Source organism: Patagioenas fasciata, chromosome 1, assembly GCF_037038585.1.
Source record: "Patagioenas fasciata isolate bPatFas1 chromosome 1, bPatFas1.hap1, whole genome shotgun sequence".
Classification (NCBI taxonomy): domain Eukaryota; kingdom Metazoa; phylum Chordata; class Aves; order Columbiformes; family Columbidae; genus Patagioenas; species Patagioenas fasciata.
Genome location: NC_092520.1, coordinates 136,165,979 through 136,422,832, shown reverse-complemented (window position 1 = coordinate 136,422,832; position 256,854 = coordinate 136,165,979). Strand labels below are relative to the sequence as shown.

Here is a 256,854-nt window from a genome sequence, read left to right as displayed (position 1 = left end):
ATTACTGCATTTAAATGAAAGTAAACCCAAAGAGTTTCATGTACTAGAACTGAGAAAATTACAGAATCACAGAACGTCAGGGATTGGAAGGGACCTGGAAAGATCATCTAGTCCAGTTCCCCCACTGGAACGGGAACACCCAAATGAGGTTACACAGGAATGTGTCCAGGCGGCTTTTGAATGTCTCCAGAGAAGGAGACTCCACAACCTCCCTGGGCAGCCTGTTCCAGTGCTCTGTCACCTTCACTGAAAAGAAGTTTCTTCTCATATTTAAGTGGAACCTCCTGTGTTCCAGTTTGTACTCATTGCCCCTTGTCTTATCATTGGTTGTCATCGAGAAGAGCCTGGCTCCATCCTCGTGACACTCACCCGCTACACATTGATAAACATTAATGAGGTCACCCCTCAGTCTCCTCTTCTCCAAGCTGGTAATTGGTTATTTTTTTTTTTTTCTTATGAACCTGAATTCAGTTCTGGAGGCGTGGGGTTAGTAAATTTGTTGACTTAGGAATTGTGCCACCTGAAAAAACAGCTATATATGTGTAGAAGAGGAAAGGTGAAAGAACTGAAAAGAATGATTGTCAGTCATATACAAGACTTCAAAACAAATTTTGAAAATTCAAGTCATTTTAATATTAATGTAAAATGTGATAAAGTTTACTAAGAGTAGATCATGCCAGACTAACATGACAGGCTTTTTGACAAGAGTCTTGTCTACACGGACATCAAGAAAGTGTTTGATACATTGCCATGTGGAAGGGATTAGCAGAAGTTTATAGGATGGGGGTTTGCAGTAGAATAGGAAGGTGGGTAGAATCTGAACAGAGATGAAATCAGGTAGTTTGACAAATTGCTGGAGGGATGAAGAGGGTAATTGAAAGCATAAAATGCTATTCCACATGACTTTTAAATGCCATATATACATCTGTCAGCCTTTACCCAAGTCTTACGGACCTTGCCACGTTTAAAAAAAAAAAAAAGTGATGCAATGGTAATTTAGTTTAAAAACAAACAACAAAACATGGAACCACAACTCAATCCAGAAAAAACATTGTGCCTTCTGCGCAATAGGAAGAACATCCCCAATTCAAGTTACAGCAGGCGTGTCTGGCATATCCACAGAGATCCTGGATTCCAGGAGGAGTTAACTGCGTAGGATTAAAATCTGAAAAGGGTGCTCCCAAGACCTGCATTAGCATAGCTGGAGATGGCTTCCAGCCCATCAACAAACATCGTTGTTAGCAGCACCACCAGCAACCTGTGGGGTAACAGCATCAAAGCAGAATGCCACAGTGCTGAAACAGCAACGCAGTGTTGGAGCAAAGGGGCATGACATTGGATTAAGTTTTGAAAACAAACCTATGAGAGCTTGAGAGCTTTAACCTGCAGAGGAGCACAAGCAAACCAACATAGGAAACGAATAACAGCAAGAAAAGTGATGCCATTTTCCCAGATTTCTAGAAACCAGCCTCAGCTAGAAAGTCAAAATGGCAAGAACGGTAAAAAAAAAAAAAAAAAGTAACTCACAACACAACAACAACAACAAAAAAAGAAAACCACACCAAAAAACAAGAAAAAAAACAGCTCTAATGCTGTTTCATCTGTGTAATACATGTATTTCTGGTCTACTAACTCCAACAAAATAGTCACCAAATCCATAGCTTCTACATTCTCCTTTGCCTTTCCTCCTCCCTCCCAGGAACAGCGTGCTCTGTACTTCACTCTTTGGAAGGCGCAGCGCTCCCGGGTGGGTGTTGCTGTCACTAGTCTTATCAAGCACAAAGCGTGAGGTTTCAGAAAGAAACGACAACCTTTTATTCAGTCAGAAGACAGCAGTAGCTGCAGTAGTTCCTATGTCTCTTCTACCCTTTCTCTACTCCCTTCTGGAGTTCTCTCCTGTAGCGAGGGACACAATCAGAGAGGTATCAAGTCATAAGAAACCAAAATATATAAACGTCTTAGGTAAAATGCACCTTTTACAAGCTAAGAATAAGAGAAAAAAATGAAAGAAATCTCCATGTACCCTAATGAAAATTGTCCAAATCCACCCCACTGTGTGTTCACAAGCCCATCACTGTACTTTTTTTTTTCCCCCCAAGCCCCACTTGGTTTCTTGAGGTCGTGTGTGCTCGCAAGGCGCCTTGTGTTTGTGTACTGAAAGCAAGCAGGGTGATTCAGAGCTCCCGCCTTCCTAAGTAGAGCAATAGAGACGCCAGCTCATTAGGTGATTTGTGTATTCAGAGAGGGTGAGGGAAGGAAACCTCAGGGCACAAATGAATAGGAAGGACGGTGTGAACCTGCCTAATGGAAATCACTTAGTGTTTAAGCAAGAGATCAGTACCGAAGGGGTCGCTACCGCGGCAGTCATCAAAGAAATCTTCTGTGATAGCCTCTTGGTGTCCTGCTCTCGGTTTTTCAAAACCACAAAATTCTGCATCCAGGCATGTTTCTTGAGCACCATAATAAAGTCTTAATAAAGTGCAAGCAGCGATCATTACTTGAGTCTCATATTACTGAGCTTTCTCTGCACAAATATACCCAGCTTAAATATTTTTCTCTAAGGTTTTTGATTTTTCAAACCCCTTGAAAGAAGAGATCTCTCTGAGAACAGGTGAGTCTAGACCTTGCAAAGGCATCTAAATCACTTGCATTTCAATGGTCTGGTAAAAGCTCAAAGCAGGACACACTGTTAGGAAATCCCTTGGAAAAAAAAGAACTTCCACATCCACTTAGGCTTTAAGGGTGCATGTGCGTCTGCTATGTTCGGTCTAGCTTGGTATGATCGTGTTGCAACAGGGACAATTCTTTAAAGCCGAGATGTTTATGTTGAGGCATGCTAATCGGTGATACTTAGAAGACATTCTCAACAAAGTACAAAATAAATTTTAAAAAAGTGTCAGTAGATAAACTAGGAGAAGCTTTTTAACAGGCAAAGAGTAAAGAGTACAAGCAGAACCATTCTCCACTAGTGCAAGAACAAACAATATTGCAGACACAGAAGAGCAGGGAAAAGGAATTAAAATTTTATTCACTTACCTTAGGAACAGCGGAGTGCCGGCCTTCACAGGGACAGCAGAATCAGTAATGAACACATGCCAAAGAAGTAGTTTCTTCTTGAGTCAAAAAATCTTGCTGTGTTGTGGGTTTTCTTTGAAGAACAGTTAGCTGAGATCATCAGAAGATTTTGTACATGAGGCAGGTTTTTTGAGTTTGTTTTCCTAATGTTGATCAGCTTCGTAATACTATGATGTGTAGTATGCAAGCAAAACACTTAAAAACACTAAGAAAGGCCTAGAAAGGGAGAAGAAAAATGCCATAGGCCTGAGATACAGGAAAAAGTGACATCCCGTCGTGTGCTTGTTCGGATACCAGGGGAAGCGCTGTAGAACAAAACATTTGGCCACTGAACTCCCTTCTCCTGCCCCTGCCTCCGCATGCATGTCTTAAACACTGCAGGAAATTCCTGCTGCCTGAACCTCATGATTCACCTTGCTCACCATATTCTGCCTGCTCAGCAGCCTCTGGAAACTGCACCCTTCCCTTCTTTCTGCCCCACCCTTCCCCATCCAGATTCCAGGTCTGGAGGAAGAGGCTGCAATCTCTTACGGCTTCAAGTGAGCACCCAGCACTCAGTTCTCACCCTTCCCTTCAGACCGGACTGAAACCGGTTCATTCTGCAATTGTGACCCCACCCTATCCTGCAGCACTCAGTTAATTCTCCATTTAAACTCAGCTTCTATGCTATTTTCTTTTTAAAGCTGCCTTTAATCTTTCTTCATACTGCTTGCTTAGAAACCATGAGTAGAGGAAACGTCAAGCCTTGCTTAGGTTGGCCCAAACAAAGGAAGGCTGCTGGGAATGCATGTTGGGCTGGGGTCCCTCTTCTCTCCCTGTTGGGTGCTGAGCCCTCGCTGGGGCTGTGCACTGGCTCGGCAAAACACTTTGCAGCAATGTCAATTATAGATCCTCCTATACAGTTCTTCCCCCTCTTCCTTGCCCATGCTTTGTTACAGCTCTCATGGTGACACATCGCCTCTTCTGTTGTGCCAGCACAGCTGTCTCTGAAATTCATGCCACAAGCTAGACCAAAAAACTGCTTTTAGTGGTTACTAGGATTAAAAAAAAAAAAAAAAAGGCATTCTGTTGCTGTTAGGTCGTGAAACTTCAGAAAACTCCAGACAGCTCAGTTATAAGTAACTGGGCCACTCTGGGGATGGGGAAAAAAAAGAAGGAACAGAAAAAAATGAGAAATTATTAAGCTGACACAAATGACCAGAAGTTAATTTGGGAATGGAAAACCCCATTCTGTCATTCTGGAGGTCATCCAAAAGCACATCCTAATATTCATTATATTTGCATCTGTACTGCCCTAACAACTTGCAAGCCAAGTGGAGGTGAGGGCAACTTTATATTAAGCAAACAGTAAGAGGAAGCCCATGTTCCACGGATGTTTTGATGTAACTGAAAGGAATCAGATATTTTATGAGTAAATCCTCTTCTCTAAAATGCACACTAATTGATGTTAAATTTACTGTCAAATGATATTGAAGGAAAACACAAAAAGCAAAACAAGAAAGCGTGAAGATTTCTTGTAAGCAAAAGATAACTTTCAGTTCAAGGCATTAGAAGGCCTCAGAATATAGTTCATGTATGTGCTTTACAGCTTGTTGCAAAAAACTGAAACATAAGCACAGGATTTCAAATAGATACTATTTAGCTATGATAAACTATTATTATAGATATTATTATAGGTACCCCTGAGAACCAACTCAGAATTTCCTTCAAAAGCAAAAGCTACTTGAAATACTTCTGCACTGATGTATCTATCTGAACATTAATCCTGACACCCCATGTCTCTAAGTTTTTTTGAGTTCCAGAGACTTGCGTAAGTATATGCTAAAATGTGTTGTGCTTTTCTTTGCAAGTATTCAGAAAGTTTTCCAAATGCCACATTGGAAAATGTAGATAGCTGATGCAATACATCAAATGAACAGGTAAAACAATAATATATGCAGTACAAAACAAAGCATCTTTTCTCTGTCATGAATATTGTCAATATTTTTATATTTTGATTCAAAAATACATAAATGAGCAGAGACATTTTCTTTTCCTCCGAAAGTATCCTGTACCTCCTTGTGTACATTTTTTTCTTGGCATAGTTTGCTCTTTTTCAATAAAAGGCAGCCAAAATTCTTAAGTCTCAGAAGAATTAACATTCTTAAAGTGTGCAATTTAGATTAGTTTTAACCAGAGATAATTAACATATTTGCTTCCAGATTAAAGAAAGAGTCTTTACATGCCGTTAATTTGGGGAATGCATGTTTTCTACATTCTTATGCAAAACAGAGCTGGATTCCAGCTTTAAATGAAGGTGTGCGCCCAACCACAAAAACAGGGTTGCCATCAGTATGGCCATTTATTTTTTTGCAGGTCAGTTACTATAGAGCTTTACAATAAAAGCAGGGGGAGGTGACCCCAACGGAGGGGGCAATTTTGCATAAGCATGCTAGACAGTTTTTTTCTAGAAATGTAGATGTGGAGTCAAGAGCAGAGTCTTTCTTTGCACACATGGAGATTCTTTTCAAAACCGTAAAAGTAATCAAGATCGCTCATGTTGCAAAACCGGTGTGTAACCATTACAGCCAAACAGAAACACATAATGAATTGAACGCTAATTAAATACAAATCACAGCTTGGAAGGAATACAGGTTTACAGCAGCTTTTCCACGTTCTCGGATGACTTTAAAACTCCAGTTCTTCAGTTTGTGGTCATAACTAGAATATGGATTTTTCATAGAACAGTCAATTAAAAAAAATAATAAAATTTAAATGAACATTCCTTTGCAGAAATCTAGTTACAATGGTGTTGCCTTTTTTTTTCCTTCTTCCTTTTTTTTTTTTTTCTTGAAAGAATCTCTTGTCTTTCTGAGATCAAGCTCCTGTGAACACACCACGGTTCTCAGCTTTCCAGAACATGCTGTGGTGGGCCCAGCAAGGGGCCCTGAAGATAATTAAAGCAGTGGAGCATGTCAGATGAGGAGAGGCTGAGAGATCTGAGGCTGCTCAGCCTGGAGAAGTGAAGGCCTGGGAGGATCTTATCAAGATGTATAAATATCTGGCGGGGGGAAGTAAAGAAGATGGAGCCAGACTCTTCTCAGTTGTGTCTGGTGAAGGGCAAGAGGCAGTGGCCACAGACTGAAATATAGAAAATTCTGTTTAAACATAAGAAAAAACTTTTTCACAGTGAGGGCTGTCAAGCAGTAGAAGAGGCTGTCCAGAGAGGCTGTGGCTTCGCCGTTGCTGAAGACATTCAAAACACACCTGGACATGGTCCTGAGCAGCCTCTTCTAGCTGATACTGCTGTGATCTTCAGAGGTGCCTTCCAACCTCAACTATTCTATGATTCTGTAAAGCTGAGATATTATTCCCATGTTACACAAAGACACAGACATCGTCAAATCTGCAAAAACAGTAACTATTTTTCTTCATTCCGAAATATAACCACCTACCCTGGCTTTGCCCCAGCTTCACATGGGAATGAAAACCATGGCACTGGACTTGCCTTGCACTGTGATGTCTAAAGACAGGAAGGGAGGCCTGGGCAGGAGCCATAGGAGCTGAGCTGAGCTGCAGGGCTGGGACCAAGCTGTGAGTCCCTGCAGGCAGGTTTAGATGCAGCCTGACAGACTAATGACTGCATTCAGGAGTTCTGTGATAGTGTATATGACAGCTTTAGGATCCTGCTGGATGCTGTGAGATTAAAAGTGATGAACAGCTAAGATTACATATTTTCCAGGATTGCCAGATCTTGGCATGCTAGAAAGTTAAGCGACAGAGGTTATCCTTAAGAGAGGCATTTATCACACAGTCTGGCCAGCCTTGTCAAGGTACTGTCAGGGAGAAGCTGTCAAAGTCCAGATTTCCCAAAACTTTAACAGCTGGATGATTCCTCTTCTCTCCCCACTGCTTTGCTTATGTTACATCAGGTCCTGGAGTGTTTATCAAAAAGCTAGAGGTGTACAGCATTAGTGTATTTAAGTAAAAAATATTTGGTAGGCTTGAGCAGAGCAAACACCTGAAGTTCAGAAAAGTTCAGATTTGCATCCAAAAAATAGCCTTCCATTTTTATGGTATTTATTGAATAGCAGAAGTCATACTCAAAGTAATCAAAACTAATTTAACAATTACAAAACCAGCAGGATGGCTTGATTCATTTGCCACTAATGACAACTATTTATTACAGAGAGTGTATTTGTTCTCTGAGCTATTAAAAAAAATTGCATGTTTCCAACTCATAACTCTTCAAACCTTTTCTATAAGATCAAGGATCTGTCATGTTCATGGAAAATAAGCCAAGTCGATAGAAGTACAGCATCACCCCCTATTCTCAATCAATCAAATCTGAGAGAGAGAGGGAGATTGATGAGAACAACCTACTTTTCTGTGCATGGCATTCACTGAATGTGAAAAGGGGTTTCAGCAGGACCGAGAAAGTAGCTGTTGTCATGACAGCACTGGGAAGCCCAGGGACTGAAAAGATCTTCATCAGCTCACTGCAGCAGTTCTGTGCCAAAGGAACTGCGCTGCCTGTCTGCACACTGACAACAGAGCCAGGGGAATGTCTGCTTGTCAAATCTCCCTGGTTTTACTCTGCGAGCTTCCCTGCTCTGGCCCTCTGAAGCCGGAGCATAGTTGCAATCTGGCAAAAATGGAACTTCCCTGCCCCGCCCCCCCAACCTCTTCAATACCCCGTATACCTTCTGTTCATTTATCTGGTTTAACAGGGGCAGCATCTAGCTTTTCTGTACTCCCTTTTGCCCCTCCTTGGCAGCAAAAATGCTGCGTAGAAGGCAGCAGTAATCTGTAGAAAACCTACACAAATACCAGCACATTCTGCAATCCAACTCTGTCAATGTAACAACTGCCACTCCTGTTATCTCAGTGTTATGGGCCAGCACGTCTGCATACTCTGATGTTTGCATGGCAGCTTTGGGACCAGAGGCTGAGAGGATTTCTGTGTCAGTGTCAGTTGCTTGGGGTCACACTCTTGACAACAGTGGGACCTTACCTGGTCAACTCTGGCCATTCCATTCCACGCCGCAGTTAGGCAACCCGCTGTCCATGCCACCTGTCCCACTGTAATCACAAGCACCAGTTTGGGGGACCTATGAGACCATTCCATTCACAGCAAACCTTTTTTTCTACTGAAATGACTGTAAATGGTTGCTTCGTGACTGAGATGCTCATGGTGTAAACAAGGAGGGAGAAAGTGAAGTCTTTTTAACTATGCACATGTTGATTGAGTTCCAATACTGTTTATTTGAAACACTGGGAAATCCAAACATGAACATGTGGAAGCTTGCATTGTATTCCTGCTGATTATCACTAAGGCAAGAGAAGCTGAGATCGCACACTTTACACCCAGTCTCACAACAGCCACCTTTATTCGAAATTAAATGATCAAATGTGTGCTCTCAGATGAACTCTACAAGCTTCTGAAACTTTGGCTTCTCTGGTATTGATTGCAAAATTTCCATTGACCTCAGTGGGGCCAGAAAATCAAACTCAGACTGAGAGCTCGGGAACTGAGGAGCTCTGAGGAACTTGGGCAAACCCTGATGTTGTTGGCCTATGGAGGATGGCAGTGAGGAGGGGGGGACACAGCATGTATCACACAGGAGAGTCTATGTTGCACTGTGACCCTTCCATAATTCAGAATTTAAATAGTTCAGAGGGTCCCTCTCTCAGGAAGCCTGGAATATATTGCAGAATTGAGAGACCTAAATCTTAAATTAGCTTAATACCCCAATGACATGCCCAACAGATGCACTGCATGCCTTCTAATAGGCAAAGCAGTGATTCTTGTCTCCTGAAGTCTGTTCCCAGCTCAGTTGCTCACAGACTCTCCACAGCAACTGAGCGTATAGGAGTGGGCAAACCATTTTATTGTTTTGTTACGCAGCAATCTAACCATGGTTAGGATATGCATCACAGTCTCTTTCCCAGAATTGCTCTGAGGTCTAGTTATCTGTCTTTGAAGCATTCCAGTGAAAGCTGCTGTGATACATATGCATGGAGTGTTCTCAATAAAGATGGGTCTAGTTTTTGATCGCATAACACTTTTGATTCTATTTAGTCTTTTTTTTTTTTTTTTTCCAGTGAGGATGAGCATTTATTATGTGCTTAATGATTTTTGCCCAGTGACACATTTAAACTGCGTTCATGAAACAAATACCGTCCAGTGCTTTTCCTAGGCAGTTCAGTGCCCCAAAGCAACTTACTATACTTCTTAAAATATAGTAGGAAAGTGTGGCACTATAAATTCTTAAGAAGCTGTTGCCATAGAGGCCTACTATGAGGACAAATGGCAGTGGTTTGGCTTTATATTACATTTAACTAGATAAATTATCAGAACCATCATCTTTATGGTTGAATTTCTAGCGGGGTTGGCAATGCTAAGTATTTGTTTCATTTTGGTGAAAAGTAGATTCAGCTGTTTAAAGCCTAGAAAGTATAGGAAACAGTTTTATTATAACACACTTTAAATCAAGGTGAAAAAGATCTAATTTTAAATGTGGTGCATCTTACAACATTTCATGCCTGCATGTCTTCACATAAAAGTGAGGACTCTTAAGTTGAGAAAACTATTTGATTTAGGTTATGCTAGTGCATGAGAGGTACAACAAAGTGTTATAGAAGTGTAACTCGGACACTGAAAGGTGACCTACTTCTGCCTTGTTTCTTCCAAGGAACATCTTCTTGGCAATACTTCACATCATGGTTTCTGTGCTCCTTGCTACCTTGAGCCCCCATTTTCTGATTTTACACAAATGTTCCTCAGCCACATTCACTTCCCAGTTTCACAGCCACAAGTTCCATGTAAAAAGGTAGCAAAGCAGCCAGTTTAAAATGGGACTTTACAGAAGAAAACATTTCCCACCACACTTGATTATTTTCACATAAATTAAGTGCTGTCTTTCAAGTTGGTTATACTAGCATGTGTTTTGGAAGACTTTTTTGTACTTATATGGTCAGATTTTGAGTCTTTCTTTTATTGCACTAGGTCATCTCAGTCAATCACCTGCACTGTACTGGAGAAAATTAATTTGGCATATTGCCTGTATATTCATTTCTATTACGTACAACTTATTATCAACTTATGCTCTATAGTAAAATGTAAATGCAAACCCAACCAACCTAGTTTATATAATTCCTAACACAATCCAGCAAAATAAATGCTGGCTTAAAAGCTATACAAATAATAGAAGATGAAATATTTGAGAGTTACTCCCCTCCTCCCTTATCTAATTATAGTATTAATAAGCAACATGCTGAATTTCAGCTGAGATGTAGTAACCACAAGAGATCAGGTTCTCGCACAAATTCTCTCTTGTATCATCATGTTTGCAGTATGACCATGTTTAACTTTTAATCATACATGCTTTCCACCTGAAACCAGAAGTGCTGTTCCTGTCTGGGCTCAGGTCTGCTAAATGAACATTAACTTTGTTGCTCTGGCTGTGTGCCAGTCCAGATTAGGCCAAGAACATATTTTCTCTGTTTTGCAGTAATTTGTCCCTTAGTTCCAGTTTAATATGATTGTCCACTTTTTAATTGTTGCTGTGTGTGATTAAGCAGCAATACCATGACACTTAAAAGTCACTTGTCTTTATGGCTGGTGAAGCAACCTAATTTTATGGACAAAGGAAGGCTCTGAGATGTGGCTACAACCTTGCACAGAAACCTGTTTATGCAAAGTCACATCAAGAACTTCATTTAAGTTAAAGGATCAAGATTATGTATTTGAAAATACATAATAAACATAAAACACTCGATGATTGAGTACGAAGGTTAATAAAAATGCATCCTTGCATTAACATTAAAAAGGTTCTGATTTTTTTCTTCACAGGTAATTAGTTCACACAATGAAATAATCTCCTTTCTTATCCTGGAAATACATGCATAAAACAGCTCAGATAACATAATTTACATACAGGCTGCTGCATCTGCATGTTAATGTTTGGCAGTGTAAAGTTCAGACAAGTTTGTAATCCTCAATTTCCTGCGTGTGCTCAGCACTCAGATTCCCAGAAAGTCAGAAGAAAATGGGGTACTAAATATTACAAAGATGACAGGTCAGCTGCAGTCAGTGCTGCATCTGGACAGCTTGCAAGTTACGCTGTTTCCCAGACCACAGTATCTTTGATAGTTCTGGATATTTTAACATCATTTTTTTTTAAAACACATGTTAGTATTTGTATATCACAGTTTCTTTTGTCAGTCACTTACGGTTATGGTGATCATTCTAAGCCTATTGTGCTGCCACCACTTGCTTTGTGCATGTCACTATATTGCTTGGTATTGGAACCAATCTGCCTTCCCATTTAAAGTGCTATCATGTCACCCATCAGCAATCATTTGCTTTCATCCCTTAAAACTGCCACACAATGGCAACCACGCCATGAGGACAAAAGCACAGGCAGAGAGGAAAAAAAGGAGGAAAGCTAAAGTGGGGAAGCAGCAGCAGCTGCAGCGAGTCTAACTTTGTTCTTTTGGGGTCCTTCCGGGTGAGTACTTGAACTTGGACTCATAATGTACGTGCCCTTCATGTTCTGCCTCCCCTGTTAACACAACTTCCCAGTACAGATACTGGAAGGAAGCTTAGACTGGCTGCTTTTGGATCAAGGACAGCAGGTAATAACACTGTCTTTAGAGTACAAGTGAGTCTGTGCCTACTGACAGCTGCAGGAAAAAGGGAGGGCTGTGGGAGAGAAAGCCTCCTATTGCATTGATATTGATTGCTAGCAGCACTTTTCAAAACACAAATCCAGCTTGCTGTGCATCCATAGAATCAACAGCTCCTTGGCAGTTGTTGGAGGAGGCCACCTGATCAACTGAACAGAAATCCAGTTTGCTGCATTCAGACTCAGATGCAGCATCTGACGGTTTCAGAATTGCCTAGAAAGTCAGGAGTGCTCAGGCTTTAACTGTGATTCTCTCCTGTTTACAGTCACACTCCTGAAGTGCTCTAGCCTGGAACCAGACAGACAGGGAAAGATGTACAGTAATTCGTGCAGAACGCTTCTCTGAGATAGGAATGGCTCAAAGCAAGGCTTTAGACTCCTGCCTTTCACAAACATGACCTAACTGCGCTCCTTGGGGTCCACAAGATTTTAATGAGGTAAAAATGATCAAAATGTCATGGCCTCTCTTCTTCCTTGTCCTAAATTCGTGATAATGGAAATGAAGAAGAGCTTAGCTAGGTTATATTTAGGTGATTACACAAAACGTCATAGTTTTAAGGTCATGAAATAAAGTTTTAAAAGAAAATGCTGTGAGTTCAGAGTAGTCATCCCCTTCCCCCATATTCCAAAGAATCAGATCATAAAAGCAAGCATGGTTTTCCCAGTGTTGCAATTAATTTGAGTATTAACCAATTCCTCTTCACTAACATGACCTCCTAAATGGTTGAGAGGCTTGTAAAGAGTGATCAGGGTTGTCACACATTATCCAGGCACTTTGTCTCTATTAAAAATATTATTTATAGGCACAATATACTAGAAAAAGTAGTTACAAAATATTATAGGTATGTTGGTGTAGGCTAATAAACCAGCCAGAAATATTATTCAGATATGCTTTAGATCAAACAATCCCATGTTTCCAGGCAATCTCCTAGCTCATGAAATGACACCTTCAGCTGGTCCTCACTCACACACAAGCTGACTTCTGTACCATACCAGCCCTTGCATGTAGAAACTCTCCAAGACAGTCTCCAGGCAGCCAGAAATCAAACATGAAATAGCAGCAGTCACAAACATCAGAAAACATTAATCAGAAAGTTCAGCTGTCTTTTTTCTCTCTGTCTAGATATGATCATTTCAGTATATGAAAGGAATAAATGCAATAGCCACTAACAGCTGTTTCCAAGACTGGTGTATGAGCATGGGAAAAAAAAAATCATTCATGTTTAAAGCTGAAACATCTGAAACAGCCTACACATTCTGGCTGACTTGGGATTTTACCAAGAAGAAAGTTGCACAATACAGAGCAGTCAACTACATGTCTAATCAGTGTCAAGACTTAGCAGAAATTCATATTTTGAAGAGGTGATTTTTATGAGTTGAGAGGTGCTGAATTTTGCAGCTTTTTTTCAATCACTTGGAAATGTACTCCTGTCAATTAATCACACTTTTCTCAAATAAGCCTTATGTATTTGTACCAGCAATTATTTGATTTTTAACAACGTGACTAGTACTTAAAAAAAAATATTTTTTTTTCTTTTAAATAGAATCTATTGATGAAAATAAGGGAAATCCATAGGCAAGTTACTTGGAAATGCTGGGTGACTCTCATGATACACTAAGCACCTGCAGATTTTAGCAATTTCAAGTAAGAAACTAGTGGCCTGGTTTCAGTTGCTTGTACACAGACAACTGTTGTATGGATAAAGCATTTTTTTTCCCTGTACAAGGAATGCAGAATAGGGCTAGAATAGATATAAAGTTGCAGAATAAAGTCCTGGGTTGTGATCCCAGAAAACTACCAGATGACGACAGATGAGGATGAGGTATTTTTCTGAAAGTTTTCATTGACCAGATCTCTAAGACCTAGGTAAATCTTACATCTGCCATGTATAAAGTTAAACCTGTGGGTCTGCTGCATGTGTTGTTTTTTTTTTTTTTAATAGTACTCATTTCACCTTCAAAAAAGGAAGAGAGTGTTTCCATTTTTAGTCTGAAATTCTTTGAAGTCTTCTTGTTCCATTGAGCAGGGATCTGGATGGAATTTGACAAAAAATTAATTCCTTATTTTAGGTTTGGTTTCAGCAATAAAGAAGTTAATGAGATCACATCTGGTTTCGTCCTGATATACTCCACAGCAGCCCACTGGAAACAGCACCATTTGCTCAGAGCTTTTGCTTTTATTCCAAACAGAACCTAACCCAACTTAAATAAGTGTTCTTAAACACATCCATAGCAAGACTGCCACATGAGCTAACTAGCGACCGCTGTGGTGATGTTACTTACCCATAGCTACAATTAAGAGTTGCTTGCAGTTTCACAACAACAGCTAGATAACATTTAGACAGACCTAAAAACATTTTCTTTGGCATAGGACAGAATGAAGAAACATCACAATAAAATACCAAAAACTTCATTCCACAAGCAACATTTGAACGCTGACACATCTGGAACAGCTAGGTAACAAGTTGTGCGTGTCAAGTTCAGAAAGCAGCTGCTTTCAGCCTTCATTTTGGGCCAGGCGTTTACTTTCAGCCACCAGTATATTCCATTTTATTTTGTAGCAGCTTCTTCAGTGTTCCCATATGGACAAGCTAAACATCTCCAAGGATATAACGGCAAGTATATATAATGTTCTTTAGAAGAAATGAAGGCCAGATGTTGCTTTGTTTTCTTCACGTGCATCCTTAAAAAAGTTAAATTAAGTTGTTTCAGATATATTGTTAATGCCAGGTACAGGCAATTTGTTCACTGGCAATTTAAATGTCAACTTTCCAAAGGATGGAAAATAACGTTTTGACCGAGGATTCAAACTGAAATAAGATTAAACTACCCTAGAATAACTTCAGAAAATAAGTACAGCAAAATACAGGATCACAGGGGCAAAAAAGTACTGTGCAGAAAAGACATGCTGACCCACTGCTGAGATCTGAATGAGTACTATTTATGGTTTGGTTTTATTAGAAAAGAAAAAAAAAAAAACAACCACATTGTTAGAATATAATGAAAAGTTTGGGTAAGAGTTATCCGGCACCAATGACTGAAGATCTTCCACTCTGCTGCTTTACTCAACCAGAATATAATTTGAGCCACCAGCCCAAGTACTAGAGAATTCAGTAGATATATTACTCTAAGTGTAATCCCTTGATGTTTTTCCTGTGTGTACTCCTAGTGGATCCAATAACCTTTCCCAGACTGTCCAACTAAAGTGATTCAGATAGAAACGTACTGTTTAATTCTCTGATTTTCTGAAAATAGAACCTTATTGGGTTCATTTTATGGCAAATATATTTATGGAAAAATATTAACTGAAGACTACATTCCGCATCTCAGTAACAGTGTGAACACGGTTTTGGTTTCAACTACCCAATGAGGTCTCTCTCTTTAAACCAGTCCACAACATATAAAAAACTGTCAAGACACCAACTACAACTTTTGGAGTAATGTCACTTTATTAAGGGACTTAAAATAATCACATTCTCTAGTAGTCTTGGAACAATGCAAATGGTGAACAAAAGACAAAAATAGATGTAATTGGTTCTGAAAAGCATGAACATCTGTAGAGAATGTGTTGCATTATTCCTAAGGACTCTTGCTTTTGAAAAAAAGCACGTTCCATATATACAAGTGTCAGTGCAATAGCCAATAAAGCAATCAGTCAGAAATATAAAAATATCCTAGATACAAACTCAAAATAGATGTTTGAAGGCTGACAATATCAGTATTCTGATACTTCTATATCTCAGGAGTATGATCACTGGGATGAGTTATTCTTATGAGGTAAGAGACAGTAGATGCTGCTCTCTGATAATACAAAACCATACATGTTTTCCGTAAGACACAAAAAAATAGAGCACCCAATGAAACTGCAAGTCTTTGCTGCAAGTGCCCACAGGAAGTGAAATTATCTATGAGCATTTCTACATTCCCGCATCATTTATGTTTGCTGTCTTTGCCAACAGTTACACCAGCAAAAACTTGCTGATTCTCCCACCCTCCCCCAACCTCAGTATAAACTGCACGTACTTTGCAGATATCGCAAACTGACAACTGCTTTAAACACAGACAGGATCTATAAATGTCCAAAAACCACTTAGTCATTCTTTCCTTTATTGGTTGCAATTCTTTTCTTGGCAGCAAGGACAGAAAGAGATTGCTGAGTTTGACAGCTGAACAGCTCTCTCTAGAAGGGTTAGAGAGAGAACAGGGTGTGTTGTATTTGCCTTGCCCCAGGTGTTCCAGCAATGCCAGTGACCTTAAAGCTCAGCTGGTGGAGCAATAAAAATCACATTCCTCTTATTCACTCTTTGTTTCGGATGGAAGGATGCACTAATTCGGGGCTAGTGTTCCAAAAAAAGATGAAAGGCTCTTTGGTCAAACTTTCAGCTGGATGCTGTCTGCTTGCATCCTGATTCACTGTCTTTTCTTCAGTCATCTCTCTCACTATGACCCTCCAAGCTCTGCTGCTAAAATTCAGCCTTGTGTTTCATCATTTTTTAAAGAAAATGGCAAAATGACAGGTAGACAGACAGTGCACTCTGTGTCTTTGTGGCAAAGAGCCCCGGGGAAGAACTGGCAGCAGAGCTGGGAGTGGCAGAAGAGTACAACAAACACAACCTCCTACTTAGAGGGGCAATGATGAAGAGTTAATTTTAAACTGCGTCAATCTTAGGCATTCTTCTATGAAAAAGCACAATGAATTATATAGTCCTCAGTACAGTGATATTAGCTTGAACAGGATATGATTTGTATAATAAAACAAGCACAACAGGAGCTGGCAGTCATCTTCTTACGAAACTTGCCTTACCACTTATGGCACACACATGCACCAAAGCATACAGCAGTTGCCTGAAACTTTAAAATATTTCTTAGCTTTACATCCTAGATTCAAAAGCTTTCCCTTAAATTTTTTTTTTTTTTCCATAATTCTTTTCTAAGCCTCTTTTGTCTCAGGCAAATTCAGACAGCTGTGTGAGATGGCAAAGTGTAGCTAGTAACATCTGTAGTATGATGACGCTTGACAAATTATTTCAGGTTTTGTTTCAGTTTCTGGAAGATGCTTTGCAGATGTCAAAGCCTTAAGGAATCATCATAGTTCTGTCCTTAAGCCCACTGAATGTGGGGTTCGAAATTTGCAAATACTGAATTACCACTCACCACACCCCAGTAAGACAGGCTATTACCTCTCCAGTAAACAGGGAGGGGATGGAGGCACAGAATGACTAAGTGATTATTCCAACATCACGATACAGTTCTGGGAGAGCCAAGAGTTGAACCTGTATTTCTTGCATCTCAGTCTCAGGTTGTCTTTTTGTTCTGTGTTGCAGCCTTATTCTTTCCCGTAGAGGAAGACTGGAATCTCTTAAGAGTCTGTCACTGCTACTCTGGTTGACAGGTGATGTCGCCAATGATATAAGAATTGTTGCATTCCCCACAGCAAAAGGTGGAACACAGTGTGACATCTGTTTGCTGGAAGAAATACTAACCATACAAGTCCTTAAGAACATCAACATTTATTTAATATGATATAAAAGAAATGGGATATGAACATTTGTATTTGAACAATAATAAGTGGCTTCTTATACTTACATCGTATGTGCTCATTGTATAATATATACACAATGAACATAATTACATTTGTACACAAACTAAGTACTGGATTGAAAACTTGCTTATTGCTGTACACACCCTAACCCAACAAAGGAAAAGCCCAGTACCTCAAAATACCTACACTCCATTTTATTTAAGAAAAATGAACCACTAACATTAATGCATATGTTGACAGAAGTGTGGCAGTAACTGCTGACATTGCAACCTGACCAAGAAATAATTACAGCAGAAACAAGACATCTTTTACTAAGCAATAATAAAAATGGCACATTTTAAATATATCTATATGTATACATATATAAAAATTTTACAAATAAAATGTTAAACCAGTAAGTTGTAGTGTTTAAAAAGTGTAAAACAAGGTTAAGTGGTGATATGTAAAATTAACCAAATTATCCATCTAAAAGAAGCGAAAAAGTAAATTTATATGATCCATAATTAAAAGAACATTAAATTCTGGAGAATATCAAATAAAGTTCTGACTGTAGGCTGCACATTAAAAAGAGCCTTTATTTTATGTGCACAGAAATCATAGCAGCAAGCTGGTATCAGGAGAACAATCTGAAGGTTGTTGAGTGTACATGTGGGCCATTTAAAGCTCTCTTGGAATAAACATTTTCCAGGAAGTGGTAAAATGATGCTTTGTGGCCAAAAGCATCAGAACTATGAATTTCATAGATTTAAAATATACTGTACAATATCTTCTCATATTTTCATAGGTCAGGTCCATACATCTCAGGCATGAATTGTTTCAACAGAAGCCGTTAGTGCTGAAAGACAGACATAGATTCAGTTATTCTATTTTAGCAACGACACAATATTGTATAAAGCAACTCCTGGGGTTAAACACAGCAAGGAATTTCGGACCTCATCCTAACGGTAGTTATCAATGGTGTAGAACATAATAAAGTATTTTAGAAATCTGTTGTTTCTGAAAGCAATTTTCCTGACGAATGATACTGCTGTCAAGATACTCTGACAGCAAGACATGGAAGCGAGCTTTTTTCAAATTAATGCAATTTCGTATGAAAGCCTGTTTATTCTGAGAGTTTTATCCTGTTGTACACGGCTATCTCCAAATGTTCTTCATACAAACCCGATAATAATAGCAAAGGCTCTAATTGCTCTTACAAATGACAGGCACGGTTTGAAGAGGGATGCAGAATTATTCAGTTGCTACCCAGTAACGGCAGTGTGGCTGTAAGGTGTTCTGAAGTTCAAGTGCTACATGCAGAGCTTGCTGCATTTGGGTAACTGCTGAAAGGACTTCCACAAATAGCTTTTAACTGTTCATTAGTAAAAATGTTTCTGAGCTTTGGATCCAGGTGATGTATAAATTTCATTATACATCCATTGTGTAAATATAATGCTTAAAAAGTAACAATGGTACACATCCAGATTTGTCTCTGCAAAGCAAGAGCTGTGACAAAGGAAGTAGCTTTGTGTTAATGGGTTTTTCCTTAGTCCTACAATGTCCTATGCCACCAATTTCCTATGCCAAATTCCCCTGTCACTGTGCCAGGAGTATCATTTTACTAATTGACCGTAAAAGCCCAATATAGGTATTACCTCATTATTCTCTGAAATCCACCATACATTTTCCAGATGCTGCCTGAAAAATGTGGTTGCATATGAACAGGGCTGATCCCACAGCTCTGAAGTTCCCTCAGCTGCACAGAATTTCTTGCATCTGAGAGAGACTGAGTTCTCGCACATTAAAAGACCTATCTTTCAACAAAGTGCAAATCACTAGAATACTGGAACTGGAATTCATTTTATTAATTTATTTTATTACGCATTATTTATTTTATTATGTATGTATTAATCTCATTTATTTATTTATTTACTGGAATCTACTGCCCCAGAATGTAAGGGGCAGTTAATTCTGCGGGCAAGCAGACTGTGCTTCATGCATCTCCTACGTGTCCTAGGCCAGCTCATGGCATGAATTTGTTTTGAAGCTCCTAGGAAACAACCAACAGAGGCATCAAGTGCAGCAAAGAAATGTGGAATGTATATGCACGTAGTTGAATACTTTACCCAACTCAATTCAAATAAATACTAAACAGCCAAAAGGGGTGTATTTTAAGTTCTAGAATCCTCGCTTCATTATAGAGAGGCATGTGTAAGCAGAGCATTCATATTACAAGTGCCATCCCACATGCACCATTTTGTCATAAGCAATTAAGGCCTATTTGTAGAATTGTACTTAACATGGAAATGTTACAGCTACAGTATTACCTATGAGGATACACCACACTGTGGGATGTCAGGGCTGGGGCATTAACTTAAAAAGCAGATCACTATACGTGAACTTCAATTTTGCTAATCTCACATCTAACATAAATACTAAATAAAAAAAAAAAAAAAGAATCTGCTGATCTGATGACAAAAGTGGCAAAAGTGGGAAAGCAACTCAATGCAATTGGTAAAATATTTCTGGTGAAGTTCTAGGTTGCCTCCCCTTTGAAGAGAGGCGTGCTGTGGCTGTGGGCAAAAATCAGCAGTACAGTTTCAGTTTCACTACTGACCTGAACTGAGTTGATAGGGTAATGTTTGTTCTATTTGAAAAAAAAGATGCATGATAAATGCATGTTTATTTATACAGTGAAACTGAAAAGCATTAACACAAATGAGTATTTCCAGAAAAACTGAATGGTTCCACTTATCTTTTTTAAATAGTTCTGTAATAAAGCTTTTGAGGAAAAGTACTAAAGTGCAAGCTAAGTCTAATGGCAGACCACATCCATCAGGAAGCCAGCAACACAAGTGTCAGTACTGAAATGTGAAGAGTGCATATTCTATTCTCTCAAAGGAGAAAAAGATAAAAAGAGGTAAATAATTTCCTGGCCATAGCTCATACAAGAAGGGTGTCTGTGATGATTAAGTTTAATTTTGGAAAGATGAAAGCTTGGCAATACAGATTGTGACAGTAAACTAAAAAAAAAAAAAAAGTATTTTAAGATCTCTTCATGTTAAATGACTGAAAACATCTTGATGTTAAAGTTTTCCTGATTTTAAAGTTTTCTTAAGTTACCTCTAGCTATGTCATTTAACATTACTATTGAAACAAAGTTGACTCTTTTAGGTGAAAGCTTATTTAAACAGGTACTTCCAGATAAAAAATAAATGTGGATTGATTTAAATGCTGGTAAAGTGCTGAAGCTTTCACAGTGGTATCCTCTTAATTTCTTTAAACACTTGTATAAACAAGTATGCTTACTTATATTTGCATTTCCATTCATTAAGCAGGTCACACTACAGGTAGGAACATGGAAATCTAGCCAAACTCATGCTTTCTAACTTGATTCCCCAGAAGCAATTGGACAACGCCCTCAGACACATGGTGTGAATTTTAGCGTTGTCCTATGCAGGGACAGGAGTTGGACTCTGTGACCCTTGTGGGTCCTTTCCAACTCAGGACATTCTATGATTCTGCTACCAGAAGGGAAGAGAAGCTCTGTGGGGCTATCTCTATGCAAAGAAGAAAAAAAAAGTTTTATAAATGTTACATTTCTTCCACTCTCATTTTTTCCCTTCATGTTTATCATACCTCAGTCATCTATGTCTTAAGCCATAACCCCTTTGGGCCATTAGACCATTCCCTCCTGTGCCCCACTATGAGATCCAGCTCTAGTTGCCTATTACCATGACTGAAGCATCAAGATTCATTTTGCACCTGAGCACTGATGCTCACAGCTTAACTGGGTATCTGTTCTGTAACAGCTTAGGCCTCTTATGGAATTCAAAGGGCTATTATCTTGCCAGTTGTGGAGAATGTGCTTGATAAGCCAATTAGTCCTTTCTCTTTGTACTTGGATAGAGAATGCATTACTTGCAAGCAAATCAATACATGTATTGTTTTTCGTTTTCTGGTTAGTTTATATTCAACACTGCAGATAACTTTGTCTTGCCAAGTATTGTCTACAGATGTTTCTCAGAAAAATAACTAGAAGTAATATACTTAGAAAAATATCAGCAAAATGGCAGGAGGGGCGGGAAAAAAAGACGTACTTCTCTGTAACTATACACACATGAAATGCGATCCTTCTGTGAGCTGTGTCTGTGTAGATGGAGCTGGTGACAATGACGATTCTGGTGAAGAAGGCAAACTTTTCACTGTGAGTCATACAGCAAGACAAATAAGAATACAAGTTACAGAAGGCATGATTTCAAGCCGTAATAAATATAAGCTGGAAAATCATAATTTCAAGGCATAATATACACAAGCAGAACGAAATGAAAGTTACACAAGTAAAGACTTAAAATGTGATCAGCACCATAAGCACAACTTCTGGGGAGAGCAGAGCTGTTCTCCAGATAGATCATTACTCAGGCCTATAAATGACCAGTAGAACACCAAAGAAACAAACAACAGACACATGAATGCTGATGTGTTATTTGTGTTGTGAAGAGAGGAAAAAAAAAACCCAAAAGAAAAGTTTAACTAGTCAGGATACTCCTGGACCCACCTTTATATCCCAGCTCACATCAACTATGCATTTTTTATTCTGCTGAGCACTATAAAATGTATTTACAAGTTCTGGTTTTGATTATCAAGTCACAGAAAGGATTGCTGACTGCACTACAAAGGTCCAGGTCACGTTTTATATCCACGAAATTAACCATTTGGCCAACTTAACCATTCCCATCACCAAAGATATTAATAATGTCTTAAATTCTGTCTGCTGCTTTCTTCCTTTCCTACATATTCCCCTCTTTTTTCTTCTCTTTACAACCAATTTTGCTTTATTCCAGCCTTCTGTTCTTGCGAAGTAGAACACTACAGACATTTTACAAGTCAGTTAGTGTTTTCTGTTTCTTCATCTTTTCTTTCTTCTGAAAACATGACCAAATTTGGGTCTTTCTACGTGCTAGTTCAAAATCTACTAGATATATTGGAAACTCTCAAGGATTCCTCTATCATGGGCATCCCTAAGGCCATCTATTAGCAAGCAGGTCAGGATAAATAATCTATATGTATCCAGGAATGAGATGCTGTTCTACAAGATGAATAGGGCAGGATTTGCTGCAACCTACAACTATAGTATGACTCAGTTTCTGGCAATAGTTATTTAATTCCTTAAATTAAATACAACCATAAAACCTACATTAAAACCTCACAAAAATGGAATTTCTGTAGTTGTCCACTGGGAAACTATTTTCTCCATGTTATAAAATCATACACTTGCCATCTACACTAGCTCAGCACTTTCCATTCACAAGGGTTTCAGAGCATCAAAAGACATACCTGCTGTTGCCTGATTTCCTTTTGAAGACTGTGCTGCTAATTCAAATGAAGACATAATCCCTTCTTGTTCATGAACACTGACTACTTCACTTTCTTCTGAGCTGGTTTTGGGTTTGTGGTTTGAAATTGTGGTCACGCTTTGCAAGCTGGTTAAAAGAAGCACAGGCTTTAGAACTCACTCTATCTTAATTTTAGGTGTTAACCACTAAGTATAGGAGTTAAAAATTATTTTTCCTTTGTAAATAGAAAAAAGTTGCAACTTGCAAGTTTGTGTAATATAAATTAAGCACGCATTTTGAAAGCCTTCTACATTGTAAAGTAAGACTCAAAAAAACCCCAAGTACTGGAAACTGAATCTCGTTCCTTTACAGACTCCTGCAGTTTCCTAGTGCATGGTATCTATTTTGCTGAAAGGTGCTGTGAGAAAGCTATTATCTAATATAAGAACTCACTTAGGATCTGCAGTGCAACTTATACTAAAGTTATGAATCATTAAAGAGGAATATCCAAGATACAATATTCCGCTTATTCTGCAATGCTCCAAAACAGTGAAGTAAAAGTTAAAGCAGGAGACACAGAATGAGCTGTTTAGTCTACTCCTAAATAACAGCGGTAGAGAGCTTCCTACGGAAGACCTGGCTGAAGCTTTCAGAATAAACTGATCCAAAGCTTCAGCTATCATTATTAAATACATTTGTATCCCAAATCAAGGATAATGAATGTATTCTGTTTATAACTGGGGTGATACGTGAAAATAAACATCGCTTCACCCACCAACTCATCACCTCTCGCTGAACCCCCTCAGTGGATACAAATCTCACTAGATTTCTCTATATGTAAACCACTCAAAACTGTATAAATATACCTTATAACTATTTACGACAGTATTTCATTAGTTGCTTGGGCTGTTCAGCTAATAAATACAACGTGCAAGTTTAAAATAGCCTCTGAACATCTTGTTTTATTTTTACCTTATATCACCATCATGTGTTTCTTCCAATTTATTTTTCTTTTCCTTTTCTGCTTTCTCTTCATTACTCACTTCTTTTGAGTCAGATACAACATGTGCATCTGATAAAAGCTCATCAGTTTTTGTCAGCTATAAAAAAAATGAAATCATGAAACAAAAAGCTGTAACACATACGAAGTGGCAGATAAGAAATACAGTATCAGGAAACAGTTTTATGAACAGACAAATTTTGCCATCATGTATACTTAGTAACTCAGAATTACATAACTTAAGAATTTTTTATCAATACCATTCAGGTTAATAGAGTTATCCTGAAACCTATACCAGAGCCAATGGGCAGGGCTTGGCTTAATAACTTCCAGAACTTATCTGAACCCATTGGATTGCAGCCTGCCTATTTCTTCCTGCTGTCCCTCTCCTCACAATGCGAACAGAGATTCCAGCTACTGGAATATGTTGCTGATAAGCCCGAATGCTGCTCTTAAAGGTCTGATTAGATAAAACCATTATAAGTGTATTACATAATTTTCCTTTAAAAGATCTGCATACTTAACAGAGCAACAGACTTTCAATAGAAAGTGTTTTTAAAGAATAGCAACGGATGTTAATTATTTGATTTTTATACCCTTCTCCATCAGACATACGTTTAAAAAGGTTAAATACAAAACAGGATAGCAAAAACAAACACGAGTGAGGAAAAGGAAAAGCAAAGGATCATTAATTAAAGAATATGGATAGAAAAAAAAAAACCTCTACACAAGATTTTAGAAAATATTAAATTATAAGCAGGAGATAATTATGTAGAAATAACTCCAGTAATCAATTCTTCACAACCAGTGTTTTTTCTGAGTGTTCAGAACATTTTAGTACCAGAAACACCAAGGTAACTCACTGCCAAGTGAGTTTGAGGCTGTTTCAAGGCAGAAATCAATCCAGTTACCAAATAGCACAAACCACAGTTACTACCTACTTCCATGTATAAATTGTTGTCAGTTTTATTCTGCTTCCTATAAACTATTTGATGCACTACAGCTAACCAAACAAAAAAGTCAGGTGTATTAAATGACTGTCAAAAACTACACTGGGGTATCCTAAGCAATGAAGAGATCAATGATTATTATTTAAAGATGCATTAGTATCGGGGGTTTGTTTCCAAAGAAGAGCATAATTTTGTAATTTTCCAATCAATCAAGATAGTCACAGATAAAGTAAAATGAAATTTAAGAAGACCATAAAACAAGAAAATTCAGTATGTCAGCTTTAGACAGATCTGATAGATTTTCGTGCTTCTCTATAGAATATTTGTTATATCCAAAAAGACATCTTAATCCTCCAAGCAAAAGGAACTGGCTCAATTTCCCATAGTCTGCTGTCCGTGGCTCAGAATATTTTTCTACTGCAAGACAGGCTGATGAACTGTTCAATAAGGGACAGTTTAGTACCTCTTTAGTGAAACCTGAATTATGTTCTTGTTCTCCATCCAGTTTTAGTTGCGCTATTTCTTCTCCAGGACTTCCATTATTTTGTTTCAAATTATTTTCTTTACTGGTGCTGTCTAATTCCTTCATGTTACCAGATACAGTATCATCCTTTTTGCGATTCTGTGGAACAAAATTGATATATAGACATATTCTTACAAAAATTATCACAGTCTCAGTTCTGAATCTTGCACTGTCCTCTGACTGTGACTGAAGAAAAAAAACCAAAACACAACTTAAAAAACATTAAGTATACCACACTGTAATAAGTAAAATGGAAACTGTTAAGGAGTCTCATTTTTGTACCCTTCAAAACAGTTCAGCCTAGTGATTTTCTTCTAAGATTATTGTACCTTCTGCATCCCCTCGCTCCAATCTCCAGCATTTCTATCACTCACCTTTATCTTCTGAAATTTCATTCATATTTAGCTCACTCACGCACAGGCTTAGTACACTCTTATTTGCATTCAGAAGCACTAATTAAAATAGCTTTTTCTCGTTAAAAAAATGGATAAAAATCTGCTCTCAGTATGTAATTCACTGTGCACCTGTGCATACTTTCTGCAATTATCTTGGGTATTTTCCAAGCCTATGCTGTTAACTGATTTAACAGAGGACACCATAGCATCTGATAATGGCAGAGGATATTACTCGTTCCTTAAAAAAATAATCCATTGCAGAGAAAATAATTCGGTATAAAATTTTTGAGGAACGATGGTAGAGGTGACTTAACGTTGTGAACTGCACACATTACGCTGGCAGAGTAGCAAACCAAACTGAAGTGAGGTTCATCTAAGTCTTATCAAACTAAGTACTAAGGAGCCATGAATGTAAATCTTGTGGCTGAATTCCTGTGATTTAGCACATGCACCATGTTAAGAAGAAATTCCATATAACTCACTTCACAAATCAATCTCTTTACTTCCCTAACTGAAGGATGTACCCACATCATACACTTGTCCCAAACAATAACAATTGTGAAGCAACTTCCTTTCATATTTTGGTAATCACTTAAAAATTACACAGTAGGTTGTTTATAAAATACCTTTTTTCCTCCACTTCTTAAATAACCAAACGCCAGTTGAAAAGACCTTCAGCAGTTAATGCCATTGCGCCATATTTCTCTATACAAATCAAAAGGCATAGAAACTACATTTTAAAAAATAAGACCTATTACTACAGTGTCATACCTCATCCTGGGGCTTTTTGCCAAGTAACATTCTGGAAGAACTGAAATTGTGATAGAAAAAGTGATTTTGTAGCACCGACTACTAGCTAAATATTAAAGTCAGACACGTTCTCACTTATTGTGTCAATTTCTTCTTTCATCCTTGTAGCACTGATTTCACAGAGAGAACTGAAGAACATGCTGACATGAACGAAATTCTTTGGAGTAAGCAAAGTGGTAAAGCTCAAACACCTCTATGAAAACTACAAGAAGGAACATCTGCAAAGCTTTGCTTTACACGTCCTCTTCTTGAGAAAGGCAGTGTTAATCACAAAAATATTTGTAGGAGCCCACTTCAGGTATAGCAGTTATGATGTTGTTCCAAATACAGATGCTCTAATGCAAAGGATGAATTCAGTGTCTTCTGGGGATCCAATGTTGTTGGAAGAAAAGTAACCTTTGTATAGCTCTGAAGGCAATTTAGCATGCTCAGAGGAAAAAAAAACCAAACAAACATCAAACCTAAAACTTATTTTGAAATATGTGATTTCTCAACAGTGCAATACACTTAATCTGGTTTTGGGAAATCAGATGTTAAAACGTGTACAAAACACAAAAGAAAGAATTTCCATGTCAGTGTAAAAAAACCCAAAACAAACACCAAAGAGGAAAAACGTTTGCCAGAAGATAAACAAAAGAAGATTAAAGAAGGTAACTTTGTTAAGCTATTGAAAAAGAAAATCAATTCTTAGTAGTTAGAAAATAGTAGGCTGTCTAACAGCCACTAACTTAAATCTGTTTGATATTTTTGTCCTGAAGTGGTGTGGGGTATATTCAGGATAGGGTTTCTTGGCTAATGACAAGCAGTTATATCTTTCTCTTCTCTCCCCACCCCTAACCATTCAATAAACTAATTTGTTTCCCTTAGCTGCTTAAGAATGAGGAAAAACAAAAGTGAGGGTTCTATTTTTCCCTATTTATGGTCTCAAAAACCACAGCAAAAGAGAACCAGTTAAAAGCTATCATCATAAATATACATTCCTACCTAAAAATGTTACAGATGTTTGAATATATTACATGGCAGAAAAATCTTCATAATTTATACATCAACCGAATCATTATTCTCCTTGACACTGCTTTTAGTCACAAAGCTTGCAATTTCATTGCTAAATTTGACAAAAGACCACTGTTAGCAAACGTCACAATGCATAATCAAACGTATGTAGATTTGAACAATTTTTTTTTTCCAAAAAGACAATGAAGTGACTTCTACTACCATTGGGTATAAACATGAAGACTGTCTTCTCCCTTTCTCTTGTGTATGGCACAGAATTGTGACTGTTATTCTATACAAGCAGTCTCAAACACACACCTACAGTATCAGGTGATTTTGGAAAAAGAACAATTTTGTAACAAGAACCATTTTGCCTTTTTTTTTTTTTTTTTAAACTGGACACATTAAAATCTTGAAGAATGTGGGACCCACCTGTACTGATTTGAATGGATTATCTCTGACAAACGATAGACTCTGTGAAGGTGACTGGTCTGAGATGCCAATAATATTGAGTCCTTTCCTCTTCTCTCTCAGGCAAGCTTGTTGGTGTCTCTTTATTCTTTCCATCTGTTCCTCCACAGTCATTCGAGGCCGTGTGCTTTCTGCCAGACACAGCTGCTCCACTGCACTTCTTGGCCTTTCCTTAAATGGAAGAAATATATAGATCTATCTCTCTATGTTTTTGAAAAGCAAGACTCTAAACTGTTTAGCGTATCATAAAAGATCACTTAATGATTTACTAAAAAGAAGAAAAATCATGGGCAAGATCTCCTATGTATGTGAAGAAAATACAAGAACCAATTATTAATAAATTCAAAATAAAAGGAAGGAATAATTTGGTTTTTTAAACAGTGACCATCAATGATAAATAGTAAGAGAACGGGTACATGCTCTCTTAAAGCTACCCTATAAAGTTGAAACAATTTACCAGACATTAAATGACAGGCAAACACAAGGTACTTGACTGAGACAGAAACAGTCGAAATTTAATGATCCAGGACATTTACACCAGCTGATCTAATAGTGATTTCTGTCTTTTTGTTTCAAGAAAAATTACAGTTAGGCATTATGTAATGGCAAGTGCAGGCTGAAACAAACTGGAAACACACCTAGGTTGTGCCAGGCGAAGTTTAGATTGGATATTAGGAAATATTTCTTCACTGAAAGGGTTGTCAGGCATTGGAACAGGCTGTCCAAGGAGGCGGTGGAGTCACCATCCCTGGAGGTATTTAAGATGCGTAGATGTGGCACTCAGGGACATGGTTTAGCCGTGGACTTGGTGGTGTAAGTTTTGTGGTTTGATTGGATAATCTTAAAAGGTCTTTTCCAACCTAAGTGATTCTAAGAATTTATCACCACTTCAAAATCTTTAATTCTGAGCATGATATGATTCCCAAAATAACAACCACCACTTTACCTACTCTGTTCTTGAAATTCACCAATTTTCAGATAGTTCTGTACTTCGTACAACAGCAAAAACATTTACTTCTGGCTAATCAGCTGCATTCAGTACATCCACAGTAACTGGTTTCACTTCTGAAAAGTGGTATTCTTTCTCCAGTCAACATCCTGCGAGTTTCTCTCTCCTCTCCCATTCTTCCTGCAACTTTTCTTCTATTCATGCTACAACTACGGCAAAACCTGCCCCTCCTTTTGCCCAAACTACCTGTAAACCTCTGTCTTCAACCCAGAGACCATGGGACTCTCTAATCTGAAATTCCAGGCTAATTACCCACATACTGCTTACTGTAGCGTTATTTTCTGTCTGCTTTATTTTTTTTCCCAAAATAATTTTAGTAATAAAATAAATAAAACAAAAATAATTTATACAAGGGCTGTTAAATTGCCCCAGAAGCCAAAACTTCAAAAGTTTTAAGATGTTTCCTTTCCTTTCAACTCAAGCATGAACTTCAGTAGCTTGGTAGATTTATTTTATCATTTAGTTCTTCCCCAGTTTGAATGTAATGAAATCTTTATGCAGTCAAACATACACAACCTTTATAATTTCATCATTCTTTCTACAGCTGTCTCCATTACCCTAGTATATTATTTTTTATAACAGCAAATTTTATGTGAAGATAATTTAAAATATAAGTACAACTTTTGAAGTAACTACAGAAATTAAACTTGGAAATGAACACATCACTATTCACCAATGCTCAAGGTTATTTTAGAGTACCGTTCTTAGATCTATCTTCTTATTCTTCCTCAAAGTGACATAGGATGCTATTGTTGAAGACTCTGGTGTTGGTGATTTGGTTCTGGGTGGTACAACTCCCACAGGAAAATGTGATCCTGCAAAACAGTAAAGTAATATACTAAGCACTATGCAAAACATTGCCAAAACAGCTTATTTTTTCTAGAAAATACATGTTGTCAGCCTTGGAAACTATTCTTCAAAAGACAGCAAAGATATTAATGCCTAACTATCAGGTCAGTTAAGGTTCACAGGCAGATGACTAGGCTTGAGGTTTGGGTAACTGAATGGAACACAGGAAAATACTGCACATCGCACCAGAAACTGCTGGACAGAAAAACATAAACATCTTGTCTGTGAGAAACAGACAAAAGTTAGATAGTGCCATGTGGAATGGCTAGATTTCACAGATGGTTGAGGGGGAATTATGTGAAAGATGTCCCAACTTCACAGCTAACTGGATGGCCACACTGGAGATTTGCTGTGAACTGAGTCTGCAAGGCCAGCAGAGCACCTAGGTAGCCATATCAGTGCTACTAGTTACAGCCAAGCTTACCTAGACAATGGTGTCAAAGATGCAAAACTTAGTAGAAGCAGGACCAACGAACAAAAGGTAATTCTGGGTGGGATGTTTATTTGGGAAGAAAAAAATGCTGTGAAAGGGGAAGGTAGATGGGAAAGAACAGGCATGGAACAAGAGAAGGAGGAACAGAAGGATAGCTTTGCATAAACAAGATGTCTGTCAGTATGCCTGTCTGATCAAGACCTGTGCCTTAGCATTGCAGTCTGTCCTATCTTCTTATTAAACTTTAAAGTGTTTTCCATATGAGTGTGCTTTCCCTCCTGTGCATGAGAGCGTGGGAGATGCTAGTGATCTTCAAGCCAGGCTAGCTTGTCAGTAAGAGACAGCTACAGAGAGATCGTACATCTGGGGATCAAAGATGGGAAAGATGGTCTGCAGGTTGTCTCCTGGAGGGACAACAGATCTGGACCTGCTCCCAGGAGGAACCTTTTGTCTGTGAGCTGCTAACCAACTAAGACAAGACTAAATGGCAAGCAGAATAGCAAATGTGGGAGCCAGCTGTCCAAGAGATCTCACGTCTCTAGGATGCTGGAGAGGCCAGAGATACTGAGAGTTGACAGATGAAGATACCATAGGTCTGGCCAGCTCTTAGAGGGACTCATTTGTGTGTGTGCACATGTGTGCTTGTGTCTACATGTGTAGGAGATCAGCTAGCATGCTCTGAGCCTGGTTAGGTGTTGAGTGACAACAGGATCACAGTATTTGTGTTGTTCCACTTTCATGTGTGGTCTTGTTTACACGGTGCCTGTAATGGCACCAGTCTCAAAACTGCTTGTGAAATCTGTTGTGGTTTGCTGTGGCTGCGCTTGTGCAGCCTGGGACTATGTCCTCAGCCTTGCAGCTCGCTGCGCTCAGGGACAGGGAATTGCAGCAGCCAGGCTCTGCCTGGTTGGGAGCTGAGGATATTCTGTGTCCTGATGCTCACGACATTCAACATCTCATAAAAATATCCACCACTAGCTTTTCTACATAGAGAAGCCCTGTCAAAATGTAATTAAGCTGGTAGAAAACGGAAGTTAAAATTTACCAAAATATACAGATACAATTAAATAGCACATGCTTCATTTTTGCTTCTTGATACACTCAGGAAATCAAACCATTAAAAATACTGCTTCCTTGCTGATTTTGTGTAAAAAAATAGACATAATGTCTTCTTTGACAGCCAAATTATTTCTCTTTGTTTTTCCTGAATTTGCACAGATTTCAGAGGATAGATTGACTCGGTGAAGACTCAACTCGTTCTCCAAATTGTTTGATAGGCTGACAAAATTGTCTGGAGGTATGTGAATGCCAAATCCATCATTCAAACAAAGAACTATAATACAGCTTGGGTCTCATTTAGACATAAAGAGGATAAAACACAGCACAAATCCGTTTTCCTTTTGTGTTACTTTTATGTATCACTCAGGTCATAAATATCCCTCTCCTTGCAGACAGCTGTAAGGGTTACTTTAGATAGTCCCCTCAAAACATTTATCTTCAATTGTTGACATTCGAAAAAAGAAGGAAACGGCTGACATGAGAAGTGTCTAGTACAGCAACGTGCACAACAAACTAGAAAAACATTTTAAAGTTTTTTCTAATTTTTTTACTAATTTTTAGAACAACTCTCAACAGGAAATGATGTAATTTAAGTATGACTTCTTAAAACAGCAAGAAAGAAAAACTGCAGAGATGAGCTGCCTTTGAATTTGTTTCCTTTTCAGCTTATAAACTGTTAAGATAGAATGACATAAAAATGTTTGTTGAAACAGCATTTAGTTGCAATGGCATACGCGCTATAAAAAACCCCAAACAACGAGGAAGGGTTATATTTTTCCTACTGCATGGAGATTGTTATTTGAAGTGAATGCCCAAAACAAGAAATATCCATTAGAAAATTCACATGCTCAAAAGCGTGGACTGGACAATAAAACACAGCTACAACAAACCCACTTCACTCTGTTGTTTAAGAAGATAAAAAGCCTCTCACTGCTTGCTACCACTGCAGTCCCTAAATGTTGTTAATATTAGAAGAAACTGTATTGCTTTCCCTTACTAATAACTTTTTTTCTACATAAAAAAAAATACTTCTGTCTTTACAGAAGACAACAGAAAGCAGACTGGGGTGCTCAAAAAGTACTGGTTTGCTTTACATAGGCAGAATAGGCTTTCTTCTATTGTCTTGACAATTACTTTCCCTCTTGTCATAAATTACTATAAACAATCTGGACATCGCAGATCAATAAAACCTAGGTATGTTGTTGGAAAAGCAACTTCTACAATTTAGGTGGTTGGTGATTAGCAAATCTCAGGCTAAACCTAGCATTTTTCACCACCAAAGTAAAACAAATGTAGTATCTGTCTTAAGTGAACGTTATACCTCAGGAAATACCATAGTGAATCTGAACTGACTAATTGTCTGCTAAGTGTAAGCTTAATTATGTCACACGTCACAGGGCCATTCACATTGTTTACACCCAAACTGTATGCTAACCTTAGTTTTAAAAGCCTCCACTACTGTTCTGATGAAAAGAATATCCCTATATGATCATAGTTCTTGGTTAAATTGCAGTGTTTTTGCCCTATCCTGCAATATACATGCTTAGTCAGACTACCAGAACAGAAGGCAGTGATCTTGTTGGCACTGCAAACATCAAACATTACGTTAAAAAAAATGGGGAAGTTTAGTTACTCTTTCTAAAATCTCTTATGTTTTTTTTGGGAGGTGCTCAAGTTGCTTTTCCTCAAGTCACCTTTAACAAACTATTCTGTGTGTTTTAACAAACAGAATTGAGAAGCACTTCCTGGTAAAAGACTCTACCAAGCAATTAGTAGCTTTTATGGAAGCTAGATGAAGAGAAGAATCTAAAGCATTTAGCAATTGCAAAGACCTTTATTGTCTGTACACTCCAAGGTCATGATCATTATTCCTATTATATCAGAGGACAGAAGGCAATTCAACAATTACAAGATTAAAAAAAGAAAAAGACATTGTTTCCCTGCCTTATGAGAGCCTGAAAATTCTGTGGTGCTGCCTTTTTGGACGTTCCAGTGACATAACATCAGGAGCCTGATTCAAAAACTGAATAATTGTTCAAGGGCAAGAACATAAAATGGGTAATTGTTCAAGGGAATGGTGTGTGGGGAATGTGAGTGATGTGATTAGACGTGGTGTCAATAAAGATTTCAGGGTTGTTGGTGAGTGTAATGTTTGGTTTTCTGCAGTGTAATTGACTGAAATCTTTCTCATCATATAATTAGATCATTATTTTATCATGGAAGCTGTTTCATCATATTGAGAAATGGACAGGCTACAAAAATACAAAAGATGATATAGCTTCTATAACACAGTTAAAACTTTGTATTCCTTGTGAAAAAGGCTGAAATGTTGTAACCACCATGCCTGGGGGACAAACCTTTAGCAGTAGATTCTGATTCTGAAATTTGTTCTGTTTTTTCTTCACCATTAGACTCATCCACTTCTGCTACTGTAGTTAACTCCGGTTCACTCTTATAAAGCCTATAATCAGGACCCTGAGGAACGACAAGTTACAAGGTAAATAATCAGGCATTTTGTACAAGCATTTGTGTCTTAAGACTCAAAATAGTTATTTTGTGATGACTCTGCTCTCACTTGAAGACAATCTTTCATTGCTCAAGTGCTATTGCAGCAGTATTTCCTTGGAGTTAATTTGAGTAACATCTGCAGACTTTCAGAAATCACAGAAAAAAATAGCCATAAAAATGCAGAGGTTTTTTTTTTTTCTTTTAAATCATCTTCAGGAAATTTATACAAGGCTTCAGCAAAAACTGATTCTGAGCCCAGGGTTTTATAAGAATCTAGTTTTCTGAGATTTACTCAGATACAGGCATTTAAGTCTTAAGACTCTTTATATATGCACAGAATACATGACAGGGAAATGTGAAGAGCAAATGATGGAGCTATAAATAAAACTAAGTAGCCAAAAGTAAAAGCATAACACAAAAGTAGCCAGATGACAAAATAAAAATTGTGACTGTCCAAAGGAAGGGGGATGCTTCAAGAACAACGTGGCAGTTTAAGCCACTTACACAGTAAGATCCATTTCTCTGATATCCTTGAACTTGGTGAATCTTCTTTTCTTCTGGCAGATGTACTGGGCCCCTGCTATAACAGAGCAAGGAGCTGCTATCACTGGGCAGAGGGGGGATTATGGGAAGATGCTCTGTAAAGTCATAGGACCGAGGGAGTGGAGGACGAGGTGGGACTACTTCCTCTTCCTAAAGATTGTAGAATAGTCACCTTATTTAGATGTGCACACCTGTTACAATTATTTATAACTTAAAAAGAAAATATATTACCATAGCTACACCAGCTATAGATTTTGGAATTAAAGGGACAATGTCACACTAAAAAAAAAAAAAAAAAAGTCAAGACAGATTTTGTTTGGTTGGTTTTGGTTTGTTTGTTTGTTTCCATTTTATTACTACCACCTAGACTGAGATACTTTAATCGTTTCATTATTCAGCCATATCAAGAATTTCAATTCTAACACCTGCACTTTCTGTTGGACACATACGAACTCTCTGAATCGTCCTTTTAAAAATTAAATTCAGTATATTTTTAAAGATTTGTACATAAATTAAACTTTCAGAAAGTTCTGTAAGCCAGATGTATATTGCAGACACTTTAGATACCAATGACAATGTCCCTTTAAAACTGTAACTTCTAGCCCGATTTTCAGATGAACTGAACATTTGTGAGCACCCACAGTTTCAGGTCTTCGTGTGGGTGCTCTGGCCATCTGAGAACCAGGCTCAATATGTGAACAGACATATAAGGCAATGTATTTTTTCCCATGAGAAGTGTGGTGAGTAGAAAAAAAAATCCATAAATGAGGGTATGTATTTCTAGGGTAAGAGCCTAGGGAGAGGAAAAGGTGAGAAACGGAAAAAAGAGACATACCAGTGAGAAGATAAAGAAACAGAACAAATGGAAGTGCTAGAATTACTAGTGGAGATATCAGTCTTTAAAACCAATTCATAATGCAGTATTTTCACAGAAACATACTGAATACATACTTCAGTCATCCTTAAAACAATTACAATAATGTTCATTTTTATCATAGGTATATTAGAAATTCAGTTATGCTAAAATAGTAAATATGCTAAAACCATACCTCATTTTTATATTTAAGAGCTGAAAATGTCCTTGATACCATGATGCCTGTTTGTGGGAGGGGGAGAGATACAGAAAGAAAGAGAAAAATTGTTTTCAATAAGCAGCTTTTAAAATATGAATTATAACCTGTTGCTATCAAACAAATATACAAACCATCAATGTAAAAATAGATGATTGCTTTCTTATTTTCTCAGCACTTGTACAACTTTTTCAAATATACAAAAGCAACTATGGAGCTTATCCTTTAAAAATGTATAGGATGCCATCTCAATTCCTACAAGATAAAACCAATCAGTTTACCTGCCTCTGAAGAGCTTCTTTGCTGTTTATGTTTACTTAAACCCTCCATGACATCTTGAATTCTCCAGAGTTCCTTCTGAATCTGAGCACGCTGTATCCCAGCTGATTCAGTCTGCCAGTAAATAAACAGCATATATAGGCAATAAATTAGAATACATTGCAAGTGGAAAAAAAACAGAAAACCTTTTTATTTCTTTTGGCTACACTGTGTATCCTTTCCCAATGAAGGAAAATAAAATGCAGTACTGACAGACACTCTGCCATAAAACTACAACATTCAAATATTGTCAGAAACAAAAATAGTAAGATTAACTGATTTCATAGTGTGTCAGTTACTTGACAGCAATTTGCTAGTTCAAACTCCACTTAAGAACAGAATTGTATTCACTGTCTTGAAAGAAAATCCAAGCAAACTTTGCGCAGGAGACCTGCATACAACAAATGAAAAGGAATCATCAGTTCCAGCCCAAAAATAGCTGGAGATGAGCACTGTGTTTGCATACTAGCGTATGAACTCCGGGCCTATTTGCATTCACAGTCATGCATGCTTTGGACAGCGTAACATGAATTTCTCAGCTCCTGGGCTTTCTTGTAATGTCCCTTTCATAGCTGCATAGAAGATCAATCCCTGGAGCCTTTAATGCCTCCCAGCATGGACCACACCCATCTGCCTATTCCACATAATGTATGCACATCTGTCTGCACATCTCACAGAAATATCTCCTTAGAAATTCAGAACTTATGCTAGCTGTCCAATCCTCCACAGCACAGCGCTGTAAGGTAAGAAGATACGCGTCAGAACTCTTCATTTGTAAGATCTGAAGCAATGCCTAGAATATTTTGAATGATAATTTATTCTGATAGAACGATTTAATTACATTTTAAAATATTCCGTTAAATAGAAGGATTTTTGTAAAGATGTAATATGACTGTCATAGCAATTAAGTTCTGAGAAAACTACCCCATTTTGGACACCATCACTGAAACAGAAAGAAGAGGCTTCCAGACACAGAAAATCGGGTGTTTTTCCAAAATACAAAAAATGACGACTTGCTCAGAACTTACGAACTTCTAATTTCTTTTTATACCTTGTAAGCTGATGCATCACATATCCACCGTTTTTCATTTGTGTTGTTTTTAAACAAAATCACAGAAAATGAAAGTGACTTAAGTGCACTTTAAGACCCATGCCACACCTGAATTTCTCCAAGGCGATCAAGCTGCTCCTGCATGTGGTTCCTTGTTACAGTTACATCATACTCCAATTTATCATATTCTCTCCAAGCTCTTTCCAGTTCCTAAGTATACAACAAAAGTAACGAATTACAGAAGCACATTCAAGTAAAAAAAATAAATATATTTTTCTTTATTCAGTGACATGAAACTTCAGGAAATAAAGCATAGACAGATATCAGCAATAAATAAATATTTATTTTAGAGAATACAATGTTTAAGGAGCTTTTTGATATGCTAGTGATTCTGAGTGGAATTCAAATAAACTGCATTTTGCCTTTTCACAAACAAAAATGATAGGCAAGGGGAAAATCTTCAGAATATGTCTTTATAGTGAGCAGGCCTGTGGGTCTTAAGCTGTCCTTCCACCAAGGCAGAAAACCTACAAAAATTGAGCAAATTTGTCTCTTTTATCACATAGAATACATACGGCTGAGTGCACATCATGTGCATGTATATACAATGTATTACCTGAGACAAATATAAGTCATCCAACCCTGCCTGTAAGGTTATCAGTGAAGGTCCCAGGCCTGCTAATACAGCATTATTTTATATATGTGAAACAACAAACACCAGAAAGAAGAAGGTGCAAAAAGAAAATCTTCTTTGAGGTCAGTTCTGCCATTTCACTTTTTAAGCCTACATCAAGCAACTTAACCAATTAAGCATAAATTAAAAAGTTAATGAGGTAAAGTATATCTTGAGGTTTTCCTTTCCTTGATTCCCTTTTCCTCATCCAACCAATTCCTTTTACAACATAGCCTAATATTCAGACTACAACCAGTATTTCAGGGCCTATTGTGTATCAGTTTCACCACAGCAAACCACTGGAATTTGACAATGAAATACCCTTTTGGATATATATGTAAATAGGCAAATTTTATTCTTTGCCTTGTCATTTTGGTGTAGAAACCATCATGAAGTGGAAAATGACAGTAAACAGCAATTCCCTTCCTTTTTTTTTTTTTTTTTAGAAGGTGTTTGAAAGTGCAAAAGTGCATAACTTGAAAGATCTTTTAAATATACTGTGCACTCACAGTATAATATTTTCTTCTTTACATCCTGCAGCTGCTTTTGCTTAAAATAAGTCACCTATCATCTGCATATCTGATGAAGTTTGTGCTTGCCACTGTTTTGCCATCATATAAAATACCTTATTTGCATTATTTACTTCTTCTGTAATCATTTTTTCATATTATAAAGATTAAAATTACCACACCAATTGAAGTATGTATTCATTCCTGGCCAAAAAAATAAGACAGACTACTCCATGAATATAGTAAAAAGATCACTTTGACAAAAATACAAGCAAGTAAAAGACAACTGAGTTTTGTTGGAATGTAAGGAAAAATAACCAAGGACAACCCAATTAACAATATGAACATGAAGATAATTGTTTAATGGTTCATTGAGTTTTACTGGCAAGAACGTATTACTTACTGCGGTAGCTCGTGATACTTCTCGACAAGTGCTAAGTAGTCCGTTCTGCAAGTCATCTCTCTGTAAGACTACATTTTGTATGGCTGCGGGATTATCTGCATTCATTTCTATCTCCTGACTCGCTGATAGCAAAGCTTGTTCAAGCGTGTACTATTACAATAAAAAAAAATATTTTTAATGTTCTGCATCATTGGCCTGATTTTCATTTTATTTCAGTTATCAATGTTCTGAAAATAAGCACGTAAAATAACATCCATTTTAGGTAATAAATACGATTGTCCTACTTTCTCCTTGTGTAGTTGTTGAAGCTTCTCCTCCAGTGCTTGTACAACTTTATCTTGTTCACACAAACGGCTAAGCTTAGCCTGGTATGTAACAGAAAATGATAGCAATTAGAGTTTCATTTTAACATCTTCAGTAATCAAAATATAACTTGATCAATTCATTACATGAATATATGTAAAATATTATTACTACAAAATATGTATTCTAAAATTATGAAGGTATCAGTCTCCAGTCTCGTATTTTCAAAATAACCTTAATAAACCCCCTTGAGACACTATGAAATAAGTGTTACTATAACTTGTAACAGCATGGCTCAAAACATATAATTTATGATTCCACAGCTAAACCTTTACAACTTAATAACAGGTATTAAATACCATTTTAATTAACATATTCCTCAGTATTATAAAGAATTTTGTACACATTCACAGTCCTTCCCACGGTTTAGTTCAGGTGGTAATTTTTAACAATTATTTACTAGGACTATCCATACTCTGTTCTGTTTTAGCTCTGGTTGAGACTTGGTTATGACAAAAACCAGCTCCAGTTTCACCAAATAACTGTTCAGTGCAGTCTAACCAGTTTGAAGCAGTTTACTTTTCTATTTGAACAACGTTTTTGGTTCAGTATGTCCTACTCTCTTTAACTCTATGATAACACTGGAAGCCTGCTATGTTTTTTACTCTTAAAATAAGAACCCTTAAATCATTATGTATACTCCTAGTTGCACTGTACACTAGACGCGCCTACTTATGCATGGTATGTGTGCATTTTTCACTACCAATTTTACGCCAAGCCCCTTTTCTTTCTTAACTAGCAACCCAATACTCTAAATGCTAACCACCCATGCCAAATTTCAGTTTTGGCATATCGGTTGTATTTCCTGAGAAATTACATCTCTCATGCTTATAACTGAACAACTACAGAGTTTTTCCCTTATAAAGTAATTAATTCCTTTCTAGAAGTAATTCACCTTTGAACGGATATCATTCTCGAAATTTCAGTCTAAAATGTAATACTTCCTGCAAGTTAGAAGCTTACTACAAAAAGATTCTTGTGCCCCTCAGTTTCACAAAGCAATTTCTGTTGGTAATCACCTATATGTTTCAAACCCAAATTCAAGGAGAAAATAATAATCAAAATAAAGAAAGAGATACCAGCATTTCCAAGGAAGAAGAAATACAAATGACTTACATCAATATCCAGTTCTTCAGTTCTATATTTGTATAGTGTACCCCTACATTCTTCTTGTGTTAACTATAAGGAAGAATAATATCGCCATAAAACAACTTAATTGGACTATGAAAATGAAAGTACTGTTCAGCTTAAGAGTTTGAATGCAGAAATCAGCTTTTGCTTGCAAGTCAAACATACCACACTGAACAATATATTTTTAGCCAATATATATTAATGAAGGTAAGTAAATGGAATGTCAAGCAGACTGTCAGTAGAAAGTTGCATTAACTGAACAGGCTATGTTTCTAATGCAAACTGGATTTTAAAAGATGTAAAACTAACTCATTCAAACATGATTATGCAGGAAGATGAAACTGCCAGCGTACACCTAGATACAGTCATACGTCATTATGTACATTTTCTTAGGTGCATTCTAAATACAGGGGCTCATTCTACTTGGAATTAACCATTCCAGGCCCACTAAGGTCAAGTGTATTCACAAGAATATTCTGATGTGAATCTGACATCAGAACAGAATGGCCTAAGTATGCAAAATACATGTGAAATACCTTGTTACAGACATACGATCAAAAAGTGCCACCAAATACCTACTTTGTCATACGGATTCCCTTCCCTCCAACAAGGTATTATGAAAAATGCCATAAATGAAAACCCTTCTATTTTATCTTTGGACCTAGGCAAACTTGTCTCCTCAAGCCAGTCAGTACGTAAGGTACCCTCAAACTACTTTCATACGGCTCCTCACATTAAGTTCTTAACTCAGTCTCTGAACTGGCTGGTAACAAGATTTAAAAATATTTAACCTGAAAAAAGATAGTGCCCCATTTTAGAACAGACTATAACATACAGTGACTACTTGATATGCTGTACAGCAAGTACTGGCATAACACTATCAACCTTTTTATTCTATTTAACTAAAAACATTTGTGCATTTGGCCCCAACGTAGATGCCTTCCTTTCATGTACCTGTTATAATTAAGTCATTGTGACTTAATAGTGCAAGAAAGCCTACATAAATACAAGTCCATGTTAAAGGACACTTAGAAATAAAAGGACTAGGGAAGGGTTAATCAGACAAGCATTCCAAACATACAGTAAATCTTCAACACACTTAAGTGTTTCATTTCAAGACATTATGTCCACATACCTCATGCAAATGCACCTGGTGACAATTTAAAAGTATGTATAGTGTATTAAAACCACACAGTAACTTTCTTTGAAATGGACATTTTATGAAAATGAGCGTTGGAATATGAAAAAAGCCACAGCACTTTTGCACCTTATGAATGTCACAAAAATTAAGGTATCTATTAAAACTCTTACTGTTGTAGAGTTGTGTTTTTTAACTGTAGATTTTATCACAATGAGAGAAAAATGAGGAATGGAAATATTTCAAAGAAACTCATAAACATGGCCAAATGTCTTTAACTTATAGAGAAAACCTAGTTACATTTCACAACAGAAAGATTTTACAAAAGTAAGATTATCCCCTATTAGATAAATACATCTTCCTAAGACAGTGCTCAGCATTTTGTAAAGCTCTCCTGGAAAAACATAATGTTATTTTTCAAGCCAGTATTTTTTACTTTTTTCTTTTTTTTAAAAGAGACACTTTTTTTTTTTTTTTTGCATTTAAACCTTAATTATAGCAGAGTTTAAAATAGCTTGCCAATTCAGCATCCTTATCCTTGCCTACCCCCTAAAAGGAATATATTTTAAGTATTCAGAAAATGAACACACATTTTCAAAGAATACTATACACGTGCTATTTCTTTTTACTAAAACCCTATCACACTTTTAAAATTGCTGCCACCTTCTTGCTTTTGTCAGCAGTACTAGTTTCTCACAACAGGCAGTGCCACAGAGTCACTTCATTTGAACACTTCTACTGCCACATTTTACAGAGATTTAACGCAAAAACCCTAAAAATAGTAAGATACACTTAATCCACCTCTCAAAAAACAGCATCTCCTCTTTCCACAGCACACCTATAAATCAGTTTATGGCAAAAAAAGTAGAATGCTATTGCATTATGAGAGGAGTTGAAGCAGGCAAAATATACACGTTACAAACAAGTTTAACAACTTCATATAACCCTGGAGAATGCATCATAAGAGCTCCAACGATCAAGTTATCGATATGTATTTTACATCACGTTCAATAAATGACTCTCTCTACAAATCATTCATACAAATACCAGGACAGTAATTTCAGAGAAAGAGTGCCACCTGCTGAACCACTGACATGACTTGCTGCTGACTTCTACACTGTTCCTCGACATTTGCCTACTTGAATACAAAAAAGTCCATTCCTCTTAACATGGTGAAATACACTGCACAGCTCTCAAACATTAAGGGGCAGTACACTGATTACCTACAAACAGAACTTATCATTTTTGAAAGGCAAACTTCACACGCAGAGGTTGGCTAGAAGTGTCTTATACAGGAAAAGGTAGTGACCTTAATTGAATCTCCATCTTCTGTTAGAAAGAAATTGAATCTCCATCTTATTAATTTGTCATCTGCTTTACAGTCTCACTGTACAGTCCACATCTATAAAATCCCACTACCAGATGAATCCGAAAAGTGGACAAATCCACCAGAATGGACACAATATAAGATGAGATGAGGCTGAGAGACTCGGGGCTGTTCAGCTGGGAGAAAGCAGGTTCTGGGGAGACCTTATTGTGGTCTTTCAGTACCTAAAGGGGACCTGCAAGAAACCTAGAAAGGGACTTTTTACAAGAGCAGGTAGTGATAGGACAAGGTGTAATGGCTTTGAACTGAAAGAGGCAAAATTTAGACTAGGTATGAGGCAGAAATTCTTCACCATGAGGGTGGTGAGGCACAGGAATAGGCTGCCCAGAGAAGGTGTGGATGCCCCATCCCTGGAAGTGTTCAAGGCCAGGCTGGATGGGGCTTTGAGCAATCTGGTCTAGTGGAAGGTGTCCCAGCCCATGGCAGGGGGCTGAAACTGGATGATCTTCTAAGATCCCTTCCAAACAAAACCATTCTATGATTCTATGTCCTTAAAGGGAAATTTCTTCCCAAATAAATGCAAATTAGGCAAATGTCTCTTGAGACATGAGGGGTTAAACCTGTTTAGGCAGTCAATATTAAAAACATGAAAGTGACAGTAGTATTTCATTACATTACATTACAAGCTATTTTCAGATTCTGCTAACCATTCTGATTCAATAAATATATGATAGGAAATTTCAGACCCTGATAGCACAATATGCATCTCTGCAAGGTACTGTACTTGGGAAATTAAAACAAGATAACCTAGGACATTTTGTGGGGAACATGAGGTTAAAGTCGGACTTCCAAGAGGCTTTTATTTTTTCTTTTTAAAAGTATTTCTTTCTAACTGGAAGCAGGGCAAATGGGCATTTACCCCACAGTAAGCAAGATTCTCCTCTAATTTTGCATAATGCAACAGATAACATTTCAAATACAAATTGGAAATAGAGGATTTTTTAGCTCAAATACAATCATCTTGTGTGTTCATAACCAATCCTGAAAAATACTTCTGCCTACAAATCCTAAAATCTAACATGCATAACAGTTTAAATGTATGCAGCTGCAATAACAACAACAACAACAACAACAATAATAATAATGTATGCCATAAACAAGATCTCACTAAATCAAGTACTATTTTAATATACTTTTAATGTATGAAGAACAATTATCCAAGCAAAGACCTGGACGCTAGCTTGTTGCATTCAGATTTTCATTTTTCCCCCTTTAGGGAACTCATAGACAGAAGAGGAACTGACGATAATTCTAGTTTTAAAAATCAGCATATACTGCTTTAGAAAACAAGATTAACACTTCTGACCTAGCATTAGAGAGAAACAAACAAACAAACAAAACCAACAAGGTAGAAATGGGTCCAGACTGTAAATGCCTCTATTTTTCTTGTCTGTATCTATGGAATCATTGCCCTGGCTTACAATTATAAATTTACAGCACAGTCTGGAGAGGAAACTGATGGAAGTCAAAGTGGTTTAAATAACTGTGAAGATGTAACAAATCACAAACAAATATTTCTTATAAATAACATATATGAAGTAGTATATATTTTAGGTATTTTACTGAAGAACCAACCATTACAAACAAACAGGAAGCAAGACACCTTAATTTTTAATTAAATACAAGCTTTTCTTGCTTTCCTTTGCTTAATACTAAATGAGCTCAGTCATAAAACTGAACTGAATAAACTGAAGCAAAGAAAGATTCTTCCCTCTACCTGCAGGAATAGTTATGGTCAACAGAAACTACTTTTTCATGTTGACAACACAACAGGTTTCGGTTGCCTACACAGAGACTTTTCCCAATTGTTTCCATTTCTTTAAAACTGCAGTGGGAAAGATGATTGGTAAAAACAATCTATTTTATTTGAATAAAAATTATACGTTGTTTAAACTTTAAATAAGTTGCCTGAATTTTAAACAGGTTAGTTTTGCATGACAGGAATTTAGAAGACTACCTAGGCAGTGAAGCTATGAGTGTATTTTTTTTTTTTATCCTTTCCTGGAAGTCCTTTAATGCACATCTCATAGAGGAGACTTCAGCTGTGAAAGCAGTTCTTGCTGCTCTCCAGCTTATGCAATACACGGGTTCTTCTGCACAAGCCTGCCAACATGTCGTAAACACTCTGACCTGAAGAGACCAAATCTCTAGTGACAAAAGGTTACTCAGTCTTCATGACCTGTTAGATTCACTGTTTCTTTGACAAGAATGTCAAAAAAGGTGCTTATTCAGTGTCAAATATGAAGCAGCAGGTGTGTCTATGAGGTGACGGCAGTGCTGTGCAGCAATACGTTAGCTGACAGCACAGCTACATCAAGATGGTGCTGTGGAATTTTTTGGTATCCCTAAATAAGTGGGCAGGCTAGCCCAGGTGCAGCTATACCTCAAATGTGACGCTGTGAATATTAGGAGCTGAGCTAGTTTACCCTGACACATCCACAGCACTCCTCTGTTCACTATATCTCTGTTGACTTACTTGTCTTACATACTCTATCACAGAGAATTGATTTGCTTTCAAAAAATCATAACAGCTACACTTCTTTAAAACAAACAAAGCCCAAGCACCCAATTTCATTTAAGGCTCAAGGGCACCTTAGTTCTCCCATTCCTTTCCCAAACAGTTCCTTCAGGTTCTATGTTAAAGCGCCTACTTTGCACATAGGAGCATAAATTGGATGATCCTGAAATCAAAGTCACTCACAACCCAACTTCCTTTGCAAAGTTGAGATTTTTCTTGCAACTCTTCTGGATCACAAGCAGTGCTGACTTCCAAAATAAAATGAAACATGAAATTAAGCTGTGGCATTTTTTAGAAACATGGCGAAGCATTTATCACTAGTAAACGACTGGTCTATGTGGCAGAATGCCTCCCTTACTTCAAACTAATGCAACCTTTATATGTCATTGTGGCTTACAAGGGCATAAATACACGTGTAAGGGAACTGGTCAGATATTCCCTTCTGACTGGCAGCCAGAGTTGCACACCTCATATGTTGCAAAATATCATAGTAATTCACATAAGCACAACATCTTTGTGTAGTTGAGGCTAGAAACTTCTTAAACATTTGCTGTATGTGACAGGAGCTATTAAGCCCCAGTATCCCTAAGACACTGCAGTGCCAACAGATAGGTATTGGCCATGCTCATAAGTTAATGCAGGTCTCAACTCAGAAACAATATTTCCATTCACATTTCTGATTCTTCTTCCATCTTACCATTTACAACCATCACTAGATACTCTGTAATTGTGCACGGTTAAGTCTGCTGTGACTTTATGAACAGACACTGCCTTTTGGATTTACAATCCCCAGATCAAAGTAATTTTGATCCTTCCTTTCTTCAGTGGCTAAAGGCTTGGTAGGTGCAAACAAAAACTTGTAAATCCACTTCCTAGAACAAAACAAAATTGCCAGAAATGACCAGGTAAACACCACTCACATGCTTCTGTAGTGGTCAAAAGAAAGAAGCACCTTTGAACACTAATTGCAGAGAATCATGCTAAGACAAATGTTGGAAGCTTATTGGAAGTTTGATGAATTTACTGGACACCTGCATAAAACATCAACTAATTAAATCATCTAGACAGAAAAAGTTATTCAAAGTGTACATTTAATACTTAACAACAAAAACGCAGCAAAAGCCATGCTAACGATACTGCAGCATTTTATAAAGCATGGATGACTTGTGGTTTTCCAAAGCAAATAAGAGAAACACCAATGTTATGAACAAATCTGAGGAACAACCAAAACTGTCACTAAGGAAAATTTTTGCAGATGATAAAGCAATTTCATTCACTATCCAAGACCTTACTTGCTGGTACAGTTGTGGTCTTAGCGCCGAGTTCTCAATCATAGTGTGAACCATGGTGATTAAAGGTTCATTCTCTTTCATCTATTTCAAATCAGGAGGAGCATACAGCAAACATCAGTTTACAGCATGGCTAGATTTGAAAGACGACACTGTAAAATATAGCCTCTACTTTAATTTTTTCTAATAATGCAGTAGATTACACTTTATCCCGTGCTTTTTATATATTCCATCATTCAGTAATATCAACATCTGAAATGTTTCATAATATCAAACAAATGTATCCAAAACACATAAATGCTCAAAACCAATGTAATATTTATTCACAACTCTCCCTTTTTAAAAATAAAAATGCTTACGATAAGTTCAGCTTTGCACAATATTGTAAAGTATTATCAGATTACTCAATAGGAACACTCAAACCTGTATGAGAAAATCTTTTAAACTATACATTTAATAGCTCAAAGTACATTAAAAAGATAAAAGCATTTCCAGCCTCTGAATATTGAAGTGAGGTTTCGACATATGTTCATGTATTCCCATTTGCCTTTATATACTACACTGATTTATACTTAGAAACTTTGAATCATTACTCATTGTATGTATTCACCTGCATATATGGGTGCAAAACTGGTTTGGAACTGGTCAGATCTTTTATAGAATAATCAGTGTTTATTGATGTGCGTGCAAATGTCAAAACCAGATACTTTGATTATTACAGTAAAAATTGCATACATTTAGGATTCCAGTAGTAGTGTGGGATTTTTGATTTTAAAAAGCAGACTTTCCTAAAAGTAAGTGAGAAAATATGAAACCAGACAGTTTTCCTCTCCAAAAGAAACTGAAAAGTAATTTAACGCACAATCGCCCTCCTATTTTTGTTGGAAACTTTAGCACTACCTGTTTTCAGTATGGTTACACAGGAAGGAAGTGTGTGTATGAATATTTATGATCTTTAACTGTCTCTATGTCTCTGTGTATATATCCACTCACCACGAATTTGCATGGCAAGGTTTTGTTTCACTGACTGAAACGCAACAGAAGGCCTGAGTTTTTGATGCCTTTTGGAATTTCTTTCCCCTAATTATTTAGGAAAAAACCTAACTTGTACATTTGGAGAAGTTTTGTGTTCTTAAAGCATTATCACGAGGCTACTCCCAAACTGAAGTTGGGACACTATTCACATTGAATAAATGGCTCAAGGAAAAATATTGATTTTCTCTCTCTAAAAACAAAGAAAAAAAGTTTTAGTACAGTGAAGAACACCTCTTAGATGCTACATATAATACTTCTAGTATTTTTCTCAGTTTCTCCAATTACAGAAGTCACGAAAATGGGAATTAAGATTTTCCTAAGCATATTGAGGCATGAACTGCCTGATGCCACAGGGCAACACAGCAGTAAAACCAAATAAAATCCAGCAGCCTTGGCTTTATCACTTTCTTCTTCTAATAAACAACTCTGTCTCCCCAAAAGTGATGCTTCATCTTTGCTTTTATCTTCACCGATGTAGTATATAAAAACATTTTCCAGTTGGAAGCAACGAAAAAAATTCCACCTCCTTGACATATGATCTATATGAACAGCTACATTATCTATGAGTAAGCATCCGAGTGGGTATTTTGTGTTTTAAACTGTTAAGCCAAGCTGTTGACAATTTTTCTCTTAGTTCCCTTTCCTAAATTATTGTCTGTGTTTGATAACACCCAACACAGATGACATTTCAGTATATGCTGTTCTGATGGTAGCAATCAGCTGGAATAGTGGCTCCCCACCAGTAGAGTTGACCTCACTGATGAGACAAGACCATATGTTACAGGTAACAAAAGACTGAGCTCAGACTGGCAGTTTCACCCTTTTCCTCTGAAGCTTCCTGACGGTAAAAGCAGTGGTCATGGGACCTGATCAAGCTTTCCTCCCACCCTTCCTCTGCTCTGTCCAGAAAAAGAAGGAAAAAACACTTTTCCTTCCTGCTGCCTTTTTACAGCAATGCTGTCTCTAGCAGTCTTTCTTTCAACCTATAGAGCCTCTGTCCCTGAGCCTCCCTTCTGCCCCTGGGGACGGGGAAAAAAAAAGGCAACAGAAAGAACAACAGTGGTGGCTGGGTCAGCTCACTCTACCTTTTCCAAACAACATGAAAAATACACGTAAGAGTAGTATCCTATATGTTACAATATAGGACATCAAAGTTTAGGCTGAAACACAAGATATGAGATATGATCCAGGATATGTGTCAGCTTTATCCAGACTCCCTTGTACCATTCCAGCCTCTCTTAATTTACTACTTTTTCCCAAAACCACCCTCAGAATCTCAGAAAGAGGGTAGTGGAGAGAACAGAAACACTGTGGGACCTTCACTCCTTTATTTGTCAACTTCTTGTTCACGTTCTATCTATTTTTATGCACCCTTTGAAAACGGAAAGAAACTAAAACCAAAAGTACCAGCAGTAGTATATGAATTACTTAACACCTATGCTATTTACATAAATAACACAGGAATGAAAGACTAAACGAAATTTAGTAGAGGGATATGCTGAGATCAATATGACAACACACCTGAAGAATTTTACATAGATAGCTTGAGCTCAGTAGAAAAGGGTCTTTCAGCCAAGGAAAAGTTTTACTATCAATGTAAGATTCAGAATTGTACTAAAAGACCGGTTTGCTGGGATTCTCCACAGTAACAGAAAGATTCAAATGGGACCTCCTGCCGCAGCTTTATTTACAAAGGAGAAAAATAACTGTGTCTAGCTTTTATTTGAAAAAAAAAAAATTTCCTACTTTTTGTTACTGTTATTGTAATTACTGGGTAAAAACATATTAAGGAGATTGCTGTCTTGGATTTAGTAATACACAGTAAGTGACCCCTTAAAATTTTATAACACACAGGACTGAGATTATATGTGCCCTCATTAAATGCCCCAGGTTGGTAAACAAATAATCATTGCCCAGGGTTGCTAGCTGTGTCCAAAGAATCACTTCCTAGAATGCAAGTGCCTTCTTCTGCCTCTCTACGAACCTTGAGCCAGCAGGGTGGTTCACAACATCACTTTAAAAATAGGATGCTCGAAAATAATTCTTTTGGTCATAATGCATAGAAGAAATCATATGGCTGCACATATGTGTGTCAGCCTCTTTGATCTCTTTTCCCTATCTCTGAACCCCAATGACAACAACAAAAATTCTGAAAGCATAATACAAAAACATCAAAAAGTGTAACACAAGAATTTGTAAGCATCTCAAAAGGAAGTGGCAGCACAAAAAGAAATATGATTTAAAACAGGCTATGGGATATTCTTGAGTCTTCATAAGAAAACCACCTAACCAGTAGACAACAACTTAGTTATCCTCCCTACACGTGAAATTTAGTCTGCCTGAAAATTCACCTCATTACTCATTATTGTTATGTATGGTACTGAATTCTTTGTGACCAAAAAGGTGAGAGTTGAAGATAACAGGAGTGGAGTTCCACCACAGGCTTTAGGCAAAGCAGGTTTTGACACTATTTTCAGAGATTAAATACTAGTGGAAATATCTAATTTAAGTACACTGGGCATTTAAAATTCATGGAGGGCAAGCTATTATCCGAGCTGATTACAGATGCAGATAATGAGGAGGAAAGGCCTCAATTACACTAAATGAAACTTTGATTTTTTTTTTTCTTCTCAACATAAAGGAAAACTAATAACGGACGAAGTAATAGAAAGATATAAATGAGATACCACCCCTAGAAGCAGTGGTACTCCAAGCAAAAATACTCAGGGGCCTTTACTTCATACAGGTAGGTATGCAGTATTATATTAAAACAAGGGACAAAAAGAAACACTGATCAGAAATTCGGACAAGTATTCCAACTTGCTCTTTCATTATTTTGTGATTAAGGTAATATATTTTAGACTTGATAATGTTTTCTTACTGTAAGAAGGGCAGTGATTTCTTGCACCTCTGGTAGGGCTAATTACAGCACATTTATAAAATCTAGACACCTGCCTAAATTAATGTTTGTCACATCACATCACACTACATTTCTAAATTTTACCTGATGCAAGTAAAAAGAAGATCCTTTTTACCACTCTGCATGTTATACATAGGCAATTATCTCTGTTTAATCCTGTCATACTCACAAACTTGGCTAATCAAGCAACAGCATGGTACATAGTTTTACACTCCACATGGACAGTTATCCTTTCTTGGCAACAAACTACATTGTTGAAGACAGAATTATTCCCTTATTCCAAAACATTATAACCTGGAAATATTTGAGCTGGATGAAATATTTTGGCCCAATTTAGCAAGCAGTTTTTCCCTACTGTTTTGGACCTCCTGCAGCCCTTTAAGACAAGACAGAGATGTTTAGAAATGCATTGCCATCTAACTGAACTGGTCACAATTCACACCTTGTTTCCAAGAGATAATAGGAAAATAAAGTCACTGGGTGAACCAAGCACCTGTATGTGTGTTCATGTCTCCATGTGCATGGGTGGTTTTTAATTAACTCATTGAAATCCTATTATAGGAACATGTAGGACATAAAAGTTTTAAGAACAGTTGGTTTTAAGCACGTAAGATAGAAAAATATCATTAGAAGAAAGAATATTAAAGAAGGAAAGGCTGTAGTGATTTTTACATTTTCAACTTATATTTCTTCTAAGCATTGATGACTGTTTCTTATAAGTGCTAGCAAAAATTTCCCATTTAAAAACTTCTTGCACAAAACTTGTAAAGACGTCCCATTTGATCATGCAACAAAGCCATGAAAAGAGGTATGTGATATCACAATTCTTCACTTTGCAATCAATTATGTTAGTGAAGACAGAATTGCACCCTCGTTCCACAAGTTATCAGAAATTTTAATGAAGTAAAATCTTGTACTTATGTAAATCTTTAAGAAATAACTGAACAAAAGGAGAAAAAGTAATAAGCCATGCTATGATTTGTTTAAAACATTTTTTGACTTTTCATTTAATGTCTTGTAGAAACATCTAGCTCTTCTTAATTTGAAAACCTAAATTTTCAAAAGTACTCATTTTCTATAAATTGCATGTGTGTCATACAAGTTTGGAAATATATTCTGAGTTTGGTTAAAGATGGTAAAATGCTACAGTTAGTGTTATTATTAGAATAAAATGAAGAAGAGAATAATTAATTGGTGAGTGGCTACTGTATTCTGATGAATTTTAAACTGAGGATTTCTTCCATTACATGTCAAATTTGTAATCAAGATATTTTGTGTTACTTAAAAAGGGCATCTATTAAATAGCCAGCTTCATGAAAAGCACTGAAAATCCCTCTCCCCAAATATTTCCAGCTTGATAAGAGCAGGCAAAAAGCATTAAGAAATGAAAACACACAAGAAAATTGCAAATCCCACCTGATGATCCAAATATATGGCATTCCTTTGAAGGTGATGTGAAAGAATCTCATTCTAGCAGGCAGCAGTCAGAGGGGAAAAGGAAAGGGACAGAAGGTGCAGAATGCATGAAACGAGTTTTAAAAGATGTAAACTAAAGAGTGATCTTTCTCATTTACAGAGAAATATAACGCTGCTTTTATCTGCTTTTTTTTGGTGGACTGTTAGCAACTTTTGATCTGGAAACAAATGTGATGAAAGTTCACCATGAATCAGGCTACAAACTACTACATTACATTTCGGTTTTACACATAAAATACAGTAAGCTCATGTAAATGTCTACTACACAGACAACTATAAACCCTTTGATAAATCTCTGCTTTAAATATGTCCTGATTTTTGTACATGGATTACAAATAAGATTGCATCTGATATGAGGCATTATAAACAAGAAATTAATCTCATGATCTATCACTACTAAATTTTGTTTATAAAATGAATAGGTTAAAACCTTTAAAACTTTAAACTTAACTACAGTATATGTTAAAATATTCCTAATTTCAAGCAGCTATGAGTAAAACCTCAAAGGGTTAATAGCAGATCATCACATACACAGAGAATCAATGTTAGGCTATTCTACTCCCAGAGCAGTCAGAAGACTTTGCACTAACGGTACAAGGCAAACTTTGATTAATGAATGACAAGTTAGCAAGAATGGTACATGACACACATTGCTTTATAGCTGACCTTTGGGCTGCTGGCCTCAAGTTTTAGTTGCATGAGCTGTGCTAGTGTGTGTTCCCGGATACTACTCAGTTCCGCTTGCTGCCGTCTCAGCTTTATTAGCAGCAGCGTGAGCTCCTCTGGCTGAAGGAGTGCAGTGTGAGAAGCCAAAGAGTAGAAAAAAGGTTAATTTAAATCCTAAACAACACTTAAACGAAACAAGGGTTCTTAGCATCTTTCTTACAAAAACTTTCTATAGTGATTCAACAAAAGATACACCATTTTTCCCAAATTGACCACTTTCAAATATATAATGAAGGGTTACGTTTTAACTACTCAAAAAGCCATAATATTGTAACGTTCTGTATAAATGACAAAAAAGTGAGGATATTGTAGGATACACCCCCCAAACTTTTTCTGACAGGCATATCGAATTGATGATATTAATTTAAGTGAAGGGGGAGACAACGCCAGCCCTTAGGATATCATTACCTGCACACAGCCATTTGAGCTTTGTGAAAGAATCAAAAATTGCCCTCCAGAAAATTTAGTTTCTAAAATAATTCTTCAAATGTATGCATCAAAATTCAGAGTAAATAAAAAACCCAAGATCACTGTACCACATCAGAAACAATCATCTTTCACAAAATAAAACTGCACAAGCATGACAAAACATAATATTCTGTCTCACCTTCCACAGGTCTGAGGCTACCAGTTAATTTACTGCTCTACTTTTATGACTAGGAGGTACAATACAGCCTTAGGAAGGGATGAAGAATAGGATTTAAACCCCAAGATTATATATATAATGGAAATGCAGTCACACTCAAATGGGTATTTGTCAGGTAATTCCACACAGTTCAGTTTAGGTCAGTTTGGGAAACTCTATCTGAACCATTCCTGGGAACCATTCCTATTAACAATACTTTAAAAAATCCAAAACAAAAGAAAAAGAAACCCCAAAACACTTAACATCACAAGTACTTTTGTTATGTTCCTGTTTGCTTCTGTTTCTTACACTTCTCCAGAATTCAGTCTTATAAGAGGTTAAGTATTCATCCAGCACTTTGATTTTCCACAAGTTCTGTGAGTTAAAAAAACCAACACCAAAATAAACCCAAACACCAAATAAACCCTAAAACCCCATCTGCTCTCTCCCACAGTCACAGGATTGCCTCAAAGCAAAGAAGTAAAGAAAAAAGTTCCAAAGAACCAAATATTAAATTACTGGAAAATTAATACCAACTTCTTAGAATAAAGAAGAAAAATCCGTGAAGGTAAGCGTGGTACTGCCACCATTGTGAGCCCGTTCCAAAGCAGCCCACAAGAGGGAGCAAGGGATTTCCACATAGCTTCAGTTGTCAAAACCATTTACTTCGAGAGAAAACCAACACCAAAGCCAAATTGTCTAATGGCCAATCTCTCTCTTATAGTACTCTTTCTATACCTCGATTTAAAATACTTCATTTCAGAGACTAAGCATAAGAATCTAGACTGCTATACGACACATTTTCAAGTTCTCTCCAAAAATCAATGGACAATGCTTTCAATCTGAAAATTAACATCATTTCAAAGCACGAGAAAACTTCATTTTAGAAATAAGAGAACTGAAAGTAGCATCTTCAAACAAAAGGAACAATGAATCACCTTTTCAAGATCAAAACTCTTTTTGGTATGCCCTGCAAGAGCCTGGTTTTAGTGCATTTATTTAATGGTACTTAAATACAATGTTTGCAAGGAAACTTTTTTGCCCACATCTAATAGTAACTCCTTCTCCACTATAGACATCCATCATGTTTGCAAACATGTTCGACACAGCTGTAAGTGCTGTGCTTTTGATACAGCTCATGGGACTCTTCAACAACCACAACACTGAATTTTGTTTAAAGAGCTACCCACAGGTTTCCTCCTCTGGCCTCTGCAACACTTGTGCTGTGGGCAGGACTTCTGGTTTTTACAGGCAGAAGCTTGGGCCTCCTTGGCCCCTACCCTGCTCATCAGCCCCAGGAGAGCTGGTGGGGCCACAAACCCAAAGAACCATCTGCAGAACACAAGGCACAGAGACAAGGCGCCAGCTGCCAAAGGCCAACCCGAAAGTTGCTGAAGGCACCAGGAATTCATGCTGGGAAGTGCAAGAAACAGGGGTCAAGGCAGTGGAAGAATTGACTGGGGAGTTGCTGCCCACAGGACGCTTCAAAATCTATATTCTCAATTCATAATTGCCTCAAACAGTAATTTTAGATAGAGATTGTGGAAAGGAGACAAAAACTCATAAACAAAAACAGTAAATTTAGGACAGTTGCTTAGATTTTGGCTAAGGGTGATGTTTCAATTAGGAAGGTGGACAACATTCCCCAACATTCCTTTGATGAAATAACTTCAATGAGAGTTTCGACTCTCACAGAAAAATGTGAGATGTCAGAAAGGACAAAATTTTACTAAATGCAGTTTTAGTATCCTTATGCTTTCCAAAAAACTTTATTTCTAGGATTTTCTAAATACTTAATGTAGAAGCAAGTGTTCTGTGATGTATACTACTCTCTCCCAGGAATTTCTGTAATGTATCAAAGATGCTTTAAAAAAAAATTACCATCTGTATTTCTTAAAGAAAATTTGGAGTCAGCAGCTACACAATATTCTCAGAATTCAATTTAACCACAGAATTTATTTGCTTTTAAAATCCCTGAGAATTAAAAAAGGCTACATTTAATGCAAGTTCTGAATAGATTAAGACTTCAGTGTTCCCTCCTAATACTTAAATAATTATTCTTAAGAAAAAACTGATCTACCAAATGAAAATGCAACTCACTGTTTTGCCTTGGAGGCTCTGAGGAGTAACAGGCTGTAAACTCAGACCTGCTGGCATTGACCTTCTGTCGGGCACAAGGACATGCTGTACGAAAACAAAACAGTGCAGTATGATCCATAGTTATCTAAATACTCAACTATTATTAAATGTGAAAAAAAAAAACTCCAGCCACCTTCATGCTCATGACAAATTGGCTATGATTTGTGTCAGCTTTGGCCAGTTATGCTCCCTGCTCATCTACCATCTAGGACACTTGAGCAGGCTTCCTCTAACTTCTAGAAATAACCCAGCTTTCATAATTCATTTAATTAACAGTCCTCCCAAGCAGCTGTTGCCCTAATCATAGCCCATGTAAACAACAACAATTTCAGTTTTTCACCCACCACTTGAAAGCTGTTTAAAAACCTAAGGTCTCTATACAGATGGAGTTGAAATCTTAAATTTACCTTACTGATTTCAAACAGTCTTTAAATTCCCCACCTATTAAGAACAGGTTTGTGTTTCTAAGCTAATGGAAGATGCTAGTTGTATAACTGAAAAAACATAAACCAGATAGCAAGAAAAAACAAAGGTAAAAAGGAATCTTGTATAAAAGATGCTAAATATGACATTAAATACTAGCATAAAGTGTTCCAGAAGGAATGAAATATGAGAAAGCAAAACATGGCTGAAAGGACAAGTAAGCACATGCTCTGCAGCACTGACCCTAGTGGGATTTCTCAGATTTGTGACAAGCACTGATTACTAAATTTCCAGTGCAGTTGAGACAAGGGAACTCAAAACAAAATGACTCCTTTGTCAATAAGGACCTAAGAACTTTCCAAAAGGAAGACTTAGTAAACAACTGTAAGATGTTTAAATTGCTTCAAAGTGCAGTTAAATATTTTTCCTGCATCAAGAGACATAAAGACAACTGAGGTAAATATTTAGCAAAAAGCTTCAGAAGCATTTCATAAAAGCTCTAGTTTTACACTCAACTTAAAGAATATTTTTTATGTAATGTCCAATCTATTAAAAAATATGCATAACACGAGCATGATGGATACAGCAGATCCACACATGGCACCCAAATAATTCTTTATCTCTCTCTTTCACTGATGAAAACTAGTAAAGTTACTCTAGTCAGGCACTAAGATTATGTGCAAATAGACTCTGATCATCTTAAGTGATCTCCCTAATAGCTCAAAGGCATCAAAAGAACAACTACACTCAGGTCTCTGCTGGAACCCACAGCAACCACACTTGTGGCTGAAGGACAGAAAACAGCACATGGAAAGAAATGTGGGATTTTCAGTCCTCTTAAGAGTTCCAGCTAAAAAAGCTAGAAGGAAGAAAGATGTCTCTACATACAACAAACTATTCTGAATAATTTGCCTGTTGACTCCTTTCCTTTAGAGAAACCTACTATCATGCATAGTAATAACAGGACAAGTTTTCACCTACGGTATTAGAAAAATACATTTTTATGACTTTTACATTTCTACATGCTTTTAAAAATCAAATCTTTCTCCATTAAAACATGGATGTACTCTTCATTATAATAAAATATACTATAGTGCAACATGAATTTTACAGAAATGGTAAACTTTTTACTTAAACACCTTGTAAATAAGAATTTTGACTATTAAAATGAGTATTTTACCTTAGTATGATGTGTCTTGTGTCTGCGGTCAATAGTCACATCTCCCCTTTGCACGGGTGAAGACACTTCTGATCTGTAGGTCCGCTGTGGGGAATATCCTTGGAAGCCCGCAATTGAACCATGAGAAGGTGAGGTGGGAATCGAATGCATTGGCTGATCAGAAATATTAATCATAGTTTTTGGGCTACTTAAAGTACTGTGTCTAGTAAGAGTCGTTTGCTTATTGTAAAACTGACGTTGCTGCCACTCATAGAGCTGCCACATCGTGTCATCCCGCATCGACCTCCGTTTTTCTTCAGCGGTTACGGGTCCCACGGCTCTGTCATAAACCGCCGGCGCAACACTGCAGAGGCTCTCGGGCCGGGCTTTGCTGTTCCTTGGCAGCGTTCTGTAGCCTTCCGGATACCGGGGCAAAACTTGAGGGCGGTGGCTTGGCATGTTTCTTGGTAATGTCTGGTATGAGATTACGCTGAAACACAAAATTTCCTTTTATTAGTGGACAGCACTAATATTACGGCAATATAAACTTTTTCAATATTGGTTAGGTTCATCTAGCCAACTCCTTTTTTTAATCTTTTTTTTTAATTTAATACTACAAGTACCATTTTTAAAACATGCAAGAAAATCAAGATGATGATCAAAAAATCAACTGTACTGATGGAATGCACTGTAGCAGCAGAAACTGGATCCTATTTCTGATTAGATGCTTGACTGTACAATTCACATTTCCTCTTTTTACCAGGTTAACAGTCTAGTAGTGTCAAGTTTAGATCAAATCCTGTCACTTGTTTATATGCTGGATAGGTCAAATTTTTGAAAGCTTTGAAGTTCTATATTGTTTCCATATGAGCCCTGTTGTTTCCCTCAGAAAATCTTGAGCAATCACTGTGGACAAAAAGAAAAAAAAACCAAACAAACCAGTAACAGCAGACTAATAAAAAATAGCAATAACCGTCTAATGAAATAGTATTTTGCAATTATCAAGGATAAGTCATTCCATATCTGCTATTCAAGCAAAACGAATTGCAAAATACTTATTTGTTTAAGAATAATATTTTATTGCTTTTCAACTCAGATATGAATTCAAAGGCTTCCTCTTTCATTTGCTGCCACATTAAAATTCTGCAGTGCTACAGTCATTTAGCAACTTTTAGCATTACTTAAAATGCAGAATTTTCCATATCGAGTATCGATGCATGCCTAAGTATGACAAGGTATTTCTTATTTTTTCAGAGGACAAAATCTAGGTCACAAACATTGATTAATACAACCCTTATCTAAAATTCAGATGAGTACCTCTTAAAGCCTTTTGCTACTGAACACATCTATGATAGATGCTTCCCCAGAGATATCAAGACTGATCTCAAATTGGACACGATTCAGCCATCAGAGGGCAGCAGCTTCTAGCTACACCCCAGATTAATTCAAACACTAAAATCACTGCCACCACAAGCCACCAGAATCTGAAGATGGTCTTGAATAAATTCAGTGCCACAAAAACATTAAAGAAATTATGCAGGGCAAATGGCAAGGTAAACAAGCATTATGCATCTTAGATCTTTATGGAATAACTAGTGGAAATTGATGTGGGCAAAAGCCACTTTTCACTAAAAATAGTTAAGCTGAGTATTTATGATCACGTGTAACATTTTGGACATGAAAACTGCTATAAAGAGCTTTACATACAAAATCTGCTACAGTTCCTGAAGCTTTCCAAGAATTAATGAAGTATTATCCCCATTTTGTAGACCGGACAGCTTTGCATTCTCACAGGAAAAAAAAAAAAAAAAATTATGAAAAGAAAATGGCTCCTAAATCCTATTTTTTTGCTGCAAAACCTGCTTAAATACATCTGAATTTCTTCACATAACATACCGTTAATGAAAAGGGCTTTCCTCCATCTCCATATTTAAAAAACAAACAACCAAGCCACTTTTGTGTCCAATTTCAGACTTTCAGAATATTACTTTAGCTATTCACAAGCCTGACATTTTCATGAAGATATCTGGTACTAGATATACCTCACTCCCTGAAGCTCCTCTTCCATTTTACTAATTAAATAGGCAGTGTAATTCTGTTGGCTCCTTTAAATATCCCAGACAATTGGAAGAAAAGCTGTCTGAAATTCTTACTATGTAAAGACAGCAATTTAAACTCTGCATGCAGTTACTTATATTCTAGAACATTTAGGAAGACAACATATCCATCTTCCATTGATAAACAATATAAACTGCAAAAAGCCCAACTGCCTCAATTTAAGCCTTGTTTTATATCGTATGATAAAATCAAAACAGATTGACCAATGTCCTGCCGATTTTCATAAAAAATGTCATTCTAGTCAAATCCAAAAAACAACTCTAGACAGTGCTGCAGCTTACAGCTGCCTTGCACACCAGGGGAGATTGCTGCAGCCAGTCAAGCAGTCATACTATCACAGAATCATTTTAGAGTTGGAAGAGATCCTTAAGGTCATCAAGACCAACCATTAACCTAACACTGGAACTAAATCATGTCCCTAAGAACCTCATCCATGTGTCTTTTAAACACCTCCAGAGATGGTGACTCAACCACTTTCTTGGGCAGTCCATTCCAATGCCTGACAACTCTTTCTGTGAGTAAATGCTTCCTAAAATCCAATCTAAACCTCCCCTGGCACAACTTCAGGTCATTTCCTCTTGTCCTGTCACTTGCTTGCTGCTTGAGAGAAGAGACCAACACCCTCCATGTTACAACCTCCTTTCAGGGACTTGTAGACAGCAATGAGGTCTCCCCTCAGCCTCCTTTTCTCCAGGCTAAACAGCCCCAGTTCCATCACCAGCCCCAGTTCCCTCATCAGACTTGTGCTCCAGGCCCCTCACCAGCTTTGTTGCCGTTCTCTGAACTCTCTCCAGCACCTCAATGTCCTTCTGGTAGTGAAGGGCCCAAAACTGAACACAGGTTCAAGGTGGGGCCTCACCAGCACCGAGTACAGGGGGACTATCCCTTCCCTAGTCCTGCTGGCCACACAAGGCAGGATGCTGTTGGTGCCCTTGGCCACCTGGGCACACGGCTGGCTTATGTTCAGCCAGCTGTCAATCAACACTTCCAGATCCCTTTCTACCAGGCAGCTTTTCAGCCCCTCTTTCTGAGCCTGTAGCGCTGCCTGGGGTTATGCCCCAAGTGCAGGACCTGGCACTTGGCCTTGCTAAACCACATACAATTGGCCTCAGCCGAATGATCCAGCCGGTCCAGTTCCCTCTGTATGGCCTTCCTACTCTCCAGGAGATCAACACTCCCAGCTGATTGGATGTCATCTGCCAATTTACTAAGGGTGCACTCAATCCCCTCATCCAGATCATTGATGAAGAGATTAAACAGAAGTGATCCCAACAGTGAGCTCTGGGGAGTGCCAGTTGTGACCGGCCGCCAACTGGATTTGGTTCTGTTCACCACAACTCTTTGGGCCCAGCCATCCAGCCAGTTCTTTATCCGTTGCAGAGTACGCCCACCATGAGGCCAGGAGCTGCCAGCTTCTCCAGGAGAATGCTGTGCGATACAGTGTCAAAGGCCTTACTGAAGGCTTAAGTCCAGAAGATCCACAGCTTTTCCCACATCTGCTAGGTGGGTCACCTTGTCAGAGAGTGAGATCAGGTGGGTCAAACAGGACCGGCCTTTCATAAAGCCAAGTTGACTGGTCCTGATCACTGGGTTTTCTTGTATGTGCCGTGTGATCTCACTCAGGATGATCTGCTCCATGACCTTCCCCAGCACCGAGGTTTGACTGACAGGTCTGTAGTTCCCCAGATTGTCCTTCCAGCCCTTATTGGAGATGGGCGTGAAGTTTGCCAACTTCCAGTCAACTGGGACCTCCCCAGTTAGCCAGGATTGCTGATAGGTAATGGGAAATGGCTAAGTGATCCCTTCCGCCAGCTCCCTCAGCACTCTTGGATCTATCCCATCTGGTCCCATAGACTAGCGGGTGTCCAAGTGGGGCTTCATTCTGCTCGCCACGCCTGTCTTCTGGCTCAGGGGGCTGGGTACCTGGAACACAGCTGTTCTGACTATGGAAGACTGAGGCAAAGAAGGCATTTGGTAGCTCAGCCTTCTCCTCATCTTCTGTCACTATGTTTCCCCCCACATTCCTCAGAGGATGGAGGCTCTCCTTAGCCCTCCTCTTCTTGCTAATATCTTTCTAGAAATATTTCTTGTTGCCTTTCACAGCGGTGGGCAGGTGCAGCTCTTCTTGGTCTTTGGCCCTCCTAATTTTCTCCATGCATAACCTCACAGGATTCTTGTGTTCCTCTTGAGTCGCCTGCCCCTCCTTCCAAAGGTTATACATTCTCTTTTTATTCCTAAGCTCCGGCCGCAGCTCCCTATTCAGCCACGCCGGCCTTCTTCCCCGCTGGCCCGCCTTCCGGCACATAGGGACAGCCTGCTCCCGCGCCTCTAAGATGACCTTCTTGAAGAGAGACCAGCCTTCCTGGACTCCTTTATCCATCAGAACTGCCTCCCCAGGGATTCTGCCAACCGGCCTTCTGAACAGGTCAAAAGCTGACCTTTGTGAGTCCAAAGCGGCACTTCTGCTGACCACCCTTCTTAACTTCTCCAAGGATAGAAAACTCAGTCATTTCATGATCACTACACCCTAGGGGATTTCCAGTCGACATGCTGCCCATGCATCCTTGTCTGTTAACAAACAACAGATCCAACGGGGCTCCTTCCCTGGTAGGCTCACTAACCGGCTGCGTCAGGAAGTTGTCTTCCACGCGCTGCAGGAGTCTCCTGGACTGCTTCCTTTCTGCTGTCTTGTATTTTCAGCAGACACCTGGTAGGTTGAATTCCCCCATAAGCACAAGGGCTAGTGATCGGGAGACTTGTCCTAGCTACCCACGAAATATTTAACCTGCCTCTTCATCCTGGTTGGGTGGTCTGTAACAGAGCCCCACCAGGATGTTCTGCCTTGTTGCTCCCAGCTCCAGGTCCTCGGGGCCTGGAGGTGGGAGTGGGTTCGATTGGAGGTGCACCCTTGCTCTCTTGGCTAGTATGGTGGTGAAGGACAAAAGCTTCTCACGGCTTGTCCTCAAGCAAAGGAGCTAAGTCATACTCCTGTCAAAGCCGAGTCCATGGCACTTCTGCTCAAGTGGGTAGAGTTCCTCAGACTTCTCTGGCTGGGCGTATCCACAAGTATCAGCTAGAACGGGCATCGGAGTTTTAGCAAAGTCAAGTCATAGTATGGGAGAGTGAAGGGGTGTCTACGTGTGTGCGTATGGGTAGGGGAGAGGCAGGTGGACAGTCCTTCTGAGCACGCTGGCTTTGGAAGGTATTTGAAAATTATGAACTGTGCACATTCCAATGTATTTGATCCTCACGCAGTGGTCAAACTCTGAGGCTCGGTATTCGGTCAGGCATTGACCAAAATGGTGTTCTAGAAAGCCGTGACCAGTAGAGATGGCATGAACCTCTCAAGCACTACGAAAACGTAGATTTGGATTGCTGTTTTTCAGCTGGCCTCTATCCAGCCAGGCAGCAAAAAGCTTTGTGAAGAAAGCCTAAAGTGCTAGAGAAACTTCCAGGATGGTGCCCTGGCGTCTGTCAGGAACCAGAGAGCCCTGAAATTGCATGGGAGTCCAGCACCCTGATCATGCGGGCATGATCACCTGTCTTAGCGACATGAGTACACCTCCCTGCAAAGGCACGAGTGGGACCATCTCACTACCTAATGAGATCTCTAGGGTACAGTGTTAGCTACTGGCCCTGAGATAACATTGATAATTTGGAATCCAGAAATTCCTAGGGTTCAATGTTATTTCTAGGACAATTTGGCTCCCTTTAAAAAACTGTTATCCAATTATTGATGTTGCAGCCTTCAAAAGCCACCCAGAATGTAAAGCAGCACCAGAGCAGGAAGGTGGGCATGGAAATGGAAAGTTTCCAAAAAGGGCCTCCTAGTCAAAGACCGGGACCAGGAGGTGTCACAGGAGTGCAGATGCAGTCAGCCATGTGTCAAGTAAGCTTGGACAAAAGCATTTTTTTTCTTTTCTTGTAATTTATTGTCCGGTTATGAAGGTGTGGAAGATGGGAGTGGGGAGCCGACCAGGAGCTCCTGTGATGCTGTTTGCCGCTGTGTCACGCACGGGAGCCTGGATGGCTGGGGAACTGCCAGACGATGCCTGTGGCAGGTGGAGCCAGCACCATGGATGATGGTTATTGAGGTGGGTCCACCTCCATGGGCTCCTCGGTGTCTTGTGCTGGCTGAACAGCCACCAGCCCCACGCCATAGTCTGGTGGATCGACCTCCATGGGCTCCATGTCATCCTTTGGTGGGATGTCACACTGAGGCCTCAGCAGATGGACATGCTGCGGCCCCATGCTGTTCCCCTGCCTGCCCACGGCGGCTCGCTGCACAATGTCATTCACTTGAGTGTGGGCAATGGCTCTCATGGCGCGAGGAGGGATATTCCTCTTCCTCCTCTGCTCCTTTGCCTTCCTCAGGCTCCCGGGAGGTCCCAGTCGCACGATGCGTCTCTCGCGTGTCCTCCTCCAGGGTGGGCAGCCTACCACCTTGCTGCTGGGGCTGCTGCCTGGCAGGCAGACACGCTTGGGCTCCACGCCGCCGGACACTGGTGGTCCCACAGCCATGTGCTGCATGCCGGAGATCAAAGATGCAATGTCCGTTGTGGTGGTGGCATGCGCATTGATGTTGCTCTTCCTCCCCCTCCTCCTCCTCCGCTGCCTCGGCTTCCTCCTCCGGGGACGTGTCTTGCTCCTCCATGGTAGCGGGGAGCGGCTCGGTGGCTTCCCACGCCATGCTGGGCAGCCACCCGCCTGGCTGCTCCCGCTGCTGCCCGGCAGGCAGACGCGTTTGGGCTCCACACCGTTCGCTGGTGGGCCCACAGTCATGCGCCGCATGCCATCGATCAGAGAATCGAGATCGATGGTGCTTGTGGCATGAGGGCTGGCATTGCTCCCGGTGGGAGGTGCCGTGCTCCCCTGTGGTGCCGGGAAGCGGCTCTGTGGCGTCCCACCCTGAGGTGGGCAGCCAGCCGCCTGGTTGCTCAGCGTCCTCTTCCTTCCAAGCATGTTTGGCGTCCGAGGGCCTCGCACTGTGGGCCAGCTGCAGGGGCCCCCGCTTTTATAGGGCTGGAACAATGGGCAGTGAGGTGCTGGTGACAGGCATGAGGTCACCATGGTGGCGATTGTGATGTCAGAGGTGGCAGGTGTGGGCGCGGGGGCCTGTGTCCTGAAAGATGCCTGAATGTTGGAGGAGGAAGGTGGTTGGGTCTGAGGGCCCCTCCTCTGCGTCTCACTCCCGCCTGTCATGGCTCTTGCCCAAGAGAAAGGCTGCCCCGTGGGCACAGGGACTGCCCGCCACCTCGCCTCACGAGCCCTGGGCTCCAGGGCCTTCTCATCCCATGCCTGGGATGGTCTTGACGAGACGGTGGCAAGAACATTCCAGGAGGGCTGGGGTTCCTCAGGGACCCCCCGTCAACCTTACGCTCTGCAAGTGGCACAGCCGCCTGTGCTCAACAGTGGCTGAGAGGGAGCAAAGCATCCAGAGATCCCCCCGGTGGGAACGGGGGGCCCAGCCGCCTGCACACGGTCTCCCAGCACTCCATAAAGGAATTTCTGATTACCAAGTGTTGCATGGACTCTTCTTTGCTGAGGATCCCTTGGCCCTGCCCCCAGAGCATGGCCACGTGCCGCCTCCTGTGCTCCGAGCCCCTGGGGAGAGGTGAGCAGAGGGCCTGGTGTCCTTTGGGCTGTTGCGCCAGCCCAACACGAGGAGCCTGTGGGAGGCCACCAAGAGAGGTCATGGAATCCTAGAATTGTTTTGGTTGGAAGAGCCCCTCAGCGTCATTGAGTGCAACCATAGCCTAACCCTGGCACTAAACCATGTCCCTAAGAACCTCATCTAAATGCCTTTTAAACACCTCCAGGAATGGTGAGTCCACCATCTCCCTGCGCAGTGCCTGAGAACCCTTTCCATCTAGAATTTTTTTTCTAAAATACCATCTAAACCTCCCCTGGCACAACCTGGGTCCATTTAGTCTTGTCCTATCACTTGCTACTTGGGAGAAGAGACCAACACCCTCCATGTTACATCCTCCTTTCAGGGAGTTGTAGACAGCAATGAGGTCTCCCCTCAGCCTCCTTTTCTCCAGGCTAAACAGCCCCAGTTCCCTCATCCGCACCTCATCAGACTTGTGCTCCAGGCCCCTCACCAGCTTTGTTGCCTTTCTCTGAACTCTCTCCGGCACCTCAATGTCCTTCTGGTAGTGAGGGGCCCAAAACAGAACACAGGATTGAAGGTGCAGCCTCACCAGTGCCAAGTTCAGGGGCATTCCATTCATGATGAGAGGCTGCAAAATATTTCTGCAACTGTCATTAAAAAACCCTCCCTACAACTGTTCTCATGGGAAAAAATGGCCTCCACACACGTTCACAGACTCCTTATAGACACCTTTAGAGGTTGTCTCTAGGATTATTGTTGAGTAGCAACACTGGTTCTGATGTTCACGTTGGACTATTTGGGAAAGCGATTTTTCAGGGCTCAGTTCTGCAATGCTATCAATACCTTTGGATCAAAACCTCAAAATACTCATTCTAAAGAATGAAAATACCAGCTGGTTCGGAATATGAAAGTTCCATGTGCGTATCAAGCACGGGGTGGCAGAAACCTGGTGCTGTACAGCAGGCCATTTAATTATTAATACTTAGGGTGACGTTTACATGGGCAAGGTGGGGAGACAGAGGCTCACATCCTCAGTTAGCAGCATCAACAGAGCCTTACTTAGTACCATGCAACCCTGCTGTGTTTTTTTCACTTTTGAGAGAGACCACTCAAATGAACCACTTTTGGTGAAAATATTTACTCATAACTGACTTGCACAAAACTAATTCAATAGAATGATACTGAAGAGGAATGTTTAAAATTTTTATTTAGAAACCATTTCATTTTTGTTAAAAAAAAAATGTTGGTCTTCCTCAGGGCATCAGTTGTCTTTATTCCTGTGGGTCTTGCAAAACTAGATGTCTACATCCATAGACATGGCAGATAACAGCTTCAAGAATTAAAAACTACATTGCCATCATTCTCGTTGATTTCTCAGGTAAACCAAACTATTAGACAGCCTGTTCCTCTAACAAGTTAGTAGTTTTACAGTTAACTCTTTTCATTTCATATTGTGGACAGATAACAGCTCCTATTTTATACATAGTTATTAATGGAACATATTTGTCAACATTTTAGTATTCTTCAAGTCCTAGGGTTTTTTCAGTCTGACACACCAGAGATACTCAGTTTGGTCCTCCATGACTTCTCCAATACATTAGAGACACAGATGCAACTTAAAGCATCTTTGTTAAAAGTCAGCAGCTTTTTCCCATTAAGTAACAACTACTTTTCTCAAAAATTCAAGTTATGAGTTGAACAGGTGCTACTACCAACAGCCTCTCACCTCAACCTTAAGCTTTAACATAAACTGGAGCTTCTTTCTACTCTCATTCACCAACTTCAGTTCTACTTAAATTTCTGTCTCCAGCCAGAAACTGGCAATCTGAACAAAAACAAAATTTCAAATTTAAGTGAAAACATATTCTAAAGACATCACTATACATTAGAAATTTGGATCATTATTCAAGGCCACTTCCAGACAAAGCAAAAAAAGACAGATCAAAGCCAATTCTTTTTCTGTTTGCTACTTTTATGCAGAACTGCACCATACTGTTTGTGCTATCAGTGACACCTTTATTTAAGCAGTAAGTGGCCTCTATATTCAAGAATAAAATAATGTTAATAACATATTGTTAACAGTACTTCCCTCGATTTGATTCCCACAATTAAATCAGTTTTAGGGTTCGCAACTGAAAAATGGCACAGATACTTAAATTTCTCTTGTTGGGTTGCAAGTATTACAGTCCAATCTAGAAAACCTAATTGCATTAAAGAGCCTTCTCAGTTCTCATTATGTAAGCATGCATAATAAAAGCCAGAGTGCGCAAGTCACTCTCCATACTCCAAGTTCAAACTTGATCAAGCTACTTAATGAAACAACATATTAACAATTCCTAAGTATATTTAACGAACAGCTAAAGGCAATGAAGAAATGTTCAACCAATTTTGGCAAGCGTAAGCCAAACGAATGTAAATTTTACAAGTTTTTTCAAAAACTGAAAACTTCCCAAACCCCGTATTTTGAAAATTGCAGAAAACACATTTTCTGAACTTGGTTCTGTCTTAAGCTCTGCTATGCCATCTATATGCAAAATCCCTAATTTCCAGCTCTGCAAAATATCTCCTGCGATAGCATCTCCATTACTTCCTATCTCCTGTAATATTAAAAACTTCTATACTTTACTGCTAAAGCTGTTTGTCTCTAAGGCAGCCCAGAAGCAATGTCCCTACTCTTCTGTCAGACATAAAAATTGCTACAGGTACAAGATTCAATGTTATTCACACATAATATTAAAGTTTCATGAATGAGTCCTGGAACTCAGTACTAGAAATGGGAGATGTTTAATTTCATGAGAAGAGAAGCTTTAAGCATCAATTTAGTTAGATTTCTATGACTTACTCCTAGGTAAAGCTTCTCTCTCTTCAGCTAAAGATTATTTCAAGTTTAAAACCCCCCTGGAATATTTTTTAAGAATTTTAAATAAAATATAATTACAAGTATTTACGAACAAAAATGCTGAAGACAGGGCAATTTCATGAACCGACTTTAAGAGGAAAAAGAATTGTTACAATTGATGACACCTTCTCCCTGCTAGGATAGAGAAATTTCTAATACCTGAAAAGAGTTTCTGGCCATTTTTATAAACTAAGTTATTAATATAGTTTAATTTATTAATAATCACTCAAATGTCAATAAAAGAGTAACTCCAATAAATCTGTTGTGAGACATCATCCAGGCACTTTTTACAGAGAACAATAAATTATATATTTATCTAATATAGATCAAAACCTAAAGAATCTAAGCAGGACAAAAGCCTAAGTGTTATTTGCTAGAAAGCCTGGAGAAAAAAAAAATACATAGTACTTACCCTCTTGTTTCCTCTTCTTGTCCTTTTCCTCTCTGTATTTTAATCCACTGTTCCAACTGCAGCATGGAATTAGTTCTCTGCATAACTCGTTCAGACTCCAGATGTGACTGAAACGCATTGTGCTGAGCTCCATCTCCAACGTCTGCCAGGACAACACCAACAGTCTTATTCTCAGACCCATTTAAATGAACTGGTCTGAAGTGTCCAGCCTGAATCGTGGTTATGGGTAAAGTCCTGTATTCGGATCCCAAGGGATTTAGCTTTACACTGTTAATTTTCGTTAATGGTTTATCGTGCCCAACTTTCTGAAATCCATATTTTTCGGCTTCCAAAGCTTTCTTCTCCTCATTTTTTATCACTTCTTTGTTTTTCTGGTTATTTTGAGTTTCTGGCTTAATTAGCACCCGATGGTTTGAAATATTATTTGCCTCTCGAGGTGGTGTATTTTCAGTGGTTAACTTCTCTACTCTGGAAAGGAATATACGACAAGCTATAATATCATCAAAACATTCATTAAAAATAGTAACGAAAAAGTGAATACATTGGTGTTTAATACAGTTACTTCAGCGAATCGCTGTCCAGATATTTTACACCAATATCTGGTCTTTGAGAGAAAAATCCAGGACACATTTTCGCAATAATCAAGGACAGGTGGTTTTGTTTCGTTTTGTTTTGGGAGTGGTGGTGGGGTTTTGTTTGGTTTGGACAGTTGCAGTGGTTTTTCGGTTGGAGAATGCAAGTGTTTTTTCTTCCAGGCTTCTCTATTTCTTTGCTATTTTAAAAACATCTACAACATGGGGTCAATGTAAGCAAACATCCAATTAAGCCCCTAGAAAAAATGTGCACAAACAAAAATAAAGCCAGAGTCTGAAAAAGTGGATGTTCAGTTCCTGGAGGGCTGGACATTCAAATGGTAAAAATATTAAGTGGTTCTCCAAGAGCTACAGCTTCCAGATGTCAACAGCCTGAAATGATTTTGAAAGCCATCTTTAAAAATAGTAGCAGATTACATTGCAGACCAGTTTGTGATTCACAGTACTGCTGAATACAACATATAATGAGCTCCTTTAAAGAAAACAAACAACTTTTAATGGTCACTGGCATCAATTAGGTTTCTCTGGTATGTTATCACTTGCGCCGGCTTACATTTTGTGGAAAATAACTGTGGCTTCCCTAGTTTTAAGGGGGAAAGTAGCTGCTGACGTAGGAAACCATACCACAAAAATAATGATACAATGGTATTTTGAGAACAGTTACTGCTTTACAGTACTTACACAAGTAATTAATGTATGCAGTTCTATTAGCTCTCTTCCTTTTAAAATTTCAAAATGTCAAGGAGCTGTATCTTTTTCCATACTGGAACATGAACAGAAATTCCAGCTCAAACAGCAACAATTTTTTTTCAGTTTACAAGGAAAAAAACCAAAACCCTCTAAGATGTTTTGATCAACATTTTTTTTGGTACAGGAGGAAAGAAGAAGATATATAATTCTTTAAGATTACACCTCTGTATAAAACCAAACCAAGAGCAAAACTTTATTTTAAGATGATGTCAAATTAAGCTTTCACATTGTCTTGCATCTTTTTTTTTGCAAATGCATTAATCATTTTTATAATTGTGTTCAAGTACCTTTCCCCTTGCCTCTTCCTGACACAGTAGTGATGATCCCAATCTCTCCTTGATACTTCATAATGTTATAAAGGTTCTCAAAAAATCACCCTACTAATAGAAGTAGCTCAAAATAATCCTTTTCTTTCAGTTATTATTCCTGAGCTGCCAATGTAAAAGCATACATGTGAAACGTATTGCAAACGAAAACATTCGTAACAATAACCTAACATTAAAACCTCTCTGGCTATATGCACCAGCATTATTTTTATACACTGTTTTTTTCCTCACACATCACTATTAAACACAGAGGTTAGATACATCTGATGTTTTCTGCTAGCAGAAAAGAAAAGGCAATATTTCTGCCAGCCATAACATGCAGAGAAAAAACTCTTGATGTAGAACCCGTTTTTATGCAGATTTTTTGGCTAAACTGCTAAACCTATGTCATTGCTTTTATAATTTCCAAGTTTCAGCAAAAAAATTCTGTGCTAATCTCCTACTGCAACTTAAAGTGAGTTATCTTTTTATTTCCACCCCCCCGATTTTAAACTGTTCTTGAGATCAAACACTTCTGCCTAGGTTCCTTCTCAAGGTTATGGAAAACAAAACTGGATCACCTCCTCCCTGCCACCTCAAAACTGTATGACCCGGTGTCTACAAGAAACTAAAGGAATTCACCAAACAGGTAAGTGAATGGAAAACTCAATTTCCCACAATTATCAAGGCAAAAAAGGGTGTTAAAATTTCAGTTTTCAGGCAGCGCTCAAGAATTCACAAATAAGTATAAGGACTACTTTACAAACAAACCTAAACACCAGCATTAATATGCACAACATGCCTGAATAGTACCTGACTCCCTTATATGTGACTTGATATCAATCTTTCTCAAGGTGCTTTACAGCAGAGAAGCAGTTGCCATTTTACAGATGGAAAATCTGTGATGCGGAGGGAGAGTGGCATCTCTAAGGACATTCATCAGATAGATGGCAAAGCCAAGACTTGGCACGGTGTTAAGATTCACAATATCATACTATTTTCCACTGTGCATCTTAACTAAAGAAAAACCCCAACAAATTCAAAAATCACAGAATTGTTTTTCCATGAAATCTCCAGACTGTATCACTTGTTACTATGGTTATACACAGCAGAGCCAAGTGTTTATATTTGACACGCCTTGCGATGGCGTGGAGGCTGAATGACTGACATTCAAACAGACTTCTGGGCTCTTCTTTAACTTTGTGCATCAAATCAGTCACTTCAGTGTGAGCAACAGATCTCTTTCCACAGCAAAGCATCCAAATGGAAAAAATTATCAGAAACTAACAGGTAAATGTAAGAAACATAAATCCATATTTATATGGGGCTCCATATTTATTACTGACTCTCAAAGACATATTCAACGAGACTTGCAGGGTATTTTGAGGACAGGAGTGCGAAAAGACAAAAGAGAATGAGCACTGAACATACGTGTTTCGGCATATATGGAATACAATTTACAGGTTTCTACAACAAAACAGGAATACGGAGTATGGAGCAGTAATACAGGAAAAGTACTGTTTTCTGCTGTTTTATATAAGTAAATAACTCTAAAACTGGGGGAGTGGTGGGGGAATGTAATCAAGTATCAGACAGACAGAAAGACTGATTTAACAAAGCCAGGCAGAGGCATTTGAAAAGAAAAAGCCATCTTTTCCAAACATGGTGACATCAGTAAACCCCCACTATGGATGTCATTATGCTAACAAATGCTTTTTTGGCAGCTTAGTTGATGCTGTTCAGGGAGAGTACCTACACTAGGGGAAAAAAAACACCACTCTTTTCTTAGTACATGCTGTATCACTCAGAAGAAATAAAGGCTCTGGTACACACAGCTGACAGTAAAACAATAAAAGGACCCGACACTCTTAATCATAGAAGAGTAGAGAAATCAGCATTTAGGCTAAAAATGATAAATTGCTATGTTGGTGAATATTAGCATCTACAAACACAAGGAAGCAATCAGTACTCACAGATACAATTTAACTATGGTCTGCAGTGTTACACCATGGAATGAGTAATATGTTTTGCTAACACAGCGAGGTTGGTTTGGATCATATTTCAAGTTATAAGCTTAAATAGTTCCTCACTGACTAAATTATTTGTGTTTAATTATTTTGATAGGTCTCTCACTACATTATTAAACTTGAATTTACTATCTAGGTAAAATTAAAACAAAAATGTTTAGAAAGGAGTAATTATAGTTAAGTCAATGGGGCCAAATAATATTTGTCCTTCCCTGCAGTTATACATCAGAAGGGAGTTTTCCTGCCATGACTGCAGATCAGTTCTAAAAGAAATGGTTACATTTTTATTTTCTTACCTCAGTACCTCATTTCTGTGTTTTGTGGCTAACTGTGGAAAGTAGGAATATTTTATGGAAATCTGGGCAAAACCCCCACAACTTCATGTTTTAAATATTCTTTTTATCTTTTTTCTCTCCAAGGAGCTCACATCCTCAGAAAAAATAAAGACAGAGATTGTAGCTCTGCAATTATTTAAAGCTGAAACATTCAATTTAATGGACTGTTGGGTTTGGATTTCCAGAGTATGATAAGCAGTGAAGTACTCTGACTTCTGGATTTAAAGAACTATACTGTAAAAACTCTGACTTATCATTGGGCAATTTATATTAACAAGCACATAAGAGTGGCTCAACATCAGCTTGCATAAATATTTAAGGAAATTCTTATTAAGTCTAGCTCCTGTATTGTAAGTATTTAGTCTATTAGAAAACTGTACTCAGTACAAGGTTAGAATCTCTCTCAAAAAAACCTGAGAAACAAAAGTGCTGGCTGAATTTGCCTGAACCAAAATCATTTACCCTTACAGCTATGTGCGTGGCAAACTTCAGGGTACTTAGAGATGAGGTAATAGAATACTTAATACTTAACAGATTTTTACAGGAAAGAAACAGTATTTCTTCTGGATAAGATCACATCCTGCTACATGGTTCATTTTAAGAACTGGTTTGATAGCCAAAAGATGGATTCTTCAGAAAACACGTCTGAAGGGTTTTCTTCCTTATTATAGCTAACAGACATGAAAGTCTTTGAGACTTCACTGGTTTTGAAATGTATTTTCTCTCAAGTGATTATTTCAAGACCACTAACAAACTTTTCAAAGAGGTTACCATCCACTTCTGTTTTGTTCTAAGGTTTCTTGCCTGAATTAAAACAAGAAGATGGTGCTACATAGGATACTTTTCTTCTTCTGACACTTGTTTTGGCTGTTGGCAAAACCCTTCTGCCCAAGGTATCCAGGCAGAAAACTACTGATTTTGCTGTTGAGTGCTTTTCTACTCATTAAGTGTGCTACGCTGATTCATCAAGCACCTGAAGCAACACAAGGTAGATTGCAGGAGTACATACAACTGGCTAAAAAGTGTTACATAAGCTCAGCTGTACTGGGAATCTCCACTGTTTCCCCACACATTGCCAAACACCCAAAAAAGGCAGGCATCAATGCTGGAACAGGCACTGTGGCTGAAAGAAGGGCGTAGGAACGCATGGCCACGCATTTCAGGAGACTGGAATACTCTTCATGGCAGTGGCTGCACGTCTGTCTCGTTAGAGCAGCCATGGATGATGCTGCACCCACAGAAGGATGACCTGCCCGCAAAGTGGCACCTGGCACCGGGGTGAACTCACTATGAATCTTGTCAGGCTTGGTCTGAGGTGGCAAACGTGACCGTACGGCTGTATTAATGAACTGCACAAAAAAGCGGATGTTTACATGAACATTTGGATTGCTTATATTAAAAGAAATGTCACAAGTAATAATGTAACATCTGTCTATATAACTAAGTTTACTAAATATCTCCTACAGAGTATTGACTATTACGGGAGACTATGAAGATGACACTAAAGAGGTTCTGTCAGATGGAGATATCAATTTTTCACAATTTTTTTTCTACTACAAAGATGTTCTCTTCAAATGTCCAGTCTTCACAGTACTGCAAATAACAAATAACAAATAACATTTCACCAGTTCAAAAAAGATTCAGAATGACCTACTTCAGTATTATTCCCCCTACAAAGTGCTTATACAATCAAGGTACAATTTTTCTTTGAAGTGGGTCTGATTTGGTTTAATCATTTATCAATCTGTAAACTATTACAGCTATCTGCAATACACTTACAACGTGAACAAAAACTGATTTTTCAGATTAGGTTTATTATTCACTAAGCTAGATGAGATATTTTATTTTGTCATGGTAACTTCATTCTTTTAAGTGCAATCTCTTAAAAGCTCTGAATAGAGAAAGCAAAAGGTGAAAATGCTATTAAGTATTTACTTGCTTATGCTCATTCTCACGCTGCTCATCCCTACGCTGTAACGTCTATCGTTCCCAAACATAAGGAGGGTTGCAGGAGACAAAGAACATAACATCACATATAATATGAAATCCTAATCAGATCAAATTTCATTGTGGTATTTGGACCTACCACTGCTCATTTCTATAAGCTGAAATCTTTTATTTTCAGTAATTTTGGGAATAACACATGAAACTCAAGAGCTTGAAGCATATGTGTTATTTTTTCAAAGTACAGAGAACAATGTATTTTTCTGTTAAGTGATTTCACTATGCTGTCCAATGCAGAGGATGAAATACTTCATACACTACCTATACATTTAAAGGATATTAGAGACAAAAGCTAAGATTTCGACCTTTTGTTTAAGATTAGTCACTGAGAAGTTGCACAGGTAGAAATTTAGAGGTGTTCCTAGCTTACTATTATCCTTGTGAATGTCCTGTAGATTGGTGTAAGTAAAAGACTTATTATGTTTGACTGAAAAGCTCACAAATCATTAAAACATGTAACATCAAAAGAGTGTAATCATTCTGCATTCCATTTTATGCTTCTGCCAGCACCATGCTGAAACATGGGATATAAAAATATCAGGAAGAAGTCAACAGGAATTACTTGCACTAGCAATGTAAAATTTGGAAAGACTGCTTGTATGTTGAGAACAGGTTAAATGTGCTTTCTCTTCTGCAAAAAGTTGTACCTTTTCCTTCTTTGGTACCTCTGTCTACGTGTGGTTTGTTTGTTGTTTTTTTTTTTTTTAAACTTAAAATTTCTCAGCATTGCTGCCATTCTCTTAGTTCCAGCATAGCAGGAACTAAAAGGATGCGGAACAGATCAAGTGACAGCAGCCATCAGCAATAACTTCTGTGCCATCAATAATGAGGTTTTAAATTTACAGTTAATGAGGTTTGCATTCTATATGCCATGGATCTGACCCAAGGGACCACATTCAGAGAGAAAACAATTCTTACTGGATAGACAGCAGCAGACAACATTCAGTTTCTGAGAGCACAAGGTTTCCAGCAGTAACTTGGTTTTCATTGTCCAGGCATGGACACGTAAAGGAAAAAGCTCCAGATCAGGTAAGTACACATTTGATGACAGCTTAATGATGAACAAGAAGGGCTCACCACAGGTACATCTGTTTAATTTAGTCAGAAACTACAGTTATGAATTTGAGACTCGAGACTTATGACCAGTTGAGCTGCTATTGGTACTCAGTCAGGAAGGCAGGTGAAGTCAAGCACGCCTGCACATAGTATTTGTTGTTGCACTTCTTTTGATGCCACTGGCTAAAGGAATCAGATAGTATTTTTTATCTTCTAGATCCTTACACTCAAGGCATCCATATTCAGAACAGAACTTAGATTATTTTTACGACTTCAACATTTTAGCCAACGTTGTGAAATGAGTAAGGGTCTTCAATATAAGGATAAATTACTTCAGCCAATTTACATTCTATTTGAAAGTATACACTTTCATTTAAATAAATCAAACTAAATATGTTAAATAAATAGAGTGTGCTACTCTTTTGTCAATCCACACTACCTTTTCACAGGCTCTGTCTGCACAAGTGCTGCATCTGTCATGGCTTTCATCCACAACTCCATTTCCTTCCCTGTATCTGTGCAGAAATAATAGGTCCTCATGTTTGGATGAGCTGCCTGATTGGAAATGACATGGTCATTGCAATAAAAATATAAGATTCTGTAAAAGAAAAAAGGCAAATAATGTTACTGTGTGCTCGCTTTAATGTTTTCTATTATAATTTCTTCAAATAATATTATCAGAAAAAAAATCAGAAGGAATACTTCCATGTTTCTCTCTCACTGCATTCATATTTTCAAAATAATTGCCTATAATTTTCAATCGTAGCTGCTTCTTCATTAATACACTCAATAAAAAGCCCTTAAAATTCTTCAGTCTTTTAAAAACTATCTTGACTACCCATGTAAATTATATAATGATTATAAATAAAATTTTGGCATAGATTTTTGCAGTCTGAATGATACATTAAGGTTTACTTTGTACTTACCACAGTAAATAAATGATGCGTTGCTTAGAAGGCCAAAAGAAGAGCCAAAAGGAGCTCATAAAACAAACAAACAGAAAAAAGAAAATATTTAGCAGAGTGATTTATATAATGATTAAAAAGATTAGCTGTGAAACACTCCTAATAATAATTCATGCAATATTGTGATTTAAGTGATAATAAACCTTATTTTAATTTACATGTAAATATACTTTGTATCTTAATAACTAAAGAACTTTCATTAGTGGCATAAGTCCAGCCGCAGCCTGTAATTCTAAACCACCACACAGTATTTAAGATCCATGAACAAAAAAATAGAAGACTAATATGTGATATTCATCAATCTTCACTTGCTAGTAATTTTGTCCATCTTTACAATAGGCCAAATACTTGAATCCTCTGATACTGTATTATGCAAAAATCAGTCTTAGAAGCTGTTTGTCAATCCCATTTTGCATAACACCTCAATTCTGATTACTACATTATTGTGCTTTCAGACATGAAATTAAAGAGAAAAATTGATTCCCCTACCTTAAAGGCATATTTGCGGTTAATATGGTCCTCAGGAGAAAGCACAGATATCTGAAAACTAGGTAGAAGTATGCTACCTAGTATTCCTTCTTCTTTCTCATCTGTGAACATATAGTCTTTGATTAGAGAAACAGAGTGTTTTGACACACAATAATGCTATTCATACAGTTCAGTGAAACTCTGTATTTAACAACAGGAGAGCACTAACAAGAAGTTCACCTCAGAAGCAAATGTGTTAGAGAATCAGAAAGCCAGGTTTATTTGTCACGTAGGTGTTTGTACGCAGTCTCAGGAGTGCACAGACCACCATCGTGCGGTCCCTCTCTGCCAACACAGGCCACAGAATCCATATCACACAAGTGTGCATCCCCAAAAACCTGCCAAGCGCTGTGAAATCTGGGCCATCTAACAATGTCCACCTTCGACTTTTTCCCAAGGTGGGCAAGCACAAAAACCCCCTCCTGAGAGTGCCAGCTCTGTAAAAGTGTAAGCACATGGAATGCACTGCCTTGTGGAAAACACTACAAATAGCTTCACCTAGAATTTTTCTGGGGATCTGTGCTTATCTGCGTACAACTTTGAAGCTGAAAAGCAGATGGAAGTCAAGCCTCTAATTCAGTGACAAGAATAATCCCTGCTCTTTATTGCCTGCTCAGTAAAAATTGCAAATACCTATGAAAGTGGAAGTATTTTAAAATATTGTTTATTTTTCTTGGTCTTAGAGAAAATTTGCACATTGTTCTTCTGATATTGGGCATATTAAGCTTTGAGATTGTTATAACTCTGATGAACAGTTTACACTCTATTGCATTCCATTTGTAAGAACACGTATGTTTCAGATCATTTGTAAACAAACAAGAAGTCCCCAAAACCAAACATCCATTTTAATGTAAAATTTTAGAACATTAAAATAAGAAACTGACATTTTAACTGGAAGCCACAGCCCATTCTTAAGTCCAGTTATACTTTAACAAATGAATAATTTGATGCAATTCATTAAGTCAATCTTAATTGCATCCCAGATACAGAACTACTATTCACAACCAGTATCGTAGGATTCTCTTAGTTGAAGACAGTGCCATAACAAATGGATATATATCTACGAAATTAAGAGGAAAACATAGATATTCCAAACTTCCAAGCACAGAAAATTAATACTGTTACAATTAAAATCCATGTAAACAGTATAAAAAGACTAGCTTTCACACCTGGATTTAAAAATCTTTTGCTGGTTCTCATTTACTCACTAAATTAATATGTTATTCATATGGGGAAAGCTCTGCTCAGCTATATTAGCATTACATGACACGTTAGATGTAAAAAATATGCTCTTTTGGATAGTTATTCAACTGGAGAACTGAGCAAACAATTATTCTGATTGAAAGGTAGAAAAGAAATGAGGAGTGGATTTATTTTCAGGTACTCAACTGTACTCATAAGTATGCCTGAAATAATCCCATCATGCCCTCTCAAATATTTACTCCTTGCTAGCCACACACACACACACAAAAATCTGTCTTTTCTCCTGTGTCCCAGAATACATGGCAAATGTTGGACTGCTATTTTGGGGAAAAATTCCCTTCTTCTGCTAGATTACACTTAGATTTACAGATTATACTTTGACTTACAGCCGAGTAAGTCACACCCACTAGTGCCATATAAAAGCATTGAACATTTTTGTTCCACTGAACTGCTGCTTGCGTGGAGGACTTTGGTCTTCATTAAAGACATACTGCTACATTCCACCAGATTCTAAAAATCTGTTTTTCATCAGACTAACTTTTATCTACACATTACACTGCCTCATACTCATCCTTACTTGTATGCTGTGTATGAATAATACAAAAGAAAAATAGCAGAACTGTCCAGCTATAAGATCTTTTATTTGTTGCAACAATAACCTTCCAGTATGAATGCGGGCACTCTTTTATCCCTCTGTGAAAAAGAGTATCCTCTAAGCTCTGGAAAAATAAAATGAAATAATTTTTCTTTTCATCTATAAATTAAAGTATTAGCAGCTAACACTATAACACAATCATAAAATTTCAGTAAGGTTTACTAACAAAACAAAAAAACAAAACCAAAAAACCCCCCAAACCACAATCAATCAACCAGAAACACTGTTTGTGATCTGGGAGTGAGTTCATGGCTCCCTGCTTTCCATTTTTTCAGTACCTGAGACAGAATTAATAAAAACTTAAAAGTACAGGGTTTAGAGTGCAAGTTGTTTACATTTTAGTAGTCTTTTCTAATACCTTTAAGGCTATCACTGTACATGTTTAATTACAGTTTATGAGCTTTAACTGCCTTCTAGCAAGCAAGTGATAGTTAAAAGCTAAGTTGATCATACAAACAATTTAGACTATTCTGCTTTTATTTCAGCTTATTTGGTACACTAACGTAGAAATGAAAAAGTAAGATTACAGAGCTGTTTGGATTGATTTTCTTTGTTGTTGGTTTTGCTTATTGCTTTTTTTTGTTTTGTGTCAAGATACTTCATGTGCAGTGCTTTAAGTCAACTTAATATGTTTTTAAGGCAGATACAAAGCAGTACTTTCTAAAGAAACTTTGGAAGAGAGAGCCTGAAGACTAGTTTAAAGTAAGAAAACCTGTGGCGGATGCACTCGACCCCATCCAGCCAAACCAGCATCAGTTTGGTCCAGGCTCCAGAGGAGGGAAAGGCCTGAGCCGCAGCCAGGCTGAGAACTCCTCTCAGGAAACCCATAAGGAAGCAGAAGGGCACACTAAACACCGATGAGTTGTGGGTGCAAGGAGTCTCATGCAGACCTTCCCCTCTGTGTGCAATGTGACTACAAGTCAACCACTTATTCTATAAATATGACAGCCTGGGTGAGCCCACTTTGAGCTCTCTCTGCTAAATAAGCTGTCTATATGGCAATGGTTTTATTACTCATAGGTCATTGGATGAGCCCAATTTAAGTTTAATACTAAACATTTAGTTTAAGTAAATGCACACTAAATATAATGAATCATTTAGAAGTATAAGGATGTATGGTTTTTAATATACCCTTTGCTTCATATTACTTAGTAAGCTGGATTCGCTAAAATCTTATGCTGTAAAGTTCTCCTCATATTTACCAAAAACAACTACAAACTACACTGAACACTTACAAGATAAGGTCCAGTTTGCACTTTGCTGGGAAGAATGGAACTGATTGGGGAAAAATAACGATTTCAAGGCTAATGTGGAGACATTACAGACATCTATAAAATGGGGCCCGCTTTGCACTTCACTGAGAGGAAAAAGGATTTATTCAGACAAAACAGTACCTGCAAGGCTATGGACTGTAAACAATGTCTACAGTTGAACAAAACGAAGGCACACGTGACATGAGTGAAAAAAATCCAATGAGAAACAAGATCCCAAAGTGAAATATTGCTATTGGACTGAATCATTGTATGAATAGTCTATACAGATACAAAAGTCTATGGTTTTTTACACTCAGGTTGGATCTCTGTGCAGGTACCCAGCTTGAGCCACCCCTCCTGCTACTCTACTCCATTTTTTTTTCTTTTTTCTGAAAATTGTGTTTCTTGAAAGTCTGCTCTGCAGACAGTTATCAGGCCTCGCCTGAAAGTTTGCCTCTGGAGTTCAAAAATACACATTCTGGAGAAACGGTTATCAGGCAGAGAAGAATCGTGACAGTTTGCACAGTGACAGGTACAGGCCCCACCTGAAAGTTTGCCTTTGGATCTCTAAGACACAGACAAACAGTTATCATGGAGGGAAGACACCTGAAAGTTTGCTTTGTGAATGGGTACAGGCACCTGGAGAGACACTAAGCAGCATTTGCCTTGGCATATTTCCCCCATGTAGTAAATAATAGAGTGAACCCACCACCGAACTCTTTTCAAGTTGCACTTCTCTTTGAGAAATCTAAACATTGCTCTGCAATAAGCAGAACCCTAAATTACTGCCCCATGACCAAAACCCTGTAAGAAAGCACAGAGTATATAATGACCACTTAACTAAATGCAGTGTAATTGTACCAAAATCGATGCCTCTGTGACTGAAATTATAGCCTAATACTGACTCAGCAGTGGCTTATCCAACCATGTGTGCTTCTTCGGGTAAAGAAACAAAGCCTAGTGATTACATTTCAATAATTCAGAATTTGTTAACTAAAACAGTTATAAACAGTTACAGAGCTTCTATGTTTCATGACCTGTTTTGTCTTTATTAGATTGGAACCATGCTGCAACTTAAGAGCATTTTAAATTCATCAGTCACTGCCTTCATTGTCAGCAGCAACAAGACCACCACTAACAATTCTCAATTGTCATCCTAAGCTGAAATCCCTTCTTACCCTTCATCTACAGATGTCCTTAACTGATTATTTTCCTCTATTCTGCCATGCTCTACAGTCTTCTTTGCTCTTAGTGTCCTTTAAACTATTACGGTTTTACACCTTATTTGAATTGAATAAGTTTCCGTTTGCACAAATGCCATTTGTTTATCCCCTCAGGAGCACAACAGTTAATAATCTCTAATGGTGAAGGAATCAGTTTTCTAACATACATATCTCCAGACTAGAATTATAAGCAGCTAATTTTTCCCACATAAAATAAATCTGATGGAGCTACGTAAGGGTACTAACAGATTTTTTTGGTCCAAATACAGCAAAGACTTACATGGAACTGGACACATTTCACTTCCTAAGTATTAATGAACACTGATGAGATTCCCCAAAGACATATATATCCTCTTTATCTTTCCAGGGGCAGAGTTTCAGCTCCCATGCACTATCCCTTTCCTTTTGCCATTTCAGCTACTTCATTTGCATGAAAAATCAGATTTAACCTGGCATATTTAGTTCCTAACAACGGAAGCAGTAAGAAGTCTACAATCCAGAATTCAATAAAAGAGACAGTTGTGAATGGGTTTGCCCTTTGAGCATTCTTGACAGGCAGGAAGCAATTATGTGAAACTGGTAATTAGGAAGACAGGGGAAGGAAAAAAAAAAAAGATAAAAGTAGCAGGCCTGAATATTGACAGGTATACAATTATTTTATCCACTAAGTTAAGTAGTAGCTTCATTCTTCTTACATTTGAGTGGTGTGTCAAAATTTATCTGTTCCCAGTAAAATGAGCACACAAAGCTCTCCCGAGTGGAACTTACCTCTGTAATAGAAGAGGCACAGATCTGAGAGCACAAACCACCGTTTCTTCCACAACTTCATCCCAGTACTATCCTGTATTAATCAAAGTGCTCAGGTAAGAACTTTCAGACTGTTAACAGTATTAGTTCATAAAGTAAATTGGGTACTAGTACTGGTGTGCTAGTAGTTAATTTTCTTGGCTAAGATATATTAAGTGTCTTTGACTTCTCATCTCAGACTTGACATTGCAAATCAAAATTGTACCACAGGAAGCCTGAAGTTAAGATGATTCAAGAATAAAATAAATGAGCCCATTATTTTACCATGCTAGAGACTATGATATACAGTTAATTGAAAACAATGTATACTTTTTTTTTTTGAAAAAGGAAATAAGCAAGGTAGCACTTGGGGTACATCCTCCTTTGTTTTCTGAAGAAACTCTCTGCTGAACTTCATCTTCTACTATCACTGATATATCTAGAGAAAATTCCTTTCCCAAATAAAGTTTATTCATAAAGCAATTTCATTTTCTTTTATGTTTATAACCAATTTACACTGCACAACTCAGAATGAAAGACTGTCACCACTACTGCAGTGCAAATAAGCCAAAGCATTGCAGTGCACACGTCCTAGTAGAGTCAGATTTAATAAATATGTTAATCAGTTCCAAGAAGAAAGGTAAGTGTGAATTATCAATATTCTTGCAGTAAATAGGTTTTGTGACCACCAAAAGCTGGAAATCTATAATGAAAAACTGTGGGAGGTTTGGGTTTGGGGTTGTTTTTTTCTATTTTAATTGCAAAAAGTAAGCATCATCTTTAGCCTCATATTTCAAGCTCTGCTCTTTTTGGGATGAAGGAATGAACTGAAGAAGGGAAAATAAACGGTAAAGCAAGCATTAGCTAGGAAATATTATTCAGAAAAAAAGTTAAAATACCCTTCGCCACAAACATTTGCATCATTAGAATAACTAAGCACTTTACAGCATCTTCCGAGGACCTCAAAGTCATTTAACAAACACTAATGAAGTCTGGAAGCACTGCCCATAGCAGTCAGCTCCTATTTCACAGCCGGAAAGGCAGACATGGGGAGGGGAGACTGCTTTCCTCACTTCACTGACAAGGTCACTGACTAAGGAGTGGATCAGGATGCCAGATCCCCGGCTATATAAATCAACCATAGGATGTGAAAACACCCAAAAGCCTTCAGTATAAAGGATTATCACAAACCCTCAGACAGATTTTCTGAAGACGCTGTTACGCAATGTCACATTTATCCCATCACTCAAAATGAGCAACAGGTTTCTACATGGCCACATGTAAAATTCTGCCAGCAATGAGACATGCTAGGAATGACATTTCAGCCTTTTTCAGACATAGCAGAGAGGCACACAAAATGATGGTGTGGTTCTTATATTTGAAATTTTTTCCTACTTTAAAGTACATCCTTTTAGTATCAGCGGATATACTAATTATTGCTCCCTGTTAATTATGACATAATTAATGTTATGTCATAATAAATAATGTTATTATGTCATAATGTGTTAATAGTATGTTCACAGTAAACACCTTCCATAAAAAGTTTTGACTCTGGACTTAAAAATCAGTAGACAAATGACAGAGGAATGGCCTTACATGCAATGAAACAGCACACCATGAGTCAAACAAAACTTGGTGTTCTCTGTTGTTACATAAACATGTTAAGAAAGTTATCTTGCTATCAAAAAGAAACTGTCACAAGCTTTCACTGTAAATTTCTGAAGATAATATCTGTTGTTTAAACTCTTGACTAAATTTGCTTTCAGTTACTACTGTAACATGGAAACATACAGCAATCCCTTTTCTTACAAAAAATAATCAAACATCACAGCATTTAAATAATTTCACACGTAAACCCTGTTCAACAGTATGTACTTGGACAGTAAGGTGGATTGAAGAGAGTGGTGATCATTGGTGGCCAGTTGCTAGTGATCTACAACCCAGAGTGGCCAAGACTATTTAACATCTTCGTTAATGACCTGCATGCCAGGACAGAGTGCACCCTCAGCAAGTTTGCAGGTAATAGGTACTATCAGGAGTGGCTGATAACCAGATGGTTGTGCTGCCATTCCGAGACCTCAACGGGCTGGGAAATTGGGCAGAGAAGTATCTCATGAAATGCAACAAAGGGAAATGCTCCATCCTCCATCTGGAGAGGAGACAGCCGCACGCACCAGTACACACTGGGGTTGATCAGCTAAAAAGGAGCTCTATGGGGAAGAACCTCAGGGGTCCTGGTGAACAAGCTGATCATGAGCCAGAAAAGCACCCTCATGCTACAGAAGGTAAACAGTATCTTGGACTGCACTGGCACTGTTGCCAACAGATGGAGGGAGGACATCCTTCCTCTGTGCTCAGCACTACTGAGGTCTAGCTGGAGTGTCAGGTTCAGTGCTGGACTCACCGGTATAAGAAAGACATGGACATACTGGAGTGAATCCAACAAAGGGTCACAAAGATGATTAAGGAATTAGAGCACCTTTCATATGAAGAAAGGCTGAGAAAGCTGTGACTGTTCAGCCCAGAGAAAAGGCAGCTCAGGGGCATCTTATCAAATCTGTATCAATACCTGATGAAAGAGTATAAAGAAGATGGAGCCAACCTCTTCTCAGTGGTGCCCAGTGACAGGACAAGAGGCAATGGACGCAAATTAAGAAATATGAAATTCCACCTCAGCAGAAGTAACCTTGTGAGAGTGATCAAACACCGACACAGGTTGCCCAGAGAGGTTGTGGTGCAGTCTCCATTTGTGAGGATATTCAAAACCCGGCTGGAAACAGTCCTGGACAACCTGCTGTATCTGAACCTGCTCGGGCAGAGGAGCCTGTACTGGATGATCAAGAGGTCCCTTCCAACCACCGTAACTCTCTGTTTGTGTGATATTAAAATATAGCTACTGTTTACTCATTAGTAAAATAATACAACTGTACACTAAAATGGACTTCTTAATATGAACATAGAGTATAATTTTTAGGAAAGCAACATCTTTGTACTACTTAGTATGCTGAGTTTCTATGATTTGATGTGAAACAAGAAACATGAAACAGCTAGAATCTTTAGCGCATTGCAATAAGTTAGTCCAGGTACGCAACCATATCTTTTCATACGTGTAAAACTCACTGCAAAGGACCTCAGAAAGAAAAGCCAGTTCATTATGAATCTAACGTTTGGAAGTGGGCAGCAAAAACAATGACACAGATACTCATGTGTACAACCACCTGCACTATAATTTGGATTTCATATTTCCATCAAGTTAATTGATTACCTCATTTAATTAAAAAAATCAAGAAAACAGTATTTCACAAACATTAACTTTTTTTAAAGCTAGAAAGTTTAATAGCCACAAAACAAAGCAAAAAAATCTCTCACGTTTGTGACAACTTTTCACTTTCAACATTGAATGAGAGTAGAGGCCATAAAAGTATCTAAACATGGAAAAATCTACTAAATAGACACTTCTAGATCTTTTCATCTGATAGTAATTTTTAAAAACTGACTCATCAACAACATCCAGAAAGCTACGTGGGTCATTTCATTTTGTCAGAGTAGGGACAATAAATGACAAAGTAGATTCAAAACTACATATAAATATTTGCCTCAGCTGCATTTAAATGGCAAGTTCTTACAGGGTGGATTTCATATTAGTAGATTTATAAAATATATTCCTAATATGGCCTGATCAGCTTTGCTGTTCAATTTTTTGATCAAACTACTCTACTCTGACTTCATGCAGAGCAAGAAAATGCAAGTGGTCTGGTATCGCAAAATGGCAAATCTACAGCAGGCTAGGTACACTGTCACTCAATACTAAAAAGGAGATACTTCAGATTAGTTTACATTCAATACAAAAACCTAAAATGATCTCTGGTTTTAAGATGGTCATCTTTGAGTTAAGAAAACAGGTGTTCTTCTGTCTTTTCATATGTGAAAAAAATCGCTTGATTTACAATTTCTTTTTGAAAATATTTTCTTACTTTTTAAAACAAATTAAGAGATATAGCCTAACAAAAGAAAGTTCAGAATTTTAAAAAAGAATATGCTGGGCCATACATTCTAGTCCCATCATTTCAGCATGACTGAAATTCATTCAGCTATTTACTAACAACATCGGCTTAGATTTTTCAAGCCCTTTGTATGTTTTAGAGAAAGATATGTACATATAGAACATCAGTGTTCTGTACTTGTCTAATGCCCTTACTCATTTGTATCAGAATGTCATCCGACAAGTATCTAATTAATTAAAATACCATGTGTCAGTTCCTCATACTTTATAGCTTCACTCTGCTATTGCTATAATTGTATTTTATGCAAATGGCTGTCTTCTGTACATTATACATATTATAAAATAAAAAAAAAAAACAGAAAGGGGTGAAAAGGGGAAGAGTACCTGTTTGTAGAGCCAGCCACGTCTGACAACTGGTGCATTAGGATTCCTCTTTATGGAGTTTGATCTTTTTCCAAAATTATGAACCTTCTTTGAAGATCGTGATGTCTAAATTGAATTGAACAGGTTAAAGGAAACATGACATCAACATCTGTTGAAAAATCATAACACATTTTCTTTAAGATCTTTTTCTTACACATGTTCCTCTGGGAGATTGCAGAATTCAAACTGTATTCCTTTTTTAGATAAATAATCATTATGATGGTTCTGCTGGATTCAGCATTTCTTTCTTTTTCCTCTGCAGAAAATTTAAAGACAAATCCCAAGACAAGTACTTAACTTTTTTTTCAACAAGAAAAAACAACCAAATACATACCTGACCTTCTTATAAGGTAGGTAGAAAACCTACCAAGCTGTAGAGAGAGAAGTAAACTAACAGAATTATTATTAATAATTATGAAAATTTTATCACCTGGGCAAGAAAATTGTGCTCTTTCCTCCTTCCAACACCGGACTAATACATGAAAACTTGCTCAGATTTCAACAAGATATAACCGTCCCTTTCCTAACTTATACCAACTTTTTAAAAACCTTTTCTTCTCCTCAAGAACCCTTCGCTGTATGATCTCTTGGCTGGTTTGAAGTTTCATTACTGTACCTGCTTGCACTAAGGCCTACTATGAAATGTTTGCTTTGAAAATCCAGCACTTATATATACTGTTGCTTATACCTTTTACAACCTTACAGCTACACAATGATCACAGATGATTAAGAGAAAATAAATAACCCATTTTAGATTTTGTCCTTCTTCTACCTGAGTAACCAAAAGAAACAGCAGAAGGCATAAAGAAACGTGCAGGGGTTTGCCATGTCACACTTCATTCTTTTCAGCCTACATTTAGAAACTTTGTTCTGCAACTGAACGTTTATTTGTGTTTTCAATTCTGTAAGAATTAGTGCCTCAGAAACCATATGATGTGATACAGCAAAGTACCCAACTCTGTAAAAGAAGTAAAGTTGAGATAAGTCTTTTAAGCTGTGTTCATGGCTCTGCTCCAAATCCACCATCTGAATTTAGACAATATAATCCTGTGCTTCAGCTTCCCCATCTCTACCACTGAGAGTAGTCATAAGGTTATGCAAAGTTCCTAAAGGAGGATGGCTAAACAAACACTCAGTTTTTGTTGCAAATTAGGGTATGGAGTTTCTCTACGGAAATTCTCTCAACACGCATCACAGAACTGAGCTGGGTTTTATACATGCTTCAGAGAGAATTCCACAGGCGGTTTAAAATAATAAACTGAAAACTGCAATTTAAAATGACGTGCAGCTTTTGTCAATGATACCATTAACTGAAGAATACAACATAGCTTAGCCAAAAAAGAATAACATTACAAAAACTGTGTGTTAAGTCTACAATGCAATGAAACAAGATGATTTTGTACGTTTTTTTTTTGAAAGAATCAGGAGGGAATATGAAAACAGAGTGTTTTTTAATCTTCCTTGGAAAACTAGAAATTTGACTCAACACTGTTTGGAAAGCAAGATAGAGGAAGCAATTGAAAACCTAATTAAAAATAAAAGTTAAAATATTTTACATTTTCACCTGAAAAATTCTACCAGTGCAAAATGGACAAAGGTTTGTAAGAAGCAAATAGAATTATGACATCCAGCTGTAAAAAAGAAATATACAGAGAACGTGTAACAATCCGGAGCACATTGGAAAGTTCACTACATCTCAGTTAACCCGTATGGCTATTATACTGGCATATCACAGAAGAAGTGTGCCAAGATTTTGATGGAAAATAATTTATAACACTCATACCTGCTAATATTAGGTATTAAAGGTTCAACATCTCCCAAGAGTGTTCCGGACTTCCTATGCTTGTAAAATGCCTAACGCACTAGGGATGCCTCTGAAAACACAACCAACCCCAAGTATTATGCTACTAATGTGAACTCCACTAACAAATTCAGATAATTTAGATAATATAGATGTAGGCAGGTCTGATGACAAATCATACTGACTCTAATTTCACTGAGCTCACAGCAAAGTTTTAATAGGTTACATCTAACCAACTGTGAATAAAAACTTCCATTAACTAAGGAGAGCATCACAAGTGCTTTCTAATTTTAGTTAATAGAGAGAACACTTTAGATACCTTGTGATGATTTTACCACACACTGCATAAAGAGAATAAGCGTTCATAACAAATTCTGAGCCTCGAGACAAAGAGTATTTTAGGATATGGAAATACTGTAGGTGTATATGCAAACTAATTATGAGTTCTCAAACTTTTCAGATCACCTCCTCCTCTTGTTATATCTAGGATCCCTGGCCATCTCATGTTCTCTCACACACAAATCTAACATATCTTGAATGGGGGAAACATGAAGAAAGGGAAAAAAAAAAAAAAGAATTGAAAGGTTCAAATATTTTTTACCCCACAGCACTAACAATATTGCACAGCTCCAGCTCCTGGAGAAGGCAAAGAGTAGAACAGTGAATGAAGGGTCCCATTACTAACCAGTTGGTGGAAGGCGTAGAAGGTAACAGAGCTGACAAACTCATAGTCACATCTGGTACCATCTGACACGTTCTAAGGAATAGCCCCAGTAACTGTGATGCCTCTAAAACCAGAACCTACAGGATCTTGTACAGTTCCAGTACTGAGAAAGAAGCCAGAAGTCCAGCCAGTGATATTTACTCTTTCCCAAACCTGAAGAAAACAAACAGCAGCAGGGTTTTGAACTCTGGGCACACTTCATCACTCTGCAAGTTGCTCCACTCTCTCCTTAGCTGGCATAGGACACCGAATTTATGTGAGGTTTCTTCCCCCGTTTAAGAAACAGTACAAAAGTAACTAATCACCACTAAACTTATTGTGTCTACATTTGAAAAGCATGGATTGAGAACCTTGCTGATAAGAAAATTTTCTCCATGTGAACTCAAAGAATGGAAATCTAAATATCTGTTACTTTCAATTTCTGTTTAAAAATACGTTTCCGAGTCTCCAAGGCTTACATTATCTTCCAAACCACAAACCAACATGATGTTGCCTTCTGGATTTTGTAGGCAATTTCAGCGCCTTCCCATGCTGCAGTTTTCCGTGAGCTGAGTGGGTTTTTGCCTCAGCGTTTTTGCTTGGACCAGGAGGTTGGTCTTGGAGCAGATCTCCCAGTCATTCTCTCTTACTGTGTTTTGGTTTGCATAGAGCAAACTAGATTAATTTTAGATAAGACTAAAATGTCAGATGAACAAGGAGCACTACTGGACTAGCCTGAATATAAAACATGAAAATACAGAAGAGACATTCAGTCCTGAATACCAATACTGCCTTTCACATTGCTCCTGTTTACTGTGCTGTTGGCTAATGTATCTCATGACTACTACTGCAAAATTTCTGGCTAACCCAAATCCTGAGAAGACATTTATAGCTATATCTAAACTACCCATTTAAAACTGGATTGGCTTAAGCACTACATGAAATATCTATAAACAAGTGGATGAATACTTATAAAGAATTTTATACATCCTAGCTGTGATGGAGATGCAAGGAGCTCTGCAGGAGTTGTTCCAGGTTAACACTCCATTCCACTTACTATGAGAAAATTGTTAGCATTAGTCTGCTGATAATCAGGACAGCAATGAAAAGCAGAGGAGATGAACTGTGGAGGGTGACTGGTAATATGACCAACTTTATACATTAAAAAGCTGATTCCCTCAATGCATTTCAGGAGATACGATCCTATTTGTCTAGGTAGTGATTTTTAACAGGAGGGAAAAAAAAAAAAAAACAACAACAGCAAGACAACTGAAAAAAACAATTTTCAAAAGATAGATGTTTTACATAGTCAGAGGTCTGTGCTAGTATCTTCAAGTTTAGAAATACATTTAATATAGAATAAGCAGCACTTAACAGAGCTGCAGTGTGTTATTTGGCCAACACCATGTATATGGTGGAAAAGGAGGAGCAGAATCATAGAATGGTTTGTGTTGGAAGGGACATTTAAGATCACCTAGTTCCACACCTCTGCCATGGAAAGGGACACCTTCCACTAGACCAGGTTGCTCAAAGACCTGTCCAGCCTGCCCATGAACACTTCCAGGGATGGGGCAACCACAGCTTCTCTGGGCAGCCTGTTCCTGTGCCTCACCACCCTCATGGTGAAGAATTTATTCATTATCTCTAATATAAATTTACCCTCTTTCAGCTTAAAGCCATTACCCCTTGTCCTATCACTACACACCCTTGTAAAATCCCCTCAGTTTTCTTGTAGGTCTCCTTTAAGTACTGGAAAGCTGCTATACAGTTTTCTTGGAGCCTGCCCTTCTCCAAGCTAAACAACCCCAACACCCTCTGCCTGTCTTCACAGAAGAGGTGCTCCAGCCCCCGATCATCTTTGTGGCCCTCCTCCAGAGGACTCACTCCAACAGCTCCATGTCCTTCTTACGTTGGGGGGGTCCCAGAGCTGGATGCACTACTTCAGGTGGGGTCTCATGGGAGCAGAGTAGTGGGGGAGAATCAACTCCCTCAACCTGCTGGTCATGCTTCTGTTCCTGCAACCCCAAGTCCTTCTCCTCAGGGTTGCTCTCAATTCATTCTCTGCCCAGCCTGTATTTGTGCTTGGGATTGCCCTGACCCACATGCAGGACCTCACACTTGGCCTTGATGACCATCATGAGGTTTGCACAGGCCCACCTCTAAAGCCTCTCAGGGTCCCTCTGGATGGTATCCCTTCCTTTCAGTGTGTCGACTACACCACACAGCTTGGTGTCATCAGCAAACCTGCTAAGGGTGCATTCAGTCCCACTGTCCATGTCGCTGACAAAGATGTTCAACAGCGCTGGTCCCAATACAGACCCCTGAAGAACGCCACTCATCACTGGTCTCCACTTGGACATTGAATTGTTGACCACAGCTCTTTGAGCGTGACCATCCAGCTAATTATCCACCGAGTGGTCCATCTATCAAACTCATGTCTCTCCAATTTAGAGACAAGGATGTTGTGCAGGACAATGTCAAATGCTTTGCACAAATCCAGGCAGATGACATCAGTTGCTCTTCCCTTATCCACCAACACTGTAACACCATCGTAGAAGGCCACTAAATTGGTCAGGCACTATTTGCCCTTAATGAAGCCATGCTGGCTATCACCAGTCACCTTCTTATTTGCCACGTGACTCAGCACAGATTCCAGGAGGATCTGCTCCATGATCTTGCTAGACACAGAGGTAAGACTGATGGGCCTGAACCCATCACCTTGATAAACCTCTGGGTATTTATCTTAACTTTTTGAGAAGCTGGGTGAATGGAGAAAGTGGGACACAAATTCAGCTGGCCTAGGAACCTCCATGACTTTTCCCAGGCATTTTTTCCTAGGAAATCAGAACCTCATCTTCTGGTGCACTGACAGCAAACGATGTCATCTCCTCTTTTAATTTTGCCCCAGGGTCACCTTCCATCTCTCTTGTACCTACTTCTTCTAGACAATTACAGTTCTCTGTATTTTACTTGAAGAAATCTAGTCAATTCTTTGTGTATCGAGCAATTTCCATAACAATGCTTATGATGATGTCTCATCAGTGAACAAGCAATTTTGCTTGTTCACACTAATTAGAAAGGTCAGATTCTGTAAACAATTTAAGTATGTGGAAGTCATAAGATGTGAGATACCTGTTAAAATTACTGCTTCAGTGATAATTTGTTTCAGACACCTCAGTTTCCAAATTAAACATGAAAGGAGTCAAGTACCCTAAAAGATATATGCTTTCTTTCTCTTTTTCAATGGAACACTAATATATAGCACTGTCTTTGTGGAATAACTGAATGATTATAACTTTAATTTATTTTGGACATAAAGACTTACTCTGCCCACAGGGCTCATTGGATGTGCAGCATAATCTGATGTCAGATTATAGTTAGTTGCTTCACATATCATGCTTACTGGTCGCTCCTTCTTGTCTTCAGAAGTCATTGCTGCAGCAGTCCTGAAAACAGAATATGTAATAGCAATAGAACATGCTGTGTGTGCAGACTGCTATTAAAAAGCACCCCTAGATATAGCCTATTACAGCCGGTGCCCTACTTTTCCAATTTGAAAGCAATTCACACTTCTTTGTAAAACTACCTGCAACACGTTTTAAACTTAAATCTATTCTAGGTGAATTTTAAGATGTTTTAAAACAGGAGTTCTCTGTTAGTGCAAGGTGTTGATGGGATGGAAAAAAAAACAGGAATGAGCATGAGATGGAAATGGGAAGAAATGCTCTCCAAAGACCCCATGTGGCTTTGTCTCACTTTAATGAGAACACGCATGTTTGTGAAGTTTCACATATTGCTGTTAGGGTTTTCACTCTAGCCGCTGTATAACGTGTTGCAGCAATGGCCGTGACTAGGACACCCAATACCCAGCCACATATAAAACCCTGAGGGCAGGTATGACTTGCATAGATACCTTCTCATACTGTTGTCTTTCTATAAAACTAATGCAAAGACAGCAAAACCAAGTTATTATCTAGGTTTTCAGAAAGTGTTTCAACTGGCCAACAAAATATCTGATTGAGGAGATACTACCAGGCAAAACATGATACATTAAAGGCACATAATTGTCCCTAAGTAATTAAAAATGTATTCCTTTTTAGAAGTTTACTGGATTACTATATATTATATAAGCCATTTGCTAACACTACAGAAGAAATAAAGTGATAAGGGGAAATTCACACAGTGTGTAAACACAGTGCATTTCTATCATATAATTAATTTCGGCTATGTTTTTTATCTTAAAAATTACTATTAAATATTGCTTTCAAATAATACAAACATGCTAGTCTGTCTTGAAAACGTAAATATTGCAATCAGTGATCGCTGAATCTTACTTCAATATTAACGAGTTTTAAAACATGTATTTTATAGACCGAAACAGATGTCACTTACTGTTCATTCACAACAAAAATACAATTGTCCTGTGATGGCTGTCCTGTTACTGGATGTTTGCAGGTTACTTTTCGTTCATTATGGCTGTGGAAGAAAGAGAAGGAAAATTATTAGGCAATAATTTTTTGTTTTTTCAGCTCAAGTACATAAATCCAGTGCATTGAGTACATCAGCCCAGTGAAAACAATTATGAATATTTCATTACGGCATGTAACACTGCATGTGCATACACACACAAACACATATATACGCCAATTAATAAAAAGGATAATGAGTATTACCATTGGCACTGGGTTGGTAATGGTTTTGAATTTAAAAAGTAGAGCAGTAAAGCGTTACTAGTTCATATATGTTCCCTGATAATTCACTTTAGTTAAGTCTTTATATATTGATAAATAGGATTTCAGCTAGATGGGGACAAGTTAAAGACAAGACATAAACAACTGCTCTGTAGGGATAAAATACCACTTCTGTAAAAAGCAATTGTCTTCTAGCTTAGAATGTAAAGTTACTAGCTCCAAATTTTCCAATAATACAGATAAATATTCAGTGATTGGAACAAAAGTGATGCATCACAAGCACAGTTCTACTCCTGCTGCTGACTTTCTAATTGAGGGTGCTACTCCCCCGCAGCGGCCTTAGGAGCCCCCTCTGGTGGGAGGGAACGTGCTTCACCCACACCAGCAAAAACCCCTCACTTTGCACTATCTCGGTACCCTGAACTGCAGGCGTTTTTACATCGCAGCAGCTCCCACAATTAGGAAGAAATTGCCAAAATTCAACAGCTCTCAGCTGCTGCCACTCAAGACGCACACCCGAGAGCGCGGAGCTGCTGGCTGGCACAGCGACACCATTGTGCGACCACCAGAGACAAAGGGGGTGAACTGCTATGACTCCCTCCCAGCTCTCTGGCCCCGAAATGGAACAGAGAGGGCAGGAAAGGTGCACTCACAAAATTCAAACCTGGTTCAGTGATGAAAAAGTATACAAACAGAAATCAGACTAAGAAACCGCAGTGAGTCTGTCATGCAGATGTGTTATCTGGATGTAACTCGCATGCTCCAAAACAAACTCACCTCCCCTAACAGTTTAAATAATAATTATAACAAAAGGAGTATATAATGCAAAAACCCCAGTATCTGAAATCAGCACCGTAAAGCACAAAGAAAGTAATTCCATTTGATAGTATTTACTTTTGCAAACAATACATGATGATAATCTTTTTCATGTAAGGTATCACACAATATTATGCCTTTCTTATCACAAGTTCAGCCCTGGAAAATATTCTTGGACAGAGAACAAACCTGTACAGAAAAAAAAGTGCTTTAGTTGCAAGATAGCAGAAGAGGTGCAGAACAACAAAAGCTTTGAATGGCACTTTATCCTTAACACCTACTTATTTTATTGCCTATTCATTTAACCTTCTAGCTTTCAAAACTATGAAGCACAACTCATCTTGCAAATGTTACGCTTTCTACCCTTCTTGCTTCTTAAAACAACCTAAACTTAACAAGACAATCTTAACTTTCAACAGGTTTCTTGAAAATTCCTTTGGGTAACATTTTGTAATTATGAAGCATTACAAATTAAAAGTTACCTCCAAACAAAAGCTTAATAAAATATTCACACTACTTTCACGGTCAGTGGATAGCTGAATAAATGTGCATACGGTTAGAAAGATAGCTCAGTTCTTTCTTTCTTTCTTTCTTTCTTTACTGGGATTTTTAAAACCTACTAATTCCTAAATGGATAGACGTGTTACGGAGCTTAACTAATGAGGTAGCAAACGTACTTTATCTTCACACTAAATTCAGCAGAATACTAAGTTTAGCTTTCTTTAGAAGCTTCTGTTGCAGAAACGCATCCCTTACAATGAGGGGACAGAAAAGAGATGACCTGACTACATCTGTGTCATGCCTAATTTTCATGCTCCTACAGTGCCTTTCAAGTGAAAATGCCCCGGATTGAACAGAATTGAAATTCAAAACATTCCTGAGAAAGCATCCAGGTTTGGGGAGTGTTTTTGTGATTCTTCTGTTTCTTCACTTCCAAAGCCTTTTTTTTTTTTTTTCTTATGTTCCCTCTGACATTTCAGAAACTCTCACACAAAACTAAGAAGTAAAAATAAAGTTTAAAAAAATATGGAGATAAGCTGGCATGCCACAAGCTTTGCCAAAATGTTGCCGTCTTGCTCATGTGAAGCCTTGACAGCTGGCTATCAGTTGACATCCAGAAATCTAGAAATGTAGAATCAGGACTTCTGCTCAGGGACCATCAGTACACAAGGAGCACTACAGAGAAGGCACGTCCCACGCTGTGTGTGGGTGCACCCTGGTCACACTGACACAGGAAGAGGCAACGCTCAAGGAGTGTAAATGGGAGGCCATACAAAACCAGGAGGTTTCCCTGAAAGTGGGAGGAAAAGGAGAGAGAGAGGAGAAGAAGCACTGACACAAACCTATTCAAGAATATTTTCTTTCAGGTTTGAGTCATATATCAAGTCAGTATTCCAAAAACATCAAAATGTTTTTGGACAATATAGTTTTCCTTACTACTCACACTGATGTCGAGATGCAAAGAGGTGTGGCTGACATTACATTAAAAAGGCAAAAAAATATTCTAGACATAGAGCACTCTCCTGTGGGATACCCAATACTTCCTAGCATTTAAGAGACATTTATAGTCACTCCCTTCTAAAAAGGCAAGGCAAAGTAAGAGCAATTTTTTCTTTGTCTTCAGCTTAGACGCAAGAGAAATCTCTTGAGTGAACACTGGAAATTCAGCTGGTACAACTATGTGTGATGACTGTAAATATGTCTAGCTGGATGAATAGATTTTAAATACTTGCATTTGAAAACTTTTTCATTACTTATCCAAATTGTTTCACTTTTGGTGTTAACTTATCTGATATTTTGACAAGACTCCTCAAGATACTTGTGTAAGTTACAGAGTAGCTTGATAATTATTGCCATAATCCTCCCACATAACAGCAGGTTAAGGAATTTGTTTTAAACTCAATCTTGCAGACTACAAAGAGTTTCATTAAAACCAAGTTACCATGTGATATTCACAACCTTCAACATTCGACTTAGACAGTTGTTCAGTAATCCATGATTTTCTGGGTCCACATACAAGCTTAGTATTTAAAAACAATACGCTATAACAATACATATCTGACCAATAAATCTCAGGAGATTTTTTTGTTTTTAAACTGAGAACTTTATTTTAATTTTATACATACTCCAGTATGTAATTCAGAGTTTCAACTCTGTATATTTCTGTGTTTACTTCTATTATGTGGAAGAGTGACTGATACTGACACAACCAGATAGAAGCCAGGGTGTTAACTTTTTGCTTATGCAGAGATAGAGCCTCCAAGAGGCATATGGAAACAACACTCCTCTTCCTTCTCTCTCCAATCAATTTTTCCTATCAACATGTTTTCAGAATGCAGGGTAACTATACACACACACTGTTGCACTTATAATGAAGGATATAACTGACCCTTACTATTTTAGCATCTATAATTAGGTTGTATTAAATGGCATACTAAACACTACAGCCAAATTGGGAAAAATTCCCTCTGTGTTTTATCAGTATTCATGAGCATACTCTGCAAATTCAGTATGTGGCATGAACTGTTCCTCATTAGTATTTACTACCGGGATGTCTTGGGCTCCAGAAATTGACACAGCTGACTGAGATGACATGACAGAAAAGCATTTCAGTGCAAAATAAAATATATATCTTGAGTGTATTGAAATAATATTCTCTTAATTCCAGTAGTGGTCTGAGACAATGACCTGCTATAAAAAGATCAAAACCAAACCAAAACAAGCCATCAGTGAGCAAATAAAAAACCCACACAACAAAAAACCTTAACCACACCAAAATAGCTCAAGCAAGGACAAGTTCCATTTTTAGCTATCTCAGTGCAAGACAACTGATACCAACTTAACAGCATCAACTTAACTTGACCTTTTTCCTCCAGAAATTTTTATAGTTCTCCTTCCCAACCCCTTCCTCTGAACACTGCAAGCTTTGGCATCATTTAGCAGGTAGCTTAGCTTTGGGATATGGACAAGCCCTCAGAGCAAAAGGATTTATCTTGTTGAAGGTAGAAGTTGACAGCAACCTTGAATTTGACTCATGTTATTTGCCTTCTTATCTGCTCTCTTTCTCCTTTCCATCCCTTGAGACCCTTAATCTCTTTAGAAGACAGGAGTATTTTACCTATTTTCACCAATTCTAGACACGTTCAAAAAACCTTGTTGTGTAGTTTTAACCTACTCACTAAATGCACAGTCAACGGCAATCTTTTCGATGGCCAAATGTGATCCAAGGACTACTAAAAAAAGCCCCCAAGTACATAATTCAAATATATTATTCCATTTGTAAGTAGCAAGAGAATGCATAATGCCAGGAGCAGCATTTGCCAACACAAGTCCTGTACAAGCAGGATAGATTGTTTTCATTCTACCTTGTGTTTTACAGGATTGCTGACCCCAAGATGCTGTGTACCAATATTTTATTTTAACATACACCACCGCAAAATCAGTAAATTAAAAATTCTGTCCAGTTTTGCCATTTTGAAACTGCTATAAATCTTTAGCAGGATTTTTTGAACGGGGAATAAGTTCAAATAATAGCTGTTGAAATGGAAAAAAGAGAGATATATAATCCAGTTGTACAGGAGGATGCACACAATTCAAAATGAACGGTTAGGCCATCTGTCCTCTGGAACACAGCAGTTCACTCAGAAGTGGCAAGAAAGATCAAACTACTAGGGTGGGGACAGTTGGTTTGAGGTCTCTCCATTGCACGATTTGGTTTGAGTTTCTTGTCCTGTCAAAAAAAAATAAGCTGGGCCAGAACTCCGAAAGACACATCTGGTTTTCTCCCACTAAAATTAAAACTAGATGCCACTTCAAAGCTTCTCTCATGCCCTTTCTTTGTAGACTTTATTTATGTGTTCCTAAATGCTAAGGCCTTCTCATTTGCTGATTTTCAACGTGACCATCAAAGCAAAGGCTGAGTTCTACTTCACAGAAAGAATATAAACAAAGTCATAAACCAGGACACAACTTTCAACAGGCCTCCATATCTTTAGTTCAGAAAGACTGTTTCTTTTCACACGTGAAAACTGAAGAACACATTTCAGAAAAATGCTACATCTCTATCTGCCTCCAAACATTTATTCTACATCTTAGATAAGATTCAGAGTCTGACAATCTAATCTGTATCATGCAAACATGCAATCCCTGTATATCACAAATTTACTCAGAATACATAGATGTATTTCAGGTGAGAAGCAATTTTATGCATTTTTCATACGTGCTTTGTGACAAAATACTTTAAAAGATTACAGATAAGCTAAGAAGGCAAAAATTACAAGAGTAATTAAGTCTTCATCTCTACATCAATGCTGAATCTTTGCACTGACATTTAAAGGTAAGATTAATATGGATACAAACATAAGACAAATCTAGGCCAGTTTTATCCTGCTTCTGTGAAGCATTTCATTCCTGAACTATGGAAAAAAAAAAAAAAAAAGAAAAAAAAACAAGAAAAGGAAAAAAGAAAAAAAATAATCACATCAGCAGTTTAATCTTGTGTTTGCTGTCTAGCATAAGAAAGTCCCATTTCTAGTTGAAGTAAATGCAATAACTTACAGATACCTAACAAAAAGTTGTCTGAATTTGGAAAAAATTTAAGTAAATGCAGTCCTTACACAACTGTTAGCAAGGATGTGGTCTCTGGCTGTACCAGCTCTTTTATTTTACTAAATCTGTAATGGCACATTGTACAGTAAATAGCAAATGTAAGCACTTTTTTCTCAGTGCTATCATACCCTACAATTACGAGTCTTTTTTCAATTAAGCTTTCTGAAGAACAGCTTTGGAAACCACGCTCCATGGCTCCACTGGAAAACATATGAGTATGGTAACTTAACATCAGGGAGCATGAACAAAAGAGGGTGTAAAGAGACAGCAAGTTTCAAAGCAGACAAAGTGCTGACAGACCTGTATAATATCACACATGCTGCTAACAGCAAAGTGTTTATAGCCCTTTGTGTGTGCACACGCTTGGGAAGGTGCATAAAAAATTCTACCGATTTTCTTGGCAGACAATGCAACACCTAAACTAGTGTTGCTGCTGCCAACATATTTTTTTTCTCTACTGTGACTTTATTTTCTCAGGCAACGTGTCAATTCTGTGGGCTTTCCTTTTAAGCTCTCCTTAGTTCAAAAAAAGGCTGTTAGTCATGGGAGTTTTGGCATCCTTGCTGCTTCTGTAATGAAAAAGCTCCTGGACATTTCTATACAACTGACTATACTCCAGCTTTTCATTTATTATTGATATTTATTTTCCAAAGATTAAGCACTACTGCCCTGATATGGCAAATCTTTCAATGAGACCATTCTAAAACCAGATGTATATTCCAAAAATATTCATGTAAAAACAAAACCTCTTCTCACTTGCAGCAGATATGATTAACATTCTCTCATACTTCCAATGCAGAAGTGTAAGTTTATGTAATTAAGTGCAAATACTAAAAATTCTTTCAAAATGATAAGATGAAATGCTTTTTAAAACAGATTATAGTGTATTACAGATTGAGAAGCTTTTAATAAGTAACTGTTGTTTCTAACTGAGCACTGCATTTTCAGAAAAACAAAGTTCTATTGTTTTCAGTTTTCTCAAAACTTTGTGGGAGGGTGTCTTTCAGTCTGTAGGAGACGTATTTGGGAATTTATAAGAAAACGCTGGTAAAGGACACAAGAGCCACACACCTTTAAAAAACGTGGCAATTCATGAGATGTGCTTGCCGTGTGTCGTCAATTTATATAAAATTTTGCTACATGCATTTTAAGCCCCGGGCACAGTGTCTAATACAGTACCTCGATAACAGCACTGCAGAGGAAGAAAAATTTCAATTCAGTAAGTCAGTAAGTATTAGTCTGTATCAGAAATGACTAATACATTGTTTGCTGTTTGAGATAATTTCGAGAAAATAGGCAGGTGCTAGAAAGCAGAACTATCTGTAAGCCTCAGATTTGATAGATGAAATCCAAGGATCCCTTAATGGTTAACTACCTGGAAAGCTTCCAAGAACTCGAGTAACACAGCAATTCTCCAGTGAAAGCCCACAATCTGTTTTCTAAAGAAAAATGGGGTTGGGAGTCACGTGGTTCAGCAGGTGGCTTGTGGACCAGACCAGCACTGGATGCTCCGACCTGGCTGCTAACGCATCTTCTTGTTCAAGACTGACAGCAGATGTCTGGTCAGGTAATGCTACCCAAAAGCACGCTTCCCCAATGCAGGAGGAATGCTGCAGCCTCTCCTGAAGAGGTAGAGAGGATGGAGGAAGTAAAAGGTAACTTGTGGACAGGTCAACAAAAAGCCACAGTCAATAGCTGTTCCGATACATAGGGCCAGCTTGCTCTGCTGCTGAAGCTGGATCACTCAGATCAGTAGACTAATAAATTGCTGAGTTCCATTCAAATGAGTTAATTAGGAACCATTAATTGATTTTTTTTCTCATCTATGTGATGTTAAAGGTTTTCAGAACCAGAAAAAAAACCTGACTTGAACTTACAAGGACAAATGCACCCTGGCTGTGTAACTGAATGATCATGATTGTACCACATTACCCAGAGTAATTCATCCCACCAAGTAAATTAGAGAGAACTTGGTCGTCTTAGTCACCCTCCACAACCCTAAGCACCAATTTCAGTATAAACTTTCAGCAAATGCTTTGATAGCTGCGTAAGAACTTTAAACGTTTTCAAAGCTCACTAGACAGAAAATTATCTCCAACACATGACTAAACTCAGTTCTGCAAACCTTGGCCTTTGTGATTTATTGCAGCATTAGAAGCGTAAGTGAAATGTGTTCTTGAGCAAGTGTTACAAACAGAAGTACTAACTCAACTGACAATTTTGACTTATGCTTCCATTTCACTGCATGAAATCTAGAGACACTTTGCTAACGAAGCCTACTCTCATAACAGTTCCTTTTTACCAATTTTTACATGTTTTTCAATAATTGTTTTGAAAAATAATTGCTAAAGAAAAGTGAATGCAGACAATTAACCAGCTTAATACCTACCTATGTGTATATCACAGAACATATGCATGTGTGTATATATATATATATATATATATATGCTTAAGTATAATACATGGCCTATGCAAAAAAAAAAATCTTGCTGTCAAAGGCATTTCCAACTGAAGACTGACTTGGGTTGGACTGCTCTGCAAGCTCACATGGTTTCAGGAGCTCAAGACATCTCCAGTTAGCACACCCTGAAAAAAGTCAAAGCTCTGCTGTCTTAATTTCCATTCGGCTTGAAGAGCCCGCATCACTGTCACTTCTCTGCATCTCAAGCACTGACAACCTTGACTCCTGTCACTCAACCTAGCTCCCTCTCCACTTCGTTCAAAAGGGAGCTCAACAGAAAAAAAACAAAACAAAGCAAAACACCACTTTGGGTTTCATTTGGAAACAGTTGTGCATTTGCTAACAAAAATTATAAATCCTACAAAGCGTTACCACTGCAGTCTTTTCAAACAGCTTAGATCATTCTCAAATACAAAACAAGTGTTTCAGAACAGCCAGCAGTTCCTGTTCACAAAATCTAGGTATTTAGTAAATTGCTACCACAGCCCACTATTTATAGTTCTCTTACTGATGAGCTGTTCTGCCCCACATACACTATGTATCAGATTTCTTTTCATCCCAGTTTTCACCATATTATGCTGAACGTGGGTGGGTTTTTTTGTTTGGTGGGTTTTATTTTCTTTTGCTCTTAAGCTGTAGACAAAAAGAGCCTACTATGAGTATATGCTCCTCATCTACTGCATTACATTTCCATTTTCAACATTTAGCACTTAAAAGCCTTATCTCTGCCTCTTCCTCTCTCCCAGTTAACAAACCAAAGGACCACAAAATGAATAACTGTGTATGTAGTTCTTTCCCCAGTTTTCCACTCTCTGTGCGCAATGATTCCAATGCTTTCACTGTCACGCCTTCTTCCCCTCCCTACTTTCCATCCTTGTATAACAGCATACAATTACCTATTACTGCAATAACCCCCTCAAAACCCACATTTCGCTTTGCTTCCATTGTTGGTCTCCTTAGACATCAACTGTGAACTATCTTCACTGAAGACTGTTTGCTCTTTGTTGAAAGATATGACTTGGTATTTTTTTTTTCACTCTTGTATCATACAACTCAGAATCTTGTTTAGTTTAGTCTCAAACTAATTACAGCAGCAACAGCCTTTGAAGAATAATTGCAGGAGTTACAGCACCAGTCAATCGTTCAATTAAATTTCTGCTGTAGAAATGCAAAGAAGTAAAACTGCTTAAATATTAGAGTAACGAAGGTTACATGCATATATAAAAATATATTAAAAAATGTAATTTCAGTAACTTACTAGATCAAATTCAACAGCAGATTTCATGACACATTTGGTGAAATCACACTGTGTTGATTCACAAACAGGATCAAAATCTGATATCCATTAACAGAAGTAATTAAATACCTTACTTCTCTTAAGAGTTTTCTAACCTTAGGCCAGATTTCTACGGATATCTTTCTCTTATCTCATCTGCCATTATTTGCGATTACCCTGGTTTGGGTTTGGAGTTTTTTTGGTTGGTTAGTTGTATTTTTTAAAAATTATGTGAATCACAACATTCATTTTCTATGAAGCAAATAATTGTTTTTATGTTAGCCAAGGTTACGCCAAGTGTAGCAACATAACATTGTCATCAGATAATTACATGACTTTCATAATTTCTTGATCACTTTCCCAATGTCGTGAGAGCTGGGAAACTTCCATCTCTAGTCAACAGCCATTTTTATTAAACAACACCACACTTCTATTAATAACCCCGTAGAACTTGTAAAAGAAAGCCAGACTTATCAGACATGTATATCAGAATATACTAGGTCATAACCAGATACTTCCTCAGTCTGTTGAAAGAGGAAATTGGTCTTGCAAGGTTCTGCAAAATAAATACCATTATCACCTGGGAAATGCTTGGAAATACTTCTTTCAACAATTTGACAGAAGAAAGCAGCTGAAATGTTGGTGCGTCCACTTTTGAATCAGTTTTCATTGTGGTACCAATCCAGACACATCCTGTATTTTAGACTTGCCCTCACAATACATCCTATTTTGCAAGAAATAAGAATAGAAACCAAAATTTATATATAAAAAAAAATCTGTAAATGAACAGTCATCACTACTACTTTAATCACTGCTCTTCTTAAAGCCATTGTAAGAATTTAATTGAATAATCTTGGTGGTCCACTGATAGAACATATGCAAATATGTGCACCAGACCCCAGAGGATAATTAATTGAAGCTTGCACCATGTGTGGGCCTGCCATTCATTTCAGACAAAAGAGTACAAACTCTATTAAAAAAATTCATTGCTTATGACGTAAAGTTCAAGTACAGAGACACAGGGGGTATAAAGCATGGCACTGAACTGGAACGCTGAACGTGTCAGCTGTCATCTCCAAGGTCCGAGGGCGCAGCTCTCCTGTTTCCTTCAGTCCATTCGGGCTCAGCTTCAGCAGCTTATCATTTCAGAAAAATAATAATATTGTTCCCTTAGAGGAAGAGCAGCAAGTTGGTTTAAAAGGCTCCAAAAGACTGAAATGTCAGCAACAAATAAAAGCGGTTTGAGATTTTTTTTTCAAAATCACAAATAGATTAGAAATTATTGCAGGATTTTTTCTGCATACATCCTTTAAAATACATGTTTTTCTTGCAACATCCATGCTTAATGTTCATGTTTGCATTTAATGTTGATTTGCTTGTATTTCAGACTAGAGAACCTGAAGGAGATATAGCATATTTTAATCTAGGTGTGGACACCAATCAGGTTTGTGGGAAACCCCGAGAAGTGACCTCACTGCAAAGAGATCACATTTCCTCTCTATTCTCTGCTTTTAAATTCATCATTTCCTACTATTCTTCATCTCATCAGCTTCAAGTATTTCTAAAATTTAGGCAGGCCTCAAGAATGAAGCTGTAAATGCTGCTTTTCAGAAAAAAATCCATAATACTAACCACAAAAAAAATACTGAAGAGTTTCTAAGCATCACATTTTGACGTGTTAATTCCTCTCACAGCTTCCTCTTAAACATTGGGACAAGTCCTTCCCATGGAGAGAACGCCAGGCCAGATGGACCCACCATCTGATTTACCACGATGGCTCTCATGCTCCTATAGCGAGTTCAACTCTCTCAGGGTTAAGTGTCTGCCTGTGCCTAATTGCTGGTGCTAAGAATACCTGTCAGCAATTAGCAAAACCAGCCTTTTAAGTGTTGAATCTGTCTTCTGTGCTGTTTAATGCTATTAGTCTCCAGTGTTAATTCCTTGCTTTGATGCATATGACCAAAAAGCAACTGGAAGCCCATAGTTTTATATAACAAAAAAAAGGGCTGAAAAACATGACATGGAAACAGGCAGAGCCAAATTACAGGTGGGAACTGGAGACTGGCACCATTCCTCTGTTACCAAGCACGAAATGTAAGTGTGGGAGCATTTTGAGGCTGTGGTCAAAGGAAAACGTCCAAGGCTAGATAACGGGTGATGCCAACTTAGTTAAAAATACTGAGAAAGAAAAAGTAGTTAAAAAGATGCTTCTATATAAAGATTATTCACAGTAAAAACTAATGATAAATTTATTTTAGAACCAGACTACAAATAGCAAAAAAAGCAAGTCAACCTGAACACACGATTAAGTAATGCTTCCTTTAAATAGTGTTTTAGCTACTCCCATCTCAATGCTGAAGTTCACATGAAACAAATTAACACCACAATTTAGACAGATTTCTGAAGTAGCAGCAACAACTTCTGACAACTTCAGCAATACTGCTACTCATCATTCCATAAGGAAGTGGCATAGATGTAAAGTAATTACAATATACTTTCTCTGTAGATTAAAACAACTTGGCCTTTTGAAGTAAATGAAAGAAAATTCTATATGATGAGTAAAATCAAATGAACTATTTAAGGCATTTTCTTTTAGGAAATGGCTGTACTATACTGAAAAAATGATTTACCGCTTAGAATGTGTTTTAATGCATTCAGGCATTTTAAAAGGTGAATTGGTCAAAATAAGTATAATAAGAACAAGGTCACTCAGGTAGTAGGTTATATCATTATTCACTTTACCAGATAAAATTTTAGCACCCCACCTGATCAAGAGTTTACATTTACCACTCACTGCTTATATGTAGATTGTCAATCACTTTGATGCCTGTTGCTCTGGTCTAAGCCAACCTTTACCTCCAGAAGTCTGGAAATTTCCATTTGACAAAAGCACTTCTTCGCTGCCTCCCCTGGCATTTTCACATCTTCTGTTTCAACACCTACACAGTCTGTTCTGCATCATCCACTTCTTTCATGAATGCAAAGGAACAACTACAGTTTATTCACAAAATGGACTGTCAGCAGATTTGATGGCTATGCAGGAAACACTCAAGGCAAAAAGATATTACATTTCAGTCTATCAGTTTTACATCCTGACCCTCACAACTGTATCCTAATACAACAACACAACTGAAAGAATACTTAATTTTTATCAAGAGCTATTGATGATTCAGCAACACATGCCCCACATATCTTATGAAGTTCATTAAGACTAAGTGCAAGGTCTTGCACCTGTGTAAGGGCAACCCCAAACATGGATACAGGCTGAATGATGAGTGGATTGACAGCAGCTCTGCAGAGAAGGACTTGGGGATACTGGTGGATGAAAAACTGAATAGAAGCTGTCAATGTGCACTTGCAGCTCAGGCCAACTGTATTTTGGGCTGCATCAAAAGAAGTGTGGCCCACAGGTTGAGGGAGGTGATTCTGCCCCTCTACTCTAATCCTGTGGGACCCCAGCTGGAGTCCTGTATCCAGTTCTGGGGCTCCCAGTTTAAGAAATACATGGACCTGCTTGAGCGGGTCCAGAGGAGGCTGAAACACTTCTCCTGTGAAGACAGGTAGAGAGACTCGGTGTTGTTCATCCTGGAGAAGGCTCTGGGGAGACCTTACAGCAGCCTTCCCATACCTTAAGGAGGCCTACAAGAAAACTGAGGGGCTTTTTACAATGTCATGTAGTGATAGGACAAGGGGTAATGGCTTTAAACTGAGAGAGGGTAGATTTAGATTAGAGATAATGAATACATTCTTTGCCATGAGGGTGGTGAGACATTGGAACAGGCTGCCCAGTGAAGCTGTGGATGCTCCATCCCTGGAAGTGTTCAAGTGGGACTTCGAGCAACCTGGTCTAGTGGAAGGTGTTTCTGCCCATGGCAGGGGTGTGGAACTAGATGATCTCCAAGGTTCCTTCCAACCAAAACCATTCTATGATTCTATGATACACCTTCAGAAAGTGGCACAGCAGGTTGTCTCTTCCACTTACACTTATAGGTTAACTGCAGCAGTGGAAAAAAAACTGTGGGACAATACCTTCTCTTGAATAGACATTATGCCCCTGATAACCTTGTCAGTATTTTCTTGCATTAAATTCTTAGCTCAGTGACAGTCAGAAGCTGGGAGCTGTTGCCTTTCACAGGTGTTTTTTTCAAGCTGTCGTGAGATTCCAAGCTGCTAGAATTGTGTCATGCCATTCAAAGTCTACACGCAAGTCATTTTTGGCTAACTCTGGTAGGCTGCTCTCTCACATATTGAGTAATAAAATGCTAACAGCATCAGTGACAACTTCTTGAGTTTTAATCTCAAGAGCCAGAATTTTCTGATGTGAAGCGCACACATACACATACCTGCCACAAAACACTGAAATTTATATAACGCAGGTGCCGCTGTAACACTGAAGTATTTTGAGGTTTTACCCTCAACCTGTAACTGGGATAGAAGCAGTGCAGGCTATCAAGCTCAGCTTCAGTGGCACAGTAAGGCCACATACAGGGATGTTGCACAGCAAGAACATGTACCCAGCCCACCAGCCCAACACCTGTCATCTGTGCAGGTATGCTCTGTGTGCAGGTCCATGTCTATTGTTTAAAGCCAGGTCTACACTCTTAAAACTCCTTCGAGAAAATGTCTACCTGCTCCAGAATGACAAGTCCAGTCCATCCTTTGCTCTTGTGCTGGTACCAGTGCTCAAGCAGTCACACAGTGACCCAGTTTATGCAACAGGAAATGAATTTTTTACAAGGCACTAAACTTCCTGCGGGCTCACAGCACGGGGTGAAGTGAGGGGTGATGGAACTGGCCTTTTTGACAACAGCCTCAAATTGGTGCAAGTGATATTTTTCATGTCAGAATAGCTCATCTGTACTAGACATTTAAGAGTGTAACTACATGGTAACGAAAAAAAATATCCTGGTGAAGACTCATTTCATGAAGAAACACCTTATGTAAAAATGGCAAATCAGTTTCACTTGTGTCAGAGCAAGAGGTCAGGGACAAAAGAACACTTGGATGGCAGACATCACACTCAAAGTAATTTCAATGGAATTTTCAAATGACAAGAAAAAAAAAATCTAGTACTTTGGGAACTGGTTAAAGTTTTTCTCATGTTGAATTTGGCTTTAGAAATAATTTTAAAGGATAATTTTAATAATTTTAAATTTAAATAACTTTAAATATTTTTATATTTATATAAATTTATAATAATATCCAAGAAGATACATTAACTGCAGTTTACCATATGGAGTATTACTCATTTCTTCTACCACTAGCAAACACTAATATAAGGCAGAGATTTGCTAGGCAGTGAATTTTCACACAAAACCCAGAAGGGAAAACACCTTCCCTCATTTTGTTATTTCTGGATTACACATTTTTATCAGAAAAGCAGAATTTAGACTACACTTCAAGATTATAAAACAGAGTATTTGTAAAAAAAAAGCAACAAAAAAAAAAACCAACATGTTTTTTCAGTATGTTTCAGAAAAAGTTTCCAGAGTCAGCAATTTTATAGATGTTCCAGATCTATAGAATAATTATGCTATGCAGAATTTTTATATATCACCAGCTACTCAGTACAGCTCTACATGTCATGTGCTTTCTGACATTAAATTGTTACAGCATGGTTTTCTTCTGCTGCCCATGGTTTCCTAGCATTCTTTATCAGTATCCAGCCTCTATGTGGGTTTACCTCCTCTCCTTGCTATGCAGTGTGGGGGGTTAGATATACATTTACAGCCAGCAGGTTGACAGTAACACAATATTTTAGCAGTGTTACAAAGAAAAAAAAAAACCAAAGAACCAAACTAACAAGCCAAACAAAAATAACCCCCAAACCAACAACAGCTACAAAACCAACCAACCAACCAACCAACCAACCAACCAACCAACCAACCAACAAAACTTGAACACCTAGATGTTGCAGTAAAAAGACCCTTGGTTCTTGCTGGCAGAAAAGCGCACTGTTGGCTTGTTTGTTTGCTTGAACCCACATTCCTGGTGTCCACTAAAGATTCAGGCACAGTGCAGATCACAGAACAGGTTATCACAGATCAGCTCTAACTCCTCATCAGCCTGTTATTGTTTATGTCTGCTCTGATTGACACACTAATAAAATATCTAAAACAGGTTACTGTTTACTCTTTACTGTTTACTGTCTAGATCTGTATGTACAATAACGTTACTCCAATGGTAGACAAAACAATAAAAACCTAATTTGAAGACGCAGCCTTTCTGTATCATGTTTAGGACTGACTATTCAATAAGAATTGAGAGATCACAAATCAATGCCAACTTTAAAAATGGCAACACCATAACCCAGGTCTTCACTGGTTAGAATTAACTACTATTTGTGAATATTATTAAATATCCTTCTATCCCACTTGAGACTCAAAGCAAGACTCAAGAATTTTAACAGAGGAAGGCTGGAAAAAAAATATAGTTCACCAGTGACTTCTCATTCCACATGAAAAATCTGCACAAAAGCAGTCTTGCATGTTGAAAACAAAATGCCACTTGAATAACTCCTCCATGGAGTATGAATATGGGAAGTCTGGCCGTTAGGCTGGGAAGTTTGCTGATGTCCGTCAACTGCACGGTGTGCTAGCATTCAATTTGCTCCTATTCCCTGGCTGCCTCAGGCAGGGAGTCTGAAAATACTCTGCCAATGACACATCAGCAAAACAGCTTGCCATGGTCTCCTCTCTCATGTCCTTTCCCTGGTGATATTTGAGGCGAAACCATCCAAATCAAACAATTCTAACTACTTCATGCAATTTAAAGGAGCAGAAAAAGCAGAAGCCAAAAAGGTACTGGAAGATAAACTCATAAAATTTATTCTATTACTTGTATAGTTCCAACCCTGAAAATGACTGGCACTGAACATAACTAAGTTTTTAATGATTTAATGCTAAGTTAAAAGTTTGATCCCATAGTATGTTTTTTTCAGAAGCAAGTGTGGTCTTCATGAAGTAAGTGTTTTCCGAATTTTGAAAAAAAAAAAAAAAAAATTCTACAAGATGAAAACAGATCACTATGAGGCAAATCTAATAACATTTTAAGGTCAAGCAATAAATTCATCAGCTTCACCAAAAGCAAGTGTGAACAAGTGGTAATGCCTTGCCATGAATGCTGTTCATACTTTTCCTCATTAGGCAGAAGGTATTTTGAGGTAAAGAATCTGTTCAGTCATCATTGCTCTAAACTATTTCACTGTTCAGATGAAATCAGAAATTCTCTCCTTCCTCTCTCCACGTACCAAAATAAACACCACACTTTAATCTTGTGAATATTTCAGCAGAATGATAGCTTTCACTCTTTTCAAGAAGGAAATTTGTTTCTAAAGCCAAATAAGGGAAAATACAGATCACGCTGAATGTTTACAGTTTGCATTGGTTAAGGGATCATATTATTTAGATAGGAATTTCAATACTAGAAAAAACATACATAACTCCCCTCCCCACCTTCCTTTCCCCCAGTAAAACAGGCAGACTGATATATCTCGCTCAGTTCAGAACCAAAGCCAGAAGCGTCTTTCAATGACTTGGCTTGGTGACATACACCTTTAAACACATCAATACTTTCCTCTTTTAGCTCGGCAGTCACACATTTCAATCAATATATACTCTAAGGTTTTACAAAACACATGCTCATATATAAACTATATCCTTTTCTCCTTTAAAAAGCAACAAAAACACACACGACAAACAAACAACAACAAAACCACTAATCCTTCAAGAGAATAGGAAACTTACGAGCAAGACTGTTACTTCTATAGGCGGGAAAAAGTAACTGGAAAATTCCAGCCATCACCACACTAATTCAAACTAACTATGGCTCTCTTCAGTTAACCAGTAAAACCAGAAAGTTTCATATTAATGATTATGTGATAAAGTTAACCAATGTAATAAGTATCTTTAGACCTATTTTTAAGAAAGGCCTCTCTCATTCCACTCCCCATTCCCTCCCCCCCCCCCCTTTTTTTTCCTGGAAAGGATTTAAGCAAGTTATAATGATTAATTTAAGAGTATAGCTGCACGTTTTCTTTTGGTAAAGAAAAGCAGGAAATTAGAAGTTACACACAATCCTAAATTCCAGTCAACAGAACAGGAAAATAGCTATTTGTGTCATTCAACTTATATGACTCCTAATGTAAAATGCTACCAGCACCTCATTTTTGTGTATATCTTCTCTATTCCTTCCCATCTAATAGTATATTCAATAAGGTTTACCTATATCAAAAGGCACAACACACTTTAACTGTCTTTGAAGACAGACTGATACGTTATATCAGTATGTAACACTGATATGTTATATGCATATAAAAAACTATTTCAGCTAAGACCAAATTACACTAAATAAATACGATAAAACCGGTAATAAAATTTAACTTATCAAGCTTAAAAAAAAAGCCATGTAGGTATGACAAACATCTCACTAAAATGAAACATCAAAATTTATCTAAATTCAACATTAAAATTTATTTGGAAACTATACTGATGTAGAAAATAGTTTTATTCGTGACAATATAACTTCAAAAGCATTTGCCACAGCTCATAGCTTTTAGTTCTGGGTTGGAAGCCAATCACCTACACAGAGATTCAGAGCTATAAAGGAACTTTTATGCTAATAGTAATCTGCCATATCACATAAACCACATAACACATAATTGATATATTATATCAATTCCTTATCTGCAATATACCATCACTACACTACTGTGTCATAAAAATTGTCAGCTGACACATTAATGAAATTATCCTAAGCACAGGCTTCTGAAAGCCAGCATATTAAATCCATGTAGATACCTACAGTTCTGATTCAGACCATCTAAATTCAGTCTGGAAATAATTTCCTGCTGGAAATCAATATCTATCTTTTACTAAGATGAGTTTCACTACTTCCCAGAATCTTCAAACAGATGAATAAGTATTCATTGATCAAGACTTGTCATCCTTAAAGAAAACACCAAAGTGACAAAGCAAAACCCTGGGCTTCCCTTGCAGAATACCCCTGTATGAATAGGTGTGCTGTAATTTTCTAGCTATAATATGGAAGATTAGCAGCATATTAAAATAAAAACATTTTCAGAATTGGAATCTGCCAAGATTTCTGAATGTCATAGTATTGCAGCACTTTTACAATTAGACCTTTACGTACTAGCGAGGAGAAAAGAAGGCATATGTTTTATATTTCTTCTGTGATGAGAAGACAGATAACCAAGAAGTGAAAACTAAAGTGTATTTCAGTTATTTAAAACTTAAGCTACAACCAGATACAGTTTTGTGGTTCCCCCCCCCCCCCCCCCATAATTTTTATGTTGACAGATTTTGCAGCTCAATATATGACATTCACATAGAAATAAACATACATCTCGGCAGATGATATAGACACACCGACTGGAAATGCATCTGTTTTTCTATTTTGTCCTTCCCTACATACATATACAGCCCCCCAAATAACATTTGAAAGATGGTCATCTACTAACATTACTGTATGAGCTGTATATTAGAATAAGGTAACTTAGAAATGTCTATTTGGAGAGTGCTTTCCATTCAGTGTTGCAAGCTAATTAAAAAAGCTCAAATTCCTGCTACATTCTGTCTCTTAGACATGTGATCCTGCAGACAAGCATGTCTGAATAAAAATCTTGGAAATTATACACAGTTACAGTAAGTAATACATCAGTAAACATTTGATTTCTACCTAAAATTAGGATTCCGTTTAAAATCTTAACTTGAATGCTATAAATATTGTGTGTTACTTTGCATATATTGTGAGTTATTGAATGCTGGATTAAAAAAAAAAAAAGTGTTTTTCCAAAGAAGAAGGAAATGCTTTATGTCTCAAGAAAAAGAGTTGTTAAAATGCATAAGAATTACTCACCAGTCTCCGGGGAAATTCATTCTTTACCAAAAGCTTGACACACAAATAACAAAAACCACATAAGGATGTGAGGTACAGCCCTTTTCTCTTGGAAGCTGCTCCCCAGTGAGTACTGCACAGCCCTGACCCAGAGAAAAAGCAACTTGGCTGTCAGGATTGCTGGCCTCCGAGAAAGCTGATACCAGAGTGATGTCACATACTTATGAAATGTTACTGCAGCTCCAAATTATTGACTCTTTTCTACCAAAAAAAAAATCTCTACCTCTAAATGACGGAAGACAAAACATTTAACAACAGTATTAAGTTTCAACAGGAGCTAATAGCAAAGATTTGTAAGAGCACATCCTGGGGCTAGACAAAATATTACAATCAAAAAAAAAAAAAGTGAAAAAGAACACATGCTGGCTATGTTATCTAAATACATTCTTCTATTAACTTTCAACTTGCAAAGTTGTTATTTATTGCAGCAATATTAATAAAACACTCCCAGAGTTTGAGGGGAAGAGTAAAGACTAGCACAGAGCACGGAAGCACCAGGCACCTCTCTACAGGGATAATCCAGCCAAGAAGCTCTCAATTCCATGCAGTGGCCCTCAGCTGGGCCACCTTTCTCACTCTCTTGACCTCCTCCAGCCCCAACATTTGCTCCATTATCCTTTCTCTTACCCTGCATCACTTGTCTCAGTTGCAGGGAGTACTTGGAAGCACAATGGACTCTAATCTAAGATCCTCAGAAAGCACTTGCCTAATTCCATTGGGAATAAAAAACTAGGTAACTGGATTGAAAGAAAAAATAATAATCAGCAAAAATGTAATCCTTGTGTGCTAAGATCAGGAGCTTTGATACTGAACTGGCTGCATCCAAACTACTAGTGCAGGATGTGAAGCTACACACACAGTGAACAGTACAGAAAGGAAAGGAATGACCATAACAAAGGTACTGAGGGAATTTTCAACACAGTAAAGAAAAAAAACATGGACTCTACTTTAAAAATATAAAGCAAAAAGGTGATGAATAACATGAATAAATTGCATAATATATAACATTCACTTTTACAGAAGTAAAACTAGAGTTGCAGTTGCAGGACTGGCTGGGGTCTTCTACAAACCCTCAAATTTAGAGATCTTTCATATGAAAATCATAAGCTTCAAAGATTATTTTAACTAATCAACTTAATGTCACACATCTTTATATATGACAGCCCACAGATTTTTAACAGTGCTGAACCAACAGTGTGCTAACTCAGAGCCGGTCAGTAATGCTGTTCCTTACTGACCAGCTCTGAATTAGCACTGTGTGGGAAAGTACTGCCTTCAGTCAACCAGACTGAAGGCAGCACAAGCCTCTCAGTATGGAAGAGGCCTCATTTTTTTTGACGTTGTTATTAGTGAAATTATCTATCACCTATAAAGAGAAAAATCTTGCAGCATAAGGTTCCAAACTCACAAGATACATCACTACTTTTTAAAGATGATCCAGCATGAGTAAGATTAAGGAAAGCATAGAGGAACAAACCACAGAGTATACACAGGCCTTCAAATAAAGAAATGGCAACACGAGTTAGATGCTAAAACCACTCTTTTGATAGAAAGATTAAGGACTGGAAAAGAGAGCCTGAAACTGGCATGCAGTCAGAAAGAGGTTAAAAACAGGAGTTAGTCAAGGTGGGGACCAAAAGCTGAGTAATATTATTCATCAGCTTTCAGCTTGAACAGTGTCGACCACAGGAGCTGGGAGGCAGAATTAATTAACAGAAATAAATGCACGGGAACACGATGCCACTGGGGCAGGGAGGAAACTGGTCCAAGAGAAGCTGCTAAGTGCAAAACCAGGAACCAACTGACGCACAGAACACCACTTCCAAAAAGCAATCCTGTTCCGAGGACTAACTTAAAATTACCATTTTTCTTAGTAACTAAAAAGAAAGAAACATGTAATGAAGTCTGCTGGTGACAAAGCCAAGAGGCATCATCAGATGTGAGCTATGTTTGATAAAATGCAACAAATAGATTAGTTTCATACAGAAAGAAATGGATAGCCAATAGAAAGGAGCAACAAAGGTGTAAACAAAACTCAAGAGCACAAACGTAAGGTGGTAGCCCTAACTAAGAAAATATCTGTTAAAAAACAGACAAGAATATGAATGGCATCCTGTATGCATGCAGATAGTTCTAACCTGAGATCTCTACCTGTGTACACTGGCTACTTCTATGGTAAAACATGAAGTTTGCACTTCCGACTGGTTTTTTTGTCCCTTTCCTAATGAGTCTGTAATCTGAGAAATGTCAAAAGACAGAAGAATCAGAATATGTTTAACGTACCTATGATAATTAGTTACATCTATTACTTTAAAGTAGAACAAAAATAAAAGTTTACCAACATGACCATCCACTCTGAGAGAAGATTACAGGAATAAACCTCACCTGGACAAGCAATATGAGGTAGGACAAGACTACACCACATAAAGATGATTTTAAGCTGCATAGATAAAACACCCCAGGAAAGTAAATGACACCTGAAGGTAGAACAAACATATAAGTTGCCCAAGATACGTAACTGGAAATAAAGTTTTAAAATGAGGCTGGTCTTGTTAACGCGTGTGATTGTGTAACTTTTCTTTTGTCAGAAAGCGGTTGGCTTCAAAATCCACAAGTGCTAACCCTTAAGGTAAGTGAGCTATTTTGAAAATATTTCACCTGTCACACTTTCCATGGCAAAAGTCTGGAGTGCAAAACCTGAGCAGAGGTGTTTCCAGGGAGGTATGGAGACTTGAAGTCAAAAATTAACAATCGAGAAATCAGTTGCAAAACTGAAGAGTTTTACCATCAGTCACATTTTAAGGGGTCAAAACTAGATTATACTTCTCTTTTCTCACTTGTTCGCATGTTTCATGTACAAAATTGACACACTGCTTGAAATTAACTTGGCAATCTTTTCCTGCTTTTTTGATAGCATACACTGAGCTTCATAGAAGTAATTAATCCCCTCTGCTAGTTCCATGGCATTAATGCTTCTCTTTGTAAGAGCTGTGCTATCTCCAGAAGAATCTAAGTTTCATTAATAGCCTCCAGCTCTGATTTGAGACTTAAGATTTGATAAAGCATTAGCGCATGATGTTTGAAGACAAAGACAAGCAGGACCAAAGCAGTTGGAAGCAAGAAGAACTACCAGGCTTGAGACATGGTAGCTCACCATCAGGTATGGGCTAATTTTGAATGAGAGAAAAATTAAGTATTAAATTACACCAACTTTCTGCTATTTTAGAGTTTTCAATTTCAGTAAAAAATGAAAATAGTTACTCCATAGCAAAAACCTAACTCCCCACTTCCAAACGGCTTGCAAACTGAGACAGCACCTAGTGCCAAAGCATTATAATTTTAAACAAATAACTTAATATCATAAAAATGGAAGACAACTGAGATTAATCCTGAAAATCTAAATCAGAGTAGGGCAAATGGTCACAAATTGTCACGGTTGAGCATACTATCCTAGAGAGTTACGGACTGTTCCAGTAAACCTAATTTGCTATTTACAAGTAAGAAGAAAATTTATTTTGTTTTCCAGTCAAGCCAATATAAAGACAAAACAACATAACTGGGTCAAAGGAGCAGGGGAAAATAAAATTGCTCTGGGCACATGCAAACAGATATCACATGGCAACCTTACCTACATTTTCCACAGAATTTAGGGGTTTATATTCATGTTATCACTAAGGTCTTCAGACATCTGTTTTGGGGAATGTGTTTCTGATGAATACAACAGGCTGTCTTACGGACAGTCTCAGGCTAAGTGCTCTCCTTTGACCTTCAGTCAAAAAGGTTTTCCATATAAATAAGACTCATACAAAAATGTAAGTTGGACAAGATCCCTGGTGGTCATCAAGTTCAACCTCCCACTCAGAGAGAAATTCAATACTGCATCAGGTTGCGAAGGCCCTTGTCCAGTTGAGTTTCAAAAATCCTCAAGAATGATGATTCCATGATTCCTGTGCTCAACAGCTTCTCCTCCGTTCCCTCCCCCCCATTATTAATTATTTTTATTTTAGCCTGTTAAAATGTACTTTATTGCAATTTACGACAATTACCTCTTGTCCTGTCTGTGCACTTCTGAGGAGAGTCTGTCTCCTCTATAAAGCCGATAAAGGTAACGAAAGACCACAGTTCTGTCCCTGCTTTTGTCTTCTCCAGGATAAACACACCACTCCCCTTCAGCCTTTTCTTGTACATCACATGTCCTGGCCCCATAACCACGTTAGTGCTGGACTCACTCACGTTTGTCTCTCTCTCTCTCATACTGATGTGACCAAAACTGGACACAATATTCCAGAGGTAGTCTCAAAAGTGATGAACTGAGATGAATATTCACCACTCTTGCTAAGGCAGCTCAATCTGTGATTAGCCTTCATCACCTTTACAGCATAACACTGACATTGAGCTTTCTGTCCACTAGGACCCCCCAGGCCATTTTCCAGGATGCTGCTCCCCCACCTGCACATCCACCTTGCTGAATTTCAGCATGTTCCAGTCAGCTCACTCCTCCAGTTTGCTGATGTCCCTATGAATGGCCACCATGCCCTCCAGCATACCAATCCCTCCTCCCAAGGGTGGTGTTATCCAGGAACTTGCTGAGGGTGCATTCTGCCTCAATGTGCAACTTGCTGATGAGTGCTAAAATAGTTTCAGCCCCAGTATCAACTCCAATAAAGATTTATTTTAAACAGCCACTCGTTTAAAATTTCAAATTATTGATTGTTACTCCTTAAGCCCAATGGTGCAACCAATTTTTCACCCACCTTGTAATCCATTAATCCAATCCATCATACGCCCGTGTTTGGATACAAGAAACATGCTGAAACTGCATAAAAAGCCTTGCTAAAGTTAAGTTGCTTCCAGTGTTCTTCCCTTCACTTGAAAAGGCAGTCATTGTAGAGGGTAGTGAGATTGGTCAAGCAAGATTTTTCCTTGATACACCCATGCTGGCTGTTTCCAACTACCTTCCAGCCCTTCACAACCCTATAAATAGTTTCTGTGACAATTTGCTCCATAATATTTCCAGGTAAAGCTGACTAGTGTTTGGTTCCATGGATTCTCTTTCTTGCTTTTCTTTTGAAAACAGTATTGTTTGTCTTTTTTTAGTCATTAGGGTTATCCACGCTGACAAAGAGTCTCACAGTGACGTCTGCCAGCTCACTCAGCACCCTCAGATGGATATTGTCTGGTTCCATGGACTTGCCCATGGAACTCACTTAAGTAGCGAAGAGGTACCTATTTCCTTGCAAAGGAAAAAAAATCACAAGCTGCTGATCTGCACCAGACCATGAAACTCTCTAAAGGAAGGGACTGTAATAATTCCCACCTAACACAGAACAGGAAAAGTCTCTCTACTTACTGAAGGAATTTCTCAAGCAGACTCTTGCAGCTGTTGAGTAACAGATGACATGGACTACATTGTGTGGATACTAACAGACAAGTGTAAACATGCATGAGAGTTACTTGTTTTTAAATGACAGTCAAGCTCCCCTGAACAGAAGTCTCAAATGTCTAGCTGTTCATAGTAACATGGACAAGCTCTATTTAAATCTTGAGATTTCATGAAGAGCAACACTTGCTTTTTCATTACATGTATATAATATAAGTAGAAGAATATTGCTTATGTTACAGGATTCTCAGAATAAAAGGCTGAATTTTTTTTTTTTAATGTTTACATTCCTAGATTAATCCATAGCTGTTTCAAACACCAGTCAGAAAATGACTTGCAACTGAATGTTCTATTAAAATAAAAGTGAGGGGGAGGGGTTTTTGGACTGCTTCTATCTGCCAAAGTAAGAAAGAAGAGGTGGAACAATAAATGAACCCACAGAAAAGACATCACTCAACCTGGTTGTGACCAAATCCATGTTACCACTATGTTCCAGGACCTATTGGCTGGCTTTCTGTTGTTTCTGCTATAGCCACGGAATTGCAGGTGGGTTGGACTAGATGATCTCCAGAGGTCACTTCTAACCCAAACCATTTTGTGATTCTATTAAAAAAAAAAAAATCTATGGTTGAAAGCACTGATGTGTTGCTCCAGCATTTCTTTAAGCTTGCTCTGCTTAGTTTAAGGTCTATACCCCATGAACAAAAACGTTAATGAATTTTGACTGCTTGCTGTTGGCAGAACAGGCAGAACAAGTTTTTCCAAAGAGAAAGCGCAACCTTCGCTTGTAACTAGATTGTCTTGTTCTGCCCCAAACATCCAGCAGGTTAAAGATACATGGCAGAACCTGCCATGCAGCATGAACTTTACCAGTCCAGCAGGGAAGGCCAGGCCTCAACAGCTCATGGGACACTTTTTCTCAGTTACTGTGACATATATGCAACGACAGAGAACCTTAAATAAGTTTGGGGATAAACAGCCAGCATTTAGAGTTGCTAGTCTTTCTAGAATAACATGTTTATAGTACCCTACATGTATACAGTCTTTGACTGTATGCATTTCAAAGGAAAAGAACCAATGAAATTGAAATAGTTGCTTCCTTTCCAAGGATTTTAGAAAAAGGAAACAGTATTTTTAGATTTACTTCTATAAGACCAGCTTTAAAACAAATGTTTGTTAAAGTAACAGCGATGTGCATGGTCATTTTTAAAAAAAATATATACATTGCTCAGGTACAGCACCTTCTGTTAAATAAAGCAAACTAAATGCCAATCCAGATGATGCAGTTATTCACATTACAATCTCATGCTGAGAGGGAGCTTGCCAATAGGCACAGTTGCAACAAAAAGTTGCAGAGAAGTATTTTAGCACTTTACTTAAGACAACATCAGTCACAATCTATTCTTCATACTACTACTAATAATAACATAGAGACTATTTTCTTCCCTTCCTTTTCTAAAATACACTTCATGTTTAATCCAGTGTAACTCTTCAGAAAAAAAAAGCAACCAGGGAACCTGATTGTCTAGTAATTTTGTTCACTGTAAAGGAGATTTTCAAGCATGTGCCAGACATGAAGGATCCACAGTCTCCCACAGCTCAGTACTAAGACCCCAATCTTCTGAAATAGAAGACAAATGCCCATATTCCATTCCCTGAAGCCTGTGACAGTCTTCTGCTCCCCCCAGTGGTAGAAAAAATTAATCCAGAAGGAGGCCATCAAAGGAGCATCACTTGCTCGTACACTACTGCTCTTGAAGGTTCTTCAAACAAAAATTTCAAGTACTTAAAAGAGATTCTTGTTCTACAAAAAATAAACTGTCTAAATCAACATTCATCTTAAAAACATTTATGCAAAACCGTTTTAGGAACTGATAAATATAAAGTAGGTGATAATGAAAAAATATTTTAACGTGATCTCTGACCCTGAAGTTGACAGTCATTTCCTCAGGTTATGATAAAGAAAAAAGGCTATATTTAAAAATAAAAGATACTTCTGATGCAAGTATTAGTAGCAATTTCCTGCTTAAAAAAACCCAAAAACCAAAAAAAACTAACAGTTACTGCCACACAGGTATGACTTGCCAACTTTTATCACTGTTTCAATGTATCCCTTCTCATAAGCTTCAAAAAGTTTTAAAAAGCGAGCACAGCAAGAACAGAATTTTCTGAAAGGTGAACCAAATGAGCATTCAAAAAAAAAAAATTCTGATATTTAGTGTAACTTGCAGGATATCCCTTAGATCCACTAAATACTTATGTACGTAGCAGTCTTCTATATTCAAAGATTGACTACAAGCTTACATTTTTTCAAATATTTTTGGCTTGTATTAATGACATCTAATAAGCAATTTAGCCGCATCTAACAACCAGCTGACCTCTATTTATAATTCGTATACCACTTCGGAAAAGTGACCTTTAATCTAAGAATATTAGAAATACAAATTCAAGGCGGGAAAGCCAACAGGCATGAGAAAGCACAATGGGTACGATGTGTGAAGTGCAGTAATTGTTTGATAAACTATTAAATTTAGCAACTGTGTAAGGGAGGAGTGCAACAGCAGTATCCACTAACATTAACATTGCAACATTTCAAAATTTCTAAAAAGCACATTGCAGCATTACTGAAAAGCTTGATAAAAAGTGTCATGTGCTATTTTCTAACTAAGCAAATGCTTGCGTGTTAGCAGCTGTTAATAAGCAACAATGTAAATAAATGCAAATGTAAAATAAATGTAAATGTGACGACCCTTTGACAAATTTGTAACAAAAACGTGGAAGGACTGTTGTTTTTTTGTCAAATAGGGTATTGTTCAAACTACACGATCCAGCGAAGGCCCATCATCAAGCAAGCAGGTGGCAAACCCAGATAAATCACAGGGAATGACATAAAAGCCAACATCCAATGCGGTGACTAAAGATTTTACTGGAGACTATAATCTGGCTGGATTAATGCTAGAAGATGGCCAAGTAGTCTAGATGGCTTCAAGTATGCAATAGGTGGAAGTTGAAGTTGAAATGGGGAACAGAAAAGAGCATAGGAGCATTCAAGAAAACAAAAAAAGTAGGTAATTAGACACATTTGCAGATAACATGACTTTGTGGAGGAGCTGAAGCAGGGAAGATGGTTCAGCACACTTGAGCGCAGGGGCTACCACCCCGAGGGACCCACACAGGCCAAGGGAAGGAGCCACCAGGAGCCCAGTGATGTTCAGCAGGGCCAGAGGCAGAGTCCTGCCCGGGAGGACAAGCTCCAGCAGCCACAGCCTGGGCCCTGCCTGCCTGGGGAGCAGCTCTGCTGAAAGGCCCCAGGGCCTGGTGGGCAGCGAGCCGGGCACCAGCAGCAGTGCCCTGGCAGCAGAGGCGGCCGGTGGTCTCGTGGGCTGTACCAACGGGGACATGGCCAGCAGCTCCTGGGAATGGAGGGATCGTACCCTCTGCTCAGCACTTGTTAGACTGTATCTGGAAGACTCTGTACAGTTTTGTTGCCCCCCAGCAGAAGAAATAGATTGATAAAGTGTCACAGGTTCAGCAGATGGACTCCAAGATGGTCAGGGCCAGGAGCACCTACCTGGTGAGGAGACACTGAGGCATCTGAGCTGGTTCAGCCTAGGGAAGAAGTGGCTTTGGGGGTCCTAACAGCAACCTGCCTGTACTCACAAGGGGGTTACCCAGAGAATGAAGCCAAGGCTCGTCACAGCAGAGCATGGCCAGAGGCTGAGAGACAACAGACGTGAAAGGAAACCAGATTGGTTCAGAGTGGACATCAAGAGAAACGTCTTCATGCAGAACAATCAGGTGGTGGGACAGGTTGCCTAGAGAAGCTGTGCAGTCTCTATCCTTGGGGGCTCTCAGGACAAAGCCATCAGCAGCCTGATCAGAACTCAGATGTGACCCAGCTTTGGGCAGGAGGCTGGACAAATGACATCCTGTGCCACTTTCAAACTGAATAATCCTGTGATTATTTATCGGTCCCCTTCAGTAACCTTAAGGAATAAGAACGAATCCCAGGGCTTTTTTATTTCTTGCACTGAATAAAGTGAGGTACTGAACCCACATTTGGAGGCCCAAAATATTAACACAGACTTTAAACACTGTATGGAAGAAAATCAATATCAAACCTCACTGGCCCAAAAGGAACCTATTACAGTTAAGTACAGCTTAAGAAAGTTAACTTAAAACTTAATTTTTAAATTCACCAGAAGTTTTATGCAATCCAAAATTCTTTAACATAGGTATTGAAAACCAGATACATGCTGCACTTCTTTTAAATATAATATAATATATTTAAATGTGCAAGGTTTATAGAGCTATCACAAAGGATGTTGCAATAAATAAATTTTAAACTGTGTCTAAAGAACTTCTAGGTTGGAGTTTTTCCTCTTATTTGCAGGGATTCCTGGATCATCTCTTTACTTTTAACACAGAAATAGTATTCTTCATTATTTTTGCATACATATTTTCATGTGCAATTACGTGGAATTAAGTCAAAGTCTTTGGACTGTTGTAAAGAGGTTCTAGCCAGCCTTTACATGCCTCATTTCTTATGAGGGAAAAAACAATGAAGTGGCCAACCCATCTACAAAGAGTATATTCTGTCAGTAAAATTAATGCTATCTGCTTAGAGAAATCATGCCAAATGTAGATATTAGCATTACTACAAGCAGCACTGGAGCCAGCAATGGGAGGTTTACAAGAGGATCAGTATCTTTTGTTACATCTACTGAAAACACTGGAAAAAAGTTACAAGATTACGAAGAAAAAGCCATTATTCAAGCTTGAAATAAAGGCAACGGTGCTCAACAATTCAGGCAAGCTGAAAAACTTCATGCTGAGTTGAAATTAGGTATGTTTATCAGAACAGCTAAGAAGAAAAGGGCTTAAAGTCTAGTAGAGGAGAGTGAGATTTGTTAATAATATGTATTTTTTTTAATTGCTTCTTTCTTCCTCCTAAAGAGGAAGGTGGTAAAATGGTGTGAATAGCTGAAGTGGACAAGAAAATTAGGTGGTATAAAACCACTGGAAGTGGACAAGAAAATTAGGTGGTATAAAACCACTGAGTTCATTAGTTTTAAGATCTAATAGTTTTCTGAATTTCATTCCTATGCTTGTCTTTTCAAACGCATTTTGCACACTTTCCTTGAGGATTAGGACAATGGTGTGAGAAGTAATTCTGTATGAATTTTTCTCCCACTCTCTTTTAATGGTTTTGAAAGTGTTCATATCAGTGCACAGTGACTGTTAAGCTTCACTGGCACAGTTTATGTGAGCACATTCCACTGAGGTGCATCAAACAAAATACTGTTAGGTCAATCATTTTGATACCTCAAAAATAACAAGAATATCAAGTGGTTGAGTACTCGAGACTGAGAAGACACATCTTTTTCCAATAACTGTAGGAAGAGTCACATTCCCAACAGTTCATCTCTCTGCAGAATAAATTCTGATGATCCACGTCTATTGGCTAGATAAATGAATACTGCCTGTCAGAAAACCTGAATTTAATATTTTGACAGAATAGGATTACTGGTAACCATCTCCAGAGTTATAAAGGATTAGGCACACCCTGGAAAAATCATCTAGTTAAAAGTTATAAGCTGCTTTATTCTATGTATTTGGGTTCTGTTTCTAACACAGATGACATGCCAGAGTTATTTCTCAGTAACTTCAAACCATGACATCTGTAAACTATAATTTCTGCCTCCAGAGTAAGGACTGTGATGTACAGAGACTCAGCAAAGAAATCTACTGTCTTCAACTAATTTACTTTCCAGATTGAGAGCAGCAGATTCTTACTGATTATCGTTACTTGTTGCTGTAATGTATGTTCATTCCATAAGAGAAAGCTGTCGAGAACTGGAAGTATATTCACCAGTTGCAATGCCTAGATTTTTAGCCGTGAGAATGTTAATGGCGTGTGCAAGGAATCCCACAAGTTAAAAAGAGAAACTGTGTACACCATTTGCAGACAGACTGAAATGGTTTTCACTGCAAAATACTTCAGTCTTCTAAATTGTAAACTTATCCTCAGTGCCATCAGAGCTTTACAGAGAACCAGCTGGAAACATTTAAAAACTATTAAGAGTATTTTTCTTCTAATATCTTTCAAGGAAATAGCACTATTATTTTCATTTAACCTTTTAAATAAAACTATGGAATTAACAAGAGAAAAAACTTCAATTTGGGAAGCTAAAGTGCTTTCTAGACCAGAGAGCCTAGAAGTGTCAGAGAAACTACAATGTGGTACTGGGTAGACTTATTACATATATATATATATACACATACATATGTACATGCTCCCATGCACTCACACTGCAGGGATTCTGATATTTCTTAGCTTCTACTCCCTTGACTGCTGTGTTATTACTCTTTCATATAGTTCTCAAACTTTTTTTCCCAGCTTTACATAGGAGGAGAAGTTTTCAGAAATTTTAACGTGAAAATAGAGGAGGGGACTGCAGTCAGAATCTCTCAACATCACTTGAACACAGTTGTCAAAAGATGACACATTGCTGCTCTAATAGATGTGTCACTGTAACAAAAAAAAAAAAAAAAAAGAAGAAGAAATTAAATAACTCTAATTTTTTTGAAGTCCCACACAGTGATTAATATATTAACAGTTCTGTTGAAACAAAATCTCAACTGTTCTTACTCGATTTCAACACAGACATACTAATGAAATTAAAAAAATGCATCCAATGGATCAAATTATCAATCTGAATATATCCTGCACTACAGGACACAATGAGGAGAATACTTTATAGTGTTCAGCATCCCACGATGATGAAGTAAAGACCTTAAACTTACCATGTTACAAGGCAGGGCCACATTAAGATACCAGAACAAGCTGCAAGTGATCTGGAATTTCTAGATGCGATAAGACAAAGCTGGTAGTTAAAAACCTCAAAAACAGTCCAGCCTCATGAGTAAAAAGTTTCTCTAGGGCTATTTGGCTTTTTTTCCTATAGGCCCAGGTGCAGCCTTGCACCGACATGCATTTCAGTACCTGAGGTATTTCACTGACAGTCATTCAGGGATCTCAACATCAAGATAATTGCATCAGGGATATGCCCTTTGGCTTCACTTTCTGCTTCATTTGACTTTTTCTGTGACCTTGGTTAAGTAAACCTCTGTTTCCATTTCCAATTTGTACTGTCATGATATAAGATACTCCCCATCATTAAAGCAAATAAATGCAACTGAAACTGTGAGATACTAATGCTGTAATGGAAGGCTGTGGAGAACGTTCTTCATCTATTCTGACCATTGAAGCAGTTAGAAATTAAATTCAACCTAAACCTATCGAGTACCAGTTTTAAAAATCAAACTCACTAGGTCTAGAAACCAGTCTCAATTGCTTAGCATCAGGAGTACTCCAAAGGGCTCAAGTAAGTTATTATGCCGCTGGTTTTCCTTTTCCGCTTCGGCAGGGCCCATCTGTAGCCAGCTACACCTTACAGATCACAGAATCACAGAATGTTAGGGACTGAAAGGGACCTCAAAAGATCATCCAGTCCAATCCCCCTGCCGGAGCAGGAACACCTAGATGAGGTTACACAGGAAGGCATCCAGGCGGGTTTTGAATGTCTCCAGAGAAGGAGACTCCACAACCTCTCTGAGCAGCCTGTTCCAGTGCTCTGTCACCTTCACTGTGAAGTTTTTTCTCAAATTTAAGTGGAACATCCTGTGTTCCAGTTTGTACCCACTGCCCCTTGTCCTATCATTGGTTGTTACCGAGAAGCGCCTGGCTCCATCCTCGTGACACTCACCCTTTACATATTTGTAAACATTAATGAGGTCACCCCTCAGTCTCCTCTTCTCCAAACTAAAGAGACCCAGCTCCCTCAGCCTTTCCTCATCAGGGAGATGTTCCACTCCCTTAATCATCTTCATTGCTCTGCACTGGACTCTCTCCAGCAGTTCCCCGTCTTTCTTGAACTGAGGGGCCCAGAACTGGACACAATATTCCAGATGCGGTCTCACCAGGGCAGAGTAAAGGGGAAGGAGAACCTCTCTCGACCTACTAACCACCCCCCTTCTAATACACCCCAGGATGCCACTCTCCTTTACAGAATCACAGAACATTAGGGATTGGAAGGGACCTCGAAAGATGTTTCTATAAGATATATTTTAGGATATAGTTTTAAGAATCTGGTGAAATTCCATCAGTCGCGTAATTATTTTCTTCGACTCAACCCACCTCGTCTTCCCCTCACCCTCTGTGCAAATCCTGCCTCCCACCAGCACTGCTGTGACCCGCTGAGCTTTACAGACAGGTGACTGAAGCTGCCTCTGCAGGAAACACATTATGGCGAGAACCATGCTGTCCTCCGACATACCTTCAAACATGGCACTAAAGTACTTATTTTGACAGCCTCAGAGTCAGGGCTGCTAAAGATATCCATCTTTTCATTGCTTATAGAGAAAACAAATGTACTGGCGAGCGAGGGATGAAACAGATGGCACTACAGAAAATGGCATTGTTCAAGTCATGCCTTTTCATTCTCTGCTAGGAGATGACAACCTTGATGTCTCAGATTGTTTCCTCCAGGAGGAAAAATATGTTTTGTACTGCTTCTCCAAACAGTGAAGAACAAAGGAAAAGTCTATTTTAGATTTCCCAGGTAAGACAAAGTGTCTTATATCAGACAAATTTCTGTTTAGTAAAATTGTTCAAAATTATACTGATCTCCTGTGTTTTAATGGCAGTTTCCACATTTCTTGATTCTCAGAACATTCTTCCCTCAAAAATCTCCAGCAAATTCTGAATACATCTTGTAAAATAAAATTGGCACAACTTAAAATAGTGCAATACAGACATTTTAAGTTATTCAAAAAAAAAAAACCAGAACAGTAATCACCGGTCATACTTAATAGGGCCTTAAAAAAAAATAAAAGGAGACCTCTGTAAAGAGACTTCATAGCAAATATTGTTCCACCAAAACCCTGAAGGTCGTTCCACTAGGAGTGTTACTTAGTTTTGTCACCAAACACCATGTTTTTATTGATTAAAATGTCTTTATTTAATTGCCCATATGCTAACTTCCATGTAAATGACAGATTATCTACCAACATGGTTCTCTTATGATGCTTATGTAATTCCCTGGAAAAAACTTGCACACATTATTATATTCAAAATCGAAAGATGTAAAGGGAGCATTTAAAATATAAATGCAGACAGATTTGTGAATAAACTTCAAATACTGATTAATAATTCTACAGGGAACTAGAGAACATGGAAATCTTTTGGTGTTTGAGATTTTTGGACAAGAATGTATCACAAGATATGAATTGTATATGAGCTTCTTCAAATGGCCTGAAGTACATAAAAATTAACTTTTCATTCTTTTTTCTTGATGGCCGTGCTTTGTAAGAGCATCAATTTGTGACTAGTTGAGAAACAAATAAGTCAGTGTATGGCAGACATTTCCATTAAGTTCAGATCAGTTTTAACAGCACACAATCCGCCAAAATTCACATGACTATCTAATACTCCTTATAAATTTCAATGTACTGAAAAAGTAGACAATTCTCAGCTCATTCAGCTAGGGCTTAGCCAATCCTTAGCATTTCCACTCTCTTGGTACAAACAAGCTAAAGATTTTTTAAAAATACAACAATCTAAAACATTTTAAGTTTACACTTTAATAAACCTGTTCCTCAACTTATACTACATATATATAGAAGGAACTAGTAACTAGTAACTGTTTCTTTTTTTTTTCCCATAAAGTTTCAGACTCAATGCTGACATTACAGCCAATTATTTTAAATGAGTACTGGTGTGCAGTTCCTTTTTCATTTGGAAAAGTAAATTTAGATCATGCTTTTGAAACAGCTCCACTCCTTCCTCCACTCTATAAAAAAAGAAACCGAAAAATGGCATTATTCTCTTGAAAGTATCAGACTGTAGCATACTGTCTAAAATGGGTCAAGATTTGATGCAGAATGCTGACGGGTTTTTAGACAGAACCTTCAGTCTAAAATTGTCACAGGCTCTCCATCTGCCACATGAACTTAGTATATGCAGTTGTCAGTAGTAGTAAAATCTTTCATTTAGAAGACAAGGCGGACGGAAAAAGACTGAGCCTTCTCTGTCCAAAAGATTTTGATCATTCAAAAAACAGCTGGCAGGTAGCCTAAGTGATATATATATATATTTATACACATACACAAGAGGTTCCCCTTCACCCCACATCCCTAACTTCCACATCCTTTTCTGATTTTTTTTCCTTAGTTCTGTCCAAACATTCATATTTAAAAATTTTAAGCAGCACAAAGTTTATTTAAACATTATTTCAGCAGTGGTGCTTCCTCAAAATGACTTGTCACTACCACATTCTTACGGGTATGCTGGTTTCAGAGTGAAAAAGCACCAAACAAGTCAGTAACTTTATATTCATGTGAAAAACAGAACAAATTTTTTCATCATCTTAAAAAAAATAACCGAACAAGGTGAATTACATGTCTTACATTGCTTGTCACATGAATGGGCACCTCAAAGATCCTTCCAGAAACTTACAGTATCTGAAAATCTGAAAAAAAAATCTACATAGCAAAGGCATAATAACTTAAACCTTACAGTCTGGTATTTTATTGCAAGTTACAATATATTGACCCACAACAAAATAAAATGAAATAAAATCCTACTGATGTCTGGCAGCTGTAAAATGACAGAATTATAACATTATTTCAAATTGAATAAAATTATCCTTTTTCATTTTAGTTCTCAATTCAGTGCAATTTCAGCACATTTTGAATAAGCTTGTACAAGCAGCAGCCCTTACAGGCATTTGCGCTCCCTTTCTGTATATTCTGTGTGTATTTATGTATACACATGCACACACAGATATATAAAGATATTAACAAAACTAACACAGAGTAAAATTACAGCAAAAAAAAGGCAATCTTTGGGTGTCAGGTTCTCCAAGATCTCAAATTCACCTATTTAAGCACAATCACCATTAAGAACATAAACATAAGGCAATTTTTTCTGCACACTACCCATGACTAAAAGGGTACTTATATGCTAAATAAAATGGCTATAGACAAGAGTAGCACTGCAGAGTAGGCAGTATCTTGCCTGTAAAACTTCAGTTAAGCTTTATAATATAATAATTGCCCTTTTTGGAAAACTAACTAAAGTCAGCACTTACTTCAAAGGAAGAACTAACATTATTCTCAAAAGTAAAATAGACAAGATCAAGGTTACAAAAATAACTTAACTTGAGGTATTTAACACTTGCAAATTTCTGCTTTCCTTGAGGCTAACAACTGCTCTCTTACAAAACCTGTAAAATACAGCTTTTTATAATATTAGTTATTTCAAAGGTATATCTCCGTAGAATCATACTAAGTTCAAACTTCTTCAGCAATCCAAACCAGAAAACTCACATTTTTGCATGCTCACAATGATAAAGGAACATTGCCAAAACAGCTAAATGCTATTTTCTTTGCACGTCTTTACCTTCTATAACTCTCTTCCTCTTCCTGTTGCCTGGTCTGTAGCCAGTAGCGCAAGTCTTCACCTTCCTCTCCTTTTTCTTCCCTCCCTAAAAGGTCTTAAGTTTTCTACATTTGCTGTTCATATGGAAACTGTCCTATGGCGAATCTGTACGGTTTCATAGCATTTCCCAGATCTCTGAGATACAAAGTTCCTGGTACCTGAATGCATCACCATTATGAAACAACACGTTCTAGTTATAAGAGCAAAAACTTAGTATCAGATATAAAGTGCTTTGAAGATAACAAGTCAGTAGAGTAATATATTTTGCGCAACACAGGTTTGCAGTTACCCCTTGCTGTCTCTCTCTCATCATTTGTCAGAGTCACACGCTAGAATCCTGTTTTGGCAGCCAAAGTGCAGGTTTTCTGATGGGTTATGACAGCTCTTTGCCACAGCAAGGCCTCAATTAAATGCATTATCCTCAGGCTTTAACACAAATCTTAACTATTACACCCATTTAGACCATTCCCCCCAAGAACACTGCATCAGGGTGACACGTGAACTAATGTTCAAGTGCTCAATTCCACACACTCCACTCCCTGTCTGTCCTGTCTCCCTTCTAACTGGGACTGTCAAGGCAATGATAAAGCTTAGGGGTTTATTGATTTTACTCCTATGAATCAGGTCAATTGGAATCATAACAGGGGTTATGTTTAGCAAGAATCCTTTTTGTCAGGCTCAGTGAATTCACTGACAAGCAGTTTTTCCCACTGCAGTTGAAATCTGTTATCCAGAAGACTATTTAAAGCATATATGTACAATCACAACAGGATAAAAAGGAACTGCTTATAAAAATAAACAGCCCTGCCAACCCAAAAAATATGTGTCATTGTATTATAATTAAGACCTCCAACCTCAATCCAGTGATGAATTGTATTTTCAGAAGTAACGCTAGTATGTCACAACTAAAACCTTAAAAAACACATGAAGTTCAGTCATGTTATTAAATCATCTTTATTCACTGGGAGATACGTGCAATTAGAAACCAACTTTTTTTTAGGGGGGAAGGGGTAGTGGTGTCAAGAGTTCATCAATTCACTCACTGCTTCTGACAATTCATTTAGATGTTTTAAAAACACATTGTCAGCTGACGTTTTGCAACAAGTTACATGCATTGCATAAAGAATTTAAAAGTCATAGTTTGCAGATAGTCTTAGAGCAAAACAAGATTTTAAATCAAGAGCAAGAACTAAGCCTTGATAATTGACTCATAAATCCTGACTTCCCATAGTTAATTAAAAGTTAATTAAAAGTTAATTTAAAGTTAATTAAATGTTAGGCTGTATCAAATATTCACTTGACCACATATTTGTTCAGAAATTCCTATTATATCCTACCAAAGTGCAAAATCTCAGTCATAAAAAAGAACTAGGAGATGCCTTTTTCTATTTCTTAGCTGGTTAAAGAAGGAAATACAGGCATATCTATCAGCAAAACTAACAAAGTTAACTTACCCTGTTTAGCAGTTTGTGTTGAAATCAAGTACTGTAAATATCCTTCAGCACTGTCTTAAATAAATTTCTCTTTTGCAAGACTACTCCAATTCTCTCTAAAATATAATGTACCAAAAAAAAAAAAAATCAAGGTTTGAAACCAATTTACTACAAAGAAAATGAAAAATGACGGAGAAGTGATGGCTGAAGAACCGTTGCTATATTCAGAAAAGTTAGCTAATTTGAAGTCAGAAGAAAAAAGCTATATGCCCATTTTTTGGACTTCTGAGTGGAACAGCCTAGCATTCCTGGTAAAAGAGCAATTGTTCTCCAGTAAAGAAATTAATACATGTATACCTGAATTGTTCTACTGAAGTGAGTTACAGAAGAGACATTTCAAATAGGTACCATTATTAGAGAATAAAGACAAGTATGAAGCTGAGTTTTATCTGAGATATCTAAAGGCACTAGAAAGGAAAGAGATGAATATCCACTCACCAAAAACCACTGGTGACCTAACAGCAAGGTTTGTCTCACATCCAAAGTTTCTAGTTCCAAAAGAAATCATGAGTGAACTGATAGAAAGATGACAAAAGCACATGCTGTGCTCTCCTCTACTTCGGTTGAATGACAGCTCTACTAACAAGGAACCGAGACACACACTGCAAAAATCTCAGAGTGAGTACTTGATATGAGCATGCTCGGTATCTAATTTAAAATGGCCTGATGCTTCATCTCAGCATGAGATGGCCTACTTCCAAGCAATTTCAGAACTTTAAGTCAAACCTAAGATCATTAATTGGAATATGCAAAACTCAGCCACCAAGCAGTATTGATTTTCTTTTTTTTTTTTAAATCTGCACTGATGCACAGATAATTATTGGCACTACTTCCCTGCAAAGCATCCTAAGGCTTAAACACTATCATCATGTTTAATTCCATGTAATTACATGATGCCACTGTAATAGACTGAAAACCTTTTCAGGATAGCATATGATTTGAACACTGAGCAGCACAATTCAGATATCAGACAAAGACAACAAATCTGTTCAACATTCTCCAAATCAATTCAAGTATTATCGTACCTGGTGATTACTGGGCAGCTTTTTTTTTTTTTTTTAGGGTGGGGGAGTCAAGAAGGAAGGCTAGAGAACTGTCTAACAAGTGATTTATGTTCCAAAGCAGTTTATCTCCACTTAAAAATCTCTTTGTACACAGAGAATCCATTTAGCTGCTTAATGAAAATTTATTTTTATATCAAAAGACAGATTATTCATTCACATGTAAAAATCTTATGTCAAAAAAAGAGATAGTCAAACCTTTTCACTTTAGAGATTAACATCTTTTAATTCACCCACAAATGGGCACAAGTAGTGCAGAGGTCGTCTATGTTTTGTTTTCCTCTGTCTCCCAGGCCTCTTTCCATATTTATCGTACATTCATTTTTTCAAATGAATACACGCCGTTTTTCCACTCCTCTGGGAAGACAAAAACTATGCCCCAGGCACTTTTGTGGGTTTTTTTTAAATGCTTTCCTGCTTATTATTCAAGCTGAAAGCAAAGCCAGGCAGGCTACTTTACAAAGTGCTGTATTTTGAAAGATGCTATTAATATTTAAAAATGAAGACAGCCCAATTCCTGGTCTCTACCACAGCTGGTCATAGGAATACTTAACTGAATTCAGAATGAACTCTACTACTTGGAATGCATGTATCAAATCCTTTACTTTTAGGATGGTGGATAAAAGTTAATATGCTAGGTAGAGAGGCAAGACATTATTCTTAAATTTCACTAGTGTCTAAAACTAGCTTTAAAATGAGGTTTTCATATAATTGCAAAAATACTTTTATTTAAGTATGAGAATCTTCAGCCTCAGCCATAGTGATCTGAAGTCTAAGAGACACACACTGCACTCCTATGCTTGGAAAATCCTCTTGGCAGGAACACAACATATTTACTAAGGTAATTATTTTCATATTAATCCTTGCCATTTGCCTTTGAACTTGCATAACACGACAGGAAGCACTTTTACTTCAGAAATTCCTTCCAGGCATAAACCTAAAGTTAAGATGCGTAACAGAGCTATGGGCACAGTTCAGTGAACAAACTGAAACATCCCATTCATATTTCAGAGATAATATTACATCACTATGAAAAGATTATTTATAATCACAGAACACTAACTACATTCATTAGAGTTTTAACCACATAATACCTTGGTAGTTAGTTTTCTTACACCAATACATAGAAAAAACAATGCTCACTGCAAGGTCTGTTGAGGTTGCAAAATTCAAATTAATTCTACAGTCTACCACCAGGCTGCTTCTTTATAAGAATTTCAGGATTTCCTTGCCAGCTAATGAACTGTTTAAAGAAAAAGGAGTTATGTATTAAATCATCTTTCATATTTTTATTTAAGCTTATCTTCTCTCATCACCTATCTTTTCATCATTTGCTTGGATATTGCTCTCCGAACTTCCACAAAGATTCAGACTGGTGAAACACAACGTATTTTAAAAACGCAAGATGTCATTAATGTAAAAGTTGCCTACTGAGTGAGAAATGTTTGATCCATTTTCATTCTAAAAAAATAAGAAATGCCATTGAAGAACGATTAATTGTACCATTCTGTATCTACCAAGTTTCTAGTTGCCACAAGAAGGGGGAAAAGATGGTGCTAATAAAATCCATTAAAATCGAAGTAAACACTTCTCTTCTTTCAGGTTTATTTGCCTTGGTTCCCAAAATCCCATCACGCAGGGGACAAACTATGAGAACTTTCCTTGAGCTACACAACAATTTACAAGTTAAATTTTTGTGGATAAGTTCTGCCCAAAAAGATAAATTTTCTTCAGAAAAAACCCTCTGCATTTCTTGGATATCTGCCCAACTTCTTAGAGGAGCTTTTCTTCCTCCTTTTCATGAATCTGCATTTTATTCTCTTAGTGACCTACAAAATGTAACTACAATAATCAAATGCAAAATAGGATGAATAGCATATGAAACCAAAATGTTTTGATACCACAACTAATGCGAAATGTTACTTGCGAAGAAGCATCACTGAATTTGTAAGGCTTCCTTTACAATGACATAAATTTGAGTTTCAAGATCTGCACTGTTGATAAGTTTCATAGTATGTGAGCATAAATTTGCCAATTTGCACTCTAATAAGCATCTTTTGAAAGAAAAAAAAAATAATACATAAGTATGAAAATACACACTATACATAGTACTTTCAGAAAATAATTATTCTTCTGAACCTGAAAAAGCTGGTATTAGATTAAAATGAAACTTCAGACTTGGAAGCGGAAACATTTTTCTGAAGTTTCTGCGCTGATACCCAAAGTGAAGCTTTGTTATCACTCAGCACACTGAAACTATGCCAGACTTCTACATGTTGCTATAAAGACTGAGTTCAATGAGCCCTAGGACAGTATTACAGGAATAAGATTCATTTCAGTAAACTCAGCACAGTTAGAAGACACAATAGAAAACATTTAATGACTGAAGTGGTGGTGTGTTTTGGGGTTTTTTTTAATGTATTTATCAAGGAATCAAGTAGTGAATACTTAAGACATCTTTGCTCCTTTGTAACAGCTTCTTAGAACAGTTTACACACAAATACCTTTGATCACCTGTTCTGATGGCAGAACAGCTCATTTTAATAAGATCAGTGCTTTGCATTGTTTAGGTTCATTTTAAGTCTCACTATCAAACTCACCACTATTTCAGAATGAAACACGATTCACTGTTAAGCTTATAACTAGGCTTTATACGGATTTCATTAAAAGCTTTGACTTATGCAACTGATGTTTTTAACTAAACATGATAAATTCTTCAGTAAATTATATACAGCTGCATTTCACAAGACTTTCTGGCATCCTAAAAACAATGCCACAATCATGTCTCTTATACCCAAGCTCTTTCAGGTCTCTTCTTGGTTTTGGCATGATCACATAAGCAGCTTTCCTAGATCTGGTCTACTGTAAGTAATACCTCAAAATGCCTCTCAAACACTACACCACAGATATCTTGAATTTCTTCCTTGTCTATAAAGTTTCAGTCTCCAGAAGTGTGTAGCAATTTAAAGTCTGTTTGCCATTACATTTTTACATCTTAGTTACCAGCTGATCAAGTCAAGTGGAGAGAATATTTTTCAAACAAAACCAAGAAAAAGTGTGTTTCTGGTTCTAGACAACCACAAAACTACAGATGCAAAGTTCTAAAGATTAGTGATTTTTCTCTTATTAACATAACACAATTTATATTCTTGTTTCTATTCATAGTTTTGCCTGTGCTACATATTTCCAGTGTGCCTGTTATGCGATATTTAGGTCTTCCTATACTAATAAGTATTTTTCTCTGTTGTTGCTTTGTTTGTTTGGGGGGGGGGGGGGTGGGTGTTGTTTTTTTTTTGTTGGTTGGTTTGGTTTTCTTTTGTGATTATTCTTGCATCTCATTTGAAAATATTATATCAGTTTACAGCTTTCCATTTCACGCGTTATTTTTGCTTTCTTCAACTTTCTTATTTTATTTTTTCCCCTGTTGTTAATATACCTCCCAATGCTTTCAATACTGAAAACAAATCAAATAGATGTTGAATATTACTCATGAATTGCTACTTAGAACAATCATGAATAAAAAATAGTGGAGATAAAGGAATACGCAAATTTTCTGAACTTTTATTAATGCTCATATCATATGACTAAAGGCATCAGGAACTCATTAATACCAATATCAGGAGTAGGACATAAAAACACCATAGAAAGACAGTGTTTATTATCTATCATGTTTGTTTTACTTCTGTCACTATCTATGTTTTCCCAATTTATCTGAGTAGTTAACTCCAGGCATTCAGAGAAGCAGCAAGTCTCTTACTCCACCCAAGTTTAGCACTCTCAGTGCATCTGCACTAAATCTAAAAAGAACAGATAAACCAACTATTTTGCGGGTCTCGCACGACCACCAAAAGGGCATTACCATTACTGACTCAAAGAACCTTCTCCAAACTATGTCCTCCTCATCTCATCTGTTCATTTGAAGGCTTCATGATGGAGGACTTGACAATTACATGACATGGCATGAAAAGGCAATTGAGGCATCAAAGCATACACAAAACACACTTACTACATCAGCTGAGACCTGTATTATATTCCTTATTAAGTTATTGCAAGCCCCTGGTAAGTTTGACTTTTTTTTATATTCTTTCATGCTTCATACGCCTACAATTGGATTGCACAACTGTGAGTTTGTGCGTTACCATGCATACTGTCATTTCATTCCTAAATAGAGATATACTAAATGTTACAGATACAATAGTTTGTCCCTGTGCTCTTGAACAAGTATAATGGAAAAATAAGATTTCTACCTGCTGTTCACAGCTTATAAAAGCAGACTGCATGTTGGTCTTTAATATGTGACTATAGATGATTCATATGGAAAAACACATCAGACAATGGGCAGAACATATAAAACTGTCACTGCTATCCAGATTGTTAGTGTTGTTTTCCAAGTTTACATATATATATTTATATTAAAGGGTGTCTGAGACTAAGACCAGGTCTGAACCACCCACTTTTCATAGATACAAGCTACATATGTGCCTATCCGGATGACGAGCTCTAGCTACGTGAAGACAGACGACCCACTACCTACCCTTGGAGTAGACAGAACTCCCACTCACCCATTATTCTCTTCACAAATTTGCTTTTATTTTCGAAACAGCCATTAGCTTTAGAAACACATTCCAGATGGGCAAGAGAACAACAGCATGACAAACAAGTGTGCTTGGTAAGGTAAATTCTTGAGTGTTTCTAAAATTCAACCCATTAGGGCTATTCCTCTTTATGTTTATTCCCAGAATTGCCATTAAAAAAAATAGTAAGTGGTTACATATATGAATATCTTCTGCTCAAACCCAACAATTACACAAATCCAAACTGAATACTTATTCTTAATGTCCAATGCAATTGCTCTTTCTGCATTTTTTTTTTTGACGTAAAAATTGCACAAGCCCAAGAATTTTTTTTAGGCCAACATCACTACTGACCTGGTTGGCTGGGAACACTTCCTTCAGTTCCATTCAGCATCAACAAATGCAGCATAAAATATTTTTCCGTTGTGGATGCGACACAGAAGACAAGTGAAATAAGTCATCAAATACAAGTTTCTGTGTAACAACATTGAAGCTTAGCAGCCCTTTTGTGCCACAAGACCTATAGTCATTTTCAAATCCTTATTCAGTAACTGTCATATAGCATGAATCCCTTTTATTAACTGATAAAGCCAGAGATAAAATTGCTGAGATCTCACATGGAAAATATCTGAATTTTCCTCTCAAGCCAGCCAAAGCTCTTTGCAAATCTCTTAAACTCATTCTGAATTGCAGCTGCACATGGGCCCATTAAGCTTCTTCTTTGTATTAACAGAAGTAGTTCTAAAGTAAAAATATCCTTTTTAGAGTTACTACACTTGATATTTATAAAACAAATACAATCATTTCATGAACTTGAAATTAACTATTTAGAAATACATGTTACTCGGACAACCTGCCGACTGTGTACCTGATACAGAATTACAGACGTGAGCACTGGCTGAGCCAATCTGAACAAGCACTAAGATCCCTGTCTCATCTCCAAAGTCTCTTGATATGCAAAAATTAAGTTGATGAAATACCTCCCATGAAAGAGGAAAAACTCTTCTGCACTGCAGAAAATGTAATTTATTGCAAAGAAAGCGTGTATCACATATTTCAAAATTATTTAAAGCAAAAGGCAGATCAGCATCACTAAATACCAAGGTACAAGAAGTTTACTGAAAGATTCTGAAAGTATTCAGATGGGAAAAAGAACACTAGCTTCAGTGAAAACTCACGAACAGTCAAGTCAAAAATAAATACACTTAGGCTCTGAGGAATCGCAAATCTGTAGGGGGTCAAAAGGGGAGAGACAGATCCTTTATTCCAGACCCAATATAGCTCCTCTTTCAAACTTCCAAACTAAGAAGCCTTTCAGCCATAAAAGAAATTTAAAGAGAAAAGAAATCAAGAGGGCTGATAGGAGGTAAGGTCACTGCAGAAAGCTCAGCTACATTATTTTTCTGTATTTGTTTTTCACAATTGGGAAAGCCTTCATGGCACCTTTGTTCACCTAATTGACTCAAGGCAGATTGCTCAATGAATTAAAGTATTGGTTAACTAGGGTGAAGCAGCCAGATGGTATTTTGTAACCGCAGAGCTCCTCTATTGTCCAAGGCATCCAAATTTTCTCAGTTCCTTAGAACTGGAAGGTCCCTAACTCGATGTCAAACTTTACAGAGCTTCTAGGGTCAGCTAGAGGACTACAGTCCAGGTAAACCCAATGGTTTATACCAGGTAAAGCAGTAAGAACTATTCTAAATAACTGAATTAACAGGTATGAAATCTGCTACAGCAGGGAAGAGTCGCCACGGATTTTGAAAAGGAAAGCCATACCTCAGAGATCTATCAGACTTATTAGCAGTAAATAAACAAACTAACAACAACAATAAAAAATAACAGGCCTTTCAGCTCACAGAGAACCCAGTTTTCCTAAAAGTGTCCAATAAGGTCACTCATCAAAACTGCTCAAAGAAACTAAGTTGCCAGAGGGTAAGAGGGAAAGTTGTCACTTAGATGGTAACTGGTTCAAAAGAACGAAAGAATCTGAATTAATAAGACCTGCAAGGCCTTAAGCTCACATATGGTCTTCATCCTGATTTCAAAAAGGGAATGAATACAGAAGCATTGCCAGAGAGTATCTCATACCAAGGATGCTATTCAGGATAACAAGGGCCTAATTGAAACATTACAGAGGAACTGTATAAGATTAGGAATGCAAGCAGTAAAACAGCAAGTGATACCAAATAGCAGTAACACAACATGATGCAAATGAAAAAAAAACCACCATATTTTATGTATTAAATAATGGACTCTGAGCTGATCATTTCTACTATGGAACAAAACCTTAGTATTATAACAGATACCTTTTCACAGACCGGTCATTTCAGAGAATTCACAGAAAGTTTTGTGTGTGGATTAATCCTTACACACATACAAAACAAAATCCACAGAAGTTCCAAAAAATGGATCAGTAAACGGTGTTGAACACTTTCCACATGTAAAGAACAAAAACAGATTGACAGGACTCAGACTGGGGATATGATAAAGATCCTTTTATCACTCAAGCTTTTACGGTAAACAATGCACCACTGCACCTACATGAAAAGCAGGACATGCCAAATGAAACTAGATGGCAGCGATTCAAAACTAAGAAGGTGACAGTCCTTCATACATGCAGTTGCAGCACGGAGCTCTGTTCAGCCTTACGAACAACTTGTGGAGAGTTTCTGGGGGTTTAGGAATGAATACACAAAATGCATCACGTGCAGTTAAACACAAAGATACCGCCTCTGCCTCTGGAAGTCACTGAACCATAGGCTGCTGCTGGCTGGGAATTCTTGCGTAGGTTCTCAAAAACCAAAAAAAAATGCTTATCTCCAGCTATCTCAGCTTGTGGCAACTGCTGCAAAAACAGCAAATAAATTCTGTTAGAAACCTCGAAGACAGGACATATCAAACTACTAGAGATAACTTCTCCTATATTTGGTTGCTTTTCTCAGCTATCATAAAGCCCAGTAGGATTGGTATTACAGTATCAGTTTATTACAAATCTAGGTTTGCCATTTGTTGGGTTTTTTCAAACTTACAATTTTCTTCAAACAGTTTTTTTTCTTTTCTGCTGCCTTCCCAACATCCTTTTCAACAAGATAGGGAATGATCCACCAATTTGTAGCATGGAGTTGACTTTCACTTCAAAATACACTAGCTTGCCAGATATGAACATCTTCCTCCAGCAGGCCAGAGCTTACGGAGTATTCCTGTTTCCCTGGATATAGATATAAATGCAGCATGGACTGTGGAAGGGAGAGGAGAGTAATTCTCAAGCCACAGACACTGAAAGATTATTAGACCAGCGAACATGATAATTAAACTCTGAATAATCTGCAACTAATCTGCAGTTGAAATTCATTACACAACACAGGTGTGTAATTATGATTTTCAATCAGATACTTGATATAAGAGTCCTTGTTAGGAGGTTCCCATACATAGATGCCTGTAACTGGGATACTATTTAATATACTTGGACAACAAATTCACAAACTAGTGTGTGGCTGTTCAATTTTATTCTCAACTGAATCACCAGATCCTGTACAGTGCCGGATTAGCCACTAATATCAGAGGCTTTTCGTCCGTACAAGCTGACACGAGTCCAGCAGAGCTGTCCTCACCAAGAACTCCTATGGTCTGATACCAACCACTTAAACCCACCAAAAGCAAATCTAATCAGAGTGACAGTTAAAATAAAACCAGCACAGATGAAAATCATCATATTATGGCTTTTCCTTTTGTTGAAGTCAATTTAACTGATCTAATGAGCTTTATATTCCTCAATATGAAAAAGCCTACATGTTTCAATAAAAACTAGAAGGAGCAACACTTTAAATGCTTTTTTAATTGACTTATCTTTTCAGGCAAACAGCCCAGGGACAAAGTTTCATTATTACTCCATATATTCCAAAGTCCTTCAAAAAGTATACAATCTGTACTCAGGATACCATTCAAACAAGAATCACGGGAAATAATCTAAAAACCGTAACACAAGAAAATCAACAATTAAAGTGGACTTGTATGACTAATAAAAATCTCTTCAATTTTGAATCCCACAGTCAAATTTTAGTTAAGATAGCGAATACCAATAATATTTTGCAAGTCATTTGTATTTTCTTAAAATACCCATTTTAAAATTAAGATGTACTCACACTGACATGGGAATAATATGTATTTACAATATCTTTAAGAATGGGAGGGTAAACACTGGAGATTTGACTTCCTGTAAAAGACTCATTCTTATCCAAAGCACTTCAAAGAAAGAAACAAAAAAACACAAACAAAAAAGCTGAGTGGTGAAAAGTGCGTGGTATATTAAATGCTGAAACCAAACTCCAAAAACCCCATTAGTCCAAAAGGAAAAAGAAAAATGAATGAGCAAGATAGCCAATGCGTGGCTTCAGTGCAAGCCAGAGGAAATTCATCCACAGATTCACTTCCCTTCCAGGCAGTCCCCAATAGTTTTTTGGTGTGGTTTTTTTGGTTGGTTGGTTGGTTTTGGCTTTGTTTTTTTTTTAAGGCTAAGGTATTACTTAGGAAAAAAAATTGATATTCATACAGTCACACAGCAGTATTGAACATTAAAACAGAAAAAAATTGTTTTGATATCCTACCTGAAAAACAGAAAAATAAAAGAACTATTAGTTTTGTTACTAAAGTCTTGCTGTACACAAAACACAGAGTTAGTTTGTGGGGTTTTGTTGCCATTGTTATGTTTGGGTGTTTTTTTGTTTTTGTTTTTTTATTACAAGTTTGGGTTTGGTTTGGTTTTTAAACAGCTTGCTATAAGGCTAATGTTCAGGCAAATCCTTCAACCACCTGCCCTCAAATTTTAGAATTGCTGTTTCTTTAGGTTTTATAATAGGAAGTAAAAATCACCCTCCCTAAGCAATAATCTAGTACTCCAATGGCAACCAATGTAAATAAGAATCAGCCAGAGAGTACATACATATAAAAGAAATGCTAACAAAAACCTGTTAGAAATAGAAATATCTGAATTACAAATATACAGATATTTTAGTGCCATTATTGTACCATCACTCAAAATTACAATCACTTCATATTTCAAACATGATACACTAAAGCACATCAAGCCAAATTTGTTTTTCTTAGATACAAGGGCATATTGTGGCATATTATTTTTCTCCTTTCCTTTTTAATCTCTTTTGACAAACTCTTTCAGACTTTTGTGTGCTTGAGAAGTGACTTGCCCAAGTTGACTGACAGGCATTTGAATTTCCTGTTGAGTCTGAAGACAGAAGTTACCTTTGATGATTATCAAATTTATTCCATCTGGATATGAATTTTAAAACCTAGATATTTATTTTAAATAAAACATTTAGCATTTCTGCTCTTTTAAGCCTTGATAAGAAATACTCAAAAGTAAAATATCAGCATTTATGTTTGCATGTAATGTGCATTTATCCCAAAGTTTTCAATTTTATTAACACAAAAGCAACATTAACTCTCAAATATTTTACCCAAGTTTTAAAAGTTTAGGAGCAACTGTAGAAAGCTGAACTGACTACTATACTGGTGTCCCCTCTAAGCAACTTTCTGTTTTCAAGCCATGTACAGATCCTTTTTGCCTTTTCATGTATAAATGTGTGTTAGTGTGGCAACAGGTCTCAATAACACTCTAAAAAATCACCTCCAAATTCCTCTGTGCTCTTGAAAGCTTCAAGAAATTCTACTCAAGTGTCCATGTCCTTCCCCAGAATCCTTACCAGTATCCCAGAGAAACTTATATTTAAATGATTTATAACCTAAAGAGTTAGAAAACTATTTACACGTTTATTCATGATGGTAAGTGTGATGCAATAATTAATTGTAGGAAGTACATCTGAAAATAATTATGTATAAACTAGTCTTTTTCTTTGGCACTGCAGTACTTGGGCATGGCTTTTGCAACCTCAAGTCCCCCCACCTGGAAAATCTTAGTCCTGTGCCCAAGAGTCGAATATCTCCTCCATTAATATCTCAATGTGGAACATACATAACTTACTCACAGAAGTATCTGAAAGAAGTAACTTGAACTGCAGTGTAAACTCATGTACAAAAGCACAAACCAAAAAACCCAAAGAAAAAAACATTCAGCTTGTACTGAAAAGAGAAAGTTCATAGTATAAGACAGTCTGCATTTATTAAGATGAGCTTTGTGTATTCTTCCTGGCTACAACCGCAAGAGCAGGAAGGTTGCCACAGAGGTAGCTCTTATCCTGACCATATGCATCTTAGGTAGTGGAACGGACAAAAGGTGCATTTATTAAGGAAAAAAAGAATCACATTTGTTTGTTCATGATTTCACCTAAAGTTTCAAAGATACTGAAAAGGACCTACATTAACATTTACACAAAGAATAACTTGCCTTTAGAGCATGGAAAAAGAAAGTTTACTGGTAAAAAATATTTCTGTCTTTCCTCTAGTCTGGGTTGGGACACTGGAGGGAGGGAAGAAGAGAGAGGGCTAGAATGGATTAAACAGTCAGCAATTTCTATTCCTAGCAATAACAGAACTATTTTACACATTGAATCTTTACCATTATAAAACTTACTATTTTTCCTCTTCCGAATCAATTATTTGATTGATTCCCACTGAGATACTCCTAAAACACCAGTGACCAGTGAAGGATTTGCTCAGTTCCAGTAGATTTGTAGCCCGAACAAGGTGCAACATGTTAGAGATGTTCATTTGGAAAGTGAGACATGATTTAACATTTGTGGCACAGTCATTATAAAGTTCTTCCATAAAGGATAAAGCTTGTACCAATCGGTGTATTACAAATTCTTCAGGAGGTTTTAGGGAGAAACTGTAGAGCTAAAGCCCCTACTCTATCTGCCGCCCCTACCTTACCCCTCATTTGGTATCACTTCAGTTCCTCTTCACACACAGTCTAGACCTAACCTTTTATAATAGATAAGTAATGAGATACATTTTTTTGTTGTAAGACTGCAGTCTGCATTTCCACATACTTAAAAATATACCTACATCTATTCATGCAATTGCACACATGATGCATTTAAGGATTGAGATCAACTCTTCAGATTAGAGAACTACTGTCACCAAAACAAAACCCACAACACCAAAAAACCCAACAACAACAACAAAACACACACAAACACACACAAACACACGAAATCCCCCCAAAACCAAAACCAACAAAAAAAAAAAACCCAACACACAACAAAAAAACCACCAGTCACTAAGCATTTAGTCATTCCTAATTTCTGGGTTTCTCAAATCTCAGCATATGGGTCCACTACTATAAATAGTCAAACACTGCTGTAACAAATAAAAACAGCTTTCTAAAAAGCTCAACAAATCAGGGGGATGCGTGTGTCACAAAATAAAACACTTTTGGCATGAAGATACTTGTTTAATTTAACTAATTAACAGGAGTGTCTAATCATGCATGTCACGTTCATAGAAGATCAGTACCTATTTCAGTTAATTACTCGACATTGCTTTTGAAAAGGAATTAAAAGCTAGGAATGCTTTCCATATGTCATTTAAGAAGCTTATGTAAGAAACATTGCTGCTGTCACTGCCAATTTCAAACAAGTTCCATCATTAGCCATAAATTATAAAATAGATTCCAAGTTTCTTATTCACAAATTCTGTTTTGCAACAGGAATGAGAACATGATGATTCAAATCCAAATAACATATAATGATTTGTCCAGATTAACAGAATTGCAATGAACTTGGCCATTATCATGTGCTTCCTGCTGGTCCTATCTTACCTGCTTAGAGAGAGAGTTTAATAATTACTTCTGAATGTTTTATTCTCTGTCTAGAACCATAATAAACTAACAAGAGAGTTAGTTATCTCAGGTTAATAAAAAAAGCACACACACACATTAAAAAAAAAAAAAAAACCAAAAAACAAAAAAACAAAAAAACAAAACACCACACACAAAAAAAACCCCAAACATTTTCCTTGCAATTGTCAAACTAAACGACTTCAATAAAACAAGTTCACAAATTCTAAAATGACAGATCACTGCTAATCAAAATAATAATTTTAAGAGCCAACCTGACATTTGATTTTCCATATATTTTCTAATGATTTTGAAGTCTTCAATGTGATTGGTAAAAGTATCCAAATGTTTTTGTTAACAGGAAGAACACGATGAATATATTTTAACTGTATTTTCATTATGTTCCTTGAACTGATTTGGAGAAAAAAGTCAGCATTTCCATAATGCAATGAACTATTTTCATTCCCTCCCCTAATATTAAATCATTTCAAGGACATAAAAAGCAACAGACAAAAGTATTTTGCCTCTTTTCCCCCCTCACATATACTAACTCGTTTAAAGCTACCCAATGAAAGCAAGCATGCTTGTTTTTACAGGAAGGATGAAAACACTGAATACTGCAATTCTCTTCACCCCGGCATACCTACTTTTCCCATGTCATCCTAATTTGAATTCCATTAAATTTTACTCCACATCCTACTCCCACATTAATTTTTGCCCTCATAGTCCACTTCTAAACTTATGCCAAAATAGAACATTAGACTGGACATGACTGTGTTTTTGTAACGGGTTTGTAAAGAGGAAAAATAATATTGAGGGCTTGAAACAGATTGAAAATACAACCCACTTTAAATAGCCTAGATAATCTCTGCTATTAAAGCAAGGCAATACTCCTGACAGACTTCTTTCTTGAAGAAATCTAGTCTTTATGTTTTAATTCAAATTCTCACCTGAGTTTAATCCTAAATATATAGTATTTACATACATGGTATTCACAGTATATATATCCTGCAGTCAGTACTTAGACTTGTGCAACAGACCAGCATCACCTCTTACTCAGAAGTTGAGCTAGTCAGTCTCCTCCAAGAGCTACCACACACAAACCAAGATATGAAAAAGGAAAATCACTCCTCAACTGAGGTGCTCAGAGTAAGCGATGCTAATGCTTCCAAAAAAACAAAGGCACATCACCGCAGCAGGTATCACACCCTTGGCTGTATTTACTCTGATTCTGAGAGAGAGCTGACAAAAATTTCCCCGCTCTCCTCCCTTGCTTTAATATGTTATTCCTATATGAGCATGTATTAATTGAGGCCAGTCATCCAGCTCCTCCAGCAAAGCACTGGGACAGGCAGAAGATGCAGTATATGCTGCCACCTACCAGAAAGTGGAGAATTTTCCACTTCAGCTGGCAGTAAGCAAGCAGGGAGGTAGGGCGGGGGGGGTGGCAGAGAAACTGCTGGGTAAACACAGCAAGCCTAACTCATATCCAAGCTGTAATCTTTAAAACACAAAAGCCACTAAATAAAACCTGCAAGAAAAAAGACCTTTCAAGAAGTGGAACTCTGGTCCAAGTATGGAAAGCAAAAATGTAAAGTAAGGATTCAGCAGGCCAAGAAAAATTGCTTCTAGCACATGGCACAAAGAGGGAACAGAGACTTTCTCCAAACAGATTAAGATCTTCCAGAATCTGAAGAAGTGATTTCATCTGAAGATGCAGAAGGAGCACTCAAGACAGACAAAACCACAGCAAAAGAGGCAGCCACAGTTTTCTCATTGGATAAACCAAGTTTCCCTTGACAGTATCAAAGTGTTTCTTCATAGGCAAGAGAGTTTTATAAACCTTCTCAAAGTAATGTCAGTACAAGAGATTAATCTTACAAAGCTGATACAAGTGAACTGCAATCAAACCCCCATGTCAAATCAGCATTTATTTAATAATTGTAAGGAAATAAAGGGAAAAAAAAGGAGTAGTATAACATAATGGTATATCTCTCACATAAATTGACTTTTCAAGTGGAAGAATGGAGATGCCAAACAGTGATCCTATGTGCTATAAAGTGCTTCACTTCTTTCATGTAAACTTGTATTTGGGTGTATTGGGTGAGTAACCAGGTATTACACCAAAGAAGAGAATTAACAGATATTTGAATATATACAATATACTGTGAATGTGTCAACACCACCTCTGTAGGGAAAAACCTTCACCTTGTGCATTTACTGCAACGGAATCACGATAGGCAGATCTATATGGTTATCTCAAAAAATATCATTTTTAAAATGTCCTTCATTCAGACCTCTTGAAGCCTAATTGCCATGAAAAAAAAACCAAACAGTCCTCTTTATGTGGGGTAGGACGATGCAAAATACAAGACCCCATTACACTCAAGATATTCACAAGCTATCTGATTCAGCAAGTGAATAGCATTAATCGCAAAGTGATTCTTACAGGGAAGAGAAGCATAAAGACCAGGCTTGAATTAGGTGCCGCCTCTCAGAAAAGGTCTGGAGATCTGCTTGGTGGTTTCAAAAAGCATCAGCTCAGTAGCAGTCCAAAAGGCACATCTCTTTGAGTAATTGATAACAGTAAACCACCATATCAGCACTGAACATTATGAGGCATGGAGATCCAGCCTTGTCCCCCAACTCCAAACATGTACTGAAGGACTCCACAAGGGACAATCAAAACCACTGCATGGTCTAAAAGAGCAGAGGCTCAACTGAGTAGAACTCAAGCTTAGGGAGCAGGGAGGAGACACACATGAAAGGTGGGGCAAACCAAAAAAGATGAATTCACAAGCAATACTGAAAAATTACACTGAAAATTACTTCTATGCAGGAAGCGTAAGAAGCAGTAATGTTACTAGTTACTTGACTAAAACGTAAGTTTTGTTTAACAAAAGAAACTTGTGGAAACTTTAAAAATGCTGGATCTCCTTATCACAAAGTATTCTGGAGAGCAAAAAACCCACACACGTATGCAGAATAAAGTACTAATAAATACAACAACACACTTCAGTGCAGTTTCAGCCGCACCCACATTCTTCATAGTTATCCATCATTACACACAGATCTCTTTGGACTGTCTAGTACAACCATTTGGAAGTTATACTCTAGATGACCACTGGTTAAAAAAAATAATAAAATCTCCATTTACTGGACAATTAAGATTGAGCTATAAAATAACACCACTTGGACCAAATGTCTCTAAGGCAGCCTTAATGTTTTTTTCACCATAGGAACATGAGTATCAGTGTAATAATAAAACAGAACGTTTGAGATTACAATAAAATCCTACCCCTGAATATGCATTTAGGGAACACACTAGCATTGTTTTGAAACTAGTACATAATTCCTTATGAGAGCAAACTGATGCTTGTGAGGCTTTTCTCCCCTGCACCTATTAAAAAATAATATGTTAAATTGACACCCATGTCACAGCATAAAACCTGCACTCCCAGTTCACTAGTCTATTAACAAACAACAGGATAAGAAATCTGTTATCTCAATATGAAAATTTCCACACCCTAACACAAACAGCAAGGCGAATATTGTAATTAAGGTTAACTAACTGTGCTTTCCTCTAAGAATTTTAACAAAAACAACAACCAGATAAAGCAACATTTGTGTATGGAAGAGCACTAAATGACTCTTTACTGTTTCACAGGTAGTCTATTCAACCATTGCCATGCATGTATTTATAAGCATTAACTCCCCAAAACTAAAAATTAATTTCCCTGTTGAAAGAGCATATACATATAAAAACTCCATAACCAGATGAACAAAGGAAATTCACAACTGACATACAATCGCAGATTCACATATAAACACAGGTACCTAACGAACTCTGGAAGGAGAGGCTGACTGGCACTAAGGATTAGCTCCATACCACAGAACGTACTACATACTTCAACCAACAATCTTATACTGGAAACTTCCACCACACATGACTAAATGCAAAGGAATTCTGCTCTATTTTTAGATCACCTCCAACAAAAGGCTCTACAGCTGAAGATGCATCTCTGCAGCATTCTCACAATAAGATAAATCAATTGTACAGCAGCCTCTCAGATTCAGTTATGAGCCCTATCCAGGATGATCAATTCCTGGCAAGAAGGAATACTAACAAGATTGTCCTCCAGCAAGGACATAAGAATTAGCAAATTATTATTATAAAACTACTGCACTGCTGAAAACAAAATCAAGACACTTTTGAAAGTCAATTAATTACAGTTAGGCTTGAAAGTGATCTTCATAATGAGGAAGGCTCACTGGAAATTATATGGTAGGATAATCTCCTGTTGATCTTAGAATAATACCAACACTTCCTTTTCAATGAAGTAAACTTGTCACTAAAATATATACAACTTGTCAATAGACTTCTCTTTTGTGGAGAAATGCTTACTTTACCCTACACGCCCAAAAAAGCTGCTTCAGAGTTTCCTTCCAAAGCAAGAATTATCGTATGAATATTCAAAACATTTTCTTGATCTGCACCACTTATGTAACTGCTCTAACTTTTCATTGAAAGGGGTGAACAGATGGTGTTTTGAGGTTCCTTCCTTGCTGTTTTCTGAGAATGAGGAAACCAGCAGTAGTAGGAGAACGGCAATAAACCACTGTGATGCTAATGGGAATGGTGGGTTGGGAACGGCCAAAAGACAAATGTGCTTTTAACTTCTAGATGGAAGTATTGCTTGGTAACTATAGGCATCACAAAACATCACTGGATCTAATTTCGCAAAAAAGGACCTGGGGGTGTTGGTTGACAGCCAGCTGAACATGAGCCAGCAGTGTGCCCAGGTGGCCAAAAAGGCCAACAGCATCCTGGCTTGTATCAGGAATAGTGTGGCCAGCAGGATCAGGGAAGTGATTGACCTCCTGTACTCGGTGGTGGTGAGGCCCCACCTGGAATCCTGGGTTCAGTTTTGGACCCCTCACTACATGAAAGACATTGAGGTGCTGGAGAGAGTTCAAAGCTGGTGAGGGGCCTGGAGCACCAGTCTGATGAGGAGCAGCTGAGGGAACTGGGGCTGTTTGGCCTGGAGAAAAGGAGGTTGAGGGGAGACCTCATTGCTGTCTACAACTCCCTAAAAGGAGGTTGTAAGATGGAGGGCATTGGACTCTTCTCCCAAGCAGCAAGTGATAGGACAAGAGGAAATGGACTCAAGTTGCACCAGGGAAGGTTCAGATTGGATATGAGAAAAAATTCATTCACAGAAAGGGCTGTCAGGCACTGGAACAGGCTGCCCAGGGAAGCAGTGGAGTCACCATCCCTGGAGGTGTTTAGAAGACATGACACTCTTCGGGACATAGTTTAGTGTCAGAGTTAGGTTATAGTTGGACTTGATGACATTGAGGGTCTCTTCCAAATGAAATGATTCTATGATTCTTTACTCGTTCTGTATATTTCCTTAATAAGAACTTATTTTGATTACATATTTTATTTAAACACCAAAGAACTTCCCGCCTGTAACTACTGATAATCCCAGACTAAGTAATTATTGTATACTAAATCAATCAAGCTTTTCAAGATTTAATTACAGAGATTTAATTGAAGTACATCATTTTTCCAAAGGAGGAACAGTGGTACGGATCCAATTTGTCCAGTTTACCAATACATCAGTACTGAAAAAAAAAAAGTGTAACAAAAAGGAACAGACAGTTTGCCTATGGAGAGAGCTCTCACCCAGGATCAATTTATACATTAATACACAAATTAGTATTAACTAGAGACTGCAATTTCCTTAAATGAAGAGTTATTTCCTCTTTTTGCTCTAACATTTTAGAAGTTACCTATGTATACTTGCATTTCCATGTGAGTGCTTCATCATTCCACAAAACAGAACAAAAGTCGACATGTAAATCTTACTGGCAGTAACAATGCCTTAAGCATTCAGAGCCTTTGCTGCCAAAAGCACTCCAGAGAAGATTTGTTTTAAAGGGACTTGAGCATCAGTTGACTAGATATCGACTTCTACAGTAACTGAGGTCGACCAGAGAGGTCAGTCTCCAAGATGCTCCAAAGAACAAGAAAGGAGTGGCTTCAGTAATGAAGCAGACTCAAGTCTCCCAAAAGGACAAGAGTATGTCCCTACTGAAATTTAAGAAATCCATTGTGTCTGCAGTCTTTTTTGCCCTTTTCCTACCCAAGATACTGTGAGTGAGAGCCAGAAGAGAAGAAAACTAATAGAAAAGGAAAAGAACAGGTTGAGTGCAAGACTAAAGACTGTAACAGTGGCATGCCTGGCTTTGTCATTAATTCAGAGTTAAGAGATCAAATCTCATAACAAGAATGCACAGAGATCAAAGGAGGAAATCATCAAGCATGAAGACATGTAAGAAATTATCTAGTAATTACAAAGCAAGAAACTAAACATAATCTGGGGAAACCCCAACAAGCCCTACAGGCGCAGAAGAAAATTTGTTCAGTCCCAGTCCTTCCTCTCAAATCATGGCAGTTGATCCTCTAGCTTAAGGTTACAAAGCTAAATACTAACTCTGGAACAACAATCAGGCTTGTAAGCTACCCATTAGTGCAGCCTATAGTAGACTACCAAAAGGCTTTGGGGCTACTCCAGCAAAACTAAGCAGTTATTTTATTCTTCAAGACCTTCCCCAGACTTACAGTGTACCTTTTCCAGGTTTCCCCTTCCAATATTACATTATATAAGAGACATTGTTTATAGATACCCTGTAAGAGCCACCTCAAAAAAAGAATGTGTATTCCTATTTCCTTTTGGTTTTTCTCCACTCTCTCTTCTTGTATGCTGACTACTTACTTTACTTTCCATTTCACACATCTACAATTGCCTTAACTTCTCCAAGTAAGGACATCCTTAGGTCCGATTTACCTCTTGTATTAATTTGCCTATTCTTATTTTGCTTCTTTTTATAGCAGATTCAGTCCTCTTGATACGATACTAATATTAAAAATGAAGAAACCAGACAATCTCTACAGGTTTCTTACAAGGAAAATAAAGATTAGAATGAAATACTGTGTTTTAAAGGTAGCTTCTTTCTTGCAGTACATCCAAAGTTGCCTCTCGTTTCACACAGATTAAGACTACTACTTCTCATACGCTACTTCAGAGATCATGTTTACTACTGACTTTAGAAATAAATTCTAATTCCCTCTGTAAACACCACCCCTCACTCCTTTTCTGACATTACGGAAGCTTTGGCATGGCCTTTTGTGGGATCTCAAAAACAAAACCAAAGAAATCCGACACGCAACCTTAAGTCAGTTACTAGGTCTTCCTTCATATGGAACGAATCCAAGATAACAGCCTAAAGGCACCAGTAGCAACTTCCTCAAGGCATCGTTTTTATTTCAAAAGCCAGCTTGAATACATTTAGGCAACATGGAAACAGGGTTTTGTTTATGCAAAGTTACACAAGAGGGCCACAGGGATCCAAAGAGCAGATGCCAACAGAAGCCTGAAGCTAATGGTGATTCTGATGCTGATGTGAAGAGATTCCTCACCTCCTGAACTGAAAAGTTCAGTGTATTTTTAAAGCAGCAACACAATCACACACTGCACTTAACACTGCAAAACAACTCAGTAAAGAATACTCAGTCTAATGAGGATATTACAAACTCAGCTGGTAAGACAATGAGATCTACAGTTTCTACACAGCTGCTATAGTGAACTCAAGGGACTTAACATCCTAGCTGACATTTCTTTAAGTAAATCTACTGCCTAAAATGGCATCACACTGGTTGCAACTGAAAGTTTTAGGTTATGCTTCTCATCACTGATACCTGTTGGTGAGCAGGAACAAGAGAAACTGTGGAAGTCTCATCACAAGCAGTCCCTTGAGTAGCAGTACCTTTGGAAGCATCTGGTATTAAACTAGAGAAACTACATGAATGAAATTATTTAATTTACAGTTTTACTTTTTTGCAAAACACAAACCAATCTTGTTAAAAAATGCAGATACATTTAAAACTGAGTAGGACATAATACACAATTACAGATTGTTAATACAGGAATGAAGGAGCTGCCAAATGTCCTTGAAACTATGAGCTTCACCATAACAGCAGCAGCAGAGCAGAGCCTTTCTGAAAGCTGGCACCAGAGAAGGTACTTGAAGTAACACAGGTGAAACTAAGAAAACATAGGAATAACTAGTGGAGATTGCAGAGAGAGTTTTAAGGCGCAAGCAGAGCTAAGGCATTGTGAAGCTTCAAAAACATGTCAAACTCTATCTTTTTTTATGGTTTAATTGCTTTTAGTGTATAGCTAACTCCTTAAAAGCCAGCCCAGGAATCTCTGCACTACAGTGTGAGTGTCAGCACAGGCATCCCTTTTGAAATAATTTTTGAGTTGCCTGAAGCTACAAGATTAAATCCCTGAGACATTATAACTCAAAACGCTATCCCATTTACAGTAACAACTTGAATGTTGTTGATGTGGAAGATGATGCAGAATTTGCTAGGAGGCAAACCATCTCAAACTTAACACACTGCTCAGCTATGTCCACCGTACCGCTCAGTTACGTCATTTTAATTGAGTATAAAGCTACTTAAGTTGTACTGATTGCTGACAGACACAAAGACTAATCTGGAGGCACAATTCAAAAACTCACCTGCTGTCTGAGGTGATGTGATTTATTCTTGGCTCTGGAATGAGGACAGAGTTCTTGAGCTGGTAGAGCAACAGACTGAGAACCAGAACATAAACATTCTGGTTCTCATCACAGCCATGACACGATCAGAAAAGCCTTCTTTACAAGGCAGTTTTCACTACTGTTTACCTGATTGTTTCCCAAATCATTTCACAGCTAAATAACACATGATGGAGATGTCAAATATGCAAACTTTTATTGTCGTGTTTTCACCTAATAAAAGACATTCACCCAGACACTGCTATACAGCCTATAGCATTCCAGCTATGCAAGCGGTCTCCTGCAGTTTTTAAGAGGAAAGTGTAAAATCTTGCTGGAACACATAGAGCTTTCCAGCAAGAGTAAATAACCACCCATTGCTCTACTGCACTTGCAAGCAGGGATAAAGTTGCAACTTAATTGCAGCTTTGCCCATTAGGTAACTTGGAACAGTTGCAGGACGCTGCTTTGAAAAGATCATTTTCTAGTGCAAGGAAGATCCCTTCCTGTTATACCTTGGCCTGAAATAATGGCATTCAAAACATCTGTATGCTATATTTAGTAGTAGATTGTTATGTTTTCAGTGTCTAAGTGGAAAAGAGAGGTGATCGATGTTTCCAAGACTAAAAAAAACTACTCAAGGCCAATATTTTTTACTCCTAGAAATACTAGTAATTTCACTTCCCTACTGATTGTTCACTGATAACCAGAGTGAACACCAACCCTAACTGAACAGAGGGGTAAGACTTTTAACCTACAATCTGCAATATTTTTTCTCTGCAAAGATACCTTTAGTTTCAGCAGCTATATGGTAGCAGTCAAAATATGGAGGTACAAATTAACTCTGAACCCAGTCATTTTGAGTTAATTGCCATGTTTGGTTCACACAGTATTGATCATTTAAATAAACATGATGCAAGCTCTTTAAAGAAGCCAGTGCTGCAATCTGAAGTTTATATTACACAACTTGTGTTAATTACCCTGTTCACTGTACAGAATGACTTCAGCAACTGCAATCTTTGTGTGACTACAGCAAAGGAGGAGATTTTAACTCAAGTTCTGCAAAATTAAATACTTTCTATTTTAAAGCAACAGCATTTTATGAAAAAACAACTTCCTGAAGTTATTTATTGAGATGCTTTTCGACAATTTTTATATGCCATGCAGCTAAAGTGTCAGACAGGAGTGCTCAGTATTATAGCTCTTTAAATGAAATTCAATACAAATTCATTTACAGCCCGCTTCTAGAATAGCATTTTGGGGTTATTACTGCTTATATATCAAAGCCACGCAACACTTCAGAGGCTTTTGCAAGCCCCTGTTATTTCCAAGAACAATATAAAATGGTTGGTAACTGATAGAATCCTTTATTAGTTTTATTTTTTTTAAAAATCAAAGGCCTTATTCAAGAAGAACATATGGAAAGAGCTCATTTGAAACAAAAAGAGTAAATAAAACTAGCAAACCCAGAGTAAATTACAGCAGTTTGACTGGGAAAGCAGGGAGCCGTAGTGCAGCTCAATTCCACATGGGGGACCCAAGTCCATCACTTAACAGCTCTGACACCGAAAATAATTGAGGTCAGACATCAAAGCTCTGGAAGGAGTTTGAAGTCTTTCTAAAGTCGTATGTCCAGTCAGACAAAGAATCTTTTATCATCATAGAAGAAAGAATTACAGGTACATTAACACAATTGATAAAAGGACAGCCAGTTCAGAACTAGGGAGGAGAAGAGCAAGCACACATAAATCAGAACAGGGACAGGATAAAGCAGAGATTAATCCAGTCTACTGACTCTGTGTTTTCACAAACTCAACTTCATATTTGTTTCTTGAAGAACTGACCCATTACACAGGCTGGGGGGTGGCCTGAAGGAACCCACCATTCTTTTGTGTTTTGAAGTTCTGTCATAAAAGCCTACATTGCCAAAACAAACAGCCCCCAAACAGATTTTTTTAATATCAAGGAATTCTCTTGACATTTCTTCATTGGTCGTCACATGAGATATTCCAAAATAGTTTCTCATTACTTCTCCCCAGAGCCATGTCTGTCTTCAATAGTGACGACTTAAAAGCAAAGACGACACCCAGGAAGCATTTTAATATCAAAGAAAATTACTTCCAAGTTGAAGCACCATGGCAACTAGAAGTTGCTATGCATTTGAAGTTTATAATTTCTTCTGAACTTCCATTTATAGCAAACCAGAGTTGTTTCTTTAACACTTAAGCACGTTGATAGTCCAGCCCTTCAAACAATGACATTTTGAAGTGTGATTTTTCCCTCAGTCAACAATCAAAACAAGAAAAAAGTTAACAAAAAGTTGAGACCTGTGTTTGTGTTTTATTGGGAAGAATAAATATTGAAATACTGGAAGGTGGGAGTGTCCCTCATAAACTGCGTATTGCCATGGCAACTATTAATATTCTTGCCAGTCTTTTCATATGGAAACATAGGGGGCCACAGAGGAGGAAAGGAAATGTCAGAAAAGCTTAGAATATGAATGGGACACCATAGTAGGATAACAAGATATCAATAAACACCTAGCAGGAATATTTAAACTTAGAAAAAAACAGAAGTGTTTTAAAATTGATTGCAGAATGTTTTTACATATCCATTTACAAATATCTTCCAAATATAAAATGTTAAAATCTGTACAAATGTACTACATCTTAGAAGTATGATCAGACAAGAAGTAGAAACCAAAGTTTGTTTGTTTTTTTTAAGGAACAATTTTTCAGTAAAAGTGTAAATTTATTTGATTTATAGAATCCATAGTGATGAATTTTCAAAACACTTTGCATGTTTTAGGTAAGAAATAGTTATTTAAGAGATCTGCATGAGTGAGTACCTACCCTAAAAAACTCTTAACATTAAAGTAGTTTAAGACCTGCTCTAATTCCTGTGCAGCAAAAACTGAAGGCACATATTCCCCCAGTTAACAGTGCAGCTTAAATTCAGTTGTAATAACGTACCTGACAAAATTATCAGCAAAACTTTTTTTTTAAATTTACCTGCTTATTTTTAAATTTTAATGTATGTTTTAGACTTCAGATGAGCATGAAATTCTGTACTGTTCTCATATAAAAACAATTACTGAATCCAAACATTTAAGGGCAAAATATAAATGCAAAATAATTGGTCAGCATACAGCACAAGCAGAACTTCAGTGGAAAGACACTATTGGGCTATAATGTAGAAGCTTACCTTACGGATTTATTACAGTCCAATTTGTGTGTTGAGAAAGTTGAAATCAGAGCCACTTGCTCATTTACAAAACTGAAAGGCTCAAGTAAATGAATAAATATATTCTACTGTGAAACAGACATTTCATGTGTTCACTGCAAGATGAAACCATCACAGAATCACAGAATGGTATTTGTCTTGCATGTAACAGCGTTCCGCTAATATACAACTGACCAAGGCATCTGTGTCCACAGTCCAAAATATATTTCAGTTTGGTGATTCTACTTACTCTAGCATCACACAGATATCGCAAATTCATATGAATATCTGCGCAACAGTTATAACTTGAGCCGGGGGCCCATTTCGTACCCGAAGCAACTCCTTTTTCTTTATGATAATTCAGCTAAATCCTTTCTGCTAGAACACTGTATTTTGGGGCTCAGATTATAATCTTTTAAGGAACTGAGTTGCCAGAGTTTGTGTTTGCATCTCTGTTTAAATGCAACTCCTTTATCTGAAGTTCTTTCAAAAAAATCAGTTTATTTTGTGAAAACAGTTCATATTTAAAACATGACATATTTCAGCAATTTGTTCTATAATGGTACAGGAAAAATTCTACATATTTCATATTTTTGTTCTATGTTTTTACAGCTGAGTGTGCCACAGTAGTTACTTTTGCTATAAAAGCTATAGTTAAAACTAGTGTTGGCAGTCTTTATGCACATAATTATATTTAAGATAATGGATTGCTTTTCCATTTCTACATCAAGTATTCAAACAAAGTGCATACACCCGGTTACAGGTTATGTAAAAAAAAAAAAAACAGATTGTGGATACTCAGTGCTTAGTAAAGAAATAGGATCAGATCTTTAAAGCAAAGCCTTTGGTGCCAACAACCTGATGGAAACACTGCATATTTCAGTTGGGTTTGGTTTTGTTTTCAGATACTTCTTCACAGTAGCTAAAGATCAGTTCTATAGACTAAGCATCTGATGCAGAGCAACTGGAGAAGGAAAACTTAAGCCTCTAACTATTTCCTTCAGTGATCCATCTTGGTTGGCAAAGTGTACCCTCCATGTCCTGGGGGTAACAATCCCTGCAGGAAACATTCCAGGGAAATCGCCCTCCAGCTTAGACAGATGCTCAAGCCACCACAGAACAAAATCTTACAAGTTTCCAACAGAGGGAGCTGGCCAAATTTGCACGATAGTTCTACTGTGCTCAAAATAAAATTTAAGAAGTAAACCAACCATAACTTCCTCACACTTCTGTAAGAAGCTGAATTTAAGCATGCCAGCATCTAGGCTATTTAAAAATTGGGCAACATGACATCATTTTACAAAAATATTTTAAGACAAGCAAGTGGCAGGATATTTAGTTTTATCTGGGATATTTTAGTTGAATATGATGACCACACACACACACACGTACTTTTTGCCTACCTCCTTTCTTTTTCTGTTTTTGCCTACAAACCAGTAAAGCATGCTCTTAGACTGAATGTCTCGAACAGCCTTGCAGAAGGTTGTGTTTTGTTCCAGCAAACAAATGGTATGGATGTTAGTGAAGGTTTTAAAGAGTCCACAATTCTAATTCAGTAGTCTTTTCCAATTAGTAGGTCTGCTAATAACAGGCCATCAGATAGGGCAGCTTTATCACCCTGTGAGCAGGGAAGACAATACCGTAAACTAAAGGATCCTCCAAACAACCTGACAAAGTCATATTTAATAAAACTTATTTTTAAGGTGTAACCATGACTGCAAAACGAAAAAGGAATGACCTTCAGAAGATTTTTTTTGTTAGTGTTAAAGCCACTAAAAATCAGAAAAGAAAAAGACTACTGTATGTTATCTTTTTCTATAATTCCATAAAAAAACCTTGATAACAATTACTCATTGGTGTATTAATGGCAAGCAGTGACCATCCCGACTTTGGACAATTTGTGAAAGAACTCTTTGATGTGGATTTAAATTTCAGTACTTTCAGTACTTAAAAGGAGCCTATAAGAAGGAGGAGGACAGAGCTTTTTAGAAGGGCCTGTTATGACAGGACAAGGGGTGGTAAAACACTGGAACAAGTTGCCCAAAGAGGCTGCAGATCCCTGGAAACATCCAAGGCCAGGCTGTCTGGGGCTCTGAGCAACCTGATCTAGTTGAAGATGTCCCTGCTCATTGCAGGGGGGGTGGACTAGATGACCTTTGAAGGTCCCTTCCAACCCAAACCATTCTATGATTCTAAGAAAAGGCTCATCCTCTTGCTCTCAAGGTGCCATAAAACTCAGATACTGACTTCAGTATTTTGGCTTCATTTCTAAACTACTTTTTGACTGACAGAAGACTTCCAAAACGTTCTCTTTAATGTAAATGGGAAGATAAGAAGGTGGCCATTAGTCATATCCATAACATACATACATATTGCAACTACCAGACAGTCTTAAAATTACCAGGATTTTAAGTGTATTTTTAGCACTTGAAACTACTGCAGAAGGGAAATTGCATCCCTAACATTTCTTAGAAGAAAAAGCAAGATGCACCAGTATGTTCACATGTAAGAGCTACTACCATTAAGAGCTGGTAAGGTTCTGTAACTCATTAGTTAAGATGACAGTTGATATCTATTAAATACAAATGACACTTCATTTGTCACAGGTTTTTATATCTAATTGATGTCTGTCTACTTTTTAGCAGTACTTGGAAAAAATGGAAATATTAGTTCCATTAAGTTACTTGAGGTTACGAGACTTCCAAATAAACTTCTACACATTCTCCCTCCCTCCCATGAATAGCAAAAAATTTAGATCCTGACAGCTCAGAGATACACTCAGGCAATTCAAGAAGTAAGACAGGTCTTAAAAGACAGCTGCCCACCCCATCACAATCCTAGAAGTTTCCACATCTGCAGCAAGGGAGGCAGAATCTAAATCACAGAGTAATTTTGACTGAAATGGACCCCTGGAAATCATTTAAACCAGTTCCTCAGTCCGAGCAGGGTCAACATGAATTAAGTTGCTCAGAGTCTTGTCCTGTTGAGTCCTGGATGGAGATTTAACAATCCCTCTGGGCCACCTGTCCCAATATGTGATTAGCTCTAGTATTTTTTTTCTTAATATTTAATTCAATTTTCCCCTGTTACAACTTTTATCTGTTGGCTTTCATCCTATTGCTGTGTACTTCCAAGAAGACTGTGCTTACCAGCAACTCAGCCACCAATATACACAGTAATTTGTGAACTATATGCCATGGAGTTGCTTTACGTTGTGCTATAAATAACAGACGTGTCCCTTGCTGTGCTGGTTTTCCTAAAAGGATGTAAAAAAAAAAATCCTCAGTAAAAGAGTGGGGAGGCAACCTCTTAACATCTAAGTGAGGTAACCTTTTAAATTAAACCACCATGAATTGCTTAAGTCTATCTGAATGTAGACTCATTAAGGGATCAGCTCAGATCCCTTTATCTGGCAAATTTCCAATCTTTATCCCCCTACAGTGGTTCTTTACACTTATTTATGTAACATATTAGTGTAGTCCACTTTCTGCCATATTCAGATTACAGACTTCCTTCAGAAAAACAGGTGTTTCAGGTTGCATCTGCCACTTCAAGCACCTTCTCACCCAGAAGGCTAACTTAAAAGTAGTTCTGAACTACATATCACCTTTGATAGCTACTCAACGTAAATTTCGGAAACTAAAAATTTAATTTCACTGATACTGGTTAATTCTAATCACTTCATGCAAAACACCTTAAGAACAATTAAACAGGGATGGTGGACTACATAGATAGACTGCCTGACACCAGCCCAAAGATCAAAAATGTTGAAAAATTTTATCAGTTTCATATTTATCATAATAGGCTGCACATAGTTTTTGAATTCTTAATTCCCTAATTTTTACCTTTATCTCCCATCTCCCTCTCTTCTCTCCAAACAAATAACCTCCTAAATAAAACAAAGACTGGAATTTTATTGTTTGGGTTTTTGAGGGTTTCACAGAGTTTGGGTTTTTGGGGTTGTTTTTTCAGTTTTGTGTGTGCATTAGGGTTTTGCTTTGTTTTGTCTGTTTTGTTTGTGTGTGGTTTGTTCATTTGTTTGTTTTTAGGAATGGTCTAATTACATGTATACATCTAGACTTTTAGAAAGCTAAAGCAGACTGACACATCCAAACTATCCTTTCTGGTATGTGCTGGAACAGAAAGCATTGCATCACCAACATTACAACTAACACAAGCATCTGGCTACAAAGGTCAAGCCAATGCAAAATGTACGTCTTCTGAGAGTCATATTCCTGCTTGAAAATGCTTGACCCTTCTCTTTTGTCCAGACAAGCAATCAGAAAAATCTCAAAATCCTTAAAGCTGAACAACCCTTACAAGCACTATACTGAGTCAAACATTCCTTCCACACTTGCTCTTATGTTGTTCTTTGGTTGTTGGTTTTATTTATCTTAACTTATGAGTTATCATGTCACAAATTCCGTTTATCCCCATTTTTCTGGTAGGTACGAATGTGATGTGCCATCTTCCACGTTAAAAATCAGAACACTTGTTCATGAAAGTAATTATTGCCTTGAGTGATTTTTATTGTATCTCCTTGTTGTATCTTTTTCCAAAAGATTAAACTTTAATCTCACCAAACCAAATTTATTTAAATATTTTGGTCTGAAAAGTTGTAAACCCCAGTTAAACAAAGCTGTGTGTATGAATTCATAAAATTTTTACTCATTCCTCCTCTCACACTGGCATAATACACTATTTCTCAAGAAAGCAGAAAAGTCAACACCATCATTAAAGTTTGTATAATCACAAATTATTTAGAAAGTTTAAAAAAAAAAAAAGAAAAAAAAGAAAACCCAACAACGGCTTCACAGCAGTAATCAGGTACTTGCCCTAGGGCCTAAAACAAGATTTTCCTGTTGACCACACCAACCATAAAGTTCATAGTTTAGCAAGGAAGAACACAATCCAATTAAGCAGTGGTATACAAAAAGGATGTTTAGCTCAAGAGACACTGTGTTGGAATCAAAACAACACAAACAGCAAAGGCAGCATTTTATTGCTATTACCTATTTAAGTACACATTCCTTTACACTTGAAAGACAAGGTCCTAAACTGGTTGTAAATTGCTGTAAAATAAGTTCATCGCCTGCACCACCAACTAAGAAAGCTACAATCACATGTACATGGCGTTGTGCAACATACTAATCATCTTAAAACAAATCCCACAAAAGTTTACATTTACCACAGTTTCATTGCGTAATTTATAATAGCTATAATACTGTTGGTCTTAAAGCAATAAATCTGACTTTGCTGATGAATGTCCTCCATTGTCTGACTGAGTTCAGGTAAAATGAATCACAAAGAAGCAACTATTTTTCTTGCTCCCAAAGGTTGGACTCAATTTGTTCTTAGTTTGGAAAACTGATTAAACAACCAGATACCTTTCAGGCCATACAACAACGACAACAACAAAGGTAATAAAATCAAAGTAAAAAGAGGAAAATATTACAAGATAGCTATCTGAAGCTCAAAAAATAAACACCTTCGCACATCGCCACAACAGACAAAACAAGGCTGTCTCCTACAGACAAAACCAAGCAAGTGTTGCTTTATGCTTTATTAGTCTAAAATACAAATTCTTACTGCACTTCATTCTAACTTACGTTGCGCCTTATGAGAGAAAAATTGAGGTCTACAGTTTAATATTTCTGTCATTTCAACAAGAAGCTTAAGTTCTGTTTCTCTTCCGCTTCCACTAGTCAAAAAAAACCCAAAACAAACACATGTCTTAAATTCTCAAATTAATCTTTCTCAGATTTCTGAACTACTATCCTGGCAATTATTACCCTCTTAAGCAATTAAGCTGCAAAGTTAAGATTAATTTCTAGGTAAACAAACCCCAAACAATACATTCAAAACTGGAACAGTCCTTTAGAACAGGGAGAGCAGTCCTACCAGGTACAGGTGTGCATAATCTCATTTTACAAGCTCTGTGCCTACAAGTAATGTCCTGGGCTCATTAAGTCTTCTCAATAGCCATGTATCATTTGCAGCCTTTAAGGACAGTATTTATGGTTCTTTGTCCTCTGCTAAACTCCTGCAGTTTTTTTTCTAAATAACAACATTTCCAATAGGAGAGCACTATTTGAATACTCAAAAAGAACCTACCACAAAAATCACCCACGCCAAAACCCCACAACACATGTACACTGATTTTGCTTCAAAAACTACCATCAAAGCAATAAGCATGATTTAGATAAAAGATCAAAGCTTTTCATATAAAGTGACAGAACTGCAGTCATGACTCACATTCAGTTTCTGAAAGAAACAGGTTTGATCAAGTGAAAAAGTTGCAGACTCAACAAGTAAGAGGTTCTCAATATGCTATTCCATGAATGAGATGCTTACATTACCTTTGTTATCCTGACAAATTCTTTCTCTTGTCCATATGAAGCTATTCCTTTCAAAAAGAACCCACCCAACATTTTTTTCCTTGGAGGTGCCGGGCAGGGAAGAGGTAATGCACTTATTCCCCCCTACACTATTCAGAGCAGCTACTGCCACTGTGGTAAAGGCAGCTGGGTGTGTTGGCACTAAAATGTCAAACTATAGCCTAAGCACCCTAAAAATTACTTAGAATTTCCTCCTGTCTGTTCTTCCTTGCACCACTTTTTCATCTATGCTTCCAAATTTTTTTCAGAAGCATGAACTAAAATCAACTGATGACCTTGTCAACACAGATTCTCCCCAGGACGTGTCCAAAAGTTCACACTTGCCCTATTTTCTGAATGCTAGTGAACACCACACTTTGGAAGACACGAATTAGACAGCCTTCACTCTGCTCTACTAGCAAATATTAAGAACTTTAGGACATGTTAAAGATGTGAAAGCACTGTGGAAATCTCTATTGAATTGGAAATACTAGCACATGGCATAGAACTATGCAGTAATGCAGCTCTGGTCTGGAACTAGTGTAGAAGTACACCAGAGACTAAAAATAAAACCCCAAATAAATAAACATGTCCTCTTTAGGGTCCAGAAAATTCGCTCAAGAAGGACTTCTTGATTAAGTAGTGGATTCTCTAACATCTAACACAGAAGTAATTTTTGAGGCCTTCCATAATATTTTTCCCAAACAGAACAGATCCTCCTACCTGTTTTGGCAAAACTTTGTAGGAATTCATCATCTTTGAACTCTAACCCACACTAAGCATGTCTGAAATTACTTAATGTGCTCAGGTGTCCTCAGATAATAATTACACACATATCAATGCATCTCTCCATGGTCACATTTGCCTGCTACTAATCTTTTTTCGCCTGGCTTTCCTGTGGTTGACAATCAAGACAGAGGACAACAACATGTAAGTCAGCAGTCCTTCAGTTCAAGTCCTTCAGGAGGAGTCTCACAGTGCACTCAAGCTGACACAAATGGCCTTGTCCAGGTGACAACAGCTGTTAAACAAAGTAAGGCCATTTATACACTGGAGAGGGGGGACAAGCATGCAAGAAAGACTGAGAAAGAGGGAAGAACGAGACAACAAAGACGTCAGAGAGCAGCCGTACCTGTACTAGTTGCTTTTCTTCCACCCAGAGGTCCTATTTTTCTATGAAATGATTTGCATTTGCCACAGAAAAGTTGCACTGATTGACATGTGCTGAGAGAGTATAAAACCCCATCAACTCAAAAAAGTGACCTCAACTGAGCTACAAGTCTCCATGTACATTAGTGGGACCACAGTTTCAAGCCCAGACCTTCTCCTGGCAATTTATTTCTTCAAGAAAACCATACCTATAAAATAAGATTAGGAAATTTATTGGCATTAAATGGCAGTAGTCACAAAAAAAAAATAAAATAGTCAAATTAAAAAAAATGAAATTTGCCAAAAGAAATGCATGTGTTATCTGACTTCTATCAAGGATCCTCTACAACAAACAAAAAAATAAAGATGAGTCCATCAGTATACACATTTCCTACCAAAGTCCATGTTCTTCTCTTCACACTTCAGACCCCTACATAACAAACTGTTTGATTTTAAAATCATACTTGAAATATAAATTAAACAGTGTTTACTTGTAATGAGCACTCCAACACATTCAATCCACCCCCCAAAAAATCACATAGTACAAGTATTTTTGCTTAGTAATCCTCCTTACACATTCTAGTTGAAAGCTGACGCCCATGGAGAAAAAGCTACTACAATATTATCTTCTTATGGAAGATTCACTGTTTCCCTCACAAAAATTGCCCAATGATTTAGGCTGGAAAGTACCTCTGGACCTCATTTAGTCTGACCTCCTGCTCCAAGCAGGGCCAGTTTCAAACCTAGTGCAGGTTAATGAGAGCCTTGTTCCATCAAGTTTTGACAATCTTCAAAGACAGAGACTCCACGGCCTCTCTGGGCAAAAACTGAGATGAGGTAAGTCACAGATTATGCACTTGTAAAGGTTATTTACAGTTTTTTGTCATCATGAGTTGGCAAAAGCCCCTGCAGTTGCTGACACAATGATATTTCTATGTCAAATAGTGCTGAAAAAGTTAGCAGCAGCAGTAGCTACCTATTCTCTGTAATAAAAGATTGTGCACTGAAAGCTTGTTTCTGACGGTATTTTTCAAGGCAGAACCATTTCCTTAAATCATCTTGCCAAAACTGACAAAATTCCTGGTATTCAGTCAGAAATACTTCTGTTATTTCCAGGCATACAGGTCCATGCTTTTAACGCTGTGCTGTGGTAACAGGTGAAACAAGAATGGCTTATGCTCTCTGCCTTTAAAACCAACAGACATATCAAATAATTCGTGGAGAAAAAATAGTGTTTACAAGCAAGTCAGACAAATGACTTTACCTTTATTTTATCAATGTGATTAATGACTGAAAGTCCTGAGGTCAACTTCTTTTGTTGTTTGTTTTTGTTTGTTGGTTGGTTTGGGGCTTCCTTTGGTGTTTTTGTTTTGTTGTGGTTGGTTGTTTGTGTTTGTTTTTAAAATTCAGTTATTACAATGAGTACAAAGACACCTACGGATTAAAATTTCTCCAGGAATTTGTAGCAAACATAAACATTTGGCCATTATTTTATATTTGGTGCTTCCCTCTCCCTCCTCTATTCTACCTTCATTGTCCACTTTACCACAGAAACATCAGTAACGCTAAGACAACTCTTTTCTAGTTTTGCTGGAATTTTAGGAATCTCAGGCATGAATCATTTCATCTAAATACACCTCTATCTTTTCTCAGAGTTATTCATTAGGGAGTGGTGATTAAAATAAAATTATTAACCCGGAGATTGAAAAAAACTCTTTACCTATTCAGTCAGCTTGGCATTCATTTTTTTAAGTCAACTTCAATAGTCCTCTAGTTGTCATCTGGAACTCTAAGAGAGGACCTGAATTTTCAACATAGAAACCAGCAGAAAATTATAGAAAAATCTCAAACCTTGGTTCCATATGTATACACACACATGCGCACACACATACATATACATGGTAGTAACAAAAAACCACGAAGGGGAAGTAGCCTTCCCTGGTCTCCAAAGTCACTTTTGGAAGTTAAGACTTGCACCTACAAGTGTAATCAAGATTTTTAACTCATCTCAAATAGAAGTAGTTACTAATGATGTCGGCACACGCTGCTAGTCCAGAACAGTTAATTCTCCTATTCTAATAAATTCCTGTAAGCGTAGTTACATTTTAACTTATCCACCATCTCAGCTGTACATTACAGCATTCTTTTAGAACAGGCAAGTTGTTCAATTCAATAAACAGAATTAACAATTTTGCTGGATTCTAAAGCTTCTGCTGATTTTGAGGGCAGCCATAACAGCAGACTTCAAAGAATATTTCTACATCTCTATTTAAATATGCGTTCTATGCTAGAAATAGTACTTACTTACTGTTTTAGCTAATCAAAGAAAACTTAGTATAAATAGAAACATTACTGAGTTGCAAGGAAACACTGAGCTGGCATTGCTCAAGTAAGTACATAAGAATACTGCATAAAAACTATAAGGAAATTGACATAGTAATTTTTCCCCATATAGCAGTACCATACAGCATGTTATTTAGTGAACAACATTTAAACATTAACAAACCCTTTTATTGTAAAACAGATGGAGCTATGCAAACTCAAAAGTCTCTTCTCTGAATACTGTCTGATGAACTTGCATTTGCAGAAGCACCTACCGAAAGTGCCACAGGTTCAGTCAGCTCACACACCTGACTGAAAACTATTCCTACAATAAACAAATTTACAGTTTGATTTGATTTCTCACATGACTACATGATTGCTAAAGCCATCGTAAGAGAGAACAGCTATTAGGTTGGTGCAAAAGGAATTGTGATTTTTGTATTGGTAATATTTGCCATTTGGTATTGAAATGTATTTTTAAATGTGGCTATGTTATTCATCATTTTAATGAGCTTTTCTTGCTTTGTTTTTTCCTACTGACTTATTACTTGCTATTTATCTTATATTTATTTTAGACTATGGAAATTATGTTAGAGAAAAAGCAAATTAGAGTTATTTTCTTACTCGAGTTCAAAACGTTTCATAAAGCAGCGGAGACAACTCTCAACAACACATTTGGCCCAGGAACTGTTAACTAAGGTACAGTGCAGCGGTAGTTCAAGAAGTTTCACAAAAGAGACAAGAGCCTTGAAGATGAGGAGTGTAGTGGTCGGCCATCAGAAGTCGACAATGATGAGTTGAGAGCAATCATTGAAGCTGATCCTCTTACAACTACATGAGAAGTTGGTGAAGGACTTAACGTTGACCATTCTACGGTTGTTTGGCATTTGAAGCAAATTGGAAAGGTGAAAAAGCTTGATCAGTGGGTGCCTTATGAGCTGATCAAAAATTAAAAAAATCTTCATTTTGAAGTGTCATCAACAACAACGAACCATTTCTCAATTGGATTGTGACGTACGACAAAAAGTGGATTGCATATGACAACCAGCAATGACCACCTCAGTGGCTGGACCGAGAAGAACTTCCAAAGCACTTCCCAAAGCCAAACTTGCAGCAAAAAAGTTCACTGTCACTGTTTGGTGGTCTGCTGCAGGTCTGAGCCACTACAGCTTTCTGAATCCCAGCAAAACATTCACATCTGAGAAATCTGCTCACCAAATCGATGAGATGCACCAAAAACTGCAACGCCTGCAGCCAGCGTTGGTCAACAGAAAGGGCCCAACTGTTCTCCACAACACCACCCAACTGCACATTGCACAACCAGCACTTCAAAAGTTGAACAAATTGGGCTACAAAGTTTTGCCTCGTCTGCGATATTCCCCTGAACTCTCACCAAATGACTACCACTCTTCAAGCACCTTGACAACTTTTTGCAGGGAAAACACTTCCACAACCAGCAGGATGCAGAAAATGCTTTCCAAGAAATCATTGAATCCCGAAGCATGGATTTTTACGCTAGGGGAATAAACAAACTTATTTCTCATTGGCAAAACTGTCTTGATTGTAATGGTTCCTATTTTGATTAATAAAGATGTGTTTGAGTCTAGCTATAAAGATTTTAAATTTGTGGTCCAAAACCACAATTACTTTTGCATCAACCCAAGATATGACTAGAGGAACAGGACTTTGTGGGACTGATCTTTTCTAGATAGTTTCAAATCAGTTTAAGTTCTCTAAGATGTACCTACCCTGGGAAAGTGTTCCAAAGGAACGCTAGGAAAAAAAAAAAATAAAAAATTTCTTTCTCCTTTGAGCAAGCCATTAACTTCAGACTCAGCAAACCTACTTCAATACTATATCATTCCTTGACCACAGTTATGAAAGAGTAACTGATTTTATGGGAAGATTTTATGAGAGAATGAACAAAGTACGAAATAATTGTTTTGCACAGCACTTTCATTCTCTTAAAATGGTTATGATGAACTTTCACTGACAATTCCATGCATAATCAGAGATTTTTGTTACAGAATTCACTTGTCTGTGGGTTTTTTGTTTACATACCTTGTACTGTCAGCACTTAAAGCAGCCTCAATCCACCACTGCTTCAAACCCACTCATAAAGCATACATCAAACTGCAGCATAGAGCAAATGCAGCTGTGGCAGCCATTGTCAAAACTTGTAAGATAATTTTTCATGTTACTTCCTGTATTCCCAGTCCTTCATCTATTACAAAGAGTTTTGCAGGAATTAGGTCTTGGAAGTTTGTGGGGTTTGGTTTGTTTTGTTTTTTGTAGTGAATGAAAATTAGAAACAAATGTTGCTGCACCTCAATAATTTATCATTTTTTATGTGAAAGTGCAATCAGATGGATTAAAACATGGACAAAAGTAAATACGAGAGCTAATTAACAAAAAGAAACAAAGAAACAAAGAAAACACAACCTATTTACAGATAAGAGTATTTTCAAATGTTATTTTGTAAAGAAGAATTTTAAAGTAATTCCATAGAAAGATGTAGTCTCTATAAAGTAGAGTCCATTTTCTATTTAGATTTACTTCTTTTTGTTTTGGTTTTTGTTTGTTTTGGGGTTTTTTTGGTTTTGGTCTCTCCCCCCAAAGTTCTGCTCATGTTTTTGGTGTCAACAAACTGGCTTAAAAGATTAAGACAGTGCCAAGACACTAGCTGTTGACTTCTCTGTCAAACAATTCTTCTATTGTTTTTCAGGATGGGTTTCAGATGGGTAAAGTAGCAGTCACAAACCAGTTCAAATTGAAGAGCCTGAAAATCAGGAAATTATGGCAAGCTCTTTATCAACTTTTGGAAACTCACCCAAGTTATTCTTTGTTTTTGTCATTTTCATATTGCCTCTTCCAAAAACGGATAAGCCATGAAAAAAAGTCATCAAATGCCTTTAAAAGCTTGGCTGAATTCCTTGTAGGATTAAATTTAGGCAGTGTTGGTAGAACACTTCACAAGCGAATTCCTGCTGATCAGTAGTTTAAATAAAAAATCTGGTTTATAAATTATCACTTTCCAATATTCTTGTTATTCGGTTCTCTTATTTGTTTACTGGATAAAATGACAACCCACGGTTCTAGTATTTTACAGTTATTCCTAATCTTGTTCCTCTCAATCCAGATGAGAAATAATTAAATGCAAATAAATCCTAGATTAAGAATCCAGGTGGTGTTACAATGAAGTAGCTTTTACAAGCTTAACTCTCTTTATAGCATTTTCTTTTTATTTTAAAGATATTCCAGAGGCACATCTAGCAAATTTAGGAATTGATTCCTATCTATTGAGACAGTTTACATGTTTATTCCTACAAAAGCTATTTTAACAGAAGAAAAAAAAAAAAAAAAAGCCATTTGTGTCAGCCGGGAAGTCTTTATATCCACTCTTCAAATATCCGAAAAATAGAAACAACACAGCTTCTCTCTTTTCTATAATAACACAAAATAGTATCAATTCAAAAAAACCTAAACATTTCACAGGGTCTTCTAACAGAAAGTTCTTGTGCTCCTAAGGCTTTTGCAGCTTTGCATATACAGCCTACAGTGATTAAGTATCAGCAATAGTAAGTTAAGCCACTATCTTTTAGATTTCATGAATATGTCTATTACTTTGCAAGGCTAAATTCTGATATCAATTATGGGTTGCATGGAGGAAATAAAAATTTAATTTTCAGAGTTAACTAACATTGAGATCTCTATGTAAAATGATCCCAGATTCATTGCTCAAATAAATTTCTACAGTTTCACTAATAAAAAACGCCAAATCTGTAACTTTAGAGAAAAAAGTTGCATTAATTATGATTAAAGATCTATATTTGTATCCCACTTGTTATATTTTCTAAAGAATTTATTCCTTGAGAGTAATATAGAAATCATAGTTATTTCTAAGTACTGATTTCAAGTTGAAGAAAAGCCTTTCTTCAAATGGCCATGTGCTTACATAGAATAGTCCTGTCTTCTGGGCAGAAAGAGAGAAAAAGGAGATTTTTTTAAATTAGGCAATCATTTAGCCTGCTGAAAATACCTCAATCTACCCTCCCCAAGATTGTATTATATCATCTAAATTAATCCCCAACTATCTCTCAAATTATCTCACAGGATTTCTGAAAGCACGTACAAGTTTAACACTTCAATTCCATTTAAAATATGAAATACAATTCAGCTGTAACATCTCTTTGCCAGGTACCATCTCACTCACACACACACCTCTTCATGCAGTAAGTCAGTTCAATCAGTCTAACTCAACAGTTCAACTACCAGACAATATCTAACTATTTAATAAATGTTATGTTCCTCTCATTAAGTCTGTGTGTAGTAAAGCTTAAGTAGGAAGATCAGTAACATTTTCATGTTTACATACTTTATCTTCAAAACAAGTTAAGACCAATACGTTACTACAGGGAGAGTATTAAGTCTTCCAACACAGCAGTTTCGTGCACATACAGTATCCATCAAAGCTTCAGTGATAAGATGCCAGTCACAGATATTCTTAAAGACCATTCCTAAGAATCTGCATAACCATAATTAAAACAGTATTCCTCTCATTTACTCCTAGTAAATGAATATTTATGACCTGGTGATTAGTGTTGTTCTTAAGAGCAGCTGAACTAGGTCAGATCAAAAGCCCACATAACATGGTGCCCAAATGTGATTAGTAGCAAAGTCTTGGAGGGCCCATCTGAACCAGAGAGACGTGCAGCCAGACCTTGCTTGGGCAGCCATAAGCCTTGGAGGTGGGACACTAATGAAAGAGGTGGCCACATTCTTCCATGAACGCAGACTGACAGCCCACAGCATCCCAAGCTACGCTTTCTAGATGTATTCAGCCACTTTCCTTAATTACATGTGTGTCTTTCAGACCTTATGAATATCAGGCACAAGCGCCAACTCTTCTTGATTCAGAATTCCTCCTGCTAGTTCTTCTGCTGGAATATACAAACACATGGTGCCTACTCTCCTTCTTTCTGTTATTTGTAATTTTATAGACTCGCCGCATCAGCCCTCAATGAAGTTTTACAGGTGTTCTTCAAATGACATCTTCCATCTTTGATCACCCTTGTCAAACTCCTCTGTTATCTTCTCCAGTTCTATTACATCATTTGCCTGTTAAACTACTACTACTTCAGCATAAAACTATGCTCATATTTCCAGACACACTTAACTGCAACAACATTATTTCAGATGTCAAGCCTTTACAGTCATGTCACTTTTTCAACTGGAGCCTCATTTTAAGAAGTCTGTTTTCTCTACAAAGCCACAGCTTCCATTTTTTTTCCTAAATGAAAGTGATAAAATATAATCTGAATCTCAATAGATAATATTTTTTTATACCTAGAGGGCAGGAAATTTTGCCAATTCATAAGCCTAACATCATGAAGATGTCAAGCAAATTTTAGAAAGTAGTGCTGCCTTTCAAATAGGAGATCTTGTTAAAAAGAGCTAGAAATCTTTGCATGAAAAGTTCAGTCAAATGCACTAGCATCGTAACAAACAAAAACTCACCTAAGAAGCAAAAAGTAGTATTTCCTCCTTTCTTTCCAAATGAAATGATTTAAACAAATACTTTCCTGAAAGGTTTAGGGATCTCTCAGCACTGCCAGGAGACTGTGGTAAGTGGTAAAAAGTAGAAGTAACTCCTGTGTGTCTGCAGTAAACAAGCTGTCTTTGCGTGTATCTGGACAGCACCGGTCATACAGCTGATGACAACAAAATGCTGGTTGCGTATAGATGCTCTATATCCAGTCATCTGTCACTGCAGCGGGAATGCTGCTCATCTGTTGGTAGGTTCCCACCACCTTTCAGAAATACTAATAAGACAACAAATGTATAGAGTTTCATGCAACGTTATTGTGTTTCGGTTTTTTTAAATGCATGTAGAGTTTCCTTCCTAAAACTGCAAGAATATTCATTCTATGAACAGACACATGGTCTAAGTTTTAATAAAGGGAAAATAAAAGATTCAATTAAGTCATTGGCTCAAAAATAGATATAAAAAAGGAAAAAAAAAATCAAAAACTTAAGAAAGACTTCACTAAAATTGCAGGACCCAGTGGCTCCATAGACTGAAGTGATAAAATAGCATCTATTATCTGCAGATTGCCTGTGTAGATGTCCAAGTCACACCAGGTAACAAAATAATGCTATTATTTAACTTTTTCTGGGATACAAGACTTACAGCTTAACTTTAGTGCCCACTTCACAAAATCTGAGCTACTATTCACAACAACTGGGGTTTATACGGAAGTCTTTGATAGTCTGAAAGAACCTGGAGCTTATACTTCCCTCTGTACTGCATGTTACTGCTGAATTCAGTATTCAACACAGCACATTTAGAATGAGAGGGCAATTTTCTTCCTAGTTACCTTAAATAAGAAGCAGATCATGGGAAAGTCCCTCTCCCCAGGCAAATACAAAAAGAAAAAAGTCAGTTAAGTAGTCATAATTAACACATATAGAGAGGAAAAAACATTTACTAAAATAAGTTCTCTACAGAATGTCATTACAGACCCCATAATAATTTTTTTAATGCTGAACTGCTTACACAGGGTAAACAAGAAAATATTTTAATTGGCCTCTAACTTCATATTCTTCCACCTATTAATCTTGTACCTGAAAACCTTTCTTCTGTTTTTGTAGCAAAAAGATCTCCTGTAAGCATATGGTTAACTTTGCATAGGTTAGAAACAAATTCTTCGAAAGGGAGGGTTGAGCCATGTAAAATATTCAACATGAACCACTTCAGCTGTCTCAAAACAGGTTATAAAGATACATAAACTTTTGATGAATTCACGCTATTCAGTTCATCTACTGCCCAGACAGGTCACATCTTGAAAACGTATCTGTTTCCTTTAAGCCCAGGAGAACAGTAATGATACGTAAATTCCTGTCCGAACTTCATGTAGGGCATTAATCATTCTCTCTTTAGCTGCTGGAACTATACATCAATTCTAGTCCCATCTGAAGAAGCACTACGCAATATTCCTTGTGGATTTTTTTTCCATCAAAACTTTTTATTCAGAAGAAGTGTGTCCATTCAGAAGAATGTTCCTGCTTCCCACTCAGTTCCCTGCCTATTTACTGGAGTAATTCACAAAACATTTCTATGATTCAATGGGTTGCCTACACTTCCCAACGTACATCAATTAATACCTTGATGTACATCGTACTTTGGGGACTTGCATCTCCTCAGCTTTCTGTGAGTCAGTTTTTCCCAAATTACTATCCTGGCCATTACTACACTACCAGATGAATCATAATAGCACAGAGCAGTAACACTGGAAGATGAGTACAGCTAATTACTGAAAATAAAATCACAGCTTCAAAGATTGTTCCACACACAATATTTATATACTCTTCCTTATTACACCTCGAGCAAGTAAATATATATCTATTTATTAAATATCTAAGTATAGCTTGCAGACTAATAATGGTCTCATATAATTTCTGGTGCCCCAAAGAACTATCAGAACACCAAAGAAGGAAAACCTGGACATACACAGAAACAGCTCAAGGCAGTATCACCAGAGAACTCTAAAACAAGCATTTCCATGATATTTTGTGCAGTACAAAATATGGTCTAAAAGCATGAAAAGCTGAGCTTCTTTGAAAAATTAAGAAACAAGAACAGTGGTTTTAGATGCAAGTTAAAAAAAAAATCCAGTATTTAAACATGTAATTGAAACCCAAGTTGCTGAGTTATGGAAACGCATTATGAAATTAGATTCTTCTCCCTTCACATCTCTTATTTGGGTGTTGAATGTGAAGTATTATATGAAATTAAGTTAGGCAGCTTTTTTGTTTTTTACCATTTCAATACATAACTTGGAATGCAACCAATGAAATAGCACCATTTATCTCTAAAAATAAGACCAGAGAGTTTAGTGGCTCTTGATTATGTTTTCCTTACAAGGAGCCTTTGCAGAAAAGTACATGTTTCAGTTCAGAACAACGATAATTAGTGCCTGTGGGAATAAAGCAAACTAATTTTTCCACAGCAACATAATTTCCTGTAACTTTAATTTTTGCATGATGATACTCCAGTAGTTGCTCAGATACATTTTACTGTCTACAGTATGATCGGGATTTTAAGCAATTAGCTCTTTTCAATTTAATCCCCCAATTTAAAAGAAGTTTTACTCATTTGTTACAAAAAAAAGCCTTTATAGGAAGGAAGAGAATATACCAATAAACTCCACATACTTTTAAGGATGCTAACGAATTCCTCTAACTTTGGATTAAATTATTTAAAACGACAAAAGCAGACAGATGCAACTTGTAGATGCACCTGGCATACAGGCTGTGCTCTTCTCTATATTGCAATGGAACTCATTTTCAGAACTCCAGGCATCCATCTCCACTGACTAGGAAGTCACATTTAATCTACATAAAAGGGGGAATAACCAAATCACTTAAATACAGATATAAGAGCTGACAGTGGTTTGCAGAGAGCCAGGACTACAGAGGCTGCGCTCCAGCGTCGCAGAGCACACTTAATGGACACACGGTTCAGATGCAGAGGAAACTACGCTTTTCGTTACAGCCCTTGAACAGTTGTTCTTCATTCAGCAACAGTTAAGAAACAGTGTTTTAGTGGAAATGTAGCTGTAGGAAAGACAGCAAATGCAACCAAATTTTAAAGAACAGACCTGCATCCTTTCCTACTGAAATGAAAAATGAATGCCATGCTCTTTTTCAATTTTTAATACTAAATACTTCAAAAGAAGCTTCTAAAAAAACCCAGTATTCGAGTTTAGAGAAAAAAAAAAATACACCTCTTCGTAGACTTCTCAGCCAGCAGTATTATCTCTTTCCCAAAATAAATCCTGGGGTTCAAAGAATTAGACCAAGAAAATAATTAGACCAAGAAAAGCACTGATGCAATGATGAGTTGAACGGACATCATGTCATTCACTCAGGCAGCTCCAGAAGCCAAAACAGAGTCAATCCATATGGTGAAGTTATGCACATATTGGTATTTACAACATCCTTATTCCCTGACTTCAAGGTTCTAGAAATACAGCAGTGGTGTTGCAAAGAGTTGTAAATCAACGAAACCAAACAAACCTCACAAATCCTACACAGCTAGTCATGTACCTGTCTTTTTGTAACCCTGTTGATGAAATTTCCACCATTTTCAGATGGAAATTAGAAATTACTATTACATCATTTCATAAACAACAAAAAACCAAACCAGATTATTTTGATTAAGTAACAAAACCAGTTTTTTATTTTTATTTCAAAAGAAAGCACAAAACTGGCAGATCAGCTGTTCCTACTGCTTCATAGCCACGAATCTGAATTCTTATTTGAATATTTTAAGTGTTGTCCTACCAGCACACAGGTGTTTATATTTTTCATTTTTAGAGAGAGGTGGTACGTAAAGTTGATCTCCAAATACATAATTTCAAGTATAGCAAAAAAATGCTGTTCAATGGCACAAAACTAAGTATTAATAAAACCGTTCAAGAAATGTATTTGAGAACCATTCTTCAAAAGTGGACATACATTCCATACTATATTTATCCTTGCTTCAGAATGAGCCATTTAATAATGTATTAATCTGAACTTAGCATTACAAATGCTTTCCATTTAGAAATGTTTTATTCTCAGTTCAGCACTATACTTTTTCATCATCACCTTTAACAGTTAATTTCAATATCTACTTTAATGCGCAAAGAACAATCAAAGCATAGCATTCAATAATCAAATATTTCTTCATCTGAGTATCAAAACCACAGACATGTTGGTGAAACTTTACCAGGAATATTACAAAAGGACTGTAAAGCAGTTTGGACTTACCTAATGAACACAATGCTATTTATCCCCTCACAAAAATGAAACAGCTTTGGTAAATAGAAAGTAAAAATTTCCCAACCACAAGCCATATTTTTCTGTTGTCATTTCATAGTGACATCACTGCGACTTCTTAGAAATCTGGAGATAAAATGGAGAATGAATTGGTCTTATCATGGTGTGGCCGACAGAAAACACCAAACAACAATTCATCCCCTGACTTGTCCATTAACATTTGGAGTTTATTTTCTTCTAGCTTCATCAATTAGATGGATTCCTTTGCCAAAACTAATAGGAGCCAATCTTTCACAGACAACAGTTCAAAAGACAAATATGCCTAAATTAGTCCAATTTACTGACCACACTACAAAGCAAAAATCCTCAAGTTCAATTGTTAATCTATACATTAATTTTTCAATCCATGTAAAACTAGAAGTGCTGCATCAAGTCATTAGCAGCATGTAGATTCAAGTAATTCAAACTACTATATGGCAAATTAAAGAGCATCACTGGTCTAAAGGAAACACGCTGAGCATTCCTCCTTCAAAAGAATGACTAGCAAGTTTCTATGAAGGACAGGAAAGAGTCACGATAAGTAATTTGGTTTTGCCAAGTGAGTTTACCACAGTCCTCTCACCCCACCACTCTTTTTTGGGGGGAATGGGAGGAGGGACAGATGCAAGCAAAAAAACGGAGGAATAGGTGGGCTGAAGACTTTATTTGCTATCAAAAGCACATTAGTTCAATGCTAAGACTGTTTCAGATATGTTGCAGGTGAGCATGCACACATATATATACCACTTCCTCTGTCTTACAGCCTTAAAGAAATATATCAAGTAATCCAAGTATTTATAGAGAGGTTTTTAAATATAGGTTAATTACCATGATCATAATGAGTTGTCCCTAGTGTTCATTATTTTGCTTTTACTTTAGAGAAAAAAAGTAAGCTTAATTGAAGTTTAAATTATATGTTATGCTTTACAAATTTTTTTAAGTCTTGAGTTTTCAATATTTAGCACTGTATCCTGAGCAGATCCTAATTTTTACTGAATAGCAGAAGATCCTGCAGGGTTCATTTCAGGCTGCGGCATTTGATACTGAACTGACCTCACAGTATTTACATTCCCCTTAGGAAAATTTGGCATGCAGTCCAACTGGGGAAGATCATGTCTAACACTACTTGAGCTAACAGAGCTAGAAGCAGGTAGAATAACAGTGAAAAGAGTAGGGTGAATGATAAGGGCACACATACAGAAATAAAATAAAAAGGAAGAAGAGAAAGAGAAGGTCAAACAGAAGAAAAGGAGAATTGAAGAGACAAGATCTGCAGACAGTTGTTTTTCTGATATAAGACAGTCCCTGTTTTCTTTTTTTTTCAAACGAGTACTGCAGACAGTAAAAAACAAATTACTTTGAGGAAAATAAACTAATCATGTTACTTGAAATATTTGTCTCCGCTCTAAACAAATTAACATCTGCAACTACAGCTATGTGTGCGTTGTATCCGATTTCTTCCTGTCATTGCCATACCTATGTCAAATTTGGACAGGAGAAAAACCCAAAACCATAAAACTCCCCCGATTAGCTCCGCTTTTGACCATACCCACTACAGTTACAGTAGACACCCCTGTTGAATCCAGCAGTTAAATCAAATCCAAAATGTATTCACCTCCATTCATTACATTTTTTCTAACTGCTGCAAATAAATTAGATAGGAATACAAGAGCCAGTCAGCAAATCCCACTCTCATTTTTCCTAGAAGTGCTTATCCCATCTTCAAACAAGTGAAAAATTATATTTGTTCTTTACAGATTCACTCTGCCAGCTCCATAATCTCCTATGCACCAGGCCTGCTGACATTGTGCAAGAGCCAAAGGTTCTGAACCAATTGCAGATTGATTTCTTCACCTCTTTGAAAAATGAAATAAAAACCTCAAGTTACTATAATTTCTTTGAAACCCCTATTTCCAATTGCACAAGGCAATTTTTAAACGAAGTAATAAAATAACTGAAATGCAAGAGTTCTCACACAAGTTAATGCTGATTGCAATACCTGTCTAAAGTGACAGTACCTTCAACCCTCATTAAAGCTTAAGAAGTTTCTGTTTGCTTTAATTACTTACAAATATAATCACTGAAAGTCAAAAAGAAAAAGCAACTCCACTACTGAACAACGACTGCAAAAAACCCTCTCCCCTTCCTATTTAAAACCAGGTTGCTGATAATTCCAACTCCTCAGTCTACTGCAGGTAGCACAAGTTGAAATCACAGAGGGCTGTGAAACACAACCAGCCCCACTTACAAGCCAACAGGACATCACCACTTTCATCAACAGATGATCATCTACTTCTGTCTCACTTCACAAAGCTCTTCCATCTACAAAATCACAAGATTTTCATGTAACTTACATATTTGAGCTGAAAAATGTTTTGAAGCAGCAGGCGCACAAACAAAAGACTATAATGAAGGGGATAAAGCACTGGCATGTGAATTGACTGCTGAATTTGATAGCACTTTTTGTTGTTTTAAACCGCAAAGTGAGCAATCGGAGGCAACAGAAATCCCGAATTTCTTGTTAGACAGGTTTGGCACTCTCACTTGAAGCTGAACAAAAACCACAATAGCATGAGCTCTATTCTGAAGCGTATTGCAAAATCTCTTTTGTGTTTAGCTTAGGATATAAGATTAAAGAGCACTTCAGGAAAACGTTCAGATTTTTTCTGGTGTCTAGAAATCTTTTTATATTTTGAAAGTGAAGTAAAAAGCAAAATGCAAATGTTTCATGCAAGAAATTTGGAAAGCGGGGGGTCCCTGAAAGAGGCCTAAAGAACAATACATGATACATATTATACACATCTGCATATATATATACTTTAAAGTAAAATCCCACTACTGGCAGTGAGAGGGCCAAAAAGGATACTGTTTCATGTATATTTAAACAGAAGTGACTTCATCCATAATACCAGGTATTTAAACAATTGCAAGACATCACCTTTTATGCTGTTTACTGTGTTCTATGCATTACTAGAAAAACACACAGATTTAATGTTTTGTTGCCAGTTTAGCTGCTTTTAAGAACAAAAGTTTTCTTAAACAGTATTTGTGGCAGGAGAAGTTTTAACCTGGGAAAGTTTTAGATTCCATTTCCAGAAAAGCAAAACAAAACAAAACACTTCAGTAACTGAATTACCAGACAGACAAGAGCTGCAGAAAAAGAAATACAATGCTTAGTACAAAACGATATAAAAGTCAAACCACCATTTCCAGCAGTGTTCTCACAATTCGCACTCTGCTTCTTTCTAGTCTCATCTCCACATTACTTCAGGGAAGGTTTATTAAGTGTCCTTACTGACTGTCAGGTCACTTTTATCTGAAGCTGAGTAAAAGGAGGGACATAAGGAAGACACAAAGTGTATGGCAGAGATCAGAACATATCATGTCTCAAGGTTCTTCAGCCTGGTGTAGTCCCTAGGTGAGCTTGTATAAATAGATAAGAAACTCTACACCAGTATTGTAAAATGATCACCAACTATAGACAGATGCCCCAAGACTCCCAGCAATAAGTATAAGAATTTAGGCTTCCAAACTCTACAAATTCATTGTCAAACTATTTTAATGTTAATACCTTCTGCCTGATCAAGGATAACTTCAGTGACCTACACTTATAAAGTTCACTATATTAGAGACATTCTTCACAGGTGTTCAATTCGGCCAACTAAAGGTTTATTGCTTCAAATGTCAAATGCTTTTAAATCTACAGATACAATAAAGACGATGGATCAATTAGTAAAAGGTAAAATTTTGTTAACTAAAAAAAAATACAAACTAGCATTCAACTTGAATTTTTAGATCTCCAGAGCAGAAAGATGCAACTTCACAACCAACTATTTAAGCAGACCTCCATGTCCTACTCAGTACTGTGAAGATTCTTTCCCAAAGCCTATGCTATCAAGTTCCCATTCCCAAACTTCTATGTCTGAAGGTGGACATTGATGCAACTTCTTCCCTGCCAACATCACTGTGAGTGAACACCTTCCCTTCAACCAAATGCAAGACCAAGTAAAGCGAACAGAGAGACATGTTATCTTCCACATTCGAAAGAAAAAACACAAGGGAAGGAGGAGGGAGAAGGGAAAAGTGTTTAAATATAAGTATTTACTTACTGAAACACCGAAAAAACACAGATACAGGCACCACGTTGGCAGAAATGCAGTCAGGGCTGTGGAGTTTTGCTTCCAGCAAGCCTTTGCCTCAAGCTTTACAGGAGTTTTCTTCCTCTCTCGCAAGCACACAGAAGCATACTGAAGATTGCTCTGAACTGCCAACCAGAGTGTATCTCAGGTTTAATGAAAGTGTAATTCATTATAATAAGGCCCAGTGTAACATAAATATATGCAGGAAAAACTGGCTTAGCACAGCACCACAAGAGACGCTGGTTTTGATCCTGCACAACAAAACACTTGCAGACCACAGAAGTGCATGCAATTTGTTTAAGTAAAAGCAAAACATCGTGTGCACCAGGTAAAATTTGGACTTGTAAAAGTTCTACCACACAGTAACTACATCAAGTAGACTTTTCTGTAAGAAAAGTTCACAAAGTGTCTCCCTGCCAGTTCAGGTGCTTTTGGAAGTGTCCCTCAGTTCAGGTACTGCAGCACATGGGTACTGAGGCAGAGAAGAGAAAAAGAACCCATATAACATCCTGACACAACAGGAAGAGGAAATACTGGTACAGGTCCCAGAATAATTCTTCCAGTGAAGATCAGTTCAGTTTCTTTTTTTTCATCACTATTTATAAAATCATGCAGCGGCCACCGACATAAAAGGTTATGATTGATCAGCATTTCCTTTATTTTGCACGACCCTTCACACATGGTAAGTAGTAAAAATGAAAGACCACAGAAGAATTCATTTCACAGTAATAACATCATAAAGTATATATTAGTTTTACCTGCTATTATTAATCCCACCAGCAATTAAGGCCAAAGTTAGGGAAGAAATATTACAACTTCCAAAACCAAGGATCCAAAAGTGGGTAAGTTAATTCACTAATTTGTTAACAGATGTCAAAAACTTGAGTGTCTTCAATGTCTTTCTCATGGATCTCAACATTCATGTAAGAACCTACATTTTTTTTATTTTAAAATAATTATCCATTAATTCTTTAAAGTGTTTAAAAACTTGGTAATGATATAACAAAAAATAAAAATCAGTAAGCTTCCTCATAGTTCCAAGTCTATCTTAGTAAAACTAAAGCACTCAAGGTATTACCCAATTTAGAAACAGACTGCAGGAAAGAGACAGCTCAAAATATCAACCACAGACGTCACAGTCAAAAAGAGACTTTAGATGCACACTAATTCCTAACATTCACATTTGATATTCTACCTCCCAGGCTAACTTTGAAACAGGTTCATAAGCCAGGGGTAATAGGCCCTGCCAGACCTGCACACGAGTCAGACAACATGTTTGCACAGGGTGAACTTTTGCCACCCTTCCCTCTGGGAGAAATTCCAGCAAGTTCGCTCCTAGGAAATCAGCTCCCCATCCCTACTCCTTGTGCTGACTTCCCACTGCCACTGCTCCTTTTTCCCCAGTTTAGTCTCCACTCCTCCCTCTTCTGCAGCTACTCCCACCTTTTTAGCCTTCTCTTTCAGTGCACCACCGCCTCCATCCTCTTTCCACCGCATCCTCCCCTGTAAGTGGCTTTTTGGATGCAGTCCCATCGCTCCTCTGACCCACACCCTTTTCTTCCTGTGTCTAGAGTCCTTCCACCTCCACATACAGCTTCAGCATTGCGGTATTTTTGGTTCTTGAAATAGTTCAGTGAAATAAAGAAGTATGTGTTAAAATAGATAATAAATGTACAGGCATTCCTAAAAAGTTCTCCTTTTCTGAACAGCTTTTGCTTACTACAAAGGTAAAAGGCATAGGTTAGTTTGTTGAAATGTTATGTCCCAGTTCATCCATCTAGCTGTATGTCACTATTTGACCTAGTGGTCTTCCCATGTAAGAATGAACCAAATGAAGGCCAAGAACAACCTTTAAGCTTTCCTTTATTTTTGGTAAAATAAAGGTTAGATGTAGCAGGAAAATAACAAAATTTCTGGTAGGAGTGCTGTGATTCTTAGTGTTACAGGAAAACAGTCTGATCTGTTCTTATTTTTTTTCAAATTCCATTTTTCCTTTCAAGAAAGGGCTTCTCTGCAAACATGACGAGTTGTTCTTTTTCTCGGTAAAGTCTCAGCTGAAGGGTAAAGGATCTTTAGAATGCACATAAAAGACAAAGGTTCAAACAAAAGCTGAATTCTCAATGATCATGGGTTTATTTTAGCAAACAACAGAAACTCACGGCTGAAAAAGATCTTATCCCTTTTAATCACTTAATAGATTTTTCTTACCTTCCCGATTTTCAAGCTACTTGTCTACAATAAGCAAGCCTGCGTTGATAAAATTCTCTATAAAAGCATACAAAACCTCTATTTGATGCCACAGTGAACACAGCTCAGCTTTGGCCTGGGTTTGCCAATGCCCTGCTTCAGGAAGCAACAGGCAAAAATTGTTCTGATAAATACAGAAAATGGTAAACTTCAACACAAAATTCTTAAAATAAAACTTTAACTCTCTTAATTCTTTACGGTTTAAAGAACTTTTTCAGTGAGCTGCCCTACAGCAGAGTTAAAAAATATCAAATTTTAACATGAAACCAGTTTACCTAAGAGTACTTCTGTACAAGGCAAACTAGTTAAACTGATGCAAAATTCCCCAAATTTCATCCTTGGACTGATTTTTAAAACAACTTTATTTGTTAAATTAATAAGTTAAATTACATAAACCTAGTTTAAAAAAATCTATACAAAAATCCTAACATATGTTCAGAACTACTGAAATTAAAAAGGAAAAAAGGTGAGAAAAGTAAGCACATGCCTGAGCTTAGACAGTCACATGGTTTTAACCAGCAATAAGCGTTTCTTAAACACATGCATATGAATAAACACATACACACACATACATATACATGGAGAAAGACACATTTATGTAGTTTTACAGCTCTCAAAACCAGCACCTTGGTGCCCAACGAGGACATGGTCACCACAAGGTACTAAAAACATCAAGCTGAAAATTCTCATTGATCTTAGTAGGAGAGGAGCCTGAAGCCCATGACCAGGTATGTCTTCTTTATTGACAAGTATCATACTGGGATTGTCACATGGGTTCATTTCCTTATGCACTTATAAATAATTTAAGTAACTTAAGCTTCCCATAATACTATCCAGCTTAAATCTGTTTTGGGTATAAAGCCCTTAACTTTTCAGAGCTCAGTGAGTGCTCGACACGATAAGCATAAATAACTAGTCCAGTGAAGTATTCTAAGCAGCACACTGTGGCATCATTTTCCCATATCTTGTTTTACTTCATAGTACAGAAGAGTCAATAGTTAACTGATAACAAACTAATTATTAAAGGTTATATTTGAATGTGTTGACGCTACCATCATCCAGCCCCACACTCCAGGTAAAAGTTTAGTTACTGTATAAATAAAGGACTACACTCAAACAAAGCATTATTTCAGAAAAGTGATGAGGAAGCGCTATCTGTGCACATTTCTAACATTAAGTAAACAAAACAAGACTTTCTTGGTCTCAAAGACACAAAACACTTTAACAACGTAACTACATCTCATGAGAACATATACAAAATGTTACAGCATGGTGTATTTTTTACTCCGAATAACAAACACCACCTTTTGCCATTTGCATTTACAAGGGATAGGGAGGATGTGGGGGAAGGATTCTGTCATTACCAAGTATTAGAATTCTTCTACTAATCCAAAAAAAAAACTGCAAAAAAGGTCAAAGTCCTTGCTAGCATCAACTTACTAATACAACCCTATTAAAAAAAAAAAACAAACCAAACCAAAACAAAAACAACAAAAAAACACATTATGCAATGGAAGCAACTCCATATATATCCCTGTTACAGAACATAGTTCCTTTTTAAATCTAGAATAAATTCAATGCCATGGGGAAAAAAAAAAAAAAAAGTGTGTAAAATAATCACCGTTTGGTATTTACTTATTCTGAAAACGAATGTACACATCCCAAGAAAAATACAGTGCCCTTTAAAAATAATCACATTTCAATACAGTCTGTATCCTGAGTCATTTGTTTGAAACACCAGTCCAAGGAATGCTAAGATTCAGCTGACGATTATCTCCTCAACATTATTCCAATTTGATTATACAGTGTTTACTACATCAAAGCCAGAAAAAGCACAGTAATAGATTCAGTGACACACCCACTTGGAACAGTGAAGACCTATTATTAAGAAACCATAAGAATAATTTTCAAAAGGTTTTTATTTTCAAACACAGTCTAGTGTAAGATCTTGCCATAAAGCAAGGTTGTTTAATATTTTTATTCAACCCACATATTTGAAGTTGTGCCTCAGAAGTTAGGTGAAATTATTTATGTGATCAGGAAACCTGATTATCCTTCTTGTCTAACTGTGTTATTGGACACACTACAGAAATCCAACAGCCAAGTTTCACATGGCTGAATGCATCAACAGCCTGCCATTAACATTCATTCCCTTGTCACTTTGTCACTCACGGCAGAACATAAAACAACATATTTCTTTCAGACCTGACCATGAACAAGACTGCAACATTTTCAGTTTTAACATCGGTTTATTATGCTGTAATAAACATAATAAACATTCATATTTAGGGAATCTGCACACTCAAATGAGGTCACATTTAGAAATCCATATGTCGGGGTGCCTGTACATCACAAGGTCACAGCAACCTGTAATGCTTCCCACTCGTGCAGGAGCATCGCAGTAGTTTAGACTCAGACAACTAGAATCATTATAATCAACACATCATCCAGCGTCACCCTGCGGAGGATCACAAGATAGCGATTATAATGTTGTCATGCTGTCTACGTTAGCTCTCACATCTTCTCTAGCACCAGCAGGGCTGGATGCTAAACAGCTTTGAAAGGAGAAGCTATCATTGTGCAGAAGTTTCAATTCAGTCTGAGAGGCAACACAAGAAACAGGAATTTAACTAAGGATGCCAAACTGGTCATACCACGTGAACACCTCAGCAGGCTCGACGGCACTACCCTGCTATCCTCCTACATCTAGCAAATCACAGAGAAGTGCTGTTTGTGCAACATGTTTTCAAAGATGCAGCACAACTTTTAAATACAAACACAGCTATTTAGTGTCTGCTATCAGCAAAACAATCAGCTCGATGTGCATCCTAACAGTTATGATAACACCTTGAACAGAAGATCTTAAAAGGACAGGAGTACACAACCAACCTAACCACTTGGTAAGTTTGTGCATAAGCACATCAGTCACTTTACAACAGCTGTCCACACTTTTTTATTTTAAGAAAACTTAAGTTCCTATTTTCCAGTTACTATAGCTAAAACATTGTTCATAGGTTTATTCTATGAGAACAAGTTCTATATGAAAATATAGAATTATTTCTTTTAATATTATATACAGAGACAAACCCAGCTTTCTTTAACTTTCACTCATCTTCATTTAACAATCTGAACAGAACACCAAAGGTGAACTTAGTACATTCCTGTCAGTTGCTTTACAACACAGGAGTCACGAAAATTACAAGAAAGCCGAACAGTAAAACAAGCATGTCGCCAATTAACAAGAATACCCTTTTGATAGAGCCCAGCACTAGTTCTGAACACGTTTTCAGAGCATTAAACTTCAGTATATTAATTTTTTTTTAGGATCAAATCAAACACATTCCTATATAAAATAAACCACATAGCACATACGTTAATACCCATCTCACAATGTCTACAATGCAACTTACACAAAGTAGCTACCTTTTGCTCAACACTAAGACTTAGAAAAACCTACCTGCTGCCTACAGCCTCTATTGCTATCAGTAAAGAGGGCAAACCAAACACACAGTTGAGTGAGTAAAATCTCCTAAATGAATCAAGAAAAGTCTGAGAATTTTTAAATAACAGAAAAAGTAGCATATTAACCAGCCAAAAATACACAGGTGCCACTTTAACGCTGCCCACATAAGGACAGTCCGACTATCTGGAAAGGAAAAGCTTCTAAGAAGTCTGTACAGATCTGATCAACACAACTTCTGGACTACTACACAAGAGCTCTATTTCCACACCTCTCATTCAAAAGGACTGTACAGAAGTCCACCCCAGTGGACACTCCTCAAAACATACTAAAATCTGAACAAAAAAAATAATGAAAATCAATGCAAGAATCAGGAATGGGAGGTCTGCAAAGACAACAATCACATTAAACCTTCAGAGTGGCTTTAAACAACGTAATTACTAAAGAATAGGGCTGAATCAAGACTCTTTTCCAAGTGACAAAGATCTTGCCTTTCTGAAAGCATTTCTGGCATGACAGTGTATACACACAAGTGTCAAACAAACAGAAAAACTCAAGGTACTCTCAACTTGCAAGGACATTTGTTGCTAGAATGGTCACACTCACAGCAGAAATTTCATTTGAATCTGAATCCTTAAGAAGTTTTCATTAAAAGTACTAACACAAAAACTCAATAAATTGTTTTAGCTGTGCAGAATTCAGTAAACAAAGGACTATATCCAGTACGGCAAGCTCGAGTAGTCCTTTTAGATATTATAGCATAACATTTCAATTCAGTTTGGTAAACATTCAAGATTACAGCAACATTTAGACAAACAAATTGAAAATTATAGTATTGTGACAGATTAAACAATCAACTTACTTTACATAATATCTTGCACCTTCAAAAGTATAAGCTTCCTCCCAACCTGTGGGTAAGTCTGGAAAACAAGTAGCAAAACAACCCAATTAACTTCTGAAATTATGCTGGTCATACTGGTCTACTCCCTAAACTGAGTTAAAATACTGTGTGTCTGATTCTTCATATTGAAAGCTTTAGTCCTAGAAACAAATATTTTAGAACCGACTCACAATACTGTCTCAGTTTAAATTATGTAACCCAAGAGAAGCTACATGCATGAAAATTTGATCTGGATTTCCCATTCTCAAATAATAACAATCAGGGTTTAAGTGTGCCCTCATTTAACAATGTTCCTTCCTTTGACCAGTAACTAGAACTTGCAGTCATCACTAGATCTTTCTGCCTTGAACTTCAGTAGCATCAAATTACCTGACAGGCAGAGATCTAAACAAAAACCAACTTACTGAGTTGCATTACATGCAAGTCACAAGCATCTTAACAGGCATGATATCAACTACACCACAGAGCATTAGCATCACATTAGCATAATTCCACCACTGTTGTGACTAACAAGTGTTCCTGCAGTGTTTACAGTTCTATTCAATTTTACATGAAAATAATTTTCAGTGCAAATCTAGTGGAGGAAGTGTGTACACCTTTTCCTTCTCTGTTATCACTCTTAAGAGTCAGGTGCCTGCATATTTAAAAAAAAAAAAAAAAGCAGCGCACTTCCACTAATGGTCAGTTTTTTACAAGTAACACTTTACTGGTGTAATGCAAGCTCTGAAAATATTGGGCAACTTTATGCAACTCTAGATACATAACTACCCTTAAAAGTTTGACCCAGTTAACAAAACCAATAGTTGATATGTAGGACTCGCTCATTGAATTAAAAAAGCAAGAATGTATTTCCTAATTAAAATTAAAAATATTCAGGGTGGGTCATGCGATCTTTTCCCCCACAGTTTACTTATTTGCTCTGGCTGACTTTTTACTTCACTCCTGTCTTTCCTAGAACAAAAATCAAGGTGTCTTTCGATAACAGCACAGGGCAAAGTACAGCAAACAGGAAGTCCCTCTAGCAGGAGTATTCATGGCTGCTGTAAGAACTTCGCAAAAAACACCATTCTAGTGCTGAATATCTCAAGGAATAAAAAGCACTTCAGTTCATAATGGAAGAGAAAGCTTTCCTCCCATGTAGTAAATAACTCATGACATTATTAAATAAGGAGTTTTACAATAATATACACTTCCAAAAGAAGTGTCATTAACTCAAAAAATGCTTCTTAAGATAATACATGTATTTAACATATTTTGACCCAAAGTATGGTCAGGGCAAAACAAGATATGAACCCCAGAATTAATCCTTTTGATTCTATCTCTGTGTGGAGATATCAATTAACACACACAAGAATGAGGAAAACTAAAGAAAAAGGTTTGTTTTGCAGACACTTCAGCATCTGATTGACAAATCATGGTCAGTATATCCAAGGTCATGCCTCACTCTCGTGTTCAGAAACAAGTTTAATTTACCTGATAATAACTCTGTTATTCTACATGTAATACTCCAGATACTCAAAAGCAAACTGCATTTCGTTTTAGAAGGCACTTAATAGCAGAAACAAACGCGACACATAGAAAATTCCTTAGAAATCACCATCAGTCAACAGAGACACTAGTAATAGTTTTAAAAAAGAATGAATCCTCAGCTAATGCTACTGTCCAACAAGCAAAGCACTTCACATACATCTGCCCCCATGCATATTGCTGTAGATAAAGGCCAGCTCCTCAGTTAATTTCAGTAATGAAAGTGGGGAAAAGGGGAGCCTAATAACAATCAGTAGTTCTATTTCCTGGCATTAAACGACTTCTTACAAACAGCCCTTCATTGCAGATCAGACTGCAGAGTTCTAATAGCCAGAAACCTGTGCTTTTTAAACTATTCCCGAGACAAAAAAGGCTGCCCAGAGTTTTCTAAAAGGCCATTTCTGATTTCTTAATGCATAAGTATTAACCAAAGCTAAAAAGCAAATAATCTGATATAGTCCAATTCACTTGCAGATTTTCCTGCGATTATCCAAGTGATTACATACATAAAAACAACTGCACTTATTACTACACTCCACCACCTCCCAGTGGCATATGTAGCCTGTGTGCAACACCAGCAGTCAGAGTTTGGCTCTGGGTCTCCAGAGTGTCTGCTGTAAATCATCCTCCTCCAGCACCTCCTGCTGCTACTTCTCCAGAGAGGAACAAACAGCAGCACCGAAGACGACCGATTCCACCCTCCTCCCTCCAAGTTATTCCTAATGTTTCAGTCCGTTTTCCTCCTAGCTATTCCACCTCTCTCAGTCACTTAGAAACCACCCACACTCTCAGCCTAGATGGAAGCGAAGGGAGGAAAAGGGTTTCTAGGTGACTACTATTCTATTTAGTACAATCAGCCTCAACAATTCTAGTATACCTATCGTGGTTATATCTAGGTACTGCTGGAAACAGAAATAAGATGAGTGGTTTGATGCTAAACTGAGAAAGGATGCTGTGCAGGTGAATAACTGGGGTAGCCTGTATGAAGCACGAGAAGAATAAGGCAGTCTCTAATGGTAACTATATAATATTATAGGGGTGATACAAGGCAAACAGAAAGCAAGCAGAGAAATCACACAGATACGGAGGGAAAGCCGGGGTGCAAAAGGAAGAGTTTTAAGAAAAAGATGAGGAGCACTCTGATGGCAAGCTGGGCAAGTCAGGCTGCACTGTAGTGTCATCCTGCTGGAGCTGGGGACAAACAACTGCGAGAAGTGTGGGGAGCGCAGAGAGCGCGGCGTGAGGAGTTGTCTCGGGTGGCCGCGGCTGCACCGAGGCAGTTTCCAGGATCGGGCGGCTTAGGGGCGACAGGGCGAAGCCAGAGGCGCTGCCCGCCCCGGCGAGGGGAGAAGGGGCCACGGGGCCGAGCCCGCCCGGGGGCTGGGGCGGGCAGAGGGTGGCGGGAGCCCAGGGGGCGGCCGCGGGAGCCGCGGGGCGACGGGCTCGACGAGACCCCGGGGAGCTGAGGAGGGCGGCGCTCGCCGGGCGGGGGCGGCTGTGCCGGGGAAGGGCTGGGGGCCCCGGCCACCCCCGGCGGGGCTCCTACCTGCGCTGCGACGGTGCCCAGTGATCACGGCCTCTCCGGTGAGGGGGTGCAGCCAGGTCGTACTCTTCGCCTCCTCGCTGCGGGGACGGACACACGGACCGAGTCAGGCAGGCGCAGCCCCGGCCGCCCCTCCGCACGCCCCTCCCGGCCCCCCCGCCCGCTCAGCCCAGCCCCGCTCCCCTCCTCGCCGGCCCCCCGCTCACTTGATGAAGAAGACGCGGCCGCCCTGGCTGATCCCGTAACTCCAGCTGCCGGGCAGCGCCCGCAGCCGCTCCACGCTCAGCTCCGCCGGGGCCGCCATGGCCGAGCCGCCGCTACCAGCGCAGCCGGGGAGAAGCCGAGGGGAGCGGGGAGGGGGGGGGGGGGGGAGCGGCGCGTTCACGAGCGAGCGCGTCCCCGCCGTCGCCAACACCTTGGGGAGGGGGAGGGCGCAGCGCGAAGAGGAGGGGGCGCAGTGGCGCGCCCCGCCCCGCCCCGCCTCTCCAGGGCCCGCCCCTCCCGCCGCGGGGGCGCGCACGGCGCCCTGGCTGGCTGCCTGCGGGGGCGCGCAGCCCGCCCCCGCCACAGCCGTTGGGGCGGGGCGGGGGCGGGCGGCGGGTTCCGGTGGGCGGGGGCGCGGCGGGCGACCCGCGCTTTGGGATGGAGTCCCGTGGGGCGCTTCCTTGAACCGCGCCCGGGGTGGGTGGCGCTGGAGAGCGCGGCGCTGAGGGAAGCAGTGCCCGAGCGGCGGGGAGGGCTGCCCTGCAGCGCGGGTGTGCGGAGGCCCCGGCTGGCAACGAGGGGAGGGGGCTTCGCCTGGACGGCGCGGCCGGCACAGCCCGGTGGGGTTGCGAGCAGCGCGGGAACTGAGGGGGCTGCGAGCCGCAGGGGCTGAGCTGAGCCACGTACAAGGGTTTTCATCTCGGCGGGGACGAACCCCGCGCTGCTTGAGGTTTCTCCACCACCCCCCCACCCCGGGGAACCACTGGCCGCCCCGCGCGTCCCGGCGGGTTAAAACTACAAGCGTGAGGCAGCACCTCTGGTAATCTCTCGTCGGTGCATTCCTACAGGAAATTAAAACTTTCGTCGAATTGCCTCAAGGGGTGTGCACGCACTTCTCATACCCTCAACTTGAAGCTTTTTAAAAAATTTCTCATGCGAAGGTGCAGTCTTCTGAAGCGCAGGAATAAAGAGATGCTGCCTTATTATTTTTTCTTTTTTTCACATAAACAACCCTGTCTGAGCCCTGCACCGCTCTTCCAAAAGCGTTCTATGATATGACACGGATACATGTTTTCAGTGTTTAGTGAGGTGGTAGTAATTCAGGTAAAAGGCATGTCTGCAAAAATAATTGTGTGTGTGTTTTTATTCACCTGAATAGTCATGTTGCATGTGCGTTTATACAGAACTGTGCACACCTTTGATTGAAGTTATAAATGACAAAAGTAAATTATTAGAACTGTGTTGTGGCCATGATATCTCCAAGACAATCTTGCTTTAGGAAAACACTTTCTGAACGAGGTGTAGAGCTGGGAAGTCTGATGGTATTCATGTGTTCACGAAAACATTCGAAATTTGCAGCTGACAGTACTCTGCACAGCAGCTCTGTCCTCTCTCTCATTTTGAACACCTTTGCAAAAATAGAATTTGATGGAACAAGTTGCTGTGTGGTTTGGTCCACACCACAGCATGTGGTCAAAGCCTAAAAGCCAGCTGCCCCACATGAGATACTCCAGACCTGATGAGCAGTGAACATGTGAGCAGATCTTAAGTTATCCTTAAGTAACAGGATGTAAGATAAGAATTCCTCCTTGTCCAACAATAGCTTTCATTTCCACTCACCACTGACAGCATCTGAGATTTATAGTCCACCAGAAAAAAAAAGATACGCTAGCGAAAACACAAGTTACCCCACACGGTTCCCTTCTCTCCTAAGAGCAAGAGTCCTTGGGTGACAAGTGAAAATGAATAACGACTCTTCCTCTGAAGGGCTGTGGAAAGCTGCCTGGCAACAGCATGGGGGAAATCACATGCGCGTTTTGGGCTGCTGAGGTGGCAGCGGTCATATCCTGATACTTCCTCATGCAGCCTAACTAAAGCTGAGAGCAAGTGCTCTTGATCTCCAGAACACTGGATGCTTTCCACCGTGCAGAATCAGTTTTCTTCTTTAGCAGAGGAGGACATGCAGCATACCAAGATTTACGTTGTCCCAGGCCCATAAGTTAGGTATTTAGGTAGGATTTAGCTCCATAAATCCTGTCTAATCCTAGCATGTGCTTTGCCAAACACCTTCCTGAGACAACTAAATTTTGCCAGTACCTTGCCTTACAGACTGCTTTCTTCTTTGCATATGCTTAGAATTGCTGCTGTTTTGGTAAAGCCAGGTGCGTGGCACCTAAAATATGTCAGAGCCTGGCTGAATTCTCAGGCAAGACCTTCCTCCAAGTGCTGTGGAGGCCTGATAAATCAGATACATTCAGGCCACACCTAAAAAGGCCTTGAAAGATTAGTTTCTGTATAACTCACAGCAAAGAGGCTGGCGGCAGAGTCACCACCAGTAATACTACTGAAAACCTCTTCAGCCTGAAGGATGAAGGGCATTTAAAACCATGTCACTCTCTTCCCAGGAAGATGCTTTTGCTCCAAGCTAAAAGCCATTATGAAGCTGAGACTATTCTATGAATATACTTAAGGTACTCCTCCTCCCCTCTGAAGTCACATTGTTTTGCAAATATAATTATTGGGCTATAGGGTGGTGACATGACTTGCTGGTCTCATGAATAGGAAGCTTATCCAGGGAGTGATGGAAGAGCTTGGTTCTACTCCATTGTTCAGGGACTACTGTGCATTTTAGTCACCAAATTCTGTATTAGTTACTGAACACATGGAAGGCACATTTTCACTGTATTTGTGGAAACCAGTGCTGCTGGCTGCCGTGCACCTTGAACTCATGGTCATTTCTGAGAACCCACAGTTTTGCCATTTTGTGAAATGGAGCTCATGAAATCCGAAGAGAGTGAGAGGAACCACACTGGCATCATTAGTGCAGGCTGGTGCTGGCAGTTGTTCTTTCTAAAGGCTGCAGTTGGCTAAAACTTTTTCTTCCAAATGAGTGTAAAAGTTTGATAAAAACAAATTACATATCAAGTTTAGACAAAGTTCATTAGAAGTACGTCTTTTTACAGTTGGATAAGTGCTTGAATGCTTTTAAAAAAAGGGACTCAAGAATAATGGTTTTTTAAAAAGCCACATCACTAAAGGGAGTAAAATCTCTTTTAGAAGCAGTTTATATCACTGCAACTCCATGCAAAATTTAAGATACTACTTATTGTACCTTTTACATGATTCTTTTTTACTACAAAAATGAGCTAATGATTCCAAATGTGAAATGGGTCAATCTGATTCATAAGACACAGATAAATCCATCAGGATGTTCCCATCTGGGCCAGGTTTTGGTTTGGTTTGTTGTTTTTTTTTTCCCAGGAGAGCTGAAGATGACCTATTGAAGTGGTGACCATCAGTGATACAACTGTTCTCTGCTTTCTGCATGTCTGGCCTGATCTATCAGCTGCTCCTGCCACTGATGGGAAGTGGTTGGAGAATGTGGAGCAAGTTGTTAACCTGTGTTAACAGAGCCCTCTCACTGGTATATTGGCACCACATCACTAGGAGCTTGGGATAAAGTAAAAACCCAGCTCCGCTGAGCTTTTTTCCACGGTTGTCCATTCTGAACCCGCCTTTTTTCCTTCTTCTTTCACCTCCCCATGGCAGTAGCTTTCCTACCAACTCCCTCAGGGTCAGGGAGTAGTAAGGGAGCAGAAATTCTATTGATGTTTAAAAAAAAAATCCATTTTGGCTCAATAATATATTCATAATCAAAATATTTTAAATTCCTGAGGCAAAGGAACTCTGCCCACAAACAATGAATCCCTGTAAATGGGATTAATTAAAAAACAACATTGGGAGAACATTCATTGAATAAGACTCAGAGAAATCCACCCACACCTCTTCCAACAGGTATGAGGTGACAATGAACATATGATGAGCCAAGGGAAAAAGGACAGCATCTAAGCACAGCATCTGACAAAGCCAGTAGTCTCTGAAGCAGGGAGTGGACTGCAGTCCTGACACTCCACCGAAAACCTCTTCAATGAATTGTGTTTGTCAGGGTTGATTCGGTGTATTCTGTCAATATGAATCAAATTGGATGAGGTTACTTCATGGAGTCTGTGACTTTACATTTTTTATGCTATTTAACTAGCAAGATGATGTAGCACTTAACATGGCAAGAAAAGACCATTGCTGGGGCTGCAGTTTTATGTTACACATTCTCATGAGGGAGCTGCTTCTGAAGGGTGGGTTCCTTTTTGCCCCATCCATAAATATGAGTTTTTCTTGCTTCTGCAACAGCATTAAAGCCCATGGTGAATTAGATCAGTTTGTTGATCTAGTAGAAAAGCAGCCAAAAATCCTCTCAAATAATTTGTTTCCCATCAGATCAACAAGCCGATCCAACTTGACCTGAGGTCACTTGAAAACTAGATCCAACACGTGGGGCAGGAAGAGAAGATCCACTCCTTTTAGGCTACGTTCCTCAATGAGAGAGGAACAAACATGCTGATTGACATTCTCTGGAGTGAGGGTATCTCTGTGTAGATGAAATAAACAATTGGCCTAGGGCAGAGGAAATACGAAAAAGCAAAGAAACTGTGTGACACAGCCTCTGCAGACAGCTCTGTTGGTAGAATGGAGCCTCTCCTTTGCTCTCAACAAAGAGCCTGATAACAGCCCAGTGGTTCTGAAGGCTGCAAATGTTTCTGGAGGTCATTGGTACAAGTGGCACAGCAGTCCGACTCTGCGTTAGTGTAAAGCGTCAGTGTGACTGAACAAGCATTGGGTCATTAGCCTGCCTGTCATCAGCACGGGGTATCCTAGCAGCCTGGTTTCACAGACTGTGAGATACAGAACTAAAGCCTGCACTTGCTCAGGCACTAGAAACAAAGCGTTTATTTTACAGTTTCACAAGTTTTGCAGTCTGTGCTTGACAGAGAAAGCAGGTCATCTCATTCTAAAACTTTTTTTTTTTTTTTAAGTTGCAATTAATGATTTCCAGGTATGGCTATGTTGTGTGAAAACTTGGTTACCTTTGAGACAGTGAATCCTTCTATGAGACAAATTTATGTTAAAGTTCCTGTCAGATTAATACAAAACAAACTCCAAAGCCAGAGCATGAGGTTTGTTTTTCCCTGGCACGAAACATCAGAAAAGCAGAAGGGCTTATTACTCTCCAAACCAGCATCATCTTGTCAGAATGATATTGACCATTCGTCGCAATTTTGAACTGTGAACACTCCTTTTGTAACAAGTTTCTTTTCAGAGACTTGTTTACCTTACTGTCCATGTGATTTATAACATGGTGAGCTTCTTGCCTAGTCTTCCAACCTGAAATGACAGACAGCATAATCAGGACGTTCAGGTTTCTTTTCTTGATCATATGATATCTCAGAAAAGACTGTGGCCTCAATATCAAGAGAAGCTTTACTGGAACCTACTTTTCTTCCTCTTTACACCATTTCACAGCCTCCTTGTTTAGGAAACCCTCAAGCCTACGACAACTGATATTGTCTGTGACTCTCTCACAGCAGTCAAATGACATTTTAAAATCACATTTATTACCAGGATTAGTTTAAAACAACACTAGAAAGGAAAGAATTTGTGAGGGGAAATGCAGCGATCTCAATATCCCACTTGTCCCCTCACTGGCTGAAGCCAGGAAATTTCATCTTTCAAATAACCCTCTCTTTTGAATCATCCAGAAGAAAATCATATGCAGTACAACACAAATAAATTCTCTGTCTCTCAGCAGGCTCCTCTGTTTCACAGATCTTCAGTATCTGGTAGACTTCAGCATCTGCTTTCCTCACATAGTTCTCTTCATTGCTGCTGTCCAACTCCTCACAAACCTGCTCTGTTTCAAATTCTAGGAGATGCAGAAGCTCGCTTTCTTCTGGAAGAAGCAGAAGATGACCTGTATTTCTCCTAAGAATTGTCTTTGTTCAGTAATTGTTTGAACAGAGAAGGAGAAACTTCATGTGGAATATCTGGAAGGGTTTACATTATGCAACATATACAGAGCCCTATGATTGCAAGGGCTTTCACTTACGTGATCCTTTCTCATGTGCATTACACCCCTCCCCCCCCTTTTTTTTTGTTAATGGTTCTAGTAAGGATTTGCAGTATCTTTGTATTTAATACTACCAGATATATAATGAATTTTAAACTATCCTCATTAAACTTCCAGCAACTTACAATCGGTTTTCAGAGTAAGGCGAAATAATGGTGTGTTTCACTTTTGAGATTTTTGTAGACACCTTTGTTGCAGTCTTGGTGACATTTTCCATAAAACCATTACGTTGTGGATAACTTGGCCTTGAAGTGCTTTAAGCGATACTATTTTTGCAAGTCATTTAGCATCATAATCAAATCATGGTCCATTTTCTGTAATTACCACAGTTGGTATTATATGTATGTCAGTCTTTATGGACTAGACATAAGATTACCAGTGTAGCAGTGATTTTCTTTAATAGTGTTATAGGAGAATAACAAAAAAAGTAATGTGTTTTTAGTCTGTAATTTTCCAAACATCATAGGCAAATCCAGGCCACCTCTTACCTTGTTGATCTACCTTTTCCTTGAGTATACTTAGATAGGAGCTAGTATTTGTTCCAACACTTGTTTTGTTGTTAACAGCACTCACCTTTCATCATTTTAGCACTTTCTTTCTGGCCTGGACTGTTTGCTAGAAATTCTATTCTTATTTTGCTATACTTTTGTGTATTTCAGCTTTCGTATGCACATCTTTTTTAGTTTATCTTCATGGACTCCTGTTCTTCCGTAGTTTCAGCTCTCCCAGTGGGAGGTAACAGAGTCTTGTTCTTTCAGATTTGTTTCCTTTACATCTGATTTACATTCTTCTCACAGTAAGAATATTTTGTTCACTGCATCACATGAATTTTACTGACTTGTGTAAATATAGGTGTATAACTGAAAAAAAAATCAAAACTTTTGTTGCAAAATTCTGTCTAACTCATATTAATGATTCATGTACTGGGATATGATTTTTCTGAGCAAATGAAGGTGTCTCCCAAGGCTGCTTTTACAGCAGCAGTGGCCTAGTCAATATAGTCAACACCGTCTATGTTGCAATTATTCTTATTCTGTTGTAGGTGCCTATACCTGCTCAGTTGGATCACACCTTGAACTGTTCTGACCACACTGATTAGCACTAGACTAACAACAATGGGATTCTTCCCCAGGCAGAAGTAGAGACCTACATTGTAAACTGCTGCAGTCAGAGAAGTCAAATCCCACCTGAAACATAACTATCATTTGAACAGTTCCGGCAAAGAAGCCCCCACTGGTAGTCACTGATGGGAAATTTTTGCAAAATATTTTTGTTTCTTATGAATATAGCTGTGCATTTTCTTCCAGTGAGTCTCTTCCATTGTTTCTTGAGAATTTCCTCTGGTTGATTGCATTTTTTAGACTTCACCTCTGAATCTTCCAATCTGTTCTGCTTCTTCATTTTGTGATGTGGTTCTGTAGCATCAGCTGGCTTCCATTTCAAAACTCGTAATCAGATCTAGCTCTGTTCTGCTGCCAAGTTAATTCTCACAGTCCTTACTAAGCTAAAACTGTTCTTCTAGAAGCCTTTTTCTGAGTTTTGAGTCTCTTTATCCCTATAGTATTCTAATCTTAGACCTGATTTTGAAAATTACACGACTCACAGTACTTTTGAACATTATAAGTGTCTTGGAAAATTTCCTTTTTGGTTTCAGTTATGCAATGAGTATGTCTCAAATATTTCAGTCTTTCCAAGAGTGCAATATTTTCTCAAATCTCTGTAGCACAGGATTTCTCATCTGCAATCTGGTGGTTTTGGTCTTGCAGCATTCAGAAAGAGAGTTACCTTAATTCATACTCCTTTTCATTAGTCCTATCTCCTTTTTAAAGAAAAATTGTGTTATTTGATCAAATCTCCTTCAACCATAACCTCAATTTCTGGAGAATTTAATCTGCTTTGAACTTGTTTGGTTTCTGCTCCATAGTGGTTTCCGCTTACTGCTGCTCCTAGTCTTCTATTTCTCTGTGCCGTCTTTTACCTCTGTTAGTGCTCGCATCTAAGCCTTTTAAATTATTTTAAGGAAAATGCTAGATTAGTGATAAAAAGGGCATCTTTAATACAAAAAAGGGTAACATGCATACACATAAAAGTAATAGATGCAAGAGCGGAAGGAATTTGTGAAAGAGAAACTAAAAATGCTCCAGCAAGCCAGTTGCTGGCAACAAGTGTTACTGACAACAGTTGCTGACTGGAGAATGTTCCATCCTCTAAGGCAACAGGTCACTTGGTTACAGCCAGAAACCCGCTGCCATTTCTCTCTCTAGTTCTTACATAATCTCAGTTGCTAGCCTGTAGATTAAGTTTTATGCTCATGTAGCTCTGTCGTACTCTGTATATTCTCATATATTATTGTCATTCAAATGGTTTTCAAACTTTTTTTTGTATTTGTGGAGCTCTCTGTCCCATGGGAGGCAGGAGACCTGTGTGGCAGAGTTGTATTCACTGAAAACAGGGTTATCTTTCATTAAACACTTAGTAGTTCACTGATGACACTCAGTCAGCAGCTCCCTGGATGAATATTGCTGTTAATACCTTTTTTTTTTTTTTCCGCGGTTATTTCTGTTTGTCCCAGCCAGTAGAAAAGTTAACCCAGCTTGATTTGTAAGAGCTCACTTTTATCATTATACTGTATGTTTTCTAAAATTAAATTTTATTTATCAAGCAATATTCATCTCTAATTTTTTCTACAGATTTCTGCATATTTAAAATATCTTGTTTTAAGTATTTATTCACTTCGACTTCACATTCCTGCAGTCCCTGTAGATTGTGCCCCCTTCATTATTTGGCATTAAATACCCAAAAGCTTCTGTTTTGGTGTGTGTTTGTTTGTTTGACTTTAGAATTGCTGTTGTCTCTTGCATCAAGTTCCCTAAACTTTTTAATTCAGTTACCTCACTAGTCAATTCCCTTACTGCTAGAAGAATCTTACAGAAAAATATCACTGTATTCTGTTTGTTGAGCGTTTCAAATACCTCTTTTCACTATCAATTTTCTTTCCCTCTGTTTCTTATCTGTGGCTCTGCTCTGTTGCTCCCACTAGCTTTTACCTTCTCATTTTTGCTCCCTTTCTCTCCTTCCTTTTGGTACCTCCGAAATGGTTGATGCCCATTCTGCCTTGAACTCTACTACCTCCTCATCATCTGTGCCTCTCCCAATGTTCCCATTTAACTCAACCTCTCTCTTCTTCCATTTACACTTCTGCTCTTTCTAGAGAGGACCAGAATAGCACAGAAACAGCTAAAAGCTGGGACAGAATTAGCTCTCCTCCGCTCTTTGTTTTCCCCAAAGGCTGTGACTTCTCTTCAACACTGGCTCTCTCTTGTGATAATTTCAGCAAAACTCTGCACCTCTGACTGGTCCCCAAAGGAGTCTGATGGGCACTGTGAATGATGAGGCTTCCTTCTCTCCAGCCTGTTTTGTCTACCGCTTCTTTTTTTCTACCCTCCCACTTGTTTTCTATGTTTAATGTTCATGTGACACCATTCTTCTCTCAATCCTGTACTAAGATTTCCGTTACAACCTGCTTCTGGCTTTTCATTTTGCTTTTTCTGTAGCTGATGATTTCATTTTCTACACTGAAATCTGTAAGTCTAGATCAGCTGCTTTATTTCTCCAGATAGCCACTCAGTTTGTTTCGCTTTCCACGTGCCACTTTAGCATATCCTTGTTCCTTCCACCAACCAAGCTACTGACAACATTAAACTCTACTGTACCTTTTAATATTTCAGGTTTTAGAGAGGGCATGGAGGCATGTGGCAGACTTGCAAATTGAAGAGATTAACTTTTCCAAGCCTTGCCACCATGAATTATTATTCTTAAAACATCGTGAGAAAAAAGTGGATACTGTTCTCAAATTAGGAAGAACACAAGAAAATCTCCATGAGATCAGACTGCTAGGAAAAGCTTGAAAGAAAGACAGGCAAACTCTTGGGAAACTGAAAGAAATTAAGTAATCCCAAATTTTAGGAAGTGACAGAAAAAGAACATCAGGATTCCTGAGTCAAGGCAGAGGGAAGGGCATTTAAATAGATCCTGTAACAAAGACAACTGCAGAGGGGATTGCAAAAGCACAGAAAACTGAAGCAACCCTGCTCAATAGAAAACAGGAGTAAGCAGCAGCATGCCAGAGGCCCCGGAGACTGCTGGTGTTCCGAAGCAAGCTGCGAGAGCGGAGCTGCCCGTCACACTAGAGAAGTTATGTAAATCTCGTGGGTGTATTAAACTGCATTCAGAGGAGCCACAAGAGTATCAGATAGATTTCCTAATATTTGTGGTAGGAGATGGGACAATGCAGTTATTATAATCTCCGTATCCCTTTATTAATCTTGAGGGGAAAGGAGAAAGTTTGCAGAGGGCAGGACATGCTTGATTCCTGCTTGATGGTGGACAGATTTTGTTTCTAGCACCACTTTTAAAGACTGCCTGTTGCAACAAAAATCAAGAAGAGAAAGAATACGCTTTTTTTAACAAGAGTTGTTTGGTGCTGTGTACATGATCACGAAAACAAAATGTTTTACCAGTTCATCTATCCCAGGAAACAGTTTCTCAAATTTTGTTGACTGCTAGTGAAAAGATCACGTAAACCATCAGAACTGTTTATGCCACCAGCAGAATATACAACGTTTCTGGTAGCACAAGGAAGTCAAATGAAAGAAATGTGAGAGAAATGAGAAAGACAGGTTTCCATTATGATGACATTAATGCTGTAGAAATGCTCACACCAGAACACATTTTAAAAAGAGAGGAATAACAGTAGGCTGCACAAGAGGCCATGGTTGTAGGCTGCCTCCAGCATAGGTGACAAGAAGAAAGAAAAGCAACAGTATGTAACCACATTGCAGCAGCATACAAATAGCTAAAAATGCTGGAAACCCCCCCATGTGGACTGACATCAGAAGATGCTTCCACAATCCCATGGGAAATAACATAATGGAATAGACAGCACCCTATTACACAAAAGATGAATCTATTAATAAATGGATGAGAATTCAAATTGATTCTGGAATGGTTGTGCAAGGGAAAATTATGCCAAAAGAGTGCAAGTGTTTCAGCTGCATATCTGAAAAGATTATAGATTCTATGTCCACCCAGTAAAGCTGTGTTAGATGTTAATTGACACAACCAAATACAGAAGAATGAATGCAAGTGGAGGAAAGATAAAACTGGTTTTGGAGCAGTTGTCACTGGGGGGGGGGAAAAACAAAAAAATCTAACAACAACAACAAAATGAAAACAAACAAACAAAACCCACAAAAAACCCCACCCAAGCCTGTTCAATTGCAGCCCTGAAAGAGACCTGGTTCAGTTCTGGACATGTGCAGTATTACTATACTGCATATATGTATAAGCCAGTTCCTAAGGAAACTAGAGAAAGGAAAGAAAATGTTCCAAGAAAAATACAAGGAATTATCAGCTACTTTTACTGTGATTGCCAGGAATGAAAAGAGTTCTCTGTAGAAAGAGAGCTTGGTTACACTGGTGATAGAGAGGAATCTATAAATAAATGCATTTAACGGGTCTTCACAGGAGTAGAAAAAAAGAAACAAAATAAGATTGAGATAATTCGCCGCTTCCTTTGGTGTCATAGTTCTTCATTGCTTTTCAGTATGAAGGCACTATAGTTATTTCCAAGATAGGACATATTGAATAAGTACTTTTTAAGTAAAAAACCAATTACTTCTATAGACATCACAGAACTTAATACAAGTATGGTTTTGGAATGATACTTGCTTCATTCAGCACACCAGATATTTGTTAGGTTATCCAAAGCCAAAACACTATTAGAAATAAGTAACACAAGAAGCTTTTGGCAAATGATTTCATGCAGAAGAATCAGCTCTAACTACAGCCCCTGTGTTTACAGTCATATCCCTTAAACATTTCTTTAGTCCTCTGTTAGTCTTCAGGAAGAATCAGCCTTATGGGACCAGATTATTAGCATAATATCTGACTGGTAAAGTCGTCAGAGAACACAAAGCTGAACAAAATGTATAGCCACATGTAGGTCTAACAAGACAACATTGCCTTACATAGAAGTAAACATCAAACTCTAGAAAAATCTGGAAAGGAAATGAGAAGTCTTTCAAACCTTAACATATATAATTTTAAACAGGATCGTAAGAATTACTTTTTTTTTTTTTTAATTTACCTTTTACAGATTGTGTGTGTACCAAAATCTGTAGGGAATCTGAGATGAAGGTAGTGCATAGAATCTAATTTGCTTGCCAAAAAGGTCCATTCCCAGTGTGCCTCAGCAACTGTAGAAAACAGTGCGTCTTTGTAACATTTAACAACTGTGTTTAAGAAGAACAAATGAAGAGGAAAACCAGAAGCCTGTCACGTATTTCAAGCATTGCAAACACACAAACAAACCCAACCCAGCATTATGTCCCAGTGGAAATGAAAGTCTTAGTAATGACACAGACATTTGAACAGCTTACTGAGTATTTGGTATGGTTTGTTTCTATTGTAAAAATGCCTCTCTAAGCCTTTAGTGGCACGGTTGAATCCAAAATCATTAAACGAATTTTTACCCAGAATACAAATGCTGTTACTGCAGCTTGGCAGTTTTCTTTCCGAACTCAGCTCTTCCCGGAGAAAGCAGTCTTAGGGACACATGTTTTGTCAAGAGCTCCAGTTACGCAATAACACAACAGGAAAGAGTTTAGAATCAAGGAAAAAAAAAAAACAAAACAAACCAAAACCCAACAAACAAACCCGAGGCCTTTGCTGACCTTACAACGAAAGCAATTTCAGCATCAGCCAGCCGACTGGAGCCAGTTAGAGATGTACGGCTAAAAAGCCTGCTGGAAACTCACACAAAGCTGGGTGGAGCTGGAGAAACAAACCTCTGCCAGGTTCACTCTCATCTTGGCAATGACCTCTCTGTCGCTGAGAAAGTGTTGCTGAAAGAATAGCATATTTTTACAGTTTCAGTGCTTTGAAACTAAGTGCTTTATGATATCCACAAAGGATTCTGATATAAACAAGCCTAGGACAAAGATACAGCAGTCAGGTGGATGGCCTTGACTACACAGACAGGCTCATACTCTATCACACAACTGTAAAATACATAACCTGAAGAGAAAAAAGCAACCTTTTTTCCCACCCTGCAGAGTCACTTAATGGATTTCAGCAGCAAGTAGGCCACAAAGCTGTTTTTCTGGAATGGAAATGTTGTAGTTATTTCCTTCTTTAAATACACAGAGCAGGCAATAATGCTCAGAGAATCTCATCCGTAAAGAACTAGAAATCAATGTTGTAAGACATGATACTCGTGAAGTCCTGATTTGGCTAAAAGCTCTTAATTTCCGGTATAGCCCTTCATGACATCTGTGCTACTGGCAGGAAGCTGCCCAGCAGTGATTTATCAGCAAGGAAAATAGATATCTGAAACAGGCCTCTTATGTCCATACTTAGTTACTGAAGTAAATTGCCTGATTTTCAAGCTTGCCAAGAACCAGAAGCTCCCAGGAGCACACGTGTGATAGAGAAGGAACAATTACATAGCAGATCAAAGCTAAAGCAGACTAACCACAGTCCGCTAAATTACAGAGGAAACCAAGCCTTTGGTGCCAACTGGAACATATCTTATTTCTTTTCAGTTCCAGGTCTCCTGTCTATGACCCACCGAGAAAGCTAGTAACTCCAGAATCACCTGTTGGTGATGAAATTTGACAAACTGGAGACCAATTCAGGAAGCTTTCACCTGACATTTTAGGACAGGTTTCTGAAGCTCTGCCAGATCGCTTACATGTCCAAATATCTTCTAATCCAGGATAATGTAATGCATTTCAAATCACTGTCTCCAGATGTCTAACACAGAATAGTTTAAGACACCTTAAGCTCATTTAAATCAGCTTTCAGTGGAAAAGAGCATAACATTTTTATATTAATGCATTATCTGCAATGTTTCCTGCTTGATACAAGCATAAAATTAAAGGTCTGTATTCAGAAAGTGTCTGATATTTTCAGAGCTCCATGTTATTTCTTATAGCTCCAAGTAGCCAGAAGTCAAATCAAACTACCTTGGGCAGATGCTGTTGACCATAATTGGTGTCGCTCAGGCAGAAGAAAATAGCCCCAAAACACAACAATAATTCAAGATATTACAAATAATTTATTCACAAGTAAAGCTTCAGACTCCTGTGGATTACAAACATTTCATGTTTCAAGACAAATGAGAAAAAAAGTGCTAATAAATTCAGTCTTGTTTGCTGCGAAAGAAGTTTTTCAGTTTGATTCGAAGAAATCTAGTTGGAAATGACTGAGTGAGCATCCAGAAAACAAAACCCAAATATTTAATCCTCCTCACATATTACCACTTACATAAAAGGACCCAGATTGCAACCATAATGAGGTCAGTGAGGGCCCAGTCTCATTAGAGGCTATGGATGCTACTAGAATAAGTATAATCTTGGTAATATTTAGCACATTAGAACCAAAAGACCTCAGAATAATAAATCTAATGTTCTATGTTTATTCTGACATATTAGAAAAAAAAGACCATTAGCATTTGCAGCTACATCTGATCCAGCATTTCTTTTGAAGTAGTGTTAGAATCACATATGTAGCATTTTACAGCGAACTGTGTAGTCAGATAGAGTCATGGAAGATCATTAATAAGAAAATTACATAGTAAATCTGTTTTGGTAGAGTGAAAAAATTTCTCCTCATTATATCCCATTTTGTTATGTATTAAACTTAGCTCTCCTCTTCCATTATATTTTTTCATCTTGACACAAGTATGACTGATTTTACGATGACAAAAAGTTAAAATGCTCAGTCTCAGTTGGACCTACACTAACTTGCAGCATACAGGTTAAATGCTATTCAACTCATGTTACAGGGAAGTGGATTAGACCTGTAGGTCTTGTAGTACCAAATGTATCTGGCATGACTCAACTGCATTTTCAGTTTAAATTAGTGGTGAGGAGCATGCAAGATTCCTTCAGTGAGAGATTTGCTGTTGTTGAAGAATGACCTAGAATTTTTACATGTAAATCTATATATTACCATGAGCTTATGATTTTTTGGGGATAGTTTTCTTCAGATTTGCATATCTGTATGTAGGGCTGAGGCACAGTCTCATTTGTCTGCTCTCCTCTTCCTTACACACTGGTGACATAGTAAGGTTCTAAGCTCATGCAAAAATATGACTCACATGGAAAGAAGTTTGCTTTTCAGAACCTCCGTTTCGTTAGTTCTTGTATGAGCCACTCTCTTTTGACTGTCCCAGCTCAAATACTAGGACACCTTTGTTCAAAGACTTCAGCTGTCTCAGTCTGCCAACTCCTTCTCATGGAGAAAACTGGCCTCATAATTTCTCTAGGAAGCCTCAGCCACAGTCTTCTGCTTCTCTCTCTAATTCCTGGACTTCACAACTTTTGTTATTTTGTTTAGAGGCTCTGCCGCCACCCTCTTTCATTAGATTCTTCATAACACAGGCAGAGTTCTCAAAGCTCATCAGTGCCCAAGTTCTTTTGTGTGACCTTATGGACCAAGTGGCTCCATCTGAGCCCCATCTGAAGACCCTTTTCCTTGCCCTTGGCCTATCACTCTTAGACCAACCATCTAACGCCCATTCTCATCTTGTCTGACCACTAAAAATATTTGTGGTCAAATCCTACATCAAAAGTCTATGTATTATGAATGCTCTGCTACTTTAACTCAAGAATGTTAGCGTTAAGACATCACAGATTTCAGCATGAAGCTTGCAGGCTTCAAGTGAAAGTCCTCAAATCTATTCTGCACATTTTTTTCTTCTTAGGAGTCTGTGCTGAACAGGTAAACCAAGTATTGTAACATACTTCAAAGAAACACACAATAGATCAACCCATTTGAGTCTAAAACCTGATCCTGGAATTACCACTTGTTTTATTTTAATGCAAAATATCCTGGAAAATAGAAATAATTAATTTATTTTGCTATTTGTGCAGCCCCAATATTTGTTTTCCAAATATCTGTTGAATCTTCTTGAAAATAATCACACATCCTAAGGTTCTTATTTTTTCCCCCAGTTCTTACTGGTGAGCACCATTTTCTGATTTTTTGAGATTCAAATTCTTTCTCTGTTCTTGCTGCCTCCAGTTTGTGGGGGAAAAAAAAAGTGACCTTATGCATTTTCAACTTCAGTGTTCCAGAAAATCCATATGCTTGTTAATTCCCTCAAATTACTTGAAAAGCATTTATATTGAATTTAATACTAACCTAGAGATGCCCAAATACAAACAGCACAACTTGCTGAGGAATAGTTTGAGAGACCACAATTTAAAAAAAAACAACATCAAAACCACAGAAACAGTCAGAAGCTCAGCAACCTTACAGTATAATGTTTTGATATACTAAGACAGAAGAGAGAGATGGGTCAGATTTCCCATTTCCTGTGCACGTAACTCATAATGACATTTGCTTCTTAGCAATGTTGCTTTAAAGATATACCCTGTAGCATATCAACAAGTGTACTTAAAGAAATCAGGATCAGTTAAGAAATGATTCATCAGCATGAAGAAGGGCTGCATTCGTAACAAATATTCAGCCATCTCTGCATGTTTTCTCTTCTCACCTCCTGCTTAATAAGCAGCTTCTGTTTGAGAGTGTTCAGTATTCCCTGTGGAAATGGAAGTTCTGGTCCAGTCGTCAACCACACCTTTTTATTTTTAAATACATATATTAACACCAGGTGAGTAAGGGTTTTTCTTTCCAAATTAAACAAGATGTTTTCCTACATGATCACTACCCTATATTTTTCTTGCTGCTTTAAAGCTTCGTGGAGACAGCAAATTCTTATTTTACTGTGAAACATAGCAGGTGGAGTCACTTACAGACATATGATGTAGTGTTGACTTCACTTTGCTGCTCTCAGTGGAAGTATAAAGGTTTCTCACCACTGGGATTTTAAAGCAAGATAACCACCGTGACATACTTATCTCCAAGTATAAGATACAGCAGTGGAGAATAACTTGAAGTGTGAATTAATTTCTTACTCATCAGCAAGTGCGTAGAGCCTCTAGACTTTGTCACATGCAGTTGCTGAACATGTTGCACAACAGGGCCACAGTGACTCGTACACCTGTCATGGGGGAGTCTTGTCTAACTGAGCGTTTCCCCGATGTCATCAGTGTTAGAGCTGATGAGAAGGTGTCAGAAAAAAAGATTTGAATTTTTTTGTAACAAGACCAATGGGGCTAGGCGAGCCACAGACTGGGGTGGGAAGTGTGGTTGTGACTTGCTGAGAAGATCAGACCCTTGGAGTGTATTAAGCCTATGATACAGTAACACATTATTTCAGCAACAGAAAGCACCCTCAAGTTATAATCTAATTAGAGACTTTAAGATTCATTTGCATGTTATGGGATGTATTTTAGGGACAAGCTTCTTTGATCTTTAAAAAAGACCGATAAATAGTTGTCCTCTACTGTATCTAAATCAGGTAACTTGAAGTGAATATGAACTGCGTTTCAGTATGCTAGAATTTACATAGAGATGATTAACATTTCAAAGGGAACAGAGCAAACATTAAATGCAGGCATGTTATGTGTTTATGACTGGCAGGAGGGTTGGTTTATTGCTGTCCTAGGAGATGAGTCCTAGGTGACTTCATAATCTTTCAAACAGAAGAGACAATATCCAGTTGGATTCAAGTACCCCCAAAATGGGTTATAAAAGGCACTACATGATGAATGTAAGTGCTGGAGAGAGGGGGAGAGTGAGAGAGATTTTACTCTCTAATGGAGACTATTTTCCTGAAATACGATCATGGTTTTTTATTCAACTCCTTCCTTAGGTTAGTATAATCAGGTAATTCTTCCAATCTGTATTCAGGACATTTGAGCCAGTAATAATTTAGGAATGAGAAAGAATATTCAGGTCTCTCTTCACCTTTGCAGAGTCTGGAAATTGACTGCAGACTGCGGGCTCAAATGCCTCATGTTATATCTGGGAACAAGTTGCAATCAATCCCCTGGTTTAGTGCACATGTTTATGTGAGTGAGATTATTAAAGATCATATATAACAGAGCAGCCTGTTTGTGACTCTCTGTGAAGCACAAGTTAAAATAAAGTGGATGTATGGCATACAGCTCTCTCCTCTCCAGCTGCATTTAAGAGGGGGGAAATTCCCCTTTCTTTATCTAGCTTGCTGAACAGTTTCCACACTAAGCTCTGCCTGTGTCTTGGCCAGGGCGCTGTTTTTTCTGTTTCTATATACCTCTCTTCTTCTTCTGTACAGCATCAGCGGTATGGGGTCCTCACTGTTGACATCCTAAATTATTTTACAACTGTGCTGTCTGTCTGCCTGCTTCTGATGCCGTTAGCTATCACTGGATCTACAATACGCATTACAGGCTTTTCATGTATGAATCAGTTGCTGCACTAACATAGAAACTGTGCTGTGCTGGAGATATAAGTGCTTTGGGGTAAATATGGTCTTTTTCTTATATGGAAATCCTGCCCCTAGCTGCCATTCATTGCTGTTCACATTTTGTACTTGCATTCAGAGAGCTGGGCAAGATAGTACAAAATAATACCAGCATCTTTTCTCATGCATGTTTACTTTCTCCAAGAAGATTTAATAGATTCCTTGTGTATTGAGAAAGGCTCTCCGTATAAGCACATAAAGGAGATGGGTAGACAGGCTGCAAAAAAAGGGAGAAAGGAAAGATTATGGTAGAAAATATAAGTAAAATCTACAAGTAGAAATTTTTTTATAGTGCTCTTATCTATTCAACATCCAAAGCCCAATGTCACTTACAATTTCTTTGTAAGATTATCATGGTTGAGAAAGACCATTTCTCTTTGACATTCTGCTGCACCAGTGGCCTTTTCTGTTGGTTTTAGTTTTGTACATGGGCAAAAAGTCCTTTGAGCCTCTCTAGTTATTTTTCATTCCTACTGCTATTAATTATTATCAACAAGTTATATAGGCCATAACCAGTGAAAGGCCAAATGTCTAAGTCATGAAGAGGTTAAAGCCAGGTCATTGCAAGGCTTATATTTTCTCAAGTATCCGCAGATTTAGATTGTGTTGTGTGGCTTTGAGAAGGTGTTCAGTTGTATCTTATCTCAGCTTGTATCTGTAAACACAATAATAATTCATAACAATACTATATGACTATTGAAAATATTGACTGTTTTGGGAACCTCAAATGAGTAGTGTTAGGTAAGGACATATTATTATTGAAGTCAACAAATATTGCATGTAACACTATGTGTTCATACATTCATTCATTCATTCATTCATTCATTCATTCATTCATTCATTCAATTTGCACCCAGAAAACATACTGAACCAAAGCCTGAGATCTCCATCCAGGTTTTAAAATGTTTTATTTAGACTAGCCCTAGGTAAAAAACAGGTAAGCAAAAATTACTTATAATGCTAACTGAATGAGTCTAGACATGCTTCTTGGCTCTGCTGACCTGTTCATTACAAAGGTGGGCAGAAAAGAAAAATAAATGGTACTGTCTTCACCCTGTTTTAGTCTGTAATGAAAAGTAAGGAGAGTCTGAAGCATCTTTTTTTTATGTTTGTTTCTTTTTCTGCTGTGCTTTTTACATCAGAAATTCAGATTCTTTTTACACTGCCAGACTGGAGAAAAAAATGACAAGATGATGATAAAAGGCCTAGAACTAGGGCCAAAGGTTTTCATTTGATATTATGTTGAAATCTTTTTACCTGATACCCTTGTCTATTCCAGATTTTATGGTCTTCAAGTGATCCAAAGGAGCTAAAATGTACCTGGCTGTGGCAAGGTGGCAGTTCCCTGTGTGGATAACTGGTTTCAGCAGTCACAGCATTCCCGCCTCTGTATGCTGCACCGTGCCCCCTCTTACCTGCTGAAAGCAGGAGGGCTGAGGCTCCCCACCGGAGCCCACGTGCCTCCCCCAGCTGGGGTGCTCTCCCTCTGGGAGCACTGCCAGCCCTCAGGCTTCTTATCAGCCACTTCTCCTTCACTGAACCGACTGAAAAATATGCCAATGTGTGGTTCCATTTTGAGGCGCAAGGGTGCTCTTGGCTGATGTGTAATAGTTTGGAAAAGGCTGCCGCTCGTGTGGTGTGTTTGCATTATAAGCAGGATACATATTTCACTCTGAAGAGGTCTGTCTAGTTAGCAGAACTATGCATCTAGGCAGAAGCGATTTGTCCTTTTATCTGAACACAAGAAGGGTCCTCAAGGTGCAGAGCCAGAGCAAACAGCGAAAAGAACGCAGGGGAGGGCCAGGTGGGCAGAGTTCACAAGCGAGTGAAATACTGGATGAGCTGGAAATGTGGCTGCTAATTTTGAGTCTTTCTCTACTATGTTATTCTAGCTACTAAACAAAAAAATTTATGTTATAAAAATGTGTTGGTCAGTATGTATATGCCTATGTCACATTATATGGGGCCCAATGTCAGCTTGAGCCAAGTGGTGTGATCCAGTTGCACCTGTACAGACAGTGAGGTAGAACATGGACACAAGCAGGTGCTTGCACCTTCCATGGCAGGATAGTAAAAAATAATGTGCATCACTGTGTCCTGTTCCTGAGAACAAAGAAAGGTTCCTTCCTGGGGGAGGGATGGGCTATGAAGTGTGAAATGTAAGGCCCAATGCAAAACTTTCAGGACAGGACTGGAAGAATGGCAGGATTATACCTGGGGGGAAATACATGGGTGTCCATAGCCGAAGAAAAGACAGAAGCAGAGCTGCCTGTTACCATGACAATGGGCAACAGTGTATCTGTGTGCGGAACAAGATTAGCAGTCATCCAGGAGAGATTCTCATCAAACCCCTACCTTTCCTACAGTCTAATGAAAAGAAAATTAACCTTTTAGTTGAAAGATTGTAAACTCATTAGAGTCTCACCTTCCTATCCCGCCAACATCTAACACATCCTGTAGCAATCACCTATTCTGTGTATTATGACATTTTTCACATCCATCTAAAGGCATATTAGAATTTGATGGTAGCTGTAAGTGTGATATGAATGTGTAGAACTTTTACAGGAAAAAGAGTCTCTCTGTAGTTTAAAATTTTGCTCTGTCACTCCAGTGAATCCTAGATAAATTTGTATTTTTACCCTTGATGCTGTTATGTGGTTGGTCCATTAATTCATTATTGCCTTTCACATATGCAATCATTTGCATAAGTATGAAATGGTTGTAAAATACTATCATGCTGATGAGTTGATATTTTACCTCCACTTTGCACTGTTAAAGTAATGATTCCTGGTTCAGGGCCCTGGTTAATAAAATTTAATAGCTTTTTTCCACTGGAGCTGTTTTTGTGATCTTTCAGCTGTCTCTACTCTCATGGGATGAAGAGAATGATATATCCAAGACTGGCATGTTCTAAGGCCTCAGACTGTCTACCATATGCTTAACTAGAAGTGTGAGCTTAAAAAGTTAAGCAAATGGTAGAGTAACCTAGGTGATGCATTAAGCTTGATAGAGGGACCAGCTTATTAAAAAACCTGAGGGCAAATAATTTTTTCTAAAGTAGAATGTTTTACTGGGTATTAATGCTATACACTGTAAATTAATTGCTTATTCTTATGTAGTAAGCAATTTTGCTTAATTCATGCTTGTCTGGCGCGTAAGTCTATATGCATTTTATGAAACAAAAGGAATGAAAATGCGCTGATCTAGATGTACAGACACACACAAAGAGCAGGTTAATTTGGCTGGGTTTGTACAGATACCTAGGAAGACTTGTTTGGAATATTCATTCTAAGCTATTAGTCATCTTCCCAAGTATTCATTTAGATTTTGTTAAGCTCTTAGAGGAGATATAATCAAATATTTGTGAAGCCTGTATGCAGCACTGCTGGTGGAATTGTGTTTTAGATTCTGTAACATGAGGGCAGAGTAACGTGGGTTGCTGCTGTGCACTCTCTAACAGGCTTTGCGAAGCCTTCTAATTTGAAAGACAGCTATTATTTCCCCAAAGCCTGACACAGTGAGTGTTCATGTCCTGATTTTCATTACTTTCATTTTTGGTAACCGAAAGCCTCAGTCTGTGCGCTACAGAGGTTTCATTCTAATCAGACATTTTTCTTTTTTAACTTTACTCAGCTACTGTTTGCATGAGAAGCAAAAGAAAGGCTTAAGTATTGCACTTTCTAGTCAGGTTCCTGTAACATATGTAGCATATCCAGGCCTCATTATTTTATCTTTGTACATATCATTCTTAAGATACATTTGGTGATGACTCTTAGGAGGTTCCCTAATAGTTTCAGAAAGATACTGTTTGACCTCACTCACAGTCTGTTTTTTTAATCATGATGGGTATGGACAGCCTATTTCTTGAAGTTTAGATGAAGTTTTAAAGTAATAAGGATTGTAAACAGACATTTTATTTTACAGTGCTCTGTTTGCAGTGGATACAATAGAAGAATTACAACCCTACATATAGGTATATATGTTCTGTATAAAAGTCTACAAAACTACATGAATCATCATAAGAAAGTAGCAATAATTCAGTTTCTCAAACATAATAGTCTTTAAGTACCAGTAGGAGGACTGTAAAGTACATATAAGGGGCAATTTCTGCAGAGTACAAATTGGCAGATACAAAATCTGCCTAGAGATACTAATAATTTACTACTTACAATTGATGTAGTGTTCTGCAACTGATTTTTTGTATACTAAAGTGAAGAGGGGTCTTTGTGCAATAGTGGTAGTTATTTACTAAGGCTCAAGTATCCATGTAAACGTGTTCAAACACTCCTGTGTGCCTTGGAAATTCAAAATGCATTGGCATGAAAATCAATATTGTAGCAAATTCAGAATCCCGACCCAGTCAAATACAAAATAGCATCAATTCATTTTTGGTTTAAGAACTTACTATGTTTTTGAATATCAGACTCTACTTGGACTAAGTTTAAATCTGACTATTAAGGGAAATACAGTAAAACCATCACGAATTTTGTCAATGTTCTAGAAACTCTTCCTTCTGACTCTGGCTAAGCCACAATTCAGAATACAGAAATATGGAAAGAGAATTCAACAATCACAAACCCCAACTTTTAAGGCACTGCCTTAACTCCATTTACTTTAACAGTCTGTATCAGTTCTGTGGCTCCATGAGTGTTCTCCAGATCTCAGGTCCAAGCACATATCCAGTCATGTTCAAATGCCTCTTCAGGATGAGACCTGGGTGTGCACCTATGAGACCTGGATGGATGGGATAGGAGGCAGCTGCAGTGGTTTGGAAAACGTCAAGGTAACTGGTGGACCAGGAGGGTGAAACATACCATACAGTGCTATAGACAATGTAATTGAGTCTTAGATGCTTAACTTCTCTAATTCCTCTTGAAATTCTTTTGCTGTTCACTAGAAGAAAGGAACCACAGATCTTGTTTGTTTGTTTTGTTTGTTTGTTTTAGTGTTTTGTTATTGTTGTTTTGTTTTTTAAAGTTTTGTTTCTGGTGGCAGTTAGTTAGGTTGTCTTTACTAGGGATATTTAAAACTCAGTTTATCTTATTGCAAAAGGGCAATAATGAAACCCACTTGCAAAATCAATATTGAATTTTAAGATAGCTAAATCACCTTTATCCAAAACATTCAAATATGTGAAACACTACTGCTGTGTGAGCTGCGCAAATATGCCCCATTGCTCAGGGAATGACTGGTGCTTGTTGTATTGCAATCCTCTTCTAATGAGCTGTTCTTGTAGCTCAAGATAGAAAATGTAAAAATAATCAGCTGGGATCCTGATTACTTTTGCCCATGTTATAATAAGACCTTTGTGATAAAAGAAAAAGTTCTGAACAATAGTGTCTGCATTGTCATCAAAAGCCAAGATTAAAATAAATGTTCAGTTATGTTTGGGAAAGTCTGACGGCCTGATTATCCAGAATGTTTGGTGTGTGGAAGCAAATTGCATTCAAGGTACAAATGATAGAGAAAGTTAAAAGTAAGGTATTTACTTGTAAAGAGTAGTCAAAACGGAAAAAGTTAGAAATCGACTTTTACAAAATGAGTTCCTCAATAAGCCGTGGTCAATAACAACTTTAACAGAAGGGAGACTAAATTTACTAGCATATATGGAATGAATGATTTAATCTATCTCTGAACAACTGCCAGTGCTGGGGTGGAATACAGCAGATGTTTTTCATGGAAACTTTAAACAATTTTCCAATAGAAAGTGAAGCATAATATTGTCTCTAATTGAAATAGTAGGAAAAACCGTAGTGGATCCAGTAACTACTGTCTTTCTCCTAGTAAAATAATTTACAGCCCTCTTTCTCATTTCGGTTTTAATCATTTGTCTGCTAAAGAAGAAAGATATTTATGAATAAATTAAGCAAACTGTCATAGTAAGATAAAGTGGAATGAATTCTGCAGAGTACCAAAAGATTTAGCTAGTCTGAGGTGAGTAAGCTTGTGTACTATGCAAAACCTACATATTTAGACTGTGTTACTTATCTCAGTTGGTACATAGATGAGAGAACAAACACTTGAAAAAGCTACTCCACAATTGCAGCGTGAGGTATTAGAGGCAAAACAACAATGCACAATTTAGGTAATAATCAAATATAAGAGCCTACATTTGGTAAAGACACAGAAATGCCAAATGCAGCACTGGGAATTGTGACCTCTGTCGCAGCTATTCTTATAACTTCTGCAGAGGATCCCTTTGGGGTACACCCAAGATGGGTTCTGTCCCTAGAGCTGTGTAATGCCAACTCAAATCTTCTGAAATACTTGGGTTTTAACTTGGAAATGTCTGTGCTAAGATGCACAATAAGTGAATACAAAGAATCTTGACCCATAAAGGTCTTGCTTTACCTAAAGTTTCCTACGATTAGACCAAAGAAGAAAAACTTAGTAGTATGTGTAGTTATGGAGAATACACATCACAAAATGCTTTCAAGACTGAGCTGAAAGTTTTAAATTAACATTTATATTGTAAGATCATAGGAGACAGAAGAATGACAAACATCAGTACATTAATCCTGTTGGTAATCTTATTAATTTATTTGGGATAAGTATCTATACAAGTTTTAAAGTCAAATACATTAATGTGTTGATATGGATTATCCCACAGTTCATGCCATGGAGATACAGGGGGTGCATGCTTGATTAGAAAGAGAGAGAGAGGAACCATAAACCAACCAACAGCCCCCACATTGTTGCTAACTATAAAGCTATTCCAACTCATTTAAAATGGCTCAGTGATGAGTTTTTCATGGCTACCTCTGGGAGTTTATTCTACAGAATTGCAAATCTCAGAAATGGGAAGTGTAAATATTCCCTCAGTTAATTTAATTAAGCTACTCTCCATTCTTACTCTTTCACAACCTAGTAATTTCTCTCTTCACGTGTTCCTCTAAAGCTATGTGCTGGAATGGCTACTAATCTAACTGGGAATAGGGAGATGTCCTTCCTTCACTTGTTTCTCCATGTTTGATTCGCTGCTTGACGTGCTTGGAAGGGAGGGAGGAAGCACCGCAGGGCATCAGGATGCCAGAGGAATGCAGGTGTTTACTGAGGGGCTGGCTTGACCTGCACCACCAGTGGAAGGACACCAGTGGAAGTCTGAGTGGCTTGTTTCACCGCACCGTCCCAGTACTTCAGTAGTATGCCTGACTTTATCCCTATAGCACTCGTATAAGGAAGCAGAATAGCCCCATTTTAAGATACTGGAAGTAGAAACCAATGGATTCACGTAAGTTGTTAAGCAAGTGATAATATGTCTCCAGCACTCAGTGTGGTACCAAGCTGAGATACTCGAGATACTTCTAACAGATTAGGCAGGGTGCCGGAAGCAGCATCTGCTGGTGTGCTCTGCACAGAATAATTTGCACTGTAAAGAAGCTGACTTGGGTATCTTTACACTGCACTAAGAAGTGTAAGCGTGGTGTCTGTGACAGATGTTAAACGAGTTCAGCTCTGTTAGGCAGCTAAGAAAGAAAAGACTAAGGGACTCCGGTGGAGTCCTGGTGAGAAAGCTGCTGATGGGCATGAAAATCACAAAAGATGATAGTGATACAGGACCTTTCTTGACAAAAGCCTGGAATAATGTCATCTTAGCTCTGTAAACTTTGGGTAAAAATCAGTTAATATTAAAGCTATGGTTTTCATACCATTAATGGCTTGCCTCTGTTGCTTGGTTACTTATTAGACTGCTAATTTTTTACTTTTTTATATTCAACAGGCTATAATCTGCTGCCTCCATAATCATTGGAATCAGGTCACCTCCTCGATCCAGCAGACCTATTGAAATTTCACTCCAATTTAGTCATTCTCTATAAGGGGGAATTAGTGTTTACAGGCTCTATCACATATGAATAAGAATGGTTATGTTCAGCTATCCTTGTCATACTAGTGTTGAGAAAACTGCATGAAACTAATAGGACAGGAATACATGAAGGGATTCAACCCTCTCTCTCGCTCTTTGAGCAATCAAGATTAACAAATGTCCAATATCTTTCACCCTAGTACCTTTCTTGTTGATGTTAAAAGAAATGCTCTTTTGCACTTCCTGACTTCCCGCTCATGGCTAAAATCCAATTCAGAGTATCAGTAGATCTGATGCTTTGAAATAGGAATCACTGACTCTATTAAAAATAAAAAGTCAAGGTCAGATGATGAAGGTTGCTATAGTAAAGTCAGTAGAGTTACATCAGTGTTAAGCAATTATAAATGAAAGAAAAACCAAACTCTAAATACGCTCTGTAGGATTTGACCTTTAATGCACATCTGTTAATACTTCAACTCTACTTTTTTGTTCTTCTCCTCAAATCTCCACTCCTGCCTGTTATCTCCAATTCCTTTTCTACTTGGCCCCAACATGTTCAAATCTTAATGTTGACCCAATGACCCTCCCTATCCACATTTTTTTTCCTCTCTTTATTTATTAACTTTCTCTTAAATTTGCTAGATGCCAAAAGCTTGTTAAACATTCTCCTCTCTGTCCTTTACTAGCTTCAAACCTCCTCCCCACCCTCTTTAAAATCCTACTGTTCTTCTCTGCCTGTCTCCTGCTGGCACAGGTACATATACTCAGTAACTTAGAGGAGACAGTTCTGCTTCTTCTAGCTCAGTAAATGGATCAGCTCAGCAGGGAAGGTCAGGAGAATAGCATGGCAGTGACAAGGAGATGCTTTTAAAATTGTCCAATGAGAAATGGAAGAATGAACAGCTAATGGTCAAGTAAGAGAGGGTAAAATCAGGTGGCAAATCTCTCCTGGGTTTGCTTTATTATGTTAAGAATACATCCCTATGACAAGTGATGTGCAATATTTTCTAATAAGCTACATCTCATGTTCAGCATTTTACCCTTCATGCCTGCAAGGCATGTTTTTTTAAATTAGGCTTGTGACCTTTCTGATTCATAAAATATAAAAATAGAAAGCTCTTATAGAATGTTTTTTTCTGGTAGTGTTGGATTTTGAAAGCATATGAACAGTATGAAGATTTTTCTTTGGAGTTACAAGCAGTGTTTACTCTGATACTTTGTGAAGAGATGTTCTATTCTCTTGACGACCTTTTCTCCTAAATACTAAGTAACCACAGAAATTTTTAAAAAGGCAACTACCAACCACATGTATAAGTACATGTTCAGACTTTATTTTTGCTGTCATGTTCACTGTTTCGTTAACTGTTTTGGGTTTTTTTCATGTATAGGTCATCTTTATAAAGAATGCAATTTTGCTAAGCATGACCTTTTACCGTAACTGTTTTCAGGTTTGTAGAAAATGCCAGTTTGCTCTCAAGTGAGGTGAGATTCCTGCAGGAAAGAGTGCTGCTCTGCAAACCTGAAAGCAGTTGCACACTTCTCTCTTCCTAGATAGGATAATCAGATGCTTTCTGCAGACCTGCCTAGAAGAAAGTGTGGCTACCCGCTCTTAGTCAAGACTACTGTTGGCGTACCAGTTAGTCCTTTTCACAAAGACATATTGCACACTAAAGGTAGTGTTATCAAACAAAATGCTCTCATGTACAATGCTCTCATGTTGCAATATTGCCCTCATCATTTTATACTTAACCTCCTGATAGACTTTAATCAATTTGTCAGCCTTTCAGGTATAAATCCCAAAATAAAAATGACAGAAGTTCCCCAGAAGGCACAGATCCATTCTCATATGTTAAAAAAAAAAAAAAAAAAAAAAAAGAACTATAAAAGGGGGGGAGATTCTCATCAAGCCATTGACTACTCCATATTCTAAACCTTTTGGAGAAAATCTCTATCCAAAATGGTGATAAGATTGAACAGAAATTTCAAATAAGAAATTGGTATAAGCCTTCTAACATTTTTGCCATAAGGTTCCCAACTAAGGTGCAGAGGCTCAGACACTTCTCCTTGTGCTGAGGGCCTTGGCTGCCCACGTCCAAAGTGCTGGAGTGGTGCAGCAGTGACTTTGGGTGGAACTGCTGGGCAAAGAGCTGGGTGAACAAGAACTGGGAAAAACCTGGCTGGGGATCCCCCTGTTTGCACAGGAGCCACATCTAAGCCAAAGCCCAAGGGGGGCTTGGTCCTCACTTGAGCTGTGCCACAGCCTTGCCCATCCCAAATACAGATGAAGAAATATTACTTAAAGCTACTTTTATTCAAGACATTATCTATGGGGAATTTTTGTTCATGATATACATGCAGCTTATTCAGAGATGTACAAAGACTTCCACCAACACCTTCTTTTAACCTGATGGCATAGCTTCTGCAACGTGCTCCCTTCTGAAAAGTGTGATGGGTGGAAAGAACCTGGCTGGTGCTCAGCATCTGTGATCCAAAATGGATGTGGGAAGGCAGGCACAGTATGACAACCATGCTCAGAGAGCACCTAAAAGAGTAAGGTTTTGTAAGGTGAATAATTTCCGTCCTCTGGAGTAAGCAAAAGGATCCCTTTTAGGATATTTAGCTGTCATTTGATTTGCAGATGGAAGTTTGATTTTACAGATGGAAGTAATATTGTCCTCTTTAATGAAAAAGGATCTTAAAGCTGTTCCTCCTAATTCAAACATTTAATTTCAGTGCCATGATAAAAACTAGAGAATTGTTAATGTGTGGATAGAAAACCATGTAGTTAGTTACACATGTCTTATCAGCATGGTTGTGAATAGGTCTTCGTTTGTGAATAATATATTTCACTCATTTTTATATATATATATATGTATTTACATATATATATATGGATCTGATATTTAAAAGGGGTAACAACCCTGCAAAAGTATAGTCTGATTTTGTTTGCAAAGTTATTTTGAAATCGTTAGATTACTGCTAATACTTCGATGTTTCTCCTGTATTTAGTCAGTAGTAACCAGTGCTGATGTAGCCCCTGATCTGTTAGAGAATTAGCATATTGTTAAGTCTTTACAATGTAAGTATTCCTGTTAGCTTTGATAGGACTAGTTGTTGGACACAAGCATGTGTAAAAGCCTCAGTGAGAGCTGATGCCAAGTCCCTTGCTGTCTAACTCGTGGCAGGAGAATGACTCCAGGCTGGACAGGAATAACATGAGAAACATAGAGAAGTGTATAGAAGCTGTTACTATTCTCCTGAGTCATACAGACTCTAAAAATATTTTAAAAGCTGTACACTTCAAAATTAAAGGGTGCATTAAAGCCTTCAAATGATTTGTTTTAATAGAGTATGTATAAATATACACCTCTAACTTTGTTTTTCTGTCTTTATTGAAAAGTATTGTGCCTTAAATTAGACACATTTCTGTGGTTAACATTAGAGGAGAATATCTGTTTATTAACTAGCAGAAAAACTGTATTGCTTGATGATAGCAGAGAACAGCATCATCCTTCAGTTTGAACAGTTGCTATTGCTATGACCAGACCTGGAAATTCTTTTTGAATGTGTGCACAGAAAAGGCCCAAACAAGATGATGTGATTCAGCAGTGTCCCTAGAAACACTTTTATGACCTATACTGAAGCCACACCTATGTGGCTACATATGAGTCAGCAGAATAGAAATTGAATTTTCAATGAGTCTAGTGAATTCAGCAAGCAAATAGAAGTTGTCGCTTCCTGGTAATTCAGCTCCCCATTGTGTCACTGACCTTGGGCAAGTTATTCAGCTTTCCAATATTTCATCTTCTGTGTAAAATGAATTTAACAAGACCTAATAATCACACAGAATTCTGTAGACCTCAGTGGAACTGCAGCCATATAAAGGAAGGCAGAATTTAGCACATAGCTCTGCCACAGTATTTTGCAGTTCTCAGATGACTTTTGACCAAAATGAAATATAAATTGTGCATGAACTGGCTAATGTTTAATTAAGCGAAGCTTCTTGGTATTTTGAGAGCAGTTTTTTAACCAGCAGAATTAGCAGAAATATTCTGCTGGTAGAAGCCAATAGCTTCTTCAGGCAAAGCTGGTCTCTTCCCATCCTGGTAAGGCTGTAAATTTCTTCTGGGTTTTGGGAATCACGTATCTTCCAATTTCTCATATTATGGGTCCAATTTTTGCTTTGCTTAGCACTGAAGAACCAGTGCTTTAACAGGGTAAGATGAGGGCTGTTAACTTCTGTACATCCATGAGCTGTATGGCTTAGTATAAGCCACTTTGCAACTGTGCAAACACACTGTGAGCAGTAGGAATGCATTTATGTCCCCAAAGACCTAATCTGGCTTACAAAACTTTCACTATTGGCACAGATGTGCAAAAAGCAAAAAAACAACTTCACTCTCTGATTGCATGTGCAGAATATGGATGTAGCTACAAAATAATACATTAGCATTTCCACACTGATTTTTATTCATATTCTCAAAGAATTTTATTTACATTGAGTGGTAAGAATCATATTGGTTTATTTTTCATATTTGGAAACTAAGCCAAAAAGTGACAAAATCATCCAGCAAGTCAGTCTTAGACAGAAATGAGCCTGTTTCACTAGGCTATGTTGGTCTGTATATATCTTCTTATTAATAAACAGATGTGACTATTGGAATCTATTATTTATATTTCCACTAAGTTTATTTTCCCCCCTGCAGTAGATATTCAACAAAGGCAGAATTGTTGCAAGTTTTCTGCAGGTACTGTGATTTACTGGAGTATTATGGATGAAAATGAAGCAGCACTGCAGATGCTGTTAAGCAAGAATCTTTGTAAAGCCATTTAAAATTAGTTACCTAAAAACGGTGTATCACTTTAAAAAAGAATTAAAACAAAAATGCATGGGTTGTGATTTTTAGTGATAAGCAACTCAGAAAAGGTTTGTTCTGGCCCCACACCATCAAACATTTTCGAGCAGTGACAGTGTTCATCCTCAATGCTAGCAGTTTGATTTACATGCATACACTGTACTAACAACACATACATCGAGAGACGATTACAACCTTAAACAGGGAGAATTTGTCACCTGTCCACGATAGTGGCCTGAGGTTTACACTGGTGACAAGCGAATTTTAAAGAGCCTAGAGGATTGGCTCCAGGCCCAGAATTTCAAATTATCAGAGGTTGGCACCCCACTAAAGAAAACAATAATAAAATGACAAAAATGGTTACTGCTGAGCTACAGAGCTCCCTAGCACAGAAGAGGTGTGTGTAAGGCACTAGTGATGGGGGGGGCTTTGCTGCATGCCCTGTGATCAGCGGTCGAGTTGTGTTTTAGGAGTTGTGGCTGTGGGGAAGTGGCAAAACAGGCTGTGCAAAGTGCAAAAGCTAACTAGCATTGACTGAAGATGCAGACGTCTGTTTTTAATTTGCAAGAAGCTGCTAATTTTTAAAGGACAAATTAGCTTATCTCTAATTTTAACTAGGGGGATATAATTAGTATTTTTGGAAAATGTGGCAGTCGCTGCAGGCTTTGCCAGAGGAAAAAAACAGGTTCCATTTCTGCACTGGTCACCTGGAGGAGCAAACCCCTTTGGCCAGCAGGACTAGGCAAGGCACAGTGACCATAGCACATTTTGTTCATTAGGAAAAAAGCCTGGAAACATCTTCCCCCTCCCCCTCCTGCCCTCTTCCTCCCTCTCTCAGAAAACATCTTGATTTTCTCTCAGAGAGTGCAGCATTCTGACTTCCCCCCTGAGCGACAACAGATGGATTTGAAAGAATTCTCTACTATTACAGCAATATTTCAGTCCCTCAATTGTTTCCTCCCCTTTAGAAAACTAGTAGCTGATTTCATCCAATGCAGTTTCTCCTTCATAGTATTTTACCGCTCTAGAATCTATATCCTGTTTACTGAACTCTGGTTCATCTTCCAGTTTTCTCAGGTTCAGGGATCCCGTGTCTCGCTGCACAGTCACCTCACAGCCATCTTATAATGTTCACCCTGGTCACACACCAAAAGCTAAGGAACCATCTGACTGTTTCAGTGGTCTTCAGTAGCTGTAGGAGTAGATTGGGAAGAGAGCGATTCCTTGTGATGCTGAAACATGACATGACAGCTGTGTAGTGCATTATCTGCCCCTGACAAACACTTGGAATACTTTCCTTAGACTCTGGCAACACTCCTCTTGCTTGTCAAGTCAGTGAGATATTTTTTAACTGAATTGGAATTGCAACATTAACTCAGTTCCCAGAGGGGATAGTTTGGTTGTCTAAGCATCACATTTAAAATACCCAGACACTTTCAGTCTTGCAAGATCCACTTAGCCATTCACTCTTCTGAGACACAGAAAGGGAGTTTCATACAATTTACTTGGTATGTTTTCGTTTTCATATGGAATCTTGAAAATCAAGTAATGCATCTTGCGGTAATTTCTGGGCAAAGAGTTCTCCTTTTTAGCTATATACAAAAGAAACTTTAAAGATTACAATCATCAGTTTCTCTGATCACCTCTATGTTGTTTATTGGATCACACCATGCAGTGATAACTACTTTTTAGGTGGTAACCTGTCAGCATTACATAGACCAGCAAGCAGAACCTTGGTCACTGAAGACATAGCCTCAGCTTTCTACCATCTGCATTTCCCCTGCCAGCTCTTGGCACTGGTTGAGCTTGTCCCCATCAGCAGTTGCTTTTAAGTGGTTAGGCAGGCTGTGTGTATAATTTGTAAAGTAATTTGTAATTCTTTGGAATGGAAAATGTAATACAACGTATTATCATGAGCCAGTTGCTCAGCATATTTCTCTTGGCTTGAGACCTGTCCCAGATGAGGATTTGAGTGTTAAATATGTTCCTATGACATCCTGTGATGTGCTCTTCAAAACCGACTTTTCATGACTTTATAGTAATCGAGTTATCAAGGTCTACAGGATTTTTTCTTTGTGAAGTTTTGCATTACAAAGCCTCCCTCAACTAAATGAGGAGCCCTTTCTCCCACAGATGACTCTGTCAATGCTGTGAGATAAACAAGGGTGATACTTCCAAAAGAACACTAGATTCTCCTACCTGCATAACAGCAGACAGATACCAACCTATATTACCATGCTACAATAGCTCCATTCATCACACTGTTGTTTGATTATAAAGGAATAAAGACATCTCAGAAGCCTGGACAGCCTCAATGGGAGGAAATGTGCAATTTAAATTTTGATTTAATGGCTAGAATGTAGCTTTTTGGAAAAAAAACATGGGGAAAAAACCTTAGAGATGCCCTTAGGCAGGCCAAGGTCAGAGCTGGGTGCCTACCTCTGAAAAGCCATGGACTCCTTCTCTGCCTGGAAAGGTGTCCTGGAGACCTGCTGGAAGGCAGAGCACCTACTGTATTTTCCTGCCTTCTGGCAATAGACTTCCTTTGGGGGTCTGAGAGTTCACTAAAGGTCTTTTTCCTGGGTATATCGCTAACATTGCATCTCTTTTCTGGTGTAGTCCATACTAGTTACCAAGCCTTGTTATACCCTTTCCACTGTTTCTCCCCTGGAAGATTAATCATAGATCACAGGGCCTGATAGGGAGAAGGAAAAAGAGCTGCACAGAGATATCTGATATTCTGACAGAAGAAGAACTGTTCTCATGGGGATCTCCATGTACGGAACTTGGACAAAATGTCTGTATTCCACTTTTAAACCAAAACCCCCAAACCAAACCAAAATAACAACAAAAAATACGGTTTTGCACCTGTTTTGCTTTTACCTACTAGCTTTAGCTCTTCTTCTTTCTTTTCATAGCCCCACTATCATGATGTCCTTTGTCAGATTTTCTTTTTATAACATAAAACCTGCAATCTACAGATAGAAATTAATAATGTCAGAATATAGATGGACTGCTAATGGGAGATGTAATCCATTGAATAATGCTGCTTCAAGAGTTCGAGCTGTGTTTTTTAGGAGCAGCCTGGAATTTTCTGTAATTGCTCATTCTTACAAAAGCAAAACTCATCTTTTGTTGTATTTGCTGTTTTCATTTCCTCCAGCTTTTTACAGTATTCCTACGTGTGTAGGAAGTATGATTTCTTTTCTTTTTTTTTTTCCTAAATTTCTACAGCACATCAGTTAGGTGAGCAACAGTGTAATACCTTTCATTATATTGATTTTAATTGTATGTGTACATATTTTGAAGCAACTAATATGGCTAGTTAAGCTTCCATGATAACTGGATTGCAATTGGCAAAGTTTTGTTGTTTGTCTGGCTTCATAGCAGAGTGACAATAAAAATACATTTAAACAAAAAGTATGAAGAAAAATAACATGATATAAATGTTTCCCCCTCCTTTTCTCTCCCCTGTCAGACAACACAATCATGATCATTATACAACAATCTCAGAGTGTAATGAACTAGTTCTCTGAAACGAAGGCTCCAAAGGCTTGTGATTATTTCCAACTGCCTGCCAAGATCCTAAAGCATGATAATTAATGAACTTTAACATATGTGACAAAAATCCTAATTAAAATAGGAGGGGTGCAGGGAGCATTAATGAGATGCAACTGATTTTTTGAAGTATCAGGTTTGAACCCTTCAATTTTATCTTTAATTATTAGTTTTAGGGAGAGCCTCCAGTTCAGTGACATTCTTGGTACTGTCAGAGACATTGTGGAAAACCGTGGAGAGAGACAATACCTCCTTAAGAGAGTTTTCAAAGAAGTTGGCAAACTTGCAAGTCTTGTCTATGTTTTTTGCAGATCCAGGGCCCAGGAAAAGAGAAATGGTGAAAAGCATAAGGAGATGAAATGGCTTGGGTGTACTTCACAGAGTAGGCAGGAGAGGCAGGAATAGGATACAGCTGTCTGATGCCTAAACCCGAGGCACTACCCTTCAGGCCTCACTGATTCTTACCCTTCCAGCACTCCCATTCATATTTACAATGGAAATGTGATCCCAACAGTGATTAAAACCAGGTTAATTTGGGCAAGTTAGAAAAAGGCTAATCACAGAAATAAATTATAGAGTAGTTCTTGCATGAATGGGTCTGGTTGTTTTTAGTTTTGTTTTTGTTCTTTTCCTTAATGTTTGACATAGTCCAAACATAAAATAGAATCTTATAGAAGAAAAAAACCCACTACTGATATGACAAAAGAGAGCAGTTATGTTCTACAAACCTTTCTTTATCTGCTTAAATTGTTGGTTATGCTGATTTTGCATATCTACCTACTAGCTAGCTGATGAAACTTATGCCATGTAACAAAACAGTCTTTTAGATTGTCCAGTGTATGGAAAATGCACCAGGCAGATGGTGCAGGAGTGAAGAAGGGGCCCAGCCAGGCCGTGCATTCTCCATCCTTGGAGGCCTTCAAAATTCAGCTGCATGAGGCCTCCAGCAGCCAGACATTTTCAGAGTTAACCCCACTTTGAGTGGGATGTGGGAGCAAAGGACCCACAGAAGTGCCCTCCAACATGTGTTGTTCAGTGGATTTACTCTGCAGAACCAGTGCTGCTGTGGGTACCCTGAATCTCGATTCAGTTCCTCCTGAGAGAAGAGGAATCCCTTATGCATAATTGCATATAAATGGGAGTAGAATTTGCTATGTGTTTATGGCTGCGTCAGAAAAAGTAAGTTTGAAACAAAACTTCAGTTTTCTAATCACCCTCCCTTTTACTAATTTGCTTAAATAAAACCTGAAGAAAAAGATTACCTTTACTGCTGTTTATAATTTGCTTTCCATTAGGAAATGCAATAATTCCGGTGTGTAGAATTTACTAATATTTAAAAGGATTCTAGACAATAGTCCCTTAACTAGAAGAAAAATATAGCGTAGCTTTCAAACTACTCTGGAGGAAATTCCTTTTCTAGTACCCCCTATTATTTTAGAAATCCTTAAGACTGGTTTCGTCAGAAACATTGCATATATAAAAGATTAGAACAATGCAAATGTTTTATTTTATGTTCTGCCATCTTAGGCTGAAAGTTAAGAATGCTATTTGACTCCAATAATATACACTTTAAATTATACTAGAAAATAAAACATTTTTCTTTTTAATACTAAAGAGTTCCAGGTTCCTTCAGACTACTTTAAGAGGGTCAGAAAACATGAGAGTGAAAAGAAAAATGAAAATGCAAAGATAGACTAATAGTCATATTCCTTGGAAGAGAAGCAAATGCTACTATTAAAGTTTAAAAGAAAGGCAGAAAACAAGCCCAGTTCTTTGGCATTCTTTGCCTGCCATCCCTCACATTTTCTCCTTCGAGAGACTTGAATCCTCAGCGAGTATGCAATTACTGCTGCCATTTGTGCTCTTCTAGTGCCTGCAGGTCTCGGTCAGGGACTGGGCCCTATTGTGTATGTGCTGTACAAACACATTGAAGAGCTCATTGTAAAACTCTTCTAAAGCAATAGCTAAGCAGAATACGAGAAACAACTGAAGAGCAGATGAGGTGGTACACGGTCGGAGGGAGGTGATTATGATCACAGCTGAAGCAGCAGTCAGTGCAGCCACAGACTAATCACTGCTGAAGGGCTTTTTGGCATTTAATCTATGCAGCCATCGTTGGCTTATGTAGCCGCCAGCGCTGCAGTAAGTGAACGTCTTTAATATGTTTATCTTCCCTCTCCCTCGCTGTGATAAGAAAGCATTAGCCTCATTTAACACGGCATTCACATACTTCTCTCGGTTGGGGTACTCCACCCTCGGAGGAGCGCCACAGGCAGAGCCCCCCCCTTTCCCTTTGTCCTGGCCCCGCAGGGCACTTGGGGATGTCCGGCAGCCCCCAGCCCACCTGCCAGAGGGGACGCCTCTGCATGACCCTACATGCCGAAGTGTTTCAACCCCAGATCTCCCCAGCCCACCAGCTCCACTGAGCTCTTGGTCGTGGTGTTCTGGCTCCGTGGCAGGGCTAAGGCAACCGTGATACCAGCAGCAGTGCCGACAGCTCAACCAGACTAACCCCGTCTATTTGCACATTATCTGAATCATGAGGTATTTGGATAGCAGAGGCAGTGGTAAAATATTATGACTGCCTCTGTCTTTCCCTTTCCTTGTTCTACCTCAGATTGCATTTGAGAAAATTACGTGTATATACATCCATATCCACAGCTCAAAGTGTTGTGCTTTTTTTTTTTTTTTTAAATAAATGTCGAAACCCTGGGGAGCTTGATAAACCATTTATTTGCCTGATTTGCAAGGCAGGTAAAACGCGAAACCAGCATGTCCTCAAGGTCTCAAATAATTTCCAGTGTGTACTATTTTGAAACACGACTGAATGAAAATCTTGTGAATATATGCCAGATAGGGACTCATTTACTGAAATACTCTTCAGTTTAATTTTGTCTGCCTCTTTTCAATTTTAATAACTAATTATCTTCCTAAATATACAATGCAGATTAGTTGACTCTGTGTTTTAACTACAAAAAATAGAGGCGTAATCGATACCCTTTATCCAATTTATGAGGCCTGCATGACATTTAGGTAATTAGAAAGCAAAACATAAGGATCAAAGAGCACAATAATATATTATTAACAGTAAAAGGGACTCTGTTTTCTTTCCCAAGTGAAGTGGTATTAAAATAGCTTTAAAGAGATAAAAATAGAAAGTTTGGCAGATGCATTTTGCCCTGTGTACACTGCTGATTCCATGTGCTTTCAAGGCCATCTAGAAGGTTTAGTATTATAATTTAAGTCTGTTATTCCACACTGAATAGGAAAACAAACACAAAAAAATTGGAAAACTTCATGCTAATAAATAAGACAAAGGAATCTTGCTCCTGCACTTTGCAGCCAGACAATGTTCCCATTGAAAGCAAAAGTCCAAGTGTACAGATTGGGGTTCTTTTGCCTTTCCCCCAACCCCCTAACTGTCCATTTGAAACTATTATAATACTAATTTCATACACGTGAGTATACTGAAAATTTTCTACTGCTATTGGTTCCTGATGTGCTTCTTTTTCATTATCCACCACTAATATTTACCACAAACAAGTGCAAAATTACCAGCTATCACTGCTGCAGGTGAGTTGGTGATATGTTGCATTGCTCTGACAGCTCCTTGTGTGACTCAGCTGCCCGTAGCTAATGCGGAAATGTAAAATACCACTAACTGGCAAAATAAAGAAAACTGTGCCCCTTAACTAGGCCTCCTTCTTTTTTCCATCTTGTCTTCCCATGACCCTTTTCCCATGTAGTCCCCTGTACAGAGGGTTATTTTGTGCGAAGTAGAACAGGGGAGCCTGGTTATATAAAACGATGTGTGGCTGTCACCAGCTTTGTCACTGTCATGTAGCACCTCTGAGTCTGTTAATTAGGTTTAGTGCAAATGCAGTGTGCACCTCTTCATCAGGAAGGCCAGACATTTCACCCTGTTGTTTGTGTTCAACACTTGCACCTGGCACGCTGATCCTCAGCAAACAGCTCCACAAAGTTGTTATTGCAGCCTGCAGTTACGTGAGTTTATACTCAGTTTTTGCCTATTGGCACACGTAATATTGAGCACCGCATTGCATTTTATATTCTGGAAGACTACCAAAACTTTCTGCTTCATGTTGGCCAGAAAACTGAAGGCCAAGACACAAGTGTTGCTCTGTTCTACGTTGGCTCGATTTCTAGAAGTGATATTTGTACAAGGAAATACAGTGAAAAAATAAGTATTTCACTGGAGAAGCATGGAACTGTATTTTGCTTTCAGTTTCTGCACTCCATTCAACAAATTGGGAGTTTTGTTTGGACTTGCTCAAAGCAGGAGGAGTAAATTACTCCTCTGCTTGTTACTCCAGCCTGTGTTTGCCAGAGAGGAAATATCCCTAACACCCAGTGTTTGTGTATACCAGCCCTCACATTGGCCCTGAGCATCTTGGCAGAGCTACTACCATGTTATGTTTGTGATATTTCTGTAAACACAGAACCTTCAAATGTCTCCACACATTCAGCTTTATTTGGATTTGCTGCCTTCGTGGAGATGGAGTAGCCTGGGTTTGCCTGTTTCACCTCACTGCACTTTGTACTCAAAATACTAGGCAAGGGTAGTAGTTTGAATAACTCCCCCCTCAATCACACAAACACACACATTTGCATTTATTGAGCAAGATTTGATGATGGGATATCAGCCAGACTACTAAAAACAGATAAACAAGCAGAGCAAACATAAGTGCAACCCTAGGTTCTCTTGATAACTGGATGTCTTTCTAATTGCCCAGTGTCTGTTAGCTAGAACACCTCAGGGCCTTTCCAGCTTTTCACACTGGAGGTTTAGTATATCTGCTAACAATACCCTGAGACTGTGCAATCTGAGGGACTTTCTTTGTGCCCTGCTGGAATATCTCTGGAGTTCAAATTTCAGGTGTAAATGTGACTTTTCCTTACAGTTCCCTGGAGAAAGCTTACCAACCCTCTGGGGTACTGAATGGTGATTTCCCCTCAGACATAATTATTTGGGCAGACGTCGATTGTGCAAATTGTTACTGATGAGTCTGAAAGTGTGAAAGTTCAAAAGCTGTAGCTCTGTTCTTAGCTTGCTGAACCCATAACTGCCTCCTGTCTCCACCTGGGTAGGGTCCTTTATCTGGTTTATTGGCACATTCATGGTAAGTAAACCAGGCACTGGTTACACAGACTTGCTGCAAAGGGTGTGCTGCAATTTTTTTCTTTACAAAGAAAACACATGTGACATCAAGGATCTTTGTGACAGACTGAAGCCCAGTATGAGCTTTAGGGGTGCAAATCTCTGTATAAATAAAGCCTTTAACATTTTCAGATGCTTTGAAAAATTGTGGTTTGCTTCTCCAGTCTTTTTTTTTTTTTTTTTTTTCTTCTGTCACATTGCTGCCAGTGGCCAAAGGTAATTTTGTAGCTACTGACTCATTTCTGTAAGGTTACTCTTCACTGTCTCCATTTTTCATCTGGTGCTATTCTGGGACTGAAGTGCTATCTACCACTTCACAAGAAAAGAATCCCCAAGATTGGCAAATTAATGACAGATGAATCGACTTTCAAATTATTGACTTAGAAGTGTATGTGATTTCTAATTAAGTCTAAATACATTTTTCCACTTCTTTCTATGCACTCTTTCTAGAATCAACTAGTTGCCCACATCATGTTCCTTTTCATTTTTTCTGCCTGCTGTTTACAAAACTACAAACTTGAGGGCTGGCTGTATTACAAATATCTTAGGCATTACAGAGAGCAAAATAAAAATGTCCTGCTGAGCATGTTTAGTGGAGTTTTGAAGAAGTTTTAGTACCACCTGCTGTAGTTAGCATCCAGAAACAATACATCTGATCAGTTAAGTAGTCCTACTGAAATCTAACTGTAGTCTAATTTTGCAGATGCACGTCATTCGATACACACAAGATTTATAGATTCTTCGGTGCAGGGCCTTATCTAATCAAGTTGTATACAGTAGTCAAATTATGGGAGTACCAAGGCACTTCATCCAATACAACGTTATTGTTAGGGTAGGCAGAATTGTGATAATTCATTATTAAAAAAAAAATAAATAACTACAGTAAATATTCCTTCTTGCAAGTCACAAAAAGTCTTCCCTCAAAGCCTTAAGTGTATGACAGAAGTAATAACATTAACTCATGCACCATGCACCAATGTGAGGTACTGGGGGCTCTTATACCTTTTTAAATGCCTGTCCAAATGTGATAAAAGCTTCTTACACTACAAAGCAGTCCAAAACTCTTTTTCCTTTCAAGTTACAGATACGGTCATTTTTTCTGACCAGAAAACAAGTGCCATTTCAGGCTGATGGCACTAGACTCCAAAGCATCATTTCAGCTGTCCTTGGCCTGGGTGAGTTTCCTGGAGCAGAAAGCAACAGGTTGTGTCAGCATAAGGAGCCCAACCAGTCCTGGCAACCGTGGCTACTTATTGATGTAATTCTATTGCTTGTCAAAGAAGGTTAAACTTGTTTGTGAAACACTGTGATGTTACTCTGCTAGACCATTGCTGGACTGTAATTCAGGTACTTACCTTCTGAGAAATATAGGACTTTAAAATAATCAAGTCTTGTGTGAAAGAAAAATACATTTTACTACTTAGCCTCTGGAACCAGGCTATACATGCACTCTCCTGCTCAGCTTGACAGTGGCAATAATTGGTTTTCCAAGAGACACAGAAAATTAAGTTAATTTCATTTTAAGTTTTCATACAATTCACTCCTATTCTTTCTAGATTTTGCAACAGATTCTCTAAGGCTGTCAGCGAAACAAAATGTTCAGGCATGTCATAATGAGACTTTTGTGTTATCTAAGAGGTAGCACACTCTTAGTCATCTCTTTCATTCAGGTATTTTATCAAGATTGAATATTAATAAGCTATTGTATAGTTCAGCAAAAAGAAAAAGGAAAAAGTACCAGTCACCTGATCTCAATTTAGGCTTATTTACATAGCCCTCCTTTATAATAGTTATCCCCTAAGACAGGTTACTGCTTAACATGTACCAGACACTTGGGAGGAAACATCACTGATATGAATAAAAATATTTACTCACATTTCACAATCTGCAATGTCCTTTCCACATAGCAGTTGTACAGGAACTTTTACTATGGGTAGACATTTTGGAGGATTATGTTTATAATGATACCGAGAAAGAAAAGGTATTAGGTTATGCTGTTGTCTGCTAATGATCTGCCTTCCAGGTTTTAAATTGTTTTTAGCAGTGTATCTTGTAAATACATGACTCAAGCATTCTGATACAAGTTGATGATAAAATGTTAGATTCTAATTTTAGAATTAGGAATATTGAACAAGATAAGTCTATTGTACTAATCTAAGCAGTTCCAGTGGCACACTGATGTTAAAACTTGAGCTGCTGGTAGCTATCATTTTTTTTCCTTTATTTTCTGTGTTTTCTTTGTTTTTAAAAGTGTGTAGATAGATATGCAGAAAACAGTGATTTTGTGCTCAGATTTGCTTTTGTTTCTTGTTACATTGCTAAATATACCTTGTGACTTCAGATAGAAATCTTGAAGATTTTCTTCCTTGTCTTTTGTTTTGATTAAACTAAACAGCAATCAACATTTTGCGCTACTACAAAATATTCCTTTGTTTGAAGATGTGTTATACCACAGTTTTAATAGTTACATCTTTTCATTTCATAGTCTGGATGACACTGAGTTACTGAAACTGGAGAATCTTTCTGGAATTTTGTCACAGTCTACTCTGGCTTGCTGTTCATTTTACAATAAGTAGTGTTTTGTCCCTTTTTGGAAAGGAAAAAGAAAATGCCAGAGTTTAGCTTGAGATGACAAAAATTTTATTCACTTAAATTTTATTTTTATTCACTTAAAGATATAGGCATCCTGAGACAAAGCTTCGGACTTCCAAAAGCACATCAAATAGGACTGTCATCTGGTTTTGTAATAGTAGGTTTTCCGGCGTTCAAAATCTCTGCATGTTCTACAGAGAGTGTGTGATCCTTGGTAAGCAAAGCAGAAAGGCAGTGTTCAAGCCTTGCGGAAGCTTATTTGGTTTTGCATATGTTTGTAGTTGTTTTTCTAATAAGTAATTTTGGTTTTGTTCTTTGGTTTTGCTTAAAGAAGCACAATTGGAAAATCCCCTAATTTTATAGAACAGATTCTCTACTTTATGAGACTTCCATGTAAAGTCTGGGGTAGTATCTTAAATGATCTCTGGCTTCCTTAGTCAAATGTGTTATGGATGGTCCAAAAGAACTGGTTACATACCAACAACTTTCCCCTCTCCCCCAAGTCTGTATTCTCCCATCTTTCCACAGGATGTTGTCTTTTCATTTACAATTAATTAGAAAGTCAGTATCCACAGATGATGCTTATTGATACACTTGGTAAACAATTTACTTTACATATGTGATTCCTACATTGTAGTAAAGTTTCTATTTTTTCTGTTATCTTTTCTTAGATCTTCCTGCTTTTCTTTCCTTGCTATCATTTTATTTGTTTCTAATCACAAAAAAATATATTTTCTCCTAGACAGAAGAGATATTTGGTAGGTCAGGTCTTTAAAGCAAGTATTGTCTTGAGCAATGAAATCGTAGTGTAAGGATAGTGTAAGGTGGAGGGTTCCACAAGGAGCACAGGTAAGACTTACTTCATAAAGGAAAGATGTTGGGTCAGCTCTTGTGCTGGACAAAGTCTTAGTAGGCTCCTGACCAGGGAACAGTGGCTGTGAGTTGGTGCTTGTAGTACAGACGCTGTGGTCGCTTCAACTACTAAGTTACTAAGTAATGGGAAGTAATAAGCACATCAAAGTTGTAGCACTAGTTTGAAACGACTTGGCCCACTTAGCATTCTAGTCTCCTGTCAGTTGTAGCACAGGAGGAACATATCCCAGCTTTAACTCTGTTTCTCTATATATTATCAGATAATCTGTCAATCTGCAGAGAAACTTCACTGTTTCTTTTTTATGTAAGCTTGTCCAGGATGAAGAATTTCTCCCTAGTATGAGCTGATTTAAATGAATTTAGTCATCTTTGTCTTCACTTAAAATACGAATTTTTGTACCATATTCATTGCAAAAAAAGAGCAAGTCTTGGTGACTAATGTTGATTGTACTGTGAGGTACCCAGCAGATAATTGTATTTAAGTATATGGGTTTAAGTATAGAGAGTTTTAGCAAATTAATGCAAACTAATAAAGTTGTTTCTAGGCAGATGTAATTTCTTGAGGGAAGTACTGTGACAGTTGTTTCTTTGATTTCTACTTTATACCTGAGAATGTGTTTTAAGTTGTGGCACTAAGTAAAAGTTAAATAATAGAAAATGAATGTGAAATTAATAATAAGCTAATTTTTTGAAATTCAAGTGCAGTGTTTAATAGACTTACCTTAAAGTAGTCTGAAAGAAGAATCAGGCCTTTTGTCTTCACAACAAAGCAACTTTTGAATGTAATTTTTCACTTTGCAAAGCAGGTTTTGATATACCACGTGGTATTAGAAATAGCAAAGACACATAGGTGCGCATCTAAGTCACTCTAATTGCTAGCTATGAACGGGTGCATATTCTGGAGCTGTAGTATTTTGGACAGTGACCATATTAAACTCCTCCCCTCAGATTAGTACATAGAAGAATATGAATCACATGTCATTTATTGTGGAGTAATTAGCGGCATGCAGGGCAGGCTCTATGTAAAACGTGTTCAGTGCTCACCTCAAGACAGCAATTCTGAGGTTTGCATCAGAGTTTTATGACAGTTCAGCTGCATCTGAAAATGACGCAGCATGAATGTAATCAAGAACAAAAGAAACAGGCTCTCTTTCTTGTGCTAAAGCACAGCAGCAAGTGATACGGAATACTCTGCCTTGTTTTAGCTGTCAGTGGGCTCCTGATTGATCCCTCTTCAGAGGAGAAAGGGAGAAAAGAATTGTTGAAGAAATTGATAAAACTTCCCATGTACAGTTCTGGATTTTTTTTCTTTTTAATTTGTGGTTATTCTTTGTCCCTCTTGTATACCGAAAGATACTCTAAGCAAAACCTAAGAAAATCCTAACAAAATGTTCATGCTGTTTGGATTTGAAAAATGAGTACAATGTGTGTAAGATACTGATTTAACCCATGGAAACTCAAGCATTTAAAGTTGTTCAAGCTAATTATCTTTTCACACTGTCTCTGCTTCAGTTTAGGTTTTAGCTGTGAAGAGTTTGGTGAACCAAATAAGAACATTTATGATACTAATAAAACAGTGAAGCTGAAAAAAAAAGCATCCAGAAGTCAATAGAAGGAAGTGCAAGGTAGGCTCATAAATTTTTTTATTGTACAATTACTTTGTGAATATAGCAGTCTGGCCACATTGGAAGAAAAAAAAAAAAATCACCATCAATTGTTAAAAGCGAAACAAAGGCATACATAATTCATGCAATTACGCCCAGAGTCAGGTGAAATGAATGCATTAGGCAATCTAGGCTAACACTGAAGAGTCATGGGTTGAATGTCAGTCAGTCATTATGTATTTGTTCCAGTACATCTGCTTCAACACATGCATCCATCCAGACGCTCTTCAAAAAGGGAGTGAAGATTTTAAGTTTTCCCTCTACACAGAGAAACTTTTATTTTCTTTTTTCTCTTTTTTTTTTTTTTTCCTCCTAAAATCTTTCTAAGTTTCTAAAGCTCCAAAGAGCTTTACAATCGTTAACTCTCACAAGATTCAATGGAGACAGGCAGTATTATACAAAGTATAGAGAAAAATTGTGGCACTTACTAACAGGCTAAATTGTGGAATGATTTGAACTTGTGACACTCTCCCTATATTAGTCCTGCCAAAGTGCTTTCTGGGAGGCTTACCTTGAAACTTGTCTTTTCGGAGACTCAGGAATCTTATCTGCCTTTTTGTAGCTGCCATTAGGGCTCTTTTACAAAGAAAGCCAGAGTCCAGAGGGCAGATGGGACAGCTTCAGGTCCAGAGCCCTTTGACACTGCAGGCAACTGCTTTATGTTTTAGATATTACTGGAGAGTGTTCTATATGTCAACGTTTGCCCTAATAATTATAGAAAACACTCTCAAGATCTGGCCCTGGGAGTACTCTAGATCTCACCTCCTGTGGCCAGATACGAATTTTGGCTTTGACAGCATTCCTGGGACATTACCTGCAGCAATGCAGATGTATCCATTAGGCTACATTTTCAGGAGTGAGAATAAAACATGTCAGTAGCATCCAAAAAATTGGAATGAAAAATATATGCTCCTGTCCAAGTGGCTAGATGACATCAAAGAGAGAAAAAAGAAAGCTCTGTTCTGGTGCAGTTCTTGGAAAATATTATAATAAGAAATATAGCTAGTAATTTTGCATGAATGGAACTTCAATAGATTTTCAAAATTTTGGTTGCACCGAAGAGATCTTTTGTTTTGCTGCCCTTAGAGAACTTGAAGCAGTGACTAGTATGTAAAGGAAGAAGTGAAAAGTTTAATAAAAAGAAAGGTAAGCTTTATTTTCTGCTCAGAATAAAGGCTCATAATATTTTGCATTGCTCATATTTTTTGGTATTTTTTGACTTTGTTCCTTATGGACATATAATTAACCTTACAGCTTTTTTTTTTTTTTTTTTCTTTCTATGTACCTCTTTGGATAATAGATCTTCTCTAATGTGAGCTATGAGACTGAGATGGATAGACCCTGCATAAAAGCAGAAACCTGATAGTTTTAGTGTTATGTGGTAAATTATTACAGGGCCAATCAGGTTTATTATTCACTTTAAAAGACAAATAAACAGGTGTATCCAGTTGTAGGTTGTGGGGTTTTTTTGTTTCCTTTTTTTTCTCTCCTCCCCCCCTTCCCCCCCCCCTACTCATTTTGCCAGTCTTGAGGTTTTTTGGAAATGTTAAAACTTTGATTTTTAGTTACTTGTCGTCATGGAACAGACTCCAGATTGGTGATTAGATTCAGACAGCAGAAAATTTCTTTGACATGCAGTAAACAGGCACTAGTTAAACTTTGGGGGGTGAAAAGCAATGGCAATTCCTGAAAAATCTTAAAGCAGGAACTCTTGTCCCTGTCTAAATACTGTAAAAGGTCAAAAGGAGAAGAGATTTTCGCTGCGTATAAAATTTGATATTTACAGCTTAAGAATTTTTTTATATTGCACTTGGTTTACTCTAGCCTGGGAAATGGCTGGTTTTTTGAAATGTGATTTGTCTGAAATTGGCAGTGCCCCAGAATGTGAGCAGTGAAACCTTTGTCTAAAAGCTTTTTTGAGTGATGGTCGGACTATTCTAAGCTTAGTTAAAACTACCCATGTTGAGTGCTTTAAAATTAAAAGCTCAGAAAAACAAGTCTCTAGCTGGTCCTTGAAAGAGAGTTCCTTAAGATTTCAGACATCCTAAAGGCTTACCAATCCATCCTCAAACCAAAGCTAACTATGACAACTGGTGAAATAGTCTGAATACTGTTGCCCTCTGATAAAGAGGCAATAAAAGCTAAATAATTTCCTCTGCCTACTCTAACTTAAATGCATTTATGTTCATTTATACTCCTTTGGACCATTCTTTCTTTTGCTTAAGTTTCCAACTTATTTTGATAACAACTGAAGAGAATACAAGTGCCTGTGATTTAAGATGCTGAGGCAATCCTAAGTGGCTGAACAGTTCTCACAACGTATTTGAGAGTTTGAGGACAAGTCGTGTTGCCAGTGTGCCTTACTGTCTTACAATTCTTGGCAGTGCAGCAGGATCCTGTTGTGACAAGTGAAGTCTGAAACCATCTTGATATATACATGTTTCTTAATCAAACATCTGCTGACTTCCAAGTCAGGGGTGGATAAATCACAGCTACTGCTTCTTCCTTAGTAAAAGAATGAAGGAGTAAATGTTGTGGACAAGGCTGAATAGGGGTGAATACGAGTTGTCCACTTTTGACTGGGCAAGAACCCTGTGTAACCTTTCCTCAGGTAGAGCAAACACCTTCCTTCAGCTTTGGTTTATATTCTCTGCTGCACCAAATGCAACAGACGTGTCTGGTGACAATGTTTTCTGTCTGTCTTAGTCTTCTGTCATACAATTGGATGAATCTGCTGATGGAGATGACTGCCTTGCTCTCCTCTCTCTTTGTGAACTACTGGAAGATTGCAGATGAACAGTTGTGAAGTGGAGCCTCCCTTGAATATCCACAGTGGGATCTGAAAAGTCTGAAAGGTGGACCAAAACTGCCCACTTCTCTTCAGGCAGTGTCTCAGGGAAAAAACAAAGCAAACAAACAAAACCCAAAAAGCCAAACCAACCAACCAACCAAAAAAAAAAAGTAGTTCTTGAAAGGAAAGAAACTACTTCCTAGCACCTCCAAGGGGCAAGACTGATGAATACTGTTTTCCTACCACTCATCACTAGCTTGTGGCTTGTTAAATGTGCTGAGTTTGGACATGCTGCTGATATTTTGCATGCTAGTTGTTCTAAATCTTATTATGAAATACTTAACATTCTCTATGCAACAGATTGGCAACTAGTATGCCTTACACAGTTTAGGGAGAGCAGGTGCTTAGAAGTTACAGACTTTTACTTCTGGATAACCTATTTGATAGGGAACCTTAATCTTGCTGGACCTCAGTTCCCACATCTGTAAAGAAAGGCTAAAACCAGCATGTAAATATGTGCTCACTAATATATGCAAACAATACCTTTTTGAATCCTACTTGAGACAAAGCCCCCCTAGAAAAATCACCACTGATTTGGGAAGGCTAAATTACAGTCCTCACCACGAGAATCTATTACTGAGCCAATGATTATGCTAGCAGTAGTCATAACCATTAAGGTATGAAGGCCTGTAGCCAAAATGTTGATGCTACACTTATTGTTGCATGACCTTTCCTATGTTTCCAAGAAAGCTTTGCTGTGCTGAGAAGAATCTCCTGACCTAAGCTTTTTAAAAGATTGGCAGGCTGTTCTGAGTGGGAGGCTGCATGAGAGCAAAGGATAAATATTTGCAATACAATGGAGATAAAGAGGAGGCTGGAAATGTTACTGCAGTATCAAGGCTTTATTTTACTTTTGCATTTGGGTAAGTGCCAAAAGAACTCAATCAGCACACTGGAAGATGCAAGAATGAACTTAAAAGAAAAAGGTAAGTTACTAGCACCAGGAGTACAAGTTTTGTTTTGAATATAATTTTTTGTCTTCTGAACCTGAAGTAATACTACTGGAAAAAAGCGCTGTGTTTTTATTTCCAGCCCATATATATCTGCCTTTATAATTTACATAAGTATTGTAGTGGAATATTAACTTCCATTATTTATGAATCTATTGAACTTTGCAAGGATGTGCTGGCAGTTGAAGGATTATAATTTTAAAGGTAGTTCAGTTCACATCATAAATATCCTTAAAGGTCACATCCTACCTTACAGTAACATCTGAAGGAGAAGAAGCTTAAAGTCAGGCTTGTTTCTGTCAATTCAGAAAACATTTTACCAAAATTATGATAGTAGAAATCCAAAAGTACATATTTGTTACCCTATGGGAGTATTTTTGTACATGTTTTTGTGATGTTCTGTGCTCACATGGGTATTGTGTTACTATGTGGAGTCCCTCCTCTTGTTTCTTTGAGGACACCTTAACTCAGGGGATACCAAAGACAAGAACTGAGACCACAGCATTCCCAATACCTTCATACAACAAGTACATTGCAATATCAGAGTCCACTGGATTCTTAACATCTTTGTTCCTGTTGTCTACCTACCCTTGAAGTATCATAAATAAAGAAAGGCACTTAGTGTTTCTGGCCGTTAAGTCAGCTTTACATTGTGGAAGGAGAAGAATCCAAAATATAGAAGCAATGAAACTTACTGTTCACCTGAAAACTTCATGCTGTGTTAATAATGACAAGCCTGCATAGCGGTTCAGTCTAAGTAGTTTATATGTGAGTAGTTTCCATAGAATAGAGATCACCACACCAGTGATCATCACACCACTATATAATTGAAAAAACTTTTAGTAGGTCATGGATAAAATACTCACAGGTAAAACTGGAAATAGTTTGTACAATGTAATGGTGAATAGTCACTTATTTTCATTTACCTGTTTGCAACAGAAAGGGAAAAATAAAGCACCTATTAACTTGGTGTATTAAAATGGATGATACTGAAAAAACTGGAATATTTCATTGCATTATAAAGGGTGTCCGTAAAATTTCTTGTAATATCGTTTTTACATGTTGTGATATCTTCCATAATAAATACTACTAGCATAGATTTGTAAGAACTCTTTACTATAAGGATGCAAAGGAGACCGACAAATAAAAACTGGTGCATTTTGGCTGGATTAGTAAGTGTTCTTGAGATAGTTTAAAACAGCATGCTACACACTCGTTCGTGGTCAGCAACTAAGAATATGGCACAATATCTACACCATACATATTTTTGTTTATGACTGTTGGAATGAAAGTCAGGAACAATCTATTTTTTATTTAAACAGTTCCTAGATCTGAAACTCTCACACTGTACCAGTAGTTTGTATAGTTTAAAGGATTGATCTGCTGCTACAGAAGAAAGCAGTACTTCTCTCCTTAACTGCTTGCAGTCTGCACGCTGCTGCATAACACATGCCAGGCTTTGAACTGGCCTGTTCAGATATGGGGAGCTGAAGTATCCCTATTCATGAAAAAAGTTAGCAAAATTATTTTCTAATGAGAGAAATTCTTTTATTGTTTTAGTATTTTCATTATCATGCTAAAGACAAATTCTTTTTGCTTTTTAGGAGCAGTAAATATGCACATCAGTTGCAAATGTCAAGATTTCTGGTTTGGGGTCAATTAAAATGCTATAAACTTACCAGGGGAAAAAAAAAGATCGTAATTCTCTCTCTCTCTCTTTTTTTTTTTTTTTTCCCCCCCACCCTTCCTTCTCATAACTGAAAATAAGCCCAAGTAATCAGTGGGTTCTGAGAACTGATCGTATAAACTACTTGGGCTAAGGGAACAGCAAAGAGAAATACATGGCTGTCCAAGTGAAACTCCAAAGGAATTTAGGTAAATAAGCTCAAGAAATCAAGATGAAACCAGAATATCAGATTACTATTCTTAAACACTTTCTTTCCTTAGGAAACAGTGTGATATTAACTCACAGTCCTTACTGGAAATGAGTGCTCAATGACTTTTCTTAGGTATTTCAGAACCGGGATTCCACCCAGTAACTTCAATGGGACTACTTGTTAGATAAAGGACGACAAATCTAGTCCTAAAGTGGAAGACTCTCTTGATAAATGTGCATCCTAATTCTCAATGACATTAAAGTGAGTGAAACATATGTACAGAGAGAATAAAATGCCAAAACGTATTGCTTTGCCAAGTTGCCACAGTTGGAAGCTTTCAGTATATTTCCATGTGTTTGTTGATAAATCCTCCATTTTGAATAAAACATTATTTCATTTTTAGAGCAGATTTAGAGTGACAAGCCCTTAAGGCTAAGCAATATCTCACTTTTTTTTTTGAAACACCTGTGAAAGAAAGTTGTTTCTTCACTTTTGTGTAGATATCTGCAAGAAATCTGAGTTTTCTTGTAGCTAATTCACCTGCTATATGAATTTGCATTTTTAAAAACTTGGAGGCAAATATCAGTTCAGAAGTCTTAAATGTTTATTGTTAGAAGCAGAAACAAGCTTGTTTAATTGTTAAACAATGGACAATTTCCTGGGTGATTCACTACATCGCAGGAGATAGATAACCTTGATTAGGACCTCAGAAATAATTGAACAAGATAGATTAAAAAACTAGCTTAGAATGCAAAGGATATAAGAAAGGAATTCACTCTAACATGAAGACTATTATCTTCATATTTAATTATAGGTTTTTGGTATCAAAACACACCTACAGTGTGTTTCTAAGCTTGCTGCAGCTATTGAAAATGCAGAGAGATGGCAACTACTATTTGAAATTCAAGGAGTATTATTTAATTATTTGTCTTTACAGTAGTCAAGAAAGAGATTCTATGGACTCTCATTAAAATTTGATACCGTGAAACAATAACAGATCATTTTGATTGGTATTAGATTGCTTGATAATATGAGTTAACACAACACCAGGTCCTGCTTGTCCTTGAGTGATCCTGTGATGCAGTTCACATCGCACACAAGTCCCAAACTAACAATGCTGTAGCTGTTTCATCTGTCAGAAACCTTGTATAAATCAGAGGGCTTCGTAATGGCTGTACAAAGAGTCACAATATTTCGAAATTGACACTGTACTTTTCTCAGTTAAAAAATCCATTCCCCTGTGCATCTATTAACCTCTCACCCTCTAAAGCTGCGTCCTCTATCAGCTCAAACTACAAAATCAATCAAAGTACCTAGGACAGTAAGGAGATCCACAACAGCTCTCAGCAAGGGACGGTGCTCTCTGACCCCAGCTGCCAGCAGATGCCCGGAGAAGGTGTAAAGACATGGTAAATATACAGTTTATACCTCCAGAATATTCTCAGTATCCACCAACGTGTGACTCAGGAGCTTCTTATTTATTAAAGTAAGCAGAATCCAAGTTCATGCCTGGATGTTGGTAGAATCGTATTGCAGTTTTTGGAAGCATTCTTGGTGTATTGCCCCTTTCAAGCCATGAGCAGTGGACCTCCCGGTGCTCTGAGGCAAACCCCCATTGCCTCCACGAATGGCCACCTTTCTGCCTGTCGTGGTGTTCTAAAGGTCACTCCTCTCTTTACTGTTATGGACCGGTATGCATTGCTTGTGGCTACTTGCTTCTAAAAACAGATTCCTTCTCCTTTTCTCTGGCAATAATTCTAACAGCGGTTGTGGTATTTTCCATCCAGGAGGCACATTTACAGGATCCAGCTAAATCAGTTTAGACATTTTCTCTGCTACTTGATGAAAAATCTTGAAGTTGTAGGGAAAATTACTGTAAAAAACTGGAAGGTTAGAACGATTTGCTTACCAGTTGTTTTATAAAGTTTGAAAATCTGCAGCATCTCAGACCAAGTGAAGGTTCAGTCTGACAGAAAGCTGAGTATTTTTCTGCAGAAGCTTATAGAAATAAATTGCCAGCAATCTAGTTACAGAAATAAAATCAAAGCAATCAAAGCCTTTGAAATGCCACAGTGGCCAAGCTTTTTTTTTTTTTTTTCCTGTAGTATGATATAATAGAAAATATTAAGAAAGCAAGGAAGATATATACAGTATTTGTGCTGCTCCTGATTATTATCTACCAATGAGTATATTAGAAAATCTCATCTGCTAAGAAAGGAAGAGGTGCCTGGTCCAAAAATCATGGATTCTGTAGAGTTATTAGTCTGATGGAACATATGGTCCTCACCTCCTGCTAAATCCTCTGTGTCTCATCAGCAGCAATTACCTGCCCATCCTTCTGACTTACTGGAGCCAGCAACCTTCTCACCTGTTCCCTTGTAACATTTGCTCCATATATTCCAACCACCTTTTTCTCTCGAGTTACACTCAAGTCCCAGCCTGATTAATAGAGTAATTTCAACTCACAGCAACAATTCTCAAACTGGACTTTGACTGAGATCAGTGGCTTCTGAATTGGAACTTGGGTCCCTCAAAGATGGTATATCCAGCTATATCACTGTGTATAAAGGTAACACATTCTCTTCTAGTACTTGTTCTTAACCATTAATAAATCATTAGGGTAATTATGCAGTGTACTTCAAAAGCTCTTGCAAACTAGAAAACTTCTAAAATGTAAATGGATTAAGCACAGTTTCCAATTTGTCCAAGTATCCCATTAAAGATGTGTTATTTTAAACAGATATGATCACTTCTGAGCTTCACATGTATTTTGTTTTTGATATCTTTGCCAATGTCAGTCCTATTATAATTTCATTCACCAATATGTCTGCAAAAAGCTGAATGTTTGCATTACTGAAGGAGATGTTAGTAGACAAACTAGATCCAGAAGCTCCTTGTAAAATCTATGTAGTCAATGAGCAGATGAAAGACAATTTTTCCAAATACACAGTAGGTCATTAATTTAAAAAAAATCAAAAATATGTGCCAACTTTAATATATTAAAATCATAATACATAATGAGTAAAGAGTGGGGGTATTTTATAAACTTCTTTTAAAAATATATTGGCTCCAATGGACTGATCAAATGGTAAACAATGTTACTTCTTGCTTGTATCTTGCTTTTGCTACTTGGATCAGCATTGAATTTTCACCACACACTGGGATTACCATGCTACCTAACTGTTCACGTTCAAATCAACCTCTCTGCCTTGGGGAAGGACAAACCGATATCTTGGCTGCCAGTCTCATACAGCAATTTGAGCCAAGAAAACACCACCACTGAGGATGTTGTCTGCAGAGGAACCAGATAATGCCCCTGAGAGGACATGCAAACACATCTGAAACCTTTGACGGTAGGGAGGATGGCTACAGGAAACAGTTCTGTATACGTGTATCTTCAGATATTATACAGGGACAATCCTTTTTCTTTGCTATGTTACCTTCACAGACACACCCAAGGAGGTGCAGAAGCAATTTGGACCTTCTTGAAAACTGCCCAAGAAGACAGAGGTGAGGGAAGGAAACCTTGAGGATGTTTGCACCAAGACCACTGTCTCCAGTTTCTCCTGGGGAGCTTGGAAATGCTGTGGGCACATGGAGAACCCACACAAGTCCCCATACTGTGCAGAGAAGCTCAGTATATATTCTGGAGACCCACTGATCAACCCTCACTAATTTTTTTGAAAGAGATGGCAACTGCTCCTGAGACATGGAGTGGCCTGAGCTGGAGAGCAACAAGCATATCCTTGGAATAGTCTCACTGCCCCTCCTTCCTTACCTATTTCTGATTATATTCTTTCAGAGTTGGGATTCTAAGCAGAAATCAATTTTTTTTTTTTTTTGCATTACCTTATCTTAATCTAGGCTCTGAGGTATTTAAATGAATATATTGTCCATTTGTGGCCCATGTCTAAATATGCAGATTATGGGAAGGCTTTTCCTGCGATTGACTGATTAGGAATTAAATATTTAAGATTTGTTTCTGTTTTGTTCCTATCCAGAGACATTACTACTTTGGAGTAAACTAGTTTGAAATAAATATGTAATAGTGAGTGTTTTGTTTCACTCCACAGTAGCTTGATTTCTGTGCATTACAGAAGACCATGCTAACATTTAATTAATTTAAGGCTCGATTCGTAAAACATTAACACATGAAGAAATCTTTATATATTTATTATTTTAAATGATCCCAAATGGCAGAGAAGTTTTGATTTCAAATATGGACTTTCACAAAGTTCAGGGTTGTCAGAATCAACAGTGTTGGTTCAAACCATTCTAATAATGACTATTTACAGAAGAGATTGAGTGACTCACAAAAAGAGCTTTCGAGCCAAACTGTAGCAATATATTTCTAGAAAGTAGCTAGATTCTTTTCAATTGTCAGCTTCTCACTATGATCAAAATGCGTTCAACAGCGGTGATTTGTAGCACTCTTCATCAATGTTTCACAATTTGTCACTTTCAAACCTAAATAATACTGTATCCCACTGCAAAAGTACCTATAATCCTTTTCCCCTCCAGTCACCTGGTCTGCAGAACTACAGAGGAAAACCCCCCACTGTTCAGCACTAAATATAAATCCTACTTAAAACAGATGTCTTCCTCTTTATCTTTTCCATTGCTTTGTTGTTGCATTTAGTGATCTGTCCATGATTTCCTTTATTTTATTTCTTTTAATAATCATGAAGACCAAACAAATCCACTGTAACACACTCACTTGTTTGAAGTCTCCCACTTGATAATTATAGATAAAATGATGCTAAAGAATATTAAAAAAAACCACAAGGGAGCAAATGTGCAATGTATCTGTAATATTATAGTCCATTGTACCTTGCTGCTTATTATAACCCTCCCTCTTTGAATGTCATACAAGAATTCTGAGACACCAATTGGTTTCAAATTTTATTATTACCATTTTATGGTGTAATTTCTGCATATTGATGGAGATATTTTACACATTGAATATTTTTATTTCTAAAATGTTATTTAAATATTAAAAAAAAGGATATATGTCTCCTTTCCCAGTGCTCATCTCTTTAATACTCAGTTGATATACCCCTCAGGCCTGATTTCCAAAATAAATAAAAAAGCAAGGCAGGAATTTGAACATCCTACTTTCCTTGAAATCCTTGTTATTTCGTTAGTGGATTTTTTTGATGTTGTTGGGTTTTTTCTGTTGTTTGTTTGGGTTTTTGTTTTGTTTGTTTTGTTTTGTTTATTTTCTCAGCTTATTCTGCAGAGTTTGCTAAGATGTTGGATTCCTTAACCATGTCAGAATTCACCACATACCTGAGAACTGTCTCCTTCATCTCTTTGTTCTATGTGACGATGGGTTCCACAATACCATATCAGATTTCAGAAGGGCCCTCGGCATTTTATTACAACTGTACTCATAATGTTTTTATTTCTTGCAGACAACTGTGGCCAAGTAAATCTAGACTCCTCATGTTCTATAAGCAGCAGGTAAGCTGAGAGGGGACTGAATTCAGAGGAGATGCACAAAGTTTGTCTGGGTTGCAAATAAATTCTTGAAGAATCCCCATAGACCTCATCACCCTCCCTAAGCTCTCCTCTTGTTCAGAGAACAGAGGTACTGCAGCAAGTTGGTTGTAGGTCATTGAACTTGGGTAAATTAGTATAATTTAGATATGAATGTCTGTGTAACTGAGAGCAGCAAATTTTACTAGAGGAGATCCTTTAGAGATACTGTTCTGAGGCTCTAACAGGCTGTCTGTTCTGGTTTGCAGCAGAGGCTGGAGTCCACTGCCTGGCCACGCGTCAGGTGGTGTGGCTAGTTTGCATTGACATGCCCAAGCTTTCTTCTGCCCAAAACCAGATGTTCACATCCAAATTGTTCAGAACAATCTCTGGCATTTTGTATCCCCTGAAAAATGCTCAGCATAAAGAGGGAGTGCTGGCAATTGGTATATACTACCCAAAAGTTAGATATGTAGCATAACTTCAGTCAGAAGAATTGCACTATCTCTGCCATAGTTTTCCAGGTGCAGGGCAAATTACACAAGGATGTTTTAAAAGTCTTAGAAGTAAGAATTTCTCTAACATTATCCAAATGGAAGATATATCAATCAAAGGATCAGAGGATAGTTCTTGTTGGAAAAGACACCAGGAGGTCATCTTGTCCAACCTCTTTCTCAAAGCAGGATCAGATTTTGGATCAGACCAGCCTTCTCAGAGTTGAGTTCTGAGTCCAGCTGCATGCTGACTATCCCCAAGGCTGGAGAGTACACAGCAACAACTGTTAGGATCCCTGAAGCCATCCCTTTCCAGGCTCTCCCTACAGAGCAGGCACTCCAGCCCCTGACTCATCATGGCAGCACTGCACTGAATCTGTGGCAGTTTGTCAATGACTTCCTTGTACTGGGGATCCGCATGTGGTCGTGGCATTGTGGGCTGAGGAGAAGGGATGATCCCTCCGTTCAGAGGAGCTCCTGGCTATGTCCCCATTGGTACAGCCCAGGAGACCACCGGCCGCCTCTGCTGCCAGGGCACTGCTGCTGGTGCCCAGCTCGCTGCCCACCAGGCCCCAGGGCCTTTCAGCAGAGCTGCTCCCCAGGCAGGCAGGGCCCAGCCTGGGGCTGCTGGAGCTTGTCCTCCGGGGCAGGGCTCTGCCTCTGGCCCTGCTGAACATCACTGGGCTCCCGGTGGCCCCTTCCCTCGGCCTGTCTGAGTCTCTGAGCAAGGTGGACAGCATATTTTTTTCCTGCAGTGTATCAGTTAATTTTGTTGAAAAAAAATTCTTTTTCTCCTTGAGATTCCTCTGCTAATATTTCTTCTTGTGTCCTTCTTCTTTCTTGTAGGTCTCTGTCTTTCGTGACATAAATCCAATAGATGACTATTGCACTCCTAGGCTTTGTTGCTTGTGAGACTGTTTCCTGATGTCTCTGAGCACTTGAAGTATTTTCTGCTGTTTCAAAATGTTGTCCGAGATATTTATTTATTACAATATGAAGAGGGATTCATTGACATTATTTAATAGTCATTCAGATAAGAGGTAAAAAGAAAGGTTGTGAAATCTGTGGAAAACGGTCATCCAAATTTCAAAGGAACTTTTAGAAAGCGCGAAACTGGTCCTTCTATCTAACCTGAACATGCTTTTGCTGTAATACAAGCCCTTCACTGCTACTGGCAATATCTGCTTCTACAAGATCTGAAATAAGCTACATCTTTCAAGCCGGAAAACTGGTAGATCGGATTGGCAGTTTGTGAAAGCACAACATAAAGAAGGCAAAAGCTTGATATACCTTCTGACATTATATCTTTGTTCTTGTATTTGTTAGACTGACAAATAACTGTGGAATGCAGATGCATAAGGAAACCTTTTAAAAGAGAGCAGTGAATCAGTGTTGGGGACTGATGTTACGAATGATGACAATTTCCTAGCTCTCTGTGGTATTTCTCCTGTCTGAAACACTGTTCTGTATGTCATTTCCCATAGCTTGTTTTCCTTTACCTCATGTCCCCTCTTCCCTTGTTTTCTTATGTAATGAAACACTCTAAAACATATTGCTTATACCATTCTGTTCTGGTTTGTTACACTGTCACTAGTGTCCTGCCTCCCACATGTGCATTTTCAACACAAAAAATTTTAAAAGTGGGAGCAATAACTTGGAGGTCAACATCAAGCCGTTCAGTCTGCTTCCCTAAGGAGAGTCATTGTTAAATACACAAATACAGATGAATGTGAGTAAAGATGCTAATGCTTCATTATCACTACAACAGAATAATTGATACTCTAATTTACATCCTCCCAACACTATCTATATATCAAGATGTAATAAGATATTTAACATGTTGATTCTCTATGTACACATGTTTTATACATAACAACCTGTTATCTGTCAGCTTAAACCAGCACTGTACACTACAATTAGATTCTTTCCGCCATAATTATCCTAACTTATGTCTAGGCAACCCCACTAAAGTCAAGTAATATGCACTGGATATAAGTTATGACAGAATAGGACCATGAACTCTTTTAGTTTGGTGTTTTATATTATTTCACTTTCTTGAAACTCCAGATACTTAAGAGAAATGGATTTTTTAAATGAAAAATCTATTCATTCTTCCAAGCAGATGGCATAGTACTTATAAATGTCTTCTTTACATTCTTATTCAAGAGGAATAAGATGAGACATCCAGCAGGGTAAAATATGGATCAATATATGTTTTCAATGGCTTCTGGTTTTATTTCCGCTGAAGTCAGTAGGTGTTTTGCCACTCATTTCCAAGAGTGCAAGATCAGGTCCAAGTAGCTAAAATTCATATCAGTCCTGTCTATGTCATTTTTAGGTGCACAAATACTACAGAAATCTTAAAATTCCATTGCCTGTGAGTAAAATGTGCTCAGAAAAGTGGAGTTCTTCCATTACCTAAAAGTTCTGCCAACACACAAAGTCCTTTCACTTCTTCCATTCAAATGGCTGCTCTTGCAAATGATCTTTCTCAGTAAAATCAAAGCAGTAGGTTTTTCCTTATTGTCAATTATATTAGTATCTGCTTTTTTCATGGTCATATACAGTAAGAGATTTTCTTCCTTCTGCACCTCCTTTGTACAAAGAACTGCAGTGAACAGAGTATTTATATACTTACTAGAGGTGATGCATGATAACATCAGGGATTAATTATAACAGGTTATTCTCTTCATCTTCTGTGGCTCCTTCTGCATGAGCAGGAGGTGCTCTTTTCTGACATCAGGTAAGCACACCTGTTCTCCTAAAAACTCTGTTGATTCAAATTCAAGAGACAGAAAAATGAAATTATTCAAAGGGAGTGATTCATTAAAAAGAATGAAGAATGTGCGCTATTTTGAAAAACATTAAGTGGAAACAACTCCAGCTGCACTGAGACTGGCTGGACTGTTCTGTTCCATAGACATGCCACAATATACTGGCAAAGTGATTTTAGCCCTCAGTTTTGTTTCTTTTCCTTGACAAGGAATCCCTCTCATGCAGAGAATTTCTGTGGGGTGTGTGTGGTTTTTGGTTCTGTTTTGTTTTGGTTTGTTTCGTTTTTAATTATTATTATTTTTTAATTTTTTATTTTGTTTTGTTTGTTTGTTTTTCTGAACTACACCAACTGTAGTTCAACTGGAGTGAAGGGGATCTGTTGCATCCAGTTCTTTTGAATGTCTCATAATATCCTTGTCTGTTAGCTGCTTAGGTATCAGCAAACTGTTACACAATTTTATTTTCATAAGGAAAACTCTTTAATAATAAATGTGAACTTCACAGAGATATTACTTTTGGATTTTTAGGGACTTGAGAGCTTAAATAATGTTTAAAATTAGACCTGTTCATAGTTTTCAACTACTTTTGCTTTGCAGAAAATAAGAGTTGATAAAACCTTCAGTGTACTCTCAGCATGGAGAAGCATTGAAATATGATTAGGCAAATGAACTAGAAATTAGTGCACAGCCCTTTGGCATTCCAGATTTACATCTTAATTTCCCCTTCCTTCAGGAAATTTTAAATGTATTTCCACGTGCTTTTGACCATTTGGCATAATGTGCTATGATGCATTTCATGTGTACAGACATTTTGCTGAAATATAGCAATCTGTAGCTATTTGATAAATAGGTCTGGATGCTTTCTTGCAAAAACATTTCACTTTCATTTGCAATTTCATATCACCTTACTGAGACTCTATTTGTTCTCCTACAGACAAGAGTGTTAGACAGATCAGTCCTTTCTTCTACACAGTAAATAATTTGGATCAGGGACTATAATTTACTCACTATCTGTACCATTCTCAAAATAATGTATTCTCAAATTGATTGACTTCTAGTTGCTACCACAATACAAATATTAAAATGGGGCTACACTTTGCATTAAGGCAGATATTAGCCAGTCCTCATGGAAAGAAAATTTAATACGGGCTTGGCTGACTATCTACACTACTCAGTTCAAAGTTACAGTCATCAAGTGTCTGAAAGGAAGTATATCAGATACCTAACCAGGCAGTCAAAACAGCTCAAATTGCAACTATCAGACTCTTAAAATGAGTTGCTCTTGAATAAGCAGCAGGCTAAGAATTACTGACAGAAGCTATTCGGAGAGGAGTTTTAAACAAATACAGGGAAAAAAAAATCATGCTCTTTCAATGACAGTTCACAAACAGAGAGATGACATTTGGCAAACAGATAATTCAGCATGAATTACTCACTCAAGACTAGTAATAATACCTAGCAATTATGTAGTGCTTTACGTATTCAGTGGATTCTACAAACTCTGACATTAATTAAATTGAACTACCTCTTCTTGTCTACTCTTTGCTTTAAAATTCTTCTTAATAAAACACTTAGTTTGGCAGACAGATTTTCACACAGGCTGTCTGTGCGACTAATAAAATCTCCATCTTTATGTGTAAAAGCAAATACATAAAAAGAAACCAGGTTAAAGTCTGAGGTAAAAACACAAGGCTAGTTTGTCAGTTTATATACACCATAAATTTGGAATGATGCACAGTTGTGACAAACCTAGGGATGAACTTCTAATTTCTCAATTAGTGTCCTTATTACAGGGAAGAGGAGGAGAAGGAAGAGAAGGAAGGATTTGCCTGTTGAGTTGCTCCCAGCTGAAACCCGACAGCTGACTCAGGGGAGCTGGGTGGTGGAGAGCCTGCACACCCTACGGTGCCCATCTCCATTCCTGTATGGGAAGTAGGACCACCACCATTGCTGGAGATATTTACAGATCATTTAGCATGTGAAGTGCATGTCAAAATACTTCAGAGGGACAGGAGAGAAAAGGTCTTTGCATGGCCTTTTTTCTCCTTACCATCTCCCTGTCTCCTTTCCCATTGTATATATAGAAGTTGTTCAGGAGTGTACGTGGAAAAAAAAAAAACAACAAAACAAAAGCAGAACTGTACAACTAAGATGAGAGTAAAAGCTGTTGGAAGAAAACAGGAATACTAATAGCTTTGGATCAGCCTCATAACCAAATGCAGTATTTTCTATCCTAAAAAAAAAAAAGGTATTTTCCCCTAACACATCTACGAAATTCATTTCTTAACATTGTCAAATCTCTTTGCTCAGATAGATGATGAAAGCATCAAGCTGAATAGCCTGTAAAGAATATATACTGAAATAATATAGGGCACCCGATACTGGTGCAGATTTTGGAGGATGTCTTGAAGAGATTAGGAATTTTTCTTAATACACTCAAGACACTGCATTTCAATTTATAGAGATGATACATGTTCTAAAGAGACAAAAAAGAGAGAAAAAAAAGACTCCCAGTATTTTTAGTTGATGGAGTTAGAAGGCACTCATTAGCACATTTATAAGACATTTGCTTATCTGTACACCAGCTTTCTGCTGCTAAACAAACCTCCAGAGTATCCACTGGTTCATTTCTCTGCCATTGTCAGCAGTGCCACATATATAGAGTTCAATATTGTCCTAGTTATTAATCACTGGTGAGTAATCAATGTCCCCAGTAGCCACTCACTCATGTAAGAAAATCAAATGGTTCAGAGTCTTGGATCTCATTGCATTTCACTGGTTGTGTAACTTATAGGACTGATAATTGAGAGTGGTACGGGTTCCCTGAGTTAAATTCTCTGTTCATTTTATAACATGCTTTGATAAATGGAGTAGGTTGGTAAGTATAATTATGGTTCTGGTTTTTGATATTTTTTCTCTCTTTTTAGGATTATATTTAGATATAATAGCAGTACAATTTTTAAAAACAGCTTTTCTTTAACTACCATATGTTGAGTCTGTCCCAAAGCTCAGCTCTTTTAGGTACAAACTCTTAGAGAACGTGTAAGCTTCTGAGAGACAACCACCTGTCATGTATTTGAATATATGCGTTACAAATTGTGTGTTCCTTTACGATTGCAGAAAGTGAACACTCATACTAAGCATTAAAGGTTCATTAATAATCAATAGCTCTATCTTTTCCTGAAACTTTGCTATTCAGATAAAAGGGAATACATTCATGATGGTGTTCAAGACTAGTGTGAAGTCTGGCTACACCTACATTACTAAACTCATCAGCCTCAGGAAGCTATTCCTGGCTCTGCATCCCTGAGACATAACTGAAACATTTTATGTTTTCAAAGTGATAATAAAGTGAGATAATCTGAAAAAAAATGTGAAATCTGTACTGCAGCCTACTGGATCAGTGTCTCCAGAGCACAATGCCAAAAGGACGCGTTGCTTGCCCTACAGCCTGTCCTGAGGGTATGTGCATGTCTTTGCGGGCACAGGGCCTGCTGACATCATGTCAGACGGAAGGAGCCCACTTTGGCACCACCTATTTCATGTTTTCTGCCTGGAGTGAACCCTGGAGCAAACTACTGCATCAACTGTGCCCTGGTTTCCTCCTGGAAGGAGTGAGTTTACTCACTTGGAAAGGAACCTGGAAAGGCCCTGTAGCACTTGAGGTGTGGATAACCAGCAACCCGGGCTGAGAAGCTTGCTTGCTTAACAGCCTAGATGCCCCTTACAATGTCATGTGGTCTTGCTATACTGACTAAGGGCTATAAGTGCTACCACTATCCAAAGAGATAATTAAATACCACCCACACCACATTTTCCATGACTATATGAGCTTGCAGAACTTCTTATCCTCATCTGTGGGGTGTAAAGAGTAAGCTTTTTGTCACCTGCCATGTAATAGCCCGGCTTTAGTACAAAGATTCTTATTAAAAGAGACTGTGCTCACATTTCTTTCTATAACATGATTTTACATTGCATATTAAATAAGTTCAGGAGAAAATGGAGAGAAGTGATGAAGAATACTAGAGATCTGCCTTCTAAGCACTAACCAGGCATCATACCCTTTTCTGGATAGCTCTTTCAGTCCATGGCTTTTGCAAGTATTAAGAGTAATTAAAACGACAAAACCAAAAAACATTGACTCCTACACACCTGTTTTTTAAACTGTAGCTTAATATTTTCTTAATATTCGTAATAGTGTTTAGCACATTCACTTCTTGTAGATGGGTTTGTAACCATAGCAACAACGTCATAATCTCATAACACATTCTTTAAAACCACATTCTGGAAACAGCGCATTGTTCCAACTTGTATTGTTTACTCTGATGCTTTGAAAAAAAAATGACTGAACCTATTCTGCTGTTGCAGAACGACACTCTGCAGTTCACTAGCTGCTTCCAAAGCACTTTTCACATGTCACTGAGCGGTCCTCAAAACCTTTGTTAAAGCTAATCTGCATTCCTACCTAGGTGAGGAAACTAAGGCACAAATATATTAGCTGGCTTGTCCACTTCCAGACAGAATGTATGGGCAAAAAGAGGCACCAGCACACATTCTCTTCACTTCCAAGCACAACACGTACTGTTCATCAGTTAAGCAATGAGACATCTTCTAGATCCTAAGTGGAAAAAAAAAAAAAAAAGAAAAGAGATGTTTTATTTTAAAAACAAAGCTGAAGCAGATTAATTCCAGAGGTCTGAGTGCAATGCAGTTTGGGTAAAAATTTGTTCCAACATCTAGGTCATTTGCCATAAAACACACTCAGAAAGCCAGCATGGGATTTCTCTGGCTTACACGACTATGTGTTTATGGTAACTGTTGAATTTCAGATTTATGCTGATTTGAAAGCAGAACCTGACCTCTTGTTTTCATGCAAACATCCACCAGATGAAAAAAGAAAGAAGCAGTAAGAAAATCCAAAAGAAGCCAAATAGTTTCTCAACAGCATGATTTTCATAGTTCCTTGTGAGACCTCTCTGAAGGGCACAGTCGTGCTGCTTTTTGAGTAAAATGACATATTTTTGCCCTTACCCTTTCACTGCTATTCCTATTAGAACTGAACATTTTTAACGATGATATGTTTTCACTGATGATTCAACAAATATATGCAATGTCAAGTTAGAGGAAAAGAAGCATGGAGTACTGCAGGCAGAGTTCATACAATGCACCACAGAGGCTTGAGAGCAGCTGCTGAAAGCCATTGTGTTAAAATTTCACTTTGAAAAAGGTACACTTCTGTACAATAGGCTATAATGTTTCTAAAGGAACTGCTGAACGCCTTTTGTGTAAGTCATTTACATTCCCATTATGTAAATACTTTCATTTTAAAATGCCTAGTCAGTTGAAATGTCACAAATATTTGTATGATTGGCATTTGGGCTTGAAAATGTGAAAATACAATTAAAATATCCATTGTAAAGGCTGAAGGTTGTCCTTGGTTCTCCCTGCTTTGGAAACAGAGCATGTAGGATAAGATACTCAAAGTTGTCTAGCACAGTAAAACACCTACTTAGTTGGAGCTAGGCACCAAGACACCTGTATTGGATTTGTGTCACAAGGTTTTGTTAGTGGGTGGACTACAGGAGTGGCTTCTGTGGGAAGCTGTATTTTAAGATTTGGTTCTGTTTCTCATTATCCTACTCTGATTTGATTGTTGATAAATAAAATTAATTTTCCTCAAGCCAAGTCTGTTTTGCCTATGATGGTAATTGGTGAGTTATCTCTTTGTGTCCTTATCTCAACTCACAAGCTTTTTGTAGTATTTTCTCTCTCCTGCTCAGTTGAGTAGGGGAGTGATAGAGCAGCTTTGGTGGGCACTTGGCTTCTAGTCAGGGTTAACTCACCACAATACCTTAGTAAATCTTTCCCTTTCATGTAATTAATCCTTCTTTAGTACCATTGATTTTAGTGGGACATGAGGATGCATTTATATTTTCATGTTGCCAGATTTAGAAAGTGGCACAATGATGTCATTTTTATACTAATACACCTTCTGGCAGTGCTGAGCACGGACTGTCAAATGCTATTTCTGATGACTCATGCACATAACTGGACATTCTTTTGCCTTGCCTTTCCTTTGATACTCTGGCCTTTCAACTTCTTTGTGATTCCTCTGCTCCTCTGAGCCGCTCTGAGTCCCCATCTGACCTTCACTGACTCTGACCTCTCTGTCTCTCATATTAGTCAACCTGCATCCTACCACATATTCTTTTAAATTTCTTTAATTTTGCATAGAGTTTATCAGATTTCTTTGAGAGAAGGGAGAAATTAGTTTACTTTAGCCACAAGAAGTACAGGTTTAGAACTGTGGATGCCATGGCATTTATGAATGCTGAATAAAAGAATAAGAATACAATAGACCATAACATGTGAATGAAGGACACACTACCTGAGTGAGTGTCAAGGAATGAAAGGAAGCAATGAATTTTACCTTGCCCTACTTTTGCTGTTGCTGTTGTTGTTGTTGTTGTTGTTGTTGTTAAATAAACTGAAAAAAGAGGGAATTCCACTTCATTGAATACTGGTATCACAGTCTAAAAACCAGTAATGCACTCGAGCACTTTCCACAGAGCTGCCCTGTAGAAGGATGGGTCACTTTGTCTTTGGGATTTTCTGCGGATAGCAGAAAAACAGAAGACTCAAAACCAACTGTAACTGTGTCCAGCTCTTTCCCAGCTCTCTTCCTGGGCTCCTTGCCCATCCAACCTCCATCCCATTGCCTCCAGCTTCTTGTCCAGTTTGTTTCTGCCTTGTTCCTGTGCTCTCCACACTACACTATTCCCAGACTCTCTCTTAGGGCTTGCTGGGAAGTTTCCTTGTGCTCTGCCCTGTGTCTTTTCTCTTGTCCCTGTTAAGTGTTCTCTGGGATCCAGTGCTACATCAGGTCGAGATAACTCACTGCAGCTCTCTTTCCCTGCATCACTTTTCAGTTTCCCATCCAGTGAATCTTCCCTCATGGCAGAACTACCCTTCACTGACAGCTTCACTAATACCTTTCATTTTTCCAATGAGCATAACTTAAAAAAAAAAAAAATAATTATCCTTATTCACTCTTACAGTTGGATGATGTGGCTCAGGCTACACTTAACATTTGTACTAAGGCCAAATTTTAGCCCTTTCAGTAAAAGTTTTCCAGATTAAAAATAAAATGTATTATAAGGGATAGTGTCTGGCAATCTTAATAATAACCATAGTAACTTTAATAATAATAACAATACCACCAGCAGTCACTCATAATATATATATTTTTTTCTTGATTGTTATGGAAGTTTTCCTGGTAATATAACATTGAAATTATATTATCTTTTCTCTTTATGAGTAAATTATAATTGACACTACAATTTATCATTTGAGAATAGCACTGTGACATTACATTTTAAAAGGCTGCTTTTATTCAGTTCACACAATGGGACAGAATCTACACAATAGAAAAGATCATGTAGTTTGTCTTTCAAGGTCAATGAGATTACAGTGAAACAAGCAAATTTGGTCTACCATTGAGACATTTATTACAGCTGTATGCACAGCTCAGTTTAAAGATCTTCATTACATTCTTAAATGTTCTTCTGTTTCAATCAACATCTCTCTGTCCGTCCCTTTCTCAGGTCAAACAGATGTTAGCAGAGGAAAACAGTTTGCAACCATTATTCCCCTTCTCAGAGAAAAAAAGTGAAGACAAAATGTAAAATTTAAAAATGTACACTGCATTTAGTACTGAAACTAAATATAGGTGGATTTTTGCCTTATGTTTTTGAAGAGCTGACCAGAAAAACATTAGTGTGCAAGCCAGGATGTTGATGTAGAGCTAATAATTTTCAATATTTCTTACAACTTAGGAGAAAGTTTCCCAGAAGTGTGAGGGAGTTAGAGGCTGGGTTTACACTATGAAGGAAACCATTGTTTAGATTACTGAAAGGGAAATAAAGACACCTACAACACTACTAGTATAATTTAAGCATTTTTTTTGTCTTCAATTCACCCACAAGGTATATAGATGTCAGCAAAAATATCTACATAACAGAGGTATTATAAAGCTTTACTAATGTGTAATCAGAATCTTAGAGAATATATACCAAATACAATGATGATTGCCTTGCCTTGCCTTACCTTGCCCCTTGACTTTCCCCTTTTCCCCTTTCCCGTTTTCCCCTTTTCCCTTCTCCCCTTTCCCCTTTTTCCTTTTTCCTTCTCCCCTTTCCCCTTTTTCCTTTTTTTTCCTCTTTCCTCTTTCCCTTTCCCTTCCTTTCCTTCCCTTCCCCTCCCTTCCCCTCCCTTCCCCTCC

General features: G+C 38.0%; 1 protein-coding gene across 20 annotated transcripts; it reads right to left on the bottom strand.

The window, feature by feature from the left end:
- Positions 1-15,174: 15,174 nt before the first annotated feature.
- On the bottom strand, positions 15,175-189,420 carry PLEKHA5 (pleckstrin homology domain containing A5). Of its 20 annotated transcripts, none has more exons than XM_071815575.1 (30): positions 189,246-189,415; positions 189,043-189,119; positions 185,931-185,988; positions 92,546-92,629; positions 91,479-91,599; positions 85,611-85,715; positions 81,206-81,278; positions 76,065-76,165; positions 75,050-75,165; positions 67,541-68,008; positions 56,519-56,987; positions 54,877-54,960; positions 52,092-52,211; positions 51,366-51,419; positions 45,998-46,078; positions 39,648-39,710; positions 38,453-38,533; positions 38,169-38,318; positions 36,692-36,793; positions 35,496-35,607; positions 35,194-35,240; positions 34,106-34,294; positions 33,451-33,568; positions 29,452-29,567; positions 27,705-27,914; positions 25,015-25,173; positions 23,574-23,701; positions 22,603-22,748; positions 21,366-21,446; positions 15,175-18,121 (listed from the first exon to the last, which is right to left on the bottom strand). In XM_071815575.1, exons 1-29 carry the CDS (start codon positions 189,341-189,343, stop codon positions 21,376-21,378), a joined length of 3,801 nt encoding a protein of 1,266 aa, XP_071671676.1. In that variant the 5' UTR covers positions 189,344-189,415; the 3' UTR covers positions 15,175-18,121; positions 21,366-21,375. The 20 variants fall into 20 exon arrangements, with proteins under 20 accessions (XP_071671676.1, XP_071671672.1, XP_071671667.1 ...); XM_071815571.1 differs by having other exon boundaries at positions 21,386-21,446; XM_071815566.1 differs by having other exon boundaries at positions 21,366-21,470; positions 189,246-189,414.
- Between the last annotated feature and the right edge of the window lie 67,434 nt (positions 189,421-256,854).

Excerpts from the sequence above, each read along its gene's own strand:
- PLEKHA5 (XM_065847182.2), bottom strand. The coding sequence starts at position 189,343 with ATGGCGGCCCCGGCGGAGCTGAGCGTGGAGCGGCTGCGGGCGCTGCCC. Across the intron at positions 185,989-189,042 it reads TGGGCACCGTCGCAGCGCAG|ACTTACCCACAGGTTGGGAG; the intron begins GTAGGAGCCCCG and ends CTTGTTTTCCAG. Across the intron at positions 68,009-75,049 it reads CAGACAGAGCCTGTGAAAAG|AGTAGAGAAGTTAACCACTG; the intron begins GTAGTGTGGATT and ends ATTCCTTTCCAG.